Genomic DNA, 288,358 nt, shown 5'->3' with positions numbered 1-288,358 from the left:
TACTTCAAAATAGATGGAATTGTGTGGTTAACCAAGATGAATATTTTTCTGGTGATTCCATCAACTTTTGTGCCAACTTTTACAACGTGATGAACCACTTTTACATGATGAACTCCATTTACATGATAAACCACTTTAACTTTATGAACCACTTATAGTCGATGACCCATTTCTACATGATGAACCACTTCTACATGATGCGGGCTGATGTTTACATCATACTCTCGTTATTTTAGTCGTTGTCAATTAGTCTGGACATCTTCTTTAAATTTTTGCTCGTCCCGATCGCCATTCATGCACGACAAACGAACTCATTCATCCCGAAAGAGCGAGCAAATTTCCCCATTGGAGAGAAGAATCTCGAGGGGTCGATATGTGCACACACTCGCTATTAACTGCCAACGCACAATTGGGTTGCTCCTTTAACTTGGGACTTCTTACCTTCAACGTTCCCAGTTCCGTATTCATGCTTACGTTTTCGAAATTGTTTTACTCGTACTTATTTCCCGCCCTTCCGCTGATCGATCCGCAGCTATTCGCGGGCTGTAGCGAATATTCTTTGCAGTTGACGGCATTTAAATTGCCTTGGCAATCGGTGCATTTTCACTTGAAGCCTCTTGCATCTAGTCGATATTGTATGTTGGACATCGTCTGCCGGTGTGGTTCGTTACCTTGTTTCTATTCTCATAGTTTTCCACACGTTGAAGTTCATGCCGACTTGCACGTAAATGTCAGCTAGTGTACTCCCAACCCCAATATGACATTCGCATGAATCTTATTTAAGCTAGAAAACGAAGAGCTCCCTTGCTTTTGCTTAGATCTGGTCAGTATTCGTGCTGGCATCATATTATTTCTCGTAAATTATTTGTATAACTACGCTGTTGTGATGGTAAATATTCAAGTGTGCTCAAATCTGCACCAGTTCCCCAAGTTGTTTATATTTTCACAATTATTCTAATTATACTTTGAAAATCTGGCTGTGTTTCTCGACTCTTGACAGTCTGAGTGAAGTTCTCATCAAACAATCTATAGATAAATTTTTGTTCTTTTATCCTCGTAATTGGTGCATTGAATGCTCTAGATCTCTAACGGGGACGTCTGCTTACACTTGGAAATCGGACTCTTGATTAGTCGAATTATTTGTTCACGGTTCGATAATAAATGATTTAGGTTGTGGTCAGTCCGGCTGTTTTGAGTTCTGAATTGCTAAAAATGTATTGTGGCCATGTAATTTTAGTTGTAAATATTTTGGTCATGATTATCGCAGTCTCCTGTTTATTGGTGCAACATTTTTTAGTAAGCACATAACTTATATTTTGTTTAGCCTGTATCACACGAATAGCTTATGAATCTTACCTGACATTTTCCGCGATACGTACGAGTAGCTGAAGTAAATTTTATTAATTCATATGAAATAATTTTTTCATTGTATGTAAACAATTAATTTCTGTTTTTGATTTTCTCTCCCACAGAAGAAAATTATGATCGTCGTTTGCGTATCGATTGTGGGCATCATTCTTTTAGCTGTGATAATCCATCAGTTCGCGTGAGGTCTACCAACATAATGCCTGTTGATGCTGTTGAGTTAAATACCTTGTACATATTTGACCAGGCCTTGCCTATCTCAAGGCTTCCATATACTTAAGCCAACCATCGTATCATGCCTGATGGCTCACCATCTTTAGCCATGTTATGGCCACATTGAAGCATTGTTTTCTCTGTGTGAATTGTTATTATGTGTTGGATTTGATGAATCTATTGCTTCTTGTGAAGGCCTGATACGCGAGTCACAATTAACCTTCCTTGTGCATATTTTGGGTCAATGTGCGTGATCGTGAGTTCTCATTATCCTCATCTTGCCAAACCATTTATAGTTTTTGTAGTCGTTATTGTGAAGAAAATATTAAGTAAACATAACTGTTTACTTAATTTTTAGTCGCTCCTGAGATCCGCAAAGATTATCATTTCTGATACAAATTTATCCTATTTGATTGAAACGATTTTTCCTACTAGTTCAGTGTGCAAGTTATCAAGCCACGCCATGTGCTTTATATTATTTAGACTTACAGCGAACACTGCCATTTTATGTCTTTCTCTGTTGCTACTATTTTATGCTGACACTTTCCCCCTCCAAGTTCTGATGTCCCGTGTAGGTTCTCCAGTTCTGATGTCCCGTGCAGGTTTCTAGGTTTCTAAGTTCTGATCTCCCGTGTAGGTTTCTAGGTTTCTAAGTTCTGGTGTCCCGTATAGGTTTCTAAGTTCTGATGTCCCGTGTAGGTTTCTAGGTTTCTAAGTTCTGGTGTCCCGTGTAGGTTCTCCAGTTCTGATGTCCCGTATAGGTTCTCCAGTTCTGACGTCCCGTGTAGGTTTTCCAGTTCTGATGTCCCGTATAGGTTCTCCAGTTCTGATGTCCCGTGTAGGTTTCCAAGTTCTGATGTCCCGTGTAGGTTCTCCAGTTCTGATGTCCCGTGTAGGTTCTCCAGTTCTGATGTCCCGTGTAGATTTTTGTGTTCTGCTCGATGCAGGATTGTTGCTCAGTCCCACCCTTGTTGTTGTATGCTGTGCTAACATGAAGGATATGTCCTAGCATATTGTCTCGGATCGCATAAATCTCCCTAGCCTAACATGGCCTTTAGACTTTAATTATCCTCCTATGATCACTCGATACATATCATTTAGAACCTGTTTTCTTTAGTATGAATTTGAATAGAAAATGCCCAATAATTCATGGCTATTAACATGCGAAGGTTTTCTTGCATCGACGAAGGTTTTCTTGCAAGATTGTGTAATGGTAATTACATTAAAAATCGCTTATCATACATATGTAGTCTTTTTCAAGGAGTCATTCGAAAAGAAATGATGATTTCTTAGCCGTATCATTCTCATGCAGAAAGAATAATTTAGATTGGGTTTGGGTTTGGCAGTCGACAAACTGTATGTCTGTTTGACAATCCGTCTGCATTCATTGTATGGTTAAAAATTTAATGCTAACGAAATGAATTAGGATTTTTTTTGTCGAAAATCGGATAAAGTTGTCTTGTCGTCGTCTCATTTTAAGATCCACTTCGTTTTGGTAGATTAGAGTTTGAGGCTGCTATTCGGCTGGCTGATGTCAGGCTTGTGATGCACTTACGATGTTCGCGTTCGTTAGCATTCGAATCGACGTGATCACATTCGAGGTCGCGAACTGTTTTGCTACTGGAACTTACCCCGTTGTATTATTCGGCAAAGCTATAAAAGACTTGTAATATTTAATTATTTTTATCTATGTACTTGCATATTTGTCAATCGTATGTACTTGGTTGTATTAATAATAATTTTATTTTATGAAAATTTGAGTTTATTTTTCGGAGTACGCTTAATCATCTTTTCCGTTATGTGCCCAAGAAAGTTAATATTCAACGGAAATTAAAGCTTTTCATGTTACTATGATACGGACGGAACCGATCACATTTCCAGTACATTCAGCGTAGGTTTATGAAAGCTAGTATCTATAACTTTTTAAAACTAAATTCGTCTTCTTCACATTTAATTAAGCCCAGTCTTACCCAAAATTTAATTCTGTTAAAGATTAAGATCACGTGAAGTTATATATACAAAAGAGGGAGCAGACTATATAATAGCTATTTCTGCAGTATTGCAGCCGTTCACTTCTTGAATAACATACTTTTGGTCGTTCTTGGTGCAATTAACTTCCAACTTCAGTAATTTCGACTTCGAATTCTATTTGAACTTATAAACTTTACATTTTGGTCGTATATTATGAATTTTCGTAAATATATTTATTTATTTTTTTCTTGGCTATTTTGCTAGAAAATCGCGAGTGAGATTTTCTTTGCAACTTTTTCAAACTGGAAATAAAAAATAAATTTGGTTATTTGGTAAATTCAAATAACTGGAAAACGTGAACTAAGTTCAGGAGCCAGTTCCTTTCCATTTTTTCAATAAGCGAGGACATGGGTCATAATTTTTGTTCTTGTTGACGTGCGGCGAGCGTCATGTGGCATTGTAATCATTCTTTTCATATAGGCTTGATTTTCTTAAAAATTTAGTTGAATTTATGCAGCTGATCTTGTTTATTTGAACTTTGAAGTTCCTGAAGTTCTTTAGGTGTACGTGATCATCGATATAAACTGAATACACTCTGGGGAAAATGATTGGGCAACTTCGTTCAAATAGTGATACTTTATTACTGCACCTGCAGAAAACGAACGTAACACTGCTGCTTCTTTTTGTTGGGCGTAACTGGGTCAGGATGGACAAGAGGTGCTTCGCTATTTGGACAAAGTCTCTTTCATTTCTTTGAGTGTGCAGAGTGGCCGGTCGAGTTTTGGATGAGTGACTTGACGCTTGTCCGGTGCATGCTTTTTTTGTAATTATTATTGTTTTAATTATTTATTTATGAGTGGATCCAATCAGGAATAGATTAAGGATCTTATCATGCCAATCTTTTGAGTTTGTTTCATGAAGGAATTTTAGGAGGATTGCTCTATATCACGCAATGTTGCAACGCATATAACAACTTCAATAATTTGCTTCATACTTGCACTTTTACTTGAAAACGTACTTGTATCTTTACTGTTTTGAGCGATCAGTAATACGTTAGGCGCTACTTCCATTTTCCCCGAAGCTACTGACATGCTATTGTTTTAGTAGGATGGGCGGTCGTTTATCCAGATATTACCTCATGATATTGCCCATACAAATACAGAGATTTTATGTATTACTTTCGTGAAGTTATAAAACGGATCTCAAACCGTGCGGTTTAGTTATTTTTTTAACGCTTCGATGCTAGTTTAGTAAGCACCTTGAGTTAGGCACTCGGTTACTGCTAGGGATTTACAAGTTGATTCGAGCTTATAAGAACCCATCAGCCTATCTTCAATAAATAAATTTTTAAATGGCCATTACAGCAACTGTGAAATGAGCGTTCCTCATCTAATTTCTTATAGTTACCTAATATTTTGCATATTTCTGGATGATATCTAAACCCTGCCTCTATTTATTTGAGAGGTAACACAACATGAAACTTTAACTCGCGTATTCCTATATCCCTTGTCAAGAATCCTGATATTTTTTACCTTAATTTGCTCTTCATATTTACTGTTATATTTCTGTGTGAATATTACTCATACCCTTGCTGTGTGATTTGGCATTTTTTACGTTTGCATGCATCGGATTCTTTCTTCTGTGCACAAATAATGAGTCTGTTGCACTTAATGGTATGTAAATCTTTTGTTTACGTGTTTCATATTTACCTTGCGTTTGTAGGTACCTCCCTTATTTATTATATTTTATATTGTGCGCTCGTTCTTTTTTAATTTTCTTACTCTCATATTCTCCATATCCAATATGACACATCGTTGTTATTTTTCTAATATGGCATCGTTGCTATATCTCTCTCTTGCCTTTTTTTGAAATCTGAAATATAATTTAGCACAATGATGTATCTTTATCTTACAATAGCATATCGGTAATGTCTCAATTGATACGTTTGATATATACTACGGCTACATCGCACAAATATACCAAAGACTTGCCACCATCATGATGATGATGGTGCTTGATTATACACTTGTTTTAGTTAGGTTTTTTTTCTTCGCATCGTCTCTATAAATTGTCTTGCATATCGTAAAAAAGGAACACTTTAAACTAGTGTTTCAAAAAGTGATTCGAGAGCAACGAGCTTTATTTTATTTATTTAGACTCAATTATTCAGGATAAATTGTTCCAAATATCCTTTAATTCATCTTGAGTTTACCCGATGAAGTATAATTATAGTTTACCCTACGACACGAAAATATTGTCGAATTATTAAGAAGTAGCATCTCTCGGCACCAACTGCTCTCTTTTAGAATCCTTCTGCATATTCATTAGCAAAGGATAATCACGCCTTACTGGTCGGATTTCCATATTTTTCTTTGAATTTAATTTCATTTGAATATATCGTCATTTTTGTCAATATTTCAGTGAAGCAATTAAAGTATAGTATCTACCGTCAGAAGTAACGGGAAATTGTATCAAGCTATTTAATCACTTTTACGTAGAAATTATTCTCAATATATTATAAGACTTCCCTGTACAATCATATATTTTTTGTATATGTAAATTTTTGTTTTGCGTAAACTTCGGTTTGTGTTTAGTAAGGATATAAATAAATGTGAAGGAGCCTATTTACATTTTCTTTTCCTTATATTTGATTTTATTATTTAATTATTTACTTTGTTTAATTTGCGCTTTTTAAATTTGATTTATGCGTGGTTTTTACTCCAGATGGCAATTTTTTCAATTATGCAAGTAGATTAAAAGATTTTTATTACTTTTGGGAAACTTCCGAGTATAATTCAGTTTCTTTCGTTCTTGAGATAACATCGATAAATTTTCACTTGTTAATATTTAACATAATTGAAGAAAGTGCATTTGCAAGGTTTGTATTCATTTTCCCTCTTTAGAACTGTACGTTGTAAATAATGTTTTACACCCACTCCTACATTACCCTTGGCAGTATAGAGTATACTTATCACTGAGAAGTTATTTACGTTTACACCTTCTCCCTCCCCCTTTCTCGTACTTGGAGGTATTCCTTCTCTTCCTATAAAACAGTACGTTGTAAATAATGTTTTACACCCACCCTTTATAATCCTTGGCAGTATCGAGTATACTTATCACTGAAAGGTTATTGACGCTTGCACCTTCTCCCTCCCCCTCTCTCGTACTTGAACCCGACAGAAGAAGGTCTTTTGCATAGCCCTTTGCCTGGGGATCTTGGGAGTTATCATCCTTACGCTGATCCTTTACTACGCACTGCGACCATCCTTGTCTGTGCCACTCTCGTCCATCGTGTCTTCCTCGAACCATGGGCAACATGAAGCTAAACCTCATATCTTGTAACCTTGTAATTCACGTTATTGTGAGCTCAGGTAAGAGAAGTATTGGTGCGCAGTGTACAAAAAATTTTCCCTTTTGAGTATACAAAAGATTAAAGAACTTGTGGCCCAAGAACAAACGATGAGTTGCGAGTTTGAACGCGTCATGTTCCAGCTTGACTAAATGGCCCTTGTTGTACCTTGAATTACCCTAGTACCATAACCTTATCAGTTACAGTTATCCATCTATAGTTCTAATAACTAGAAATTTTTTATCTAAATTAGCACCACATGCCGAACTTGGCAGATATTCATTAATTTAGAAACAAATTCAGTCCACACCGATGCATTATGTGTATTATTTCCTTGGAAAAGAACCACGTACACGCAGCCTCCTCGATTCCTTCATATTCAGTTCCTGCTCGTGTATATTTTGTAATTATGTTAATTATCTGTAAATAGGCTGGCCACTCTGCATGTTTTCAGCAGCTGAAATAATTTTTCACATGTATTTACCCGTGAAATAGGGAAAGCTTTTGTAGCTTTGTCGTGATGGCTAAGGTTGAAATAAAGTCGCGTTTGAAACATTTACTTGAAGCGTCAACATGTTGACATGTGCATGCAACATGAAGCATCAACAACATGTTGACATGTGCATGCAACATGAAGCATCAACAACATGTTGACATGTGCATGCAACATGAAGCATCAACAACATGTTGACATGTGCATGCAACATGAAGTGTCGTCTCGTGCCAAAGTTGGGTGAAGTGTATTTGTCCGCTGAAGCGATTCATGTTGATGATTTAATTATGTTTAAGTGGACATTTAATTCATTTAACATGTTGGAGTTTTTATTTTGCTTAGTGGTGTTGGCCTCGACTAGGTAAACAGTATTCCCTACATATATATTTATCGATTTATATTAATCTATTCCTAACTGTCCCCGACGAATGTTATTGAACAATGTGTATATCCTCCTGTTTTTACCGTTATTTTCGTAATTGTTTTCTCTGAACAAATGCACCATTATCTTGGATATTTAGACGATGGCAAACCGGGAGAAATTCAGTAATATGATTCAATAATATCATGTTTTCCTATTTTATAATATTGAAAATGTAGAATAAGGTAACAGGTAAATTTTAAGATATATCACAATCAATATAAAGCGCCAGAACTAAAATGAGATGCAACGAAAATACAGAAAATGTATTAAGATCACTTGGATGCTTAAGTCGCAAATTCACCTGGAATTGAAAAGTAAAGAAAATAGCCAAAAAGTTCACCATTTCTCATAAGAGAAAACGTTTCGGAGTCCAGCTCCGTTTCGAAAACGTTTTGTCTTATAAGAAATGGTGAACTTTTTGGCCATTTTCTTTACTTTTAAATTCCTACAGAAAATGTGTTGCACTTGAAATCGATAGATAAAATGAACTAGATTGAATTTATGATGAAATTTTATTTGAATGCGAAAAATATAGGATATTTAGAGAACTCTTCCTCCGTCATTTTTACCGTAGTCTTCCCCATGTTCCTGACGTTATATTTCTAAAGGCTGCTCTTAAATTTAAAAACGAAGAAAACATCAATTTTATATACCATTTCTACATTCGATCATGATATGGTAAATTTTCCTGGCGTTAACATTGCTTTTAAATTTTAATGTGAACTTGCGAGCTGTAACTATACTGTGCTGTGTAATACAACTGTAACTGCTTCCATATATTGTGCTCTAAGACAAGAGCAGAGAAGGCATAGTATTTATTGCAATATTTGTATGAGACGTGCAATAAGCAATACTAGCAATAAAATAGCCTATGTGTGTGGTGACGTCACGAGTACATTCGTACAATGTGCAGCTAAGAGAAATTAATTATTTAGTACGTGATGTACTATAGACGGTAACACCTAATTCTAAAAAGTACTGCAGTTATATAATAACAGTGTTGGCGCTGTTGCTTGCGATGCAATAGGTGTTGACTTTAAATATCTTCACTATATATAACGGGGCTATTTCAGCACTGTTTGCCTCCTGAACGAGTTATAGATTTCATCTTCTTGGTCTACACTGAGTTATTTCTGAAATTGATTTATCCCAAATTAAAGATTTTTATTATCGATCTTGAACTGCGAGTCTTTCCCAAACTTAAGTATCTTCTATATTTCTGGTAATTACAATTCAATATATTCCTGTAAAAAAATAATGGGCTCACTATGCCACGTGCAATTTTCCCTGTTTTAATTGTTGAAGATCATTTAGATCGGAAGTGTGTTTTAAATCATAACCACCGATAACGTAACTATAATTTCCAATAAATTGACTCCAAACAACTCACGAACTTGATATATTTGTCAATAAACATTCAACGTCGGCAAGTACATGTTTCATCAGCGTAGGCCGTCTCAAAAGTTTAAAAGATTCCTCTAAATTTGTTTCATTAATAAATTCCTAGTGCAATGCTCTTCGCAACGGCAGAGATAGTGATATCTGAGAAGAAACTCTGCATTCTATTTGAAATGTCACACATGATGGTTAACTTGAATCGTTAAAATTTGGGTTAAATCTAGTTGAGATGACAACTAGATCTTCTGTGGTTTTGCGCAAACTAGAGCAATTGAAATGATGTTCAGATATCAATTAAAAACTAAAATTCTATTAACTGTTTTTAGAGTTCACCTAAGAAATGATAAGCGATTGTAACTTTAGTGAGGCTTTGAAAATACATCTTGCATCCGACGAATAGAAATGCGTGAATATTACACGCATGCGTGCAGTAATTGATATACGTGGTTAAGGGTAAAAATTAATTATATTCAATTAATATATGCAGAGGATTGTATGCTTAGATAAGGGTTTCGAATAACCTGCTGAAATGTAACATGCGGTTTTCATCATTTCTAAAGCGTATTCATGTCCTTATTTGAAATGAAGTATTGCCAATTATGAATTTATGATCAATTCTTTTGAAAGATGCGCTTGAGGTGAAATCTTTTGTTAATATTAGTCAAATTTTAGATTTATTTAAGGTCCTACTGAAGGAACTTATTTCAGATCCTACCAAAGGAACTCATTAACTCATTGAATGACCTCGCAATTAATCTGTTATTTTGAGGCGTTATTATGAGACGTATTTTAATTAGGCTTCGTGTCGCTCACTCATAATGAGTATTAAGAATATATTCAGATGCTAAATGATTCAGAGTCATTGGATGAGTGGTGCTTTTTGTATTTTATTTACTGTGCGAACTGAGGTCAAGTGGTCATTTTTATTATATTACAGTATTTTGTCAATATTATGTCTGTTGACAGTGTGCAGTAATAAAGTTGTTGCAATTCGGCCAAGAATTTGAAAATCCTTTTAGCAAACAACTAGGGAGTTTTTCATGTATATAATGCATATTAATTATAAAACAATATGGTAAAGATACACGATGTGTATATAATTGATATTTTACCAGATGAATATCAATAACAGAATTTTCTTAGCATAAGTAGCTCGTAAACATATATTATTGCGTTGTATAGTTACGATGTTTGACAATGAATGATCGATGTTTCGTTACGATGTAGCGTTACGATGTTTGACGATGAATGATCAGAGTGTGACGCTGACTTTGACAATGTAATGAATTAGTGAAACGTGTGACGAAATTTTGTATTATTGCTGTTTTTTCGACGTGCGCGACGAAGTTGACGAATGCCCCGGTATTTACGTCAACTGCGAGACGATGAATCCCTACAGGCAAATAACGTTGAACAACGTTGAAACAAGAACGTTTGATCAGCATTGTTTCAACGATGCCTGCTGGTGCTGGGATATAAGATGAATTGTATTATGTTAGTGTAGACGACGGCATTGAATAAATATTTTTTTAATCATCAATTGATTAATTTGGATGACGGTATGACACTATTAATTAGTTGACAATATTTTAGTCATCCCTAAATGACCAATTTAGATGACACAATGACGTAATTGTGTTGTCAGGATAAAACTGTTGCACGCGACTCACTTGCCTGCCATTTTTTATTTATCAAATTTGTATATTCCGTGCCTGATGCTTTCTACTGCTAGCGTTGTGATATATCAGAGTTTTTTTAAGTCAGTTTTCTTCTATTATTTTACTCTATTCAGGCAACAAAAATGTTCGTGCACAGAGCCTGTTCTATTAGATATGCATGTACATTGTTCTAACTGTGCTCTGTAGAAGAAACTATTTACAGGCTTATAATTTGCACATTTTCTTGCATTTTTTGCATACAATTAACTCCACATTCTTTGTGATTTACTCCGAATTTTCACGCAGTTATCAAAGTTTCTAGTCGCGTTTTTGTCTTGCCGATTCGAAGTGCTTAAAAATATTCGCATGGGCGTCTAATGTTAGATTTCGCGATACTTCCCGTGGTAATTGTTCTAGTGCACAACTACATCCTAGTTTCCATCCCTCAGATTATTTTAGTGCACAACCACATCCTAGTTTCCATCCCTCAGATTATTTTAGTGCACAACCTTGCACTCGGGATATCCATTTAATATAATTCGCTTTCGCAATGCTACGATTTACCGACGTGATTTCGAAATTATTACATCAATAATGCATATAATGTTATCATTTTTAGCATAAAAATTACCCTTTTAATGATTTTGTCCACTTTTCGACACATTGTATCGCTAGGGCATGTTCTGCATTCTATTATTGTATGCCATTTATTGTATTATTGCAATTATTTGTTAATGCACACTTCTGTCCTGTAATTATTCTTATTTATTAAATGATTTCTTGCGCTGACAAACCTATTTATCCTGATTATAACTATTTATAAAAATCACTATAAAGTGACACTGTCGTGTAGCTTTTCAAATTTTGTTTATACTTTGCATTTCGTATTGCTTATGTATCTACCTGTATATTTAGCGTGCATCACTTGTTATGTAGCATGATGATTTTATTTTATGGTATATATCTTATATACTATAATATCTTATAGTTTCCTTATTTTCCTTATATTTTGAAGCAACAGTCGAAATGGATTGTTGTCAAGGTTACCAGCATTACCATGCTGGTAATAATGACCCTGCTGGCGTAGTCATTACCCTGCGTTTACAACCATTACCCTAAGGTACCCTCATGACCCTAAGGTACCCTCATGACCCTAAGGTACCCTCATGACCCTAAGGTACCCTCATGACCCTAAGGTACCCTCATGACCCTAAGGTACCCTCATGACCCTAAGGTACCCTCATGACCCTAAGGTACCCTCATGACCCTAAAGTATCCTCATGACCCTAAGGTACCCTCATGACCCTATGGCACCCTCATGACCTTAAGGCACCCTCATGACCCTAAGGCACCCTCATGACCCTAAGGCACCCTTATGACTCTAAGGCACCCTCATGACCCTAAGGTTTTAGTTCCCATGGCTTAGCTGCAAGGTATTAGTTAATTTCACTATGATTTATTGCAGAGAAAATTTATGCTTGCAATTCCGATCCTTTATTTACCTGAGCTTTTTTCCTCATGACCTACCACAAAACCACAAAACTCAAAGCTTTTATGTAAAAATGGCTAGCTTTACATGCGTCACATCTTGATCAGCCTGGTAAAATTGCTCACGCCGATTTCTATAGTTTCTACTGCCTTTAATATGACTTTGGTTCCATTAAGCTGCTAAGACAATTAGAGTTTCAAAATTAAATTGTTATTGATTGTGCATGATCCAATGCGCTTTTCATATTGTGTTATTACCTTCATTAGCTTGCCATGCTTCAGTATGGACAATAACCTCTCATGCAGTGCTTGACAGTAATGACAGAGGATCGTATTATAGATATATTATTATTCCAATTGTTTATGAGCTTTCAGCGGACCTTTTACGTTCGGAGAAATTTAAAAAAAAGTGTGTAACTTCCATAGTTTCTAAAAAGATTTTTGTTGTTCAAGTCGACCTCAGGTCTTGTGAAACTTGACTTTTGGTCGGCAAGGACAGTCACTTCAATTAAATTAAATTAAAGGAAGGTATTCAATTCAATTAAATTCTTTCATTTTAGTTCATTGGTTCCCTGCACTGAATTGAGAGATGCTGTGTAAGCGGTCGAACTATTGCATGTGCTTCTCAACGTTTATCTAGTTTATTTTGCACGAGTTGAGAATTGATGAATGTAATGAAGATGCTAAGATTTAATGAATGTGATGAAGATGCTTAGATTTAATGAATGCAATGAAGCTATTAGAGCTTCCAGCTTGTTCCCATAAAAGGTGTCATTACTTGCACTACGTATAGAAGGTCCAGTAATACGCTCGCGTAGGATGCGTCGGTCCTACACTCGAGGTATTTCCTACTTCCCGGTGCTGCGTGACATTCCTACGTGGCCGAGGTAAGTCTTGTGATCAAGTAGCCTAGTCATGATCGGCGCAGTGAATATATTCAATGTATGAATTTGCAGTAGGGGATCCTTAAGAATGCCCATCATTGGGATATTATATTAACATTAAATTCCGTTATTAAGTATAAACTTTTATCGACTTTAAACTTAACTTTTATTTTGACGAACTGAACGTTTGTAAAAGTTAATTCGGTCATTTGCTACTGCGTCGTCATGAAATCAGTTGTTAATATAGTTTTTTATTTAATTTGTATATTAATTAGTATATACAATACACTGAGAAACGAACTTACACACAAACATTTAGAAACTCACTCCTCTATCGCACACATAGTTTTAAAACTGAAATAATTTAAAATTGAAATATTTATTTCGTGTATCAATGACCCTGAAATATTGTTTACAAATATTATTGAATATTGAAGCCGTATATTCTTATGATGCTGTTCATAATGAAATAAAATGTATTGATTATATATTGCTATGTTTATTTCGTGTATAGCGAGCTAGATATGATGGAGCTCATCTGATAACCTCTATCTTCTCCGCCCTGTCGCTTCTCACCTTGTTATCTTATCTTATTTCATTTAATCCTATTATCATATTCCCTTTACGTGTCGCTACATTTCTATGTCTGGAGATATTGTAAATCATTTACTTTTTTCCTCTCCTCGTCGTCGTCACCCTATTTATTTATCCATGAGTGTTATTATTCTAATGGTTATTATTATTATTTTTATTATTTATTTTCGTCGCGTTAATAAAAAGTTGGACGCTACTTTTTTTGCGATAGTGATAGTTTAATTTTTACCTTCCTGTGCTTTTGTCTTTCCTCACTTTCCTCGCTCATATTCAATTTCTAGATTTCCAATAAAATATCGGAAATGTGTTGAAAACAGCTTGACCGTGTTGAATTCTGTAAGCAAATTATCGCTCTTACTAGCGATGATATCTCTCTTCGGGCAGGAGAGTTTTATTATCAAACAGTAGTTCAATAAAAAAATTATTTTTACATAAATAAATATTTTTAAATACGATAAAGAACTGAAAAATTGTTGTACAATTTTTGGCTATCCTACAAAAGTGTAGGAAGCATGACGCTACTGTGACAAAAGCTATCAATATTTCCGAGTCTCCATGGCTTACCGGTACCGTTAATTGTTTTTATCAGTTATCTTTTATTTTAGTGTTATCTTTTAATTTTTTCACTTATACGCAAATAATATAATAGTAATTTTTTCATTAAATGATCACCAATTAATCATTTTCGAAATTATCCATATATATAACTCGTTCATGTTCACTTCTCTGTACCACTTCCTGTAAAGTTTTTTTTCTTCGACTTTTTGTCTTTGGAGAATACATAATTCATTTATTTTAATTATTTGCGTGTCCATATGAATTTATATTATCATTTGTCGCTTCTAACCCTATCGCACTTTTTGTGATTTTCGATGTTATTTGTAGCCTTTTTCACTGTTCTTAATATTCGTACCCAAAATTTGTTTACTTTAATGAAGATCGATTGATCAGCTGATATCACACTAAACACGTACTGATTAATTACTCAAACTCAGTGATATTCTTTTCCACGCTGAGTTATATCCCTCAATCATTAATTAAAAATTAATTTATATTTTTATTTTCGTTCACCATGAGATTTGTATATATAAATTCCCATAAATAGTGGTTTGTAAACGAATATTTTGCTGAAAAATACTCATATGTAAAAGTGCCATTGAAACGTGTTTAGCGTGATATCAGGCTGAATGATTGTTTGTGTTGTTAATGGTTAGCTTGATTGTGTCTTTGCAGAAGAAGATCATGATTATCGTGTGTTTATCGGTGACATGCTTGGTGCTGTCTCTGTCTGGTGCTTCATATCTCGGACTTATCTAAGTCAACAACCCTCAATATATCACTACAAACTCCAGCAACATGTCCGCTGCAGTGAGTAGGCTGCTCCAAACATCCCTTATTACTTCACTTGTTTCTCCATAATAACTTTTATCTATTGCAAGTTTATGATCCATGCAAGACCGTCTGGAGTGGCATGCCTCTCTCTGTCAAGCGCCCTACCCGCGTAGAATTAAAGCGTACGATGCGATAATATTCCTGTTGTTCAGTCTACGCACCCAGAGAGCACTTTTGCCTTATGTGGGTCATCCTGACTCAGTTTGACCCGACAATAAGGCTCATAATTGCTACGTGTTCAAAGTGAGGCGCTATTTTGACACTATTACCCAGTCACTTATCTGAGTGTAGAACAACTCAAATCTGTTCAACCAAGTTGAGAAATTGTTACTTTATACATACCATCTGTTATTAATTGGCTTCCAGTATAACGGATAGACTTCGAAATCGGCCGGAAATTCAATTTGAAATCAAAATTAAAGCCGATGTTGTTTAGATTTGCTTAATGACGATATTTGTTTTCTGAGCAAAAAAAATAACCGATTGCGTCGCCAGAAAAATATGGCATGACTCTCTCGTAGCAAAAGCTTCAGATCGATAGTGTCCAATTGTCTCGAATGTGATTTTGCAATGTTTTCTAAGCCTTCTGTCTGGTTTATAACTGCTACGCTTTCTATGAAGAAACGCACATTTTGACATTTTGATTTCGTTATCATTGCAATATCAAATGAGATGCATATTGTGTGCACAGTTTCTGGATGTTGTTTTCACACACAAAAGCATGATATTGAATCTTGTCTCTAAACATCTTGAGCCTCAGTATCTGAAATCTTTGTCGATTTTTTAAAAAATCAATTCCATACTTGCATGTCGTTTTCATTTTCGTTTGGTTGAACGAAAAACCTGACGATATTGGATTTCAATAATTCGAGCGATAAGAGAAGGCATGACAAGTTCAGGATAAAAATTACGGCGTTGTAAGCTCTTCACGCAATCCGTTTGATCGATTTGACTATCAGAGCTTCACAATATGTCTTAGATTTAAGCTTCTCTGCTTTCATAGAAAAATGTTACCCTAATTTTGGTGCCAGGGATTAATAATGCGTTTAAAAAGCCCTGAGAAAAATTCCCTCTGGATAAGTTTTCACTTCAGTTAAATTTGTAGGAAATTCCTTCATTAGCATTTATAGCAAGTTTATTATTCGTCCTGCGCATACAAGACGTTTAATCTTGCGGCCGTCTCTGAATTTCTTCAATACTTGTCATATATGAAGATAATTTTATGTCGAGTTTATTGAAATTTATTATTTTTTGAGATCGCGTGGAGCTCCGATTTTTTTGTCGACCCTGAAAATGCAATAAAAGCACCCGAATCTTGTGCAATTAAAAAATCTGTCCTAAAGTCAGTTTTTATTCAACTGCACTTGGCATGCACTATTCAACATTACATTGTTCCATGCCAAAAGCAGATTTCTTGAACATTCGTTAACGGAAAATGTCTTCCTCTGCATATTTATTCGTTAAAAATGTTTCACTTACTCGTCCTATTTATGTTTTTCTTCGTGCTAACTTTGGAAGAATTTACTTGTTTCTTCATTTTGTATGACGTAATTTTTTCACTTTCCCCAACGTAGTTTTTCTGTGCCATCTACTTCCTACCTTCACATTTTCTCGGTTTTTCAAAATGTCCTGCCTCTTTTTTACGTGTCACTTTACTGTTCCAGCTTTTTATAAAGACGTGTCTTTAGCATTGCTTGACTTCATTGCCTTCTCTTCGCTACTTGAGTGATGTCTTCCTGATTTTTGTGTTTTGAATTTCTTGACTCTTACACTATTGCTTTTTGCTCAGTAGTTGACTTTAGAAACTATGATGAAGCTCCCATTATATCTCGGCACCGGTCTGTTCAGAGTTTTTATAGAGTATGCTAAAAATGAGAACAGGATACTCTATGCTCTATTCTTTATAGAGTACAGAGTACACTATCCTCAACTCCTATCTTATCTAATTCAAAAATAAAATAAATTTTCCGAACCGTTTCTTCCAAGTCAAACTGAACCTCAGTTCGGGGCATGAATCTCGATTCCACTTAAATATCAGGGCTTATATGCAAATCCCAGTCAAATTTAAGGAGAAAATTTCATTCAATTTATTTTTAATTGATTCAGTGTATTGTTTGAATTGAGCTCAACTAATTCTAAAATTTCCGTTGAACGATCTTACCTGTACTCTATAAAATTAACTCTGGTTGCATCCTTGAATAGTCTTGGTTTGATCAGCACTTGAACTTAACTATGCACTTTAACTTTATTATGCTCTAACTTTTTGTGTCTGCGTGACAACTTGCAGAAGAAAATCATGATCTTGATCTGTGTCACGGTGCTGTGTGTTATTCTCGCCTCCACCGTTGCGGGATATCTCGGCATGTAACGTCTCTGCCCTGGTGAGTGGTAATGCTTGTCACAACTTACACTTCGTACGTCTTTAAGCAATTAATTGTACCAGTCACAGCTGTGATATAGTGATATAGGGACATAATTTAACGCATATATAAAATATCATAACATCATATAATACGCCATAGTTTTGCGACAACTATGACTAATGGTACAATTGTATGTTGAAAAAATCGAAGTTGTAGATTTGCTCTTTTCGTTATGGTACCATTGATGCACAGTTTTATCCACTCAGAATTTTGCTCACATTCACATCAACATTGTACTTCTATTGAAGCTACATTAGTTCAATAACTTTGATTCTTTGCGTTATATAGATTATAGCGTTATTACTGAGTTATAGTTTCGAAATAAATTATACACAGATTGGGTATCAGATAGAATTGTTTCTCGCCCTGAACATTTTTCATATTTAAACATTATTTCACGACATTACGCTCTTACATTTAGGATGAATTTGCATTAAATTTTTTTCAGTCGAGAGATTTGGAACAACAAGGTTGGTGTTTTTCGGCATAATGGCTCCATGTCTTAAAATCATCTTTCTTCCTACATAATAATTTTTTAAATAAATCAATTGCTTGTGTAATTAGTGAAGCGTCGCACCTCCTGAATGCTACTGCAATGTCCTCACACTTCTTGATTCTCTGCATGATATTATTGAAATATTTTTTATATTCGAAGCTTAGAATCTTTTGATAAATTAGTTAGATTCTGCATAATAGTTACTGCTGATTTGCTTCGCGGATGTGAAAACTGAGTATATGAAAAAAAATGAAAACTGAGTATATTTTATAAACAGGAATGAAATAAATGTTAATTATTTTTCCTACAAAGAAACATGCTGTGAAAAAATTTCTATCAATTATTTTAAACCTTCATACTAAATTTTAAATAATGGCTGTGCTAAGTCAGCTGTAAGATTGGAAAACATTTTGTTTATAATTCGAGAATTCTCATTATAATTTAAAAATAAAGCCATATGTAATAAAAATGAGGTAAAATTCGCATAAAAATGTAACTTTGAAATTAAACTTTAGTTAATTTTTAAATTTTAATCTTATGATCTCGAGATAAATTGATGTTCTGTTATAATTAATCTATTATAGATAATTAATCTATCAATATTTATTTAAGATCCCATTAAAATAATTATATGAATAAACGAGTGATGGTTTTTAGCGGCCGTATTCCATGAGACTGTGTATTTTTCAGGTTGGTTTTGTATGTGTTCTACGCCTGCCACCATCACTTCCACAAACACTCGGCCATCATCTCCCATATCTTCGGCTGCAAATCCAGAAATCGCCTCTAAAATATCCATTTGCTGTTGTTACGCAAATGTTGTGGTTAAAACTGCAGTCCTATGTAATATGCAATATTCTTATCAAGTGCATACTCAAGTTGGTTTGAGCTCGATTGAATTCTGTATCAATTGTTTGCCGGTATTGAATTGCTGTTATATTGAAATTTTATTCTCATACAGAAGCATTGAGTTCGTGTTTTGTATTTTAACTTGTAATTTATTTCAAATTAAACACAGCACTCGAACACTGAACAAGATGGTCTTCAACTACGTAAACGGACGCTATTTTCGGCATAAATTCGGCAACACTGACAAATCCATAAACATTATTGCTGTACCAAAGTAGCGTGCAATAACATTCATACTTTCTTGACCTATAAAAGTATTGTTTTGAATATTCCCGATATAAAATGATTCTGGTTTGATGTATTTCTTTGAATAATAGCAAGTGTTTCAACACATGATACATCTACGTAGAAAACAGCGTAGCATTCAGTTTTAAACTTGGATCAGACCTACAGTGTCATGAACGTTCAATTTACTTGTCGTTGTAACTACCTTTCTAAAAATCCACTTTCAAATTTACATAATGTTAGAGAAAATTTTAACTAGTGTCCTAAGATCAAAAATGAATGTTGTACTTGAAATTTTTCCACAGAAGTTTCAGCGCTAAGTTTGTGAAACTTAGCGCAAGTAGTTTTAGACTGGACGGTTTGCCTGCTCTTTTCAAGGCCAAAAAAATACTCTTGGAAAATTTAGATTCTGTCGTAGTTTTTTCTCAAGGGTATTCACGCATTCCAGTAAATCGTTACTAGAAATTATTTATAATCGTTACTAGAATCTCCTGTGTCGTTCTTTTCCAAAGTGATTCCATGCTCCGGATTCTCAAGGAGTGTTCATCGTCTATATTTGGATGAAGTTAATAGCGTTCATTGACCACAGTATTTGGATTATTGACCACAGCCTAAGGATTCTTTGTAATCTTTAAAATATAAAAGAATTTCTGGACCTCAGTGCATCCTTGCAGCTTTGTGGATTAATCACGAAGATGTCATTTATATTTTAGAAGGAAACTTACATGAAAACATGAAGCATTTTAAAAAATTAAAAAAGGCTTGTTTTTCTCACGTCAAGCCAGTTCCTGAAAACGGAAACGTTGTCAAAAAGTTTGCTGATCAAATTTTACTTTACTATTTATAATCACTCCTCATTGAGCAATTACCGGACGCTGATTTTATCGTAGAAGCTAGGAGCATGAGTGCGATAAATTTTACATTTCGGGGCATGAGTGCGAAAAACTTTAGCTTTGCCATCCAAGGCGCACCGTAGTTGAGATGACGCGTCTCAAATGATGCCTCTGTCTCCATCACTCTCTAGGAATATTCATAGCAATAATGCACATAATCCGGGACTCCATCTAACGACCTAACTTGTATTTATATTTATCAATAAATGGATTCATCTAATATATTATTGGGCGGATATATCCTCTTCTGGAATGGTTACTAAATTTTTCCAGTTGCGTTGAATCGTTGAAAAGAAACAAATTCAAATATCTTTTGTGATAATATTTTGATACTTTTTTCAAATCACGAGGCAATTTCATAATTAACCAAAAATCAGATGTTTTTAGGAGCTTTATATTCATTTATTATTGGGTTGCAGTTATTGTGTCGTTTTTCTTATCCGAGCGCGGTACCGCTGTCATCTTCAGTGTTTAATTGAAGCTGGTTATCATATAACGGCCGCTATTTGTTGATAAGTGACCAATTGAAGCTTATCACTTGACGGCAGTTATTTGTTGATAAGTGACCAATTGAAGCTAGTTATCACTTAACGGCCGCTATTTGTTGATAATTGATCACTATTGATCCAGGCGTTCGAGCGTAGTCTAGGACTGCTACGTCCGAAACGCTTAGCAAGATAAATAATTACCAAATGATCAATGGAAGCTAGTTATATCTTACCGGCAGTCATTTGTTGGCTTCATTGAAGGTATTTCCCATTAACTCCGATGATAATGCGAGAAATATAAGCACAAATCTCTTGTGTGTGTGAATAGTTACAAGACCTTGTAGCCATATTTATTATTTTATTATTTAGGTTAGAAGTAAGAGCAGGAAATCACTCTGCTTTATAGCGTGTCGTGTTCAAGACACAACAACAAAAATGTAGCCGTCTTTCCGAAAGTCTCGTCTGAATCTGCACGAATTTTACTTTCTTTTATACGAAAACCTGTTAAATTCTGATGTTCATATTAAAATGCACTGGATTTAGCTTCTAGGTTAAAACTGTCGTGTCAATTCTATGGTTCAATTTTGGGATAATTACAAAACCTCGACCTTGATACGAGTAATTAATTAAGGCGTGCAAAACATGTTTAACTTAACATTAAGTTTTTATCTTCCTCATAGACGAAAAAATTGTATTTCTTAGATCGTAAAGTTTTAAGCGTTTGACAAAATTTTTAAAATACCGTACTTTTCAAGTCAAAGCTATTCCAAAGCCTTCGAAATTTCGCAATATATTCTCTTCAATGCAAGGGGAAATTTTGTGTTAACATCTCAAGCCTATAATTTCGGAAAAGTTGTTAACATGCAAAATTAAACATGAACATTTCGTGTTGTTTAGTCATACCCGTTGATCTCCGTTGTTATGTATACCTACTATCAGATTTTATACAAATCCGCCTCACACAAATACAATACAGCGAATAAATCTCCCTTTCTCTGCCAGGACTTTCTTGCATTCATCTTACCATTCACAGCTTCTTTTTGGACACTAACTTATGATAAACTTTCATTGCTTCTCTTCAAAATTTGGCTTCAAACTTGAAAAATTATTTCATGTTCGTTAAATTCGTTGATTTTCATGTTGCTTGTTTCTTCATACAAGTCCTGCTCTCTTCACATAACCTGCTTTCTTCATACAAGTCCTGCTCTCTTCATACAAGCTCACTGTGTAGTCATTAGATCTTAGATAATATCTTACACAGAAATATTTGATTACTCTAAAAAACTTCAGTCGATTCTTTCATAGAAGCAAATTCTCAAAATTAATTGACGGCGTGTTTGATTTTCTTTCTAACCTTCAGGCCTAATTTGCCCGAAGATCTAAAAAGTGAACAACTATTCTATTTATTTTACAACTACCCAACTATTCTATTTATTTTACAACTAAACAACTATTAAGAATTGTTAAGAAGAATTTTGTGCATGCCGTGTCGTGTGTGAGCCTCCGACAGCTACATAGTCAGTGGCTAATAACTATGCATTTGTGTCTAATATTTACATTGAAAAACTGCCCAGATAAATATTTAAAACTCATATCTGTAATAATAGTTGTAATTGATCTCTCTTGTTGGCAGTTGTACGTGCAGTTCTAGGGTAAAATAATTATTGTTCAGCTGCGAACGATGTTAGCGGCCGCGAGAATGTCGTGGTGCGTGGAAAACTTCATTATGTAGACGCGTGATGTATCGCAAGATATTAAGTGATCATGTTACTCATACTCAAATTTATTCATCATTTGTTATCGTAGGCATCATGACGGCTGCGGTGTTATCAGTGTGTCCTTTATTGCCCTGCATCGGCATATTGTTGTCATCGGTACGAAAGTTACCGTTATCAACACTGCCAAAACTATCGTTATCGGTCCCGTAGCTGTTGTTACTGTCACTACTTCTCAGTTGTTATCGGTCGTCCACAGTTGTTGTCAGCATTACTATGCTCGTGTTATCTGTCGAATAGTGCTGTTTGTCATTTTCAAATTGATCTACCGTTAATTGATCTACCATGAATTGATCTACTATTAATTGATCATCCATATCTTTTAGATTTCGATTTAAATGTTGAAATTGTTGAGTGGTAATCTCTATTATTCCGTTGAAATTGTTGACCGATAACCCAATTGTTCAGTTGAAATTGCGGGCTTGGAATTCCATTGTCCCTTGGAAATTGTTAAATGATAACGCCATAATTTTGTATGAATTGTTCATTAGTATAGCTCCATTACCCGCTGAACTTTAGTCCCAATTTGGATCTGCAGAAATACCCCAGAATTTGGGGTATTGGGCATTTTCGTCAGAAACCTTGCCTTATGCACAACTCCCAGAATCGCGTTGAAATTGATAAAAAACGTAAAGGGATGAAGAGATTGCGAATCAAGTCTAACTGAAACTACTTGAAAGTTTATCTCTAGTTGTTAACGCCAGTTAATATTCGAAAGCATGCACTGTTATCATCGTAGAAACGATGATAACTGAAGAATGTTTGTCAAAATTTGCTGGTACCACGGACTAGATTTTTGAATGAATGAAATCATACTTCCTGGAGCGTGATCCTAGAGGGGCGTAAGACGAGTGAGGTCGGGGGCTTGTCGCGCACAACGAATTTGGTCCTGCCTGAGTAGTGACATCAGCAAATGTGAGCTACGCGCGTTTTTTCCCGTTGATTCCAAAAGGGAATGTGTTTCGATGTCATCCTGATACCCTGTTCTACTTAATTGAATTTGTCGCTGGTATTTCCTGGTTGTAGGGATGGAGTTCTCTTAAGACGAGAAAATATCTGTTATATTCAGTGCTTGTTGATATTGTTTGCTCTTTGTTACAGGTAATGGTGACTTGAATTTTTCGGTTATAGGTTACGGTCACTTGAAATTTTCTACGCAATCAGTAGGCGGACGCATCATGTTTCCCAGGTGTTGTTAATCAAGATTATCATACAAAGATCTACTAAATATCTGTGTAGACTTTTGAGCCTGGATAGAGTGAAAACAATTAAGCCATGTCTGCGATTTTTGTGAAGGTTTCGAACTCCATTGATTATGGTGACACCTCTAATGTAACCATTCAATGTATTTAATAGCTAATTGATTATTATTACTTTTTGATTGTGTCTGTTGAAAGTTATAATGTTTAGAGAGTCTAGAGAGGAGTGCATTTGAAAATAAGCAGTTCTTATGAAGTAATTCAAAATAAATAACTTTGACGTCTCGTAGATAGGTTCTCTTATATAATTGTTCAGTCGTGTGTGCCTATATGAGGATGCAATGTCAGCCTGACCATTAATTAATTTATATAAATTAACGTATTTTATGGCTGTCTATATCAGTTCACGACGAACGGCCATTCCCTTGAACGAACTTGACAAAATATGTACGATATTCTACATTTAAGCTTGGTAAAAATTTTGGTATATTATTCGCATTTTTGGATGTATGCAATTAGTTTATTTTTGCATTGAAATTCGGAATTGCGAATCATATTTGTTAGAGACCGAAGCTGATATTACAAGTTAAATATAGGCATTATCTTAAATTCTAGACCAAAGGACAGGCGCTCACATTCTATGGAAATTAATACTTTTTCAGTCTTAGTGTCGTCGAACTTGTTTATATCTGTCGTTAATTTGTTCAAAAATCAAGCGATATTATTTATTTAGGTTTTTGTCGGAAGCTGTGGTCGAATAGCTGAAATTGTTCGTGCGCTGTTTTTAATACATATTTCTGGAATATTTTATATTATTTGTTTATAGGATAATGGATAAGAAACTGTAGATATCGTTTATTATTGATCATAGATATATAGAACTGTGTGACATCCTTCGATCTCTTGTTGTTGAATAAACTTTCTCTGTGTAGCGGGTGAACGGAATCTCTACTTTGAAAAACTGTATAAAATAGTTAACCCTTTCCTTGACTCGAGATTCATCGTATGTCATGTGTTCACGTAGAGTATGTCTATTATACAATATTTACCTTTAAACTTATGCATCGTAGATTATTAGATCGCAGTCGCTATAAAAAGTTTTAAACTTATGAAGTTCGGTGAAAATTTCGGAATAACCCATCAATTCAGTCTCCAAACAAATGAATGAATGAATGAATTATTCGCTCGGGATTTGCATTCACTTTACACGAGAGAAGCTCAAATACGCACGTAAGCTTGCTGATACTTAGCGTATGACTTCTATGTTGAATCTGTAATTTTGTCGCTTATCACTAAATATTTCTTATACTTTGTTTATGTAGTTTTAGAAAAATTTTGAAACTCATGTCCGTTTCAGGTAAGCGTCAAACAATGAAAACCTTCAATATTTCCATATTTTATATTAATTAACGGTTAGCATTTTGTTGAAGACTGATCGTCGTTATCAAAGTGATTGATGTCCGTTGTGATGCAGCTATCACTTCTGACTGATCGAGAACTCGTGATAAATGGGTCATGGATTAGCTAAAAAGTGGGTCATTGATTAGCTAAGAAGTGGGTCATGGGGTCGGCTTGCCATGTTCTTCCTCCTCTTCGTGGCGTCGTGGGGGGCGCCGTGGTCCGAAATTCATATCTTATTTTTTTAGTTACTCTTAATTAATTTTGTTGAATCAATTCATTTTTAAGTTTTTTTTTGTTGACAGCACCAGATCAAATGATCCTTCATACACATAATAATTTCACACAATAATTTCTCGTATGTTGCGCAATTGTTCATGTTAATGACTTAACCCCTTAAGCTTTCACCTCCAATGATTTTTACATTTCGAGTAAAATGGCCTTAAAATTTTTACTTACTTCCAAAATTAAAACCGATTTTAATTAATAAGAATTCTGCAACTTTGTACCATTCAATTACTCTTTTTTGTTATTGGTTGTAGAAAATTTGATAAAATTACTGTAGGATTCTCTAAACAGCATTTGTAATTGTTTATATTGCAAACTACACTCATTTTGAATGATGTGTCAGAACCGTGTGTTGTATATTGATTAATTGACCATTTCGTGTTTCTGTTTAGCGTAGAGTTCAAGACGAGCTATACGGGCTACCCGCGTACGCGGAGGAATTGTAGATCTTGTGTGTGTGTGTGTTTGTGTGTGTGTGTATCGTCCAAGTGTCCAATCATAACCGACATCTTCTACAACCTCTGCTCGGCTCCATAATTATATTTATTATTTTTTAATTTCACTTGTCCTAATTATCTGTAAAATAATCACGACTCGCTACTGGAGATTGAAATGTCGTTAAATTGTGCATTAGATTCCCGTACAATGATATGTTTCAGAGGCACTTTTCGTCAAAATTTCAAAACTGGCTGAAACTGCCACTATGAACATGAGATGTCAATTACATGTTTATTAAGTTTTAGTGGTCGTGTCTCTTATAAAAATTCCTTAAGAATCATCCAGAGAACGAAAAATTCCGTAGGGTAAAGGAGGTCATCCATGACATTTTTAATCTCGGGCGACACTAACAAATAAGTGACATGGATACGCTGGTTAACGAACAAATAACATTCCTGCGATGTTCCTACTAAACATTCACATGAAATGCACATGACCAAACATAAGGAATGATCAAGCAATGCTGCTGCTGCAGCTAACCTATGGGAACATGTCCATTTTTTTCCTTCATAAACACGTTGTCTTCCAGTCATTTAGTGCCAGAGGAATGCGTTCCTCTCGATAATAAATTAATTGCTTAATTGACAATTCGCTCATCTGTGATAACAAATTTTTCCTATTTTTTTTGTTCTCTTGCACGAATATTCAAAGAAAATTAAGTGGAATGTTACCAGTTCCATGTTGATCATTGAAAAAATTCGTTGCTTTTCACTTCAAGTTACGGGAGCCGAGCATTGGTGACAGGTGTCGGATTTTCTTAGCCTAATGGCGTATTTACTTTGTACATTTGATGCTTACAAGTTGAAAGTGAATAGAAATGATTAAATGTCGCTCTTTTCATTCGCCTTTGTATTGAACTAGATTCAGCCGATCTGCCAACTTGGGAAATCTGCATTTTGAGCTGAAATTAAATTTCCGAAAGTGACTAAGTCGAGCTTTAACATACCCTAATTTATTTGAATTGAAAATCGCTTGCTTATATAGTGATTAATTAAATATCTAGCATACGAAACAGGGGTTCCCTCAATAGATCCACCCTCAGATTATAAATAATAATACTAATAATACTATGTAATAATAACAAAGATTCTTCACCTAACGCAATGTTAATTGCATTGGACTCGACCAAAGCCTCATCAAAACAAAATTATGTCATTACGACATTGTGAAGGAAATAAGAAACTTTATTTTTAATTTTTCATTCATTTATCTCTAAATGAGATATACTTTTTTTCTTCTGCTCATTGTTCAGTGACGACTGAAGATTCAAACAAAAATTGATTCTGGAACTTGCCAATGTATCGACACGACTGTGTTTACAGTATCGACACGACTGTGTTTATAGTATCGCACCTCAAACGCACTAACTTGATAAAGCGTAAGTAAAATTATTTTACCAGGATTGGTCATGCAAAGATAAGCCAAATGAATTATTTGTTATAATAGTAATATTTTATTGAAAATTGATAGTGAAAATAACAGTAATTTGTGATAATGCAGTTTTCACAAATGGTCAATTAGCGAATACCTTCCTGGGATAACGTTAGTGAAGAGGGAGCTAACCGTTGAACATGGATTACTAGAGAACAAAGATGTAATTATTATATTAACATGTTGAGTACGGCACTAACCACCGGTGAGTTACAGGTTTTTTTACGGACAAATTCCGCAATTGAATTTTTTTATATTGCGTTTGTCGACAAAAATTTCTGATGGCAGGCCTACCTCATTAAAATATAAAATATACGGAAACAAAGAAAATATAATTTATGCACCGTAACCTACAAATTTACTACTATATATGTTGAATTATATGCCTTTTTATCCGCGAACTTGGCCATTTTCAGGCCGTCTGCCAGCGCTGATGTGTCATGCCGCAATTAAAATGTTAAACAAAATACTAAACGTGCCAAGCGAGCACCTGCTTTGCATGTGTAGTTAAATTGTCTCGTTGTCAAGCTCACAGATTCCGTTAAAATTTGCTAATGGAATAGATAGTTAAATATTGGCACCAAACACCGTAGACTTTTTCATGCAACATTTTCATTGCGTTACTAGCTAAACATATACAAGTTTGGACAAATGTTGAAACGATATGCTTATAATATCTATTAAAATTTCTCAGAGCAATCTTCAAGCTTTAATTGTTCAACAATAATTGATATGTAATTATTATGTTCAAGCTTAAATTGTGACGATAAACCTCATCAAAGACGAATAATTTGTAATGATAACTAAGAGCATTACTGATGGCAAAGATGCGTGCATGGAAACGCTTTAGTAAAAATGTGTACCGGTCTTCGTGAAGCCATCGTCTGTAAAGGGACATTATTTGGCGCCATTATTTGAGACTTGCAATTTCTTGGCCCCTGGTTAGGGAAATTCGTTTCTTTGCCGTCATATTTGAGAATTTCGTTTCTTCTTGGCGTTTAATTCAGAGGGCGTTCAATTTCGTCACTTTTGTTCAAGTCGTATCATGTGAGGCAATCATGTTCGTAATTTGTTATCGAGGATAGTCTTTGACGCTCACAATCATATATTTTTTCGATAATGTTGCTGCAGAATTACCACGTGAAAAACTTTACGATTAATGTTGAAGGATTCTTTCATCTTATTGCGTTCGATATTCAAAAACCAGAACTGCAGTGAAATTAGTGGAGCTCCGTTCATTTTTTTAACTCGGTTGCATATTAAAAATCATTTATCGATGATTTGTGTGTAATTATTATTATAGTAGGTAGGACTTATTACATTTAACACCGCAATTACACAGTCCAACTAGAGAACAAATAAAACTAATTTTATCTAGTCTAGTGAGAACGAAAAAAATATGTCAAGAAAATTTCCAATGAAGAATTTTAAAAGATTAATGACGGACATTTATTTGGAAAAAAAGAAACTACGCTTTTAGATTCATTCCAAGAACTTTTTCTCTGACTGTTTAAATTTAAATTGCAATTTCTGGAGAGGAGCCTATATTACTGCTGCCTATATTACTGCTATATATGATCTGTCTATATTGAACCAACGTATGGGAGAACAAGTGGCTCTATGAATGAAAATTTTAACTTTGTATTTCAATAATAATTTTGACGGTGTTATTGTTATTATGTTATTTGCTAATTAAGAGTTAACATTAACGAGGCTGATTGCGGAGCATCCAGCAATGAGAACAAGATGAAATGAAGTTATAATAATTTCTTTAAACGATGCTTGCGCGTATAAATAGAGCTTTATTTTCAAAACAGAAAAAACGCGGCCCGGCAGTAAACCGAAATTAATACGTCAAATGTAATACAGCGAAACGAAATTAATACGTCATATATAATACAGTAAAACGAAATTAATACATCATACATATTACCTCGAAACGAAATACTTCATATATAATACAGTGAAATGAAATACGTCATATATAATAAAGTAAAACGAAATTTATACGTCAAATATAATGATTAAATCGATTTAATTTATTATCGAGTTACTTTAACTGAGATTTCCTTTTAGGCAACATTACGGTAGTCGGCAGGCGCCATGAAGACTTGCAATGCATCAGTCAGCTGCTCGTGGACACTAAGTATTCTTTCATGCACTCAGAAAAATAGGTGAGACTTTGTTGAAATGGGTATGCACCTTTTGCCCGTATGTGGTTCATCCTGACACAGTTTGACACGGAAATGAAAAAGAATTTAACTGACGATGGAGCTGGTCTCCGAAACGTTTTCTATAAAGATATGAATTTTTGTGGACTATTCTTTACTTTTAAATTCTTAGGAAATGAAAGCATACAGCTATCAGTTCTACGTACGTTCTGCGTTCGTATTGTGGGTAAGAAAGTGAGTCATTATTAGGACACCATGACCCATTCATTTGTCTGAATGCATTTAGGTTGTTTTCCTGTACTCGAGACATGAACGGCACATCTTACTGTACTTCGAAGGCTCCAATACTATAAAGTTTTCGGTATACAATATCAGGCATTAAAAAACTTCACATTATATGGCTTAACTCGATGCATCAAAACATTCAACCTGGCTTTTTATGGTATTTCAATTAGTTATTAAATTTTTATTTTGAACTTTTGGGTAACTTGACAATTATTGATTATGAATCGCCGAAAACTTTCATGGGGTCGTGTAATCTCGCTTTAAAAATTTAAATTTTCAATTTTAAAATGGAGCTTTCTTAAATTACATAATTTGTAATAATAATAACCCTTTGAATTAGCCCTTCCTCGATATATGTATTATAGAAGTGATTAAAGATGAAACTCATGAAAACTGCAAGTTCGGTGTCGAAATCCGCCTAATCCCTTCTTCTTTTTACTCCAGTTCCGTAACACTTTTTAGCTTGAAAATTTTCACTGGACAATTTTGCATTGAGCTGAGGAAAGTCTCTTTCAATCAGCTAGACCAGGAATTTACTTCGCCGTAGGGTCTTCTAGATGAGCTCTAACCTTCAGAAGTTTTTTATCTAGGTTGTAAATGCAGTTTTGATGATCACTAGTTGGCACAATCCACTTCCCTTTAAAGTGAATGGTTGAACTTTTGAAACAGTCACTCTAAAGTAGTTTCGATTGGCTCGAAATCTACATAAGCTATTATTTTAAATTCGAGCATTTTGTGCGTAGTTTTCTTAGCTTACAATATTTTTACAATTCCTGGTGTCAATTGAATTAAAACCGATTTAATTGCATTTTATTTTATAACTTTTCTGGTATTCAATAATTTAAATGTTATTTAATTTTAGATTGTGAAGAAAGTTGGGAATAAGTTTGCTTCATGATTGGTGCAAATATAATCATGATTAGTGTCTATAATTTATGGAATTATTTCTTTCTATTGTGATTTATTGAGACAAAAATTTAACGTAATTTGTATGAACGAAAATTTGTGACAATTTTTTAATTTTGAAGACGTTGTTAAAATCCTAGCCGCTTTCAAGAAGAAACAGTCGTTTACTTTCTCGGAAAGAGGTTTCACTTCACGCTCTCTCCATTAAAATATCAAAAAATTCTCCTAGAACTGACACTTATTTACATTCTAGGTAAAGTTTGCACAGTCTAACTAGTTGCTTTGTAGCGCAATCTTGACATTCACTCTGCCTTGGAGTTGCTGTTCTCCATGGAGAAGTTAAGAGCGACTTCTAAGCCAGCAAACTTGAACAGCCTCACTGCCCATTACAGTTTGAAAGTCACCTTACATGTCCTATGCGTTTTTAACGAAAATAGGAAAATAAGAAATATTCTAAGAAAATACAAGTTACAATAAAACAAAAACACTTGTGAACAAATTGGAGTTATTGTTGCCCTATATTTAGAAAGCCGTAGTGGGAATGTTATCTCCGTAATTTGATTATCGTTAAGCCATGTTAACGTTAATGACCATGTTGATATTAACATGTTAACGTTAATGTTAATGTTGATGTTAATGTTAACAAAAACATGCTAATATTAATGTTAATGTTAACATGTTAATGTAACATTAATTCATATTCCGTTTCATTTAATACTCGGAATTCGCAATACTACTAATAATTAAAAAATTATTGAATTAAAGCGCCATATGTGCAAAAAATATTTTTCCAATTTCTAGTTTAGCTTTTATCTATGGAAAAAGGTTCAATGATGAAACTTCTTTTCATTTAATCGTTATGGAGACTCGTTCCCTTTTTATAAGCTCGGATAAAATTCTTACCTGGTATTATTTTTCTGGAGCTCTTGACACTCATCGCATGCAAATTACTGCAGCCTTTTCACAAGTTTTATCATTTGCTGCGGAATTCAAGAAATCTTGCCAGACGCTCTAATTCAACAGAATTTCGAAGCACCAGAGGCCTATTCCACAGAATTTCCGAGCAGAGGAGGCCTAATGGCAGGGAAGGAAAACGGCCTCCAATGCCGGCCGATGTAATCCAGCGCAGATTAGAAGTGCTCATAAATCAAGGATCTGTTTTGGTCCGATAGTTCTCTAATGATCATAAAGTTGACAGCCGAAGCTTTTTCTGCAATGGGCTTTGCTTTCTTGCCTGCGTTTGTTGATCACTCAAAAATTGAAAATTCCAGCCGAGAAGAATTGTGAGACTTCGATCGATGTGTTCCGAATAGAAGCGATTCCAAGATGAGTTTTTTCTTTGAGGTTTTGAGATTTCCTATAAGGATTTCTCGGATTAAGGAATAACAGCAAGCATTTGCAGGCTGAACACCCGCATTTATCACCGCCGTCGTGGGGTTTCAGTGCAAGAAGACTGCAGCGAAGTTCAAGAGTTTCATTTCCACGGAAGAGTGATCCAATATTTGGATATGATTATATTCTGCTTGGCTTTCATGTAATTACGTACTAAGATTGTACAACAAAAAAATCTGTTTAATAAATATTAAAAACCTTTTCATAAGCGAGCAAATCATGATTTAATTCAATAAGTCTTACAAAAAGTATTCATATATTCGTGAATGTTTATTTGTTAGCTTGTTGGTTTGAAGTCTGGTAAGTTGAATAATTTAAATTTTAGATGTAATATAAATTTTATATTATATATAAATTTTTATTTATATTATTTTTTTGTATTTTAAATTTTAGATGTAATGTTTCATTTCAATTTTTAATTGAAAAGTTAAACTTTCGCCCGAGATAAAAACGGGAGTAGAATGGGAGTTCCATGCTTAATTTGGGTGGGAATAGGACTTCCTTCAATTTATATTATTCATTAGTTTACAAATCAGTAACGGGATTTGGGAAAATGATATCTTGGAAAATAACTTAGATGGAAAGGAATCGTCAATCAGATGGATTTATGTATCCCACCCCCCAAAAAAAAGCTTGATGAATCTGTCAACTTTACGCAAATCAGGTGAGATATAAAACATGTTTGCTTTGATTTTTGTCTGTTCAATTTAATTGATAAACCCCATAATATACTTAGAAAATAATTATTTTGAAATGCTGCCAAACTAAGTGTTAGATCAATTGACAAAACATTAAAAGGCCATTGAATGGTTTACTCTTTAATAGTGGAAAACTATTTTACCCATTAATGAATCCTCCTATTAAATTTTTTCATCTCCAGACCAGGTTTACGAGATTGCGTTGGGATTGCCTCTATGAACGGCGTTTCTTTAACGGTTTTTGGATTATTTCTCCAAAAATTCAATTGCTTCACTGATTGTCGGATCATAAGAGGCTTAGTGAGCTGCGTTATGGCTTTATTTTTGACCGCTGCCGGATAACAGGGAAGTTTGTTTCCATGCAACGCAGCCGGAGAACCGGAAATACTTTGAGATGAATAAATTCTGTAGATATCTGTTCGATATTAATCTAAAAAAGTTTTCAGTTTGCTTCATGTGCGGATCAAAATTTAAATTAAATGATGAAGCGGAATTTGGAAATTAAATTCTTGTATCACGACCAGTTTTTGGCATAAAGTTATTATATTACATTATATATTTATTATATTTTGCATATTTCATATTATATATTCATATTTATTATATTATATTAGTACCCAGCCGAATGAATGCTGAACTTTAATAAGTAAGTTTATGACACAAGAAATGAGATCTACGCAATTTGAAAAAACGGTCCGTTGTGAGTATTTTGGACTCCTAGGAAAATTATTTGTATGAGTACGTTATATTTTGAATGGCTCAAAAACTCCTAGTAAGTTTATTTTTATAAAGTTTTGTAGCCTTCAGTTATATACTAAATTAAAACCTTCAAAACTCTTGACAGCAAATTTAACGTGGTGGTCACGTAATGTTACAAAGTTTCCCCAAATTTCCATAAATATATATTCCGTTGCATATCCGTCAAAACTTTTTTGTCCCTTGCTCAATTTCAAATTATTTAAAAAAGTAATAATCCAAGAATATTTCTTGCAACGGAACCGGATAATTAATTACGAAGACATTTAAAATTGACCAAAACCCGCAAAACTTTAAGGGGGACTGTTTCGCGGATGTTGTGAAAAGCACTATTTGCAGAACGCAATTAAAAATAATTGACCGGATAGGCAGGTCAATTAACTATCAAACTTTGACATAAATTTAAATGGCGGAACTCTTGAAACTCCTCATCGAAAACTAAGCCCTTTAATTGGTCTTGTGAGGCTCGTCTTCAATTACGCCACTCGTAGAAGTAGGCGCGGGATTTTTAACCTAAGTTACATTAATATCCATGCTAGTGAGCTAGTAATATAACTTGTATTTTACAATAAATTTCTTTTAAATCATCTCGTTCGTTTCATCAAAGGTACGTTTGAGTGACAATATGAACCGAATTTTTGTTTGTTGAAAATGACAGCTTTTTTTTTATTAACAGTAATTACGTACTATACTTTGTATAGCCACTATACACTTGACTTTGTCCAGCCTCGATACACAGTTGACTTTGTTTTTCCACGATGTACAGTTGACTTGGTACAGCCAAGAACATCAGTTGACTTTGTCCAGCCACAATATACAGTTAACTTTGTATGGCCACGATACGTAGTTGACTTTCTCCAGCCTCGATACACAGATGACTTTACACAGCCACGATAAAAATTTACTTGTTAAAGCGATGATGAACACTTGAATTTGACTGAAAAATTAACTGCAACTTAGATAAATTCAAACTCTATCACAGATTAAGGTATTAGTAAGCATTGCTCATATTGTAGGTCATAATTACGTACCATGTTAGGTCCTCTAGCCCGTAATTGTTGCCAATATCGTCACCGATTCAAGACGATGTCGCTGTCATCGTCGCATGGAGCAGCGATTCTTCGAGCTGTCAGGCGCCATGTAGGGACGTTGTCGCCGGAATTGACCCGTTTACTGTACAGCAGCGAGGCCTCGGATTGCCGATTGTTGGCAACGTAGCCGCTGTACTTGAACGTTGTACTCGGCGTTGGTCTTGAACGTTGTACTCGGCATTGGGAACGCAGCCGCTGTACTTGAACGTTGTACTCGGCATTGGGAACGCAGCCGCTGTACTGGCAACATGAAATAGAATTATGTGAAGATGACCTCCTCATACCCATGCACCTCCTTTATAATAGTTTGAGAATTATTGATAATTATGCCAAGAATATCAATTAATTAAATAATTAATTAATTATCTTCTCGTGTGATGTCCTCGCGTGTGATACTTAGAACAAAATATTAAATAGCATCACAAGGCACCACTTCACTTGAAAACTGGCGGGTTGCTGCTGCATAAAATGAACGAAGGGGAGAAAGGTAATTTGACCTTCAAAGAACTCAACAGGTTCTTGTCAAATTTCAATGCATTGTATGATAGCTTAGGTTTGCAAATGATCTTTATAAAGAGCCTTGCAACAGGTTCAATGTTGCCAGACTCCTGCTTTCGACACGTAGATACACAAATGTCTTACCAGCCGTCAAGGTTGAACACTTGTCTTATTAGCAGACATTTGAGTCTCCGTTATATACGTTGGTATATTTCAATATACGATCGTTTACGTTTTACAATGTACGATAAGCGATATATGTACCTCAACATATTCTTTGCTGATGCCACGGAGGACTGAAATTTATGACACCATAAATAACCTTTCTTCGATATTTACAATATATTCACACCATTTTATACTTTCGGCAAGTTCTGATGCTATGAAATCATTTGCAATCAATGAATCAAAAGCTTGTTCAATCTTGAAATTTATGCGACTATTTTTAGCACATTTTCTCTTTTAGTCATGTCCATCCGTCTGTCTGTCCGTCCGTGACTTCTCGTTTTCGTGGACGAGAAAATGCGCTCTCTGTCACTCACTGCAGTGAGTACTGAGTTATATTTTTTCTGTGCGATAAGATAAGTGTAGGCCTTAGCCTATACAAAGAAAACTTGTGAAGAACCACTATTATATTGTATAGATTAAGATGTCACATGCCCGCTAATGTAAAAACGTGGAAACATTAATCTCGAGGTGACCTAAGATTGTGGCATGATTTGAATAGCAACTTGATCATTTTTTTAATTAAACTTCCATCCTAGGTCATGCACAGAATGCCCCTTTAAAGTTCAGGCTCGATTCGATATCGCACTTTGCTTGTCTGCGCAAAACTGCCAACTTGTCGCAAGTTGGCGCAGCGCTGCAGGTGCCGTCATATTGGTTGACCTCCGCGGACGGGCGATAAATTCCAACGGTATGAGGTGGAGTTTTTGAAAACAAAATGATATCAAAGGAACAATTGGAATAGTTCTGCTTGTACGTGGAGGGCTGATAATTTGAAACGGCTTGAGGTGGAATTTTTTAAAAACAAAATGATATCAAAGGAACAATTGGAATAGTTCTGCTTGTACGTGGAAGGCTGATAATTTGAAACGGCATGAGGTGGCGATTTTTTTAAACAAAATAATATCAAAGGAACAATTGGAACAGTTCTGCTTGTACGTGGAGGGGATGGTTTCAAACGGCATGAGGTGGATCGTCTAAAAACGCAATAATATTAGATACCCAATTAATGTATGCTTGGTTGTTTTTTCAGTATATGTTATTTTATATGAGAAATTCAGTGTTACTTCAATATCATCTTGAAATAAAATCCTGTTTTCGTACGATGTGTATCATTATTTGTATTCTATATGATTAAACTTTGATTTACGGTAATCGTACAAGAACTTTCAGCATAACCAATCAATGTCATATTAAACCGAAAAGTACAAATTTTCTATAAAAATTGATAAATAACCCGCAAACTGACCGTTGGGATCCTGAAAAAGTAGATGTTTCTGTTCGATGAATCTTAGCAGCGAAGTACATCAGAATCAGTGTCAGCGTTGAGTGCGATGCGATGACTTTAGAAAGATAAACTGGAGGCGGATGATGAACTGGCTTTTGATGATAGCCTCGGAAGACGTGATGAAATACGTTAGATGATGATAGCCTCGGAAGACGGGGTGAAATACGTTAGATGATGATAGCCTCGGAAGACGTGGTGAAATACGTTAGATGATGATAGCCTCGGAAGACGTGGTGAAATACTTCAGATGATGATAGCCTCGGAAGACGTGATGAAATACTTCAGATGATGATAGCCTCGGAAGTCGTGGAGAAATACGTCAGATGATGATAGCCTCGGAAGACGCGGAGAAATACGTCAGATGATGATAGCCTCGGAAGACGTGGAGAAATACGTCAGATGATGATAGCCTCGGAAGACGTGGTGAAATGAGTTTTAGGATAAGAACTTGAAAAGAATACATGAATTATTTCTTAAAACGAGAACTTTGGAAGACTACACTGTTAGAAAAAAAACGGTGAAAAAACGGTCCCACTGGCGTTCTAGTGGCCGGTCGTCATATGAAAATAAACTATTTCGCCTTTTTTATCAAATGTTCCACGGATTTCTTGTGTTAAATGCGAATAAAAACGGCGACACGGTGTTTCTTTTCACGTGCCGACCGGCCACTGAAACGCCGGTAACACCGTAAACGGTAATTTTTCTAACAGTGTAAATAAAATATTTTTCATTAGAACAACCCTAATAGACAGGATATTTTCCATATATTCCTCAAAATGAGAAACTTCTAAGAGTAGATGAAATTATACCGAATTCTATTGATCGTATTCCAAATATTATATATGTTTAAGGGAAAAAACTCTATTAACTACGAAAATATGTATGATAAAAGAAAACTTTAAGACAAGGTGAAATTATTTCTTCACGAAATCAGTAAATGATTCATAGTAGAACAAACCAGATCAAAATGGGTTAGGGAGAATTACAGACCGTGCATAGGTGGGAGGGTAGTACTGCAGACCTTACAGAGGTGGGAGGGTAGTACTGCAGACCAGGCATAGGTGGGAGGGTAGTACTGCAGACCATACAGAGGTGGGAGGGTAGTACTGCAGACCATGCATAGGTGGGAGGGTATAGTACTGCAGACCATGCATAGGTGGGAGGATAGTACTGCAGACCATGCAGAGGTGGGAGGGTAGTACTACAGATCATGCAGAGGAGGTAGGGTATGAATACTACAGATCATGCAGAGGTGGCGTATGGCACCATACAGACCATACTGATCACAGGTTGATCATGGAAGGCATTTTAGACCTCTAGGAGCGATGATGATTTCACAGACCACTTAGGCAGAAGCGTATGTGTGGACGACCACATAGGAAGCGGTGGCAGACCACATGAGGCGCTACAGACCACCGGGTGCGGTACAGACTACAGGAAGCTCAGCAGACCACAGGGGGGGGCACTTTAGACCGCCAGGGGGCGAATGGCAGTCGAGGTCTGGCGGCAGGATACTCGGGCTGGTCTCCTTTAAGAGATACTGAGGCAGCCGATGCAGCTGTTAACAGGAGCAGCTGTTAACAGGAGCAGCTGTTAACACAAGCAGCTGTTAACACAAGCAGCTGTTAACAGGAGCAGCTGTTAACAGGAGCAGCTGTTAACAGGAGCAGCTGTTAACACAAGCAGCTGTTAACACAAGCAGCTGTTAACACAAGCAGCTGTTAACACAAGCAGCTGTTAACACAAGCAGCTGTTAACACAAGCAGCTGTTAAACACAAGCAGCTGTTAAACACAAGCAGCTGTTAAACACAAGCAGCTTTGATTACGATAGGAAGCTCATCCAAGACTTCACATTTAAATGCATATATAGACAGAATTAATTTCATAAGGTTCATTTCATTTTCCTGAGGGTGGTTAGGAATCCTATTGTTAACCTATACTCCTTATTTCATTAATATATTACTGATTAATAAGATGTTTCACTGGAAATCTGTTTCTCATATAAATAATGTTGTTAAATAATAAATAATCAAATAATAAATGAAAATAAATAATTAATAATGTTATATATAAATAAAATTTATATATCATTTTGCTTCGTTCCCAGCGTTAAATGTGAAACTATCATTCAGTCGCAGAAATTCAATCATCGGAAAGCGTCAAAATATTCATGTTATATCGAAAAACTTTGCGAAATTTATTGCTCATGATTTATTTAATATAGTTTAATAATATAGACATATTTCCTGATACATGTGTCCTATCAGAGTATCGCAAATTGTTAAATTGTCGCTTCGTTGACATTGCCCTTCAAAAGGAGATGTATCACTTCATTACGTGAGCTTGAATTTCGTCATACCGGCTCTCCTGGCAAAAAACTCTAAAACAACGTTGATAGCGAATTGATTTTTTTAAACAATTAAAGCTATTTTAACTTCACATGCCTAGTGGAGGGAAAATTAATAGTCGGTGTGAGCCATATTTACTATTCAATCATAGCCTCGATATTGCGGCTGCGAGAAATCTTTCTTAAAGTTTCACGAAAAACCTCATTTTATTTTTATTTCCAAGATTTTCAACTATTCAACTTAATAATAAAATTAGTTCCATTCACAATTTCTGTGTATTCTGATTCATTATTTAAGATTGTATGCACATTAATTACATGTAAATTTTAAGGTACTTGTACACGTGGACAGTAGCCTATATATTAGCGGATAGTACAACTTACAAATACTCACAGCCACTATTTACCGCTCTATTACTCGTGTATATAGGCGCTACTGGCAACGGAAGTAGCCTGTCACCCTTTACACGAGGCCAGTAACAGGATAATGAATCGCAGCATTTGAAAGTTATACTGGCCGCCACTACTGGCTCCGAGTACTAATTAACACTCTTAATTAGGTGCCGTCAATTATTTGCCGGAAAATCAATAATTCGATTTTATATATAGGTACCGCATTAGATTACAGTGACATCCGGCATAACTTTTATATCAAGATTGCAGTGTTGAACGTCTTATAAGTGCTACACTTGAATGATTTAAAATTAAACATAATTTAATTCTACGTTCGATGAAAATAAGTTACTTTGTTCAACTAATAAATACTTAATTGCTTCAGAAAGGACTCTTTATACCTGCCTTTGATGATTAAATAGTTGCCTCAACTGATTTAATACTTGCCTCCAGGCTAGCAATAATCCAAGGATTTATTGCTTGCCTCCAAAGGTTTAACATTGCCAGCAGCAATTCAATATTTCCTCCAAAGATTTAATATTTGCTTCTAACGATTTAATATCGGTCTCAGCAATTCGTTATATCTGACGGTATGAAATTAATTACGTTTCTTTTATATATGATGGTATGAAAGTAATTAAGTTTTTTTGTATCTGATGGTATGAAAGTAATTACGTTCTTTATATCTGTTGGCATGAATGTAATTACGTTCTTTATATCTGTTGGCATTAAAGTAATTACGTTCTTTATATCTGATGGTATGCAAGTAATTACGTTCTTTATATCTGATGGCATGAAAGTAATTACATTTGTCATATCTGTTGGCATGAAAGTAATTACGTTCTTTATATCTGATGGCATGAAAGTAATTACGTTCTTTATATCTGTTGGCATGAAAGTAATTACGTTCTTTATATCTGCTGGCATGAAAGTAATTACATTTGTCATATCTGATGGTGTGAATGTAATTACGTTCTTTATATCCGATGGCATGAAAGTAATTACGTTTCACTACAGTACGTAATATCTCAGCTGCAGTCTCCGGCTTTATTTAGTTTAGCCCTGGCAGCTGCGTGCTGATGGATGATCAGGGTAACGTATTTATTAAGCGACACCGCCCCTTATGGTCTCAAGGGCCCCTTTAAATTATATACAACGGAGATACAAGCAATGAATTGGAAGCTCTGGACACACGTGTTGTAGGTAGGCGGCTCTAAATGGTCACATCAAACTGACCAATTGTGCTCAGAGGGTCTATTGCACTCAAAGATATAAGAGAGGTTATCTCCAAATAACTATACATGTTTTGCCCGTGTGTAGGTCATCGTGACTCAGTTAGGACCAGATCAGTGTACTTCCAAATAATTACGTACACTTAATACTCGTGCAATGGTATGGTAACGTGTCGTTTTTAGGACGATATGAGCTATTAATTTTTTGAGTGCGTTGTAACTGGTTTTGCCAGGGAAAATTGTTCTCTCTTAATGTTCGTATTTCTTATTTATAATTGAATTAAATTAAGAATATAATATTCGCGGAACTAATTGCAATATACCGAGTCAACATACCCAGCGCTCCTTGTATTTTTCATCAACAATAATTTCACTATTAATTATCAGAAACCAAAACACATCAGTATCATTATAATTTCCTATATAATACTAATTTTGAATTGGGAAGCCATGGCCCAAAATCATTGCAACAAATATTAGCATCAAACGAAACAATTAAGTTTAATATAATCAGTAACACCCAACATGAATAATGACTCAGTTAATTATTATTTCAAACTGTTAAAAATCCATAATTTTCATTGTATCCGCGAGTTCACATGCAGAATAGCATTAAATACTCACAAAATGAAGTATATTCATTACAAGAACGCATGCACGTTCTTATGAGCAGTATTAGGGAGCCTTGGCCCTAAACTGTACGTTGGTTTGTCGGTCTTCATCTCATTTGCGGCTAATGAGCTTCACGGACAACTGGGTAATGAATGTCGTTTATTTGGTAGAGTTATGCACTCTCTTACTTTATTGAGTGTCGTTTGTCCGAGAGATTAATGATCTCTCTTAATTTATTAACTTTGTTTCGACCCATTATAGGACTAGCCATCGTATTTCTCAGCAATTTTTATAAGCGTACAATAGGGGGAAAATCAAATGCAAACTTTGAGCCCAACTTAATTTAACTCGAATTCCCACAACATAATAACCTTCGGTTAAATTTTAAAGAAACGGCAATATATCAGTAAGCGCGTTCCCCCATACATTCAAGTTTATCTGATTCTGCTTCATCAAATGAGGTTTCATGCGGGTTTTCCGGAGAAATATTACAAACATAGAAGACTTTGGCTGGGGTATTGACGGTAACGAACCAAAATATTTGTCGCAGAAGATTTGAGTTTCGGTTTCAGATATCTAAATTAAGACGATGTCTTGAAGAAAAACCCCGTTAGCCGTAGTCGGAACGTTATGACAATACAATTTTCTGGAGTAACAATAACAAGATCTGGAGTTAGGAGCAGAAGAAGTGGAACAAATAGTCTCTTCGGCGTCGTTTAGGGTCACGAACTCTTGTCTGGCCGACGATCGATGAGATCTCCCTGGGGCGTCCATTCGTCTACAGCAGGAGAGACCTACCAGGGCACCTACAAGCAGATATAGGAACCCCTCCAGAGTACCAAAGGAATTCTGAGTACCTAAACTTTCAGGAGAGTCGGGGTCTCTCAAAGTATCCTAGGATCCATTAAGTATCCTATAGCAAAGTCATGCCATATAAATAACTAACTGCGCTTATTGCATATATGGTTTTCAATGCACTGCCTCATCCATGAGTTTGCTTTATCCAGGGTATTACCAGGCAACAAAGATTATCCGCTAAGAACCGATTTTTCTTTTCTAAGAACCGAAACGCTTGAAGTAACGCTGGTAATTTATTATCAACTTTTCTCAATGGGATTACGTCTTCGGTAACTCGCCGACTGATCGAAGGAGGCCTGTTCATATTTTGCTTCCGTTCGTACGCGACTCGTGCATGGTATGTGGATGTATTCTGCTACAATTTTTTTCTGTCTTTTATCACCAGAATTGTACCTTCTGATTCCATTACTAAATATGCACCACGACATATTCGTATATTTTGAAATGTTCAGTTAGACATTTGTTGTAAATATCTGGGAAATGACACTCAGAACGCATAACTGCAGCAGTACAGCAATTATCAGTTTCTTATGTGTTTTGCATATGCAGATCTGGAATGATGAAAATACCTCATAACTACAGTATTATAACTGTTTCATCTTATATCTACGGAAATTTTTCTGCATCTGCTTCCACTCTTCTGTAGCTGATTAACAAAAGATAACTCTGAGGAAGTAAATCTGCTTTATTTGCAATGGAGCCCAAGTCGGAAAGTTTCAACGCGGGTTGAGCGGTGTGATAAATAACAGGGTTTAAAATTGTAAGTTTAAAAATGCTCCAGATTTATTAGTGTATTTCCTAGCAGCCATTTCTTAGAGTAAATTAACCTTTTGTTTGACCGACCGTAGAATTGTCGAACAAAAGTTCGATCAACTTCCTCTCTTAAATTTTAGTTTTTACTGACAAATATCTTAATGGATCGGGTTCAGGAATTGGTCACAAAATTAATTTCATAGAGAAGACATAAATTATAAAAAGTTGTCCCTCCATCGGATAACTTCAAACTATTTTATTGCTGATGATTTAATTAAAGTTCTTCGGCGATTAAGATTGTCATAATTAAGATGTATAAGGTACAAATAAGATGAGGTACATAAGTATTCAGTTTTATTAGTGGCTTTCTATCAGTGGGATAACTTTCAGTTTTTATTAGTGTTTATAATTGATGTCCAAATCTGCATTTTATGTTCAAGAATAGATTAATTTCGTAAATGTCTCCAATAAATGCGAAAGTAGATAATAAGAATTGAATATAGAGGAATCGTTTTTTAACGCATGAAACTTAACATCGGAATATCTAATGCACAAGCACGCAAGGAATTCTTTCAGTCACTAATACTCTTCTAGGAGAACTGAACGTTCCTCCGACAACTGAAACGTTAATTTTTTATAGGAGTAACGTCGACAAATGAAACTTTAATTTGTTAGTAGGAGTAACGTCGACAACTGAAACGCTATAATGCGTTTCTAGGTGTAACGTCGACATCTGAAACGTTAATATATTTGTTAAGAAGAGCGTCGACATCTGAAACGGTCGATTAAAAAATAACAGCAAAATATCGCATAATATATACAAATAAAGACTACAAGCATCACATTGTTCCTGTATTCACTGAATAACGCGACTGAAAATAAAAGCCATTTGGCGGCCGATGAGCGAAGACAGGCGGCGTTATTGACGAGAAGCACGTGGACGGCACCAAATTTTTAATTTCCACTGGATTCTGAGCCAAGAATTTGTCAAAACTTTGCGTTTAATTTCGATTCTGTCAAGGGTAGTCGATGTTTATTTTCATGAATAATTAAATTAATCACTTATAAAATGAACTTTTCATTTCATTCGAGTAATTATGACGCAAAATTTTCTGAAGTATTTACTATTTCGAATGAGTGATAGTGAACATGATCGTTTAATCGTTTCGAAATCGTTTAAACAGTATCTATCGGTTTGAACACTTTCATAATATTTCATTGCAATTATTATGAACATTATATCATATTTAAGAAAAACATCACTGTCAAATTTTGACATTGATTTTTTCATTTTGTCAAATATTTGGCTAGGTCTCAATTTCTGTCGAGTGCAATCAATAATCTTTGCGTCTGGTAGTAAATTGCATTGCAAATTTGCATTTGGAATTACTTTTTATTTGTCGCACACATATTTAAATAATATTTAGATATTTGAATTGTTCCTTTTGCGGGAACTACTCACCACAATATTTCAAAGCCAGATATTGTATTTTAATGTTTCTTACCACCATTAACTTTAAGCTAATTTTTCTCCTAACTCATTTTTGAAAGAATTTCAAACGATCACGGAAGCTAAAAAATATAATTATACCCTGTAAAATTTATTTATATCAATAATTTTTTAAAAAGGACGGATTATTTCCGCACAATTTATAAAATCTAGGGTTTAAATACCATTTATTAAACTCAAATACATTTCATTCGGTCCTGTTAAATAATAAAAATCCTAACATATTGCCAACATTTGATCTGCCGAGCTGTAAAAAACTTTTTTTCCAATTCTTCTTCTAATTTAATTTTTAAATTTTAACGGTGCATGCTACATTGCATCCAAGTCAGAATATTTCAAAATAAATTCAGCGAACTAGTGAAATTATTATCATCAAGTTCCTGAAAACTCTCGTCGGAATTCCGAAAAAAAAATCTGGAAGTTTTCTGCGCGGGCGGTCGAGCAATTCTCGTTCCAGCCTGGAATGATCTTGGCGCGAGTTTGGTGCTATTTACATCAAATCCTGGAAGGAAAGCGTTGAAAAATGGCGCTCCGGCTCCCAAATCGCACCGACTTATCGCTGCTTTCAAACCAGCGTCGGCATTGAGCCAAGATTTCCTACCTTGATTGCCTTTACTACATCGACGGCGAGTTGACACAGGTAGCCTTTACTGCATCAGCGGCGAGTTGACACAGGTAGCCTTTACTGCATTGGCGGCGAGTTGACACAGGTAGCCTTTTACAGGTAGCCCTTACTACATCCGCGGCGAGTTGACACAGGTAGCCTTTACTGCATCGGTGGTGAGTTGACGCAGGTAGCCTTTACTGCATCGGTGGTGAGTTGACACAGGTAGCCTTTACTGCATTGGCGGCGAGTCGACACAGGTAGCCTTTACTGCATTGGCGGCGAGTTGACACAGGTAGCCTTTACTGCATCGGTGGTGAGTTGACGCAGGTAGCCTTTACTGCATTGGTGGTGAGTTGATATTACATCGACGGCGATTACGTTTGATTTTATATTCATTTATGAATGGATAGATATGAAAAGGTGCATGATCGTCTTCAGTTGAAGATTGACTGCTTGACTGAAGATTGACTGGCTGCTTGGCACGAAATACAAAACAGGAAGCTCCCGTGAATCATCCTTAACTTACGCCTGAAATTTTGTTATTTCTAAAAAAGTATTTTTTTACAAAAATACTTGGCTTCCGTTATGAATGATCATGAGTTTGTAACATTTCAATGCCAAGGGATTTCTGACATTTTTGTCAATAAAAAGTTTTTCATTTTATTATATAGATCGCTGTTGAATATAACTCCGAAACAATCATGGTGTACTTAATCCGCTACATATACTAATTAAGGCGGCTGCAAGTTTAATTGAAAGAATGCCATTTTTATGTAGAACTTGTTAAAAGTCTTTTTCGCCAAATGAAAAGTTTGTAAAATCCGACGAACGTGTTTCGTTCATCACCGAGCATCTTGTGTAAACTCAGCTACTTGTACTTAGGCAGCCACGTGTATTTAGGCCGCTACGTGTACTAGGGAACAAAGTGCGCGGCCTCACGACATAAATTCTGTTTTGCCGATATTTTGGCGCACTAAAAATTAAATGTTTTTTCTGAGGTAGTTGCTCAAGCCTCGTTTTCTGGAATATCCCGCGGCACCTGGAACAGAACCCGCTTGTGCTTGCTATGTCACTCTCAGAGAAATGAAAGACGTGCTGCTAAATAGCGATGCTTCTTTTTGCCTTTATATGGGTCATTTTAACCTAGTTTGTCATAGAAAAATGACGTATCAGAAAGTGTGTCACTACTTAGACAAGAGAACCTATCCATTTTTCTTAAAGTACAAAAAATGATCGTTCTGCAGCCAACTCAACGCTCATGAAAAAATTTACTGCAGACTTAGCGTATAGCAGCATATCCGGAACAATTCGGTATCCGGAATAATCCGGTATCCGGAATAATTTTCACAAAAATTCGAATTAATTAATATTTTATCAGTTGATGCTAATAGTCGAAATGAGTAAATTAAGCATGGCAATCGCGAAAACACTCCCTTAGCATAGATATAAAATCTACGAATAATAATTTTCATATAAATCGAAATAACTCCGTTTTTTGCCTAGTTATTCAAATAAATAAAACTAGCAAAGTAATAAGCCTGGCCAAGCGTGCAGCATAAATCGAATAAGTGTCATGAAATATTGACACATTTCCTGGCCGGTACTTGGCAGCAAAATTACGATTTGCTCAATTTTCTCTTTACTGAAGAATAAATTTCCTCTTGAATACATTTTCAAGAATGCCCAGACGTTCTATTTATGAATAATAAATATACTAATGGCTAGGTAAATATAACAAGTAAGTACCATGTAATACGCTCAGAATTTAAGTTAAAATATGAATGAGCTTATGGAAATATATTTTTGTCCATATTTTCAGCCTTGCCTCCACACGTTCGAGACTTCAAGATCTTGTAGCCAGTTTTTCTGTCCGGCTTACAAGTCGCGTTATTAAATAGTCAGACATGAACCTTGTCGAAGACGTGGATAGACATAACATGTTACGTGCATGGATATAATAGAATACGTGCATGGATATAATATATATTACGTGCATGGACATAATATAATACATGCATGGACATAATATAATACGTGCATGGACATAACATATTACGTGCATGGACATAATATATTGCATGTATGGATATGATATATTACGTGCATGGACATAATATATTACGTGCATGGACATAATATAATACGTGCATGGACATAACATATTACGTGTATGGAAATAATATATTACGTGTATGGACATAATATATTACGTGTATGGAAATAATATATTATGTGTATGGAAATAATATATTACGTGCATGGACATAATATATTACGTGTATGGACATAATATATTACGTGCATGGACATAATATATTACGTGCATGGACATAATATAGGATTAGTATTGATCTTACTCTGCATTGATAGTATGCCTTGGTGGTAACTATGAATTAATGGATGCATCAAAATTCACTAATGACTAGTTCAATATTGATGGCAGTGCAAGTGACATTGAATTTTTGCTAGCCGCATTAACATTCGAATGTAAGTAATGAAATTGATTCATAAAAATGAATCAATAATGAAATTGAAATAAGTAATAAAATTGATTCATGAAAAATCAAAAAAGACTTAGTAACTTATATTAATTATGAAAAAACGACTCATTTTTTGAGAATACGAGCCAAATTTTTTTCTAATCAAATAAACATTTGGAGCGTCAAACAAATATATTACACTAGTGAACACGTTGTAAGTTTAGTTATGGAAGCGACGAGAGCACTTCCGGTGTCTATTTTAAATTTCAAGAGCGATTGATGACATTATTTTTATTGGGGAACAACTGTTTTATTTTTTAATTAATTATTTGAAAATGTACTCAGTTCATCATTCCTAAAGATATTTTTTTTATTTCAAAAAAGACAAAATAATTTGAGTTTCACTCAAAATTTTCTGATGAAAGGTTAAGAAAAATTACATGAACTCCGAAATTCATTGTAGAAATTTTGTCCTGACGACCTAAACCGGGAATCACTTGAGCTTTCTCCGTTTATCTCTCAAGGGTGATGTCATAAACAATACTACATGAAATAGAATAAAATAAATTTAGTTTTATGCTATTTACAATTGTCGAATCACCACCGTCGTCATATTGACGCTCAAGTCGGATTCCGGAAATTCAGTCATTTTGATTGCTGACTCCGGAACTGAAGGAAATGACCGGATATTCGACACGTCTCCTCGTGGACACCCTGAATTTGCCTTCAATTTGCGGACGGATTGAACAAGCGCTTTCAATTTCTGAGAAAAATTCAACATATGATTCTGAAGAATGAGTTTTCGCGAATTCTTGGGTTTTTCATTTCCAAGATTGACTATTTACCCCAGAATTACTCAAGCGCTCATAATGCATGATTGCGCGCTGGATTAAAAAAAAAATAATTTTCGTATTTTACCGCCTGTACTTGTTGTAAAAAAGGTAAAATATTATGTTTATTATATTAAATATTTTAGTCAACAATGTTTACTATGATGGAATCAAAGTTTCACATTTTTAAATTGTTATGAGACGTGAGTTTTAAAATAATGATCATGCAAAACGCAAATAAAAATTCCTATCATTAAAATATTCAAGTTAGCGCACGGCTATTTTGCAGCATTGCATTTTTCCGTGTCAAAGTTTTAAAAGTCAAAAATTAATAAAACTACAACGGATATTTGATTTTCACGAATGAAGATTTAGGAACACTCGAAAAAATGCAAGCTAAACGCTTTTCTATTGATTCGATGAATTTCGAGCATCGGTAACTTGATCGGAAATTAAAGTAAAAGGATTAAGAGAGTCGAGCGATCATTAACAATCAGTGAATTATCAACAAGCTATACACACAAAATACCATCCACATTTATTATATCTTTTGATATTTATCCGCATTATTTGATGGTGGAATATTTCTAACGCAAAACTAATATCTATTAAACATTATTTTTTGATGCTCTCAAATAGAAATTAATACAGAAGCACCCAGTCACAGAAAAATTATTTTGTTAAAGACAAATTATTGAAAAATTTTTGAAATCAAAAGTTCGAGATGAAATCAAGGTAACCGATTTTCTAAATAATTTAAATAGTGAGACAAAAATGATTCGTGTTTCTCATCGAATTAACGTTGCGTAAATAAGTTTTTTTTTTAAATTCGCTGTCATTGTATATTATAAATGTGCATGCCCCAATTGATAGTCTGGTGAGTGCACAATCTTATTCATATAAAAATCCAGAAGATGGAGCATGGAGGTGATACCGTACGTCTATTGAGTATTCGCAAAGAATTACATCAACGAGGAATGCTTAGATTATGACTCAAAAGCGAGTGACTCACAAATAGTGAATTTTTCAAGAAAATTTATGGAATCTATAAATTTAAAAAAAGTAACGTTTTTAAACCATGTCGGAGGGATAAAGTAGTTACCCTTTTCACGCAGAAATGAGTAATTTTATTAACTTAATTTGCCACTTGTTTCTGGCATTCTAACATCATTTTTGTTGTTCCCGACTGACTATTACAAAAGTAGATTTTTTTGAAAAATAATGCTTTGTGCAAGGAATCCCGTAACAGTTACGAGTGTCTTTCACTCTTACTACCTGAAACTCGGAGACCCAATAGACTTTGTCCAAGCCTTGTACAGCGGAATGCAATAAAGAAGCTCCGCGTCCGGCAGTCTGATACTCCTGCTTGACAATTCTTTGTTCTTGCCAATTGAATTCTGTACTTCATCCTGTCCAGGAAATGAAAACAAAATAGAAGTGCTGCTCAATCTTGCTGGTCAGTACCTAGGGGTTTCTTTCAGGTTTCAGGAACTGACGTAGAATTTACATTGAAACCGACATGACGAGTCACCAATTTTCGATGTGGCATTATCGTTGTCAAAGTGAAATTCCAATCTTTTCGCATTTTATCTGCAAATTAGTGATATATTTAATGCAATCTTCGATGGTTACCTAAGGGTTTTTACCAACTATTGTGTAGAATTATAAATTATACATGGATTATCATCTGAAACTGAGGGAAATGTGACTTTGTGACACTCATTACCCCCACGGATACCGTTCCTTTAAGACAAGATGTTGTTTGGAAATTCGTTGTGAGTTTTTCTGGTCGATATTGTCCGCTAAATTCAACGGGTCAGTTTGGCGATTACTTTAGCATTAATCAAAAAATTATTCCGCCAACCATCCACTGTATAACAATAATCACCTCTGCTTTGAGCGTTTTATATTCACGTGCTACCTAAATCACATTTGTTATTTCAAAAATTTGAACGATCTTGGTTTTAAAAACTATTTAATTGTAAAGAAATTATTGAATTAATGTCTAATGACGCGGTTAAAAAAACATAACAGACAGCATTTGAAAATTTTAATTGATTCTTAGACTGGAGTCAAAGTACGTGTGGTTCTGTGGGTTTCGAATTTTTTTTATTTTAACCACAAAAATCTGACAGCACAGGAGACCATAAATAATATAAGACAGTGAATAAAATAAATAATAAATGATGAGACCATAAATAAAATAAGTTACAACACTACGCGTTTCATAAATTTTATATTACGTAATTTTTAGTACACCATTTCTGTGAAATGCAAAATAAAGATTTAACGCCAGATCGTCACGTCACTCCTGTGCATGAATTGAGGTTCGTAAAACTCTTTATAGTGACAAGCGATATGTTGAAGTTCATCGTCGTGTTATGTGTGACCAGTAAACAACTCCTGCACAGCTTAATGGATAACTGAAGTATCCATGATATGGTTTTCTAGACTGCGAGGTGCTGGAAGCCATTCATCATGCATGAGTACCCAGCTCTTCATCGCTTTTATTGCTGGCATTAAACTTTATGATTCATAGCGACCTATATTCCTGGCTTAAAGTTAGCTTCAGAGCTTGCATTAAACTCTACTGTATATCACTGGTGAACGCAGTCCCGCTTCATAACGGACATGCTTGCCTAACGGGAACATTCGGAATGGGAATCGGGATGACAAACTCAAAAGATCTCGTTACTTTTTAGACCCTAGAATTTTTTTAACTATCGAATTTGAATGAGATATTTTTAGAATTATCAAGGGTAAAGTCATCATAAAATATGACACAATTAAGGCCGCATTATTGATTAATCAGAAAACAAACAAGCGTTGTAAAATGAGTATGCAGCTATTGTCTATAATAATAGAATATAAAATAAAAATACAGATATTGTCATGGTCTATAGGTTCAAAAGCTGGGGCTTGGTAGTTAGAGAAGATAAATGTACAATTTCACGTTGCGCACTTATAATGGCCAAAGTTTCCATAAAAATCGAATTAATTGCAACAGCTTGTGCTATCTGAATCTCTCCTTTGATACTTTGAACATTTTGTACGTTAAGGTTTTGAAGTATCGTTTAAAAGCTGCATTAATTATGAAGGTTTGCGTACTTAATGTTTGTCCAAGTTGTCGAATAATTTTCAACATTATATTATTTTTGCATGAAGTTCACCTCCATTATGGGCTGGTCACCAGGTGCTGTCAGGATAATTAAGTTTGTCAAACACAAACTTTTATTTGCTTATAGCGTTTGTTTGCAGATAAACACTCGTTACTGTACTTTTCCAACCAAAAGTTTTACTTTTCGCTCCCTAAACTAGAGGGAGATTACCCCAAGTAAGGGAAGGTAGCGTAGAAGCTGCTTAAAGCTTTGTTAATTGTTCAATATTAAATGGTTTAAAATGTACTCAGGTTCGCAGAGTTTCTAATAAAAACAATTACTACTGTATTTATTTCTTAGTTATCGTATTACATAATTATGTAATATCATACTACATTGTTATTACCTATTAAATACTCAAACATTATTTGCCACACTTGGTCTATACTAATCATCGAATATAAATATTAGTTTTTCCTTTTCAGCGGCCTCAATGTGATGTAAAAAATAGTGATTACAGTTTTGAGCAAAAGTATCACGGAGCTTTGCAAATATATATAGTGTGTTCATTCACAATTTTGCATGTCATTTATATATAACAGAAATGGGATTGACCGAACAATGAATAAAAATAAAGGATAGGAATACCTATCATTTGACTGCTCGTCGCGTGAATAAGTTCAAATTTTCTGACTCAAGCGACATGCTATCGTTAAAAAAAACTTGTTGAAGTGAATACTGTATGTCTCGGAGTGCTTCTTTCATTTGAATGATTTATCTAAATGTGTACGAAATCTAAGAATCGTCTAAGACCATTGGGTGCTCTTACAACAATTGGCACTTTTTAATCCAGGTTCTTTCCTTATCATTTTTCCTACTTGTTCTTCTTGGATCAGCAACACATAATTTCTACTTGTTTTGAATTTACTTCGTAATATACTTAGCTCTTATCCGCACTTTTTACGCCTTTGTTTCATAGTACCCGCTAATTATCCATAACACTTCATAATTTATTGTAGCCCAACGTACGTCTTTCGTTATCACATCAATATTTTATCTTTATCTTCTCCACCCACGAGTAAAGTGATAACAAATCCTTCTCGGAAGCCTGCGCACAACAATCTTCTCGGTTTCACACCCCCACAACACCGGACGATAGCAAACTTGATTTCATCAGCGCGCGTCTCGAGTTTATGGTCTGTTGCGCACACTGAATTCCAGTGAAATTTGCTCTACGCGGACTTGGCTGCGGACAACTACAGATGCTGGCAAGTATCGGTTAACCGAGCGGTTCATACCGAAAGTTTGAACTAAAGAGCGAAACTTTGATCGGAATTTAGTGTGTAATATGTAATTATTGTTGATATTAATCATAGTAGTTCTGTATAATCTTAAATCATGTACTTGATGAATATTCAGATGATAATTGTAGTAATAGCTGCTTGATCGTAAAACATGTTGAAAAATTATTACCTAAATTTTGAATTATCCATACAAACAAAGGATTTTCCCAGCAACATTCCCAAAATGAGAGCATGTCTACAATGAATTATTTCACTCCATTAAAAAAAATCCCAGAAGCACGAGCTCGCTCCAACAACGCCGGCAATAATATATATAATTCATAGCAATTCCCGCGGCTCTCACCCTGCCTTCAATTTAGGAATTTCTTGCCCGCTCGTTGTCAGCTTTTGAGGCGCGTTCTTAATTGAATTTGGCCAGCAGGTATCATGCCTGGAGAGAACCTGATGTCTAATTTCTCTGCTCAAATTTCTAATACAAGACAGGGACTGGCGTTCGTCAAGGCTTTTTGCGCGGGGCGAGAACGTGGACTTTAGGTGTCCCGAAGCACTGAGGTCAGCGTCCTTAAAAATTAACTCAATGCCGTAAATTCAAATTTACTGGAGTGGGAACGCTGCGTATACTTTAAAAAGCATATTTGAAAATTCATAAGTGCTTCCAGTACATAGACCAACATAATGTCTGTCCGTCTGTCCGTCTGTGACCTCAAGTTTTCGTCGACGAGAAAATGCGCTCTCTGTCACTCACTGCAGTGAGTACTGAGTTATATTTTTTATATATAGAGTAGAAAAAAGTTCTTACTTGAAGCCAATTTTAAGTATATTAATGATTGCAATGATGAAAAGAGTTCAATCTTGAAATTTTTGCATTTATTTAGTTAGGGTGTGATTAATTTGGAGTTAATCTAAGTCACCGTAATTAAATTACTGAACAAGGGCTAATTGATTAAAATCTGATACAGTCGATTATTGAACTTGTTGCTTGCAAAATTCTAAAACAAAATTCGTCTACTTTATTTACACATCAAGCTTCCTTCTCTTTAAGTTGTCGACAGCTCGAGGCTTATATATACGCCGGCATCCGTCTTAGATGCAAGGCAATATTCATGGTTGAATTAAACTGTATTAATTCAACCATGGCAATATTAAGGGTCGTGTTGATATCATCTGTTCTTCACAGATGACGGCCGTTGGATTCGCTTCATGCTCGTCACGCAAGAATTGAATGAAGATGTGGAGACGTGCACTACACTCTACACTCAGAGAAATAAATAGGTCCAATTTCACAACTAGTGACGTATTCTCTTTCCCACATCACGGGGCGAATGCGGGCGTAGCACTGATACGCTCTTTTGCCTGAATCGAGTCAGAATTTACCATACAAGTAGCAAAAGGGCATTGCCTTTTACGCAAAGTACCGTTAATTTCTCTGAGTGTAACTTGCAGCCCAAGTCGGGTCTCTCAGGTCTCTGACAACACTTACGAGAGCTAGAGCACATATATATATGTATATATTTATAAATTATATGCGTACAATTTATGACCAGAGAGTGCATGATGAATACCTCATATGAAGATGAGGTATTCCTCGCTTTAGACGAATACCTCATATGAAGATATTGAGCAGCTGACTTTCACTCAATGCCCAGTTTGAAATTCTCGCCTTGATTGCGGCCGTTCGTCGCAGAGACGTTCGCAAACGCGTCAATTCAGGCCGTTTCGCAGACTTCAACTCGCGTCCAATTCAACGAAATTGTGCCTACATTACATTGGCAAATGATAATGCACTCTCTGGTCATAAATTGTACGCATATAATCAAGAAATTTCTGCCATCTTTTAATAATATTTATAAATATATATATATAGATAACTAGAGCACATATATAGCTCTTAGAGTACCCGAGCCTTTTAGAGATCACAAAGAGACAGCTAGGTCTCCTGGATTGGACATGATTTCCAGAATATCCATGTTTCCAGCGATCATCCAGGATAAAATTGTGAAACCTGGACTTTTAGATAATGTTATGCTGCTGTAGTATGCATGTGTACTTGAGGTATGCTGGACACCAGAGTATGCATGTGTACTTGAGGTATGCTGGACACCAGAGTATACATGTGTGCCTGGGGTGTGCTGGACACAAGAGTATACATGTGTAGTTGTATTACCCTGGATACCGAACTACCCTGTTGTAATGAAGTGCCCAGAGTCTATAATTACTAATGACCGGAGGCGGCCAATTGAAGGTGGAGGCAGAAATGTTACATGTTGGTAAGAAATGTTCAGGTTCATAAAGAATCATAGAAGATAAGAGATGGAGATAAAACAAATGGTACTCGTAGAATAGATAAATGAAAATTTTATTCCGGATTTGACAGAATTGTACAACTAAATATTACACTTCCTTTGATGTGTAAAAGTGCGGCTTGAATTTGCATGATTTGCAAAAAGTTAAAAGTCCCACATATAGTAAAGAAAAATGATTTTTGTATTTGTCATTGTGTTTGTTAATCAAGAAGAGTGTAAAATAAGATAGTCTAATCTTTTAATCATATATAAATACTGCTTCCTTAATGTCAAGAGGTCTCGAGCGTGCGGTGAGGTGACAATGATGACAGTCGGTGGGCGCTAAGTCTAATGATGTCATTATCATTTGTTAAAGTAATGGTAATCGAAGAATTAGAGTTTACTCGGTCAAATTTGTAAAACATTGTGCAAGGTCTACTGCCGTTATTCACAAATTTATCAGTTAAGAAAATTCCAATGAAATCGATTTATTTCCGTTCAATATTTTTTGGTGACACTTATCAGTTAAAATTTCGACTATGACCATTTCGTACGACAAAACTTTCCAATTAAAACTCAATTTAACATACAAAAATCATGTAGCGAAAAAATCCCACACACAAAAAATATCAAGCGAATACGAACGATAAGCGTTGTTCAAAAATATTTTTCGTCCAAAAATGTTTTGAGATTTCAAGATCCTCCAAAATTCGAGACTATCGTTGTTCGAAGATTCCGCCAAGAATGGGCCTGGGCGGGCATAGCGTTACCTCCAGACAAAAAGCTTCTTCCCGCTCCTCACAACTTTTTCTTGTGTGTTTGAGTGAAGAAGAAATTATCAAAAGATAATTTCCCGCCAGAATTTTTATTACGTGCATGGATATAATATATTGCGTGTATGGATATGATATATTACGTGTATGGACATAATATATTACTGAATTTTTAGGTTTAATTTGATTCGTTTTTGATCGAGAATGACTATGATATTTATTATTTTCATATTCGCGAGCACGATGATTATCATTACGAGTGATTATATTTTCTAGCAATAAATGAAACTTTATTATTCCACACCTCTAAATAAGATGCTTTGATACATGAAAATGAGACACTAAATAAAAAAAATCATACAGATCTTCATTTCCTTACGGTAATTTGCTCTAAAAGTTAGAAGGTTAGGATCATGAACTATTACTATAAACATTTGCATATTATTGAGCGACTTGTTTATCGTAGGGACCTGCATTATATTGTGCTAAATTCTTTAGTTGGGATAGTTTGATGTATTGACAATAAACCGTAAAAAAATCGTCGGAAACTCGTTTCACGCTGGAAATACAAAACTGTATTGCTTAAACGTTATTCACACCCAGACAAAACGTTTTTGCATCAGAATTTGAATACAAAAACTGAGAAACTGTGATATTATTTATGCAAAGTGGAGGGAGACGAGGGAATGATGGGAGAGGATATACAAGCTAGGAAACTGAGAGCGAGGGAGCAGAGGGAAGTGAATAAATAGTGGGAGGTGGGAGAGCGGGATTGGTGAGGGGGTAGGGGAACGCTAGGGAGTAGAAAGATTGGGAAAGGGGGGGAGCTGAATTGGTGTGGGAGCAAGGGAATGTTAGTGAGTAGAGAGAGGTTGGGGAGCAGAGTGACGTTAAAGCAGAACCAGACAGGCTGTTTGGAGCTGTATGGGGAAATGTGGGGACGTATGAGGAAATGTGGGGATGTATAAGCGCGTGTGGGGATGTACAAGCGAGTGTGGGGATGTATGAGTGATTGCGGGAATAAGTAAACGAGCGTGGAGGATTTATGAGCGAATGTCTTTATGTATTAGCGAGTGTAAAGAGCGAGTTTGGGGATGTATAAGCAAATGTCGGGATGCATAAGGTGCGTGAAAACAGACAAATTAAGCTCATAGGAAATAAAAGTAATGCTATGAAAGTTGAAGTAGGAATGTGAAAATTATATGATTGAGGCGAGAAGTACGAATTGTGAATCTTATACAAATTTCAGGAGAAACATTAGAATGTACTAATGAAGTACACAAATATGTGAGAGAATTATAAATAAACGTTGGGTGAAGCAAACGAGAGTGCTGGACAAATATTATATTGATTTGGATAAAAATCCTGGGAGAGAAGTAGTATGTGGAGTGCAGTAAAAGTATTAGAAGGTTGAGTAGAGTACCAGTAATAGTAGAACAAGTTTATTAAGTGAAATGAGAGGAAATGACTATTGTAAGTGAACGTTATTAATGCATGCATAAGCGAATAAAAAAGTAAAAGTAGTAGTAGTAGTAGTGCTACCTTACTTCGAAGAAAAGTAAGGCAGCAAGATGTCTATTTGTGGGAGTTTTACACCGAGCGAATTATCGGTCATCAGTTTTCATATGTTCAGTCTTAAAATGCCTAGCAAATTACGGACCAGGCAATAAGTCCAGCAGCTATCTCAATCAATCGTCAGTTATGGAAAGATCGGATTCCAAAGGCCGGGTCCCGTGTGAATCAAGTCACGAAAAGTTCAAGAATCGGCAACATGCCATGGGCCTATGTCTTCAACGCCGACACTTCTATTCTATTCTAACAGAGTGTGACTGACATGCTGAACTGTGTGACAGAAGTTGGACAGTTCAAAAGTACGATTATAGGAGGAGAATAGAATAATTTGCTATATTCAATCTAGTGTGGAAGAGTTATACGGAAGTGTCGAGTAATGAATTTATAAAAGGAGAACTATAAGTGTGCGATGTGTGAGTGATGTGACGAGTAGGTGTATGTGTGTGGTGTGTGTGCGGTGTGTGTGTGGTGTGTGTGGTACGTATGCGGTGAGTATATGTGTGTTATATACGACGCATTGCGGAGGAAAGTTAAATGCATGCGAAGAGTGGAAGGAGTAGAAGAAGGCAAGTGTTCAGATTGTGGCGGGAGTTAAGGTGCGAAAATGTTATTCAAGCTAAATTTTAACTCGGTACTGAAGAAGTTTATGGGATGATGAAAAAGAATAAGATAGTTTGGGTCCAGAAATATCTGGAAAAGTTCACAGAAGTGTATACTATTGTTTGAGAAATAATGTGGAAACTGGAACTCTTATCTGAACCTAATCTAAAATTATTTAAACCTCAATTGGTTATTTACATCTTAGAGTTGCGAGCTGAGCTCTTAGCTGAGGTTAAAGCTACTCAAGAATATTGATTTCCGTTGACCGAACTATCCACTGTGGGGCTTCGTTCCTGCTTTGGAAACCCAATTAAAAATTATGTTCGGAATATCGGTGACCGAATTGCAAGGCAATTAGGCGGCGTCGATGAATCCGTTGTAAGGTTTTAGATATACGAGCTATTCTATTTCCTCTTATGAAAATTTGGTTTACGGACCAGGCAATAAGTAAGTGAACTTATAAAATTTATGGATATTATTGATTGCTGTTGTTCGCATTTTTATATAGTTCTAAATATTGCTCTTATGGCGGCCAGTATAAACAGGTCTGAAAGACCGACTGCTAACCCTCAGCAACAACCTTAAAGTTCGTCATGCCATCGTAGATCGTTTATTATATTTATTTATCAGTGATTTATTTTAGGATATCAGGTGGCCTTCTATCATTAGCAGCGCTTGTAGGAGACTGAATTTCTAGTGGACGCCCTGAATAGGATATAAAAATATATCCTACACATTACACAGCTATACAGAGTCTATAATCTGCCAATTAAACCGACAGGTTATAGACACATCGATGTACATTCTACTTCGGTACCTCAAACTGTTCGTAGAAGACACATATTCGTTGTGTTGTGCCGAACAGTCCTAAGTCTGTTTGACGTCACGACCCACAACAAAATGAGGTGGATGTGCAAGTAGGTTCCCGGTACGAAAACTCCCAGCCTGATGCTCCGCAAATCTGTTAGAGAAATAATGTGGCATCATAATGACGTATTCGCTGATGCATAATGCCCACTCGCGTAGTCTGGCTGAATGATTATTGTTATCATTGAAAAATAAACCAATTTAAAATTATTGAGATAATCTGATTAATTGACTTCACGCGTTAACAAGCAATCCGTTACACCTTGACAGTGAACGTAATTGCTCATTCACCGACTTGATAGTGAACACAATTGCTCATTCATTGCCTTGATAGGGAACATAATTGTTAATTCTCAGCTTTGATAGTGAGCACAATTGCTCATTCATTGCCTTGATAGTGAACACAATTACTCATTCACCGTCTTGATAGTGAGCACAATTGCTCATTCACTGCCTTGATAGTGAACACAATTGCTCATTCACCGTCTTGATAGTGAATACAATTGCTCATTCACCGCCTTGATAGTGAATAAAATTGCTCATTCACCGCCTTGATAGTGAACACAATTGCTCATTCACCGCCTTGATAGTGAACACAATTGCTCATTCACCGCCTTGATAGTGAATACAATTGCTCATTCACCGCCTTGATAGTGAATACAATTGCTCATTCACCGCCTTGTAGTGATAGTGAACACAATTACACATTCACCGACCGTCTCGATAGTAGAAATATGTTAAGATATTATTTTTTTTTCGATTAAAACATTAATAAGCAATGTATTTGGCTGTGTGTTTCCACTTGATTGATGGCATTTGACGTGGCTGGTTTTTAATGAAAGTTGCACGAGAAACGATAAAAATTGCCGACTTATCACGAAAAGTTCTTGATACTTTAATATATTCTGACCACATCTATTCCCATAGTCAGATATAGAGTACACCGCAGTGACATAAATTCCAGACGATCGTGCAATTCAGTGAAGTCTCGTAATCAACGATACCCTTTATGTTTTACGAGGGGAGCATGACTGGCACTGAACGGCGGCCCTCAGTGCGCTGCTGGCGCTGAGTGAGTAAGGATGTGTCAGGTCGTCGCTCGGGACACGTGTACTGCATTGCGTCGGTGTTCGCTGACGTGTGGAAATTAGTGACCCATAAGCGCTGAATTTTTATGGTGCTGCAAATTTAAGAACCGCATTATGTCAGCCGCCAGCGTCTCGTCCGCGTGAAGTGAGTCTCGGATCTCGTCGTGAGAATTGTGATATTAATGAAATTTGTTCACGACATAACGTAAAGGGACGAAAAATTGTACTGTATAGCATAATTAGAGTGAAATTGTGATACGATTATCGTGCAATGATGAATTGTTTTTTAGCTTTAAATCAGAATCAAATTAAAATCTTTGGGATCATGTTTAAAAGCAACGTAATTGTAACTCGTCATAAGTTAAATTCAAATCTCGACAATAGTTCAAAAGAAATATTAAAAGACTATTAAGTAAAAATTAAATATGGATAGTTAGCCGCTTACCAAAAAGTTCGGGTACAGTGCGGTCTCACCAGTCCCAGGCCACGAATAGAGAAATTTTGATCTACCTTGGCATTGCCTACTTCCATATTGGATAATTTTCAGTATTTGGTACTGAACACGATAATTAAAAGTCTGTGACTGCAGCTAAATTTTTTTTCCTTGCAGATATGCCTAAATTTTACATGCAATTTTTTCGTTTAAAATATTGGCAGGGGATAAATATTTTTTGGTGGTATCGCCTTTCATTGATGAGTGCGCTTAATAATAAGTGAGCTGTCTAAACAAATTTAACAAACCACATGAGTGATGGTAGAAGTAGTGTCCTTAAAAAAATACAAATTCTGAGGTCGGTCTGAGGAAAGTCTGACAAAATATAAGGGATCAGATGATCGTATGAATGTAAGGAAATGAATGCATGGCTTTGGAAACAATTTAATACGAAATAATCCGGTGTAAGCTGAAGCGAAACACTAGTTCCAGGTTGCCAGGTTTAATAAAGTCTGCGGAGTTTACTCCTAAGATTTGATTTACTAGAGATCTCGATGTCTATAGGGATATACACTACTTCCAGTTATAAAAGTCAAAGATCCTAGTATGAAATTTGCATCATTAATGTTAAAGGTTTTTGCTAGTTGTTTTAGAAACAAAGTTCTTTTTAAAATAGTAAAGTTTTTTATTAAACCTTTCGTCACATGTTTAATGATACGAAACAATCCTTAAACGTTCATAAAGAATGATGAAGATATAAAGCAAGAAATACCTTTTAATCTGTTTAAAGATGCTCATTCGGATCATCTCCTTCTGTACAAAATCTGAACTTAGATTTCACCAACTTTTTCACAAATTATTGGTCTAGCATCATTTCAGGGAATTATCTCAGATCTCACAATGCATTTCAGAGCGAAAGCTTCGTAAAATGCATGGAATCAGATATATGGATACGCCAGCAGGTATGACACGATTACAGAATAATAAATCGCTTAGACAACTTACATTAATTATCTCGCAAAATTTCACGAAGAAAACTTTAAGCTCTTATTTATTGCTTAGAAATTTTCTTTGCGCAAATAAAAAAACATTTGCTCAACCAGCTGAAAATATTTGACCCTAAACTCTGCAAAACTACAACAACTATGTAAATTAATCAATTCTCTAGAAAATGTTCATAAGGTAAATTCTTGTTGATCTCTTGAATCCGCAGCAAATCGTTTAAGGTTCGCGTTCTTTGGCAATGTCTAATGTAAGGGAAAGTCGTAAATCTAGGTGATGGATGCAGTGTTTTGGGCAGGCAAAAGACCAGCGCTAATACTGACGAATCCTGAAAACTTTTGCTTGGGATTTTGTGGTCATTCAGAAGTCAAAAAAATAGGCTGAGGACCAATGGAAAAGTTTGTAAGTTGAATTTCGTGCGTTTCATTTTCTTCACTCATGAAGTTAAATTTGTGGATGCTGATGTAAGCCAAAATTTATTAAGCAAATTTGTCCATCAGAATTCTTTCAAACCTTTCAATGTGATGCGTGTATTAATGTTACTTAGTTTAAAGCACATGCTGTTAAACATATAAAATTTTACTTCTAATCAGTGCGTTTATTAAAAAATAATTTATAAATAATCAGCGCGGGCAGTAAACGTTAAATAATTTTTTTGAAAAGTCTCTTTAACGATGAAACTTTTTCTCTTGATGTATGGGAATTATTCCATGAGGAGTTAAATCGTGCACTTATGTTATTGCCATCCAGGCTTCGAAAATCGTACAGAATTAAAATGACATTCCTGCGATTTAAGTGGACATTTTCCTGGTAAATGCTTTTGTAGAGGTTTATGTTCGTAAGTACTTGAAACTATGCACCATAATCGGCGAAACAAGTTTCCCCATGATGCCATCACGTAAATTCAAACCATGATCATGTTACATCACAACGGCCCTCTTGAAGAATATTATTTTCCGGTCATATCATTACGGTGCATGATTGAAGACAACAATATAATTGAAGAAGATAACAATATAAGTCCTTGTTTCAATATTCAACATTAATTCCCTTCTTTGAAACTACATTCTATGCTCAAGATTTGATGGTTCACATCTTTCCTTGTTGGAAAACCACACTTCAAATCATTGCTTTAATGCATCACATTTAGTCCTTGCATTATAACTACACATACAGAGAGCAGCTTCAATTCACCACATTTAGAACTAGCCTTATAACTACAAACAAATACAAGTTTTAATACTCAATATTTGAACCTGCCTTATAACTACATATAAGTGCCAGCTTTAGTACCCCACATTCATGTCTCGAATGGAAATTCCTAATTGATTGCCGTCGTACAGATGTCCAACTCGATCACTGATAATTTTGAATATGCAGCTGTAGTCTGAATGTAGTTTGAATATTCAGCTGTACTTTGAATATAGTTTGAACATGCAGCTGCAGTTTGACTGTAGTATGAACATGCAGCTGCAGTTTGACTGTAGTATGAACATGCAGCTGTAGTTTGACTGTAGTTTGAACATGCAGCTGTAGTTTGACTGTAGTTTGAGCATGCAGCTGTAGTGTGACTGTTGTTTAAGCATGCAACTGTAGTTTGACTGTAGTTTGAACATGCAGCTATAGTTTGACTGTAGTTTGAACATGCAGCTGTAGTTTGAATATAGTTTGAACATGCAGCTATAGTTTGACTGTAGTTTGAACATGTAGCTATAGTTTGACTGAAATTTGAACATGCAGCTGTAGTTTGACTGTAGTTTGAACATGTAGCTATAGTTTGACTGTAGTTTTAACATGCAGCTGTAGTTTGACTGTAGTTTGAACAAGCAGCGTAGTTTGACTGAAGTTTGAACATACAGCTGTGATTTGATTGTAGTTTGAATATGCAGTTGACTGTAGCTTGAACATGCAGCTCAGGTTTGACTGTAGTTTGAACTTGCAGTTGACTGTAGCTTGAACATGCAGCTATAGTTTGACTGTAGTTTGAAATTGCAGTTGACTGTAGCTTGAACATGCAGCTGTAGTTTGAAACATGAACTAAATTCATGACTCTGGACTGCATCGCTGCCAGACTTCACTCATGGCGATGGTCGGCAGACACGAAAAAACTTGCGTCTCTTTTCGCAGGACTTTGCAGGGAACGACAGCACGACACGGACCACACACACTCAGAGAGATGAGTGGGGCTTTGTCCAAAATAGCGATGCACTTTTTATCCTTGTCTGGGTCATCTTGACTGAGTTTGGCCCAGCAAAATGGAGTATTGGTGGTACATCTCGTCTCTCTGCTCGTGTTGTGAATGATAAAGTAGTCAATATTTGGACAATGTGAGCCACTTATTTCTCTGAGAGTGCACTGTAGCGTTCGTCTGCTCTTGGGTAGCAAAACTCGAGACCAGATTTTTTCCCAATTTCGGTGTATGTAATAGGGACTCTAGACTTGATGATTTAAAATTAGGAAAAATAAATTCTTTTTTGAAGGGGCTCGAAAAGAAAGTGCATGCATAGTAAAATATTTTCAAATGGTTTAGATTTTGTAACGCATCATATGTTACAAGTTTTTGAAATAAAATTCTCGTTATAGAATGAAATATTAAAATATTTAGATACAAGACATTGGAATGAAAAATTTTCTTCTTAATTCTGCTTATTTTTTAAATCCGCTTACCCATCATAACATTGCATCTCATCATATTCTATGTACACAATTTTTATATATTTTACAAAATCAACAAAGGAAATCAAAAGAAAAGAATAACTTTTTCTTTACATCGGGTTTTTGGCGTAGGGGAGTTCCTTTCTCATGTGATAAAAACGTTCTCAGGGCACACTGAACTAAAGTTAGTCGGACGAGTTTCATCATGCGGAGGTCACTTCCATGAGTTGCTGAACTGCCTGAAGTTTAACCGGACGCAGCTTTGTGTGCCACTTGAGAGCTTTCGGGGAACGCTGCCACAGCGCCACTTTGTGTAGCGGACGCTTCATGTACTTCATCACTGATACAGTGTACACGCAGAAAATTTGAGAGCCTTTGTCCAAATAAAGATGCACTTTCTGCTTTCGTGTCATCATAATCCCAAAGGAAGCATCAGTGCTACATGCAGAAAGTGTGTCACTATTTGGAAATATGACTCATCTATTTTTCTGAGTTTACAGTATGATTTCTGCCGAGTATAATGACTAGGCGAGAATAAGTATATGATTAAAGGGAATAAACTTCACTCGATTGAAGATTATATTACCATCTTGGAGTATTGAAATTTCATATATGTCACAATTTCAGCCCGGGATATCACTTTTCCGCCTGACTACAATCGGCAAACATGATCAATATTCATTGAATATGAACCCAGTTGATAATCTGAACTTTATATTTTTAATTGATTTTAGGTGATTATTTAACATAATTAATCAGTTTTCAGAAGAAAAGATGCATAGTTCGTGCATTGCAGTTCGTGTTGGTCAATTTGAATGTAGTTCAAAATTTTCACGGCTGAAATTTCAAGAAAAATTCTCGGAAAGTTCCTCTAGACAATTTCCCCCCAAAAAATTTAAAATGTTTAAAGTAATTTTCGCAAAAAGAGAGTAATTTTAGTAATTTTTACGAGTTCTTGAAAAGGCTAAGTGGCCTCTAATGCGAACTTAATGACTTTCCTCCGTCGGATATACGAACTTTTTTGAAGCTGATGAACAACTTCCAGAGTTGCTGTAATAAATCTGACCGACGGACTGAACACTTATGAGTTGGAATCGTTTTTCTCATAATGTATGTGAAAAATATTAAGAGAAGAAAGTGCTTCTCGTAGTATTTTTTGAGGAGAAGAAAAGGCTTCCGTAAACAAACGATAATGTCGAAAAAAGTGATTACAATTTGTAAGTTGAAAGTTTCTCGAAATTAAATTTGGGTGTTTAAATTATTTAGATATCACTGTCGATCCAATTTCACTGATAAGTGGATTAAAAACTATTCTAAAAATATTAATCGTCTAATAATACCGACAATAATTATTCATGATATTAATAATGAACCGTACGAGCGAGACCTAAAGTTGTAGGTTACTTCCTCGATTTACTTATTTGCTATCCTTATTTTTAAAATTGATTTATTGATTATTTCCTTCGTTAGATTACATACTAACTCAAGGGCATGAATCTCAATACATATCTTCGCTAGCAATGACATAGATTTTAAGATTTTATGTTTAAAATAAATTAATCTATTCACTTAGTTTTTCAATGTGCTTTGAGAGACATGCCGATTACCCTTTCAGATTTTCCTCATATGCATGAAAGTGGCAAAATTAAAATGGAAATGTACGTCGCTCCCGAATTACAATGATTTATCTTTCAAGTATTCGCCATAATTCGCGCCTAGCCGTGTGTAGCTCATCATTATAAACCAACATCGTTAATGCATCACATTGCTAGCATGTAGCACCATTTACTTATAGCAGCGTATAGAACTTCACGATCATGTAGTATCATTAAGCAACAGCCACGTATACATCCCAATTATCCGGCAATATTAGCGCATAGCGTCTCATCACTATCATCCAGTATAAACTCACAATCGCTCATTTCAAACCAATATCATACTGATTCATTGATATATAGACGGCTGTAGGTATATTATTTATATGCATTGATGTTCTTCGTTCAATTGATGTTGTAAATTCATTCATTTGTAAATCTCGAAAAAAACATAAACGAGAAAATTTAAAGTAGCCAACAGAAAGCATGAATGCGGCAGAGTATCTTGAATTGAATGAATACTGCAGCCAACTAACGTCATGACTTAAAGGTGCAAGTTTGGTTTACAAATCAAACTTTTATAGTTTTTTTAATAAAAAACTTGACGCCATCCTGCGAGAGCGTAAAAATAAAAATTATGTGCGATACCTATTACAAAGAGGAGTATTTGGATCATCCTATAATGAAAACATTTATATTTACTATTAAAATATTGATGCTTTTTATGTTAGCGTTTTTGTGGGGAAGAAAAGCACGAGAAAGCATGGAATGAAGCTTAAAGATTATTTTTCAACAACGACACAGCAAGATACGTTGATGCGATCTGTTGAATACGTGATTGAACTGCATTAGCGAAGGGCAGCTCGAACATGCATACATCAACGTCAACGAATATCACGTTAGCTTGCAATTTTGAGCTTTCTAAGGAAATAAATTAGGTACAAAGTTACATTTAAATCCTCATATATTCTATGATGATTGCATTTCGATGAGAAAATGGTAGTATATGAATTAAAAAACAAGCATATGAATGCTTTTTTTTGGATATCACTGAATTTTTTTCATTCATAGCTCTACTTTTACAGTTTTTTTACTCCAGAATTCATATCCTTTTATTAACCGTGTTCTTTCGCCCATTCCATGTCGATAAATTTATTAAATTTCCTTACGTTCGCCCAACTCCTCAGTTATGTAATTTTTAATAAATTTGTTATTTAACAGCCACCCATTATATTGATAATTTTACTCAAGAGTTATTCATTCTCTACTAGCAGCTTGTGGCAACAATGTTTGCGTGCCGTTTTTTCCAAGCTTTATATCTGATTTATGGTGCAATCGGCGAGTGAATGGACTCAATTGGGCTGGAAGTTTGTAAGCCTTAATTTTTCATCCAACACAAACACAATACAAAGGCCAATAGCCGATGCCGAGTGAATGCTGGTACAAATGCACACGTCAAATTGAATTAGGCTTCGTAAACACAGAGACTGATTCAAATAGCCTCTGATTTATTTATCCTTTTCGCATAAAAATTAACGGAAAATTTTTAACTTTACTAGCAATTGTTCCTACTATATTGAAGTGGTTTAAAATGATAAATTATTACAGCGCACTAACATTAAAATTATTAAATATTATTGAAAATACTATTAAACTATCATTTATACTCATAAAAAGATACAGTCCTACTGCACTGTGCTATAATAACAGAGGATGAGTTTACTATACTTTTCGAATTAAAGATTCAACGTACGAATATTCAAAATCTGGCATCATATAATATTGCTGACAGAAACTTGATGTTAAAATCCATAATTAAATATTTCCAATATAAAAGGTAATTTAATTTTTCTGATTAAAAAAGAAAAATCATTAGTTTAATTTTCACGGTCAAATTCTGTATAATACAAATTGCAAGCTTTGGGTGAGCTCAAAATTCATAATATTTCGGTTTATGAAAAAATTAACTTAATTATAAATTTCGACTGCTATTTGCTTGCACGAAATAAGACGATGTTTCTTCCGTTCGAAATTTGCAAAAATAAATTCGTTAACCACATTCGATTTTCACGAGACACTACAACAGGAGTTTTTCAAAATATAAGATTATTGATTTAGATTTTAATAACTGTAGCAAACGATAAATACTAAAATAGTTCTAAGTTTCACGCTTGAAATCCCTCCTCGATCATATCACTTCATGCGAAACATTTCCTCGCCGAAGAAACCACTTTCATAATTTGAAACATTCAATTTCGATGCGACGTTGTGAGAACAACTTTCGTAATTCACGACTCCTTTTTTTTTCTTTCAAACGAGCCGAGTAAAAATTCTGATCTTGGCCTCAACTTGACCCAACTTTGGACCTAAAGTTGCACGGCCTCACTGATAAAATTGCCAGTTTCTAAAAGTTTGCCTGGCACACATCAGAATGTTCCTAAGTGAAAAGATTTTGTGCGAGGGTAATGGACACTAAGCACGAGCAGTGTTGATGTTAATTGATGAAACTGGTGACATCAATTTTGAGGATAAGCTCATGTTGTTGACATAAACATTGATGAAAAACTGTTGTTGAGGCTGATGGCATCCTATTTGATGAACAGCTCTTGATGAGGCTGGTGACGTCAACTTAGCTATCATCAGCCATCATCAACCATCAGCTTCCCCGCCATCATTCCTCACCAGCATTCTCCATTATCATTCCCATCATCATTCTTTACCAGCACTCCCCATCAACAGCCACCTCATCAGCATATTTCACTAGCTTTCTCACTATCATCCTTCACTTACATTCTCCAGCAGCTTCATCATTATCATCCCACATAAGATTCCTGGACATCATCGTATATCAGTTAATTCACTAGCATCCTTCACTAATATTCCTCATAATCATCGTATCTCAGCTTTCTCACCATCATCCTCCTACCTCACATCCCAATCCCCATCACGCGTCACGCTGTCCCTCATTCATATCATTCAATGACGGTATCCATCATTCACGTATCATGGCTGCGCTCTCATTTTTGTGTAATTTTATTCTTTTACGCACGTATTTCTGTATTTTCGATTATAATAGATTCATAAATAATAGAAAACACTTGAAAGAAAGCGACTGAATTGTGCGTACGTTGATTAAGTTCAAATGAGTGCTTGATTAGTGGATTTCGATGCCAATTTAGTTTAAATTGAATCAAAATTTATTGTGTTATGTAAATAGAATTTCAATTAATTCGCAGACAATTTTAAACCTCAGTTATGCAATTTAAATTTCAATTATGAGGAAAGATGAACGGTAATTATCGTAGATTTAACTCTTGCCGAGATTTCAAAATTTAGTGTTGAATTCAGTGATATTAAACGAGGATTTTACTTAAAGAAGGAAGTAGATTAATTTAATACATGAATATGTAAGCATAAGTAAATAGATATTTCATGCTAAGAAAATGTTAAATAAATGTATCGAGACGAAAATATATTGTGAGAAACTTTTCTGACAGAGATTTTCAAAGCCTGCAAACTGTTTATCATTTAAATACAATGAATGAAACGTCGATGTACGAAAATAAATAATTGAATTCAAAGTAACGATCGATGAACATCTTAATTTTAATGGAGCGCTGCCTAAGAGCGCAATTTGATCAGAGTTATTGGATTTATTGGAAGTTTCTCTATAAACAGATATTATCGAAGTCGATTAATTAAGGAGAAGATTAAAAGTGAACCATATACATTTGTATAGATACAGACTTGTGTTTTTTCTTCATTGGCGTCTTTGCTAGAAAGCTATGTACAGACATGAAGCGGTATCAACGAGCTTTTTTCATTATCATAGCCTTTTTTCACATATTTTCATATTTTTGTATTATAGGAAAATATTAAATTCCCATAGAAGAAATAAACCGGAAAATTTATAACGCAGAAGAATCGAATCACATTTCAACGCAAAATTCTAAACGTGATCATATCAATCCGATTCATAAACGATAATTTCTTTATTTTTTAGTGACATTTGCATACAAGTACGGGCACTGCATCAAAACCGGGTGAAAAAGGAATTGTCCAACTGGGCTCGGTTTTGTAAATGCAGCTTCTAACATCCGGAAAAGTCAACGATCCGTGTCGCGAACGGATGACATGAACTTGAGTTACAATGGAAGTTCCGAGGAACACATTCCGCCTCTGAAAGATTACGTAGAAACCTTCACATTTACTTGTAAGTTATTCTTAAAATGGTTCAATGAAATGCTAGTCTAAAGGCGGAAAATGCACTTTAGAGCGAGAATCACTACTGTTTGCTATGGATATGAATTGCAAGGGTAAAAATGTTCAAGTCTTTAACCAAATCAACTTTGCTTCGAAAATTGAAAATTTAACATCAACATTGGAAATGATTTTAGAATCGCTGCATCTTTTTATATGGAAGCCTTGTTTTAATAACGTGTACAGTTATTATCCTCTAGAAATTGCTAATCTATTGGATTTTATATTTCGTTATCATCATCTTGTTAGTTTGGTTTTAATTTACTTTGTGTATACTTAGATTTTCTCTACTGATTGTATTTTTATTCTAAATATATTTTTTAAAAGTGACGATGAAGCTGCTCTCCGAAAGGTTATCATGCATGAAGATATAGTGAATTTACTTGGCGTTTCCTTTACTTCTAAATTTTTGGTAAATCAATTTCGTTTCACTGTTTGTTTGAGCGGCCATCCACTCCTTACGTTAAAACATTTAGCTAAATATGGAATGAATAACTGAATCATTATTCGTGTTAATCACATACAAATACTTGGTCTCCATAGATAGAACAAACGTTAATGTTTGTTTGATAAACACGAATAAAATGGTGATTGCTCTTCACCCTCTCGAAGCTTTGAGCAACATTTATCCGGGCGCTCTCTTTTACACATAAAGTTCAAGAACTTCGTGTCCGTAAGGGATTATGGAAAATAAAAGTAGATATCCTGGAACGGATCCAAATCGAATTTATGGAGCAGAAGTAAACATGGACCCTGGAGTCACCATAAACGGGAGTCCGGAAAATTGCACGATATTTAATGAAGAACGATTTTGTGAAAGTTTTTCCATCATTATAATCATGTTAACAAATTGCATAACATATGAGCAGGGAATTTTATACATGAACATAAGATTTTTGACTTCCCTTTGCTCTGCTATATCAACGAAACTAAATTTTTATTTATTGTGAGAAAATAGGTAACGTGAAAGTTATATTTTAGAAACCACAAATTAAAAAAAAAACTAATCAAACAAATTATCAACAATGAATGGCCCACGGCACCTAAAAAATGTAAACTAATTTAGGCCACATAAAGATTATTTCCATTAAAGGTAAGAATTTAAAGAATTCATATTAAGATGCATTACAGAAATTACCATTAAACTCAAACTACTGAAAACAAAAACAAGAGAACAGCGCATAATTGCATGAGCAGCTACGAGGCGAGCTCTTGAGCCGCATTTTGTGAACACAGCACGAAAAGAAAGACCCAATTAGGCTGCCGCTGCTGCTTGCTGCGACAGCGGCAACTACAAACTGCCTTAGGAACATTGTTAATTGTTCGGCTGCGACAAACTGCCTTAGGAACATTGTTAATTGTTCAGCTGTGACAAACTGCCATGGGAACATTGTTAATTGTTCGGCTGCGACAAACTGCCTTGGGAACATTGTTAACTGATTGTCCGCAACAAGTTATCCACCAATCAGGAATATACATTTTTGCTACAAACTACACTTCGTTTTAAGTTTTATAGTAAAGACCTTCATTTTATTATACTATTTCATTTGCTGTAAATTTTGCACAAAATTCACTAACAGGATTTCTTATATAATATACAATTAATGTTTGCGAACTTTCATTCAAGAGAAATTCTTATAATGTAGGCAGAAAGGATTTTATAACAATTTAAATTGTTTGGAGAGGCGAGATCATGCACGGCTGTTCTTTTGTTAGCAGCTGGCGCTAGCATCCGTTCTTAGAATGCGTAGCGGGACATTAAGTCTATTGATGTGAACCGAGACTCACCTAAACTGAACCAACACAAAGAGAAAGCCCTATACAAACCGTGAATAACCTAAATAACACAAACACAAAAATGGAATTCCTTATGCAAACCGTTACTCACCTAAAGTGGACAAACATTAAGGGGAAGTCTCTATGCGAACCGTGAATAACCTAAACTGAACAAACACAAAAATTGAATTCCTTGTAACTGTTACTCACCTAAACTGAACAAACACAAAATTGAATTCCTTATGCTAACCGTTACTCACCTAAACTGAACAAACATTAAGGGGGAAGTCCCTATGCAAACCGTTGTAGCGGGACAACTTATGGCGGCGCTGTTAGTTGAAAGCCACCGCACTTCTACGAACCTGACTGATGATATGAAGTATCCAGACTCTTATTTCTTAGGACGTGAGGTTTAATAATTATCACTAGCTGGGCTCCGATCTTTACTTTAATGACTAGTTGGCACTGTAAATTTATTTTTTTAAACTCAAATGTGACCTTTGTTGTACTGTCAGAATTTTTGTTTGTCACGGATTTATCCTCGGCTCCGGTTTAAGTCATATTATCGCCTCAAGTTATGAAACCTATTTGGGCCCTTTAAACTTCATGAATATTTTCGTCATCCTCGTATGTTTACGGCCCGCAGGCAAAGACACGCAACAACGTACATGTAGCACATCTGTCTCGCTACATCGTGAATTGTCTAAACTAAACAAACACAAGAAGGGAGGCCTCTCGGTGGAGTCTCTTTAAAAAAATACACGGATAGGATGGGCCAAGTCTTTAAAATCTTCTAATGGATTACAGGGAGCGTGTACGGCAACGAGGCCTGCATGCATCCTGAGGTCTTTCTTCTCTGTCGTTCTTTAACTGAAAAGAGGCTCAGTATTCGCTGCTACAACCACAGTTTTTTTTTCATTTAAAAATTTTCTCTTGCTGGCTTCCAAAAAAAAATTGCAGATGTATTTTTTATTTTGTTGCCGCTTTTGCTTTTTCTTTCTCAAGTCCCTTTGCCTTAAGATGTTAACCGAACGCATATTTGGGTTTTCTCTTTTCGAGTTATATTAATATCTAAAAGACTCTAAATAGAATGTAGTTATAATTTAAAAAAATCCTTTTTTCAATAATTATATTCTAATGCTTCATGTGAGTTCCGTGGTCATTTTCAAAAGTTTCGACCTTAAAAACAAATTTTTCTCGATTTCTGCTCGTTTATTTATTATTTAATTTTCGCATCACGCGCCCTTTAGGCAAAAAAATTTCAGTTTTACTTGACATCTATTTTTTGGTTAGGCTCAAATAAAGGAATCCCGGTAAAAAGATTACTGCAATATCAATATCAGATTGTTATCAAATGAAATATTTTTCTACGCAACAAACACCTCCACGAAATAAAAGCTGAGCTGCCTTTTGATATTCAATTGAATTTCCCGGAGCATTCCTTGAGTCAAAAATAATAGATTTAGCTACAATCGCACGAAGAAAATTGCTCACTGATAATTTAACATAATTATAATCACGTAAACTTTGCAAGAACCCGTAAAAATGTACAATTCAATGATTTATTTAAACTTGATTAACATGGAAGAGCTCAATCACAACAATGTTATAAATAATAACTTTATGATAGCTTAAAAATGGTTCCTAGTGAATGTCAGTATAAGATAATGAGCTCCGTAGGTGACATAGGCAGACTATAATACTTATGGAGAATTAGATAATAATGAATAACAAACGGAATGTTACTAAAACAAAGTAATTCTTATCAAATAAATTAGCATATCAAAGCTCAGGAAACGCAACCAATTTAAGGATTATCTGCTAACGTCTAGAGAGTGTGCAAGAGACATACATTAATAAAATTTCTCAATAATAGTTTTATTTCAACAGTTAAGTTAGTAATCCGCATCAGTATTAATATGTAATTAATTCCCACGAAGTAATTAAGTAAAATTCATCTATTATAGAAAATCCGGCTTATTCACAATGTTCAATATATTTTATTTGCTTGCGGCGAAATTAATAAGTGGATCGGCTTAGCGAACTTCATTTTACTGTACATCAAGTTGAACCAGAAAGTTACCGGAGGCATGAATTAATTTGCTGCCGTAATATTAGTGTTATTAAATAAAATTAATTCTGCGTGTTTTATATATTATTGATGTTGATTTCTGTCTGAAAGGAGCAAATATTAAAAATGAGGCTATTAGAGAAAAGGTCTAATAGAATGCAATGAGAGGTAGGAATGTAGCTAGCAATTAAAATAGCAATGTTGTTTGTCGTCCTTGATGAAGACTAAGCAAACAAAGAGTGAACGTGAACTTTTGAATCATTTTAAGTTTCGATGAAAAATCTTAACACGAAGATAACTACGATTATGCAAAACATGAATGAAATGAAAGAAAGAAGAAATTGAATCAGTTGAGATCAAATGACTGATAGAAAATATAATGTTTTAACCATAAATGATATTTAACCAGAAAATTTAGGCAGAAGAATTGCATCACCAGAATAAAGTTCTGAAAAAAACTAAGTAATTTGCTAAATAGTCATTAAAATTCATAATAATATATATGTTTTCCCTGTATGACGAGAGAAGAATAGAGACTAAATTTATTGAATGCATATTTGTCGTATCATCAAGTATTGGAAGCTAGTTGTTTGTGGCATTCGCTGTTTGCGGCCTTAATGCATGGGGATGAACACCTAAATGAATGAAATGCATGTGTGAATGAATGAATGTGTGAAATGCATGAATGAAATGAATGAAATGCAATATATGAAAATGAAAAATGCATGGGGATAAAAACCTAAAACCGGGGTAATATGTTGCTGAATGATTGATCATACGGGATTGTTTGGATCAATTTGAGCCACAAATGTTTATTACGAATAATTTTAACTCATTTAACTATCATTATTGGTCGAGAAGTTTTGAGTGCTCCCTCTTTTCGTCTGCTGAAATTGGGTACGAGTATAAAACAGCGTTTATGACGTACACTATTATGCCTATGAATGAGCGCATATAGCCCATACTCTGTATTCTATCATAATAAAAATATAGGTAACTTGGAAATTAGAGCAAAATTACATGATCACATTTATTTTACGCGCCAGGCAGCTTCGGGCACAGTGTCGCCGTAGCCTCGTTGGGTGCATAAATTAGCGACCTTATGTTATAACGATAAAACGAGTTACAAATTTACATGAAACTTTGTTTGAACGTTTTAGCACAGTTTTAAATATATATTTTTTGTTTTGTATTTCCAAATTCGGTGGCGGTTACGGCAAAATCCATGTTGCGAGGCAAAATCTACGAATAAAATACCATCGCCTTAGATAATCCAGAACTTAAGTTCCTACAAAGGGCATTTTGATAGAGCTGTGGTGGTTCAGAAATTTGGACCTTGAGCTGATGAACTTCAGCAACTAAAATAACATGCTCATGCGATTACATACCCCAAGCTAAAAAATGTCACTGTCGCAATATCATGACGCCTAATCGTGGAGTTTTTTAATAAGTTCTGGGCTTATCAACAGGCTTAAATATGAAAAGCCCTCGGGAGATATATATTTAGAAATATTTGTTGCTAAACATGTGCAGGATAACTGGGCAAGTAAATCGGAATTGTCGAATATGATTTTTGTATTTCGTGTGTTATTCGACATCTCAACAAGATGAAATTCACTCAAGTACATCTCCGCTGGTAGTTTTCACTCATTAAATATTTCAAAATCGGGCACTCAACCTTCACTCAACCCGTGTTCCAACCCCTTAGCGGAATACATCTCCAATTCAACCCAGATCGTTAGTTGCTGCCCTAGCTCGCTGCATAGAAAAATCGTAATGAGCGTGTTTTTGTGCGCATCAATGTCTCACAAAATGGTGGTTTAAAACATGCAACGCCTATTGACGGATGCCACGCATGAGTGTCGAAGATTGCAAAACGAACTTATGTTGCCGAGCGTACAATGTACGTATTTTATATAGCAAGAATGTTGTCAAAAACATAAGGCAAGCGAGTTGGAGAGCATGAAATGCATGTTGACCTTAGCATTTATCAAAAAACATGAAAAAATAATGCAACACTTGCAAGTTAATAGCAATGCAAGATTATTGAAAAACACGCATGTACATGCATCGTTTATACTTTCTGAGCTGGACTTTTTCAGCCGGCGTGTTACGTCTTTTCACTGGGTGACCATGGGTCGGCCTAATCAATCAGCCGCTTACATCGGTTGCCTACCAACCCATATTTTTATGACGGAATTTTCCAATGGGGCTTTAAGTTAGCAGCTGAATGCAGTAGGTAACCGATTCACACCTTTTTCACCTCTGAACCGACTTTGGCGAGCCTTTTCCGTTCCTAAACGGTATCAAAATTTAGATATATTGAATCTTCCACTCGCAGTTTGGAAAATTCATTTGGGTAAAACTTGCTGTTCGATGAGGGAGTTAAAATTTTCTGATACGAGCAGGAAATTTTTGAATTGTACGAAAATATTTCTCGGCTAATGTTAGCACATATAGAGCACCGTGCTGACCAAATATACTTTCGCCAATGAGAAATATTTTATTCATGCTTGAGTATGAGCTGGGTCACTGGGAGCGCAGGGATTTGGCATTTGTGATCCATGGCTTAGATCCAGCTCGCAATAAAGCTATCAAAGTCTTTGCCGGAAATCTCCCGGAGCTCATCGGTATCTTCGACTAATTGGATGTAGGCAGCGTCCGGTCCATGCTGCGCTTTGGAATCTGCAGGCAAATTGCATTGCCGGATATCAAGTATCAATTTAGACTCGTCGAAGTTCGCAGTGAATTGGCTTCATTCAAGCTTTAACCCCTTAGCAGACAAGTTACGATATATGCACTTATAATCTTCTCTACTATAAAGAGATCCACAAAAGCCTCCAGTTTGTGTTTGCTGCTACGTTAGCATACCTCAGCCAATCATCACTCATCTGACTATTGTTCTGTACAAAGCGTCTTTCACTACCATGCTCAAGAATTTAAATGTGAGCATTCAAATGAAGGTTCTGCCCAGAACTCAAATCAGCCTTTTTCCCCATTTTTTCCTCATTCGGAAGGAGCAACTTCTAATATAAATTTAATAAATGAAAATAAATAGATGAAATAGTAGTAAATTGAAGGTGGATATTTACCTTTTACATTTACATTTTAAAATTATATTACATAAATTTTTGTTAGCATAGTGACCGTACTTTAACTTCAACTGCGATTTACCCTTCAATGTGCAGAATTTCAGAAAATCCATCGAAGTAGTTATATCTTAAAATGGTTCATACATTCTTGTAATGGATTGAGATATTTGAAATTTTCCGTATTTCAATGCTTGCATGCAGAAGGCCTAAGGAGTAAATCATTTTTTTTATTATTATTCATTTTCTGCATTTCATTATTTTATTAAAGCTTTATTCTATATTAATTCCTGTGCCTGATCAACTTGTTTCATTAAATCATTGCTGAACGAGTTATTTATTTTGTTACATTATTAATTGACTTCCGGCGTTACTAAAAATCTTGCCTCGTATGCCAAATTTAAGGGTACAAGTGAATATAGGACTAAGATTTCGTAAATTTCGACTTTAATGCTAATTAATAAATATTGTTTATGAGCATTCATGGCATTTCCATTTTGGAGAAAAAAATTAACTTTAAGGCTGCATTTAGAGAGCGTACTCATGATTTATTGATAAAATAGTAGCAATTATGCACCCTTACACGATTTTTTTTGCATGGGCAGTTGCAGTTTGATATAGCTTGTGGATAAATTAAATGCACGATGTGCATTCATCACAAGGTAGTAATTTAATTACTAACATCTTCGCAAGGATGGGCCATTGATTATAAAATGTAAATTGGATGCACTTGCTCGATTATGGGCCCACGAGCACGTTAGGTATTCGTGGTAGTCAGGCCGTTGCCACCTAATAAATTGCGCTCAGGCCGCGGTTACGCCTCTGGAATTTTTAAACGAAGAACCGAATTTTCGTGGCTTCCCAGCATTGGTCAGCCGAAATAGGAATCTGACTCGTAGGAAGGTCCTCTTGAAACGGTTAACCGTTGACAATTCCAGCTAAATTATTATCTTTAGTTAAATACGGTGGGACTTTTCAGTGGGAATTATAATTTCCGCGAATGTTTTCAGTCATGAAAGAAGTGAACTAATTCATCGGAATTATTTACTTTTGAATTTCTGAGGAGGAATAGAGTAATTCAAAATTTAAGTACTTAATGTTTTATGAAGATTTTTAGAAAGAGTGTTATAATTAAAATTTAGAAAAATAGATCTTATTTAATTGAAACTACCAAGAAATATGCCACAGGTAAAAAAGCCAAATAGACATCATCATTTGAATTAAATATCTTTAAGCAAATATTCCTTTAACCGTGTTGAATTCACCAATCTCCTTTTACAGGTTTTATTTACTTATGGCGTGATTGAACGCCGATTTTTGCCCCATGTTGAAAATTTCAAATTAGATTTTTCGGACAAAACGCAAGTGATATGCTCAAATTGTTATGCGAAGGCTTCAAAAAGAAGCGAATTGCTTGACTAAAAAATCTTGAATTTAATTTAAAAAGCTTATTTATCACGATATTCTGGCCTCCTGGCAATAATATTGCAACGCCAGCTCAAAATTTATTATTTAGTGTAACGAATTTGCTCACGTTGATGTTGAGTAGTTAGTTTAGTTATCTGTGTATCGAAGATTAACCGCATGAGAGAAATTGACTGCGAAAAGCAACGATGCTGGTGCTTGAATAGAATATAGTTTTGAAATTACGTACCACAGAAGTAAATGTTTTTAGTCAAAATCAGTGTGAATGAAAAACACCAAAAATTTCATTGCAAGTGAGTGTATAAGAAATTTCAAGAAGAAAAGTTGCAGTTATCCAGAAAAAAATAATTCACAGTTAATGACAGTTATCAGGAGAAAATCAATTGTCTGGAGAAAATCATTCCTAAAGGTAAATGAAAGTGTTAACTATTTGCTGAAGATTTTAATTGAAAAAATTCATTTATAAATTGAGAAATGAATTGCTTCAAGTCAATGGAACAGAAAATAAAGTTTAGATTCTGGTCATAATTTTCGAGCGTATTGAATAAACATGTAAATTTCATCGGTACACATGAGTAAATTATAGAAAGTGCGGCCAATCATTGTGTGTTACTAATTTTTTACACCGAGTACAGATGTTTATTGATTAGCTCAAACCATTTTTTTCATTTAACATGAATAGTACATGCGAAATCACTTAATTCGGTATTGACCGACTCGTAAAAAAGATGATGCAAATATTACCGTATATAGTTTATGACATATTATAATTGATGAATGGGCTTCATTAAGTCTGCTTCACTCTAATAAATTTAAAAAGTAGAATAATTTTACCAGTCATTCGTCTCGTTATAATTTCACAAGTGTATATAATTTCAATTCACTTATCACATTGCTATCACATTTACTTACATGACCTCATCACGTTACTACCACGTTACCAAGACCAGCACTACTGCTAGTCGTTGGTCTCCGTAAATCTCCAGTCATCACAAAGCCAAGTCATTTTACTTGTCGTCGGCCAAAAGTCATCTCCAGCTCAGTCATCAGTCATGGACCCAGTCATCAGTCTCACGCGACGCTCATTCACGACCAACAAAAGTCTGGGCCAGAAGGTCTTCATGTGTGTCTGCGCAGCGTGTCTTCTCGCAAGTAAGTAATAGTGATTGTGAGTAGTAGTAGTGAGTACTAGTAGTGAGCACTAGTAGTGAGTATTAGTAGTAGTGAGTATTAATTCTGATATCTTTTAGTCAGAAATGATCATGATATATTCAGGCAGTGTTCGCGCTCATGCCTACCAAAAAGCCGTCGACATATCGCTTTAAAACGCTTAAGGCTGTAACACGAGTCTCTGAATTGTGGCGTCTTCTTATAAAATTTTTAAGTACTAAGACATAAATAGTGAGACATTTTAGTGATAAGACTTCGATGGAAATAAGATATCGTGAGAAGCTATTCTGATTCAATGATACACTGGTGTGCAGTATTCGGATGCTGGCATAATACAATGTTTTGTTTGTGGCCAACGTTTGTGGTAGCGTTTTCACCTCAAATCTCTTATATATGCATATGTGTCCAACTTTTTACAAACTACTGTTTCTTAAATACAGATATGACATCAAATATGTATTATTAAAGCTACATTTATTGCAAGCAACCGAAGACTCGAAATGTCCATATTAAATAGGCCATAAACAAAACCCGATGTATTTTAAATCAAAAGTCAGCCCAGTGCGAACTTTATCACCTATTATATCCCGGTTTTTATTACCTCACTCTGCAGCTAATTGTGAGAGGGTTGATTGTTAACCCCGAATTTAAGTCTTAACTTATGAAAGCCAGGTCCATAAAATACAGGAAGCTCAAAAGAGAGAAGGCGCTTAAAATCAAAATCTTAAGTTTTTAATTCCAATTTTCTATTTAATCGGTTCATGATAGTAAATATTTTCACTCATATCCCACAAAAAGAAAATATAACAGTGATCATCAAGCACTACGGGTGTCTTCTAAAAAAGTTAAAATTTACTGAACATAATTTAGTGAAGATTCAACACAATGGCTCTATAATATCAATTCATATGTTATTGGTACCAACAAAATAGTTGACAAGAATAATGATTAGTCCTGTCCACTGTGTCGAAATGATTTGCATTTAATTTTATCACGAGGTAATAAAAGTTGAGACAACCCATCAACAAATTTATCCCAGAAAACATTTCCGTCGTTAATGAATATTTTCGGCAACTTTCTGTCAGGCAATGAAAAATTCTGACGAGGGAAAGACGTGGAGTTAACAAGACAAACTCGGGCAATTTATTTTTAATGAGAAGAATTACAAGGTTCTGCGATACTGCGGCGGCCAAACAATAAAATCTTGACGTAAGGAAAACATCTTAATAACTAACTAATTAGCCCGGAATGAAAGTCATTTCACCATCGCTATGAAAGTCATTTCACCATCGCTATGAAAGTTATTACACCATCGCTATGAAAGTCATTTCACCAGCGCTATGAAGGTTATTACACCATCGCTATGAAAGTCATTTCACCATCGCTATGAAGGTTATTACACCATCGCTATGAAAGTCATTTCACCATCGCTATGAATTCACCATTTCTATGAAGGTCATTTTACCATCGCTATGAAGGTCATTTCACCATCGCTATAAAAGTCATGACACTATCATAATGAAAATCATTTTACCACCGAAATCTAAGTCATTTCACTATGGCAATTAAAATTGCTACAATAATGAACTAATTAATATAATTTTTTGCTGGAAAAGAAATAATTGCATTTGTATGTGACATTTTAGGAAGCGAAATATACTTTCTAATGCAAAATGCAGCCATATTTGGTGTTGACCTTGAAGACGCGACGATTAAAAATAAGTCAAACTTTAGACCTAAGTAGGAAATGATTATCCCAGTTTGGAATTATTCAAAGCGTGACCGGACGTTATCTTCCTTTTCGTCAATGATGACCGCCTGAGGTGGAACGTCCGTCACTAATTTATTTAAAATGCACTTGAACAATTGACTAATGGGGGCCTTTGCAGTTATTATTTCGATTTTTCCGCCGAACTGTGTAAACTCTTTATATCAAGCAAATTAGGGCACTTGTAAAACAGGTACTTAGGAGCGTTACATGAACACGGATGTATAAAGGCGGCTAGAAATTTCAGCCCAGTAAGGAAGGTGGCTCACTGCGAGACAAAAGTGGAAAAGTGGTAAACAAGATCGGCCGTTAGTAGCTGCCACTGTTGAAGCCCAGAGCATATACTTTCAAAATTCGCCAAGTGAACGTAATTACTTACGCTCTATTTTCTTGTCTATGATTGGTGGATTTGGCTTGACAGGCCGTCAATGATTGGCTGATGAACTTAGGACAGAGCTACAACTGTACCGATCGGCTCGCAGGACACAACTTTCTTACCCGATTACTTGATTAGGATGAGACGCGTCACCGACGGAGGTGTTGGCTTCCCTTTTCTGCGCTACCTACTCTGTTTGCAGGGAGTTTAGGTTGGACACGTAGAGAGTTCGATGGATTTTCGAAGTTAGGTTGGCAGTGAGCATAAGGGCTGCATTAATGAGAGTTAGCGTAAGGTACAGGGCTGTGAGAAAGTACGAGTAACATACAGTAGTATGTTTGGTGTGCATTAGCTCTTCTTAGAGTTTAGCAAGTGGCTCGGCAACAACGGAGTCGGCGATAAGGCTTAGCTTATCTTGAGAAGGCTAGCTACCTTCTCAGTAATTTGTATTGTGAAACATTGGCGTATCATGGTCGGCAGTAAGTTGGTTAGTGTTTTCGGGAAATCAGCTGATGGTGATGACTGATGAGGTTATTGGGCGATTTGAAGTGTCGGCAGAGTTTTGAATGTTCATTGAGGATTGTGAAAGGAGAGAGGAAGAGTCGGCTTGCTAAGGAGGTTTAAAGGCTTTGGACGTGCTAGATGGACCCCATTTCTGGCTGAGTTTGGTGGGAGGTGTCTGCTCCTGCGTGGTGGTCTACGCATCTCGGGGGTTATGAGTTGGATGAGCGTGGGGAAAATCTTCATGGACTTAAGATGTAAGGCATTGGGTGCTTCTGGCGGTTGCTGATTTGATTGGAAATTAGAGGATGTTGATAGCTGGGTATTTTTGCCTTTTTAGTGTTGATGACCGTGATGCTGGACTGGCTTTCACTCTGGCACTCTTGCCTTTGCTTCTGCAAAGCTGAGTCTCTCGTCTGCAGTGAAATGGCATGCACGTCTCTCCGCTAGTTAGGGCACTGCCTAGATGTGTCGTCATGGGGACCTTTATAATTTAGGCTTTTTGGAGGCAGGGCTGAATCAGGACAGTTGCTTCTCTCATGGCCGACAGAGCCAAAGAGGCTGCATTAGGGTAGCTTGTTAGAGCACCTGGCCCAGGAGGGCCCATTTCTACAGCAAAGCCAGCATTTTTGTGAGATGTGGTAGAATTGTTCAACTCTGACAAAGCTGTATCCGATCTGTATTTTGGTAGGTAGGGTTGGGCTTAGAAAGGTCAGAACAAAAAGTGGGATGTTAGACTTTGCTGGGTCAGATGGTAGTTTTTATGCCCACAACTTTGCTAGACCTTAGAATGGACAGTAGCTATTCTGAGCAAAGTTATGATGAACAGTAGGTAATGTCCAGCTCATGAGCCAAGATTTTCCATATGAGAATTAAGCTGACCAGGCTATTGTACTTTTAACAGGAATTAGGACGTTTGATGGGGTAAGTTTAGAGATATTTTCATTATTGTGTGCACTTGTTCCACAGTTTTGGTCGCACGGATCTGTTGCGCAAGTGTTTAATTTTTCCATTGGTCTGCAGGTTTTGTCTGTAGCCCTGGCAATGCGTATTGGATTTATTTTGGATAAGTTTGTTAGTCCATCTATGGCTATTATCAATATTTGCCGAATGTCCTTTCCTGCAGGACCGTTTAAATTCACTCTTGCAGATGTTGGTGCAGGTCATGCAGCTAGCTGCAGCACTAGTAGAGCTATTCTGAGTTAACGGCCGGGTTACTCAGCGACAGTTGGGGAAGGTTAGTTGGGCTTATTCTTGCGGAGGTTCTTGTTTCACGGTTTGGTGCTGGTTCTAGCTCTTTTTGGAGTTTCGTCGATTCTTGTTTGCATTGAAAAGACTCAACTTATTTCTGCACTATCTTCTTTTGTTGCTTGGATCTCCAAATCAGGGTTAGGGGCTTTGGTGTAGTGGGTCTTCTTGGAGTCTGGCTCTATGGCTAGGGTCTTTCGCAGCGCTTTACCTTGTGTTCAGAGAGGCAGCTGTGGAGGCAATCCTTTTTTGTGACAGGTTTAGTTGATTCTTGCATAATTATTATAGATGACAATGGTGCGCACGTTTTCTTGTTGTTCATTTGTTCCGATTAGTTTCTGTTTCTTGGGTCAAGTGCTGAAGGTCTGTCACTTTCGTGACGACCCTCCATTGATTTGGGAGGTATCCGCCCTATTCAGCTGTTCTTCAGTGTTGCATATTTGAATTGTGAACAAGGTAAAACGGACTAGAATTTTCGATCAATCAGATTGAGCAAGCGAAGCCTGATTGAAATCACCACTTGGAAGCTGGCACATTGGGTCTTTGGGTAGTTAGCACAACCAGTCACTGCGAACTCTCGATTGAAGCTGCAGAACGCAACTGATTTGAATGACAAACGACAGCACCGTCTGCAAATCACTCCGAGAAAAATTTCTCGATAAAAGGTTGGTAGCACATGTCAGGTTGCTAGTCTCCAGAACATTTTTCAATAATAATAAATATTTTGAGGTGCTCTCAGAATCACCAACTAGCCTGCATATTTGTAAGGGTTTAAATCCATTTAGTGATCATAACCAAAACACTTAATTGTACCAAATTTTCAGATAAACAAATGATCAAAGTGCCGTAAACATTCAATAATGAATAAACACTCAACAACGTTAACACTTTGGAGCATGCTTTCCTCTTGAGGTGCTTCTTGGATTCGTGACTTGAGATTTGAAGATTGACATTTGAGAATTTCCTAAAAGAAACATACGCAATAGATATATAACTAACAGTAACCTAAATATTAAAACGTATTCACAAATCTATATTACCTACATATTCACACAACTTGTTCCACAATTTATTCCAATTCACATCCTAACGCAGCACAAATATACTTCCGCTCCATGCAGCCTTCCTCGACACAATACTCCAATATCACTTGATCCTTCCGCACCTAGCCTTCAGTAGACTTTCAACTAAATGATAAAATGAACATTCGGAGAATAAACAATTATTACAAAAATATTATCGCCTAATAATAATACATCAATACCTTTGTAGTTAAATAATAATAATTCCTATCCCTTACAATTATGTCGAAGCAAATGAATACAAAGCTAACAAAGAAAACAATATATCATGAACGATACTGTCGTTCACATTTGTGCTTGGAATTAAATTCGCATTACCATTTAATTTCATCCTGTAATAAATGTTCCATGAAAACTTTTAACGAAACAACTCAAGTTTAACTTTCTTATGGTGAAAATCAAACGTAAAGATATGAGTATAGACTACGCGCCAAAAAATTTTGATCAAAAGTACAAAAAAAATATTTGGGTTTAGGAAGATGACTTTTTGATTCACTCCAAATATTTCTAAACAAAAGCTTCGAGGATTTCGCGGCATCTGTCTTGGTGTGTCCAGTCAGTCAGACACTCAGGCCATCGATTAGCCGCTGGGTTTTGAGTCTCGGGCAAAACAATGGCGCCTCCGGAGCAGAGTTCGACACAGGGTCTTGATTGCCAGATAAATTATTTATTTCTTCGTCTTGATTCGTGGAAGTTGGTTAGAATTGTGCAGCACAGACGAGTTAAAATTATTCTGAAAAATTTAAGTCAGAAGTACGATGTTTATACAAATAATATACGATGCTGATATACAACATATACGATGCTGATATTCATCATATACGATGCTGATATACATCATATATGAGGCAGATATTCATCATATACGATGCTGCTATACATCATATACGGTGCTGAAATACATCATATACCGATTCTTATTGGAAGAAAATGCATTCCAAATGCATTCACAGTGCAATAACCATACATGAACAATGCATTCACACTGCATTCATCCCGCAGACACTCAGGTCGACATGGAGCTCATTCTTCATTCATGTCTCATGGAAAACATTCATGAGTTTTTTTTGGAAAACATTCATGAGTTTTTTCTGCAAATTTTGGTGATCCGCGTGCAAGACAGCAGAAAAAGACTGTAACGATGAAGTTGCATTTTACTTTCTGGAAACAATTCGTGTCTGTTCTGCGTTTATACGTAATTTGTTTAATTTGACCAATATAATATCATATTATATCGAAATTCACTAAATTTAAATCTCATATATTGAAAAGAGTTTTTTAAGTTGAGAGTTTTTCTAATATAAAAAATACGTATCTGTTATGAGTAAATCATAATTTATTTTATATCACGAATAAAATCTAAATACTATCAAATTCGGCAACGACTGATTCAATTTATTGCAGATCAATTTCGGTAATTAATAAGTTTGTTACATTTTCCTAAACTGTGTGAAGTAGATGGCTAAATAATTCTTATAGATATTAATAATAATGTTAAAATAAATTATAATACAATATAATCTGGTATATATTTTAAACTTAATCTGAACTCACTATCTATAGCAAAAGAATAATTGAATCAACATTAAGTTTTAAGTGTAGGGCCAAAACAGAATTCAAATTGAATAATCAATTGAATCATTAAAAAAAATCAATGGGTAATGTATGGGTTCATCTTCAAGTTTATGCATTTAATTCTTGATTTAACTGAACATACTTTTCGTTTTGCTTTCAATTTACGTTTAAATTCAATAAAATTTTGCTAATTTTTACGACCACGTTGAAAAATCATTGGATGAATATGCATTTTAATTAAATTTGAATTTATTATGTCATGAATAATTAAATACTCGTAACTCCTGAATATTGAGTTCGATTGATTGCTTACAGATATTTCGCAAATTAGTCAACAAATTTCGACATCGATTGTTCAGGCAGCGTTAAGTTGACGCCGATGTATCAACTTCAGCTAAAAAATAATTTATTCAGCGTAAATTCCAATATACGCTCTGAAGTAGAGTATTTCAACTTAAACTTCTTGTAGACAATGCGACGGACGACTCAACTTGAGCAGCTAAACAAGCCAGCCTTCAGGTCCCTATTGCCCTAACTCAATAGTAACTGCAACAGCTCCTACAGCTGCTACAGCAGCTCTAATGAAACATCAGCAGGGCTTTGCAGCTGTATAATGGCCAACAGCTGCCAAATGAGCGTTGTTAAGATGGCAACTTTAACCACCACAGCTGCGGCTAACATCTCAACTTCAGCGCCAAGGCTAAATGTTTTCCCAGTTGTTCGTTTAAGGCTTGTATTGAACAGCCGCTGACATCGAATCATGTTGATGCAGATTAGAAGACGCGTTAAATGAATGGAAAATTGCGTTGTGCATCTATGAAAAATTCTAATGATGATTTAATGATCGTTAGTGGCACGGTTTAGATCTTCCAGCGATTTTTCTTGGGCTTAATGCTAGGAAATTAGTCAAGATGTTGTTATCAGCTAACTATTATTTTTAAGCCGTTTTAATTTATTTTCTCATCTAGATTAAAATTTAAAGTCCGCCGTAAAAAATGCTCGACAAAAATGAGAATGAAATGTATAGCATTGCAGACAGTATCCTTGTTTCATGGCAGTAAAGTGAAACGAGCAAAAATTAAACACAACCGATTATACCGACTCCAGTTCGCCATTTCTTACAAGCAATAAATGCGAATATTCATAAAAAAAATCCAGGAGCTATTTTATGCGTAGGTTATGGCGTGAACGCATATTTTCATGGAGGCCTAGGAGCTCTACTCAGCCTCGGCGTGCCTCAGTTTAGCCTCTCGAGTGCACCTAAAAGCCTGCTTTATTTATGGACGCCTAAAAGCCTCCTCTATATGTCACGGCACATAGGTGAAGAGTTGAGTTTTATTTAAAAGAATCTGAAGCTCTAATTCATTTCAAGATACGCAAAGAATTCTATGATATTTACGATTTAAATTGTCATTAATTTAGATAATTTTTTCTTTCATGTCTTGTAAACTCCCCTCTTAGCTAACGCATAGATGTAGAAAATTTAAGAGTAGATGTAGAAAGATAGATGCATAGATGTAGAAAATTTAAGTATCTGATATCATAATTAATTTATATTTGCCTTATAGTTGTCATGATGTTTGAGGTTTTAATAATCGAAAATTGGTCAGACTTGTGGGCGTCTGTTAGTCCGATTTATTTATAAACATTGAAAATTTTTCATTTATAGTTAGAGATAAGCAGCGCTAATTCTTTAGAGGTTAACAAACGCCTTGAAGTTGCTTAGCTAATGTCAGACTGCAAATTTTAACAGTTATAATCGTTCCGATTTTAGGCGCAGTTGTACCAATGCAGTTTGTTAAGAGTTAATTCTTAGCAATTTATGTTTGTTTTTGTTATTACTGACATCGAGTACGCGAATTGAATGTACTGATGTCATAGAGTTTGCTTCATACATCTGCATCCAAAATCAGTTTAATTACTGGCTGCTTTTAAGCCCAAAATTCCAAGCTTTATTTATATTTTATCAGAAGAAGCGAATCGCATGGATGGCGGCCGGGAGTATACATATAACGTCAACCACGATGATATACCATTAAATAACTAACTAATTTGAACTGTAATTCAGAGCTAATTTCAAATATACAAATTTTGCTTTGAGTACATAGTTTCTTTAGGTTCTTTTTTCAAAACAGCTTCATATATGAAGTTTCCTGCTCCCTGGAAAGCAAGAGTTCAGGCAATCATAAAGATTTTCTGTCTGGCGGTATTTCCGGTGGCTTGTTGATATGAATCTTCTTTCATCATCTGTCTACCAGTCTGTCCACGTATCTACTTGACCTGTCAGTAACATACCCTAAAATATAGGTTTTCATCATGTCTGTTGACTTGTCAGTCTGAAAATTCACCAGTCAGTTCATTTGACATAGAAGCGAGATAATAGTGACAAGCGAGATAACAGTTCAACATGTGTGATAATAATTTTCTTCAGCACAATAAGGGTATAATTTTAGCACGATATATAAAATGAAGAATTAACTTGCATTGGAAATAAAATATACCAAGTTGAAAATAATATAGAATTTATACAAAATCAAACTATTACCGTTAAGAAAGGCATTTTATTCGTCACCAATGTAAAGTTTACATTGTTTAAATGCAAACAAATTTTAGAAACCGTACTCTTGCAATCATTTTGAAACAAATCGAAATAAATCTCTTTGCGTGAATTTATGCTCACACATTCAGAGAAAAACAGAAATACAATGTCATTGAAATTTGTTCTCAGATTTCGGAAATGTTTTCATCAGCCATTTTAGAGGGAAACATATAGCAGTCTTTGAACAGAATAATTGTATGTAAGGTGATTGAACACATTTATTTATCGATAATAACGTTACATCATTTACGGTAAGTCAAAATATTTTTATAACTTTATTATACACATTTGATGAAGGTGAACTTTCACTGAATAATTAAATAAATGCTATTGTTTTCTGACTAACTATGAAACTAAGAACATTTAAATTTTCCTCTCTATTAATTGTTCGTTTATCATGATAATTTTTCTCTTTCGAAAAAAGACTGCATTTTATAAACCATTCTATTTATTTCTTAAATAAATAAATAAATTTTTATTCATGTTTACTAAAATATCGATTGTTAATTGTGAAAACCCCATAACTTACTTGACACTGAATAATGTTTATTCGAATATTATAATAAAATGATAAAAAGTCTCTTGGAAACCACAAATTTGAGCATTCAAAACCGACAAAAAATCTAATTTATCTGACTGAAATAAACAATACGAAAATTTTTAGTGAGAATCACATTCTGGTTTCTAATACAATCTTCATTTAAATCTTGTCACGCGCATTTTGAACTCCAATTCAATGCAAGCTCGTAATTAGATAATTAGATGAAACTGATATCGTGGATATTGCTCCATCTGTGTCTCGTGATATCGTTTATATTGCTCCATCTGTGTCTCGTGATATCGTGGATATTGCTCCAGCTGCGTCTCGTGATATCGTGGATATTGCTCCATCTGCATCTCGTGATATCGTGGATATTGCTCCATCTGCATCTGGTGATGTCGTGGATATTGCTCCATCTGTATCTCGTGATATCGTGGATATTGCTCCATCTGCATCTGGTGATGTCGTGGATATTGCTCCAGCTGCGTCTCTTGTGTCGTGAATGTTTTTCCATGTCGTGAGAACTGCTCCATGTCGTGGATGCTTCTCCATGTGCGTGTCGCAATGCAAGGCTCAGCTCCAGCTCCATGGCGCGGCGCGTGTAGGATCAGATTTCCTCCTAGGATGGCTTTAGGAGACTTGCATCTTTAACGCGCCCATTGCATAAGCCAAGATGGCGTCTCTGTATCAGACTCATTGACAATAGACCAGGAAATATCCACAACACAAGCGCTAAGTGCTGTAATCATTAAATTAATATTGTAAAATAACGTTTTTTGATTGGCTGGGAAGATTTAAATATTTTAATTAAAAAAAAGTTGGCATAACACTCTAAAAAAATTGAGGGAGGAAATGTATGTTTTATGGAATTCCATCAAATTCAATTAATTGAATTTTCCGAGTGTTTGACTGAATTGATGGACAAGAAATGATTGCCTTATTTGTGAGCGTGGTGATCAGAGCCGCCGTAAGGGAGTGAGTAGACTGAAGTAATGGATCTGATATGTTTTGATGATGCCCATTACCAAAATCATTAATATAATTATATTTCAATATATGCGATATTTTAGTATTTTGAATTACCTTCCTGCACACTGTTGTAACACAACAGAAATTAGTAAATTAATATTAATTATTAGAATGTTATAATTAGTATTTATTGTAAAATTATATCGTAGCAATTTTTGTATTAACTTGAAGTACTTCTCCGTACGTAATTTCTTTCTTAAGAGAAAAGCATCGTTGCAAGCATTTCAACTTCGTGTTCGGTGACATGAACATAATGCAGATGTTTCAGAACTGTGAAGAATTTGGCCAAAATTTTCCTGTGTAGCTCAAATTTTATGTCTAACCTCATATTTTGGGACGCAAGAATTTCCAGAAGAGGTCCCAGAACTTCTGAAGAAATTTGCTGCAGTTTTCTTTTACCGCTATATTTTAATTTTCTTAAGATGAAATTTTAACTCCATGTTCGGTGGGAAAACTTTTCAATTTTTTATCACCGAATTTTCATTTTTATCCTCATGTTTGGCGCCAAGAATTTCCAGATATCGTGGAAATTGGCCGCTGTTTTCTTGTATCGCCAGCGGCCGATAGCGCTGTCGATACACCGGCTTCACGTCCGCAGGCTGTCATCGGTCCAGCGATAATCGCTGTGTCATCGGAGGCCTTGGCCGCACCATGGTGCATGGGCAGCTAAAAAGGCGCCTATTATTCCCGATAGGAGTTGTCGCCAGACGGACATGGAAAAGTCATAGCTGTCATGGAGAAACTCGATTTTCGATTTATATTAATATTCCGAACCTAATTTTAATATTGAAAAGAAAATATTTGACAATTTATATCTCAAATTTACAGTGCTTATGTAACTACAACATTTCTGTTATGGTTTAGCAATTAACTTTTTCAGTTTAAATTTACTTTTTTTTTGTATGAACTAATTTTTAACTAATTTTAACTACTTTTGAACTAATTTTGAACTATTTTTTTATAATTTCTTTTTAACAAATTTTGTTCGATGTTTCATAGACATCTGAAGTCATGAAGCCCGACCTGATCCTGCAAGTTTTGGCGTTCGTTTAGTTTCTTCTGGATTTTTTTCTACAACCCATAGATAAACGGCCACGATAGTTCAATAAACAAGCAGACATTACATGATCAAGCCATAGATCCCTCTAAAAATTTTTGATAAGAATGTACCTTGGTCCGAAAATCCCAAACTATTACATTTTGCAAGTGATTTTTTTTGGCGCATGTTTATTGCGAGTTGAAAATATTCGGGAGAATTTCTTGCATCAACGGCAGGAATAAAATTATTTAAGTTTATTTTAATCTGAAAAGCTGAGCTGGCACTGGAAAGTTAAGACATTACTAATCACAAACCATTACGAAGCATATAAACATAGCCACTTCTAACCTAAACCTCACCCTACACATTGTTAGAAAAACGGTGAAAAACGGTCCCACTGGCATTCTAGGGGCCGGTCGCCCAGTGAAAATAAATTGTGCCGCCGTTTTTATCAGATATTTAACGGATTTCTAGTGTTAAATTAGAATAAAAACGGCGACACGGTGTTTCTTTTCACGTGCCGACCGGCCACTGAAACGCCGGTAATACCTTTAACATTATTTTTTCTAACAGTGCATCAATACCAAAGAAATCAAGATGATTATATGTTGAAGTCATGTTGAGATGCCAAAATTCTTCACGCGTTGTGTTCCCATCACCTCAGTCCCGGTGTTGTTTGTAGCTATCGTACGAGAGGAGATACGAAGAAATTATGCATCTTTTCTGGCCATTTCTACTTAACGATCATAATTTGAAAGGCAACTTTCATAAATAGCGAAGTTTGCTTGTACCAGTGAGGCTGCACTATGAAAGTTTTTAGCTTGAGCCAAACTTTACGGGAGGTGTTTAAACTTGACGTGATTCTAAACTTACGCTCTGCTCGCTTCTCGGCTCCAAGTTACTGGCGTGGCTTTGTCAACTTATTCAAGTTATGAGCTGACTGAAGGAACTCAGGAATTTCCATAGTGAAGAGACTTCTTTTTTATTAATTTTAGTGAAGTTAAATGTTTATTTCATGACAACAATAAATATTATTCAACTTATTGCTGAAAAACCAAGTGATTTACAATAAACTTATTAATAGGTAATCTTAGATTATTAAAATTTTTGATACTATTACAATTGCATCTGATAAATTTTTAGTATTCCAGTTACGGTAAAAATGGGAATGATAAGATCGCGTCTAGTCAACCATCATGGCTGGTTAGAATCCAACCGGACAATCGCGTAAGATTAATTAATATCTGAAATAAATGAAGCCCCAAGCCAAGTACTTTATGACACAGGTTTGATAATTTAGTTTCAACCAACAGTTGTTGAAAAGGATTCACTTTGTTCAATAAAAATTAACTATTTGAGCAACGGTAAAGTCAAATGAGCCAATTATCCTCATTTTTACATACTATACTGTAGAATAGACGATCAAATTAATATCATATGATTAATTTTTAATCTCATTCGCCGCGTTCTAAGTAATGAGTCTTATGCTTACATTCAAGTTTCATTAAGAAATTCTATACTTATTTATTTTTCTTATTTCATTCTCGCTTAATGGTCAAAGGATGATCGTAGGTTCGAACGAAAATTTGCCAACCGCAATACGACTGCCATATGAATTACAATATATCAACTACGATTTATCAGAAAAATATAATCACAAAATACGTACCTGAATGTCCCATATATGATTGAAAGATAAGATAATATCAATTTTGGACATTACTAAAAATGGGGTCAATTAAAGCCCATCAGAAACTGATCCAGATGGGAAGAACCCTCTATGTGGACTTCCAGTTCTCCGTGATCGACGAAAACAAGACAACAGACTGGTTTCCAGTGACGATAGGAGTGAAGCAAGGGTGCTGATTGTCTGGGTCTTTGTTCCTCCTGTCCTGGTAATCGACTGGGTAATGCGGCGAACGGTGGAGACTGGAGGGTGAATGAGCTGGAATCCGTGGACCTTCGTCACGATGCTGGAGAAAGTTGACTTTAGACATTGCCCTGCTATCTTCAACTATGGATCACCTGCAGCACAAAACAGCCAAATTAGAGAACAATAAAGCCAAACTTAGGCTAAATCTGCATGCCAAGAAGTGCACGATAATGAGGGTCAACAGCAGGAGTGACAGAAGGCTGAGGGCTATAAGAGGTGGAGGAGGTGGAATGATTCACATATCTGGGTGTAAACGTCACTAAGGATGGTGGAGGCACAGCGTATGTGAAGAGACGAGTGGCAATAGCAAGCGCGCAGTTCAAAAGGCTAGCAAACATCTTGGAGGCCAGCAACATCAGCAGAAAGACCAAAACATCCCATTTCAAGGGTTTGGTCCTTTCAGTTCTGTTATATAGATGCGAGATGTGCAAACTATCCAAGGGAAACGAGAAGAAGCTAGATATATTGCAGACCAAATACATACAGAAGATTTCCAAGATTCGATGGGAGAAAAACGTCTCAAACAAGTCAGTTCTTGAGACGGCAGATGTGGAGAAGATAATCGAGGAGGCGGAACTGGGTGAGACATGTGCTAGGAAGGGCAGAACAAGCGACCGTACTTTGGCCCTCGGGTGAGCACCTGAGGGAAGGAGGATGAGAGGCCGCAAAAAAAAATAATTGGAGCCGAATGCTGGAAGTTGAAAGAAACAGAGTAGGCTGGAACTCCTGGAATTAAAAAGTCCATCAAATCAGAATGAAAGTCAATAATAAGTCAACTCGTAAAAATAGAATTATGTATAGTCAAGGATGAGTCTACTCATAAACACAAAAGGCTTTGCCCAGTTACTCTGAAACGAAATATCCCGATAAGTATTTTGGCATTGCACTGTTTTCAAACTACATTCAAGAATTAAGCTTCTCAAAAACACAAACTTCTCCTCACGTTTACCCTAAACCAAAATATCCTTCAAATTAATACGGCATGGTCTTGCGAGAGCTTGTTTATTTACGGTGGCTATCAGAGCTGATTTGTGATGCTCGAGGTACCATGAGAAGAACATCATTTCCGTGCTGGTTTCTGTGGCGCTCGTAAAGCTGAGAGCCGCACGCTTTATAGCCACCCATAATAAGGTAGCAACGCTCTCCCTCATGCCACAGTATTTATCTTGAATGTTCGTCGAAGATAATTTTGCGCATTTTTTGCTCATGATTGCGTTTGCTCACGTTTTTTTTACATTTGCTCACGTTTTTTTTTGCGTTAGCTCACGGTAGTGTTTGGTTTCCGGGGCTGCATTTTTTTAGTTCTTGTTGTTGTTATTTTGCTGCAAAAGTTGGTAATTTTCCGCTGTTTGTGTGTTTGTGTATCTCAGTGTATTTTTAAAACTATCTGTAAGCAGCACAGTAGTTGCCTCAGGGAATATTTTCATCTGGTTCTCACTGAGAAAAAATCTACGTATAAGTTCAGAAATTTGTTTACAGTTTCTTACGAAATTTTCACACTGAAAACTTTTCGGACAGTCAATTGAAACTTAACTTTCGGTGTGCTAGTTATATTTTATTGCAGTAATTAAAAGTTGCAATTGTTCCCTAAACAATTGCACCACATTATTTGCTACGGAATTGATTGTACGGTTTTACAAGACTTGAGATATACGCATTATATATTTACGCGGGTACTAAAATGCTTATCTATACAGCTCATGTAATTAAATTTACCTAATATCAACATTTTGGAGCAAATCTGTAGTCAAAAATCAGGAAATTTAATGCGGAAATTTAATTAAGTGTCCATAGTCTTGAATTTATTTGGAATATCCACATATCCACCTCAGGGAAGTGAAAGAATTCACGTGACGTCTGTTCCTCTAAATCCGTTAATCCTCCATTCCTTGGTAGCATTAATAATTACCTTCGTGCACCTACTTTTCTAGAATAAAAATTTTCATGGTCCGAATTTTGACTTTCGTCTCATGAAGTATCTAAGAAAAAATGTTAGTTTATGCTATGTTGTAAATGCAAATGAAATGAATATTTCGCGATTGAAATTCCGTGTCATTTTCTGTAGTATTGTTTTCAATGCCAGTGACAAACGTATTCGTACTGTTAACTGAACTGTGCCTTGAGATACCGTGTATTATATTGATTATCAATTTAAAGAACTCAATTTACTGATAGATTTTACTGATAGTTTCACTGTAGTCGTAAACAGTTCTGATAGAACTGATAATGTTGACATCTTTGATAAACATTTCTACTTATTCGGCTTACAAGAACTAAATTTCACAAAAAGTTGAATAAATCTTGGATGCTTTGGCCACTATAACCCTCTATTTTGTTAACAGTGAGTTGAACGAATTATGCATAAAGCTGGAACAATAAAAAAATTTGCTTGAGGTCACCTAGAATTTAATAGATACAAATATTCGGTATGTGCACTGGGGATGAACTTTCTTCTCAAGCATTTCCTGACATAGATACGAGCTAAGCAGAAAACTTAAAAGCAAAGAAAGTAACAGAAAAATTCGTCATTTCTATTTATTAATTTAATATTTTTTCCATCACACATAATTTTTTCGTCATTCATAATATTTCCACCCTTCATAATTTTTTCATCATTCATCATTTTCTCATCATTCATAATTTTTTATTTACTTTAAGTTCGAGGTAAATTTGCGATTGAAACATTCAAGTAATCTTAATACAGACACAAATTTGCCACGGATTCGTGCTTGGAGTTCGTCTCTACACAGCGAGTTACAGACGTCCGATGGAGACCGGCAGCCAAAAAAAAACTTTGCCTGGGAACAAAGCAAAGGCAGGAAACTCTCGGCATACTGCAAAAGATGTTGCGTTTGTTCACAAAAATTTTGTCCCTCTTGAATTTTCGAGTAGCTTTTAAACTTTTGACGGAGGCCGCATGAAGATTATACAAGTAAACGATCTCACTTCCGTAAGGGTTTGTTTCCGGCGCCATCGCACTTCTATTGGCTGACATCCAAAGACTTGCTGATTTTGTAAAGAAATTATAGAACCTGAGTGATGTGAATAAATAAAGTGAAATACTGATGCGAATAATAAAGAGGATTTAACAAATAAATTATTAGAATTTTATTGAGCCGGTCTTCACGAAAAAAAAATTTGAAAGCCAACAGACGCTATTTGTATAGGTCAGACGGTCATTGTAAATCATCATTGATTTACAAAATAGTTTTGGGCCGCAAAGTTTGAGCCAATGACCGATCATTTCTTTGTAATATTAATAACAGGTAATCAACGGTAGTATGTAAAAGCATGAAGCTAAACCACTCAATTACGTAGGTTTTACTGTAGCCAGAGATAGCAGGAAAGTTGCCGGTAAAGCTGTCGATGTGAGGCGACGCATCGCCTTTAGTCGACACACGAGCCATGAAAAAAGTTGCGATTTTTCACCATCGGAGGCCACATTGCCGTCATGAATATTGCGGTGGACCAGGCGGTCAAAAAACGGGCTAAATTAACCTGCAGAAGATAGGCCTGAGTCCTCGAACACCTTCAATAAACTGAAGCAAGACATGGTAAGATGAACCGGAAATATTTCGGCGATATTTTCAGTCTTCGAAAAGAATACAAGGGAAATGTGTCCTTCAAGTATAAGCTGCCATCATCTTCAGAGTGAGCCCTATGAGGTTGTTGACTGTATGTTTTATGGGTACTTTATGACATGTTATAGTTATGACGATGTGACACTGAAGTTTTGGCGTAACTGTGTCCCCTACATTGCCGGCATTTATATGTTGCAGTTGCAGAGGCTGTTTTGATGACCGTAAAGTTGCGTATATTGGTTCTGCTAATATTTAACTGCCTACAACAGATGATATTCGGGCAACTGATGTTCGTTTATTTATCAATAAATGATAACCATATATTGGTGTTGTGTGTATTGTAGCTGGTCAGCTTTTGGTAATTGAAATTTAATTCCCTCTGTAACTAACATTAGGTTTGCAGGTTTAGTATCATCAAGTAAAATATCCTAAAAATTCACAGGATGAATTGTTCTTTAACCTTTTAAGATTATCCATGTTAAATAATCATTTAAATGTATCAATAAATATAAAAATATGTACATGAATTTAATTTTGTAGTGTTTTTCCAAGTTTTGCTGTCGTTTGTTACAGTTTTCATCTCTTGTTCCATAGATTCCCCCACGTTCGGTTCCTCGTGTAAAAAACAATATATTTTTTGGTGTAGCTAAAGATAAAAGTAATTGCATTATTTTTACTAATTCTCGGACTTCGCTGCGTCAGACCAAAAAATGATACCCGAAAAGATGGCTAAACTCTGGAACATAGTTTGAAGACAAGGTTGCTAACACAGTTTCAACGCTGAGAACATTCTAGCTAGCGTGTATTTTCGCTTGCAAATAATAAATATTTTGTATTTGAATTTCGAATATTGAACGAATATTTTGTCTTTTAAGACTATATATATTATATTTCCTTTTGTGAGCTTTTATCTTTATTTTATTTATAGATGCAATTTATTTTTTTCATGTTTTGGTATATTTTTTATTCATTTGGTTTGGTATGCTGGCTGTTTTGCGTATTGGGAAATTTTCACGGTTAAGGTTAACGAATACTCTTCATTGTCTACAGAAATTAAACAATTGAAGTGACCAAGTGCTTGCATTTTTTTTATTATGCCGCCTAACTTGCAAATATTTTAGGAAAGAAATTCAGGGAAACGGTGTGGGGGCTTGCACCAGAAAACACGTGACAGGTTTTAGGATCGAATTTTGTGGTTACTTTTTACGGTCAATTATTTGCCGACGATTAAATTTATCGCACAGACTCGATGATTGTGTTTACTATTGAATTATTTTTAGTACATGTGTATTTTGTTCTCAATCATATGTTCTCTAAGAATTTTATTTATTATGAAAATACGGATTGGCTTTTATCGGTTTCTAGGGATAAATAAAATTTATTCAAGGGTGTTGCACATATATTTTTTCATTTATTGATATCGAGAAAGATAAACTCAATTTTTGATCAACAAAAAATTAACTTTCGAATAACACAAAGAACTCAATTTCAGAGGTGAAATAGGCACATTTTCTGTCTAAGATGCTTAAAAACTTTGATAAAGACCGTATGACCGTACGAGATACTCAATGTTTTAAAGTAATAACTTCAACACACAGAGAATTCATATAAGCAAATAACTTCGTCGCCATTATTCAAACTTATTTTAAATCTTTACTTACTTACTTAAATCTTGTTCGAGAATGAAATTGGATGCCAGATTTTTAATTTGTGTTGCTAATGATTCCTTTGTGAGTAAAGTAAATAGCGGAAATCTTGATGATAAGGAAGGTGGGTTAACCAGAAATGGTCGCTAAGCTTCCGCTTACCGATCGAAGATCTTATTCCGGATATATTATTTTATATAATATATTAATATATTGACATTAATAATAATAATAATATAATTTATTATATATTATTGTGATCTTTTGGGAAAAATATATATTATTTGCAGTGAAATTTTGAATTAGCAGCACTGGTGTATAATCCTACGGATACCAATAATACTGATGTGAATAAGAGTCAAGTTCGAGTTATCACATATACCTTAACAGAACGTACCCAAAACACGCGTCTCGTGTCGTCCCGTTAAAGAATAATCCAAAAATTCACTGAAGTTTCTTCCTGCTGTCCGAAGAGGAAAATTTCAAGTGAATTTTCACCGCTGACTCACAACAAGATTTATTATTCTTACCAGCAGCAAAACCTGGCTGCATATAATGCCCACCTACTGCGTCCATCAGAAGGCCATGTATTTCATCCGTGTACAACCTGCGTCCATCAGGAGGCCACGTATTTCATCCGTGTACAGCCTGCGTCCATCAGGAGGCCACGTATTTCATCCGTGTACAGCCTGCGTCCATCAGAAGGCCACGTATTTCATCCGTGTACAGCCTGCGTCCATCAGGCAGCTATTTTTTTCATGTAGGTCATGCTGCGCATCCACGCGCATCGATATGCATCTGTTGCTTTGGTATGCATCCGCGTGCATCGATATGCATCCAAGGCATCGGTATGCATCGGAATATTGTGCGCATTTCTCGCTCGAGCATTCTGGCGCAAAGCTACAACGTGCAGCGGGAATAAAAATGAATGTTTGTCGCAGGCCGAAGCGTGACATACTGAATGTCGGGCTGGGCAGCGCCTCTTGTGTTATTCATGAATGTTATTCAGACGTGAGGCATCAATATCAGGGAATCGGTGAGTGGCTGAGGCTGAATATTCAGTGGATATCCGAATTGAAGATGGTGTATTTCATCCATTTATAATTAGTGGAAGCTTAGCGAAATGCTCTGGTTTTAATTCAAAGGAAACTACTAAGCAATAAATATCATTTATTAATTAAATTAAACCATTGACCTATCCATAGCGATTATTGGAGGAAATTAAACTTATATGAATTTTTTGTTTGTGCCCTAAATCATAATTAGTCAGGAATCTTGGGGAAAAGTTCTCGATGATTTATGAATCATTTGCTGAAAATGTACATTTATTAAACTCGTTTAATGCGTATAAATTAATTGTGTTCAGTTTCACAGCATAATTTTTCACAGGAAAAACTGATGAGCTATATTTCTCTGCTTTATCTGTGGCTTTCTTTCTCTTATTCAGAAACATTAATTCAAAATTTGCTATCCGGAATCAGAACCATTTGTTTACGTGCGGCATCTATACAGAAACAATTTAATTATATTTTAATTATATTTTAAATTGTTTATTTCAAAAATATAATTATTTAAATTATATTTTTTCAAATTATTTTAATTATATTTTTCAATTATATTTTTAAGTCACTTGCTAATCACTAAGCGAATCCCCTTATCTGCTCGACTAAATTGCGAATTCAACTTCTCTAAGGACGGTACACAGGCGGCCATCCTTGTAGCGTCTATGATAAACCTTAAATAAATTTGTGGAGCTTCCATCTTGACATTTCGAGACCCGTGATGCATTACCAATTCTGACTTTTGGTTCTCGTGCTACACTTTGGTCTACAAACTCCGCAGGAAATCGATAGACAAATTTACATCGAAGATTCGAGGCTGCCTTTGAAAATAGCGAGCGCCGTTGTGACCGAGATGTTGAAAGTATATGGAAATGAAACGAGTTTGGTCGGAGACGAGAAGCAGTTAAGTCTAGCCTGAGAGTTGATTTACTGAAGGCCGAACTTGTTTAACTTGAACTATCAGTTGAGTCGAATGAAGTGGTTTTGAACCTATTGGTTGAATGGCAGCAATGGGACTATGTTTCTTTATTTAAAACACGGTTGGTAAGACTTTAATTGATTATCGTAATTGAGCTTATTCGTACGACAAAACAGTGCAGATTTTTAATCTAATGATTTTCCCTTCAGTCTCTTCACAGAAAATGGCACATTTGAGGCCTTAAATAACACATTGGTTAATATATAGCTGATATCGGGTTTAGAAGTTGTTGCCATTATTGCTAGGGAACGCCTTTCAATGTAGTAATTTCATCGATAGTTAGGTTACGTGTACTGTCATTTCGGTTTTTGAGTGAACTATTAAGTCTATTTAATAGTTTAATAGTCTATTTCGGTTTAAATACCACGCGCAAATAAGCATGGTATTTGCGCGTTATTGGTTTATATGGAGTAATGGTTAAGCAAAACGTTGAGATCCAGTTTCTTATTAATTAGGAACTGATTCTAATTTATAATAATTGAGAATCTCAGTTATAGCTTCTGGTGACTGAAATGATGATTTCCTGGAATTTCTCCTCGGGAGATTTTTACAAAGGTAGCCATATGCCACTTTTAAAAAAAAAACTGTATTGAGCAATAAATTTTACTAAGATGTGCACCTGTATGCGCGAGAACTCTGAAATGAGGAATAATTTCTAGTAAGATATGCTCTTGAACGAGCAAAAACTCTTATATAGGCAATAAATTTTGCTAAAAGGTGCACCTGTATGCGCAAGAATTCCTAAATGAGAAATAATTCCTGCTAAGAGATGCTCTTGTACGCGCAAAAACTCTTAAATGGGCAATAAATTTTACTAAGAGATGCTCATGTACGCGCAAAAACTCATAAATGGGCAATAAATTTTACTAAGAGATGCTCTTGTACGCGCAAAGACTCTAAATTGGCAATAAATTTTACTAAGAGATGCTCTTGTACGCGCAAAAACTCATAAATGGGCAATAAATTTTACTAAGAGATGCTCTTGTACGCGCAAAGACTCTAAATTGGCAATAAATTTTACTAAGAGATGCTCTTGTACGCGCAAAAACTCATAAATGGGCAATAAATTTTACTAAGAGATGCTCTTGTACGCACAAAAACTCATAAATGGGCAATAAATTTTACTAATAGATGCTCTTGTACGCACAAAAACTCATAAATGGGCAATAAATTTTACCAAGAGATGCACTTGTATGCGCAAAAAATCTGAAATGAGCAATAAATTCTCAAATACGAATCTGGGACGTCATAACAGCGCAATCAGGTCTTATTATTTCCTATACCTTATTACTTTTTCTATAGTTTGGAATTTTTTACAATGTTTATGACAAGAAAATATTTCGATGACACAAAAATCTTCCTTGAATTTTTCAAAAATCCTCGTCCTCGTAAATAAATAAAGCGTGTAAAAATTGCTGAATGTATTGCGTTAAAGTAGGAGCAGATTCATTTTCACGTAGCAAGATTAAATTATTATTCACTTATTTTAATGAGTGATAATAAAAGTTAAGAAGCTGTCATCATCACAATTTCGACAACAATTGCAAACAAATTCCTGACTGGATTTGTTGTCAAATTTTTTAATTACGCATGTTGCTAACAATGTTGTTGATAACGTTTTCTTAAATGTATATGTTTGTATATGGTAAATAGAAATCGTGTCACGCACATGTAACATAGTTGAAACATGAAATTGTGGTATTTGTATATAAAGCTTTATTTTTTAATACCCAGCTTGTCCAAGCCATTAATTAATGGAATAAAGTATCAAAGCTATGAAAAACGTGCAAATATTTTTTGAATTAATTAAAATTTGCTTGCTTTTCTAGCCCACACACCACTAGAGAAATTTACAAAATTCAATCCAAATAGCGATGAACTTTTTTTTATTCTCAAAATTTTGCTCGGCTAAAGGGAGTATCAATGCTATGGGCAAAAAGTGTATCATCGTTTTGATAATATGAACCAGTCATTTTTTTAGCGTACATTTACTGATGTTTCAGTTCCAGAAACTTGACGCAATACGTTCTTCTCCATTCCGGTACATTATTCCCGGTACATTCCCGGTACATTTCTGGAGCGTCAGTCTCATGAAAATTGCAAGGCACTTCTTGTTCAATTTGCACCATATCCGACGCATCTTCCTTTGAAATTCGAATTTGAAAGCCTTGCCAAAGTCTGTTTGTTACAAGGAAATAAAACTACTCTATTGAATTTATTGTTTAGAGAGCAACAATTAAATTTCCAGAAGTGTGGATATTGGCTTGGATAATTCGTTGATGTGACATGCTGCCTCAGCTAAGAATTATTAAACAAATCTATATTCCAAACATTCATGACATGACAATGAATCAAGCCGTCAATTTAAAGCTTAATGTGTAGTTTAAGCGTCAGAGGCCATACTTTCAAAACTCGCTAAGTGAACGTAAGTACTTATACGCTCTATTTTCTCGTCTATGATTGGTGGATTTTACTTGAAAGGCCGTCAATGAGTGGCTGATGAACTTACGATATCTTAACATTTTTGAAAGTACAGGCCCTGGTCGTTATCTTCAACTCGTTAGTAATACCTGCTAGTTTAGAAACAACTGCCGAGTTGGGAGGAATTAATCTCTCTTGAGCTAACCTTCAAACCGTGCACCAGCTTTTCCTTCACAACCAAATTGCCCTCGCAAGTTTATTGGTCGCATGCTCAGTCTTGCACACCGTCAACGTTTACTGACATCCATAAACTCTACATATGGCTTCTCACGACAGTTAAAATGCATGTCAAGCTCGGGCGAGTTCTAATTAGTTCTAATTGAATTAGTCAGCCATGAAGCTTCCTTGACGTCGCAGTCGGCAAACTCTAGCAATCCAAGACCAAGATTTTAAAGACATTCTGTTAATATTTAGTTTACGGCTACAAACGTTCACACGAAAATAACGCGCTGTAGTTGTTCTTACTAGGCTCTTCTGCTTTAATTTATATGGATAGTGTTAAAATTTAAAATATTTATTTCAACTGCACTCACCACTCTTGATCGATACCTGCTAAGCGGAAATTATGATTTAAGCTGTTTAAATCTGTTGAGAACAATCTAATATTTGTCATGAAATGCATTTCATCGTCGTTCATATGTAAAATTTTTATTCATCAATCCGTACTGGATTGTCTAGAGTAAAGAACCATGTTTATGCAGCTCCAATCAAAATTTTACCTTGAATTTTCGAAGAAAATCATTAAGTTCGAGGAAAGTTTTTTATGATATTCCTTCACTTAAAGACACATTACTACAGAATCTGTATCCCTCGAAAAAATAATAAAAGGAATTTAATGTGAAATCGGGCAAGACAATGTAAAACACCAGGTTAAATAACTGCAAATACCAGGTTAAACAACTGCAAACACAGGTTAAACAACTGAAAACACCAAGTTAAACTATTAAAAACAACAGGTTGTTATGAGTGTCCAAAACACCAGGTTAAATAACTGCAAACACCAGGTTAAACAACTGCAAACACAAGATTAAACAACAGAAAACACCAGGTTAAACTGTTAAAAGCACCAGGTTATTATGAGTGTTGAAAACACCAGGTTAAACAACTGCAAACTCCAGGTTAAACTATTAAAAAAAAATCGGGCTAAACCATTGAAAACCTGTATTTAAATTTAGTGTCGCCTACACTTATTCCATGCCAGGTATAAGAATTTATTATTATTATTATGTATTCAGACATCTTGCGACAAAGAAAAGTTGTTTGCTAGCAGATTTCTCATTATCTTGAAATATGACAAGCATTTCGGTGGCTGAAGAGGAACCAACGCACATGTCATTTTCGTATCTGATTTGCATTTGCTCTGAGCCAGGCTTTGTGTGAGGGCACTTACTGTAAACTAGGCGTGATGTTGCAATTTGCAAACCTCATTCTAATTCCTGCTACTGCGCTATCAACAGTGCAAAATTTGTACATAGATAACACAAGGGAAATGTCTGTATTGTTTCACCGGTTTATATTATGTAATGAAAAACGAACGAAAGGCCTAGAAATTTGCTAAAATTTGCACTGTATTTAGATATCAAATTAAAATGTTAAATCAATGCATGTTTCAGATGCATTATTAGGCGCCGAGAATATAAGCGGTAATTATTTCTTCCATCTGTAATAAAACTATGATAAATATAATTTAAAATATGATCGTTTCAACTGTTGTGAAAAACTGAACATTGTTTTTCCGGCCTTAATAACTTTGACTGAATTTTTAATCCTAGGGACAAATAATTCCCTAATAATTCAGATTTCACACAGTGAATTAATGAATACAAGCAATAGTGCATAATACGTTTATACCTGGAACAAATTTTATCAGTTCAAATAAGATGTCTCGGTATGGCTGTTTCATTTTATTTTTAAATCTGCAAAATAATTGGAAGATATCCCAAACAAAAACGCGGAGCAACTACTGTCTTTCTTATGTATACAGAAAACTTAACAGAAACAACTTGTTCACCTAGCGAGAATGTTTACCTAGCGTTTGCTGTGCAGCAACACAAGAATGACACAGATTAAAATATTGCATTCATGCAATCCTCACCATTTTATTATCTAATAGGGGCTTGAAGAGTCGAGTACTTCGAATGCCTTAAAAAATTGCACAGACTTTATCAATTTATCGTTCATCATTTTTATTAGACACAGAAAATCAATGCAAGTATACGGATTCTACTTGCATCTTTTAGTTACTCAAGTTAAATTAGGCCTATCGTTAATTATGGCGAAAATTTGACAATTATATGAAGCAGATGCTTAAATATTCACATTTATTTTGGATAGTAAAGTTCAGTAAATAGAATAATATTTACAGCCAATATACTTACTATGAAGAATTTTAAAATTTCAATAATATCCATGCATTAATTATGTTACAATATTTTTTTTCAGTCGCTTGGAAATTAAATAAGATCTAATTGATATACTCATTGTATATGTTTTATTAAAAGATCAATTTTATTGTGTCTGCCATTGAACGTTGATGAATTTTCTCACCTGCGTCATTTCGTAGAAAATATTTTGACATAAACTGTTTTATTAGTAGCAATAAAAACGGGACGATCAGGTGCAAGTTGTGCTATAATTTAGCGAACGAGAAGCTAAATCGCTCATTTTTGTAGCAAAATTGTACAGAGCTATGGAGCGATGGTATCGCACTGTACGGGACATTAACAGCTCACATACAAGACTAAGAATAGACTTCGGTTGAAATCAACGATTTCTGCTGTTTAATCAGTATTCCTACGGTTCGAGGGCTAACTCATGTATGATAAATATTACTACTATATAAGAAGAATAAATAATATTTAATAAGAATTACTGATGTATAAGAACGATTACTGCTGCATTAAAAGTATTACTGCTGTAGATAAAGGATTGACGTTGTATAATAAGTATTACTGCTGTATAAAAAGGTTTGGCTTTGTATAATAAGTATTACTGCAGTATAAAAAAGTTTGCTGTTGTATCATCACTATTACTGCCTTATGGAAAGAATTAATGCTGTATAATAAGGATTACTGCCGTACTGTAATCCCTCGCTATATCGCAATCCACCTTACGCGGTTTCACTTCATTGCGGGTTTGCAAAAAAAATATTTATGTGAAGAATCATTTGCGCATCTTCGATGGTTTGCGGTCTCTGATGAGGTCGATTGCACATTTGAGCAGAAATAAGGCACATAATTTTCACTATTACCCACAATGTATCTTGTTTGTACTTTAAAATTGTGTGAATCCTGTCTCTGGCTGATTGGCGGATAGTGAGCTGCATTAAAGTGACATACATTATTTTCAATCTGAGAATCGAAAATATACACAAAATACAAAGAAAGACATCAAATCATCATAGACTCAACATTATCATAGACATAATCTTATCTTAGACAAATTTCCTATCATAGACACAAATAATGCGATAATTTACTCCATGCCTATACGCTTTGTCCTGAGTTGAATTTTTCTGGATTTTCAGCATTTTCTGCATTTTGTCATGCTCTGCATTCTGTGAAACACAGAAGAGAAATGCACCAAAATTATAAGCATTATGACGCAGAATAAGTTCAGAAATTACGCTTTCATAGAAATTATCTTTTAATATTGTTCGTGATAATAACAGACGTGAGATTGAATGCGGTGATATGAATATTGTTTCAGGTTTACGATCATGTAGCTTGAAAGCATAATTCGCACATCGTTTGGGTTGTTTATTTCTTCAGAAAAGTTTTTGTTTGTTTCAGAAAAGTTTTGTTTTTTTTTCTTCTTTTAAGGGGAGCGTCTAGGGTAAAATTTATCTCTGCTATTTACAAACGGATCACTCTGAAACTTGGTACACATATGTAAAATATAATTCTAAGACATTTTTGTCCGTGTGAATTTTTCGTAAAAAAATGAAAGAAAACGTGAAATTCTTAGAAAACGGCCAAAAAAGTGGGTACCGTAGAAATCTATCTCCTCCTAGGATTTTCAAGCTACAACATTGAGACACATATCATTCAATGCGTAAAGACAATATCTAAAACGCAACACGAGGGTTTTTAGGATTTCTCATTTTTGTGGTTGTGGGAGCATTTTTTGTAAATTTTTCGAAAATTTTTCGATTTTCCCCCCCACCACCCCCCCTTTTGCGGAATAAAATCCAAACTATAACGAAATTAGAAAAACGCCCGTGTTACGTTCTAGATAATTTTGTTGCGCATCGAATGGTATATGTCTCATTGTTGTAGCTTAAAAACTCTAGGAGGAGATAGGTTTGCAGTGATAATAAGTTAACTTTTCAGTAGAGCCCGTCAAAGTCCCGCGCGCATCGGAATAGGCACTCAATGTAGCAAGGATACAAAACTAAACGTTACTGGAGCTTGATTCCAGTCAAGGATGGTGGGAGCGACTGCATGCACACCTCCTCATACGACGCCAGGCGGGTAACTAAGGTGCACTTCAAGCAGACACTCTATTTAAATTGCTCGCAGCGAATTTCCTCCCATTCTATTTGTTAAAGAACTACCCCAACTCCCTCCCTTTCATGATCTGTCGTGAACGCATAAATCAACGTACAGAGATGGTTTTGGTACCGTTGGATAGATCAGAATGTCAGCTTTAAGATGAGACTAAAAACCGGAAAAGCCGAAATCCAAAATTTTACCCTAGACGCTCCCCTTAACTTAGTATCATTCGTGGAAGATCATATAATTATATCATGTCATCTCTAATTACTAATTACTGACTACTTTCCAGAGAATTCTCATTCAAAACCTAAGTTATATATTCACCTAATACCTTAAGAAACAAATTACCCAATTTGCAGCGAATAAATATTTTATAATATATACCTGACTGATTATTAATTGAAAGTAATAGTAATTACCAATTACCTCTCATACCAAATGTCGGTAATATTTATTATCAGTAATAATAAATATAATAATATACTCTAAGCTTCATATCATATTAAATATTAAAATCCCCGACGTATTTATTACTAACGCTCACTATAATGGCACGGAGGTGCGTAATAAAATATAACAATTGCCGCTTATACTTGGCGGAAATTTGCCCTTAAATGCGTCATGGAGAGAAATATGGACCCGGAACACAGAATGTAATAAATGCGTTTTTGTAAATAATTACAGAAACACAGAATGAGGTTCAAAAGAACGTCATTGTTCATAATTTGCATGAAAAAAAACCTGAAATATAATCGCGAAGTTGAGGTTCAAAAGAACGTCATTGTCTATAAATTGTAAAGAAAAAAATCTGAAATATAATCACGAAGTTTCATTCTCATAGAATGTGATCACAAAGTTTTCACAGTATTTGCTCCGAAAAATATTAGACAGTTTGACGAGGTACAATTCTTGGTATGATTTCTTCAAACTTTTTTGAATTAAGATTGGATACGGATGAGTTATTGAGTATGTGTACGAACGTATATGTGTAATAGTATACTTATGCGGAAGTTCTTCATTTATGCAATTTTGATTAAAGACCATAACATGACTTTTATTAACATTTTTCTTACTTGGTTTTTGTCAATGAGTCGAACAAAATTTCTTGCTGGCGCCGGGAGATATAAAAAACAGGTTACCAAATAATAATTTAATGGAGTACGACGTTTCGAATTTACAATATACATTATCAAGCAGGTGAAGAGCTTTGCACCACTTGAGATTTAAATTTTTCAAATGAAATAAGTCCAAATAATGGTTATAGGGGAAATAGTTCGAAATTAAAATTTTAGATCACTCGGAAAATAATTTTAAAGTCATGACGAATCCTGTCGGTGCACCGCATGATGATGTCGGTGTAGGCTTCCAGTGTCGGGCGTATGGTTTAGCTCTGTGCCTCCCTAAAGCAATTTTTTTAGTTGTTTGTCGGCTGTTTCGTTCGAGTCATTGAAAAAAAAAAACAAATGAGGAATCGTTAATAAAAAACATCTTTTGGTCTTAAATATTGTATTAATGAAGTATTTCGAGAAAAAACACATTGCGGCTCGTGAATGCTTAAATTATATTCTACTGAAGATAATGTGGATTTTATGTACAAAGAGGTGTTATTCCTAAAATACGTCATGCTATGTTACTTTAATTTCACGGCTGCATATATATTATAGTTTATAGCCTAAACTGCTGTTTGGGATAATTATTTTCTTTATTAATAACTGATTCTCAAAAACTTAAAGTTTTGTATGAACGATTATTCCTTGCTTACATTATCAATAACTGTTTTGTAAAATTACTCACTGAACTCGCTTATTTTCAAAGATCAGTGTAAGACTTCGTTTCTATCATGCCACTCATTTCGTAGAGGCTTCTCGAGCAGATAAATTTCTTCGATGTTCAAACAAAACAACAATAAAAGTATGGTAGTATCCCTCAGTCTCTAGCTCTATTAAATTAGAAATCAATACTTATTTAAATATGTTACAAATTACCCTATTTTCAACAGTATACAACAGCGGATAACAGTAGGGTAACATGGGGCAGCGAGCCCACTGCGGGTCACGAGCCCATAGCGGGTTTCTCGCTAAGTATGGCAGATATTGGTCCGTGTTCTCTACCGCCGATCGACAGTTTCACTGGGATGAAGTGTACGGATTTACGTTTTGCTAAGTGTTTGCGTTATTAAGTTATTTGTGAATAACTCTTTTAGTCCAGATAAAAATTTTTTTGCTGCTACGCAAAATTTTTTTCGATTACTGTAGATGAAGCTTTTGAAATTACTGTTAATTATATTTTCAAAGTAATATTTATGGGGATAATTTAAAGATCAAGTTTAGACTATTAGCTTTTAAAATAAAATGTTGACACGATATAAATTGAAAGGATACCTAGTGGGGCAACGGGCCCACGCGTGTCACGGGGCAAAGCGCCCATGGTGAAGTCTTGTGTTATACATCATTAGATTTGTCTCAATTACCTTTTCAACCTATGACTAGCTTTTTGAATTACAAATTACACTTCATATTGCATGATTTTTTGGTTCGCCGCCTCAAGGAAGCAGGTTTAGTTTCTAGTTATGCATATTTATGACCCCTTATCGAGTTATTGACTCTTGCCATGCCAAAAGGCCCTTGCCAACACCAATGAGCCAAAAGTTGATGAGTTTTTATGGTGTTAGCTTAAATCACGATTAGGTACCAATTCTCTGAACATATTATCTGGATTATGGACGAAACTGGAACGAAGTTTTTTTCTGATCAACTAAATATATTTTTTCTAGTCAAGGATACAATTTTTCATGTCAAGGACGAATTTTTTACCGCAAGGATATATTTTCCAAGTCAAGGATATATATTTTTATGTCAATGAAATATTTTTCTTTACGTCAGTGATAGATTTTTTAAGCCAAGAGTATATTTTTTTCAAGTTAAGTATATGATTTTTCGAGTTGTTAATAAATGAGTGAATGTCATATTTTTTATTAATTTTCTTATTTTTAACTGTGAAGTGTTGCTTTTTCATTTCTAAACGAAAATTATGCATTTGTGGTCAAGGGACCAAGGGTGGGCGCCTTGCCCCAAGCCCATGGGCCCATTGCCCCAGGGGTGGGGCAATGGGCCCATTTTGACACTTTTTGCAAAATAGGGTTTCATTAAAAATTGAATGAACATATAGGCGTTTAATTCATATCATACATTCCTCATTAGTTGTACCTTTAAACAAAACAAAGATACACCTCGTATCAATTAAAACTTCATCAAAAATTTAGTTTACAAAAAGTGGGGGGCTCGCTGCCCCATGTTGCCCTATAACTTATAAACATCCTCCATTTAAGCGGGCAACTTTGAACAGTCTCCGGAACGAACAGCCGGCATGGGGTGAAAAGCCTCTAGAATGAAAAGCCTTCATTGGGTGAACAAGCTCCATGGAGTGAACAATGAACAGCCTCGACGGCGAAGTACAGCCTCCAGAACGAACAACCTCCATGTCATGTACAACCTCCATAGCATGAATAGCCTCAAGAATGAATTGAACAGCCTTCATAGGTTAATCAGACTACATGATGGAGAGCAGCCTCCAAAATGAACAATCTCTATAGTGGGGAACAGCCTAGAAACTCAGCAGTCACCATGGAGGTGAAAAGACTTCAAAAAGAACAGTCTCCATGATGTAGAACTGCCTAAAAATGAATAGTCTCCATGGCCGAGAACAGCATCCAAAATGAACGGTCTCCATAGCGGAGAACAGCCTCTAAAATGAATAGCCTCCATGTTGTAGAACAGCCTCCAAAATGAACAGTCTCCATGGCGGAGAACAGCCTCAGAAAAGAACAATCTCCATGGCGGAGAACAGCCTCCAAAAAGAACAATCTCCATGGCGGAGAACAGCCTTAGGAAAGAACAGTCTCCATGATGGAGAACTGCCTAAAAATGAACAGTCTCCATGGCGGATAACAGCCTCCAAAATGAACAGTCTCCATGGCGGAGAACAGCCTCCAAAAAAACAGTCTCCATGGCGGAGAACCGCCTCCGAAAAGAACAATCTCCATGGCGGAGAACAGCCTCCAAAATGATCAGTCTCCATGGCGGAGAACAGCCTCCGAAAAGAACAGTCTCCATGGCGGAGAACAGCCTCAAAAATGATCACCCTCCACACAAACGGTGAGCGGTGGTATAGTAAAGATGTCCACCGAAGTCATCAGCAAAGCTGTCCTGGAATGCCCTACGTGATCGATTTGCGTTCTTTAAACTGAGCGTTTGTTGAATAACGAATGAAGAATATTTAAATGAGTTTACATTAACTGTAGCGGGCGATGGGAACGAGAAAGATATTCTGAACTGGCAAACTTGTTCGGATTGGAAACTATAACTGTATAGCAACTCAGGTGCACGTGTGCAATGTTAAGGTGTTTTTAGATGAATAAATAAGCCTATTTTTATATAATTTGATTGAAAATTTTAATTACAAATAACAGGTAGAAAAACTTCAAACTGGAAACCAAAGAGTTGCATAGGATGGAATATTAACAGTGGGATGGGCCGTTGAAAGAATTTTTCCAAATTATTTATTTGACTCCAATTAAGTTTGTGTGTACACCTGTCACTCGCGAATCAATTTGAAAAATAAATTGAATAAATATTATACGCAGATCCGGAATTTTCGGTTCTGATTATAGTGATCAATAGATAAAAATTGAATAAAACAAAAGACAAAAAAAATGAACATTCTTTAGAGGGTCATCTGATGGAACCATTCAGAGAGTATACAGATGACTTGTGAAAATTTCGCAGAATTCAAAATTTTTTGTGTACTTTTGCTTTAGTTTTCAATTTATAAAAGCTAATCCGGATCATTGAGTAAATACTCTCGAGATCAATAATATACTATCAGTTAGTATGAGAAATAAGAAAGTTATTTTACAGTGGTGTTTTATGCGGGATAATTGAGAGGCGTTTCTGTTCTTGTAGAATTTTTCTGTCAAAAAAACATTTATTTGGCTAATGAACTCTAAGGAGAATTCTCGTGTAAAAAAATCCATTGAGCAGGATATTTGAATGAGTAATTTGGTCCTATTGCACTTACTAAATTGCTCAAAGGAAAATGGATTGTTATTTAAGCGCGAGATTATATTGTTCTGAGACTATATATGCAATGTACATAAAAAGTAAATTACAGAGACCGTACAAATGGGTGCGTTTAAAAGTGCCTATAGTGAGTATACAAGAAATACGACACGAACACAGTAGAACTTATATGGTTCCTACAACATCTACGGAGAATATAGGTCACGCTGATTAGTTTATTTTGTTGGTTGATTTTCAAACATACCAACATTCTTAAGAGGTGGTTGCCATCATCTAGAAAATTTTAATTCTGATTTAATTTAATTTTAATTTAACAATTCTAGACCAGATTCGTTTCATACACAAATACTGACCGCAGCATCTCAAGAGTTGAACTCTATTATGAAAATGACAGCAAACCCTTGAATAAAAATTAAAACAGGATAAGAACAATAGAAATATATTTTTTCGAATATGCTGCATGGCTGAGATACATGAAATGAAAATGTGCGACTTCGTTGAAATGAAAATGCAATTATTTTTCTCAACAGTTATTCCTATCGGTAATGTTGCGCATCCTTAAAACACGTTCGCAATTTTTTTAATTCCCGGTTTCGGGTAAAAATTTTGTTTCTTGCGCCTAACTAATGTCCGCTCTGTGAAAAAGATATCGTTAGTTATAATTTCACTCGTATGAAGACATTTCTAGTACATATCAGTATTTTTCTAGATTATTCTTCATTATATACCTAACGAAAAATGGGGAATCTGGGCTCGTCCTATTTATTTTTTCTTAAAATGAACTAGATTTTTATCTCTTTCAGCAATAAATTTTCGAATAAATATCTGTTTCTTTTCAACATCATCTACTCGTAATTTCAAAAGTAACAGAAGAACCGCAGATATGTCAGGAAATAAGAACTTCCAGTATTTTCTGTGAGATCCTCTTTGAAAATAATAGTTTCTCATCTATATCTCATTTGATAACTGAACGGAATCGAATAACAAAATTTTTTGCAACTACCAACTACCTCTTGCTATGGAGGGCAATGCAAGAGGTAAATCCTATGGAGGGCCGAATTGGATTTAAATTATATATGGCTAAAATGTACAATTTGGGCCTCTGATCAACACATTGCTTGTTTAAAAAGATGAAGTTCAGCTTGTCAGCGAAGGCAATGCCGAGAACAAAGCTTACTGTGAATCTAATTACTAAAAATTGTAATAAATTTAATCGATCAAACATTAACTGTATAAAATTAATTCCAAATATTTTGTTACAAATTTATCTCACTTTTTAAAACTTTTTTCATTGATGTAGACCTCATTATCAGAGCTTTACCTGTGCCACTTGCGCCCCACTTAAGAACCTCTTCGCTAAAGAGCTGTTATCTCAAATAAAGAGAACGGCGCTTGCTAATCGGCACTCAGTCGGCGCCGCGTCGCCGTCGCGAGTGGTTGTGTGTCGGTGTCGCAAGATCTCCTAACCTAACGTGAGCTTTACAAGAGTTCGTACAGCTTTACGCGAGCTGCTCAGAAAGGACTCAACACTCGATTGCGGTTTAAATTCCATATTATATTGTGAAAAATTTCAGCTCGAAAGCATAAAACTTTAATGTTGATTGACATTATTGCTTCTGGTCTAGATTTTGCAAGTACGCAAATTTTACGAATTCTATGTCCCCAATTTACTATGATTAATATTTTTTAGCGCAGCAGTTTGTACTATATTATTTTAAGAAATAGCCAAGATTTCAAGATAAATTTACAAAATGTCATATTATAAACTGAGCATGCACAATTTTTCTCACAATACTCTTACCGCCATTTGTTTTACGCCAATCGACGTTCGAATAAATTTGACGCAGATCTACTAGTCATCTTCCTAACGATATTAAATCTGATTTTTTTCATTATTTAAAGCTGGAATTTCATCCGCCATTGGTCAACGTTTCCTTCGCTTTCCTCGCCTCCTTAATCAGGACGGTCGCGTGGAAAGTTTTCTTCGAAAAGTTGAGGAACATCGAAGTCATGCCCTTAAATTTTCAGCAGAACAGAGATCAAGCCTTAGCATAGCAAAGTTTCGAGATCATTTCCCATCCCAAACATAATGATATCGTAATGTTGTAGTTTGAAATAATGAGACCATCATGAGTATTTTCTTTCCTTATTAATTCGTTAATCTAGCTACTAATTCATCCAGCGGAGGTTCCAGGTAAGTTACTCAGATACAGGAGTTCGGGATACGCAGGAACCGATGTCGACGTGGAACATGGGTATTACTACTCTCAGAGAAATAAGTGTGAGCTTGGCCAAATATCCATGCACTTTTTGTCAGTATCTAGGTCTTATTGACTCAGTTCCACCTGGAATTATAGCGTATAAGTGCTACGAGCATAAAGCGTGTCACTATTTAAATAATAATAAACAGTAATTGGCAGAGTATAGAGTAAAAAATGTCGCTTGTGCAGAAAGTCTACGTACTCTACTCCTTACATTCAACTTACTCCATAATAAATTTGCGAGTCTATTAACTTTGAGAGCTTGAAGTCTATTAACTTTTTTATTTGAGAGCTTGAAGAAGTATTTCAAAAATAAACATTTATTTGGCGTATACTCAGAAAACTTCAAAAGCACTTAAATATACGTGAGTTAATTCAATACTCAGAAGGTAATTTAACCAATAGGAGTGTATAGTAAATGAAATAATAGTTTCTGAATTTCTCAAAACTTAAAAATATCCTTTTATTTAAAAAAATCGAGAGAGAAAACTATTATATGAGTAAATAAAAAAATTAACGCAAAAAGTTGATTTAGTTATTTATTTTCAAAATTATAATATATGATTTATAATTTTCTTCCATGGAAATTAATGATAAAAAATTAACAAATAAAAGATTAGCGTAAATGAAAATAAGAATCATGGAAAAATCAAACAAAAGCGTTCATTATATACTTGCAATTAGTAGAAAAATTACAGAAATTGCGAATACGTGAAGCAGTCTTTTATAATGAACATCGTTGGTGGCTGTGATCAAATTCCGTCATATATCCATTAATTAGGTAGGAGTAATTATAAAATTTTTAACAAACTTGACAGTTTGTCGTTGACGGGTTGTCATTTGACAGGTTGTCGTTCTTTACTATATAATGCATAATTGAGCAGCTCAATAATTAGACTTTTAACACCTCTGAAGTGTATATCCAATTTGCCCCTTTTTATAAAATATCGATCAATAAAAATTACCTCGGTAGCTACAAATTAATGCTTAAATTTGTGGTGCAAATCACCGCGCCGCTGCCGCAAGCGTCTTCGCCAGCTTTCTGCTCCTAAAGGTTAAGAGATCTCTCAAATGTCGTGGTGAATAATTGTCAGATGCAGGCTGGCGTGTCTCGGCATGTAAGTAATTGCAAGATGCAGGCTGGCGTGTCTCGGCTTATAAGTAATCACCAGATGAAGGTAATCACGTCATTCGGCATGAAGGTAATTGCATGATGCCGGCTAATGTCTCTCAGGATGTCGTTAATGCCAAGATCACAGCTTTCGACGAGACATTAAGCAATGAGTTCGTGGTTTTTCGAATTTATTTATTTATTAATTTTCATAAACAGAAGCTGAAAGACGATTTCTGTTTCCTGCTGTAATAGAAAAGTGAATTTGTTTTATTTTAACAATTGTTTAATATTTAATAACTTTTAGCAACGCTAAATTTTGCATACAAATACATTTTTAATAGCTCTGGCTCTTACTATTTAGCAGTAATCATTTTTAAATAAGTTGGGAGGTCGTCTCATCCCCTCGAAACAAACATTTGCCCGTCCATAATGTCTGGCCACCGAAAGTTTTTGGGGCGTAAAGTTCACTTAGCTCAGAGACAATGGTTTTAGTTTATATTTTGATTAGAATTACTGACAATATATGTGGCGATATGAGCAGTGAAATGTCTTTCAAAACATCTTAGCGGGATAATATTCGGTTGAGATAATTTATTTCAGTAAAATATCTGAGCAAATCAAGTTTATCATCAGTTTTATCAACGCTTCATGTTACTGTGGCCGAGATCATCACTAGTTTTATTTCAATTCAATTTACGAGTTGATCTTTTTTCAAATTTGCCAACCTCAGTCGTCTTCTCATGGGTAAATCTATAAAATGTGCCTGCAAATTCTGAGGCATCTTCAGATTCGTAATCGACTTGCATAAACTGAAGCAAGTGCATTGATTTATACACAAATTTTTAGTCGTATGCATACATTATTACATTATTATTGTCCCTGTCGAAGTTTACTTGAAAATATTTTAAATTTACTACCTGTGAATGCTCATGAGCGCAGTTAAAAAAAAATTAATTGATTAGAAGGGTAACGAGGGCGCTTTTTGGCCCTCTGCTTTGACTAAATTTGGAAAATTTGTACTCTCAGTCTGTATTTATTAAATTTAAAGTCGTAGTTTGAATAGATTCAAAATAATGTCATAACTTTTCCTGTATTGTAAGAAAAAGTTAAAGTAAAGAAAATTCGTCTAGGGTATATTTTTGCTGGATGCAATCAACGCGAGCACGACTCCAAGCAATCTGCTTGCAAACTTCCTCCATTTGTCATCGCAAGAGTGACAGGAATGCAAATATTTCGGAATTCACGCTAGTTGATCAGGGCGAGACATTCTCCATCATTGTGAAATATTTTCGCTGTCTTATCGGCGGCCATCTTTGACAGCACATGGCCACTGATAACGCAAGCATGGACCAAAGGAAAATTTCCGATTTGATGCTAGGTGATCACGTTAAAATATTCTGAATCATTTTGAAATATTTTCGTTGTCATATCAGCGGCCATTTTTGACTAAAGGATGGCCGTTGATAACACCGGCATGGAGCAGAAGAAAATTTCCGATTTGATGCTAGGTGATCACGTTAATATATTCTCAATAATTGTAAAATATTTTCGCTGTCTTACCAGCGGCCATTTTTGATTAATGGATGGCCGTTGATAACACAGGCATGGTCCAGACCTAGGACGCAACTCGCCGCCTTGGATCGTTTGTTATCGAGTGCATCAAGTGTCGATAAACTCTTGAACTTCCTTCGACTTCCATTGCAATGAAGAAAGTTGCAAGCCAAAGTCTTTAGATCACGTAATCGACCTCTTCACTAGAATTTGTTCTCCTTTCTCCTTCACTAGAATTTGTTATCCTTTCTCCTTCACTAGAATTTGTTCTCTTTTCAGACAGGAACAATGACCGGCTATGCAATTTCAAGGCAATTCGACACTGTATGATTTGGTGGATTTTTGAAGTTTGCTCTATTTAGATAATAGCCGCGTTAACGGATCACCAAGCATAATCTGCTCATCCGTTGATAAAATGGTGATAAAATGGAAGTTACTACAGAATAAAAAGTAATAGTATAGCCTCAAACATTGCGAGGAAACTATATAATATATTTTTTTAATTAATGATACTGATCAACATTTTCCTTCGAATCGTCTGAAATGTTATCGAGTATGTATGTAATCTCATCGCATTTACGGCCGGGCAAAAATTAAATTACACTTTCGAACAATTCTAATATTTCTTAAGCAATAAAAAGAAAAGCTTTTTATAACATTACTTATTTTGCTTCTGATGTCTTTCAAGGACTGCACCGCAATAACACAAGAATCTGCGAAATCAATTCCCGTGAAACGCTTGGGAGCGTTGACGTAATTATTGGGAGTAATTATTCTTCATCACGTAATTCTTTATTCTTTAAATGAATTTAAAATGAAAACCACACGCAGCTCCATTTCCCAGAACATTTTCCCGTCCACTAAAGCATTCACTATTGAAGCTCATGAGAGTAAAGTCTTTACTTCATTCTACGCCATAATTATACATAAATTATAACATTATATTTTTTTTAGATTTGATCACAGTCAAATAAATTAAATATCTTCGAAAAACATGGCGGCTTGGTGTGATGGAATTATGCACGTGAAAAAAACTGTAATTATATCTCACTTTACCGCTTGCTTTAATTTGTTGTAGTTTCATTTAGTTGTTGCAGTTCTTGAGAATAATACTTTTACAATATTATATTTCAGAAATTTTTCCCATTAAGACAAATTCTTGAGCTTTATTGTTGTTTTAAGTTTAAATAGAGAGTTTGAGTTGATATTGAAGCACCCCCTAATGAAACGCGTTAAAAGATGCGCTTTATAATTGTGGAGTTCTTGAAGTTTTCAGCAATAGGTCTTGTACATATGCCAGTGATAATTTTATTTTTAACTCATTTTCTCATGTATGGAAAAAGGCGCCATTGCGCTCGTCATGTCCGTCTGTCCGTCCGTCCGTCCGTCCGTCTGTCTGTCCGCGACTTCACGACTTCGTCGACGAGAAAATGCGCTCGCTGTCACTCACTGCAGTGAGTACTGCGTTATATTTTTATTTTTTTTGCCATAAATCGCAGTGCGACATCAACTTCTTCAGCTAGATAATTGAGAAATTGGTGAAATTTCTGTGTTTCATGCAAGTTAAGTTTTTCTAGATATGCCCTAGTTCGAAGCTGGGCACTTTGCTTGTAACATATGATGTTTTCCATGCAGAGAAACTATTCACTAACGCGAGACAAACTTCGCTCTTTATTTATTATTCACGTTAAAGTGCATAAAAAATATTGAAACGATACGGAAACTAATAATATAAATCATCATAGTGAATGTATATTTGTGCTAAAACGCTTCACAAAAAAATATAGTATCGAATGAAAGCAGCAGCCGGCCATAGCCGCGCCGTTGAGCAGAAAATCGCTAACTATTATTGTCTATTCCGATACAGATATATGTAGGCAAATAGACACCAAATTTAACTTTATTTTGAAAATTTAGTTACATGATTATTCATTTTATGATTAATAAAATTTTTCTTACATGATAAAAAGATTTATTACTGGAAAGTCAGCAGCAAACAAGCTGAAGTTGAATGGAATCTTGATGATGATGAACGTGTTTTTTAAACAATGCCCTAAATTAAACATGACTTCTTTGTCTGACTGCAGACAAATTAGTTCAATAAAGTCACCTGGCACGCCTAAGCATGGATCCCTTGGCAAAATTGCGTCTGCGTAATTTGCCGTCAAGCGAAGCTTTGACTCGCCACGACCCGGGCTTGATTAAGTCGCTTTATTGAATGGAATTGTTCATTTGCCAGGGCCCCTGGCCTTACGTTGGCCTTAAGGAAACTTTTAAAATTGCATTATAAAGGCGCGCAGGCTTTGTTGTGTCTTCATTAACATTTTCAAGAGCCATAGGCGAGGCTCGACTTTCCTTTGTATGACAGAGCTGAGCGCATTATTTGTTTTGAATTTGACTTCAATTGGCATCTGTAAAAGCAATCAGTTCTCATGATGGGCTAACTTTCTTTTAGGCTGCTCTAGAATTAACTTTGTAATAACAATCTATGCTCATGATGGGCTTGTAGCCTTTCTTTAATTAAGGCAGCTCTAGGAGTAACTTGAAACTGATCAGAAAAACATCATATATATGTAAGGAGCACATAATGCTCAATTAAGGTCCCATCTGATGACATCTTCTGATGATTTGTTGGTGCGATTGAAGTACGCTTCAACATATGCCTTCTGTGATGAGAAATTTGCCATTTCAGAACAGAATTGGTAATTACAATGGGCTTAATATAGTGCAATCCTCTTAGAAGACGGTCCTAATTCAGCAGTCTCCCGCTCCTCGATTTCCGCTTCGCCAATGCGAACTTTCATCGCTTCTTGACTTAAGTAATTGTCCCGGGCATCAATTCCTTAATTGGCTAAAGAATGGATCGAAGAATTTCTCTGTGTTCAATTATGAAATTTTTCAGTTATCAACTAGATGGTTTCGATAAATAATAATTAATGGAACGAAGCATTAATTTTTGATGCATATTTACATAGATTTCGAAAAATAATTCAAATAAACTTTCAACTTATGCTCTCCATACTACGCATAACATAAAATTAAAGCTCATCTGCAAAAAAAGTCTTTAATAGGCTGAATTGAAATATCATTTGATATCCTTATGAAATATTAGCGTATGCTGGCAAAATTTATTCCTTTAAGCAGGTTTCATTGAAGACCAGAGAATTGGTTTATTGACAATTTTCTTATTAGTTTTTTTTCAATAAATCGAACAAGATTTTTCGTTTGCACGAGTAAATCGAAAATCAGATTACCGAAGGACATTTTTGTTTGTGTCCTTCGTAAATAAAATTTTATGTAAAAAAAGTCATTTGGTAATCTGATTTTCGATTTACCCATGCAAACGAAAAATCATGTTCGATCTGTTGAAAATTGTCAATTAAACGAATTCTCTGGTCTTCAATGAAACCTGCTTAATGAAATATTTACACCATAGAAACTTATGGAATGAAATGCGTAATTCAACCTAGCAAGAGTTGGGGCACACAAAATAGTCAACGTTGAATTTTATTGCAGGTCGTGAATTTCGTGTCATTTATTTATTCGAGCATAAAACTCGCGAATAATTATTAGCCTGTGGTCTGAAAACTTTTCGTTACAAATATTTTTAATTTTATTCTGTGTGGCGATGGAACATGTCAATATTCTACGAACTAACACTCAAATTCATATTTTCTCTCCTCAAAACCGTTATACTCAAACCTCAAATTGCACACACTGTTCGAGAAAAGGCATAAAACGGTCTGACTGGCATTGCAATGGCCGGCCGGCTCCAAAAATAAATAGCGTGCTAAAAAATTGTCTCATTATATTACTCTTAGTAAACAGAAAAAAGTATGAGATCTCTATTTGGCCATGCTGGAGCATTAGCCTCGATTTATATAACACCAACTCGGAAGCTCAATTGGTTTCACTTCACTGAATTTTCATGTAAAATTATCACCATGAAAGCGGTACAATAATAATATGCGATTAAAAATTACTTTTTAAAGACAACACTTTTAAAGAATCCAGTGTCTCCGATGTTACACATGTACAAAGAATTTCTAAATTTATTTTATATATTAAAAAAAATAATAATTTTCAATATTATAATAATAAAAAAGTAAATGTTCAAAGTTATTTATTCTGTCAATTGATTCGTGCATTGTCTCCGACTTTACGCAAGTTTGCAAAATTTAAAATCGATTGGACAGGTACAAGTGTGTTAAATATTGATTATAAGATTAATAGCAGACAAGAAGTGAAATTAATCAAAGAGAAGTGTTGTAAAAAATTAGATACTAGTTCTCAATTCTGTCAGCCACTCACCGACAGCCGATTAAGCTTAACCCACCAATCACAAACGAGCAATCGGCTTTGACGTGTACAGGGTGACACAAAAAAAACAGAGCTCACTAAAAGTCTTATAACTCCTGAAATTTTATTCAGTTTGAAACAAAAATTCTATGGAATTATGTACAACCTATGTAGCCAACATCTGCAAAATCTCAATTCTATACCACAAAAACTCTTTGTTCTACAGCCGCTCAAAGATATGTTCCAGATCCGAAAATATGTCTCAACTGCAAATGTCTTTTGCTCTGTAGTCCAAGGCATCTCGAAGCTCACACGTGGTAGACTCTTAGATCAATCCGTCTTCTTAATGAATCTGAAACAAATAACAGGATTACTTGAGTATTGTGGAAATTATTCAACTTTTTATGAGCTCTGTTTTTTTTGTGTCACCCTGTACTTAGGCCGTTACGTGCACTTCGGCCGCTGCGTGTACTTTAACTACTATGTGTATCTAGGCCGCTACATGTACTTCTACCACAACATGTGCTTAAGAAAGTTTTTTTAGTAAATCCCTAGCTTGGCTAAGGTAGCTACCATGCAGTGGTTGTTAGAAACAAGTCTTAGCGAACTCACCCACGCTGTACGGCCATACACTCGTTTCGTGCAAAACGTGAACACAAGGCTTAAATTTCTTCTTCTAGCGTCCGATCATCAACTTCTACCAAAGTGTTTCTTAATCTATACATGGAAGCGGTCTTCCACTGGGAGAAAGTTGGTTAAATATTGACTTTCTTTCCCTCAAACCAGCGTTCTTGCACTTCATGGCCAGTCATTTCATTGCTTCGAAAGGTACAACTGTATCTTGTATATGCACAACTGAACGTTTTCATTGTGCTTTGCTGGTGGACAAAATTATTTCACATTAGGTTATGCTAGTTTCATATTACCTGTTGCTTTTTTATTAGTGAAAATATGTAACATTGAAGATGAAAATATTGAAACTGTATTATTTTAGTCTTTTCCTACTAAAAAGTGTGCCAAATTTTGAAAATTTTCTCCGATATTTTCTTTAGATTTGGCCTGAGACAAAAGCAAGAACTATTCATTAGTTATCCATTTTCTCTGTAAAACTAGTATTTAAAAACACTGTGTTATTATTTTAACGATGTTGCCAACTCTAAGTGAACTGTTCATTAAAAGATTGGAGAAGATTTGTATTTTTTATTAAGAATTAGCGATATTGAAAATGTTGAGGAACATCTGAAAAATAAAAAGCACTCCGAATAAGTAAAGAGTAAATTTCGTCTCCGAGGTAAACTTGGACGAACAATATGTGAGCGCGCCAGGTGTTGGCAAGTGCGGCAGCAAAAATCGACGCATCGGACGCTAACTGTCCAATTCATGGCAGAAATTGCGCCCTCGAACGCCCGTTGGCCGCTGATATGATGCAAGCCTTCACGCTCATGTCTTGTTTCTGTTCTCACGGCTCTTGCATGACACATCTCTCAACTCAATCGAAAATCTCTAGGCCAAATGTTCGCCGATATTGAGTCTCTATTTATGAATTTTTATACAAATGTGTAAAGTGGATACATATGTAGTTCGTTCAAATTTGTAGGATGCTAGGATGCTAGGATACACTTTTCCTATATTACATTTAAACTGGTAATGATATGAAGCTATACTCAGAGTAAAAGTTAAATGTTATGAATGTAGCTTCTTTAATTCTACGAGTGTTCTTTATCGCCCTCCGAGAAAAAATGAAATTAATCTAAGTCATTGACTGTCTGTGAGTTGTTCCTAATTCTGTTATTTTTACGCATTTTACACATTTATGTATACATTTTTTTAAATATTTTTAGATTGATACGACAATACTGAACAGCATTTTGTATCTATAGGATACAAGATGATTGCTATTGCTGGCCATTACAAAGAACATGGTCATATTGGTGGACAATCGGTGGCCAATCAATGGCCGTCGTCTGGCCGTGCTTGATCCGCCGCTGCTCATCTTATTGTGCTAAAATAATTATATATGGTTTATATCGCAGGAATCGTGCTCTAGAAAAACGTTACACGTATTACAAGAACTTATAGTACAATCGTTGGCCAGGGATTGGTATTTTTATGGCCCTGTTATTGGAGAGTGACATTGCCTGAAGATCATCTTCGTCAAAATATACTGGCGCATTATCGTTGATCATACCTGACCTTCGTGACACCAACAATGCGACATTGAGTGTCTTTCATCCCTGTAATATATTTCTTATCAAAGCATTACTATCTATACGTGTCAAGAAAATTAGGCAATTTATACGTTCAAAACTATCCCGTTAAAGATATGAACAGTAACCACGAAATTAACAGCTGATTGATTTCATACTAGTATTCATAAATCATATTTTCCTCTAGTTATTCATTTTTATTTAGTTATTTAGTCAGAGGCTGATGGAGTCAGAGTCAAACAACAGATGCCCATAGAAGTGATCACGCTTTTTAATTGTGCTTGTTTATTTATAAAAGGCGATGAATTAATGTTGACATAATGAGTAATTTAAATGCGTTATTTGTGTATTCATTAAAAAATAGATCTGTCCTATGATGATTTGGAAAAATATCTGACGAAACTCCCAGACTGAAATATCGGGAACGTATTTTTTCTTGTGTTTCTTTGTTAGCACAAATTTGTACGATAAATACTCGTACGTCTTGCGACGTATGAGTTTCTAAGCATATTAATATAAACGTATTGGAAAACTCGAATAATTTAGAACCGAAACAATGATCTTGACTTAGTATTAGTAATATTATTTGGGCTTTCAAAACTAGCAACGAATCTGTCGGAAATGTGGCAGCGTAAAAGAATTATCTGTTGCTAATAATTTCAATATAAAAGTGGCTAAAATATTTTTCTCGTAATTTTTAGGCTTCATCTCCGCCACTGACAATCAATTAGCGAGGCTGGGCTCGAGCTTATTGCCAATCACACTATGTTGTGTGCAGTCAGTAATTACCTCGTTTGTCGGTAGCGCTGCGAGCTCCATAAGTAACGAGCTTTTGGGTGTTTTAGAAACGCGGCTAATGTGACTGAACGCGTGGAATGAAGTGGCACTGTGAGTGATTTAATGCGTGATTAAATGTGAGATAAAGTGCGGCTCAATACGTGGCCATGTTTGATGGGATGTGAGGTAAACGATTACTATTGAAAGACGAAGCATGAAACTATATTAATTTCTCTGACTGGATATGAAATGATGATTACGAGGTTACCTGTGGCGTAAAAATTGCTCGAATGTCATATCAAGTAGACTTGAAATTGAGAAGAAAATTGGCTCAATATGTGACGATGTGTAACTGAAATTTAGGTGGTGTGTCTGAAATTTACGTAGTGTGTCGAAACTTACATGAAGTGTGTCTGAAATTTACGTAAAGTTAATCAAAATTCACATGAAGTGTAGCAGAAATTTGAATAAAGTTTTTCGAAAATTGATATAAGCACATATGTCTTAAATTGCGATGATAGGTGCCAGAAATTTAGATGAAGAATCGATAAATACTAGCCTTAGAATTACTAGTCGAATTACAGCCAATAATAAGCTATTCAAAAATTCTATGACGCTTTTCATCCGAAGCTATTTAAATTTTATGAGACTCATTTACAAGTATTTAATGACGCTCAAACTAAATTGATCTGCTGGATGTTAGGAATTATTATCGTTGTTGCAGAATTTACAATCATCGTTTGTGCTCGCAGAGATTTTTTGAAATAAGGTCCCCGTCAATGCCTGTTTGTATCTCATCTCTTTGAAGCTCATAAAAGAGCTCTGCATTAATTACGGGTCTTTTAAGGCGTATTCAGTCTCTACATTAAGCTTTTATCCATATTATACATTCACTTTAGACTTTGGAACGAAGCAATCATCTTCGTTTAGCCTTTCAATGGAGCGTCCGTGGTGGAGCGATAGCCATAACCGTGCTTTGTATTAACTTTTAAAACATCATGGAGCTGAGTAAATGGAAGACTCCATGACTGGAACTTCACACATTTAATAGAGCCAAAAGACTTTTATAAAAGGTTGAATTTGAGAAGAAACTCGAGGAGACAAAGACTCTGTACCTCGGGTTTCAAATGAAACTGATCTGAAGGAATGCAAACTTCTCTAGAAAACGTCGAGGAAAAGAATTTCGAAACGCTTCTTATTTGCATTGTCAATTCAATGGAAGTTTAAGTCAGCGGAGTCAAATTTATTTCACGCTCTTCTATTTTGTTTTCCTTGGACAAACAATCCAGAACCCCCGAGAGAAGACCTGTTCATATATAACTTTCTAGTCACAGGATATTATTATTTCAGAGAGGATATAATTCGCGATTTCAGAGGATATTCGAAGATAATATTTGACATTATTATCATTTTCTAGTTTGCCCGATAAAATTAAACTCATTTTATCCTCTTCGGACTAAACAGGATGTCAATTATTTATTTAAAAGAGTGCTACAGAAATTAAATATTGTTAGATAAAATTTTCTCTTCGATAATGTGCATTTTGCATTATAAGAATGCTAGAGAGGTGAAATACTCACTCATACAACTATAGGACATACAACACTCTCGGCTTACCCACTCATACAACTATAGGACATACAACCCTCTCGGCTTATCCACTCATAAAACTATAGGACATACAACACTCTCGGCTTACCCACTCATACAACTATAGGACATACAACACTCTCGGCTTACCCACTCATACAATTATAAGATATACAACACTCTCGGCTTACCCACTCATACAATTATAGGTCCCTCTCGGCTTATCCACTCATAAAACTATAGGACATACAACACTCTCGGCTTACCCACTCATACAACTATAGGACATACAACACTCTCGGCTTATCCACTCATACAACTATAGGGCATACAACACTCTCGGCTTATCCACTCATACAACTATAGGACATACAACACTCTCGGCTTACCCACTCATACAACTATAGGTCATACAACACTCTCGGCTTACCCACTCATACAACTATAGGGCATACAACACTCTCGGCTTACCCACTCATACAACTATAGGTTCGTTAACCTCTGATCTCCTGATCAGAATTGCTATGAATGGAAGGAAAATAATTCACTGCATGGGCTCTATGATTACGCTTATTGACGTACGTATATGTGTGTCAAATCTGTTAATAATTTTAGAAGATTAGTCAATATTTTATTTCATTTGTATCGTGTTAGCACATCTGATCAGTTTTACGTCTGTTTTATGGTACTCAGCAACATGCAAGTCACCATTCAGACCAACGATGATTAAGGCGTTGTCTATACGATGAAAAAAAAAAGATTTTTTTTTCGTCAAACAGCAACAAGCGAGTTATCGTTCAGCTTCTAGGAGAAGTAGTAGAGATATTTTTTCCATCACACGGCCAGCGAAGCAGTTAAGGATTTTGCCGTTACACGGCCAGCGAAACAGTTAAGGATTTTTTCCGTCTCACGGCCAGCGAAACAGTTAAGGATTTTTTCCGCCACACGGCCAGCGAAGCAGTTAAGGATTTTTTCCGTCTCACGGCCAGCGAAGCAGTTAAGGATTTTTTCCGCCACACGGCCAGCGAAACAGTTAAGGATTTTTTCCGTCTCACGGCCAGCGAAGCAATTAAGGATTTTTTCCGTCACACGGCCAGCGAAGCAGTTAACAATTTTTTCCGTCACACGGCCAGCGAAGCAGTTAAGGATTTTTTCCCCCACACGGCCAGAAGCTAAGGATTTTTTTTTCCGCCACACGGCCAGCGAAGCAGTTAAGGTTTTTTTCCTCCACAAAGCAACATGCGAGTTATAATTCAGCTTCAATACGATTCAGTCGAAGATTTGTATACGTTGCCAGGGAGTTGGTGGGCTCGTATCAGTATAAGTTTGGTCCTAACGACCGCCATCACTTTGTGCGGAAGTGTGGTCGTTGCAAATCCCTTGGGAAGAAACATATTGGGTTTCTTTCAGCATTGGGCGAACCTCAGGACCTCTGACACTATTTCATCGCTGAAGTTTTCCTACATGGAAGAGTTCGTTAATTGACGCATCAGGCATAGACCTCTGACGCTATTCCGTCGCTGAAGTTTTCTTACATGGAAGAGTTCGTTAAGTTGATGCATCAGGCATAGACCTCTGACGCTATTTCATCGCTGAAGTTTTCTTACATGAAAGAGTTCGTTAAGTTGACGCATCAGGCATAGACCTCTGACGCTATTCCGTCGCTGAAGTTTTCTTACATGGAAGAGTTCGTTAAGTTGACGCATCAGGCATGCAGTATCAGAGTGATGAGTCAGCAGGATCATCTGACAACTAATAAGGAATCATCGGAGGTGACAAAATAACATATTGTGAACCAATTATTATCAACCATTTAAATATCTATATTAAAATTAAATATGACTTTGAAATCTTACTTCAATCCTGAAATTACTTGTGGCCAAATGCATAAAAATTCAATCTTAGACTGTCCGGGCATTTGGTTTTGGTGCTACTAACAGGATTGCTAGACGTCCTCTTTTTCCGACAAATTCCGCGATATATTTTTTTCGATTGCGTTGGCTGGCTAAATTTATGATAGGGGTACTTCCTAACACAATTGGAATTTCAAATTCTAAGTCGCTTATTATAACTTCGCTTACTCAACGATTGAAAACGAAGAGAATCTTTGGATCAGTTGGCTGATAGGCAATTTTGAAACAGGAGTTTGACCAGTCATGACCAGTCATGGAAAAAGAGGGTTCATTTGCCAATACATGTAACTTTAATGTTTCATAAGACATGAAAACATATAAGGTCTTAATAGGACATTAGGCATGCAAAAGATATTATCGTACATGTTCATGTGGATATTGATAAGGTTTTGAAAAACGGAAGATGCAATGCGTATCTTTATATATTGACAATATGACCTATTCATTTTTCTCAGTGTATCTTCCTACGGGTTACACATTCTAAATTGTCTCACTGAGTGTCAAGTCCGTATTGACATCCATGTTGAACATGTTTACCTCCTTGTTGACGTCCATGTCGGCCATGTTGACGTCCGTGTCGTGCATGTTGACTACCAATAGGCGCATGTTGACCTCTATCACTCGCTTAACATTTATTTAAATAATTACTCTCAACGCAGACCAAGGATCATATCCTGTAGTATGAAACCAAGAGACAGAACAATGTATTTCAGCCACCGTTTTCATTAAATAAAATTTCACTCCCAATCGACTGTTATAGCTCGTTTTCAGAAAAAAATCATAAATCATGCTTTATTTATATGTCTGTAAAAAATAACTGAAATTATTGATACGAAACATAAAATTTTAGATAATTGATTAGAATGAAGAAGACCTCCACCAATAATTTCATATGCTATTTTTTAGTGTAAGAGATATAATAAATTTTCAGTAATATCTTCAAAGATTTACATATGTAAAATTATCCTGAAAATATGGCGGCCAAATTAAAGCGGAATTTGACGGATTTTATGATGTGAACAGAGTTGGCTCTGGATTCCTGGATTTGGGATTCATTGCTTGTATATTCTATTCAGTCTATTCTGCATTCAGTGTCTGAATGCATTCATTCTGGGCGCTCATTTCCGGAAAGAGGCGTCTTGACTGCACTATTGTCAGCGTTGTCATTATTAATCATTGTTGAGAGTTTTTCCGGACCGCGGTAGTTTTTTGGTCTGTTTATCGCTCGGCTTTATTTCTTCAGCAGTCACCAAAAGGGTTTTCGAAAAAATAATTTCTGAAGATTTTAGGGTCGTTCGGGGAGGTTAGTTGTCGAGATGTGATTCTCTTCGGTAAGTGGAAACTATGATGATATGGATGATGATATTTGAGCATTATGATGATGATATATGATACAATATGATGATACAAGATAATGATAATGTGATAATGATATAAGGACATCAGTGGACTTGAATTGAATAACAACTCCATACATAAGGCCGATTATTACGAAAATTCTTGTCAGCATTTTCGTAAAATCTTTATTCCTTCTCAGACCATCTTGCCCAAATCAGGGTCTGAGACTACATGTTATGAGGATTTGGCTTCTGGTCGATGGCTTAAAATAATTTTCAGCGGTTGAGTTGACTGGTGTTCGAGTAGAACATTAATTTCAATTGTTTTTCTTGGTCTGACTGAGTTTCGTGCGCAGGATGCTCACCTTATGTATGTATTGTATTGAGCATCATCGCACTATTGTGATCTAGGCTGACTTTACTGGACATCAGCAGCAACACTATGAAGATATGGATAAAACACTCAGAATATTATCGTGTCTTATTAATCAAACATTGGCATACTTTTTAACAGATATCACGAGCAAAAAATAGAAGTTGCATTGATAAGTCTTTTTGCCGGGCCAGACTGAGTCAGAATGCCCCACACAAAGCCAAAACGTACATCATAATATGAACAATTAATCACTGATTACATTTAGTGTTTCTGTTAAGAGTATGCTGGGATAATTGACCTCGCCGAAACAATTTCAACGTCGTTAACAAGTGAGAAATAACGAAGGCTCGGACATCCTTGGTCGCTCTATCTACAGTATATAATCCCTGATTGAAGATGACAGAATGAGGAAATTACCTTAGATGAATGGCGCTCCCCATTGCCATTCATTAACTTGGCAGCCATGAAGCCTAATGCGTTTGTGACTTATATATATCGTTGACATAAACCATTCAACAGGCTGTTCAAATAATTTATTCAATAATTATAATTAAAGATTGTTCTTGTGCACCGGTTAATCATGCTAGTGTATTTTGTACTGATAAGAACCATTGAGAAAATGATTTTTAAGCTATGTGCTGATGCTGCAACATCTGTAGCGTAAAAATGTAGTCATTGCAGCACCACACCAGAGTTGTTCTCCTTTAACTGCCTCTGTAATAAACGGCTTCTGTTCTCATCAACAACACTTTTTGCTGTTATCTGTCATCATTAACACCTGTTGCTGTTATCTGACATCAGTAACACCTGTTGTTGTTATCTGTCATCAGTAACACCACCTGTTGCTGTTATCCGTCATCAGTAACACCTGTTACTGTTATCTGTCATCAGTAACACCTGTTGCTGTTATCTGTCATCAGTAACACCTGATGCTGTTATTTGTCATCAGTAACACCTGTTGCTGTTATCTGTCATCAGTAACACCACCTGTTGCTGTTATTTGTCATCAGTAACATCTGTTGCTGTTATGTAACACCTGTCATCAGTAACACCTGATTCAGCTGAATTCTGATTAAGCTGAATTCTGATGCAGCTGAATTTCGATGCAACTGAATTCCAATGCAGCTGATTTCTAGTGCAGCTGAATTCTGATGTACCTGAATTCTGATTCAGGTGAATTTTTTATTCAGGTGAACTTTTATTCAGCTGAATTCTGATGCCAGTGAATGCTGATGCCAGTGAGTTAATATGAAATTTAATTCAGAACCAACTGAATTTTGATGCAACTGTTGCATCCGAAATCTGATATAACAGATTTCTGATATTCCGAATCTTCGGTGTTCAATGATATACAAGTTTTCACTGAAGTTTAGTCCCCAAAGCATGTGCGAACTCATGACCAACGGGCAACACCGCAAGTCAAGGTCGTTAGTAAAACTTTCTATCTTCGATTTTACTATTGTAGATTGACAACAAGTTGAAAGTGTACTCGGCATCAGAGCTGCACTGAATTTTTTCACGTTTTGTTTTGAAGTTAAATCGTCAAACTGCAAACAGAATTGAAATTTAAGTCAAGATCAATTGTTTTCCTTTGGAGAGAATTTGTATAAAATTCTGGAATCATCTCTGCCAAACTGATTGATTAGCCACAGTTAGCTCCATTTTATACATGTTTAATACAATTCCGCTAATATAAATACGCGATCAATTTTTCAACGTCATTAGCCTAATCCGCATCCGGACCAATGCCGCATCTTCTTAATTAAGTTGAGAAATAATTCTCTAGAAGATTTTTATTATAATGTCTTTCCACGCAGGCTCAGATATTAATTCCACTGAGCTTATGAGCTGAATTCTGAATTTCGATGAAGATTATGAGGCATAAATCGACTGAAGCCTTTAATGAGTCTTATTACTCAGGCCACTTAGAGCTTAATGAGACCTCGAGTGGAGTGCCTTGAACTGCCTTGAAAATTACCTTTCGTTGCTTGACAACGCAATTGCCAATACATGCACCATAAACATTGCAATTTGTTCGTTCTAAAAACTTCTACTTTTTTCGCGATTTAAAAAAAATCTTGATCACGTGCTTGTTAATAACAGCATTTGCGCAATAATTCACAAGAAGGAATAGATGATCATCGCAATGACAAAATAAAACCACATTTTGATGCAGGCACATATGATGCCATAAATATAAGAACTTTAATAGTAATAGGAACACAGATCATGTAGCAGTGAATCTATCAATGCGTAAATGGGAAAAATCAGTTGCAGTATCATAGTCTAATATTACCTGAAATACCTCAGCTATATCGCAGCAACAGTAGAAGCCTGATGAGTTATATCGCAGCAACAGCAACAGCTTGAAATCTGTTAAGTAATATTACTATTACTGTAATATTGCTAATATTACTATTACTACTGAAATATTACTAGTAATATTACTTCAGTCTGTAATGTAATATTTATGCATTATCAGCAGTCCGCACAGCCATATTTTAGGAATTGCTGCAGACTTAAATGCTATATTTCTGCAACAGGTAGGAGGTGACAGGATTTATAGGCTACATGGCTCACTGCTCGACATTAATGTGTAGGTCAATTCCCTTGACACTAAACAATTCAAAATATCGTGAGATATTTTTACGGCCTTAAAATATTTTAATGATTATAACATACTGTATGGTTTCAACATATCTCTATGATTTTCAAATATCTTTATCATTTGACATATCTTTATGGTCTCACAGTATCTTTTGGGTTTAAATTTCCCAGAATAGAATTAGCATATATTTCTGGATTTGACATATCTTTTTGGTCATAATCTACTCCCTTAATATTTTTAAAATATCTTTATGCCCTCAACATTATTTTTATGACCTTTACCTATCTTCACGGCCTATTTCCTAGTCTTGTCTCCCTTAGGTTTCTTTAAGACTTTCAAATAAGTGTATGGACATTACATCATTTTCGCTGATGCAATACATCAGCTAATTTTTACCTATATCACACTTAATTATAAAGCGTGGTCTCTTTCCAGCCCATATATATTAAACTCATGCACTTTTGTGTCCTCCAAGTTGAAGGCACAGCAGCCTCGGTGTCTTGCATAAGATTCCTTTAAATCCTCAACGGGATTAAACTCTCTGCAGGAATGGAGATTTCCTTGGTCGGGGGATGAAAGTAAGCCAGTTTTGCTGCGTGGTTTCGATTGCGAAAACATGCCTCAACTTTGGAGAGGGAAAAGCCTTTTATTTTCAGCGTAGCTGCAAAAATGATGGAATTCAACGTTAAAAATGGTCAGGAATAACAGATAACGGGGAAATCCGATATTTAAGGTGGAATACAGAAAATCAAGAGGACCAAAGAAAAATTAGAGAGTACGAAAATTAAAATAGCCCAAAGAAATTTCACTCCAGGAATTCCTTGTATAAATTATAAGAGAAAGTCAAGGTCCTTCCATTTTATTATTTTCTGCTTGCTTATTATTATTATTATTATTATTATTATTATTATTATTATTATTTCTCTACTTTCTTAGTGGCGGGATTAATGTCACCAGCCTTCTTTCGTGTGATGTTTAGTGGGCTTTTGATTTCACAATAATAGACAATCATGCTGATTAAATTTCATCGCACATTAATTGTTGAAGAGTGCCATGGTTGTGAAATAACTCTAGATGATATTTAACAGATAATAATATTTAGTATGATTTCCCTATGATTTGGGCATTTCATTTTAAATACCCTTTGTCTTTGCGGTAACTAAGTAATTCTTCCCTATATTGAACATATATTCTGTCATTCTGAGAGAGAGAAGCTATAAACACTTCCGAGACGAAAAATTAACCGCGCAAAATACTTGTTTACATGTAAAATGTGAATGCAAATAAACATGGTCCAGCAAGTAAGAGAATTTCCCGAGATTAGAGTAAATTTAATTTAAGATTTACCCTGTTTAAGCAGCTCGTAATGCTGTGCCCTGGCACAAAGGCTGCGAATTGTGTGACAACAACTGCGCTATTAAATCGGCTTAAGATGGGGGATTTAGAGCAAATATAGGGAAATAAAACTGGTTGAATAGATGAGTACACCTTGAGTTAGAATTACTTAAACAAAAGAAAATATATAATGGACAAAAATACACTGAATTGCTTGATAACACTGAATTGCTTGATCCTGTTACAAAATTATCGCTTACATGATCTAAATATTTTATAAAAGAAAATATATTTATATAGTTGAATCTATACTATTTTGATGACGCCATTGGAATACATAAGCGGCTTTATAAATTTCTCTTCGGCGAGGTTACGGAGGCGGAAATCGCATATGATTTTATGCTATTTTGCTCCAACTTTTTATAAACAGATTTGTTTTATGACGAGGTTGCGAAAGTGGGGATCGTATATAATTTATCACTCTTTTTCCTTTGTATTTTATAAGCCTCTGGCATCGGCTAACAAGTAATGATTCCTGGGATCAGCCAACGGAAATTCTTGAGGGAATCATGAATCAGCTTACGGCAGCCGATTCATGAATCAGCCTACAGCAGCCCATTCCTGTATTGAGAGCTCTCGCTTGGAGCCGTCAGGACAAGACCCAATAAAAAACTGGCATGAATATCCTTTCAAAACCAATATGAATTAAAAAATATTGTGTACATAAAAGGGTAAAATTTAATCATGTCAAATAGACAATCAATTAGATTCATCACATGCGTCCAGGGATTTTCATCATTGAGTTAGGTAACATAAGTTTATTTAAATTGTCCAGCAGTTGGCAGGTTACTCATTTAGAGCTAGGCCAAATAAAGGTTATCAATGTGTAATGTATATTTAGGCTCAGAATTAGGCATTTCGCATAGTTAATTTTTCTGCCCGATGTTCAGCAATTTGGCGAGTTGGGTTCAAATAGCTGGAATGGAACAGTAAGTTGCGGTCTCGAACCCCGCAGCTTGATGTGAAAATTTTGTGATGTGTTGAAATGTCAATTGTGATGGGTGAAATATTTTATATCAAGCTTGCATGGCGTAATTTTGAACTCCGATACTTCTTTAATACAATATTATTACCTATTTTATTAGTGAAAGCAATAAACTAAGATATTTTGGATCTATTTCCAGCAATACAATCTTATATTTCCAACAACACATGGATACTGTCTTCAAATTCACGGGATAAAAATGTTTTGAATTATATTCTCTGCCGGCTTCTGTAATGTCATTGAATGAATATCCCGTGAAATAATTCCATACGTGTAGTAATTTGAAAATTTTATAAGGAATTCGGTAGATTAGATATTGCTGCAAGAATAATTGATTTAATATATTACCACTGAAAATTTCGCAACCTGAATATCTCAGCATGTCGATTAATGCTTGAGTGTGGTAGCTTATATTTATTTAAGCCAAACAATAATCATAAAAATCAGCCTGAATAATATAGCTGGTTTATAGCTGTATATACAGTATTTTGCAGAAGGGATTCAGCTGCTTGGATATTGGTCGTGCTAGAGCCTGCACGAATATATCATTGGGGAATAGACTGAGGAGTGAGGGGAATAGGATGAGGTGCTAGGGGAATAATTCATATCATAAAAAGCCTCATTGTGAGCTTGAATGCTAGAAGATTTGACTAGACTCAGGGTAGCTTATTTATTATCAGGCCAGGCTGCGTATAGCTTAGGAGAGAAAAAGTGATAACTTCCGCACATTTGGTATATTTTTATTTTTTTTAGATGTTTTGCAATTCCCAATTCGTTTGCGCCGTGATCTGCTTTAGTTTACTATATTTTTTTTACAAAATTTTGTGAGTTGGATGATTTATATGAGATAAAAGAATTACCACTTGCACTTCGAAACTAGGAAGTTTCGAAGTATTATTTATTACATTATCCGTTTGCTACATTTATTTCGTTTATCCGTTGTCCTTATATCATTTTTAGGGATAACTTTAATAATTAGATCGCTGATAATGAATATAACTCGACTCACTGCTTCTCAAATTCATTTTAATTTTTACTTATACGTCGATTAAAAAATAGAAAAAAACACTATTTCCGCAACAAATTTCTTCTTACGCTCAAGTTTTGATTGTGGAAATTTTCAACGCTCCTTCAGAGCAAAATTGTTGTCGACCGCAAGCGCTACAGGAGAAGCCTTTTGCAACAGAATAATTTTCTCTGTCGGTGCTGTAGCAACTTCAGCAGGCGTGGAAAAATTTATCCTGCAATGACGCGAGACTTCCTACAAGCTGCACTAATGTTATCCTGAAGTGACGTAAAACGCTCTGCACTATACAGGTACAATAAAATTATTCAGTTTCCTATAAATTTTTGTTTGTAAAGAAGCTTGTCAGTGACCAAAAAATTTTAATTGCATAAAATCGGGCAGTAAAAAACAAAAAAAACGGTCGAAGGAACGGTTAAGGCTGGGAAACATGATCTTTTCTAAAAAAATCAATTTGCTGAATAAATAGTCTATTTCGGACATTATATCGATAACCGATGCGTTCGCTACCCTATGCACTTTTTCGATACAATAAAATAAGGAAGTAGATATAAAAATTTTGCAATAAAAACATAAATTTCAACTAAATTTTGAACATATATCGCGAAGAAACTCATCCCTATCAAGATTAATTAATGACGAAAAGACGCCAAAAACTGCAAGACGGACTCAATTACAACAAAGTTTTTCCATCAAATCCGGCCGACAAAAAGTTGCTCTGTCGCGGCTACAAGACACGTCTCGCTGGCAGCGTCTTGATGAACACGTTTTGATGAGTCGTCATATTAGGAGCCGCTACTCTTATCATTCATTTATTTATCAGTGACGAAAATTTACTGATTGCTTCACAAATTGCATAGCATATTTTGATACAGCGAATTAATTGTGTAATGAGTCGTCATATTAGGAACCGTTACTATTATCATTCATTTATTTATCAGTGACGAATAAATACTGATTGCTTCACAATTTGCATAGCGTATTGTGATATGGCGAAGTAATTGTATATATATGATTAATTATCATTTTGAATATATTACATATTTACTACTATGAGTGAGAGTGTGTTTTTTATGTTAGAAGCCTGGCGGTAAAAATATATAGAGCTAATATCCTGTTATCTCGTGGCTTTGGAAAATGAAGAGTAGAGTTGGATTTGAGAATCAAAAAGTGTTATATTTATATTTCCTCAAAAAATGCTAATTTAATTTAAAAATAAAAACCATACATAAAAAGAATGGCTGGAATAGTTACCGTTGAAATGATTCACTGGAGATTGTTTGCTTTCCAGCATGCCATTCACAATCTCGAATTCAAAAATGAAACGCCGTAATCTTCCTGCTCGTAATCCTGTTATTTTTCTCCTCGTGATAGTTTACGACGCCATTAAAGGAATATCCTAGCCAGGTCGACTTGTTTTCGATGGAAAAGAGGGGAGAGGAGGGAACAGAATTCCCCTCTTGGCACCTTGAAGTGCCACTTGAGATGCCATGTCGCAAATTATAGGAATATTTTCGTCGGCCACCACAAAATCAATGTTTGGGTTTGCAAGATGTGGTTTTGTGTGCAAAAGTTAGACCGCAGCAGAAGCTGTTTGCATTCAACCATCTTTGAATTTAACCAAACCTCGAATAATATAATGTTTTTCTTGCATTTATAACGACTTGGATCTTTAGCCTGCTTTAATCACAAGTTCATTGATATTTTTATTTCAGTCGCTCCGAAATGAGCAGAGTGCAGTCATCTAGCTTCATTTTGCGAGGTTATGACCGCGCTTAAAACTAACGCTCGTCATTTCTCTTTGGTCGAAAAGGTGTCGGCTTTGCTTCTTTGGTTGTGGTCTTTCAAAACATCAACTATACGTATAATTAATCAATCGTGACCAGATCTCTTGAAGATTTCAGTTGTAGTCAAAGAATTTATGCAATAGAAATATATCATTCATGATTGTTAGATTAATAAGAATGCCTCTTTATAGGTACCGTAGAAAAGATGACAAAAGGTTGTGATAGGAATTCTTCTATATTTTTTACTAATATTTTGTCAAGGTTTACGGTTGGTCTTGATTTTAGTCTCAAATTAATATCTCAATTTAACCATATAGATGATAATTACATAGGTCTTAGTTCGAGTTGACTGCATTAAATACATATCAACATATTATTATTATAATGTTATTACATCTATTCAGTGGTGAGCACAGTCCGCTAATCAGCTAACCGCTAATTAGCGAAGCTGACGTTTTCCTTGGCCGGTGTGCCACAATCATGGCTGACTACGTCAACATATGTACGGCAACCAATCACGTTTTGTGTAACCTATCACGTCTTTTGTTACACAAGACGTGAATGGTTGACGTACATATGTCGACGTAGTCAGCTATCAGTGTGGCACACAAGCTAAGGAACACGTCAGCTTCGGTTAGCGGACTGTGCCCACCACTGCATTTATTAATACTTTTATAATCATGTTTCGCGGTCCCACTTTACTTCCGAACAATTCCAAATATGTTTGTACAACTCGCGCCTGCAAAATTAATTTTGATTAGCGTGCTGATTGTGTAGTAAAATGAGGGCGAAGGTGGCCTGGAACTGCTTCATTCGAAACGTGTGCTAAGGAAAAAGGATTGATTCAAGGCTTTTTTTCTGAACATAGGTACAATCTCTAAGCATCAAGAAAAGATTGTCAGAAAGTCCTGTAACAGAACTATTAGAGCTAACCAAGATTTCTTTCATTTAAGTGCGGGAGGTTTACAAATAATTTTCTTCGTTACTGGCAAACAATTGTAGAAAATAAGTCGTATGCTATTTAACATAACTTTCAAACATACAGTATATGAGATTATAATTTATAGATTCAAGAAAAGATTGACATTACTTCAAAATTTTCGTGAGTGGAGAATGACCGCTAGCGATTGTAGGATTTTCTTTCGATCGGCGCTTAATCACGACTTAACTTCCCGGCAACGAATTTTTCGATTGAAACATTCGAAGTAACGATACAATAATTTGTCTTTAATTACATCCGTTGCCACGATAGTAATTAATTATTTATCTACGGCTCAGGATCTAGTAGAGTAACTTCCGACTTGCATGATAAAACTTAAAACTCTAGTTGAATTTTATTCACATATGGATATTGGCATCTTTTTCGCTCGTTAACTTGAATTCACCATTGGTTGCAAATTATTCAAGATTATTGCAACAAGAACATATAACAATTTTAAAGTTTTGCATATATTTAACCGCCTCTTAGCAAATCTCTGGGAGTTAGAAGCTTTCATAGCGTCGTTAAATATAAACTAATTCTTGTTCAGAGTATGAAGAAACAAGCAAGGAAAATAGATTACTTATAAAAAGTGGAACTTCTAAAGGATTTCGGTCGATTTCAGAAAATAAATTGTCTCTTCTTTTGAAACTTGGATTCATCTGACGATATGTATACCCCTACCTTTTTCTTGTACAAGTTGAAGCACCGGCTCTCGTAGTTTTAGAAGAAAAAAAACCGCGTGTGTAAAGGTTTTTAAAAGTTCAAGTTTCTGGGGCGTGCGGCCAAATGGTGTGTAAACCGAATACTAGCGGCCTCGATAGCTGCGCAAACACCGCTGCCGGCCACCGACCACTCAGCGCCGCGTGAAAACCTTCATGGGGAGGAAGAAATCTGAGAAAACTCTGCCTGATGGTGAGAAGTGGAATAATGTCCAGGAAGCAAGATAATAATGAATCTTCTGTGATGTAGAATAATCTTCAGGAAGCAAGATAATAATGAATGTACTGTGAAGTGGAATAATCTCCAGGAAGCAAGATAATAATGAATGTACTGTGAAGTGGAATAATGTCCAGGGAGTAAGATAATAATGAATCTACTGTGAAGTGGAATAATGTCCAGGGAGTAAGATAATAATGAATCTACTGTGAAGTGGAATAATTTCCAGGGAGTAAGATAATAATGAATCTACTGTGATGTGGAATAATGATGTGTGTTGATGATATAAGTACATTAGGTGTGAATACGGACAATTTTTGAAGCTATATATTCCTGAAATATTTCATGATGATTTGAGAATGAAAGTCGTTACATATGAGAGAAATAATTGAACTTTTCCTTGTGATGCGAACAATGTAGTATTTTTCAATGATCTTAATAGATGAAATATCTCCCGGTGCTGTGAATCGAGTAATTTCTCACAATTAATTTTTGATGCCTGCTATGTCGCACTATCGTTTTTTATGCGTCCCAATTAATATGGAACGCATATTAATATGGTGCCGACAAATCATATCTGTCCTGCCAAATAGTAAATAATTAAACTTCTATTTATAGTGATAATCATGAAGCATTTCCACGATGCAGTATGAATCACAGCGAATTGTTATTATTTGCTAATTTTTGCAAATGGCGATGAGGAATTTTAAGAAGGAACCCAAATGCACACGTTATCTTGAAAAACGTTCGAACAGTGAAATTTGTTGTAATCCCGTAAAGCAAGTCTCGTGAAAGTTTTATAAGAGATCAAAATTTGTCAGGTTCATTAACATGCATGACGTTTCCAATGATCGATATTATTTTGAGATCACAATTGACTAGATAATTCATGACTACAAGATTCGCTCAAGAAAACTTTCCTCTGAGTATTTTTTTGCGTAGCTGTGTGACAGATAGCAACTCTCAGGCATCAAGATTCCGGTGCCGGAAGGCTAAGGTCCAATTTGTTATGTCATCCAGCTATCCATTTCCGCTCTAATAAATCTCGATAAGAAGGCCTAGTTTTGCCCGCCAAGCTCGAGTCGAGTCTTAAAGCTAACGAAAGAAGAGGGAAGGTCCTCAACAAAAAGTGTTTTTTTTTGTGACTTCTGCTACATGGAACCGAAGGACTCAATCCTCATGAGGTTAAGACAGACAGAGAGGAAACGGTAGAAAGAGGTAGTAAGAAAAGAAAAAAAAAGAAAAAGTAAGAAAGAACATATAACCTAGACGTTTGTTTGTAATGCATCGAAAATAGAGAGAATATTCTCTGAACATTTAGTTCTCTAGACTATAATTCAGGTACTGAGGTACATATGCTTGAATAATTCAAACAGTTCGGTCCATCTTATATCATCTTTCGTTCAATTTTAAAACACTTCTCTTTAACTACACTTCTTGTTTGTTTGTCTGTCTGTCTGTGTGCTACAAATCTTTTAATCGATATTTAACACATTTCTACCTGTCCAATCGATCTAAAATTTGTCACACTTGCGTAAAGTTGGAGACAATGCATGAATCAATTGACAGAATAAATAATTTTATAAATTAAAAAAATTATTGTTTCATTATTAAAAAATGAAAAAATTATTTCGTCTGCTGCAAATCTTATAATCCATATATGACACAATTTGACCTGTCCAATTGATCTGAAATTTTACACAATTGCATAATGTCAAAGACAATGCATGAATCAATTGACAGAATAAATAATTTTGCAATTTTACAAACTTTTGATATCGTAAAAAAATTCTGAAAAATACTTTTTTTTCATTATTTGAAAATAAACAAAAAATATACCCTTAAAAATTACTTTTTAAAGACAACACTTCTAAAGAATCCAGCGTCTACAATGTTAAATATGTACAATGAATTTCTCATTTTATTTTCAAATATTAAAAAAATTAATTTTTCAATTTTTTATACATAATTTTTTTTACAAAATTATTTATTCTGACAATTGATTCATGCATTGCCTCCGACTTCACACAAGTGTGCAAAATTTCAGATCAATTGGACAGGTAAAAATGTGTCAAATATCAGTTATAAGATTTGTAGCTGACAAAATTATTTTTTTTTTAATTTTTTTAATATTGAAAAAAATGAATTTTTAAAATCATTTATTTTGTCATTTGATTCTTGCATTGTCTCCAACTTTACGCAAGTGTGCAGTGTGTTAAATTTCAATTATAAGATTTGTAGCCGAAAGACAGACAAACAAACAAACAAGAAGTGAAGTTAAAGAGAAGTGTTGTAATAAAATTGGAATTTCATTGTACGTGAGTAACATCCAAGACAATGGATTTTTCAGAAGTGTTGTCTTTGAAAAGTAATTTTTAAACGCATATTATTCTTGTCGGATTTTAATCTGATTTAACATGGTCAAGTCTACTGCTTTCATTTTGGTTTATCATCAATCCTTGAAATTTCCGTTTCTTCCTTCTCTAATCTGCATGGGTAAACCGTTCTTCGATCAGCCGGACGTAGCCAGAGGATTTCATCCTAACATCCACAAGCGTTCATTGACCGAGGAGAATATACGGCGTCTATTCAACGATAAGATAAATCTCCCTCTATAAAGGCGTCTCAAATTAGGCGTCCATCAATAAAATCTATCCAGTGATCCAACGCCTTTGGCATGTTTCTAATTATAGGAGGCTTCAAAGGACCGTCTTCGCCAGAGTTCATCAACAAGGAACCCTGAGGGGTTTTGTGTGGACGCCCAATCATCGAAGCTTTAGATGAAGTACGTGTTGATGAACTGACTGTCTACACATCTTGTCTTAGGAGTCTAATCAGGCGACATGCTAATGAACTGATCATCTACATCTTGTCTTGGGAGTCTAATCAAGCGGTCTGCTGATGAACTGATCATCTGCATCTTTTCTTGGGAGTCTAATCAAGCGGTCTGCTGATGAACTGATCATCTACATCCCGTCTTGGGAATTTGATCAGGCGGTCTGCTGATGAAATGATTCCCCGCATCCGGTCTTGGGAGTCTATGACAAGGGCTCTCTAACTGATCTTACTTACATGCAACGGTATCATTAATAACTCTGATATGCCATGAACTTGATATTTAACAATTGTAATGTTCTCATTTAATTAGTACACTAACTTAGGCTGTGATTGTGGCCTTTAAAATCTAAGTTAGCATCGGTGATATTAGTTAATATTTTGAGTTAAATTTTAAAATTTTGAATCTGGTTAGACAGACTTACAATGAAATATTTTATTATTAAAAACTGTCTGAAAAAATAATTTTCTGAAACTTAACATGACAACAAATGGATCAGGAAACTATAGTATGCTAGGGTTTAGTAACACAATTTTCCTCCATTGAGCCATAAGCATCTATAGTTTAAGCTTAAGACCTCGGCCTAGGCACATTCATTTCCAAGACAAATCCCAGCGCGAACTAATTGCCCGAACATTTTTCCGGGCACATTGCTCGCCATTTTCAACACTTGTGCATAAAAGCAAACCGACAACGCAAGGTAAAATTTTAAACACAGGAACACAACACATGATAAAACGCACAAAGTATACCGAGAACATAGGATAAAAGCTTTAATGCCCTAAGTATGAACCTTCGTAGCTACGTTTCAAACCAACACGTTCTGTATTCGTAGACCGAAAAAAATCAAACTCGTCTTTTTTCTCGGACGGCTACAGAGCCCGAAGCTCTCTATTTAGGGTCACTCAAAAACCTTCATTGCAGCTCAATTCTGCGGCGTGTGCAGCTTTTGCAAATCGGAAGGACGCGTCGCTGGACTAAATTGGCAACTGAAGGGCTTCGGAACTTTTAAAACAAGTTCTCACTTACGGAAACTGCACGACAACTTGAAATCATTTTGTCACGGACAACGTTAATATTTATGTTGTATGACGAACTTCATATCAAAGCCGTAAAAATTTAATTGAAAGATGTTTGGTATTTGAGTTTAAATTAAGATCTATGAGGTTAATCCGTTTAGCTTGCGATGTTCTGTTGCATGTAAACTATTCTGACATTTTAAAATTGTTTCAACAGCAACCAAGCCCTGCTAAAATGTTACGCGCCGAACTCCCTCCAAGGATTTAGAATTCTTGGGGTTTAATATAATCCACAGGATACGCACTGAGGATCCGCTGCTTCAGAGTGTTTAATAAACTTGTCTCATTCCTAGATGTGAGGTTGAATAAAAAATCTATTTGAGATTATCAGTGATTGGTCGCGTCTATAATTTTATGCTCAGTGCGAATAGTTTGAATTTCACTACAGCTATGGCAGCTCAAAGTAGTTTAAGCAGTTGAATAAGGCGGCATTGATAGCAAGATTATTTGACTTATCAAAACTTTACTTATCATTACGTCAGAAGGAATTTTTTGATGGCAGAAATTAGAAAATTCTCTGACTGAATACGCAGAAGATTATTGGTGATTTCTAAATCACCTCTGAAAAGGCAAATTAGATGTCGAAAATACCTAGCCAATAAATATATTTTTTTAATTTATTACAAGAAACAGTATTAATTGATTAATAAATACTGTTGTAAATCACATTGAGTACGAATAAAATTGAATAAGTTTCCGATCAAGGAGTTGCCAAAAAGACGAAACGCATTTGCTGATTATTTTTTCGTTTTCTCGATTAAAATATTTCTTGCAATTTTGCTGCCTATACTTTCGTCCTTATAAATAATCGCTTTCATTCAAATTAGATAGTCATTTTTTATTATATGACATTTAATTATGTTGAAATAGTGCAATTTTTTGTTTCATTTTTCAAAGAAATCATCAAGGATTGAGAAGTGTTTTTTTTTTTTGCTTTGCCTAGCGACTTTAAACTCCGATTCCATAATCTGAAGAAAAATAGCGTCAATATTTCGGATAAGGAACCAATTTCATGTCTTCCGTTATGGAATTTGCTCTCTTTGGCCGCGTCTAGATGGGCAATAACGGCCATCTAGAAATTCATATGAGTTGAGAAGATGAAAAACTCAATTCGAGAGTTTAAATTTCGTAAATTTTTCTGTAACGGAGAAGGTTGGAGTTTGTTCATTTTTCACGGTGAACGAACTTCTTGCAGCGATATTAACTTAATTTGGCGTTGACTCTGTAAATTTTCTAGACTTTTACTTCAAAATTAATATTAATATAATAAAGTTTATAAAACTGCAAACTTACGGACAAGAATTCACAACTAAACTGGCAGAAAACGAATCCAGAATGGAAGTAATGTCGTTATTAACTTATGTTTAAATTTTTGTTGTAGTTATTTGCTTTTCACAAATATACTGGCTCAGCGCTTGCCAAAAATACTTTAATAAAATTTTTTAGATATGACGGATGAGGACGAATTGAAGCTCTTGACCCATCATGTACGTTGGCAGCTTTATTGTTCCACAATAAAGCTATGATTCATCTGCTAGCCCGCTAGTGCATCAAGGAATGATTATGGTGATAGACTATGAGAAAAGACATGTTTGTTTTATCCACTATTTCTCTCGATTAGAAGCCATCCCGATGTGTTATTCTTGCTAGAGAAGAATGGTAAACTCGCTTTCATTTTAGTTGGGACTGAAGTTGAAATTTGCAGTTTAAAAATGAGGGTACAGACTAAATTCAACTTTACTTCTCACCTTTTTTTGGTTTCGTAAGATGAAATAAACTGAAAGAAATACTTGTCACAATTGTAAAGCGGTTGGCTGATGCTGCCGCAAATCATACAACTAAATTGTAGACTAACGACTGACTATTATATTCTAGTCTTAAGTCATTGGGGTTGCCATGTTAGCTGAGACAAAACAATAACAGCAGTCCTATTTCTTTGCTACGAAAGTACTAACATATATATAAGATATAAAGTACATATTGAGTTAAGTTTTTTTAATGAGGAATTACCACTAAGCTTTGTAAATAATTCTGAAAATTATGGTTGCGATCTGCTTCTGGCTTCAGCTGTTTTATAAACCTTAGCGTATATAATGGAAGAAACCGTAATTTTTTACGGAAATAGTGTCTTATATACCTGAAAGATCTATTTGGATCCTGAAATTCATACAAAAACAACTATTTTCATAGCATAAATTGCATGAAATGCATTTCCAACTTCTGAAATGACCCAACCCAAACATACAAGCTTGCGCGTTAACCAATCAGTGGCTCAGTACAGCGTCCGAAGGTTCGAAAACTCTCAGATTTTTGCTTTGTTATAAATTGGCGTTTAGGTTCCAAAAGCGACCATCATTCATTGCCTGCCACTTCACAAGCTACTGCAGCATCAACGGTGGCCACTAAATGGCTGGTGGTTGGCCGTACATAACGCGCCAATAATTTTGTATTATTGGTTTTCGGGTGTAGGAGAGTTCATTTCTCGTGATGGCTTAGGACGAGTACAGGAGGCTTAGAAACTGTCATTCCTGCATGGATTTATGACCCTGGAAATGAAGGAAACTCGTTCCTTGCCACAGTCTAGGAAAAATAATAAAGGAGTTCGGTGAGCACAGCATGGCGTTATAATCTGAGAAATAATTGGTACTTTGTCCGAAAACTTTTTGTATTTTTGGAGTATTTTTGTGGGCCATTTTAACCTGGCCAGATGGCCCATCAGGGCAATATTTGATCAATAAGATCCATTCACTTTTCTGAGAGTATTTTCGTAGCATCCATGTCCTTTATGCGTTGAATTTTGGTGCGGCATTCATAGAGCAGTTGAAAACTCGAGATTTGTATTAAAAAATAGATTCTTTAGGGATTCAAAGGTTCATACGACGTCTCTACTTATGAAAGGCACAAAACAATTCAAAAACTTTACTAAAGGTATTGTTAAATTTTTCATTCTCATTCCGGTAATGCATATAAGATCAATAAATAAATAATGTCCGAGCATTCGCGGACAACACTTTATTAGGCATTTCAAAAGCTTTTACTCACTTCTATACGATATTGACAAAATTTTGGTTAAAGTCTACCTAAAATTTAAACAATTAACGAAATAAATTTAATACGAATTTTGTGAAAACAATAAACACTTAATTTTACAAACTTTACGAATATGAGGAAATACTTTTACCCACTTCTGATTCTTCCCATTATATAGTCCCGTAACCATATAGGAATACTGACCATTAGTCCTCAGAATTTAAGCGTATTGCATTAAGACTTTATTGTAATCCTTCTCGATTGTATGCTCCTACAAATGCAAGGCAAAATAATCCAACAGATGAATAACAATCATGATCGTCCTTCGTAAGGTGTATCTGCCCTAGCTGGGAAAAAAGTTTTTCGTGCTTTTTATTAAATTTTGAACAAAAAATGATGATGCAATGTTTGGTGAAATGTTATATGTGAATGTACATGCAGTAGCTGTACGTCACCGAATATCATATTTGAACGATAAAAAACAAGGAAATTCACCATTGCTTGATGAAAACGGGACTTTGGTTACACGGTGAATTTATTTTGAGTTTTTTGGCGTTAAAATTCGTGCTTAACTTGTGATTTAATCGAACAAATTCTTACCATGCGGATATAAACTTCTCTTTAAATTCCAGAAAACCTTTCATTGTAAATTATCATGCACTTTCTAAAAAATAAAAATAGCAGGATGCACATTGCACAGCCATCTCAATACGTCATCGATCATGACTGACTAATTATCATCAACCCAGAGTGATATCATCATTTCTGTTAAATAATTTGTTTGCCAGCATTGCCATAAATAAGGATGAAATTGAAACCTTTTCCAATTAGCTCTAAACTTTACGATACAGAAATGAATGCAAAAATTAAGTTCGTATCAACAGGATAAGTAGCAATAATCGTGTTGAATCGGTTCTCGAACGTATTGAAACGTAGGAAAGTTTTCCTTTTAATGTATAAGTGAAAAAGAGTAATGGATTGCAACACAAATCTACTCGTAAAATATGCACAAAAAGTAGAGTTAAATAAATTCCACTGTAAAAGTTTAAAGTCATTCAACAAAGTGGTTTTTGCTTTTTTAAAATATTTGTTCTCTTCAAGCCACATTTCTGCCAAATAGTATGTTATAATAATTATAGGTCATACATACAATTACTCTTTGCTGATTTCCACACATGTAATTTTACAATTGGATGCAACTTCTTCTATAATTTTTTTAATATGAAATATTGTTTTTGAATTTAATAATAACCAACTATTATTTCCAACCCATAGCATAATATCCTCTATGTTAGAACGTAGTAGAAACTTCGTAGAAACTTCGGAAAGAACTTTACGATGTAGAGATGAAACTACAAGAGATCTAGAAAATAAACTCAGAATCTGGAATATGAGACTAGTTAATTGCAACTTCTCGATTCACTAGTAAATAAGTGTCTAATTAGTTCGAGTACGCGACATTAAAGTGTAAAACTAACTGACGCAAAGTATAACAAGAACGTAATGATGCAAATGCAAAATTTGTATGAACATTTTTACAGATGAAGCAATCAAGTGCTTAAGAATTCCCCAGTTTGAAATGCAAATGATTATTTGCAAATGATTAAATGCATATGATTAAATGCTAATGATGAAATGCAAATGACGAAAAGCGTAATTTACTACGGAGTACAGTCTAACGCACCCTTTGTGGTTGTTAATTAAAATCATTCATCATTCATGAAGCTTTTTTTCATACTCCACGTTATCATACTACAATTCAAATGGCAACTCTCAAGAAAGATTCATAATTATAACAAAATATTGTGAATTAGATTCCTCAATACATAAGTAACGGTGCAATGAAGGTTCAGAAAATCGTCATCTACCGTCCGTCCTCTCCATATTCTACGTTAATCTGTACAAGACGTACATCTTTTCCGTCTCTGAATTGGGCGCCGTTCAGCCCGAGAAGAACAAGACGGCAGAGAAGCTTGAGACTCGCACGCTTTGTTTCAGTGGTGTTAACGGCCTCCATCCTAGCCTTGTGCTGTGAACAAGGTGAGTTTGCTTGGTAAATGGCTGCCTTAAGTAAATCCATGTGCTGTGAACAAGGTGAGTTCGCTTGGTAAATGGCTGCCTTAAGTAAATCCATGTGCTGTGAACAAGGTGAGTTTGGTTGGTGAATGATCACCTTAAGTAAATCCATGTGCTGTGAACAAGGTGAGTTTGGTTGGTAAATGGCCGCCTTTTAAGTAAATCCTTGTGCTGCGAACAAGGTGAGTTTGCTTGGTAAATGGATGACTTAAGTAAATTCATATGCTGTGAACAAGGTGAGTTTGGTTGGTAATAGTCGCCTTAAGTAAATCCTTGTGTTGTGAACAAGATAAGTTTGGTTGGTAATAGTCGCCTTAAGTAAATCCATGTGCTTCGAGCAAGGTGAGTTTGATTGGTATATGGCAGCCTTATAAGTAAATCCTTGTGCTGTGAACAAGATAAGTTTGGTTGGTAATAGTCGCCATTAGTAAATCCATGTGCTGTGAACAATGTGAGTTTAGCAAATTATTGATGTCCTAGGTCTTATCCTCGTATTCCATCCAAGGTGAGAGTTTCTCTTGTAAAATTGTATTATTTTCTTGTCAAAATTTTAAGGTTACGCTTATTTTAAGTCTAAAAATCTTTGTTGAAGGTGTTTCCTGAAGGCCATACAATGCTAAAATAATCCAAAGTTAGTTCACTACGCTAGCTATTATGCCATTATCAAAAGACATTTATTGATATTAAATATGAGGAACAGTTAACTTAGATATCAATGTTAAAATAATAACTGAATCATCAGTGATCCGTTGATATCGGTGATAATAACTGAATCATCGGAATTGGGCCGTACTCTCGAGATTCTCATTGGTACACGTAGTTGTCTAAATACACGTTACGGCCCAAGTACAAGTAGCGGCCCAAGTACAAGCAGCGGCACAAGTACAAGTAGCGGTCTATGTACACGTAGCGGCCGCTTCTGGTACGAAGTGGCCTATGCACACGCACAGACTTGAGCACATTTAGGAGTAGATTTATCTTCTGTGATCTGTGATTGGTGGATCCAAGTTGAAAGGACGCCAGTGATTGGCTGACGGAGTTACTGGAGTTACAAACTCGTCACTATTTTTGATAGTGCGGCTCCTGGTCATCGGCAAAAAAAAAGGTTCAACTATGATGCAAATCTAGCATCGGGCAGAGGGCATCTGGAGAGCTGCCAGTTTCTCTTACAATGACGTAGGTCCCCAAAATAGTTAACAGTAGCGGTTTAAAGCTGCTCATTTCTTCTTAATATTCATAAACTTTTATTCTAAACGGTGCTTATACTTCTGCATGTTATATCTTTCAATAGGATAATTCCTCTGATTCATTGACTGCATTTTTAGGATGGATATTTGCTCAAATTATTTTCAGCTGGCCTACTCTGCTGGCAGGCAATAATTTAGACTCATTATAATATACTCAGCGTACTTATAATAATAATAAGTCTACTACTTTATCGTGGTTTAATTTTATAAACTTAGCAGTATAATTTTCAAAAACTGCAGCCACAAAATAAACGCATGCATTAACTGCTTCGAACAATGATACATTCATTCCCGTCCTATGTAAACTGGATTTACCGCTTTAACACGGTCAGGCTCGGCTCCCGAGCCCTATATCCTTGAAGGGCAACTGTAACAACTTGGTTTGTATAGCCAAACTACACATGCTCCAAGCTGTAACAATATTACAATATTATTGTTATTATTGCGCTCCAACCCACGCCAATAGCTGCTGCTTCCATCTGGCAAACTGCCGAGGTGGGAGCCAGGCAGCTTTAGGTGGCTGGCACGGCTGCAGTTTATCTCACTCGATGGTATCTTGATTATTATCAAGCTTGATCTGTCAATAAGAAAATATATTAAAAAGTACAAACGTACAAGAAATCCCGCCTTATTTGTATAATAATTGAGCAATATGTGGACAGAAAAACAATTTTGAAGTAAATTAAATAAAATTAAAAATAACTGGATGCGATTATTATGGCTTACGTTAAAATGCAGTTCATATTGACGAGTAAAACTGTTTTAGAGTAAATTTTCTAAGTTATTTTCTTCAAATGAGAATAGCTTAACTCGTACCAGCTGCAAAAATTGTCTAGTGCTTGACTTCGGAATGCAAAACAAAGTCGAGCATGGCACTAAAATTTACGCAAAATCTATATATAGTCCAAATTTAAAGTTTGGGAGAGAAAATGTTCTCAAATTCGGCACATTGCGACCCGTTTTAGAAGCGTGACTTGTTTCCATTAACGGAAAATACGGAAATTAAAATGTCATAGTTATAACCTACGAATGATAACATGTCGCGAGCCCAGCTACGGACAAAATCCTTTGAAATAAATTAGATTTTCATCACGCGACTTCTCGACGATACTCAATTATTACAATCTTTTGAAGACATCTCAGGATGTATTAGAAACGCCACTTCAATGAGCAGGATTAAAGGATTCTACTCATCCATTCCTTTAGGACGCCATTAGCGAGCCAGGAGCCCGAAATTCAATTCTGAGCGACTCTGACATTTCCAGAGCACGCGGTAACTTCATAGTCATGTTGCTGTGAATTTGTTTGACATTTTAAGCTTCTGTTTCATCCTGTTCCGAGAGCTTAGATGGAATTAACCTCAACATTGCCATTCTACTACTAATTTATTGCTATTATTCAGATTTATTTTTTGAAAGTAAATCCAATCCAATCGAATCCGTTACTGCAGCTCATGTTCTGTGTCAATGAAAGTCACAATCATTTTTTTGTTAAGTCAGAGAACATTAATTCTTACGCGCGAAAATTTAGAATTAAATTTAAATTAGAATTAAATTCAATTTTAATTAATTTTCAATTAATTAATTTTAATTAATTTTCAATAGCCTCCTCTTTTTATTCAAGTATTCCACGCGAGGTATAATTTCGAAGAATTTCATGCAATTTTTGGTGATTATAATTCCTACTCAATATGTTCAACGTGGCAAAACAATGGTAAATTCCTGACTCTGCATGATCAGAAAAATGGCTGTAAGAGAAGTCTATATATAAATTGATACCAATATAAGTATTGATTTTAATTTTTAAGCTTTAGTTCGATCGATGTTGCTAATTATTCTTTTATGTGACATATGGCATATTATTATTCTATAGGATCATGGGTGTTCCCAATAAATTTCCTTTTTACTATGGGTTTTCCCTGGTACTTTCGAAATGGCGATTCAAAGATTTTAGCTGTGATCAAAATCGAGTGATTGTCAAAGGGGATTTAGCGTACTTTGAGAATAAGCACAATCAACTATGGAGGAATGTTTTGCTTCATTAATATACAAATAACTTTTTTATTTCAAAATACAAAGATTGGCTATCAATTTGAACCGTTTTAGAGGAATGCGCTGCTTCAAATGCATATGGAAATTGGGCTTTCACACGCAAAACGACGAAAATCATTCTGAGTTCAAATGAGCGGCCACGGCATCACCAGATTTCTATTCAATGGCTCACTTTAGGATTCAAATAAGAGAGTTTTTTAGAAACGAATTAGCACTTGAATAAAGTGTACGTTAAGCACTTGAAGCCAAGGTACAATCAGCACTTGAATAAAGTGTACGTTATAAGCACTTGAAGCCAAGGTACAATCAGCACTTGAATAAAGTGTACGTTAGGCACTTGAATGCAGAGTATAATTTACACTTGAATTGTGGATGTAATGAGCAGTTAATCGTAGGGCACAATTATTACTTGTGTGTACAATTATCAGTGTACAATTAGCACATGAAAGTAAGTTAGAAGTAACATATAAATGCAGAGTACAATTAGCACTTGAATTCAGGATGTAATGAGCAGTTGAATGCTGGACACGATTTGCACATGTATGTAAGTTACAATTAGTACATGGATGTATAGTTCCAGCTAGCACTTTAATATAAGGTACAATAAGCAATTCTGTGCAGGAATTAAGAACAATTAAGACTAGAACAATTAGGACTAGAATGCAAGGTACAATTGGGACTAAAATGCAAGTTGCAATTAGCACTTTAAATGCAGTCCGAGTTAAAATGTGCAAGGTTTGACTTTTCCAGCATCAGTTTAAATTTGTACAATAAAATAAAAGTGATACAATCAAATGTATCAAACTATGGAATGTTGTACAATTAAATTAAACTGATTTAATTAAATTTATTGTGCTAAGAATGTCGTACAATAAAATTTAAACGATTTATATCATTAGTCTGCTTATATCGCAAGTTCACAAGGAATTTAAAAGCAAAGAAAACGCCAAGAAAATTCACCATATCGATATTGAAAACGTTTCGGAGTCCAGCTCCATCATCAGTTCGACTAAACTAAAAATGAACGGAGTTACGTTTAATTAATGCTTAAAGTGATTTTATTCATTTTTAGTTTAGTCGAACTGATGATGGAGCTGGACTCCGAAACGTTTTCAATATCGATATGGTGAATTTTCTTGGCGTTTTCTTTGCTTTTAAATTCCTTGTAATTTATGCGATGAAATGAAATTTATTGAGCTATGGAATTTTGTACAATTAAATTAACCTGGTATAATTAAATTTATTGTGCTATAGAATGTTGTACAATAAAATTTGACCGAGCCTCGATTGAGGTGAAAACAGTCGTTTTAAATACACAAGCGCCAGAGCTGCAACCACGATAAACTGTTAGTGGAACACTTAATAAGAAAAAAAATAATTCTATTCTACACATTCTTCGACAATCAGCAATGATTAGCAAGTTCTTGAAACTTCAAGATAAATCAAGGGCTGAAGAACTTGCATTTTGATAACTCGAGGACCATGGCGTAGCTTGTGCGATTAATTCACATCGTTTTAACCCTGATACCTAAGGGTTACCTAGCTGACACCTAGCTGATACCTATAATGCTTATTGTGTTGATGGTGTTCCAACATAATTGAGAAAAATGAATGTAATTTGAAATTTTAAAAATGTGCTTGTCGAGTTGGACATCTCATTAACTCCATCGCAACACCGACATCGTTACCAGCTACGCAAAAATTCTCCATGAATGTAAAATAACACGCGAGTCTATTAATAAAAAATGGATGAAATATTGCATCTGCGTCAAATATATTACGAAGAATTCCTTTGAAATTCTAAATAACAATGTGCTAGGGCCTGGTGTTTTAAAAGATTCTGTATTTTGTAGTTCAAAGGGAAAATAAACAGTTTTTGTATTACAAAGCAAGAAACATTTCCCTAAAAATACGATTAATTGCCGCGGGACGGTGAACATGGAAACCATTTAATATTCATTCGAGCACGACAGCCAGCAAGCCGTTGTACCAATATTGTTTTACTTCAAAATTTTTCATATTCATGTTTTATTTTAACATGTGACTTTCGTGAATTTAGTAGCGAAAGCCACCCAGAGCTTGCGTTTACTGTCAGTTAGAACAGATGTCAAATCTCAGTGAATCAGGCTTATAGAGGAGTACACTGCAGAGTCCTACATTGGATATCTTGCCAAGAGTAAATATGCATCAATAAAGCCTTATTTAAAACAATGCCTTCAAAATGACTTATGTAGGTTGCACCACAGTTCTAGTGCTCATCAGTCCTGCAATTTTTAAATTACTATTTTTTCCGCCTTTCACATTACACTACCGACTGATAAAGTTCTTATTCATATACGTAATAAATTAATGACCATACCAATCCATAACAGGACAGTAGCTTATTTGCCTTACAGTTCATATTTCATTCAAATTTATTAGTTTAAACAGGAAATGTTCATTTCTGCCTGCTTTTCTCATGAAAAAATTCTGGCCAGCCATGCCAATGCCGTCATGCCGAGGCATGTAGCAATTGGAGAGCGTAATCCATTTAATTTCAAGCTCATAATGCGATTTAATTCTTATTTCCAGCTGTGGCGTTATCGAGGATCGGTCTCATTTCTATTATAGAGGAAGGCTTAAAATTTGATACCTCCAATTATGAGAATGGGTTTTAAATAATTTGCTATTTCAGAATTGTGCTTACATCGCGAACAGTGAGTGTTTTTTCCCTTTCAATTTCCATTTTTTTAACGAACTTCCTGTTCCATTAATTCTCAACTTCATGTAGAGTTTTGTGTTATTCAAGATGCATTTGGTTTACTTCTAGCCAAACTATAGTAAATATCTTCTCTAATAAATATTTACCATCTTCTCTACAAAATGTTTGCTTAACGATGAAGCAGTTGTTTGTTTCTGTCGTGCGCGTGTCGTGTCGTGTTGTTGGTAGTTTGGAAACGTCGTGTGGTCACCGAAATTTGAAAAGGACTAAAATTTAGTAGAGAGTGTTCAAAGACGTGCAACAAGGATAGTTCCGGGCTTGAAAGGCAAGTCCTATGAGGAAAGATTAAAGATTATGAAGCTTCCAAGCCTCCGTTATCGACGTCTGCGTGGGGACCTCATTGAAGTATACAAGTATACTCATGGCTTATACAAGGTCCCAGAAGGATTACTAGAATTTGAAACAAGAACCAGCACCAGGGGCCACGGCTATAAACTAAAAAAACAGCGTTGGAACACATCCATGCGACAACATTTCTTCTCGCTTCGAGTCACCGACATTTGGAACAGCCTCCCTCCCTGGAACAGCGTCGTTGAAGCTCCGAGTATGAACATCTTCAAAAACAGACTAGACGAAGCTATGCAGGAGCATATGTTCAGTCTTAAAATGCTTAGCAAATTAAGGACCAGACAATAAGTCCAGCAGCTATCTCAATCAATCGTCAGCTGTGGAAAGATCGGGTTCCAGAGGCCGGTTCCCTTGTGAATCAAGTCACGAAAAGTTCAAGAATCGGCAACAGGCCATGGGCCTATTTCTTCAGTGCCGACACTTCTATTCTATTCTATTCTAAAACTTATTTATTCTAAACCTTTGTAATTTCACAATTCTGATTTATACCAATCATTTATTCTTAACTTTGTAAGCAAAATATTTCATTTCCGACTTCTGATTATTCTCCTTATTTACTATTTCCACCTAAATTGATCGTAGCAATTCATTACCGGCAATCAACTACATGCACGACATCCACCACGCCGCACACACAATTATTTCCTCATCCAACTCGTATTAACAATCATTCATCGCCTCTAATACACAAATATACAATTTACACGGGCCTATCTTCCTCATTAAACTCGTATTAACAGTCGATTATTGCCTCTTATGCACAAAATATGCAGTATATACACGCCTATTTCTCATTAAACTCGTTTTGGCAATTAATTCTCACCACTTATACGCAACATATACTAGCAAGTTCCTATTTCCTCATTAAAATGCGTATACTCGCAATCAATACTCGCCACTTATACACAAAATATACAATATAAACGCGCCTATTTCCTCATCGTACTCGCATTGGCAATTAATACAAGTTACACATCCACAACATGCACTAAATACAAGCAATTATTTCCTCACTAAACTCGCTTTGAATTAAGAGTCCAACCATGCAAAGCTCGGTAGTGTCCTTTCAAGACTCAAAAATTGAGGTTTTTAGTTGAAAAAATGTTTGTCGGAATCCAAAAAATCCACCTGAACGAATGGTCCTTTTTGCGCAAAACCCAGGGCGGAATTTACAGATCGTATTTTTTATTCGACAAGCGAGGTCTTTCGATTGTTGACTTACGTGATTTCTTCTTGACAGCCAGGAATAAATTACCGGATTTAAAAGGAAAATGCAGCAAATAAAATTGTTTTTTATTGGTAGTAAAATGATGTTGAAATTACTTTTATATTTAGACCAGGGTAGTTTTAAAATAAATTCTATAAAATTTATTTACTTTTCATTTAGCTTCACTCAAATTATAACACTCAAGAAATTCAATATAAATTCGTAAAAGTATTTTTTAAAACTCCCTTCCGAATTTCCAACGGGAGATGCGTGTCAGACGGCAGGACGAATGGCGGCGTATCGTGGAATGTCACACTCTACTTGATTGAACTTCTGCTTCACTTGCTTGGAATAAAAGCCAAACCTGAGCGTAACTTTAGGTATACGTGCGTCGCAAGCATCTCATCTCAGACCAAATCTTAAATTACAAGCCTTAAAAATATGAAAAAAATTTCTAGCTGAGTAGATGCAGACATGTAATAAATACTTGGAAATTTTTGCTGAGAACCGTGATATTTTTGCTATTGTTAAAAATTGAACAGGACAAAGACTAAATATAATTTCCGGTCTATTTCACACAGCTTTTGTCATTCATGCCGTTTCCGTTGTGTCTAAAAAAAATTTCTGTTCATATTAATTTAATAAAGTGTTATCACTTTTTAATGGGCACATTACACAATTAAACTCTGTATTATTCGTTTGACGCGCATAATTCGCTATTAAATCTCGACATTAAGCTGAATAAAAACTATTTTGGAAATGCTTCCATTGTTATTCTGCCTCATTCCAGTTTAGGATTCAACCATGTCAACATGTTAGCCTTCTTCTTGCAATGTCAACATATGTCCACTTTAACAACCAAACTTCCCATCAATAGGAAGCTCTCGTGTCTATCTTGGATCAAAGTTGCCGGTACAATAGACTTTGTTTTGCTGCCATTGAATCGAGTTTCTATCATTATGCGCATTCGAATGACTGATTTCAAACAACAAGCTTTTGTGTTTGAATTTTCTTCGATTAATTTTTTGCAGCAGAACTAATGAAGCATTGAGCTTTCGGGCACCAATTTTACAGAAAGAAATTGTCATCACTTGGTCACTTGGTCAGTCCCAAGTAAGGCCAACAATTGCTCAGTCTCCAAGTCCGGCCAACAATTGCTCAGTCTTCAAGTCAGGCCAACAATTGCTCAGTCCCCAAGTCAGGACAACAAGTGCTCAGTCTCCAAGTAAGGCCAACAATTGCTCAGTCCCTAAGTCAGGCCAACAATTGCTCAGTCTCCAAGTCAGGCCCACAGCTGCTCAGTCTCCAAGTCAGGCCAACAATTGCCCAGTCTCCAATTCAGGCCACCAATTACTCAGTCTCGAAGTCAGGCCAACAATTGCTCAGTCTCCAAGTCAGGCCAACAATTGCTCAGTCTCCAAGTCAGGCCAACAATTGCTCAGTCTCCAAGTCAGGCCAACAATTGCTCAGTTTCCTAGTCAGGCCAACAATTGCCCAGTCTCCAAGTCAGGCATATAGATTGTTCGTCAAGGACTTCCCGATTAACAAAGTCTCAGATATCGATTTCCAATCGAATACACTTACAATATTGACGAGCAATGGTAGTGTTATTCACTTCAAATGAAATAGAATGTCCTCGTTTGCAATCTGGTATGCACTCTTTCATGAATAACAAAGGCAGCAAATTGAAACCATATTGTTAGGTAATCTATTACCTCGTATTGTAAAATAAATTTGCTCATCCGCCACCTGCCATCCAATACAACGCATTTTACAATTGCAATTCACTATATAAAATTTAATTGTCAGGAGCTGCACGAATAAAACTCGAGGCGCTTCTGTTCTCGGTTCGATCGAAGATCTGATTAGATATTCATTCATGAGATCTTCTCTATTCTAACAATTAACTACAAGATGTATTCAGTAGCTTTTCAAGTCCATTTTGTAAGAGGAAGAAATACTTAATATGACGCCCATGGACAGAACATGTGAAGACAAATAACAGAGTTAATTAATAGAGTTAAATAACAGAGTTCAATAATAGAATTCAATAACAATTCAATATCAGGGTTTAATAATCTTCGTTAAAAATCTTCCGTGGTCAAAACGAAGCATGTAATGTAACAATGCAAGTAAATCTAATAAATGGATTATTTAACATTCTCAATAACTACAAAATATCTATGCTCAATGATTCCCTTTGTATAGTAACTCCTGCATCGCTACCCTCGTTTAACTGCCCCCGCATCGTTACCCTCGTTTAGCCGCCCCTACATCGTTACCTTCGTATAACTGCCCATGCATCGCTACCCTCGTATAACCGTCCTTGCAGCGCTCCCCTCGAACACCATCCCTTCATCGCTTCCCTCGTTTAGCCGCCCCTACATCGCTATCCTCGTATAACCGCCCCTACAACGTTACCCTCGTATAACCGCCCTTATATCGCTACCCTGAGCAGCCGTCCTTGCATCGCTCCCCTCGTATAGTCGTCCTTGCATCGTTACCCTCGTACAGCCGTCCTTGCATCGCTCCCCTCGTATAACCGCCCCTGCGTCGCTACCCTCGTTCCTCTGCATCGCTACCCTCTTACCACCGCCCCTGTATTTCCATTCAAGCGCTGTCCCGCAAATCTGCTCGCAAGACAAGAGGCTTGGGAGGCTCGGCGCCTGCCTAATCCTGCTGAATCAAGCTTTTGCTCGTCGTTCCTCGTGACGCAGGGATAACTGCATCCTAACCCTGTCCTTAAAGCTCTAAGGATTGCTCCGACCACTGCCCTTAATGCTCTAAGGATTGCTCCGACCACTGCCCTTAATGCTCTAAGGATTGCTCCGACCACTGCCCTTAATGCTCTAAGGATTGCCACGACGACGTTTTGAGGTCCAAGGCACTTAATTCAACCGCACATACATTACCATGATGTTTCGGAGCTCAGAGAGAAAACGAACTGTTCAGGGAAATTTTCTCTAATTTCTTCGATATTAAACGATAGTTAAAGATAATGAAAAATGAGATGAAATAATATGGAGCAACTGCTATATCTGCGGTTATAACTTAAATTAGTGGATGTATGATAACAGATTAATAATCGGAGAGCTGGATACGAGGCAATCTTGTTGCAGATATTCATCTATTATGGAGTTTCATCTCACAGAATTAAAACTCAAGAATCTGTCGTCATTTCATTGACGGTCAAAAGAATTATGTTATTAAGTTATTACCTCATTTTTTGGCGTTTTTTTAAACATTTTATGGACATGAACATTTCATTTACAACATGAAACTCAGTATAATAAGTTTTGACTGATCCCGAGCTCTGCAATGGCAAACGAAGCATGTAATTTTATGCAATTCAATCTAAATAAATTAACAGCCTCCTGAAGGCAGCCAAACATCTGCCGTTGCTGTGACAACTGTAATGAACATGCAAAATGGAAGCCTTTCATAAGACCTGTGCTAGCTGGACATGATTTAACTAAGTCTTTCAAAAAGACTCACTTGACAAGCAGGTGGGCTTAAGTTATGCAAAGCACAGCGTCTTGAGCACCGACATAATTTACCTAAAAAGCTAATTAATTTTTAGTTGATTTTGTGTAGTCGCTTCTGCCGAAGCAAACACCGCAACTGCCATCATGCGCCGCTACCAGCTTATTAAACTCACACTAAGTCGTCAATTATTTTATCACGGTCGAATTATTTTTTTCGGTCAAATTAATTAATTATTTATTACTGTCAAATTAAATAATTATTTTATTACGGTCGAAGCTTCTTAAACTCACATTAGGTCGTCAACTATTTTATTAAGGTCGAATTCACCACAAAATTCGCTTAGTATTCGTGGGGAATATTCGCACGCAGTATCTTCTGGTATTATGTCAAGGGAGAAAATAAAAAGATAGTTTTAGAAGAAAATTCGCAGCAATTTTTATAGGAGTTACACTTCTTATTCGGAATTCTTTAGTTTCAAGTCGAGTCATTATCCCAGTGAAATTTTACAGACGCGGCAGCTTATGATTTGGATTACCAGAAGCTGCTGCGACTCTAAATTTTGTTTGGGTAGGTACTATATGAAGCTGTTGAGCTCGAGTCAACTGAGTATGGCACTCAATACCTTTTATGTATTCATGACAGGAGCTACTGACCAAGCGCTGCTCTCTGCTGACTCAATAGAACGATTATCACGCATGCATGCCACCTTATTCCTTCACCTTATAGTGTAGCGGGCCAAATTTTGGCAGCACTGTTAGTTTAAAATAGCCGCAGTTTACCGACTATGACTGAAGACGAAAAGGATAGGAACGCATCTTTCGTTGGACGTGGGGATTATTAGTCTGCAGCTGGTCTCCAATCAGAACTGTGGAGTTCTCAGACTCCACTCTGTTGTAAATGTATTTCCATTTCCATGGTCATTGTGTAAGCCTCTCATAATCAAAGGATTAAGTAAATACGTTACGTGTCCCTTTACTATTTCGCAAACTGTAATTACTCAACCTCGTATGTTGGGCAATCCGTGATGTTTGAAAGTATTTGACATCCTTGATATTTGAATGTAGTTAGTCGTCCCGTTATAAGAACTACGAGAAGAAAGAATATTGACAGACATCGGCGAAAATGTGTACTGTGAAAGTGGATTGAGCGAAGGATAATGTTCGGTTATATCGATCGTTAAAAAAATAGAACATGATAATGTTGCAAGGTAAAATTTAAATAGTGACTAGTGCTTCTAAATTTGCATGAGTTTTTCGTGCGTAACCTAAAAAATGTTATTATAATTCTCTTGAATATTTGTAAATCGAGAAATCCGTCGCACTTGCTTAGTTTGATGCTGCATCGAATCAATTCAGTTCAATTATGGTTTTGTACTTGGTCGGACGCTAGTTTTGTGCAAGAGAACTGTTATGTTTGCAATTAACTGCTAATTGAACTGTTCTGTAGATTGGCCAACTTCAGCAATCAGGCTTCTATGGAGCTCATTTGTCACTGACTAAACTTTCTGAGAAAATTATTATTGTGACTGTTTTCGATTTTTGTTGGGGGAAAAAATATGTAGAGTATTGAGTATTGAGATGATTTTATCAAACGTGAAGGTAATTTTTGCGTTCAGTTCGAAGCTTCTCATCCTTTTTGCATTAAATGTTTGCGAAAAATATTCTAGCAGGCTCACCTGTTTTTGTATTTGGGAGCTGATTAATGCGAATTTTCTTTTGTTTGAATGTTGTTCAATTGATTGATGCGGTTTTTGATGCGTAGTTTATGTTGAAATAAGAATTTTTCGTTGATAATAATGCCATGTTTCACTATAAAAAATTGGATGTTACAGTTTATACGCAACTAAAATTACGTCAGACTTGAAAACTGCTTATAATGCATCTGGAAGAATGCATCATGTAAAATTTAATAAATAATGTTTTCAACCCTTCAGCGACAAAGCGTACTGTGATTGCATGACATAAATCTTCATTGAAAACATTTCACAGATCGGCTCCATCATTATTCTAAAAAATTTCATAATAAAAGGTAAATCAAATGGAAAATCCAAATTTACGCGAAATGGATTAGAACCAAAGAAACGAGAAAACGACAATTGAGCATAAGAACCTATCGATATACAATTTCAAGAGGACAACAACTGTACGCGTTATTAAAACAAGGTTTTCGTTTAAAAATGTGCATCGAAATACCTTAAATCTGAAACACCGGAGATGGAACCGAGTATCTGGCAATCGTTCTCAGACACAGTCACGTCGTCCTGTTCAGCGCGAAGGCGCACAGCAGAGTGAGGGGAGATAGCAATATGGGTAGATGTGAACGATAGCAGCTGTGTTGGACAACCTGTGTTGAGCAACCTGTGTTGGGCAACCTGTGTTGGCAACATGTGACAGGCAACATGTGTTGGGCAACCTGTGGCAGGCAACATGTCAGGCAACATGTGACAGGCAACATGTGTTGGGCAACCTGTGGCAGGCAACATGTGGCAGGCAACATGTGACAGGCAACATGTGTTGGGCAACATGTGGCAGGCAACATGTGTTGAGTCAACTAAGTCATTCATTCGTATGCTGAAGCGCAACACGCACAACTCTATTCATAACCATATCTATGACGACCTCGTAGATCTGGGGGAGGAACAGCGTCCTTATTCACGAAGAAGGAGGTTATTTTGAAATTATACGCTAGTCAAACATGTATGTTAATGTTGGAAAGTATTTTGCCAAAAAGGTCTTCTATTCTCGGGACATTGTTTCAGACGAGCTAACTAGGTAATAGTACAATAAATAGTTTCCTTACGATCAACCTCAGTAATAGATTCAGAGTATTTTCTAAACAGAATTTTTTTGTATTTTCGTAAGGCTAAGATTCGAGGGTTTGATATGATTTAAGGTGAAGCAAATTCTATAGTCTCGGTAAATTATGGTTTGAAGACCGTTAATTTCAAAACTAAATGAGCATAAGCAAAAGAAGTTCGTGTCCAAGCCGTAAATTTCGGTTTTCGATACACTCAATTCTCAGTGCGTTCGTTCGATTTAGTAACTTTCAATTAAGAAACGACATACTATTGTTGGCTTCCATCTCCATAATAAAATTTATCGATGGATGTTACAGGTTGAAATAATCCAAGAAAAAAGCGATTATTGAAAATTAGAAAATTGTACCTATTGCACAATTCCAAATTTTACCTATTGTAAAAATTGGCTTACAATTATCGAGAGAATGATCCAATCAATAAACCTTATAGAAGTTCTTGAATATGTTAGCGACTATAGGAAGAAGGGAACGGTCCATGCCGAAGCCGCATAACTGTTTTTTTTTTCTTGTAAATGCGACAAAAAGAGTTCATTACCGATGATTGCAAAAACTTTTTGGTTAAGCTTCTAGGACAAAGACCTGGTCATTCACATATATGAGCAAAGAATTGAGGTAAATTTTCAATAATTTTGGTGTAAAGAATATCATGGAATAAATTTTCTACCTTCACTCATCAGCTCTAAAGCATACGAATATACAAATATCAATTAGTGAATTCTGCAGTCGCTTGATAAGAAATGTGAATGTTATGAACGAGAACTTTTTGTTATTGCAACAACTTGAATTAGAAAAGATTTGGTCGTTATTAATGCATGTTTACCTTAAAATTTGAAGGAGGATTAGGCATTCGATAATTCCGTGTCAATTTGAACGGTTAATTGGGAAGCCGCTCCAATAGCGAGCTCTCATAATTTATTCCAGCTTGTATTGGAAACTGATGGTTATTCCAACACTGCATTACCGGATGATATCAAATGGGTATCAGAGATTATCTAATAATAAGATGGGCATCAGAGATTATCTAATAATAAGATGGGCATCAGATATTATCTAATAATCTGGTGGGCAACATGCATTAATTACCTTATTATCAGATGAGCATCTTGTATAGCCCGATCAAGAGATATGTATCAGTTATTACGTACACATGATTTGAAAAAATTATATTTACTTTAGTCCTAATTATAAAATATTAATAATTATGCGATTATAAAATAATGATACAGCTTAGTTAAAATGTGCGAATATGCAACAAACACACATGAAAATACAATATATACCGTTTGCCTGGTATTTTAGTTCATTTGATATGTTAAGTTGTCAAATTCATTAGTTCAGCTAAATTATTTTTCTTAAGAACCCAATTTAATTCCTTGGAATGGTCGTTTTCATGGTTTAAATGTATGGAGCTTTAATATACAGAAGTATATTAGATAAAACATCTATCTTTATAAATTGAAATGAATTATGAGCAATCAATAATTATACTATCATATGCTATTTATATTAATATCTGTACTGTTTGATATTTTAATGCCCAACGTGGCCTGCATGGATGAAGCGGCATGCACAATTTGTAGTATTTTATCTTCATTTGATTGGAATCTAAAACACTGCAGAGACTAAATACTTCTTAGTCTCAAAATAAATACAGCGATTTTAATCCGTATTCAATTATCAAATGGATTTCCATGTGCTAATTTGATGCGCGATGCTGATTAAACATTTATCCATGATGCCAAAATTCGATTTATCGGAATTCTAAATAGGTCGATCGGTACAATTTTACTGAATTTTTTCCTGCCAGTGTCGATCGGAATCATTTAACGGAATTTTTATCCTGCCATGATTTTACTCGTCAATTTTTCTGTGATCACAATAACCTTGACTTACACGAACTCTTATTAGATCAATTGCAACAGTATAACTGTGGTCGCAATAACTGTAATTTATATGATCCCTTAACAGTTCAGTCTTCCCAATTTTACAGAATTTTTCAACTCTCAGGTTCATGTGGGAATCCCGATGCGAAGCGCCTGTATGACGACCTCCTCTCCAACTACAACAAACTCGTGCGTCCCGTCATTAACGTCAGCGATCCGGTGGTGGTCAAGATCAAACTCAAACTTTCTCAACTCATCGATGTGGTGAGTACTATTTTAAAGGACTAATTTTACTTCTCTTTTCTGTCATTATTTAAACTGACGCTAGGTTTCAGACAAAGGGAATGATAATATTCATAGCCTATATGTTATTTATGTTATGTATATTAATAGTCTATTGTACTCTAAATTAAATATTCCGAATTCAAGATTTTTGATCTAATGCTCAAAATATTATTATCTAATTTCAGTTTGATAATGTTGAACAATTGCCAAAATTCAACCTAAAAATTTTCTACTTCATTCCTGAACTCCAACATGAATAATTTCGATTTGATAATTATTACAATGTAATGTTTCGATTTCGTTATTTATTAAGTTATTTTTATATAAAGTTCGTCACCGGAGTTCCACCTTGATTGGTACCTATTAATATTATTGCTATTATAAATTATTATTGCCATGTGCATCAGGTGAACAAAAATGTCTACCGATGAATTTACGGGCGATTCTGAATGTGCGAAAAATGAAATTCGGAACAAAAAATACTTGGATGAGTAAATTGAAATGTTTTCAGAAACAGTGGATCGAATCTTAATTGGAAAACAAAATTCTGTTTCCTGTTTACAAGGCTTGCAAATTCTTAACAATATTTGCATGATGGAGTGAATTACTTATTATGTATTACATGAACTAAAAATTATTCGTCAAATTTAGTGCATAGGATTGAGGGTGAAGGGTATAGAGGTTGAATGTGGAGGGCTGATGGTATAGTGGTTGAATGTAGATGGAGGAGGGCGGATGGTGGAGGGTTTAGGTTAAAGGTTAACGGACCAGGGTTCAGCAGGGTTTAAAGTTGATGGTTAAAAAAAAATCGAGAATTGTGGTTTAGGGGTTGAGGGTTGAGACTTGAGAATAAGTAGTTAAGGGTGGAAATTTTAAGGTAAACATTGAGGATTATGGGTTTATAGATATAGGTTTTCAGGTTGAGATTATAATATTTTCTCATGCCATTTACTCCGATTTACGGATAAAAAATAACCTGTCATGACGGTCGCAGATCTGCATTTTAAATTTCTTCTCTTTAACAGGTTTCAGGAAATATATATTGAAATGTATAGATGTGGGGGTAGAGATACACGTGGATCGTTCTTTGGCTCAAAAGTTTCATTAGAGTTCATTGGTTCAATGGTTTTAAAATGTTCAAAGGTAGTGATGAAGGAGTGTCAATCTCAGTAAATAGAATATTTATTGAGATCGAATGAATTTGAATTTATTATATGAAAATGAAATGAATTTTGAGATTTATCTAATTTTCTGTGAAGTGTATTATCTCAAAAATGTTCAGTTTATATAAACAGAATGTATACAAACTAGTATAGGTTGGCAGACTTTGTTCTTTTAGGCAGGTTGCATTAATGACCAGAGAATTTGTTTTGTTGACGATTTTCTTATTAGTTTTTTCAACATATCGAACAAAATTTTTGGTTTTCACAGGAAAATTGAAAATCATGGTACGGATGGACATTTTTATTTCGTTAACGACGTTTCGAATGTTTCAATCATTCATTATCAAGTTAAGAAGCGCAATGAGTGACGAAATTTGGGTCGACATTAGCACAAAATCATGTAGAAATGTCCATCGGTACCCTGATTTTCGATTTACCTGTGCAAACGAAAAATGTTGTTCGCTATGGTGAAAAAACTAATCAGAAAATCGTCAATAAAACAAATTCTCTTATCTTTAATGAAACCTGCTTAAAGGAACAACTTTTGACATCCTATACCAAATTATACAAAGTGACGCCACTGCGCGGACGAAGTTTAGCATTTGTAAATTACTCGACCTCCGAAAACTTGTGTTCATATTCATAATTCAAATTCCAATCTCAAGATTACATTTTTGTGATATTTTCATAATTTATATTATTAAATGAATTAGGAATTAAATTAATTTTTATTTATAAAATTATTAAATATATATCGTTAGAGTCAAATTAACATATGCGGATGTCATATGTGCAAATTTATTTTCTGTACTCAAGATGCATATACTTCTAAATATATTGCTGCGTTTAAACTATATGATATTGAAGAATAATGCTTCACATCTTTCTAAATAATTCAGCGGTGAATATATCATTCATACACTATAATACCGTCCAATATTGAGTATTGAGTTCTGGCCATTGAAGGCATGGGGTCCTGAAGTCTACGGCAAATGCCTCCACAAATCAAAATATTCAATCGGCTTCCTATTATACTGCATGGGGTCTGACTGAGATATGGTTAGCTCGATCGATGAGTCGTTTTCGAATTCTCTGAATGCGAAACGAAATTCTCCAATTTCGTTCGTTGGTTTCGTATTTCGGGAGGGCACAGATATGATTTATATATCACACTTTTGAGGAAAATTTACTCATTAATTACAATAATAATACTTATTTATATGATTGCGTTTATTAAATTTGAATGATTGGACGAATGTGGGAAGTAATAAATAATAATTTCGTGATTAATGGTGAATAATATTAACAGCTTAACTCATTGCTGTAAACGAAATAAAATATACGAATCATAATAATTCAGTTACCCAGATTCCTATTAAATTAAAACCCGTCATTTCGATAATCTTTGTAAACCTCTAAATCAAATTAATGATGATATGAGAAAACCACGTCCTAGCAATAATCTAATGAATAAATTTGATTTAACCTTGCCCCCGGAAATAGGAAAAATAGGATCTAGGTAATACCCTAACACGGTTTCTATGGGAGGCATTTAAACTAATGAATTATTTTCTAAACAATGCTTTCAAGTTTTATATCCAGACCTATAATTTTTAATTCTATTTTGTTTGATTGTATCTATCAATAGATTCATTTTATCCAAAAATGTATTTTATGTTCTTCAACATATCTCAGATGTATATAAAAAGTAATCATATTCCGGAACTATTATCAAATAAGGAATTTTTAATATTTGGGAAGTAGTATATATTATATTTCTGAACTCAGCTCAAAAAATAATAATATAATAATAGAAATAATAATATCTTCCAGTCTTCACACACATCACATCACAAACATCCCAGCACACACCACACAATACACATTACATGATACTGATCATAGTATTGCAATTCTACCAGCAATTTCTTGAATCTTCATTACTTTAGCTCAGTTAATAAATTAATAACAAATAGTACTATTTAAATAAATACCGTGTCAGGCTCTGTCATCTGTCACTCTAGAAGCCATAATTTCGTGGGTTAATCAAGTAACGCTCTTCTCTGAACAATATTCTAGATCCATTAATCTAATTGTAATGAGTTCACATCTAGTAATTACGATCGTTTATCTTTGGAATAATATTTTTAATTGTATTAAATTAAAGACTGAACATTTAGACTGAAGATTTATTGCTTATAATATTCAGACAGAAGATTTATTGCTTTATTCGTTCATTATAGGAGCATTTACAAACGATCACTCTCATAGTAATAAAATGTTTGTCAAATTCCTTGCAAATTTAAATAATATTTCCTATTCTTTGATATTCACTCGTACATAAGTAGGAACGTTTTCCTATTCCATTCATATTTCAGCGAAAGTAATATCCATTAAATATGGATCCATATTTCATACGCAAATAGATACAAAAACTTCATCTTTTGGTGTCTTAACTTTAAACTGCGACCGGAGAGCAGCGTTAAAAATGGTCCTCTTTGTCATAAGTTGAAACTTTAATGGAAAGTTGAAGCTCCAACACACCTGCGTGTGAGGCTCCAACACACCTGCGTGTGAGGCTTCAACACACCTGCGTGTGAGGCTCCAACACACCTGCGTGTGAGGCTCCAACACACCTGCGTGTGAGGCTCCAACACACCCAGAAAGTATAAGTGAACTCAGCTCGACACTTACCGTAACTTCATTTATCGTACATAAAGTTTCAGCAAACTTTGTAAACAAGATCAAACACAGATGTTATTTGTTTCATCTTTTATCAAACATTTATAGAAACGGCCGAAGTGGATCATAAGTTTAAAATTTTCATTTAACTTATTAGGGATGCGTAAGTATTTTCTGTAGAATATACGAAAAAAAAACTAAATGTTTTCCAGAATCTTGTCCATGTTAGAATATAAATCCAAGTATTCAATAATATTGGTTGTGTTCCGACATGGAATTAATTTTTCATGACTTTCTTCTGCCTGAACACATTTTAACTTCCTTCTAGAATGGCCTTAGTTATTCTCAACTCGACTCTAGAAATAATAATGAAAACGATATGATGTAATAATTAAAGTACTTGTAAAGTAAAGTAACAAATTTGTCATCAGGAACTGAGCTTGGCTGTTTAAGCGCCAGGGGAAAAGCTTAAATATTTTTTAAATACTAAAATATTTGAACAGTACACTGAAAAAAATTAGTAGAGATTCTTTCGAAACTCAGGATGAAATAAAAAATAACTTTCCCATTGTTGGAATTTTAACCATGCTCGATCATATTGATTGATCAACACTAACCATTCTTATAAATAAAAGTTCAATATGTCCCGATATCCTATGCTATATTATGTTTTCAATGGACAACCATTAGGAAAAAAAGTACATTAACATTAATTATGATTTCCCATGAACTTTATTTCAAAATTTCTTTTTCAGGAAGTAAAATTTCTAAATATTTTTGAAATGCGGTACAAATTTTTAGTGTTACCCGTAATTTTTCGACCGGATTACGTGCCATCCTGTCGAGATTTCATTCGCCGTTGCCGAGCTCATTAATTTCGAGTGCCTCTGCTCAGAATTTTATATCTCACTTGATATCTGTTATTTCCTACAAATTTCGAACGCGTTATAGGCGGCCGTCGATGTATAGATGTTTGGGTCTCCATTTCTATTAGTACAGCGCGTAGTGTTCGTTAATGAAGGTACATAATGCATGAAAAGGTCAAGTATTTTATAGCCTGTAAACATCATTAAATTCTGGAAATTTTCACTATTAAGATAGTATTCTCATAATACATAGAAGTCACGCAATACACTTTTTGACTATTAGTCTTAGTTATTCTATGTAAGTTTTTGAAATTTTGAAGACGCATAAATCTAAGTACTTCAACAGTGATTGTCAGTTAATAAGTAAATTTACCTGGATTGGTAAATGAGGTAGCTTGCTAGCATTGTACTTGGTCTGGTGAACAAAGTAGCTTAGTAGCAGAGAAGTCAGTTGTCATTAAAGTCATTAAACATAATTTATTTAATTAATTATTTAAAGTCAAGCAGAGTAGTCAGTTGTCATCAGTTCTGAATAAAAATAATTTATTTAATTCCAAGCTTTAACGATTCTGGCGTATATCCGAATGATGGTCTGCTCACAGTGAATGCGAATGAATGAATTGAATAAGAAGAATGTAAAACGCTTTCCGTTTTGTTGAGTTTTGGTTGCTTTAGTCCGCGTTCAGGTTTTAGTATAACCACAGTTTCGAAAACAAATTCCTTTTTATTGAATGAAAAATTGTATCTGTGAGAACAAACATAAATATATTAACCCTATAAACTAAAATTTATGGTTATAATATTCAAATATAACAAATAATCATCAAAACTATAAACAAGTTATAAGAAGGCATAAATTAACGCACCGAAGTATTGTGGGCAGTTTGGACGCGGGCTACGAATAACTTACTTACTTGGTTAAGATGAGGCGCGTCACCGACTGAAGTATTGGCGCCCCTCGAATAACTGAGTTAGCATGAAACTATTTGATACGTCGTTGACTAGCTTTTACTCTCTAAAGGTCTGATGAACAGGTAAACCATAGGAGCCCATAAGAAATAGAGAATTAAAACTATGCTTACAAGAGGTTAGCTAAAAATATTTACAAAAAATAAAAAGTGAATGAATTGAATAAGAGTACTATTCTTATTGTCATTAGTAGGGTAACATGGGGCAGCGAGCCCACTGCGGGTCACGGGCCCATAGCGGGTTTCTCGCTAAGTATGGCAGATATTGGTCCGTGTTCTTCGTCTAATTCACATCATACATTCCTCATTAGTTGCACCTTTAAACAAAACAAAGAACCACCTCGTATCAATTAAAACTTCATCAAAAATTTAGTTTAAAAAAAGTGGGGGGCGCGCTGCCCCACGTTGCCCTATCACGTTCTCGTTCTCAAGTTTTACTCACGTGAAACGAACAAATTGAAAGTTTTTTATCCTCTACGCGCTTAAATTAACTTTTATTTTTTAAGAAGTTTTCATTTCATGGTGTCACTCCTGCAGTTTCTTCTAATTAACACTTGCATTTAAATCAGTTATTTAATTTTTTGCACGAACAGATTATACTGTCTGAGAAGTTGCAATTTACCAAATTTTCCTTATGAAAAATTGAAATGATGAAAATTCATCATCGCTAATTTATCCACTTCAGAAAGCATAGTTTTAAATCCTCAGCAAGTTTATCATTTGGTGTAAAGATTGATTTTTGTAGTTTATTCAACAAATTTGTATTGCTTTTTAATATTTCCGCAACAAGATATGTAAACAATTTTTCAATATCAAGAAAAGATGTCACCCACGATTAATTTACTGATCTATGAAACAAGATGGCCGCGCTCAATAAAAGTGCAATTTGCGTAATTAATTTTAATTGTGAGCATTAAGATGTGCGCAATATGCACATTTAGGAGCTCAGTAATTTATGCTCGCCAATTTAACTTCTCCCTCATCCAGCCTCATTTATCCCAGAGATAAAAAACTGCTCGCATGTGCTCAGTGTATCCAGGTGCGATCTCCTTGGATTTTTTAGCTGGGAAATAAAACTTTGAATGTGTGTTTTGCTCAGAATTTAAATCAAGTCCAGGCGAAGCGAGAGAGAAATTTAGTCTCCGTGAAGTGCCAACCTCTAATTGGGCTCGTTTGGTGAGCCTTGCTTAGGCAAATCTCCCAACTTTTAAATCTCGCTTCATGTGCGTGACACAAATGCCAGATTCTTGGTTGCGTGTTTAGCTTGTCTCCATGGATTAGAATTGGTCAACTGTAGTTAAAATTACAACCTGAGCTCGAATAAGATAAGTTTATTCATTGCAGTTGTAAAACATAATTTAGAATTTTCATTATATAAATAATTTTTAGTAGAGAGCCTAAACTTCAATGATAATTACCAAGAAATTTTTTAGACAATCTTATAATAATCATTACTTCTCCCTAGTGAATCTAATAACCATCAGTACTTCCCCCTCATTAATCGATCCAACTGAGTAAACTATATATATATATATATGCGGAGCTTATACGAGAATAAATTTCTTTAGCCTTCAATTCATGAAGGAAATTAATTATCGTGTCCCTCAAGACCAGTGCGTTTGCGTCAAAGACAGGCTTCGTCTGATCACAAAAGAGCTGCCCAGAAAGAAGTTCTGTCAGAGGCATCCTCTTCTTTTCATACAATTGATTTAATTTTGAAAGTTTGGTTATTGTCAGAGCAAGAGCTGTTCAGAGTTCCTCTTTTCTGCGCATCTTAATTACGGAAACACGATCTATTTGTGCAAAAAATATTGTATTGTTTTAATTTTACTTGAATGCTTTTCTTCTAATTAAATGTTCCACCGAAAATATTTTTGATGTGAAAAAACTGTAAAATTATTTCACAAGATTTCTATTCAATTTGATGTGTCTTTTATTTACATAAATGAAAAAAGTCGATTTTTTTACTGATTAGAACGCTGTTGCTAAAGTTTTTTTTTAGAATATTAATCTGCTCACATTTTATTTTGGTGAGAATCTCTATAATATCCAATCGAGATTGAAGTAAATAAAACATCTTAATATACTTCAAGTCATTACTAACGCTACGCCTTGTTCATTTGAAAGCCAGTTTAAAAATAAATAACTACCATTTTTTATTTGAATGTTTCAAATAGAGAACGTCGTGTCAGCTATCATGCAGATACGGAAATTCTACATTGGGCAGTTAAGGTTTATTAAATCGTTCAGCTGAACGAAGTATCAAGCTTGAAGAACGATTGAATAACTGAACTACCAGTGAACCTTAACTGACCAATATTACGTAGAACTCAATCCAGTCTTGAAATTAAAAGATCTGGAATTCGGAAGTTCATGAATGTTACTCACTCGAAGGGTATTCGATCCGCGATGGTCGTAAAAACCTTAGTACGCTTGATGTGCCAAACGAAAATAAATTCCAAAATTCTAACATAAATATGTGGATGTAGGCAAAAAATTTACCCATAATCAAGAATCGCAGTAAAATTCGAGAAGATAATTTTCTGCTGCATGTGTGTTTTTACTGTTGCCTGCTTCCCGTAACATGTTTACCCGGCAACAGTATGATTATATTCACTGTAAATCTGATTTATGAATGAAATAAAAAATATATTATTCTTCCATATAAATTAAAAGCAGTGCTGAATTGCTGTTCGATAATTCAATATTCAATATTTTACATATAAATGACAAAATAAATCTGTTTGTTAAGCAATCGTTATATTAAATTATCAGTATATGGACGATCTTACTTTCATCAGTTAAAGTAGAGCTTAAGAATTCCGCTTAAAATGTATCGGGATAAAATATAAGCTCCTCTTATTGTTGAAATTTGTGGGATTTAGTATTCGCATCGGAAAATTCGAAATTTCGTATCGGAATTTCGAATTTTGAGCTGATAACGACGAGCCTGACGACAGCTCGCCTCGCGCTCAATTCAGTGATCCGACAAATGTTGACCAATAGTTGATGATTAAATGAATTTTTGAGAAGATTTATACTCATTAAGCGACTTCTAAAACAATAATCACACCCGGCTGTGAAATATTCTAAGCTAATGTAAACTGTCGAGTCGTGCATCATATACACAGGCCTTATTTCATTGTTAAGTTATATACTTCATAGTTTGCATCATTTATGGTTGATGAAGGTACTAAAAATTCCAGACAATTTAATCTCGTTATCAGAATTGAATTTCAATTCTTAGTGTTCAATATATACGAACATGAGAGTTGCTTAAGATATTAATATAGATGCCGATTATTCAGAGATAACTTGGCCACAGGCCTGCAGAATTGAGCCTTTATAATGAAGAATATATTATAAGTACGAATAATGATAATGAATAATGTAGTATTAGGTACGTAGTATCTAAATAAATCTACATTTTAAAATAGAAATAAAAAATTAAAGGTCAACTTAAAGCCAAAATCCATTAATTAAATCCATAGTGGCTCTGAGTGTGGCTACTCTTAGGCTAGCGGCTTATATGCATTAGCCTCTGCATTAGCCTCCGCATTAGCCTCTATTGAGCTGCGAACAACGAACCTCTTAGCCGAATCCATTATGCTGAACTTGATTCTTTCATTATATTTCCTTTTTTATATTGAATGCGTTGTTAATGACTACATGGGGATATTTTTTCGTATAAAATATTTTAGTAGTTTTGTGTGGAAATTGCAAGACCTCTCGCTACTACGAGCGTACAATTGGTCGATCTTTATTAATGATGGCATAAAATGTTATATATCCGGAGTTTTTGCTCTATCTAATTTTCAAGCGCATATAAGTTATGGGGCGTATTATTATATTAATATTACAATTTCTTATAATATCCAACTAAACGAAATTAAATTTAGTGCATCAGTTCAGGTCTCAGTTTGTTACATGCATAAGTTATGGAATACAACACTAGCCAAAAACGGAAATTTTTAGCTATAAGTTATTGATAATTTTTACTAATTTCCTTGATAATTCGCCGAATTGACCCGTAATGTAATGACCCGTTCTAATCGGTACCTAACAGCCAGAGCATGAAAACAGAAATAAAATGTCATTTGAAATAATCTTTCAGACAATAATAATCTGGCACTATATAACAAGTCATAAACAATTTAATTTCATTTTAAATTCTGAGGATTGTTTGTAAATTGTTGGACAATAATTTCAACGTTGCCTGATTTACAAATCATTATGAAGCGCGGTTGATTGCAGTGTTTTGTCAGCCTGATTTTGAAACTCCATGTTTCCCTTTCAAATTAATATACTAAATAATTCTGCTAATACTGTATTGATACATTCAAAGTCGCGGTACTTCGATAACTTTGGCTTCGTATCAGTTTTGAAACAGTTTGAGGCGACTGTTGGACCAATTAATAGCGTACGCGCGTCAGGTACAAGTGATAAATCATTTAGGCTTCATTTTATTATTTTTGTACGAGTTTGAATGAGCTGTTAAATTTTCCTCATGCTGAATGTTTTGAGACGATTGGATGTTTGAATCTCGCAAGCGCACATGAACGCGTTACGGACGAATTTAAGAGATAAGGGTGGAATTTTTATATAAACTTTAATTTAAATTACCAATTGCACAAACTATAGTATGCAAAGCTATACCAACAGAATGCTTCAAGGTTTTCTATAGATAATTTAGTTTTTTTTTTCATCGAGCAATAAATATTGGATTTATACTCTAAAAATAAGTTTACCTTTATCTCCCGAATTCATAATTTTTAGGCGAGTGTTTCTCAAATTTAATTTCTGAATTTCTGCTCGATTTTCATTTATCGACATTAAGAGTTGGTGATGACCTCGTCTTAGAATTCCACTTATCGACGGGACGAACTTAATTAGGAAATTGGAATTGACTGACATTTATTCAAGCGTTAATCACGTAAGTCTTTATCGATGAAGTATCAGAGGATTTGCTCTAATTAAAGCTCTTAAGATTCTGGCTCAATCATTAGAGCAGATGCAGCTAAAAAAATGTGATAGAAAATTAGGTTAAACCTGTGGCTAAATTTATTGAATGTGAATTGACTCAAATTTTCTAGTTTCATTCAAATGGAATAGCAATATAATTTTTATTGGCATCGTATGTCGACATTTTTGAATATATTATTGATGAACTTGAATATTTCGACAAATGAACTTTTATCAATTTTTCTAGAATACTTGTCTATGTCACACGTCAGCGTATTTGTTTTTGTGTTTGCGTGTCAAAAAATGCTAAATTGACCATGTGTCATGCCTTCTTTTGTTCTATTCCAATTTATTCCCAAAAACCATTGTTTACAGAGTGATTCCTCGCTCATTTCCGGCGTTGAATCATTTTATATCTCAATGGGCATTCCAGATTGTGGCGATCAGACTGCAGCTGAGTTAGCCTTTAAAACTCGCGCCTTTATAGCCGCAGTCGTCGACGTTGTTGCTGCCGGTGGTAAAAGTCTGTTCAAACGCAGTAAATTTCGTTCGGAAGTGCATCGCTTTCGTACCATTACCAGCCTCTGTTGCCTTGTAACAGAGGCTGTAATTATTAGAATAGTGTAATTATTCATCAATAATTATGCATTAACTATTAGTGAATAGTGTAATTATTCATTAACTATTATATGTAGAAATTGCACGAAAATAATGGATTTTCTCTTTGAAACGCAAATTTTAATTGGTTATGCAATTTTTCGAAGCATTGAACGTTTAAAACGAGTTGAAGATGCGAGTTATCGCCATGCAACTACGCTATAATTTTCTAATCTTAAAACGCATCGCATCCGCGGCCTCAATGAATGCACGGCTGAAATTTAATGCCCATCCATTGCATTCAGCAAACGGCGCCTGCTCATTGCCTCTCGCTGAAATAGCTGCAGTTTAATCTGGGAAATTTCTTCCAGAATCACAGGGCCATAAAGTTGGATTGGATTGTAAGGCATCGGGATTAAACACTTTCAGATTAAAAGATTATTTTTCTGATCAGCATACGGTACGTGCATTTCATGGACCATAAAATTGAACTTTGAATTCAATTTCCGCTTTGACTGCATTTCGAAAATCGAGATAAGTTTGAATAAGAGCCCGACAGTAAAGATTACCATTGGTTTATCCTACTTAGGATACCAAAGAGAGATGGTACAAGCACACTAATTCCAGAGCTCATAGTACTTATTACTAAAACTTTCTAGGCAGAATTTGGTCAAGCATAACTGGAACGAAATTAATTGTCTTTGTTCATGGCTTGCGACTTGTGCGACAGTATTTTGCCTGGCCTGTTTGTTGAGGATCCACTGCTTTATCTTTGAATATTTCTTTTGGAATTTTGACGAGTTTTATGTGTATATGTTTCATTTTTAGCGCATTTTCTCATTTATGGAAAAAATGCCCTATTGTGTTCGTCATGTCCGTCCATCTGTCCGTCTGTCCGTCCGTCTGTCCGTCCGGCTGTCCGTGACTTCACTTTTTCGTCGATTTTATGAAAATGCGCTCTCTGTCCCTCACTGCAGTGAGTGCTGCTTTTTTTATATTTTATCTTCTTTCATTTTTTCAAAAACGGTTTTCGGTATGTAGTTGTTGTTCGGTGAAAATAGAAAATTAGGACAATTATTTGAGATTCTGCGACTTTTGATTTCGGCACTTGGCGGAAAACTGTGGCAAATGCCTGCAAAGAAATTAGGACTGCATTGGACGTTTTCTTTTGATGGCATTCGTCCACCGGAAATTATTTCTGTCGATCGTTAGTCGATTTCCTACACGTGTTCTACTTGACTTATTTTTACTACCTGGAATGTTACTAGAGAAAAAGGAATAGAAAATTAGAACAATAATATATTTTGTTATGATTAGTTAGAACATTATAACAACATAGTCCCTAATTATTCAAGGTTTGCCCCTTAGGGTATTCAGGAATTTTATTTTCAGTAACTCTTCACTTCAGCTAATTTTGTGCTGAAATTTAACAGCAAATGATGTAAGATTTATTCTTCTATTTTTTCACATTATATATATTCGTTTAAAACAAATTATAATCGAAAGTAGGAAGGCATTTTCTTCTGCTCCATGACATTAGTTGTAACAATATTTTAGAATCTTCATAGAAATATGGTGCACATATATTCGTCATAAAAATTTACTAATAATTATATAATTTATTATGTACTATGTAACTATTGTAATCAATATTAAAGTCCGAGGTTAGTATCTGAGAAATAAAGCTTTTGAACACGTAAAACGACTTATTAGAAATGCTATATGATTATTTATTTTCCTATAACAAAAATGAAAAGTAAACTTGATCCTCGTATAACTGATTAACGATGAAGGTCTTCAAATGAAACAAGTTTTATTTGTGAAAGTTTACTATAAGAGGCCATTGACTGGAAAGGCAGGTAATATAGACCGTTGTTTTGAAGCTGGCCTCGATGGGAGGTTGTTTAGTGCTCCATGAATTGCCTTCCCAGTGCCGCAGGTGGTCTCTCTAGACCATTAGGAGTGCCTCTCTAGACCATTACGGGTGCCTCTCTAGACCATTAGGAGTGCCTCTCTAGACCACTAGAGTGCCTCTATAGACCATTAGCAGCGCCTCTCTAGACCATTAGGAGTGCCTCTCTAGACCATTAGGAGTGCCTCTCTAGACCATTAGAGTGCCTCTCTAGACCATTAGCAGCGCCTCTCTAGACCATTAGGAGTGCCCCTCTAGACCATTAGGAGTGCCTCTCTAGACCATTAGGAGTGCCTCTCTAGACCATTAGGAGTGCCTTTCTAGACCATTAAGTGTGCCTCTCTAGACATTAGGTGTGCCTCTCTAAACCTTTAGAAGTGCCTCTCTAGAACATTAGGAGTGCCTCTCTAGACCATTAGGAGTACCTCTCCAGACCATTAGAAGTGCCTCTCTAAACCCTTAAGAGTGCCTCTCTAAACCATTAGGAGTGCCTCTCTAGACTATTAGGAGCCCCTCTCTTGACCATTAGGAGTGCCAAACTATACCACTAGGAGTGCCTCTCTAAACCATTAGGAATGCCTCTCTAGACCATTAGAAGTGCCTCTCTAGACCATTAGGAGTGTCTCTCTAGACCATTAGGAGTGTCTCTCTAGACCATTTGTAAAATCCTTTCTAGACCACTAGGATTGCCTCTGTAGACCATTAGGAGTGCCTTCCTAAACCATTAAGAGTGCCCTCTCTACACCATAAGGGGTGTCTCTCTAGGCCATTAGTAAAACCCTCTCCAGACCACTATGAGTGCCTCCCTAGACCACTGAAAGTGCCTCTCTAGACCACTGAGAGTGCCTCCCTAGACCATTAGGAGTGCCTCCCTAGACCATTAGTAAAACCCTCTCTAGACCATTAGGAGTGACTCTCTAGACTATTGAGAGTGCCTCTCTAGTCCACTAGGAATGCCTCTCTAAACCATTGTAAGTTCATTTCTAGATCATTAGGAGTGTCTCTCTAGACCATAATTAGGAGTGCACACTCTAGACCATTAGGAGTGCCTCTCTAAACCTTTAGAAGTGCCTCTCTAGACCATTATGAGTACCTCTCTAGACCATTAGGAGTGACTCTCTAGACCATTAGGAGTGCCTTTCTAGACCATTAGGAGTGCTCTCCATTGACCATTAGTAGGGGAGTAGATTCAGTTAGCCCCCTTAAACAAGTTAGACCTTTAGCAGTCCTCGAATTTGATGCTCTTCTATATGCACACTAGCCTATTAGACCATTAACAGTGCTTCATTGATCTCCCCCTTATATTGCTCTCGAACTTTTTTTACCATAAAGATTTCTTCATTCAGTTGTCCCATTATATTGCTCACTGACCTGTTAAACCATTAGTGGTCAGTAAGCAATTAATCAGCACTTAATTTGTTGAGGGTGTTAGTTGAAATACCCCCTTTTACTGAAGGCTAACTATAACCTGCCTAATGGCAGGGATATATTCAATGCTTCAATCTTCTTTTCAGAAAATGAAGAAGGAAATGGTTCACGTGAATGCATTTTAATTTGTGTGATTTTCTTTCGGAGACATCGCGAATTGACGAAACACATTAATTTCCAGTTTTTTTTCCTCAGCCAAATATATACAATCAATTTATTTCCCATTTTATGCATCATTATGCCGCTTCAAACTCATATTATAAGTAGAGAGGAGGGACTTAGAGATATTTTCCTACATGAAGTATAAATAATAATAATAATAATAATAATAATAATAATAATAACGGTTTCAGCGTTTATTAGGCCATATAGGCCTGTCGCCGATTCTTTATTAACATCGCAGAACATCCACAGCATGTTGCGGTCTCGAACTCACAACTCACTGATTCAAATTCTGCTGTGCTTAACCGCCCTGCCTCCTTGCCGATTCTGACCAGAAACCGGCGCACAGAGCTGGGATCGAACCCGCGCCTCTCTGCGCCAATCTTGGGACTCTGGACTGTAACCACTGAGCCACCCTGCCATAAAAGTATAATTGTTACCATATTTCATTGTGTGCTTGCCAAGTAGTTTAATTTTCTCCTATAATCTCCAGACCTTGCGATGAGAAGTTATCCATCCTTGGCTTCCTTTTAAATGTCTTGACAAACGTCCCGCTATTAATCAAAGAGCGTCGTGCACTCTCTACGCTACCAATGTCTAGCCCCAGCAATGAAGGACACTTTATTTCACCTTCAATTACCTGTACAATGTGTAAAAACATCCATAAAACATGTAGTACGTTCATAAATGTCTCTGAAGGATTGGTATATGACACTTCAATGTTTCAGCTTGATCCTCAAGCCAACAATGTCTTACAAAATTGTAAATGAAGCTTTGCACACGGCAATGCATTCCACACCACCTTCTTTGTTCAAGCAAACTTTGCACACTAACTATGAGTATTGTGTTGTAGAGATCACACCTACTTTGTTTGAAATGTCACCCATCACCTATTCTGATAATAGATTCAAAATATTTAATTACAAGTCAAAATTATGCCAGGGTATTTCAGTATTTGTGCAGCACACTGAGATTAACATAAAATAATTGAGATTTCGAATTTACGGACATCGGGCAAGTTCTCCACAACACCATTTCTGAGTTGAGTTCTGGCAGTGATCGGGGACGCACGTAGTGTTTGCGGGTCCCAACTTTCTCACTTCTTACTATGCCGGTTTGACTTATCTCGCGAATTTTGTACCGAAACGATTTCAGTGAAAGGTTCAATGTTAGTGCAGTTCAATCAAAATTGTGCGAATAGTGAGAAAAACGGCTAGTAGAATCGGCGACAGGCCACATCAGGCCTACACTTCAGAGCCGACATCACTATGTTATGTTATGTTATGTTATTTCTGTTAATAGGAAATCTGTACATTATGTTTAGCGAACACCAGTTCTGGAACTGGTGTTCGGATGAACTGGTGTTCGATCGCACTCATCATCCCACATTATGTTCAGTGACCATTAGTATGTTCAGCGAACACTAGTACCTATGTTCAGCAAACACTAGTATGTTCAGCGAACACTAGTATGTTCAGCGAACACTAGTATGTTCAGCGAACACTAGTATGTTCAGCGAACGCTAGTATGTTCAATGAAACACCAGTTCAAAACTTTCCCATCTATGAGCTCTCGAAGATATGCCCAAATTAGAGTGATAAACTGAGCTCGTTCATAAATCGACATCAAGATTGTAGTCACGGAGTTCTAGATTGAATTTCTTCATTTGGTTGAATTGCAAAATTAATTATCTGCTCACCGGAAACTTAGAATAAACTGAGAAAAATTGATTTGCCGGACTAAACCAATTCAGTTCATTGAAATTTGGTGAACTACTGTGATTCAGTAGACCGATTTTGGTAGTTGATCGAACCCAATCAGTTCAGTGATCTTCAGTCTACAGCGTCCAGTAAAAGCCTCCATCCAAAGCCTCTTTGGGGCTTTGGATGGGTTGGTAATGGGATGTGATGGGCTGGCGATGTGACCTGATGGGCTTGCAATGTGATGTGACTAATAATGTCATTAATTGGCCTTCGCAATCAGCTATTTACGTTACGCCGGCTACGGCCCGTTGAAATCTTGCTAATTAAGCCAAAAAATACAGCAGCTTCTGAATTAGCCTGAATAGAAGGTGAAGTGTTGGCCTTTGAAGTCTGCGAACTGTTGAGGGAAAAAGACTTTCGAGAAGTTTCTTTAACTGCTATGCAAATTGTATGATCATGAGTTTGGTAATGTTAATTTTAATACTATAATTATTCATTGATGGCGTATTGATATGTCTGCAAAAATTTTGAAACAGATGTTCTGACAACATCAACCCATGTAAAAAATGAGCTTAAATATTGGCTTACGTTTTGGTCATTCGTTGATTTTTAATAAAGGCAGACGATAATTGAGGTTTTCAAACTGGATTTTCTATTCAATATATTCCAGAATAACTGTAAATTGTTTTTGTTTTAATGGCCTACATATATTATTTGTTTTAATAATGTACTTAAATGCATGTTTTTTTAAGAGAACTTTCTTTTTCTGTTTCTCAACTATTCGTTATTAAGTCTTAAACGATCCCACGCACCGACACACATTTGTTAAGAAGAAGCCTTAATCGATAGAATTCATTACAGATGGAATGATTGGAATTATCTTGCTTTCGTTTCATACCAATGTGGCATAAGGTGATATATATCACTTTATATATATTTCAATTGATTAGACCTTAATTTTCGTACTTTTCCTAATATTTTCGTTTCCTTGAAATAATTTGGGAGCCACAAAATTTGTCCTGCTTATAAATAGCCATTTTGTCAAAGATCTTCTTCGATGGATGTGACCGAGCTCATTTTATTCGATTGTGTTTGGCACGTTTTTCTGGTATTTTAGTTCGTATGAAATTGCATTAGATGTGAGATTTGGAATAAAGAATGTGACGGGATTTTAGTTTTTTTCAGCGTAATCAATACATTTCTACGGTCGTTGCTTCGGTTTACTAGTGTATATTGTAACAAGTTGCATATATGTAAAATTTAGTTTGAAGTTTCGGTAGTAATCAACGAGTAATATAGATTTATTAGTGGAACAACAAAATTTAGAGTATTTTATTTACTTCGAACGAGTTTCTGAGAATTTATTTTCCGAAAGCTTCAGTGATAAATTATAATTTCGATCACCACCAAGTAACAGCCTATATAAATTGCAACTGGCAGGCGCGCTACAAGATTGTCAACATCTGTGAGCGACGTCCGAGATTGCTTACGTATATCCATTTCAGAATTTATTAGACCTGAAACTCGATCAAGTTTCCAAGTCGTTTCAGGCAGTCCTAACAACCTTGTTTGATCATTTCTCGAGTATTCAACATGCTAGAATCAAAGTTATCGTCTCAAACTACATCAGCATATTTTTTTAACTACATCCAAATATTTTTTAACTACATCCAAATATTTTTTAACAACATCAACATATTTTTAACTACATCAAATAATTTTTTCATTTTAAAGCGCTACTTCATGTCATTCCCTTGCAGTGATGTTACTTCTCTCAGAGACATTACTTCACTTCATTTCTGTCATTCCCCGCTGTGATGTTACTTAATATCCTCTGAGACATTAGTTCACTTCATTCATGTCATTCTGAGACATTAGTTCACTTCATTCCTGTCATTCCCCCGCTGTGATGTTACTTCATATCCTCTGAGACATTAGTTCACTTCATTCCTGTCATTCCTCCGCTGTGATGTTATTTAACTCCTGAAACATTACTCGCCTAACGTCGTGTCCATCAGTCCTCCTCTTAGGCTGTACCCTCACTGACGCCCGTCAATCTGAGGGCTAAAAAAGCATCTCAGCCCGCGCTTGTTTTCGCACGTCGAGCTCGAAAACGAGGTACGGTGTCAACCTTGTTTTCCCTCCTCAAGATGAGGGTTCCAGTCTCTAAATTTTGTTCGGGTTTTCCTAAGGGTATTGGTGGCGGCTGAGTGTAATACGGTGATGTAGTTTGAAGTAATGTCTTTACTCAGAACTCCTTTCGTGCGTTTGCATTTGTGCTGACTTTGAAATGGATGAAGTGAATCGGAAAAAATGACAGATAATGAGTTTGAAATAAAGCATTGCATTAATTCATATTTCTGAGTAGGTTCATCAAACGATAACGCTGAGGAAACTATATTATTAATTATATTCAGGAGTGTTCAATAGTTATAAATTGGGAGCTTATTCAAGCAAAAGCCATTTAACTTTCGCATTACAAATGAAGACTTCTTCTCACCATTGTAAAATAAGTCGAATTTTTAAATGAGTTAGCATATATTTTGGATGATATGTAATGTATTTAAATTTTCGGTAAACTGAGCCTTCTCATTCTTGTCTCAAAAGTACAGCCTGTAAAATTAAATGCAAAGTAATTAAACTTGTTTATTCAAACGAAAACTATTTAACGACTATTTACGAATTTTAACGACTTTTGACCGCAGAATGAAATTTTCTGACATATTCTACTAAGTAAGGTAATTTCTGACCAAAAAGTGTTGAAAATTCACAGAATATCATAATTTTCATTTTGAATCACGGGCCAAAATGTTTCCTCGTTCAATTTTTTGGTAGGTCTGAAAGTCTATAACCGTTTTTATGCTTTTATGGGGGATATTCTGAGAAGTTTTACCTAAATTTTGCGGGCGTGCCTACAAGCTTGATTAGAAAATACTGGCAAGGATGAGTCATGATGAGTGTCTAGCTGGATTAAGAAGGAATATTCAAAGTTCGCTCTTAATTTTTTTAGAGGCGCGCGGCAAGTTTTGGTGGAAGCGAGTTATCCTTGGGAAGTTTTCACCCCGAAAATGGCGCTCTAAGTTACGAGCAAAAAAACTGCCTTAGGCCCACAATGATTTTTTATTTAGGATGACGCTTAAAAACCTTCTCACATTTCAAATATGCTAAATATTTATGGATTTTATACAATCTACGAGATTACTGCTGAATTTTTTTATTTTATATTGTCACTTATAAAATAAATTGATTGGAAAGACAATATATTACAAATTTGGGCAGTACTATGAAATTTTGTCATTGGGATGACTATTATAATAACAATAATTTCATTTATTTCTCCAATGAATTCCAGCTTTCTTTTCGGTGCTCATCTTGAAGGTTAATTTAATTTTTTAGCACTCTAATAATATAATGATACTCTATAATAATATAATATATTTTTCTCTGTGGCACTTTCATATTATATGAGAAACGACTGAGCAACAACTATACTATTTCTTTCATCTATATTGCATTAAATTACATCTCTCGACACTTTCAGAGTAATATATGTAAAATATGAAAACGGCGCAACTTTAATTCGAATTACGCATTTGAATTTTTCTAATGTTTCGTATTTTCTAAAAATTTTCTCAGCGCACAAGTGGTGTTTAAAAAGTATCTTAATATAGATGCGAATTAATTTCTTTCTTCCAGGCAGTCTTTACAGTTTTTGAAGTATTTGCTGAAGAGAAAGGATGCTTTGTCATGTAGAGAGGATGGCTTTGAGCATTTAGCTCATCTCTAATTAATACTAAGAGAAGAACAAATATACTCTGTCTCTCAGGCTTGAATCTCGTTTAGAAAGCAAGGATCCAGCTTTCTTCCATATAAATGATGAATTTTCATCGTTGTTTTCTTAATGAAATATTAATAAAATAGAGAGCCCGTTTGATGTAATGATACTTTACGTCGAGTAGGTTTATGTCCCAGACTTATTGTGTCTTGTATAATATGTTTTATCCATCAAAGACGTGAATAAGTGTAATATTTTTCGGATGGAATAAGATAACTTGATTTATTATGGCTTTATGCCTTTCCGTGAATTATTGCTGCTAGATTTTATGCCATTTCCTGATTTATTGTGGCTTGGACTATATAAAAGAGCTGAGACAATTGCCTGAACTCACCTTGAGTTGAGGCAATGTGCTGCATTACCGCATCCATTTGCTGTTCGCTGCAATATTTCTTTGCTGCCTGATTTGGCGCAATGTGCGGAGTTCCGAGATTGCAAGAGCAATGCATTATTCTCGGGCAGGAACTCATCGTCCTGCAGTTCCTAAGCTCATCCGTTTTTTTATCAGTTGAACTCCGAGCAACAATGGCTGCCTCCGTTCCCGTGAAAAATTTCAGGTTTCGTCGAATTGTTTTCGACTATTCTGATTTCTGAAACTTGTTACGAATTTACTAATTTCTTTTACGAAATTAATATCTGCTTAGGTTTACCCATCTCTCATGTATCCTACTCGATTGAGGAACAAACCATTAATGTAAATATGTAAAACAACTTAAATCAGATAGTGACGAAGATATAGAAGTATATTTTTTAAAATGTTTATTGGTTTATGCAAGCACAATATTTTCATGAGTCAGCTTGATGCTCCTACATACTCTATTTTCATCGTTGATGCAACCTAAATTACTCAATACTCATATTACTATATGGAAATGACACTTTTTAAATCGATTTATCGATTTTCGGATTTACTGGGTAATTATTTTGTAATTTATCTGCGTCTAAACGATATTTTTCCGGCAACTGCCTGAAAAATGTTTGTAAACTGAGCGTCAAAATTTTTTATTATTAACAAATTTAGATTGACAAATGATATGTGAAGACCGACAGCAGATTAAGCTATAGAAGATAGCTCACTAGGGTAACATATACGGTGACTCTATCACAACGCTAACCGTCGTTTTGAGGAGAACCACTACTAAGTCTTGAGAGAATCACTTAATAGTCTTGAGAGAACCACTACTAAGTCTTGAGAGAATCACTTAATAGTCTTGAGAGAATCACTTAATAGTCTTGAGAGAACCACTACCAAGTCTTGAGAGAATCACTTAATAGTCTTAAGAGAACCACTACCAAGTCTTAAGAGAATCACTTAATAGTCTTGAGAGTACCACTACCAAGTCTTGAGAGAACCACTACCATATCACGAGAGAACCACTATCAAATCATGAGATAACCACTACCATATCTTGAGAGAACCACTACCAAATCATGAGAGAACGACTATCAAATCATGAGATAATCACTACCATATCATGAGAGAACCACTGCCAAATCATGAGAGAACCACTATCAAATCATGAGGGAACCACTACCATATCATGAGAGAACCACTACCATATCATGAGAGAACCACTATCAAATCATGAGAGTATCACTTGAAAATCTTAAGAGAATCACTTAATATTTTGAGATAACCTCTCGTAATTCTGAGAGAACCACTTGCAAGTTTTGCATGAACCGTCTGCAAGTTCTGACCCTCACCTCGACTTTGATTTACTTGCTGGCAGGCTCCCGACATTGATACAACCGGAGGTCATTTCTGGTTATGTTGTAGTTCAATCAAAAGTTCAACATTAAATTGACGCCGAAAAGTGACTATTAGTCAGTGAGATACGAATCAACTCAACTTTACAATTGAAAAAATATCGATTTTTTACTATTGTGTGATCATCAAAATACCCACACTTCGTTCGACTTTGAAAATTATATTAAATTCATGTTTAATTTAATATAATTATAATCGATTTAATATATTTATAATTAATTATAATAAATATATATGAGCTAGCATGATTACAGCAACGTCGGATTATGTTTGATATTCATTTTGTTAAGTGGTAGTTTTTCAACCTGCTTTCTCTTCAACTCATTTTTTCATCGTTGCTCCTGCATCATCGTTTAATCTCGACTGTAAAAAGCATATCTACTGTTCGAAAAGCAACAGTACGTATGTGGTTCAACCAGAATTTCCTTGACCTGTTGGATGCAGTAAAATTATATAGGTAATACGAAGATGTCTTCTATAACTATGATAAAATGACGTTGCTCCGGTTCTAAATATTAACCAATTTTCTCCATGATTAAAACATCGGGAACATTTCAACAAGTCGACTTTGATTCGTATGCAACGTCGATTCTGCAAGAAACAAGAAAATGCCCCAATTTATGGATGAAATTTAGTTTGTCTATGCTTCACGATCATAAAATTTTGCTGTTTGTCGTTTAAAATTAAAAATTCGATCTTCGTTCTCATTAAATAAATTGTGCATAAGTCACTGGAGATAAAACATGAACTTCAAGTTCTCCCTACACGCTCTTTTATTCCTCAAAACGATACCGCGGTTTTGAAAATACGAGTAGGAATGTTCAGCTATGTAGCGAATTTTATTTTCGTTTACCGATGCGCAGATAAGCCCGCAGCAGCCGTATAAAAATTGCCCGAAGCGAAGTTATTTGTATTCAATTTAGCGCTCGACCCTGCCGGTGAAAGTCGGTGGGACTTTATTCAAAGCGAAGTTAGCAGAAAAAAGTCAGTCTTCCGAGTGATAAGTTTGAATTCATGAGTAAATAGAACAGAATTTAAAAGCGAATAATTTCTGTTTAACTGAAAAACCCTTATTTAGAGTAAAGATTCCGTGGTTAAATCTACCACAATTATATATTATAATATTAGAACGACATAAAAGTTTTTACATTAGTACCATACAAAAATGCTTAGTTTGATACCGTTTTTCATACAATACCGTTTTTTCTTTTAGTATCAGTGCAATACTAGCGTTTTTCTATAGTACACCATTGATGTCCACATTTACAGCTTGAAATTAAAGTGTACATTTGAGACATTCTGCAGTTTCCTCTTAAAACCCTCGTTGATATTCATGAAGCTTTTCCGATGCTAGTAAGACAAGGAACGTTTTTGAGTGGCCTTTACCTCGCTACAAGTGAGCCGCGTAAACAAAGAAGTCTTTGCTTGCTTTTCTTTTCAGAGTTGCAGTCAAGAATCTTGCGTCGCCGGCAGATTAGCATTCGAATTACCAGAGCCAAGAGCGTGACATTGAGCCAACAATTTCGGTTCTAAGATTATTCGTTGAAACAGACAGTATTTTTAGCGTTAAATGTCCGTCGTGAACTGCACGGCGTTGCAAAAATAATTAGGCTGGGAATCTCTTGCAACAATACTTTTGGAATGTATAAAAATTTTTAATTAACCTAAATCTGATTTATTACTAAAAATTTTCATTTTAAATTTTAACCTTATATTTTTATAGCAGGAAAAAATAGAGAAGGAAAAGTCGAACCTTATTTGAAGCGATTGGAATTTGAGAAAATATAAACAAAATAATATGGTAATCGAAACGGTGAATTTTGTATGCTGTCCGATAAGATATTCCACCATAGTTTATTGGGGCAAATTTTAGATGATAAGTATTTGTGCAAAAACCAAGGTGAATGATCAATCAATACAATTTTATGCTTTATAAAATATCTTATTTGATATTGATGTCTTAACAATTTATCAGATATTTAAACATGTTTTATTTTTCAGAACGTCTGACATGTAATGGCGTGACAGGTATAATCAATTGTTGCAGTGCTCTCATGAATGGCGGATGTTCGTCTATATTCTTCCGCGGGCGCAAATGAAAAATGAGAACGCTGTATTTGCCGACTAAACAAACTTGCGTATTTAAGGGCCCCTTCAAATTAGGTGCAATGTTGGTGCAAGACCGGGAATTTTTTGACCAAACACTCAAAGCGATGAGTGGGACTTTAAAAATTTATAGGGTATTTTTCTTATTTTATTGATTTTTTTAAATGGGACTGATTTAACGATGAATATTATTGTTATATGATGCATGCCCTAGGAGTGGGAACGGTACACTCAGAAAATTAAAATGTGATATTTTCCAAATTGTGACATACTTTCTAGTCCATAGCAGGAGCATTAAACGGTCGTAGCACTGATACGCCCAAACTGCGAATAATTATCCGATCCAGACTGGGTCAGGATGACCCACCCAGGATTAAAAAGTGCATCGTTATTAGGACAACATCTCACTAATTTCTCTTAGTGATCCTAGTGAAATTTTACAGACGCGGCAGCTTCTGATTTGTATTACCAGAAGCTGGGGCGACTCTAAATTTTGTTAGGGCCAGTGAAAATTTGCAGACGCGGCAGCTTCTGATTTGTATTACCAGAAGCTGGGGCGACTCTAAATTTTGTTAGGGACGTGTGCATTAATTTGCACAATTGTGCATTTTAGACCTGCATCTGTTTTTGTAGTCATCTTTACTGGATTGAATAAATAGACTTCTTCTTGATTACCAAGAGTGCGCGTGTCTGAACCAGGGAGGAAGTAAAAATGAAAATAAATTCTTTTAAACATTTGTTTTGAACGTTCTGCTATTTTTATCCATCACAGGTTTTCATCAAATAAATTTTAACATGAGTTTAATTAAATAGTTGATACATAAAGTTTGATGTAGGAAATATGTACATGAAGCATTAATGGTTTCTGCTTGAATAATTTTTACAATTGATGGTGAGGTCTTAATACTTATTAGCATTATGTCATTTACGGCCCAAAATATCACTTAAATTAGAGCATAAATAGGGTTTATGAATAATAAAAAACGTTCGGAAAATTTCATGTTTCTAATTCCAAGTCTCCAACTGTGATAAATTTACTCGCATTTTAATATAATCGAGCGATGTATTAATTTCACAACGTGGGAATTTCTCGTGTGTTTTTATACAAAATTGGATTCTCGCCATTGATCAAGAATTTGAAATTTGGGGGATATTTGGACCGACGCTCGTCATAAGTTTGTGTATCTTTTACAGCCATAAATTTTTGCCTTGTCAAAGCCAGGGCAAATTTATGAGCCATTATAGAAACATTTAAAAAGTTTGACGGCGTATCACCTGCCACCCTTGAAGGGGTCCAAGTTGTGGTGCCTTGGCATGTACGCAAAGACCAGCCTTCATAATGTAGATATATTGGTGTAAATAATATATTATTCCTCGAATACTAGGCTTAAATTACTAAGTATATTGGTTGTAGATTTTAATTTTATATTAATATTAATGATGTTTGGAATTGCAGGAATGTTGTAGAGAGTGTTGGAACCGAAGTCAGAGGTTACGGGTACGAAAGAAAGCAGATTGAACGTTGATCAGAAGGAAGCTTTGCGTAAGATTGATCAAAAACGCCACTCACTGTGCGTAAGATTGATCAAAAACGCCACTCACTTGGCGTAAGATTGATTAAAAACGCCACTCACTTGGTGTAAGCTTGATCAAAAACGCCACTCACTGGGCGTAAGATTGATTAAAAACGCCACTCACTTGGCGTAAGATTGATCAAAAACACCACTCACTGGGCGTAAGATTGATTAAAAACGCCACTCACTTGGCGTAAGATTGATAAAAAACGCCACTCACTTGGCGTAAGATTGATCAAAAACGCCACTCACTTGGCGTAAGATTGATCATTGCCTGTTTATCAAGTCTCTGAAGTGATCACACATTAAGTGCTACGTTCTTCATGTACTATGAAATTTGTATTATTATGATGTATGAAGTTGTATTACGAAATTTCATGTATTATGATGATATATTATGAAATTTGCATTAATTCCGGATATATTATGTGTTTTGTGATAGAGTAGTTTTAATATGATTGTTACTTTTACCTTATCACGGAACCTGTGGGCAGCTAATTTATATTTCCACCTGAGTATTGTGTTGTTCAATAGAAAAATATTGGCATAATTATATTAAAAAACTCAAATTCGCCATCTCAGTATCACAGGTAAAAAAGTTTGATCGTAATTCTGATGTGATTCAAAAAATTTTCCATTTGAAGTAAAAGCATGATACCTCTTAATCACATTTATTTAAAAATCATAAAAGAAATTTTTATTAATAAGCAATTGTGATCCCTCAAATATTCTGATACATTATTCGTATTTATATTATGTCTAGCAAAAATAAGCACTTATTTTTATTTTAAAATTCTACTGATCGTTCCAGGAGACGAAGAACATGAAAAAATGTAAAAAAAAAATTCCTGAAAAATTTTTCGATTCGCCACATTTATATCGAACGGCGATAAATCACTGTTTATGCTGCTGATAACAGCCCTTTTATAACTGTTATAACATGACCCTTTTATGACTGTTCTCAGTGACATCACAATTCGAAGGCAGGAATTATATCATCGTGATAAAAAAATGTGAAGAATTTGGCCTGGTGAGTGCCTGCGCAATTCTCAGCACAAGATCTCGACTTCAAAGAATTTTTTTCTGCGAGAAAAAATAGATAAAAAAATTTCTTCTGTAAATTAAAGAAGCAAAATACATTTTAATTTTTCATCATAATTTTGATAAAGCATCCAAATCGTACCATATGTCATGGGTGCTTGCTTGAAAATTTTTAGCGATCACTTTCTAGATCATTTTAGTGTGATATTCAAACATTAACATCTTGACAGTATTTTATATGAGGCTCAATAGGTAAAGTTTTAATTACGGAGACTAACAATAGGATTTACCTGCGTTAAATTCACTGCAGAGTTCCGGTAAGGCCATCAAAGCAGCACGCACACTTTGCGTTCTTTTTTCTTGCAAAACTCCGAAAAATTCTACGCATGATTAATCCTTCATCCATACCCACCAGTGGAATAAGTGCAATTATATTTTTCAAACAGTCATTATAAAATTTAAATTTTCTTCACGTAGCTGCATTAACCTCTTACATCTTAACCATGAGTAGAAAATTGGCAACTCTTTGACAGTCTTCAGTGTTCTCGAGTTCAGCGTTTCGTCAGAAAATTTTCTATTTATTTCTCATGTGGATATGGTAAGGCAGTCGGAGTTTTGCTGACGCTGCATTTTGCTATAGTGCAATTCCTTTTCATTCGCAGTCAATAAAGATTACAGTTGTGGAATTTATTATTGAGTGAAAGAGAGGAAATTCCTTCGTTTGTAACATTTTTTAGGAACTGCATTTTACCATAATAATTATGCAGAATTCGTCTTACCATGGGTGAATAATTTTTTTCACAATCCAAATCTATATTTCTAGGATTAAATGCATGATTATTTCGGCAGAGTTTTATAATTCATCATACATTAAGCACCAATAAATAGCCAAAAATTTAGAAAAAACTTGCACTATATCGGAAGGAAGAAAAGCAACATCATGTAAATTGGCAGATGCACAAAATTGGCCGCTACAATTAAGGGTGGAATTATCGGCTCGTGATGGACGTTTAGAGACAAGCTAGAGAAATTTATGGCCAACCTCAATAGGAAATTAATGGTTGAGTTTCTTTCTAAGGCTTCTAGAGAACAATAGTAAAGGCATTTGTTTCCTTCCAGAATTTTTGCAACCTGGTTCAATGTAAAGGAATTTTATTCTACATAGGAACTTGGTTTTATTTCTTTAATGCGAAAAAGAAATGTATGTTTTGGTCAAAAATTCACTAGCAGTTTTCTGAGTGCCCTAAATTTGAATATAATTTTTCCCATGTTTCCGATGATTCCACAATTCCAAACCGTAATCACCTTGCGTGTGTTTTTCATCTGAGATATTTATTATCATCTATATTAATAATTAAACTGCTTTCAAATTGAACAGAGATTTCACGAGCGGCAGTCATGATAATAATAGTTGAATACAAAATCACGTGGATAAATACTATTTCACTTTGTTTGTCAATGATTAAACAATTTTCTAATTGGAATACACTTGTTTCTTTTTCAGAACCTGAAGAACCAAATCATGACGACCAACCTCTGGGTCGAGCAGGTAAGACTGATACGTTATAACCTAGGAGTATAATTTTTTATAACATATAAAATATAATTTTATATATTATTTAATTATATACAAGAATTTTAAATTGACATTTTAAAGTATAAGTTCCTTAATAGGTCCTTGTTTATCTGTTGAATGAAATGCTCAAATGTCTAGAAGAATCAAATACCATAATTTAAGTACAGGATATCCTAAAAATAACCGACTATTTACACGTAATTTTATAATGCGTCACCGACAAGTGGTAGGAGGGGTCTTGTAAAAATCTCCAACCATACCTGAAATTTTGACCAGCACAAAAAGCAGTCAACTCATCATTTTATAGTGATGTTGAGGGCTAGGTTAATTATTAAGGGCCAACAATATGTATTATCTTTATGTATAGTGTATAGGAAAAGGATGTATTTAATTAGGATGTAAAAAGTTGTAAGATTGCTTTAGAAAGAATCGTAACTTTACTGGCTGGTGTCCTCCGAACGAAGATCATTCGGATTTTAGAGAGCGGACAGTTAGGATGTATCTATTTTGTGTGTTTATGTCCTGTTCCAGATAGCCTTAACGGACTTTGTAACCTTGCTCGATTTTATAGCTGTGTTGTGAGGTGAGATTCAAAGTATATCTTGACCAGAAAAGACTTTTATTCATGACAACCGTTCATGCGAACCTGGTGGTCCACAACAGTGAGGTAATATTTTTTATATTTATAGTACAGGAGGAATGAAGTAAAAAAGTTCAACTCTACTTACTACCCAATAAAAAACTGTGGAAAATATTAGGAACTTGCTTACTTTAAAATATTGGTGTGCTCCTGAGGAAAGTTTTATTGACGAAGTGACCAACAATAATTATTGGCTTTTTCCAAAATATTTTTTCCATGAGGCCTTTAATTTTCCTAAATATTTTTTCAGATTAATTAACTTCACTAATTCAACCAATCCTGTGTCTGCGCTAATTTTTCCGTCGCTTTATATGAAACGACTTTATCCTCACCAAAATATTGCGTTATTATAAGTCTAACCATTTTTCCAATCGTGATTTAACTAAATTAAATATTATTAAGTAGTTTCAGGATATTTATTTCAATTTATCAAGCACCTTATATTTCATTGGTTAGAGTTAGAGAAATGAACGTTGATTGGAGAAATCACTACGGGCCAAGCAGTCCTCATTTCAGCCATCCTCATATTTCTAGTAGACGATAAAATACCAACGCTATAATCATCGGACATTATTCATGGACCATTAACAGCTGCATCACGGTGTAATACAAGAATAACGTTTTCTGTTCTGTTTGATCGACAATGCGCTATTTCCAATTCTATGCAAATGAAAGCATCGCTGTTTTTTCCCCCAAAAAAATGCAACACAAAATACAATAATATTTTGTCCCTTACCTATAAAGTCTTTACAAACATTCCCGTCTTTTAGCTCACACCCATCGATAATTATTATTCTTCATAAACATTGCCATCCTGTGCACCATACTCATAATTTCTTTACAAGCAAACAAACATTACTATATTATGCCTAAGACCATCAATTTTTAACAATCACAAACGTATTTTGCACTGAGCCCGTCAATTCTTCACAACAGAACCATATTCTGCACTAAACTCATCAGTTCTCTGCCTATGTAGATCTTGAACTGACCAAGAATGAAGTGCAGTAGAACTGATCTTAGCCAAGCCCTTTTAATCCACGTGTAAATTGGACGCAGCCACACAAATGCTTCTCGTACAAATTTCTGGCTACCAGGACTGGCTACTCTAAAAGGTTGTGGTGAAAAACACTGGTAAAAAATGCATTATGATTCGGGAAAAAATCGCCAAAAGAAACTTCATTGACCGGAAACTGATATAAGTCTTCATATTTGTGGCTAATTTTTCTAAATTCATTCGTTAGAAAAAATTTCCTAAATTTTATTGAGTATCTCAACACAATGACATCTCTAGAATCTTTTGGTTCAGAGTGCAAATGATTTTCTGCACCAAAAAAGATTCATTATGGACTATCAATCGAGAGCTCTCTGCAGGATTCCTAGTTGATAATTCATTTCTAAATTACTGCTGGAAAATGAATATTAAAGTTGTGTGCAGAAATGTTTTTGAATTTCTAGCTGAAACTCGATTATTCGTGAGTTTTTGTTTTTTTATCTATTAAGTTCATGTTAATCAATGTATAAATTGAATTCATGATCGCGTTTGTATGCATATGAGCTGCTAGAACAGACATCGATTTATTGACTGCATGTCAGTAAATTGAAATGTTTCTATGACATTGGTTCAATGAGAAGAATAAGATGTCGAAATTGAACAAGTCGGTAGCAAAGGAGTTCTTATTTACATTTACATTCATTAAAATAATAGCATATATAGAATTGATCCTTGTAAATTTACAGATGGATTACCTTTTCAAAAACTTATATTCAACTATAGTTGCGTAGTTTTTGGGTATAAAATTAGGAATTTGAGTCCTAAGATGGTTCATAAAAATTTGAGATATGTGATTCCGAACTTTTTTCGCCTAATTTCATTTTGCGAGCTGCCACCTTAGGCCTAGGCCCATCGATGTGCCGACCATACGAAGACCTGTAATCGTGAGGAATATCCAATCTGAGGCATGGTCGTAAGTTACGTCGTATCCACCTAACATCCTTCGATAAATGATAGCGTTAATTAATCGCCACCAATAGGCCATCGATGATCCACCCAAGATTTCATATTCCGGTCCCAATTACACACAAAAATTGAAAATTTCCCACACATTAGCCAATTCACATAACACTTGGCAATTCCGTTTTTCGTTTTCCACGTCAACTCCATTATGAAATTCGAAGATCTTATATGCATCATATCTTTATCTTCATGGCTCACAAGTACGTATCTATTATCACTCTAAAATTTTAATGCAAACTGCAGCTCTCATGGTCAAGTTTTTTTTCATTATTTTTCCTGGCTGGAAATAGTGAAGCAACATCGGGTAAAACACATAAATTTTTTTTTGCTGTCTTTGCTCAAAGTTTATATTTATTGTATTAAAATTAAGCGATGCTCTACCCAGCGTACTTATTTGCTTCTGAGTTGCATGATCAATTATATATCACCTGCTGCAATTTTATTTCAATTATATAAATAATTGCTGAACTTCAAATGGAAGATATATTTATTACTTATAACATATTTATTTGAAGAAAATTTTTAGCACATTTTCTCATTTATGGCAAGAAAGCCCTATTGTGCTCGTCATGCCCGTCTGTCCATCCGTCTGTCCGTCCGTCTGTCCGTGACTTCACGTTTTCGTCGATGAGAAAATGCGCTCTCTGTCACTCACTGCAGTGAGTACTGAGTTATATTTTTTATAAGAATTGCATTTTATCTTCGGCCTTTCCGATATTTTCCGCCACTTTTTCCAAGCTGACAACCGAGCGCCGCCATAACGCGCCAAGTCCCCCTGGAGCGATGCCACTAGCGTCCAACATCTATAAACTCTACACTCAGAGTAATAAGTGAGACTGTCCAAACAGCGATGAACTATTTGCTCCTGCATGGGTCATCCTGACTCAGTTGACCCGGCAAAAAAATTCAGTGCTACTTCCGTTATCTGTCTGTGCTGAGGGAAAGAACTGATACACTACTTGGAAAATATAAAACACGTATTTTCCTGAGTGAAATTATTGAACTTAAACGTTCTGGACTCGAACTCGCGGAAAGTCTACAGCAAGAAATATAATTGTATCAAAGACAGAAACTCCGAGCGTCTACTGGGAGAAATAACAATTTTGTAGCGTTTAATGGCCGGAAAGTCTGCGGTGCAGAGCGTTCTTCGTAGAAGACGATTAATTTTGTTGTAGAAAACGTTCGGTTACCTCATTCGACGATTATTCCTTATTTCTTTACGGTAGCACAATAGAGCTTATTAGGAGCAAGTAAATAGCAGTCACTGTTTCCGAGGTCCTTGAAAAGCATCAAAATGAGTGAGATTCTGTCTAGATAGCGACGCATTTTTTATCCTTGTGTGGGTAATTATGACCCATTTTGGCCCAGCATAATTAAAGATGCCCCAGTGCTACGTGCAAAAAGTGTGTCATTATATGGACAATCTTGCCCATTAATTTTTATGAGTGCACTTAATACTAAAGTATACAGAGGATATTTAATTTATGATCGTAATTTATGATTAATCACTGCAGATCAATAATTTGTGAAATCATGAAAATATATACATATGTGTATAAAAAGTCGGGTATGTAATTTGATGAATATTGTTTGGTCTTAGAAATATTCTTTTTCTTAAGCTTAGTTGAATAGAAAACACATGAAAAGAATGTAATTATTTTCAATTTTTGGCTTCAATAATTATCAACAATTATGTGTGAAAACACCTGAAACACGTGAAAATTATGTAGCATTGTTCGAGCGGTTGCCCTGAATTCAAGTAACAGTTCATTTGTACAAGTTCCAATTTGATAATGTCTTTCAGTAATAGAACTTTCTTTTTCTAGTATGAATACGTTTTTTCCTTCTCGTCCTGTGTTATCAATAGAATTCGCCCCTTTCTGTAACATTTCTGCATTAATTGATTATTTTTGATGCCTTTTAATATCTTTTTCCAGGCATGGCTTTATTTTACCATTTGTTATAGTCTTGCCCTCGGTCCCGGATAAAGGTTCACAAGCGTGCAGTATATAGTTTCTCGTACATGAACAGGTCATCGTATTCCTATTCTGCCGTATGTAAGAACAAACTCGGCAATTTTTCATTTAAATTTTCACAAAAGAATTCTCGTGACTCGCTTCACTAGAATAGCAATGCATACAATGGCTCCTATTGTCTCGTTCTTTGATCCCGAAAAAGCATCCCAAAATTATACTTTTATACTAAAAAATAAAAAGTACTCCCTCGAAAAATTGTACTTTCACCCCCCCCCCTCTAAAAAAAAGTACCCCCTCGAATGTATATAAGTTTGAGTCCTTTTGAATTGAGAACGCGCAAAGATTGTAAAGTTACAAATTATTTCCTATTATCGATGACCACCAAACGGCCGATGAAAAACCGTCCCCGCTTCTGTGTTGATTTTCAAAAATGGCGGGGATCTTCGAGAAAATCTTATAACGAGATCCCAGGTCAGCCTTAGGACAATTTACAGCAAGGAGTACCAAGCCTAAATGACCGATAAATTATGTCAAAGCGACTTATTAAACTGAAAAACGTCACAAATTATGGCTCCGAAACACCCTTGCCGCTCGCACAAATTCTGTCTGGTCTCTTCAGCAGACCTAAAGTAGCAGAATTTGTTTGAAGGGAACCAGTCTAAAACCTTAGACTTTGTGCCTCAATTTTCGAATTTCTTTGAATCGAACAATGGACTATCTAAACTCTTCGTTCTGAGTTGCAATCGGAGAAATCAGACATTCAAATAATTTATGCGTAAATCGTTTACTTCTTTGATGATACAAACTGAAATAACTTATTTACGAGGATATGAAGTTTCATTCAGTCTCGATGTCAAATTTCATAATTTTTTTCAAATTTCCTTCTTTACCTTAATCCTATTTTAATGGAATTTAATTTCAATCTAATTTCCTCATTGATTTATGGCTCGATTAAGGAAAATTATTATTAAATATTGTTCATTCGTGATGTGAGAAAAAACGACGATCAGTGCAGTAATAAAATGAATTTCCTGAAATCTAGGAGCTTCATAAACCATCTTGAATCGCCCCCAAAGGGCGATTTCAAACAAATCAAAAAGGTCAGCACTAAATAATATGTAAAGCCGACACTTTCCTAATCTGGCTTCAACATTAAGCATTTTCCGTCGTACAACGTCATGAATTTAAAGGACGGTTCTGAAGGAAGTTCATCATCGCTGTCGAGCGATTCATTACATTCCGACGCAACGGAAACTCGGAGCTTCCGACCCACGACTCAACGCTCCGTCTCTGTCGAGAGCTTCAGGTGGTACTCGACTCTACGTCTCTGTCGAGAGCTTCAGGTGCTACTCGACGCTACGTCTCTGTCGAGATCTTCAGGTGGTACTCGACGCTCCGTCTGTATCGAGAGCTTCAGGTGGTACTCGACTCTACGTCTCTGTCGAGAGCTTCAGGTGCTACTCGACGCTACGTCTCTGTCGAGATCTTCAGGTGGTACTCGACGCTACGTCTCTGTCGAGGGCTTCAGGTGCTACTCGACGCTACGTCGCTGTCGAGAGCTTGAGTTTGGAGACCGAGAGCCTCTTTCTAATAAGCAGCGCCAAATTCTTGAACAAGTAACATATAGGCTCGAAGCGCAGGAACCATTCGTTTTTTTAGAATTGATTGTTTAATTGTTTGATGAGATGAAGAAGTCGCTTTTTTAAAAAGAGTCGCTGAAAGCTTAGAGAAAAACATGCAATTGTTTAAAGAATATTTAAAATGGACTTAAGATGAGGACGGTAATGGAGATAAACAGCGATCATGAAAAGGATGCAAAATTAAGAGGACAACCAGCAATATTTGGTCACAAGGTTTAGCATAGTTAATATGAAGATCTCGAATAAAATATTAGAAACACTCCGATCATGAAATGGGTTCCGGAGAAACCTTTTATATAGTGAACAATGGCGCCTGCGTGTCTCTATTATGAATGTTATGTATTATGTATTTGTATTATGAGGTTATGTATTTAGCATGGAAATAACAGCTCGGTATGATAGACAAGAAAGGAATTATTCAGATAAAACGAGGAGCTGAATAAACTGCACGAGTTCCGTGTGTGAAAAACAACATTATGCGTGAGTAAAAAAAATATTCCCATGCTTCTGATAACTGAAAAATGGATACGAAACTGAATAAAGAAAGAGGGAATACAATGGGAATAATGAGAATAGCATACGTGAGAAGCAAGAGTCCTTTATAACGGAATAGAAGAGTTGATGAATGATAGAAGAATTATTGAATAATATACGACTGCTTGTGGCCATACTGGGATAGATAAAAACTTTTATCTGAACGAGACTGCATTATACATATATATGCGTTAGAATACTTCGGCGAGCAACTACCAATAAATTTTAAGATGATTTAATTGTGTAGGTTAAAATTTGATGCTTTGTTTTTCCATGAAGATTATATAGAAAAAGTTCCTATTCTCTTTGTAGTTTTATTTTCTAGTTATAAGCTGATACAAATAGTCAAATCTATATTTCAAAAATCGAAAGACTGTCAATAAACTCATTAAAAAGTTAATTTAACAAAATTTTACATATTATATGTGTCAAAACGTATTTTTTTAAGTCGTGAAACGAAGGATACATTTTAATCTGACGGAGGATGCATTTTAATTTTTAAATAAACCTAAATTTCAAAAAAACGATGAATTAAGGTCAATTTGTTCCTCATTTATTCTCTAAATTTTCACGAAAATTGAGTTTATGAAAATAGTTGAGCATGTACTCTACGATGTAAACTTGAATTCAATTCAAATCTCATCAATATTCCGCTCTTTCGATTGCTCTGCAAGCTCATCATGATATACGGTTATTCGATAATATCGACACCTGTTCTTCCTACGTTCGACATCCATGATCGCAACCTATTTTTCTCGTTGAATATCTGCATTCGATGTTCTCGATATCTATTTGCTTTCGATGATATCGATGACTTATTCGTCCTTTCGATGTTCCCGATTCATACTAGCATCCGACTATATCGATACCAATTAGCATTCGATGATATCAATGAATATATTTATTGAATATATACCTATTTTCCATTCGAGGATGAAGATACCCATATCCTTTCGAACTTCTCGATAACAATTTACCTTTCGATGATATCTGTTAATATTTCCCTTTTTTCGTACGAAGACCTTAATACTTAGCTCATTAATTCTTTTAATGGTAATTTCAAATAAGGCCCGCGAATTTTCATAGAAGGTTTTTGTTGCGGCATCGAAAATCGATTGATCGATTCGCCCTCGCCAGCGCGCAGGAAACTTTCTGGCGCATCACGAGGGTCGGGCTGAGTTTTTCCTGACCGGAAATTCGACGAGGGAAGGTCTTATCTTATTTTATCACTCAATAACTGATAAATTAACGTATGTAGGAGTATAATATTATTTGTGATTATTAAAAAGCGAATAAAATAATTTTTAATGTTATATTGCGTCAACTTTGGGAGTTAAAAGATATAAATTCCCAGGACTTATTCATATATATGATTGCAATGTAGAGTAAACCTAAATAATTTATAAAATACAAAAAAATAATTCCACAGTTGAATTAGTTTTCCTTTACGCAACAGAGAGGAAAAATATTAATTTAATTTTAGTTCTTCTTAGCTCCTTAGATTCTTTATGTATTATATAATGAAGAAACGTCCTTAAAATATTTGTTGAATATTTTTTCAATAAATAGATTTTGCAAGCAATAATTAATTTGGTTAATAAACTCCAATAGAAAACTATTCAAAATTCATGGTTTCTGACGGAAAGTTTCCGATTTTAAGTTAGTTCATACAAATTTGTAAAAATTTGACATTTTTCTCAGTTTCCAAAACGAAAGTGAGAGAAATATTTGCATTTATAACGCATAATTTACAACAATCTTGTCTCAGTTCAAATTTTATGGATGGTGTTGTAGTATTTAGACCTAATATTGGCACGTACAGAACGTATTGATGAGCCAGCCATACAAAACGTACAACGGGTACAGATGGGACGAATAATAACTATACCGGGATGTACGAAACGTAAAGAATAGCAGGGACGAACAAAAAGTATTTGGGGAACACAAAAAATGTTAAGCTGGGCAGTGAAGAATGTATATAGCGGAGCCGTATATAACTTACAGAGTGACGTGCAGAACGTATAACGGGGACATACAAAACCTATAGCGGGACGTACAGGATGAATAACGGTGACTTACATATCTAAAGCGAAGACGGATAGAACGTATAGCTGCGACGTACAGAACGTTAAACGGATGAAGACATTCAGGCGCGATCGGTAAATCTCTGCGTGTCCGATGCTACTGCTTCAGAGGATTTATGTCCTCTATTTACGGTCGATAAAACCTCTCACTCCTCCTTTTTCACCGATAAGAATCGAGCAGCTAGTTTAGTCCGTCAAACTACGAGGCATCTAGTTTACTAGGAAAACAGGAAAGCTCGTTAATAGCTCGTCAAAAGTCATGCAGCTGCGCTATCGGAAATATTATTTAGTCTCTCTTGATAGTGCAGATATTTAGTCTTTCTGCCTGAGGGCTTTTTAGCTAAATCTACAAATCACAGACGATAAATCGGTCCCTCCGTGTACCCAGATCGATGCGTGTAATCAATATAGTTTTGAAAGTACAGCTCCTGATCTCTAGATATTCACGCCCAATGTTCTTCATATCACACTGCTGTGTCCTTTTTAACACTATTATCAGGATGAAAATATGTATAATAATCCATAGACAGGAACATCATTTACCCTATGTTTTTATTGGTCATAATTTGCACATGTGGGTCATACTTTACACATGAGGGCCACACATTACACATTTAACTGTGCTTATTATCTTAATTTTATCTCAGACGCAAATCGACGTAACAAAACTTGAAATAATTTAATAAAAACTTCCGAATAGATTAATGTGTCGCACTTCAACTGATATGGAATTTTGTAATTTATAAATCCCTTCACAATATTGAATGTTTCGGAGGCATTAAAGTCACTCGTTTGAGCTGAGTCCCACATCGAGACTCCCCTTAAATGTTTTTAAATAAAATGTAATAATAATAATTAAAGCATGGTTCTTTGTTAAAAACAAAGATAACCGTACATAAAATAATTGCACCGCTTTGTTATTAGAACTCTTTATTAATTGTTGAAGGGAACCGCATATATAAAGTTTCTTGGGACAATTGGTGCTCTCAGTGAGCAGCTGTAAAAGGGTTCTCTTACTGATAGGTTGCGATAAATTAATTGAAATACTTTAATATTCACAATTTCATCTTCAATGCTTTACATAATATGCAACATTGATCTACCACGTGAAAAGTTTAAAAATAAGTTACGTTCATAAGATTTGCTGTCGACTCTAATTCCGCCCTAACGATTCCTCAAACTGCTTCTCTAAAAATATTCCTGCCTGTATAGAGCCTAAATAATTTAAAATCAAAAATAATATAGAAACGCAGGATATTTCTGGGGTGCCTGCTTTCTATTTTATGACCCCATCACAAACCGCCGCATTTATTCCGATTTTCTTCGAGAAAATATTACCTACGAACATTTCTGGCTATTCTAATTTTTTATTTTTTTACATTTTTTCAATTTCTACATTTTATTCTATTTTATGAAATTTTATTCTATTATATTATACATTGCTTATTATATTTTATTCTATTATTTATTTATTCATTCCATCTTTACATTTTTAAGCGGCTCACAAATGTGATATTATTGCTCAAAAAAGAACATATTAAAAAAATTCTTCTCTTAAGAGTTTTTAATTTAACCGTGATGGACATCTGAGGCTGTTGAAATATATTTTAAACTACTATATTTAAAACTATTTGAAAAACTAACATATGTTTCAATTTTTCTCCCAAAAAGCTCATACCATTGCAATTATGCATTTGACTTTTAAGACGGATCATTTACGATCATTCATTAACTTTGCTTCATCAACATGATTCAATTTTCATCTTCAATGAGCTTTTTAATTTTAAAAATGTAAATCATTTACACTACCTCTGAAATTTTTTTAATGCTTTGATTCTGGACAAAATGACCAATTCATTAAAATGGACTTCATATAATAGTAAAATGCTCCTTTACAATTGAGAATATTTTGCAAAATTTTTCTGCGGACACCTCAATCTAACTCCGGCCATCAGATAAAAGTTTCCTCATAGACCTCACTGCCAGCCATCACTGCTAGCCCTCACTGCGGTAGTTTACGCTACCACGTATATTGGTCAATGCTATTGAGGTCTCCGGCGGAGTTCGTTGTTGTAATGCTTTTTGTTTTACGGGAAAATTTTGATTTTTAATAAAGTTATTTTAGTAATTTTGATTAGAATGAACATTTTTTGATGAGTGCATTATACTCAGTGTTTTCCTTTGTCTGAAATAATATGAATGGAATAAATGCTACTGTCTTTCGTAAATACAATTATTGTCATCATGTTATAACCCATGCCAGGTTCTTCTCCATTTCAATTTTTGTCAGTATCTTATTAATGAGTAACGCCTTATTAGTTCCATTATAATAGAGACGACAGATATCGTATGAGTCACGTTTTTGATCTCAGGGGATAACTTTACATGGTACAGGCATAAAAAATGCATGGATCTTTTTATCCAAATTGTGACACGCTTTCTGTAGGTAAAACTGATACACCATTTTTCCGGTTTAAACTGGATGACCTAAACATTTGCAAAAAGTGGGTTGCTAATTGGAGAAAGTCTAAATTTATCGGAGTGTAATGTATGTATGAGCTGATATATATAAGAAAAATTTTAGTTTGTGACAAGCTCCAGTTTACATCTCTCTTTTTCATCCCTGAATTCCTTACAGAATGCTGGAATGTGGGATGCAGTAACATTATATATTTTTACATATATTATTATATTAGTAGTTGGAAAAATATATTTGGTATATATATATATTTTCTGATAACACAGTATATTTTCGAATTTATCACAGTTCTGGGACGACTACAAGCTGCAGTGGAACCCTGAGGAGTATGGAGGAGTTGAAATGCTGCACGTGCCCTCCGACCACATCTGGAGGCCTGACATTGTGCTCTATAACAAGTGAGAAGACCAAGCGTGCAAGCTACGGTCTAATTCAATTAATTATTTAATAATCAATTATTAGTATTGATTGATCGTGTAAAAATATTTAATTATCATGATAATTATTCCGTAAAAATGAACGTAGTAAATGGTTTAATAACGCAATTTCCTAGATATACGTATACGTTTAATCGGATTAACAAAAATTGGTTTAACATAGTTTGAACGTCCATTTAAGAAACGAATCTTGATTATTCAGAGTGGCTGTACAATTATTTTTTTATTATCATTTTTTTCACAAATCGACAAAAAAATATTGTTTCGAAAAATGTAATTCTATGATGGGCAGGGCACAGAATTTGTCACCGATATTCTTATTATTTCAGTCATGAAATTTTACTCAAATTAAAAAAATTTGAAACGATTGGACCTAGAAACGGAATAGAATTCGTTTGAAATGTCATGAAAAAATTCATGAAAAAATCCTACGGGTTTGATGATTCAACTTTGTTGCGATTTTCGATTGAGTTATTTCACTTGCGTAGGAGGTGCAGCAGGAAGATCATGAAAATATGGAAAATAACTCTTCATCATCGCCAATTTAATATTTTTTAAAACAATTTTAATCGAACTAAATTAATAAAACAAAGTTATTCAGGCAAACAGACTAGATTGGATGCACAAATTTTCAAGCTTACTAAGTTGGTAGCATAATTATTAGTTGGTGAATTGTTCGAAAATTGCAATCGAATGCAATTGGTCCGTTTATATTATTTGTAAAGTCTTTCTACTTCCTTAACTCTAATAGTAAATAGTACGAGTATTAACACATGCATATATTAATTAAACTACCAATTTGACTGTTTCCGTGCATCGTTTGGGTTCACTGAACCAAATATCATGTGCTGCAATCCTCATGTCAATTGGCAAAACAATAATGATGTGCATGTTACTACATTTATTACATCAAAATTGCCGATAACATGAAGCGTGGGAATGTTTAACGACTAAAATAATTCGTTGAAGGTTACGGCCTTTGATTAACGCAAGGCTCTAATAATTTTCAATCTAAAGGACTAGTAGCAAGGGCTATGTACTTTGCCTGGGCAGTGAAATTTCTCGTCGGGCCCAAATTTAAAGTTATCAAGTAGTACGGCATTCAGGCAAACCTACAATTTTGTTGAATCGCAGCTTCATTCAATATTAATCCGAACAAAGCGTCAAGGAACTTTTGTAGTATGAATTTGCAGCGATTTTCCAAAATAAGTGATAGTTAATGTAGAGTACCGGTACGTCAGTCCTTCATTTCGTTATTCGTCAAATTGCATGGCGAAGTGAAATTAAAAAAGATGAATTTTAATTCACTACCTCGTCTCCCAATGAAAATTCGTAAAATTTAAGCAGCGAAGCAATCCAGTCACACTCAGTTTCTGGTAGCAAAGAGTATTAAACCATCACGAAACTAATCACAGTTTTGTTTGCCATTCGACTCTAATTAAACTTTCGTAACAAGTTCGTATTTATATAGATTTGAGATGGAGACAATTTTTCTTGAGATACTTTTATTCGCGCGAGCAAATCTCTTCCATTCAATAAAAGTTATCCGAGATGACATTTTCTCATGAGGCAGAATTGTTTGGGTGATCAAGTTAGCAGCAAGAGAATTGTTCGTGATGAGGTTCTTTAGGAGAAAAGTTCTTCGTGATTAGGTCATGGATCATGAAACTTCTTCGTGATGAAGCATAGAATGACGAAAGTTGTTCGTGACGAAGCAAGGGAAGTTTTAATATTGTTCGAGGTGACTCTTGTAGCATACAAGTTGCTAGAAATGTCGTATTATGTCAGAATCAAGAGCCATGAACATAATCCTCAGCTCATGACTTGGAACACAGAGTTGAAATTGACCCTGATGCGACCCTAAAATCGCCCTGACAATGATCCCGCGAAACAATTAAGATAATGTCAAGACATTATATTATTCTGATATTATTATTCAGGTATTCTTATTCCGGTGACGTGACATAATTGTGTTGATTAAAGTGCTTATTTGTGGTCGCCGCTGTCAGGGTCTCAGCTGTATATATGTAATTAAGGTATAGTACGTAATAAAGGGATAGTACGTAATTATCTGCCAAATTAAGCGATAACTAAAGTTTTAAGTACCTGTAACGTGTTCAAAGTTTGTTGCTAAAAGCATAGAATTCAACTAACGCCACTCATTACAAGCTTATGAATCGTTCATAAAACCCATGCAAATGACTTTTCCTTATTCATATAAATTTGACAAGTTTAGACAAGCAGTTATCTTTAAGATGAGAACTGGCGCAGATACAGACAATTTCCTTTAAATTAAATTAAGGGAAGAAGGATGTTGATTTTCATCGAATTAATCTTAAATTGATGAGCAACTGGTAAAATGTCATGACAATTAATTTGTGATGAGAAGTACTCGTCACAGTGTAATTAGAATTACCTCTTGGTAACATAAGAGAATAAATAATTGGAATTGACAAATTTTCGCGAATTTGAAGTTGATCGAAAAAGTAGAACGTTTTGTTATTAATTCAAAACTAGTTATTATATTAATCCTTTATTCTTGAAGTCATGAACTAATGGTGAATGTTGGAGTTGGTCTCTGAAACGTTTTCACTTTGTTACGTTTTCGTTTAAAATTCTTAGTTAATAGGAGATTTGGGCAAAATAGCGATGTAAATACTTGATCAATTTCTAAAGGAAATTTTAGCGGCAGTTAAATATCGACAGAAATTCGTTAAAACATTTCAGAGAATTGCAATATATGTAAATAATGGTAGAAATTTGGGTTAGAAGTGTCTGCATGTAAATGACCTGAAAACGGATTTGAATGCATTAGAAGCATGTTCTTTTCAAATTCCATCCAATACTTTACCGCAGAAGGATCATGACGTTATGTAGAAAATGTTATATTTAATTGAGATCGATTCGATCCAGAAGAAACTGCCATTTATTTCACATAATTACGAGTAGTTAGACACATGATTTACATGAAATAAGTTGGACAAAGATGTCTGTTGATAACAGGTCGAATAAAATGTGCTACAAAAAGTTCATGAACTTTCATCTCTTGTATTGTAACGAATAAAATATTTGCACAATATAACAATACTTTAGTTAACTCCTTTGTAAATAATCCCTTTGATGATTATATACTTAGGTTAGTTCCGAATAGCAAAGGAACAAGCTGTGTTGTGATGCTTTTCAACTGGGTTCTGCGAACCAATAAAACAACATGGAATAAGGAAGTACAAAAAAATCATAAAATCGCGTAGTTTTTACATTAAGTAAACCGTCTACATTAAAAGTATGAGGAATTAAATTAATCAATTAGGAATTAAATCACCAAGTAACTGGAGGTTCGTAATACTTTTAAATAACTCAGCTGACAGACAAATCTCTTTTAATCAAGCCCGCCCAGGTAAACTCTGTCTGTACACGGCAACTCTGAAGTAATAAGGAATGTTTCACTTTAACATCCTTATTCTAATAGCATATTATTGATACAATGTTTCATTAGAATTTTACAGATTAAATAGCGTCTTGACGAAGTCAATGTTTGAAGGTACAAATTCGAATTTCTCTGAAACGCAAGCATGGCAGTGCATACATGCAGCATACCAAGTCTTAAATTTAGCAATTGACAGATTTTTATTCATTTACTTACAATTTATTCATGGGGATATCCATCATCATTCCTACAACTCGCATTCAAATAGAAATGTGCAGGTTTTCAGTGAGCCACATCTGTTGCCGGAGTAAATGTTTAAGCTTCAGCGAGTTAGAGAGAAGTTTGAATCTTGAGTGACTTCAACCTGACAATCATGCTATGCTTATCCTACGTGATCAATTAATATTGTAAAATGGTTAATCAGTGATTCGATATAGTATTAATTCAACATTTAAAAGCAACAAACATGATAAGAATATTCGTTCAGCAAATGTGCAGGAAACATTTTTTGCGGATCCGCAGCTCCCTCATAAGTTACATGAAACAGACACGTGAGTAACACAATCTTTATGCTGAATTTTGACAAGTAAAATGGATAATTCAGCGATGACACCAGAAGGAATAAATTGTTACAAATGATAAAAAGAAGTGAACGGTTTTCGAAGTTATCAACGACAAGAGACTGCCATTCAAAATCATTGCGGCGAAAATATGCAATGCTGATTAATGATCAAGGGGCCTAATTCGAAGGTGAAAATTAGATGTTATGATATGAATAATTCATTTGCCAGTAATATGAATCCCGCATGATGCTCAGATACATAATACATACGTTGCGTGAATTCATACAGACGAACGCGCATGCACACAAGGACAGAATAAATTCCTTGTACACACTATTCATTATTATTTAAACAACATAAAATATTCCGTATACACAGTTTAAACTTGGTATTTGATGATTTTCAAAATTTAAGTACATTTTTTCATTGAAAAAGGATTGAACTATAATGAACAGTCATACATAGGTGATTTTCATCTAGGCATTTTGTAGAAAACGACTGCCGTCTCTGAGCAAACGCCTCTCCACTTTTCACTTTCCCTTTGATTTATGTGGAGCAAAATGTGATATGTTATTAAATTTACAGTGATAAAGTATTAAACTTAGAGTGAGTTATTAAAGTTATCACTCTGTTAATGATAACTTGAAAGTTAATACGGCAGAACCGAAGGCTAGCAGCTTGACGTGTGTCACTCGCATGGCTGTAGTAGAGCAGCTTTAAGGACGTCTTGTTCACCAGTGCCCTGAACGCCATTTAATACTACGCTATAACGTCGTACACTTTCTTACGTACGCGTATCATTTTACACGAAAACTAAATGAGATTAAACTTAACATGAAATCGAGCGGTGATGATGATATAATTTTTATGAATTGAAAGTGTTCATAGAAATTATAGGGATAAATTTCATGTTATAGATTTATGTCTCGTTCTCATTCAGTTAAAAAGATGGTGAATAAATTTAACTTAATTTTTAATTTTTGATTTAAAGTCAACTGATTCAATGTAATAAATTCAAATTTTGTTTCGAATATCGAGCAAGAGTAAAGATCGTCATTTTATAATATAGAAAATAGTCTTCAGAAATATTCACCATTTTAATCATTACGGATCACCATTAATTTTTAAGTGTTACTTTGAGATGTACGCGTGCTAAAGTTATAATAAATTTTCTTCTCAGTTGGTCAACAGTCAGTACGTGAAAAAGTGCAATCAATAAATGCAAATGTCAACAGTAAGCATTGGAATTATTCACAGAAATACTGATATATAATTTTTAGATAAAGATTTCTTCAAAGCCTGTGTATCATCAGAGTACATCCATTATTCATTAGTTTCGGTAGTAGTATCAATTATCTATCTAGGTAAAGCATATTAAAAATGCCTTAAATAAGTGGAAAAACTTGATTTTTATATGATTCCAAAATGGACGAGTCGTCCAAATTACTAAGTTGGTGCATTCACTTTTAATTTAATAAGTTGGTGCAATCACATTTAGCTTACTAAGTTGTTGCCTTCGCAGCTACCTTACTAAGTTAGAGCTTGTACGTCTAACTCACTAAGTTGGTGCCTTCACATTCAACTTACTAAGTTGGAACCTTCTCATCCATCATATTAAGTTGATGCTTGGACATCCAACTCACTCAGGCACTAAGTTTTTGCTGGGACATCCAACTCACTCAGGCACTAAGTTGTTGCCTGGACATCCAACTCACTCAGGCACTAAGTTGTTGCCTGGACATCCAACTCACTCAGGCACTAAGTTGGTGCCTTCACACCCAACTTACTGAAGCGCTAAGTTGGTTTTCACCCTCAGCGCCGACGGGAACTTCGAGGTGACGCTGTCGACCAAAGCGACGCTCAACTACAAGGGCTTCGTCGAGTGGAAGCCGCCCGCCATCTACAAGTCGAGCTGTGAGATCGACGTCGAGTATTTTCCTTTCGACGAACAAACTTGCGTCATGAAGTTCGGGTCCTGGACTTACGACGGCTTTCAGGTGAGGCCTGGTGAAATGCGAGGCGGGGACTTTCCTGCGCAATATAAGTGCCAGAGGGCGTATCAGTGCCGATTGGGGGCATATCAGAGCCGATTGGGGTCATATCAGTGCCGATTGGGGGCATATCAGTGGCGATTGTGGGCATATCAGTGTCGATTGGAGGGCATATCAGTGTCGATTGAGGGCATATCAGTGCTGATTGGGGGCATATTAGTGCCGATTGGAGGGCATATCAGTGTCGATTGGGGGCATATCAGTGGCGATTGTGGGCATATCAGTGCCGATTGGAGGGCATATCAGTACCGATTGAGGGCATATCAGTGCTTATTGGGGACATATCAGTGCCGATTGGGGGCATATCACTGCCAGGGGCATATTAGTGACATTGGGTGGCATATCAGTGCCAATGGCCAGATGGTGGCATATCAGTGCCAGTGAGTGGCATATCAGTGCCAATGAGTGGCATATCAGTGCCAGTGAGTGGCATATCAGTGCCAATGTGTCATATCAGTGCCAGTGAGTAGCATATCAGTGCCAGTGGTGGTATATCAGTGCCAGTGAAAGGCATATCAGTGCCAGTGTGGCATATCAGTTCCAGTGAGTGGCATATAAAGGGCCATCTTTTGTCCACGTACGATACGGCTGATGTCCTTGTTAAGGAAGTCATCCAGTATCTTGAACCCGAGACTCGCTTCACGAACTTCATATTTATGATATTTTAAGACTTGAAAATCTTTTCTTCGAAATCTTCAAACATAAACTTTGAAGCCGCGGACTGCTATGCCTTGCTCTGCAAGTTAACGAAGCTTGTTTGGGAATGTCTAAATAAAAGAAAATAATAATAGAAAAACTATTTTTAAAAGTTAAAAATAATAATAAAATAAATAAAAAATATAAAATGCTTCATTTGAAGAAAATAACTGAGTTATCCTGAAAAATTCAGTTAACGTTCTGTAACTGACGTTCAGTAAAAAATAAATAGTGAATCCTGAAATGAAATTTCTATACTTCTGAATGAAAAGGGGCAATTTCATTACTATTTCTTCCATACTAATTGCTTGAAGTACAGATGGAAAATGCAATAATATGATTCGACACATCGACCTGATTAGGATTTTATGTTTTTTGTTATTCTTCATTTCTTTATTACATACCAACTCTTCAAATTTCACTGATAATAAGTGTATTTTTCTACGCTAAATAATTTATGATGACATTGTATTCAATTTTTCATGTTTAGAATCATCCAAGAATTTATAAAAAAAAACATTCAATCAAACAATAATTTTTTATAATTTCGCGTTTCATATTAGGGCGCTGACAATTTTGCATCTGCTTCATCACCAGTTCGAAAGTTTATCATCCAAAATTATGGGATATTATACAATCTATGTTAAATAACTATATTAATTAAAAAATTATCCAAATGTCCGTATTTCATATCAGGTGGACTTACGTCACATCGACGAAGAATCCGGGACCCCAGTCGTAAAAATTGGCGTGGATTTGACGGAATTTTACGTATCCGTTGAGTGGGACATACTGGACGTACCGGCCGTGAGGTGAGCGAATTCCTCTTCAACAATTTATTACTCTTCAACTATTTATTACTCTTCAACTATTTTCTTTGTAATTGATGATTTTATTTCGCCTTTTTAAACTTGGCTTGCGCGGAGAATATTTTTGTCCGCAAAACAAATTTGATCGTTTCAAGCCTGAGCTCACATGCCTCAGAAGCGCAGATTTCTTCAAACATTAGCTTCTCGTTCGTTATTTTTATATCGGTAGCAATAAATATTTCTTACTTTAAATGAAGACTGCTTTCAATATTTAATAAAAGAAAGTTAGAATGAAATCTAAGTTTTTGTGTACGTGTTATTATTATTATTATTTTCTGCGATATTAATTTGAATAAGCAAAAAAATTGATCAAACGATGAGAATTTAATCTAAATCCAGATTCAAATTGAATCTAGATCTAAATTGGAATCTACAAGTCGATCATCTCATCTTCTAGACTTAATTTCTCCTAAAGTTGCTTCATTTTTTATTAGGGATTTCAAATAACTTATACCAAAATAACAACCTGAATCGCATGCACAGGCACGAGAAATACTACACTTGCTGCGACGAGCCATACTTGGACATCACTTTCAACATAACCATGAGACGCAAGACTTTGTTCTACACTGTGAACCTCATCATCCCTTGCACCGGCATCAGTTTCCTTACAGTTCTGGTTTTCTATCTGCCATCTGACTCGGGGGAAAAGGTAAGTGGCAATCTGAGACACTATAGCCGTAGCAAGTTACTAACCGTCGCAAGTTACTAACCGTAGCAGGTTATGTTCGTGAGTTTTGGGCATGACGGCTATGGCTCGTAAAGAAGCTGTATCACCAGAACTCCATCCAAGGATGTGGAGGGTGTGAGGCTCGGTGTCATCTTCATTTCTTTTATACCGCGCTTACATACAAAGGGGAACCGCGAGAAAATAACCTCTTTGCTGCTGTAATAGAGATAGATTTTGTTTAACCATACGGCGTTTTCACGTAGTGTTCAAGAAATGCTCGGTTAATCAAGACTAGGAAAAATAAGGCAGGATTAGTTGATTTTTAAGACTAAAAATACTGTCCACAGGTACAAAAACTGTTCATCGATATGAATTTATTTTTCCGGTTGATACGCTTACATGTTCGATGCTAAAGAAAATGCGATAGAAATAATTTTACCCGAGAAAGTTTTCAAAATTACATCGACTGAATCTAATAAGTCGAACTTCTAAATCAAACATCAATTACTTGATTGAATAAATTTTTTATTAAATAGTTGCCGCTGCCAAAATGACCGCAGAAATGTCCACTACACGATGAGCTTCTCTTCTGCGACGTCCATCGCGTTAATCCGCTTGATTTTGTCGAAGTCATCGTGAAGAAATTTGAAGTTGTTGAAGTGTGAACTTCTGATAACATTTAAGTCGAGAAGCCGCGGGCTGATGACATTTTCAGCGCCAATGGCACTTCGTTTGAACTTTTAATTATCCAATTAAACAAGACGGACTTGAGACGTCTGTTCAACGCCAACTTATTCTAAGACTAACTTGAACCTAGCGTTTTGATTTAGTATAGTATAAAAGATTAAACATAACAATTGTGTTGATAAACGTTGGTTTCGAACATTGCTAAAATATTTGCTGAGAAATGTATGTATATTCCAGTAATATTAATTGAACGTTACAGTGGAATATAGATGGACAATTTTGATATTATTAATTTGAACAAAATGAAAATTAAGGAATATGAAATTTGAAAATTGCTTTTATTTTAAATTGAATGCAGTCACAATGAAGCCTCACAAGTTTAATTATGCTTGTCAAATAAAAAATAACTTAAAATGAATTCAAATTTTAGTAAATTTCGTTGATTTAGTTCACATTAATTTTGTGAACTGTGAATTTCTGCTGTAAATAAATGATAACAATTTCGTTACTGTACGAATTGCACTTCATGCATGATGCAGGCTGCTCCCGCCTCAGCAAATGTCCACAACGAAATTAATGAAACTTTGAGAATGATTTGCTTTGATGAACTTTAGAAGTTATTCAGTTCGCTGCTTTTGAGTTGTTTAAACAAACAAAGTCTTCTTTACCCATGCGAGTAAACCCTGCGAGTGCAAACATTTCCAGCAAGTGAACCAGAATCTTTATCCATTATTAAAGATTTATTCAATGATTTATAAAGAACCTTGATCTACGCTAACCGAGAAATATCTAGGGCACACGGAATTTAGTTTGCAACGTTTTGTTACTCTACTAGCAAAATTAAAACAATAATGCAATTTCTATTTAATCAAAACACACAAAGCAATTTACATTTAATGAAATTGCCAGGCCGTTGACTACGTTTCATATCATCAAGGTTTACTTTGAATTCACCCAAAAAATCATTGTCCAATTGGCGTGTCTGATTTTTGCTGCAGCTGCGTTGATGAGATGCACGAAATTTATTGGCATGCACAATTCCCGCTGTTGTATATTCAGCGATGCTAATTTCACAGGGACATTCATTTCCTTTGTGAATTATTTCTGGACTAAATATGTTAGAGATGAAAATGAAATCCCATGGCTTAGCTTCTGGGCACGAATGGTGTGTCTGCATTCATAAAGTGTTCATAACATGAAGAATATTTTGCAAAATTAATATAATTTCCGAAAAATAAAGAAAAAAGATTCAGTAAATACAGTAGATTAAAAAAGTTTCCGGTTCAGATGCGATTGGAATCGAAACAAATCCCGATGCTGACTCAGCTACTGAGAAATGATTAAACAATAAGTTTACATGTGATGATAAATTTCCAATGATGAATTGAACCATTTCATACTACTCATTTACTCGCAAAAGTTAATTAACCTACTAATCATTTAATTAATTTTGTATATGTTTCAGGTTAGTCTATCTATCAGCATCCTGCTGTCGCTCACTGTGTTCTTCCTCCTGCTCGCTGAGATTATCCCGCCCACCTCGCTCGTGGTGCCTCTGCTCGGCAAATTTGTGCTCTTCACCATGATTCTCGACACGCTCAGGTGAGCGCACTATACTTGATAGGGTGGTGCTCTTCACCATGATTCTCGACACGCTCAGGTGAGCGCACTGTACTTGATGGGGTGGTGCTCTTCACCATGATTCTCGACACGCTCAGGTGAGCGCACTGTACTTGATGGGGTGGTGCTCTTCACCATGATTCTCGACACGCTCAGGTGAGCGTACCATACTTGATAGGGTGGCGCTCTTCACCATGATTCTCGACACGCTCAGGTGAGCGTACTATACTTGATGGGGTAAATATCCTATAATTTATAGGGTGAAAATACTATATTTGAAAATACTATATTCGATAGGGTTGAAATACTATACTTGATAGGGAGAAATGCTATATATGATCGGGTGAAAATACTGCAATTGCGCAGGTGAAAATACTATAATCGCTCAGGTAAAAATACCATACTTGATAGGGTGAAAACAATATAGTCACTCAGGTAAAAATACCATACTTAATTAATAGGGTGAAAATACTGTAATCACTCAAGTAAAAGACTATACTGGATCAGGTGAAATTACTATAACCGCTCACGTTAAAATATTATAATTGATCGGGTGAAAATACTGTAATCACTCAGGTAAAATACAGTGCTTGATCGGGTGATAATACAATGCAATGAATATTTAATCAAGTGAAAATACTCTTTTTTAGAACAAATTAAAATACATTAGATTGCGCAATACATTATATAACCATTTTAAACGTTAAATCTAAGTCAACATTCCTTTAATCAAAATTATGCCCATCAACACTAACCATTGCCACAATTTTCAATAACTCCATTTGGCCCAATATCAGCATTATACCAGCATTGGTTCAACAACCAATTAAACTCCATGGTTTTTTGCCACGTCCAGCATCTACGCGCCGGTGCTGCATGCTGCTAAACCTGCACTTAATTACAAAGTTACATTACAACTTGGTTATTGCCAAAATAATTAAATTTGTCTATAATATAACCGTAATGGTCTATTGGTCTATCGTCGAATTTCAACTTCATTAAGTTCTTTGCTTCGTCTAGCATCTGCGTTACAGTGCTTGTTTCTTTTCAACTTCTTAATGGTCCATATAATGCAACGTTTCTTTACAACTTCTTAATGGTTCATATAATGAAACTCTCTAAAATTTATTTTTATCTTCTATTATATAATGCCGAAGATTAATTGATCTAACGTCACATTACAAGTGCATTGTTCTCCGTCACGCAGCATCTGCGTGACGGTGTTGGTGCTGAACCTGCACTTCAGGTCGCCCCAGACGCACACCATGGCGCCGTGGGTGCGCCGCGTCTTCATCCATATTCTGCCGCGGCTGCTGGTCATGCGCAGGCCGCAGTACCAGATGGACAGACACCGGTGAGACTAAAATATTGTATATTAAATATCGTAGATCAGATGTCCTGGGAGTTATGATTTGTTATTGCAGCTGGTGAGGCTGTAGTATTTGGGATATATTATAGAGTGGCGGTGAGGCTGGTGAGGTTGAGGAAGCTAACTTATTTGGTAAATCGTATAGAGTGTCAGTAAGATTGGCGAGGCTGAGCAGGCTAACTTATTTTAGATGTCTTATAGAGTGTCGGTGAGATTGGTGAGGCTGTGGAAGCTAACTTATTTTAGATGTCTTAAAGAGTGCCGGTGAGGCTGGTGAGGCTGTGGAAGCTAACTTATTTTAGATGTCTTAAAGAATGTCGGTGAGCCTACGCAGGCTAACTTATTTTAGATGTCTTATAGAGTGTCGGTAAGATTGGTGAGGCTGTGGAAGCTAACTTATTTTAGATATGATATACGGTCAGTGAAGCTGGTGTGGCTGAGGCGGCAAGCGTATTTAAAATATCTTTTAGTGTTTCCGTGAGGCCGGTGAGGCTGAACATGCAATAATATTGCCTATATATTTATCAGTTGGTTAATTCTTACCACTATATAGACAGAACTCGACCGAGCAAGCAATGGATGTTGTTCACTTATTATTTATGCAGCTGGAGCGTGTTGAAGTAGTAGAAAAATATCTAATTTCATTATTTATTCTCATCGTTGATGCGCGAGAGATTTTTTTAACGGGTCACAGGAAAAATTTGCGCGTAAAAATTATATGAAATCTCCAAGAACCATGGGAAGATTGTCCTCAAAATCTTGCATCAGAATATCATTAATCACAAGCTGACTGGGATTATGGGAAAGCCTAATGAGACCGTACAGAATTTTCTGAATAAAATTGTCAAAAATGACACTTTTTTGAAAAAAATACGGTAAACAGAATATGTAGTAGTCTGAAAGTCGTAGGATCTTAAATTAATAACATAAAACAAAAATAATGAAACTATGGGATGAATATGAAATTTTCATTCTTTATGTTTGTTCAGTAATAAAAACATTATTCACCATCGAACTATATAGGAATATTTTTTACTGACGGAAGGAGTCAATTATCCTTAATCTACTTAAACTTATTTTTTTGAAAGACTATTACTTCATCGTGATAATAAAGAAGAGTGCACTTTATTGAAAAATGAACGAAAGTTCTGTCCAAAATACGACCTCGTTACCCAGCGCGGTGAGCATCTATTTCTGCAGGCGCTACCAAGTTGTCTCAGCGAGCACTCAAAAAAATATCGTAAGTAAATCAGATGCGCTCGTCCAAAATCGATGCGTTGAGATATCGCGGCTGTAAAATCGCTCCTGTCAATAGACGATCCTAGATTAAATTTTCCGGATATCATGCGCCGATTTTGGGTCTAAAATAAAAACGAAAGTGAGGGCGAGAAGAGACGATGAAATATTGGCTACATATTCGCATAAAGATAAAAAGAGACATGCAGCAAAAACCCGTTCCAATATACCAAAAAAACTGAAGAAAAAAGACTCAGGCGAAAAATTATAATCGTATATTCACCAGAAATTCTTTCTTGCATTTTCCCGGTTATGTCTGCAGAAATCGTCCGCTCAGCTATGACGCTTAAATTATATGCCCTTAGAAACGTTAACTTTCCTACGAAAATAGATTAAATTATGCGCGGAGAGAGGAATGGAGAAAGTCAAAAGGAAGTTAGTTATATTATATTCGTATAATTATATTATATTTTGTTGCACCTACGTGAAATCGTACTTTCGGAATAGACGTTATAGATATGGAATTGTTTTTAGCTTAGATAAAATATGTCTCAATAGGTAATGAAAAATTGAAAAACCTTGCCTGAGATTTAAAAGGCAATCTGTTAAGGAGTTGAATAATTTATATATGCTTCCTCAACATATTTAATTACACGCCTCTTCAAAGATATGTTGGAACCTCCCTGTATAAACTCGACGTAACTTTTCTGCGATCTTAGGGACCGTGTCGGTGACAAATTTAAGCCTTAGATTATTGCGCTCGTTAGGTGGCTTTAATTATTAGTGGCTTCAAACTTGCGTCAAAAATTCAATTAATATTTTATGGAAGAAATTAGAATGGAATTTTTACTCATATATATTATTCTCATCTTCATGTCATGGTAATGTTATTCATGATTTGAGAACTATTTATCACAATGGTGCTGGAAGATGATCATTGTTCATTCATTTTTATTTCTAATCCTTCATATAAGTTACGAAATGCTCGTGCTGCGTAACGGAGTTTATGGCTTTGGCACCAATACATGAAACCGAAATCGTTGTTTTAACATTACTATAATACTTGGCTTGACTTGACATTAACAATACTATAATACTATATTAGCTCAAAATAATAACGAAATCACCAAATATTATTGTTATGTACACATATTTTCATATTTTCTCTTATTAATTTCTCAGAAATTGTTCGCAGCCTCTGAGTTTCATTGTTCGGCAGAGGTAGAATTGCACACAAGTTCTGAATATTTTTAATCCCTGTTTATTGCAGCATTCAAATTGCATTTTATTTACGAACTTTCCACCTGTCAGAATGCCAATGGAGAAGCGGAGGTCGAGAAGGTAGATCTGTTGATGTTCCCTCAAATTTTCTACCCTATAACTATGCCAATGTGTGGTCGTAAATTGGACGTTAATTGACCACCAACAACCACTATCTGTACCCTGTTACTGTAAACCATCATATCCCATCAGACAAATGACGTAGAAACAACGTTGAATTAACGTTGATTTTTAAACTAACAACTTTTATTTCAACGTTGATTTAACGTCAGATATCTGATGGAATGTGGCCGTGAATTGGACGTGATATGCAACAGTTTACTAACCTTAAAAGTGAAAACGAATTATGGTATCCCGGAATATTTTTCATTTTATTTTTTTCCACTGACCATTCGTTGGTTTGAAGCTTTATGTTGGCCTCAATTAATTAAACCCATAATAATTTCAGGAAAAAATAGACTTGCACGTGAGTCAAATATTGATTCATGTAATAAAATCGAAAGATTTTTCTTCCCTGCTTTGATATTAAGTAATCTGTGATCCGCTGCAAGTTAAAGTTCAAATTAATTGTAAAATCGTTTTTTCGTCAGAATTCGACAAACAATTTCGAACGGTGACAATCTTAAATAATTTCAATACATTTTTTCGCAGTGTATCATGAAAGCAGTTAATCATGAGAGCTGAAAATGATTGATACGGTGACGATAATAAAATATTGAATTGATCAATACCTATTCTACCATCTGAAAATCTGTCACGCGCATAATTTAGTCTTTTCAAGCACGGAATGCCTGAAAACCAGGCATTCAATACATTTTATTTTTCTTTGAACTAATAAAAATTCATCAGTTTAATTCAAGTCGAAATCCGAGAAGAGATAAATTTTTTCACAAGATGATGTTATACGCTGGTAATCGTCATTAGGTTGCTCCCGTATAGAGGCTCAAGTGAATAAACTTTTTGCACCTATAATTAGATAAGCTTACCGCTTAATCACCAGAAGATTTTTCATTAAATTTTCATTTCCTCCCAATCGCGTCAAGGTCCCGCAGGATGAAATTTCCACGGTGATATATCGTCCTAATTATATCGTTAACCTTCATTTCGTAATTATATTTTTTTGTTCTGCAGACAATTTTTTAAATCTTTACCAACACTGCCATTACCTCCAAACTCCCTCGCTCACTGAAATGTAATGACAATGCTTACCGCACTTGCCCTATTATTTCCCTATTATCGAATACCTCAGTCAAGCATCATTTTCTTCACGTAGGTCGATCGAATTCAAATAAATATTTTACCCTAGATTTCGGATGACTTTTTTTGATAATCTTTTTTCCCATTCACCGAAATGCAGTATAAATGGCTTAACATTTTCTCCCTCATAATTATAAAAAATTCCCTTTAGTCAATTAACCCCGTCTTGTGGATGATGAAAATGATGGCTGTTTTTTTTCAAATTTCGCTCAATTTTTTTTCAAAAATTCATCTTGTCCCTCGTTTCAATGATCGAATTTTCAACATTTTTCATTCCCTAAAGTCGTCCTGAAACGATGCCTATTTATCGGTTATCTTTTCCCTTCAAATTCTTCCATGAGGTTTTATTGCTATTTTGATAATCCTCCATTCATACATTATAGAAAAATATTCTTCCACAGAACCGTTTGGATGCAATCTACATAGCTTACTTATTTGTACAGCCTTTTATTGTCTGACAACCTCAATTAATTATGAAGTTTTGGTAAAATATTTTTTCGAGGTAGTCTGAGCAATAAATTTTCTTGCAGAACAATAATTATGAAATTCAAACGGTACCTTATCCTAATTTTAAAATATCCATTCCATTTAACACCAAAATTATATTATGTAAAAATGTTCAATATACGCATATCGATGTCAAAATATAGAGATGTATAGAAATGAATATGTTTTGAATGAATGGATAGATACTTCAGCATCTGATCTCATCTTTTCTCATTTACATTTGGGAACAGCCACGAAATTTAAAGAAGCAATTCATTTATTTATTTATTTCAGCCTTAATTTCATTTCGTTTATTCTTCTCGATGTTTTTGTTGTTGTTATGTACGCCCTGCATTCAATCCCCTTAAATTTTTTTTCGGGTACGCAGCCAAAAATAATAATACCCTTCGAAGCCCCCCAAAAAATATTGAAATTTTCATTGATTTTGTAAAGTTCATGTCTGCATAATACATAAGTCTTCTCAATATTTTAACTGGTTTTTTCTTACATTGACAAAATAACACATAATATTAGTGCCCATGTAGCGATTTCAATAAAAATATATCTAATCGTGTCACACTAAAATGCGGAAAAATATAAATCATATGACTTAAATAGCTTAAAAATAAATGTGAAAAATCTTAGCTGATGCCACATAACTTACACCTACATATACTTAATTTCACTTAAAATCTGAAATTTTATTAATGTATGCTGGTGTGACTTTCTTCAGCTTGTTTTCCCGAGCGACGACGAGTCTTCTGAGATCTTGCAACGGAGGAAACATGGCGCAAGACACACGTAACAACCCCTACTACGCTGCAGCTGATAACAACGACTCTACCAGCTCATTGGCGTTAGTAATAACTACTGCTACTGTGCCAACGTTAGAAAATATTCTAGTTAGCGCAAACTCACGTAAATGATCTCCTCACCTAATTCATTTTCGTTAGTCTGTACCTGACCTTGTTTGGTTCGCCTTTTGCTCGAAATTGAACTTCAAATATTTTTCAAATAAAGGCAGATCACCGCCAGTTCAAGGATCCCATCCCGGCCTTATAGTATTGTACCATCGCCGCCTATAATCATCGATGCTCCACCCTTGATTTGCGCCTATAATCATTGATTCGCCACCCTTGATATGTTACTTGGGAAGTTTCCCGAAAATGATGATCTTTTGCCTTAACCGGCGCTGGCACCAGCTTCGAATTCAGCTTGGAGATAACTTTAACCTTAGGGTTTACCTTTTTTGAATTATATTAGTGTTCATTACCTGCAATAATGCAAATCTAATTTAGTGACCCCTACAGGTCATCGCCCAGCAGAAGTACTCAGGAGCTCAGGGATGCCATCAGGGACGGTCTCATCTACATGGACCTGCAGGCAGAGCGGCAGAGGACGGGATCCCCAGGCCTCTCGCCTCCCCCGTCAGTTATCTCATGAGGCATTCATTGTTTTGTATCTTCTATAATAAATTACTTTCATACTATTTTTTAATGTTACATTTTGATTGCATAATCATCTATTGCACATCGGTCAGTTTCTGTACTTCAATGTTCATTATTTATGTTCATATGGCCTAATTTAAGTATCAAAGCAAAATTTCTCAACTTGCGAAAATTTGAGTGGTTTATTTTTGTTTTTATGGGACAAGTGAGTTTGAGCGTGTAAGAAGAATACCGCTCAATGCCAGTAATAATTGCAGTGTACGCGAACTAGAGCTCGGTAACAATCGAATGAAGGTTTGTCATTATTCCTGTTCAAAATAGAATATTGCAATATTATCCACAATATTAATATGGCTTGATTGCAATACTTTCCACAATCTGAGACCGACAACATTTTTTGGGTTCATGTTAAAAAAATGAACTCCAAAGAAATGAGAACGGCCTTGTCCGAATAGCAATGCACTTTTTTGCCTTTGTATGGGTTATGATAACCCCAATCAGTGCTACATTCGCTTTCTGCTTGTGCTGTAGGTAAGAATGTGTGATAATATTTGTGAACACGTTCAATTTCCTTGTGGACACGTTCAATTTTTAAGGGCCTCGTAGCTCTTGGTGGTCAAATGATTGTATCTACGTATTATTTTTTTGATTTCGTTATAATCTCATGATTCGTTTCGATAAACTCTCGTGATATGACTAACATTGTAGTGCAACTCTTGATGTACAAATCCACTTGCGTCGCCGTGATTTTAGAGTATGGATAAAAACATGACAAATGCAATGTTTGTCGCTCTTAATCGTTCGGCAATTACAATATTTACAATTTTTGGCAAAGAATGCACTGTATTTGTAAATTACTTAAATTTTGTACAAAGGAAAACAGTAACGTTTTTTCGCCATACGCGAACACTGGTAACTCATTATTTTCTCAAAATAATTGTACCTGAAACGAGCAGATCGGGACTGGAAGCGAGCATGAACGGTGGATGTAAAATCCACGGCCCTGCGGTGCTTGCTGACCAGCTGGGAGTCGGGGTGCCTTTGGGATGCCCTGACCTAGGCAACAAGGGTACCATCCCTTCAACGTACCCTCTAGGGTGTGCAGGGGGCACCCGTACTAGGTATTGCCCTGAAGTGATACGCGCCTTCGAAGGGGTGCGATACATTGCCGAGAACACGCGGCGCGAAGAGGAAAGCCTTAGGGTAAATTAATCCGAAAATAATTTCAATTCTTATTATTTTTATAGACTTGTATAGGTAGGGTAAGCTTATCAGGAAATACCCAAAATTCTTATAAAATTTTCTGACTTTTATTGATAAGGTAAACTAATTAGCAAATGTCTAAGGTTCCCACAATTTTTCTGTCTTACATAATTAATATAAACTCGTACAAGAATGCAGGATTTTGAACCATTTTTTAAACAAATTAGAATTTTAAAAATATAATTCAATTTTATTTTTATTATAGGGATAAGAATCAACGTAATAGCTAGGTGTAATGAAACTTGCAATGTGAGGTAAATAAATGTAAGTAAGTAGCCTAAGAATATCCTTTAACAGTTCACGCTAAACGTATTCCAAATTTGGAATAATTATTCGAAATTCTCAACTTTGTATGGAACCTGTCACTAATTTAATAATGAAGAATTTTCTTTGATATATAGATATCTAGTGAGGTTTGGGAACCTGAATGAGGAGAATCTCGAGGTAAAATGTTCCGTCAAATCGATATTCCTGCATCGCGATTTCTGGCAAATAGAAATGATTTTCAGCTGCTTGACTAATTACCTGTCATTCACCAATAACCTTTTCATAAATGTGTTTTAAAAGCAAGTTTTAAACATGAAAACGAGGGAATAAATAACGTTATTCCAAGCATTATTACAATCACATATTAATATATATTACAATAATTAAATGAGCCAATATAATTCTTTGTTATATTTCAGGTTAAGGAGGACTGGAAGTACGTAGCCATGGTCCTGGACCGACTTTTTCTTTGGATTTTCACACTCGCGGTCCTGCTCGGCACGGCAGGAATTATCCTTCAGGCTCCTACACTCTACGACGATCGCCTGCCTATCGACATGAAAATTTCTGAAATAATCGCTATAGGTTCACGAGGTGTGCAAGGAAGAGCTGGTAAATAGTAAAGACTCACGCTCATAGGTAAATAAATTAATTTCTTCTTAGAGGAAATGTTCGTTAGTTTAATGAGAACACTAAGGTGAACTCGAGCGAATGAACTGCCAAATTATGAGAGCTGTGAACGCAATCGAGCTTCTTGACTATTTTTTTCTCTCAAATAAGTCATATGTGGAAGCTTGCGAACAAAGAGTCTTTTTGTTCTTGGAACTATTTTTTTAGATTTTTGTAACCACTACTAAAAATCATCAATTTTAATTATATTGTATCTACTTTTTAATTTATCCAAGTACGATAAATCATCAAACCTTATAAAATAATGGAACATTTTTTCTTTAGACATCAATAATCCTTTTCTCCTATCTCAACCTTCTATATAATTTTTAATTAGATTTGTAATCCATGTAAGATTTGGGTTAATCGAATCTTTATTAATCGTATATTATATTCTAATTAAGTAGGACTTGGGAAATTCCGGTTTTAATTTTATGCATCATCAGATTCTGAATGATTCTTGAAGACATCGCCACTGAAAAATTTTTAACGATTGGTACTTTATCACTCGAAATAATTAATTAAATAATGATTGCTCAAGTGCAGATGGTCATTAAGTTGAATTTCGGCAGTCTCTACATCATGCAGGGTGATCTTTTTATGTATAATGATTAATATTCTACGGGACGCTGGCATATTTGTTTTTGAGTATAAAAAGCTATTGTCTGTCCATCTAATTTATTGAAAAGTTCGTCGCAAAATAAATATTTACGTGAGATAAGGCATAGTAGACTGAAAAATCAAGGCAGTGAAGAATTTAAATAATTACTTACATAATTGCTGATACAGTAAATATATTGATTAAAATAATGATCATTGAAACAAACAAACAAAAAAAAATAATACACAACTCAAAATGATAGCCCTTAGAAAAAATGTATTATTAGTAGAATATAATTTTATGTAATGACGATTCAATGTACTAAAATTAACCTTTATCTTAATTCAGAGATTAACCCTTTTCTTCATTGACTATTATGCATTATACTTTTTCTCGAAAAGCCTGTTGGCATATCCAACTCATGTGTACATATCTACGTCATAAACATTTCAGAGAAATGCCCCGACATTTCATTCTGCGGCCAGCAAAACTATTTATTACAGAAAATACGATAAAATCAGCGGAGTGAGATTTTTTGGAAAATGTAGGTGTGAGAAATTCACTTATGTAGGTATCATGAATATTATAACGTTTGAGGCTTTCTATGATATTCGAGTGCATTTTATATTTCTGTAAAGAAAACTGCATCACAGTATTATGACTGAATTACCTTTAACATTTCGATAAACCGGCAATAACAATAAATGGCAATTTTATCATTTTTCCTTGCTCATACTTAGGTATATAATTTCTGCGCTTGTTTCGTCGTAGACTCTTATTCGAAGGTAAAGTTGGATCCAAAAATGTTTAAAAAAAACTGTTCAACGAATCGAAAAGTCAAAAATAATTTTGGTGTTGATTTTTTTCATAAAATTCGTAGAAACTTTGTGAATAGCTAAAAAGAATCGTTGCACTCATATTACGACATCATCAACTCAAAATCTTTGTTTGCTGAGAATTTTTTCTGGGACAAGATAATATAATTAACAGGATTATGTTAAGAAGAAGGATTGCTATTGTAAATAATGCGTATTTTTATTGCAAATCCTCAACCATAATCAAACTATGTACTCAACCCTTGCTCACGATGTGTGTGATTATTGAGTGTCAAATCTTGAAGTTTCCATTTATGATTCTCCTAAATGTTGTTGTTATCATAAGACTGCACAAAAACGATTACAAGTATTTTGTATTATTAAGGGAGTTCATTCATATGTCAAGATTTAGAGTATTTTTTAATGACTTGGCATGGCGCTGATCAACAAGCTTGTTTGGGCACTTTAAAAAATTTATCTTTTCATCTTCATATCCAATTTCATTTAAAATTTCAAAATTAATAACTTTTATTATAGTAATTTGCATAGTTCAATATTTAATTTTTCACTACGAGCCTTTGTTATCAGCCTATATAAATATCATGTGTTAAAACCCGACCTTCTTTTTAGTAAGTAGTTTCCTAAAATACGATTTACGATCGTCAAGAAGTGGTGATAAACGGTGGTTACTTATCGGCCAGCACTGCAAATGATAAACATTATTTATCACGGAATGAATCCTTCAAATATCTATTCCTCCAACATTCAATAAACCAATGTTGTTTCTACACGATTCGTACATTAGATCTTTCCAGCACATATTCACCTGATTAATACAACTTTGTTCTAAGCTGGATTACTCGGAAAATATTTTTTGGGACATTTTAGGGAATTTGGAACAAATAACAAATTTCTTTACCTGATATTAGTGGTACTGGTCTAAGGATTATTTGTAAATATTCAGCTCATGAAAACATTTTTTACCATAAAAAAGACTGAATTTGTTGTAAAATTTTGAATTATATTATTGTGGCCAATTCGTCGTAAATTATATATATTACGAAATGGAATGTAAGATTTAAGATTCTTGTACGGCATTTGCAGCATCGCACTCTACTTCTGTACTGGTCATCTTAAAACGAATTCTTGCCAACATCATTCATGTTCAGTACAAGTAAACCAACTTCAGTGAGTATAGTTTGCAAATTTTGATGTATTAGGTGTGTGTTGTTTTCCTAGGTGTATAGTTTAAGATAAACTATGATTATCTTTTAAGAAAAACCTTCTGATTGGAAGGTCACATTTTTGTGCTGAAAATATATATTTTTGCAGTTTTAAGAGCACATGTAGAAACTTATGATTATCTTTCGTGGTAGATTTTGACAGACGCTCCTCGATCAGACATTAACGTAGAAATATACTTGCAATCTCTCATCAAATAATAAGAATCAGATATTCACTCAGAAAAATAAAAAGGTTCACATTGCGTTCAATGGTTCAATAAAATAAAATGTTCAATAGCGTCACACTTTCAGCACATAGCAAATTTACGCTCCCTTTGCCGGACAAAAATTTGTCACGAAGAGCTAAAAGTGCACTGCGATTTTGATCTTAAAAAATCACTCAATTCACTGAGAATGTTGAGGAGCTTGAAACGATGTTGGTATAAAGAGAACTTCATGCGAAATTTCGCATGCTACTGAAAGATTATAGGTCCATAGAAGTTATTTTGTACCGCGCATTCAATCGCGATAATGTAAAAAAGTGCAATAAAATATATATTGGATGATACAACTAGACTGGGGAATATCAATTCGATAATGTAATGTTTTAAGGCAAGCAAGAGTCATGCATGTTCAAAATTAGCTGTAGAAAACAAGTGAATTTCTGAAATTAGCTCAACGGTTTAGACAAAATATGAAAAATATAATTATTGACTTGTTCATTATTTACAGTAATGTGAATTCTATTGACATTCATGCGCAGATTTTAATTTGTAGTCAAGTAGTTATAAGAAAATATACAAAGCTAAGCTACCTGCATTTCCAGTTATTCGCGCTCCCGAGCGTGAAAATAATTCAGTTAAAGCCGCATTTTTAGTTTTGTTTTTAGCGACGGGATTTCAATAAAAATATTTACCTCTGATCCATTAAAAAATTTGGGTGTATATTTGACGATTTTCAATTCAGTAATTTTGTTTTGACATTTTTGCCGTGAGATTTATTGACAAAATCGTTCTCATGTTTAGATTTAGAAATGTTTTAGGTTACAATTAATTCTTACCGCATCCATTGAACAGTGTCCCCATTTGTATATCGCCAGATTTATGTATAACCTCCTGTACATAATGCCTCATAGTTTTGCATGTTGTTCACCTCAGTAATTTACATATAAATTTTTAGGACTAAAGAAACAACTAAAGACACTAATAAATAAAAGTTCTTATGAACAAAATATGTTGTCTTCTGATAAGCCATCAAATCGGTCCCGCACGTTTTCGACAATGGCCGAACTAAAAGCCTAGCCAAGAAGGGATCAAAATTCAAAGTTTTATACCGACTGAACTAGAAATAACTTTTTGAAGTGTTTAATGAAATAGGGGTGTCAATAATATCAAGTCTTTTGACTGTTGGTGTAAATAATAAATGTTGACTTTTTAGCCAACATTTATTTCTCACAATAAGTTCAACAAATGCTGATATGACATGCTGCACGAGTGTCAACATATCGACGATCTTTTCAAAGATGACATCTTCTCAATGCGTGTACGAATTAACAATTAAATCTTCCACGTGCACTCATAGTTCAGTTATAAGCAATGTATTCACAGGTTCCAGTAATTCATAAACTGAGACTATTTCTCACGTCCCGGTTTTACAGAGTTTTTTAAATGTGAAGCAGAGTCGGTGAGACGACTTTGTACCAACGCTTCTTATGGATACAAGTTTGTACAGATTTTGTAACACCTTTATGACGATACAAAGCTTGTATTGAAGTTAACGGGGATTTTAAAGAGTTTATCAATAAACTGTTTTAAGAAAAAATCATTTGTTTCATTGTCAACCGCTTGAACAGAATTATTTCGTGATGATTTTTAGCGCATTTTCTCATTTATGGAAAAAATGCACTATTGTGCTCGCCATGTCCGTCCGTTTGTCTGTCTGTCCGTCCGTCCGTCCGTCCGTGACCTCAAGTTTTCGTCGACGAGAAAATGCGCTCTCTGTCACTCACTGCAGTGAGAACTGAGTTATATTTTTTTTCGTTATGTTGTGACTCACATTTGCAATAAAATTTACTGAATAATGTCAACATTTATTTAGTAATTGAATATGGAATATTTGAATGTGAGTAATAATATAACAAATATAATTAGTTGTATTTGCAAGGCATGTCGTCTGAACCTTCTCATCTTAAATGGAAAAATAAAGGTAAAATAATCTTTTCGAAACTCATACACATTCTAATCTCTTCAAGTTCAGAAGCCGATCGTTGTATTGAATAACCAAATGAAAAGTCATTCATTTGGTTCAATTGAAGTGATTTTTAGGTACCATTATTACCGGTTTCGAAAATTCAATGTCATGAATTTTTATATTGAATTTTGCTCATGAATGATAACTGCTGTAGATTTTGCCGCGCATAATTCATAATTTAATAAGAGAATTTTGTGTTATATTTTGTTAAACATATTTTAAACACGTTCAACTTTGGGCTTATCTAATCTCCTTTCTGTGGCAACACATTCTTGATTTACGTCAAATCTTTTAAATGCTATCAATTCAATAAATATTTTCCAGCACGCATTGGATGCGTAAAATGAGGGCATTTAATAAGATCTTATCTTCTTTCCGTTGATTATCGTGCTTTCAAGTTTTGGCGGTGCATTTCTTCATCGACAATTAATTTTTAAAAAATTGTCATTGTATGTAATTTGTTTTCTATTACGTGCAATTTGTTCCTGTGTCGCATGCAAATCTAAGCACCAAGGGAAGTTATTGTGTTGATCTATGTTGCATATTTTTCATTCTATTCATCCCAATGGAGTTAAGAGAATTTCTAAATCTTTTTTGTACGCTTAAAGTTTATCAGGCAAACGATATTTTTCTCCGACATATATTCTATTCATTACGATGAATTCAGCATTTAAAAGGATTAACCTTCCAATGCACGACAGAGCAATTATTAAATTACACATGATACATAATAATCCACAAATATTTTATGGCGCTAGATGGCATCTCTGTTGATGACAGCAAACAACGCACGATGTACTCATCTCGCCTCTGGCAGTGTCGGACGACTCTGCAGTGAGGTAGGGTGTTTGCTTTCCCGACTCGTGCGTGCATGGTTTTAAGAACTGCTCGGTATCTCGCATCCGTCACTGACCGGAATTTCTGTTCATCAAATGACAGAACTCGTTCTTTAGTTATACGTTGAGCTTCAGACTAGAGTTGTGATTCTTTTCTAACCATTTTTCATGAACCTTTATCAAGTTAATTTGTAGGAGTCAAAGGACCTCTCGACAGTACGAGGTAAGACTCCTTTATATGCAACCACATGATTTACGTATTACGTTGGATTATAAACATTCCCTTGATTCTGAGTAAGATTGTAGACGAATAATTGATTTCAATTGTATCTGAATGTTGATTTATTTCATGCAAGCATTACTCATGCTATTTTATAACTTTGTTTTTATACCCTCTTATCTCGCGAGATAAGGATTCCTGAGACGGCAGTTTTCACACCAGCAGGCGTCACTCAGGTGCTAGAACTCTCTTTCCGCGCTGAGAAAAAAGCCTCAGCAATATTAACTAAGAATTAGTGACCTGATTGAACATAGGTTCCAAAATTACGATCTACCTTTCTTTCAAAGACATTTTTTTTCAATTCTCCAAGACGGTTCTTACTTAGATATTGAATACGGTACGATGCAAAACACGTGGCGGAAAAAATATCCATCGAATGCGGCTGAGAATTGAGTCATTCAATAATATTAATTGTTGTAGCTATAATAGAATATCACAAGAAATCAATGGTGTAATAAAAACTACAACGTTTGGCGTTAAATTAACTCTGGAAACTTCCTACTTTACGTTTGACAGAGATCTACTCATCGTCTGTGCAAAGTAATTGGATATTGGAAACTACCCTTCAGTGAAAATAACCACTACTCACTCGACAAAAACCCTTAACACTCTCACTCTCAAAACACTCAAATTGTAAAGCACTCAGAGTGCAGAGTGATGAAATTTTCGATACTTGGTCAATTTTAAATTGCAATTTCAGAAAATACACGGACACATCATATTTGTTAAAACCCTGACTATTTTCAGAGGATTCTATCTACTCCATGTTGTAAAATAGATTGTCCCCTGCACTCAGAAAAGTGAGTGGGGAAAAGTGTTGTTCAATTAGTGACACTTTCTGCTCGTGTCACTGATACGCCGTCTTGCCGGGACGAACTGTTCACACAGCGGCGAGAAGTGTATCGCTACTTGGACAAGTCTCACTCATTTCTCTGAGTGTGATTATGTATGCCTGACGCACCAATCGATATGTCCCTATCCGAAATTGCAGGGCAATATTTTTAATTGAGTGAATACTAATTAAATTCTTCTTGCAGGTCGACTTGCCCCTCCGTGACTTCGCCTCAAGGAAACACCTACCAAAAGCTTCTGAAGCAAGGCCTGCCTTCCTTCGGCCCTTAAAATTTTTTTGGTTGGGAATCAAAATTTTGAAAAAATTATATGGTATCAAAATGATCCCCGAAGTGTGTGGAGTTTAATGGTATGATCGCCATTTTTGACAATTTCTGTAAAAAAATGAAATATTTTCGATGTGTGAAAATTAAGACAAGCTAACCTAACATAAACTGAAAAGTCAAGGACTGCCTACCTTCGGCCCTAGAGTGACAACCTAAGCTAACATAAGCTGAAAAATCAAGGACTGCCTACCTTCGGCCCTTGAGTGACAACCTAAGCTAACATAAGCTGAAAAATCAAGGACTGCCTACCTTCGGCCCTTGAGTGACAACCTAAGCTAACAAAAGATGAAAAATCAAGGACTGATTACCGTCGGCCCTTGAGTGACAACCTAACCTAACAAAAGCTGAAGAATCAAGGACTGCCAACCAAACTATCTAAATTCTAAACAATGTTACTATTGTAATTGACACATTCAACCTTCATATGCAAGAGTGAGCTACGTTGGTCCATTTTGGCAAACGTAGCAGAGTACAGAGCAAAATGGCAATCCAGAACGTTGTTCAGTGTTCAAATAACGACATAAATTTCGGCAAGTACTTCAAAGCAGTCACTTCGACGGGTAAGATAATAATGCAGAAGGTATCACTTCTCGTTCTTTCTTCAAATACTAATTACACCGCTGGAATGAGCATACAGAGTTTCTGCTGTGGAGGACTTGGTTGGTCCAATGGGGAACTACGAAAAATCTTCCGCAGTGATCTTCCAAGAACGAAATTCAGCCTCGAAGACCCACAACTTGAAGGTGATGTGACGTTCTGGTACAAAATTATTAGCAATCTTTTGGGTCCACTGCCAGATTCTCTTAAAAACAAACTTTCCCAGTTGAAAAATTTACGAAACTGTGTTTGCCACGAAGAGCTCACGATTAGCGATCTCGATTTGATCGACAAAATGCAGCATCTCAAGATGCTATCTGTCGACATAATGAAAGACGTTGACGCTTTCTTACGCTCCGACTCATCAGCGTTCGTAGACAAGTTGTTAGAAGACTTGGACGACCTGCTACAGCAAAGCATAATGACAGTTATTTCAGCTAGTGTCGAGTGCTACAAAGAATTTCGAGACGATCTTATTGGTCGACTCATCAGAAATGGTCGTCGTGAGTTGAAAAAAAGTTACGACAGCTTGAAAATATTAAATCCTCTCAACTGGCTCAATGATGACCAATTTCACGAATTTAGCGTAAAGAATGTTTTTACGGTGCTCCAACTATCGCATGCGGGTGTGGATATTGAACAAAGTAACCTCCTTGAATTAGGTAACAATATTCGTTTTCTCGCTAGGGTAATAATATTGAGCGGTGTTTTTGGATCTGGCAAAACTTCATTGTGTAGATACCTTGTACACGAATGGTGTTCATACTCTAACTCAGTTCATGGACTCAACGACTTCGATCTTCTTATCCACATCAGCCTGCAATGTGTGGTGAGTGACAATATGAAACAGTTCATCACTGAGCAACTCCTACCACTTACTACCAAAGATATGAAGCCAGATGAAGTAGTGCTCCTTCTACAGAACATACGAGTTCTCTTTGTCATCGACGGCTACGACGAACGCAACGCTGCTTCTCGAGCTCTCGTGAAAGAGATTTTGATGAAATTTGTCGACGCTAAGATCGTTCTTGCATCACGACCAGAATTTACTCTTGAAATCAAAAACATGGTCGGCCAGCACATCGAGGTCAGCGTGCTTGGTTTTGATGCGAAGAGGAGAGTGGAGTATGTAGACAAGGTGATGACGGCCTTGGAACCCGATAAGAAAGAGAGGAGAGCCAAATCAGACAAATTTCTGTCCATGATCGCCAACAATAGTAAACGCATTGGAGAGCAGCTCGATCTTCCTTTGGCTACATCACTCCTACTTATTTTGTGGCTTAAAGATCCAGAAAGCGCCTCAAACATTAGCTCATCAACCAGCTTGTACGTAGAACTTTTCAAAATGTTCCGCTCGAAACTAGTGAATCGACTCTTGAACCAGTCATCTAGTCATCAAGTTCAAATAGAAAAAGCTGTCGATGAATGGTACAGAAAAGTGATACGAATAGCATGGAAAATGCTAATCAGTGACACGCTCTACCTGTCTGACGGTGACAGAGATGAACTGGTCGCTGCAGCAGAGGCTTTGCATATCAACCCTATTGAAACATTGTCTACATTCCTCACATGTCGAATGCAGGAATCATTGTCTGGAACTTCGTACTGCTTCTCATTTATGCACAACTCCGCAGTCGAGTTCATGGCAGCTGAATACTTTTCCGCATTTCTATCAAATACTGAAAATGACGAAGTAACTTCTCATCGGATTTCCCTAAATCGCGAACAAGAAGTTTTGAGGGATTTGAGGAAAAGCGGAAACATTCTCCGCTTCAGAGAAATGATCATCTACACTTTTGGACTTCTGCCCAAATCGAACCGGCAGGGCGACGAAGATTCAATTCCAGTTCCAATCGTAGAATTCTTACTGAAACTTCTTCTGGAAGAGCTAACAGTTTCTGAAGAAGAAACTGAGTTGTGGCACAACATTATCACCGAGTCAAGATATGACTCTGCAGTACGTTGTGCCATAGGCGCAGCAATCAATTCAAAATCATGGTGGACCATCGATGAAACTAACAAACTACTCACGAATGTTCACCTGAGTTTGATGAGAGCTACCTTCTCGTCTCCTGCAAGGCTGAACGTAGAAACAAATTTCAAGAGTGCTAGGGACATCCCTCATTTGGCTGAATTCCTGCTTCTGGTTGCAATACACAAGAACTGTGATGTTTCGTTGAATTTCGGTCGACAATTCAACATAATAGATGACCAGGAACAGATGGACGAGATGGTTGTTCCGTTGCTGAGGGCTAACAGCGTCATTGAGCTCACTGGACACGCCGGAATTAAAGCCATGAAGGCTCTAAAAACTGCCACTAAACTGCGGTCGATAAGCTTACGTATTTCTTCCATTGAGTGCCTGAAGGTTTTTGCGGAGTATCTTAAGCAATCATTCAAAAGCTTTCATTTCAATCAGATCTTGCATTTAGGGAAGAAAACATTCCTGGAGAACATCGAAGTATTCCTTGATCTCCAACCAAACTCCGTATCTCCCGAACTTCTACCTCAGCTCATCTTTTGTGTTAGGAGATCCGTTCTCAAATTCTGCGGAGTTTCTGACGAGGAAATCGATTGGTGCATGAAATGTCTACAAAAGCTCAACAACAAGTTTTCTTTCGTGGTATTCTTCCAATCACAAATCACTTTTTCTGGAATTAAAAGATTCTTGAGACGGAATTCAGATGCTTGTAAACACATGAAGGCCATCCTCGTACATTCGAGTTACAAGCCAAGCGAGTCTGAGAACAGCTTCCTTCACACTCACACCAGACCCATCATCAGATGGTGTAAGGTGTAGCACCTTGTAGGAATCTCCATCCCTTATTTGTATCGTACTAGAAGAATTTCATCAATTATTATTTAATTTAATTATTAGATGGGAAGGCCAAAATCACCATGAATTCAGAAGCAAAGAAAACGTCAAGATATGCTGAATCTTCTTGGTCCATTCTCTTTGTTTTTAATTCCTTGCAGTCCACGTCCAAATTGATAATAATATCGAACTAGATATATTCTCCCATGTATACCTAATTGCATTTTTTTCATCTAACACAGCTGCCAAGTTTTATGTTTAATCTCATTTTTTTTTCTTTATGTACGTGGTCTGTGACGAAATTTGCGAGGTGGCTAACTTTATAAAAGATTGTCTCTGAGGTATTCATTGCTGCATGCGATCACTGCGCTTGTAACACGTAGTTACATTTTTCCTTCTCGATTCATTTTTATGTAACAATTCTCTGCGCAATTGTTAGCCTGGGGCATCCTTTGATAATTATTTGAAGATCACTTTTAATTATAATTAACCAATATGAAAAAGGGCAACATAAGAAATCGTGTATAAAAATTTCAGTTCGAGCAGAAAAGTACCAAATGTAACTTTTTCCTAATGTCATTAATTTTAACTTATTGATAATATTACTTTTTAATAAACATAATATTGATTTCATTATCATTTTTGATAAAGGAACCTCCATGAATCTGAATGACGACACCACAAATGAATTCCAAACTCGTGTGATATTCAGTGTGCCGTTTATGATTTATTGAACGGTAGTTATTCTTCATTTTTAAATGATTAATTGAAGAGGCAATCCTTATTTCATGATTGATTATAAAATAGTCAAGCATTGAAGTGTGAAGAGATTTTATCCTTTGCTTTATGATCGGCAGGCGAAGTATGGTCTGTAATTCTCATTTATCCCATCGGTATACATTATATGCGACCTCTTGTGTCTGTAAAGGTATATATAGATTATGCGGCCCATGTGTCTGTAAAGTCTATGAACGCATAGATTATGCGGCCCTTGTGTCTGTAGTCTATGCACGTATAGATTATGCGGCCCTTGTGTCTGTAAAGTCTATGTACGTATAGATTATGCGGCCCTTGTGTCTGTAAAGTCTGTGTACGTATAGATTATTCGACCCTTGCGTCTGTAAAGTCTGTGTACGTATAGATTATTCGATCCTTGTGTCTGTAAAGTCTGTGCACGTATAGATTATGCGACCCTTGTGTCTGTAAAGTCTGTGCACGTATAGATTATTCGACCCTTGTGTCTGTAAAGTCTGTGTACGTATAGATTATTCGATCCTTGTGTCTGTAAAGTCTGTGCACGTATAGATTATGCGACCCTTGTGTCTGTAAAGTCTGTGCACGTATAGATTATGCGACCTTTGTGTCTGTAAAGTCTGTGCACGTATAGATTTTCTTTTTCTTTGTATAAAATTTCTCGCATTTTTTACGATTAATGATGTAGGAATGCCATAATCTTTATGCCTTCATGATAATTATGACAGGTAACAAATAAACTTTCGTCGAAATAATCATAATTAATATTCATTAATTATAAATTTTGTTGAAATTATGCTTGGCCAAAATCACCCATGTTACCAAATTAGTAACTGGTTATATGTTTTTAAGCTGTACTTAGTGCTAATTTGAAATAAAATTACAAATGTATGGTTTATATTGTTGATACATAGATACGTATTTTAATTTAGTGAATTTTAATTTGAAAATACAGTATGTCTATCCGCGCCATTCAGATAACAATGAAATTTTCATTATGGCCTTTCACAGAAAGCTATACCCATCCTTGCTACATAATATTAACAGCGAGCAATTAACCTCAATTAACAATTATTAATATGTAGACACAGTTTATAAAAGTTGATATACTTGTTACTAAATGTGTCGTCTTCTTCTTCTTATTCGTTTAAAAGTATCTACACTCTGATGGCCTTCAGTTTTAGATTATTTTTCTGCAATGAAGGCTGTGATTTATAGTTAAATGTATGTACATAGTACGTGTATTTATATTCCTTTACAATTTATACTTAAATTTAAATAATATATTTATATTCCGTTACAATTTAGCAACTCTAGAAACTCGTTGCCAGGCTCACGGTGTTGAACGTGTTGCATGCCGCCATCAGAGTCGCAAATTTGTTCTCTGGATTACGTACACGATTTTTTTTATCATGAAAAAGGTTGTCATGCTAAAATGAAAATGTTTTATTTACATTATATTGATGTACTGTATATATGTACCGTTGAATTCAGAGATTTAGAATACATGCATCATTTTATTCATTCTACTCTGCATCTTATTCTCTTTAATTTTAATATATTTAAATTCTTGTACAATTCTTTCTAACGCTAGGTACCGCTTAGGATACTTTTGTTGATCCCAGATCTTCCTCGATTCCTGAGAAACTATGCTAACTCTTTATATTGATCTATCATAGCTCGCTTAGAACTCGTATGTAACTCAATTTTTCTGTATGCATTAAAGGTTTATTCATACATTAAATAAATTATTTAATTTATAAACTCTTGTGTCGCTCGTTAAAAGTCATATTTCTTTGTCCATATACAATAAAAAATTTATTTATTGATTTGAAAGTTGATGTTGGGTCTATTTTCAAATTTGGGTTTGAATTCCATGGAATAAAATAGACTGATATGCAAGCATATGTAGGAAAAATTGATGAGAGTATCGTAAACAAGTTGTCATGGATATTTTTTATTAAAAAAATCCAGTAACAATTAAGTGTAATGCAATAAATTACGATCGACTTCTACTTTGTTTATTATTTTAATGCCGCGTCGCAGGATCAAAAGAAATAGCCTTAATTGCTAAAATTATAAACTGATTATTTGGTAAGTTATAAAAAAAAATGGAAATTATAAAATACGAAACATGCTTGCCAGGCGTTTATAGCGATATAAATACTTCGGGCACGTCAATCACTTCATATCGAATATACGGTTGATAATTATGACACTAATATGCTTTAATTGAAGAAAAAAAGAGCTTTACATAAGTTTTATAATTGGTTGAGATTTTCAAAATTTATTCGAATTTTGTCAAAAAAAAATTTCGACCTTCGTAATGGTTTTGAAATATCTCATGCTTATACTATTGAGGAAAATTTCCATGTCCAGCTAATATCCCGATACGATAAGTATTCTGGATTTGCCCCCAACTGCCCTTTTATAACTATGGCGCAGTCTTCAAACACTCCAACACTCACACTAACAAACTTCAACAAATATGTATAATATATTTAACGACGATTAACAAGACATTTCTACAGGGCTAGCAATTATAAGGGTACCCCCTCCAAAAATTCCATGCGCTGGCTTCTGCTGTTCAATGGCGAGGTTGACTATGGAACTCGTGATTAATAATAGTTGATTATTATTTAATTTTTCTCTATCAAAACGTAACCATGAAACTATTGCCCAAATTCGATGCTAGTGTGAAGCCCATGAAGCAAGTTCATAGAACAAAAAAACCACCAGCAGTTCATGAGCGATTTTGCAAGCTCATTAGTGGACATTTCGGCCATGACACGCCTGTGTTACGACCGTTGTCTCAAACTCATCTCCTTTGAACCATCGTTGCTGTGGCATGACTTTTTAACTGGTTAATTTATAGAGCGATATTCCTTTACTTATTTCTTTCTGAAATTTACCTTGATACTAAATAAAGAGGTTGAAAAAATATACGAGCAAAATGCCATTAATACACAAGGACACGTTCACAGGCATTTTCGTTTATAGATATTCCTGTTTTACCTTGGAGATATTTTCAACAATTTGAGCTTATCCAATCAGATTTGAATTCAATTATAAAAGGAATATAACGTAAATTTAACAATACTGTTATCTTCATTGCTGTCTGAAAAATGCCTCAGCCGAGGACAAAATTATATTTTTAGTTCCGTTAGAATTTAAATCCTGTTTATAATTTGTACACTTATATCTGTAAAAGGTTTTGGGAACAAATCAACCGAGTTTAAATTATCTTGACGCACAACTACAGAACTTTTTGTAATGTACAGAACAAATTTTAATATTTTTCCCTTACTTATTATGCAAAACCTCTCCATGGTTGCGAGTGGAAGTAACAATTACAATTACAGAATGGTAAGATAATAATTTTTACCAATCATGTACCTCCACTAAGTCTAAAAGGGCTGCAGGATAGCCAAACCTAACAACGTACTAACAGTGGTAGCTCTGAAATGCCTGTCAGATAATCTCAATTACCCATTAATTAGCTTTGGTAGCTCTCAAAGAACTGCAGTATTGGATGGTAATCGTAATTAACAGCTCCATGATGATTACCCCCCATAGTATCAGAATTCATAACCCCTCCTCCACCAGTTCCAGAGCTCTGCTGGCGTGGCGCTCCTCTGGCTCTGGAACTCTGCAAGTCAGGACCTGCTCTGTTTCTGTAACTCTGCTGCAAATCCCCTGCAGGAGTTTCCCCAGGACCTGGGTGTTCTTGCAGCATACGGGATTCCTCATGCGCCATGTCTAGCCCTCCTCCCCCCATGTTGGGGCCGAAGTCGGTGGGCGGGAAAGTTTCTTGGCGGGAGTCGAATGACCCGGCGACATCCATACTGCAAACAAACCCAATATAAAATTTTCTTCAAACAAAAAATATTCATTATTTAGTGTGGATTAATTTATAATTATAAGATAAACGGATTCTTATTTATGTTTGTTGAAATACTAGACCGTTGTCGAAATTGCCGTGTGTATTGTGGAAAATGAAATTAGTGTTCCAATTAATGGCAGGTTCATTGTGAGCGCTGTTCATTAAGTTGAGGCAAAAAATGCTTGAAATAAATTCATTTAATGTCTGGCAATAACGTTGTGGAAAAAAATTCAAATTTTCCAAGTACAATTGTAGATCGGTCTAGTGCCAGTTTCGAAATACAAGTTTTACTCATCAGGGAACGCTGCTTTAGGAATTGCAAAGTAATACAATTAGATACACCTTAAAATCCTCAAGCTTTATTTTCCAAACGAAACTGTTCGTCACTATGAATTTATTCGCCATCCCTTTATTGTGATTTTTAGGTTCGGTCAGTTTAATTCGTTGCCGAGGCCTTGACGACGGATGCATGTAGGAATGGTTCCAATGAATATATTCCTTCGTTTATATCGTGATCGTCACACGAGTTTTGAACACAAGTCCTACAAGTATGGACTTGGTGATGCATGCAATTCAGAGTAACAAGATTGGAGCAGTGAGTACTGGGTTCGATCCAAGCTACCTTTGATAGTTCTGGTCAAATCGGCGAGGTGGCTGGGCGGCTAAGCACAGCCAAATTAAAGCAGTAAGCCGCAGGTTTGACACCTTTGCCAAGCTTTGAAAATTCTGTGATGTTCAGAATAGGCAACAGGTCTATGAGCCTAATCAAGGTTGAGCCCTCTATACTATAATATATTACTCTAATATATTACTATAATAAGTCTAATATAATATAATATCACTATAATAAGACTCACCGCCTTACACCGCTAGGGACGGGCGCGGGTGGCCGACGTGTTCGGTTCTTCCTGAAGGGCGTGGGCCGCTCGAACGGCGGCGGCCGCTGGCCGGCGGTCGGCCGCTGGCTGGCGGTCGGCCGCTGGTGCGCGGGTAGGCGGGTGAACGGTCCGCCATTAGGGGGTGTGGAGGGGCTGGGGTTCTCTGAACATTCGTATAGGACTTTGTTCGTCTACAAACTGTGACGAATAACTTATATAACAACAAAACTTATTAACAAAATAAGCACTGTAGGAAGAAGCACACTTCTTTCTACACATTACCCTTTCTGAAGCATTACTACATTTTTCGACTAACAAAATTTTTCACTGAGTTGCTGAAAAATAATTTAATATCAATGTGAAATCTGCCAAATGTGAATTGTTAGGCGATTTGCGTCATACTGCATCCCACATGCACACAAAATTACTGTTGTCTATATTTTTTGTTGCAGACCTGAATCCATGAGTTTTGCAGTTATTCCAGTGTATTGTAACACTATACGTTAAAGCACTAAATATTAAAATTACGCGCTATGAATATAGCGATGAAATATTGTAACACGTTGCAGTTAAGGTGACGCTAAAGTTCAGTGTAGGAAATCACGCTAGGTTTAAAATGATGTTAAACTGAACCAATATTATAATCATCAAGATGCATGCAGTTTTTCTAAAATCGATGTCAATTAAACTAAGTAAAGTCATAGATTATTACTAATTAAGTACCAGAAGGCGGTGTGTGTGCGTTGACGTTGGTGTTGGGTAGCCTAACGTCCCTGGGGTGAGCGGGAGTTGTGACCACGCGCGTTGGGATGTTGAGGTCGTTGGAGGCGCGGGTCTCCAGCAGGAGGGAGTCTGGTGGTGGGCCCTGGCCCGGCTTATCTTGGCCCAGTGGGGGGAAGACGTACGAGTAACCTTGTATGTGGCATGTGCAGCTACTAGGTACCTGCGGGATAGGGAAGGATAACATATATTTAATATTTAATGAAAATATTTAAAAAAATTGAAGCATAAATAATGTTTATGGAAAACGAATGATAACGTAAAAAAAGTTTTTTTTTTTTTGCTAGGTTTGTATAGTAAATTAACGCACCTATCGCGCGCAGTCACAAAATAGTGTTGTTAAAATAGTGACACACTTTCTTATCCACAATACGAACAGAGGGCAGACGTAGCACTGCCGGGCCAAAATGGGTCAAAATGACCATTATAAGTGGAAAAAGTGTACCTTTTACTATTTTGCATACTTTTCCAATTTGGAGTAAGTTTCACATATTCCTCTGAGTATACCCGTATCACTTTCGTATTAACCATTATTGAGGAGCCCAAGAAAATGCAGCTTTCCAATCACACGTGAAACCTTAATTAGGGCGCTAATATATGATTTTTATATTATTTATTTATGATTTTTTATTTATTGTTTTATTGATTATTTATTGATTTTATTTGATTTTATTTATTGTATGATTTTTCACCATAAAAATATTTAGTTTATGATTATTTTATGAAATTTTACTTTGAAAATTTTTAGCTGTTATTTTTTATGAGATTTTTACCTTGAAAATTTTAAGTTTTTATTTATTTATGAGATTTTTACCTTGAAAATGTCCATGTGAAGTCCCCGTTTCTTCTCCCATGACAGCAGGCGCTGGTAGTTGTGCACCTGGTTGCAGGTAGCGCGGTAGTGGTGCGAGACATAGCTGCACGCGCCGCCTGGCTTGCTGCACGTGTAGTTTAAAATTTATTATATCGTTTATAAAAATTTACTTTGCATAAAAAATATATTTTTTTACTTTTCGGTTTATAAGAGATTTACTTCTTATAAACTATATATTATTTCTACTTATCGTTTATTGGAAACTTAATTCTTAGGTCAGAAATTTTCCTAGCTTTTTACTCATACGTCGGTAATCTTAGACTTAATGCCAATCTGATGTCGTTAATCTAATCTTAATGTTAATCTGATGATTCGGTGGACTTTGTTGTCCACACGATACTATTTTTTAGGTTTAATGTTTTTATATCTAGTAATATCATTCATGTTTGATGAACTGCACTTTGGAAAGTAGTTGTCATCCTGTGAAGGACTGAGGATTTGTCTTACTATAATCTTCCTATACGATAATAATCCTCAGGTCAAACGTTTTCTTTAACATTTTGATACACAAACACAAATGGGTATTTTACACAATATTGTAATTTGATAAATAACTTCTACTAATTTTTGATGCGGTGATGGAAATATCATTCAGTGTATCGATAGTGCCATATTCAACAAAATCGTACAGTTAGTTAGAAAAATCAAATTGGTATTACAAAAAATATTACAATTGATGGAATAAGTGTTTGAGTCAAGACACACACAAGACACTTCATTTGAATTTTTTTAGTGGTCTTTCGATTTCTGAGTGGGAGGTATGTATATATGCCCAAAATAACGGCAGCAACTGTTATTTTAAGTTTAGAAATCGATAATTGAAATACCTAAACATTAGGAATTATGTAAATAACTATTTTGCAATGAAAATTGAATTCTTCTGGTATACCCTTCTTAGTGTAATATGCTTGCTTTGATATGTACTTAAATTTTAAAGACTGAAAATATACATGAACAAAAATTTCACTTTATTTCGTTCGAGAGAATTTGAAACATAACGTGAAAATAAATTTAATAAAATAATATGCGTTTGAAAATTACTTTTTAAAGACAACACTTACGAAGAGGCCAGTGTCTCCGATGCTGTACATGTAAAATGAATTTCTTACTTTATTTTAAAATATTTAAAAATATATTTATTTTTAAATTGGTTTATATACATAATATTTTTTATTTTTAAAATGATTTATTCTGTACATTGATTCAAACATTGTCTTCGACTTTACGCAAGTGTGCAAAATTTCAAATCGATTGGACTGGTTGAAGTGTGTTAAATTTCGATTATAAGATTTGTAGCAGACAAGCAAACAAACAAACAATAATAAATTGAAGTGAAGTTAGAGACAAGTGTTGTAAAGAAATGGAAATATACTAAAACAATACGCACATGCACTTCTCCATGCGTATGGTCTGCGTATATTTCTCCATATTGACGACGAATTTCCACTCGCCCTTGCTGTTCCTGGCGCGCTTAGGCTTGGCGTACTTCACCTCAGAGGGGCAGAGGTAACCGCCTTCCCCGCCGAAGTCCCGATGCTCCTCAGCGCCTTGTCTCCTGTAAATAATAAGCTTCATTAGGGATCAAACTCTATAGGATAATTGCGTTGAAACAATGATAATTACGATGATTACAACGAGATCACGGTGCCTTGTCTTCTGTAAATCATAAGCTTCATTAGGCATCAAACTCTCCAGGATAAACACGTTAAAACAACGATGATTATAAGTTGATGTATTTTAAATAACGTTCAATTAACTTTAATAAGACAAGATTTACCTGTTGCCATTACCGAAGTAGTGGTATTATTTACCTGTTGCCATCACCGAAGTAGTGGGATTATTTACCTGTTGCCATCACCGAAGTAGTGGGATTATTTACCTGTTGCCATCACCGAAGTAGTGGGATTATTTACCTGTTGCCATCACCGAAGTAGTGGGATTATTTACCTGTTGCCATCACCGAAGTAGTGGGATTATTTACCTGTTGCCGTCGCCGAAGTAGTGAGTGTAGTCGTAGGTCTGCTCCTGACGAGCCGTGACGCCGTCCACGAGGTTGTCCGCGCTTTGGTTGCGGACTTCAGCGATCAGGACGTTGGTTCTGCCCTTGTCGCCCTCCAGGGCAGCCAGAATCTCGGTGCTGCCGAATACGATAGTTATAAGACGGACAAAATATTTTTTTTGTCATAATCCTAGGGTTCAATTGTTCATCGGTAAATATTTTTGGATGTTTTTCTTATTTGAGATTTGACAAGCTTCTAGGTTTTTTAGACACAAAACAAGGATGGAAGAGAAGTCTGTGTTTCAATTGGTGTATAAAATTGGTATAAACTCTTAAATTGGAGATAACACACACTTTTTCATGAATCGTGGAGTGGCCATTGCAAATGATTATTTGCTTACTGTGGATAGTTGTCAGCATCGAGACAAATGGTTTCTGTGTATTGCGTGCATTCGCTTTTCCGGTCCGGTTTGAAATTTCCCTCGGGTTTTGGCTTCTCGGAGTTGCCGAAATTTGTGAACCCTGTCGAGAGGGGCGTGCTCGGAGGAAACTGTTTCGGGCGAAAAGGTGGAGGTGGAAGTTTGGAGCCAGAAGATGAAGAAGGAAAGGGAGCGAACGGAGAAACATTATTAGTAGAAGTTTGTTCAGAATCTAAACTTGAGAATGAATTCGGAATGATAGTTTGGATATTGTGATCTATTTCGTAAATAACGGGACCGAAATCAGGCCCAAGAGAATTGTCAAATTCGTCTTCGATTGTGGGAAGATCTTGCAGCGGTCTCTGAGGTCGTAGCATCGGATTTACGATCGCGGTATCCCTAAGATCGAACACCTCGAAAGGTTTCTTCCTCGGCCTATGACTTGGATCAAAATGAGGGTTTTGTCCTCGGTCGAAAATAGTTTGGGGTCTCGGAACAAATTTTTGTTTTGGTGCGTTGCCAGCTCCATGAATTTGGAAGCCCATTGGCCTGCTTTCTTGTTGCCGGTGCCCTGCATTGGAATCTCCGGCATGTTCGTCCGGTCTTCCGGGCATCGGTGGGAAGATGATGCGGGCACGACTTGCCGGAAACGGAACCGGTTTTAAAATCCGCGGTCGACCTTCTACCTCTGTAATGAGAGTAATATTTCTCGCTAAATATAACAATAATATTTCTCAATATATATAACAATAATATTTCTCAACAAATACAACAATAATATTTCGCGATGAATATAACAATAATATTTCTCGGTAAATATAACAATAACATTTCTCAATAAATATAACAATAATATTTTTCGGTATTTTATCAACGCAAACTATAATATTTTATTTTCGATAATTCATTTTAACAGTTGCTAACATAAAATTTATTTTTCCGATAGCTATAATATTTTGGCAAATGGGAAAAAGTCAGTCTCATATTTGAAAATATTTAGAATTTTACGGACATCACTTCCACAAAAATGAACCAGATTAAGAAATAATTTCACATCAATTTGAATTAAAAATTAATTCTAAACATTTACATCAGTTAATATCAAATATTTCAGCTAATAAAATTTGAAACTTTTGCAGGCTTAAGGCATGACAAAAAGTTCATTTTATTCGCGTAAAAACTACACTGATTAATGAATTTCCCAATAATAAAGTAAAAGTTAATATTATCACAAACCTGAAGTGACGTAATCATTCTGTGGACGAGAAGAAAATATGTATTAAATCTTTGCAATCAATTTGATGATACAAAATTTTTTACCGCATAATTCTTGTACTATTTAATTTTTATGATCTGTTAGAAGCTAGAAGATGAATAACGATAGTTACGCGCATAAATATTTTCAAAATAATTTATTCAATCGTTTCGCACATTGAACTCAAAAGTATTTCCTTTTAATTATTCTTTAAAAGTTCAAAACATTTGAACTTTTAAATAACGCAGAACATAGAATTAAGGATTATATTGTTTCAAAACCATGGGGTTATTGAGTAGTTGTCAATTTGGAAAGAGGTTAAAAAGTTCACAGACAAATGAAAAGGTAAATTTAGTCAAAGAAAAATAAAAAGTAAGTAATAAATTAATTAAATTGGCAGAAGAACGTTACGTTAAAATAATAAGGTTACGCTGACGTTAATAAGAATAAGGTAACGCGTTATAATTTATAACAAGCATCAAATATTACAAAAAGCATCAAGTATTCTTATATGTTAACTACTTAATCTATTCCAAAAACTCACTCTTTTCTGTGCAAAAGTCGCCGGAAATCTTCTGATTGGTCCAGCTCCCTAAGCGAAACACCATTTAGAAATTGCAGTCGAATTTACACATAATATAAATTAAACTCTAGCAGACAATATTACTCAATATATCAACATAATATAGATAATGACTTGAATTCAAAGTTCAAGCTACCATCAAAAGTAGAGAGCTCATCGAGTGACAGTTTTGATTAATAATTCTAGGATAATTATTATATTAGATTTCAATAATTGCTAACCCAACAGCACCCAGGCTTACTCCCAGAGTTATTTATAAAAACATATAAAAAAGTTAAAATGTAAGTAAAAAATATATGTTTCTATTGTTTGCGAAATTTAATCAAAGACGAAAGACTAAATTTTGTACTTGGTTATGTTTTTATATTAGACAGAATATTTGCGTCTGATTGCTAGCTTTCAAGAGTGGTGAAGATCATATGGAGGATAAATTAAAATATTAAATGAATTCAATATGTGATAAGTTATGTGATATGTGATAGTAAAATGTGATAAATATGATATAGTAAAAGTTATCTAAAAGAAATTATTTCGTAGCATGAACTCAATTAAATGTGAGAATAATGTTACTCTTCATATTAGGCTACGTTTATAATTGCCTTTTCATCAAAATCTTTCAGTTTAATCGAAGAAAAACATAAACAAATAAATGTAAAAAATTACGTAGTAGTTTAAAGAATTACATTGAAGTTGAAAGAATTAATTAGATGTGTAAAGAATTACATAAAAACGTGAAGATCTGCACAGTAGTAGTGTAAAGAGTTTGAGAAAAGTGTAACAAATAGCATAGAAGTGAATAGAATTACTTAGAAGTGCATATAATTACATAGAAGTTTAAATAATTAGTCTAATAATAAAATAATTGTTTTCATTACTCACGGATCTCCGTCTTTGGCTTTGATGCTCAGACAGGAATGGACGCCGAGGCACGCGATCCTAATTGAGAATTGTAAAACTTTATTTTGAAAGACATTATTACATCATTAAGTAGTGAAGGTAAATCTTGAGGACCATGCGTAGCATTTTTTTCAATTCAAACTATCAGTTGTACATTTAAATAAAGACCAGATCAAGCAAAATCAGTTCCAAATACCGAAATTTCTATTCCAAAATTGATACGCCATACGACTGCTGAAAGTACAGGCCAAATTAATGTACGAAAATTAACAAAAAGTGATAACGAAACATGATATATAATAATTAATTACATAATAAACATAAACATTATTCAGAAACACCAACAAAGGGAACAGGCTGGCCCAAGAACGTCATGCCGATAGGACAACCTGGGACAATAAGTCTAATTTTTGACACCATACCTTACCTAATAAATTGTAATAAAAAACCTCACATAAAATGATACATTACACGATAAAATAAACACGAAAATAAACAGTAGCACCCAGCAAGGAGACAGGCTGGCCCAAGAAGGTCATACTTATAAGACAACCGCGGAGTACAGGTATAATTGCAGTGAACTTTACATTAAATAACAAAAAAGAATTACCAAAGCCTATATTTAACAAGAAATCACATAATAAAATACATATAAGCATCAACCAGCGGGACAGGCTGCCCCAAGAAGGTCATACTTACATATATGACAACCGTGTAGTACAGGTAAATAAATAACAATCGCAGAAGCCTATATTTAACAATAAATGTCATAATAAATTACATATAAGCACCAACCAGCGGGACAGGCTGGCCCAGGAAGGTCATAGTTATACGACAGCCACGTTGTACAAGTATGATTGCTGTACATTGTGCATTAAATAACAAAAAATAATTCTAAAAGCTTATATTTACCCATAAATGACATAATAAAATACATATAAGCACCCACCAGTGGGACAGGCTGGCCCAGGAAGGTCATGCCGATGAGTCTGTCCCGCAGGTCGGGACGGCGGCGCCGCTGGATGAGGGCCTCGGCGAGCGGCTGTGGCAGCGCCTCGGCCAACTCCTCCTCCGTGGCGTGCGTGGCGAGATCCAGCGTCATGCCAGTGATGTTGTAGCCTGTGTGATGGTGACTAGTTACTGTCCTTATTAGTGGTGAATAGTTAATGCCCGTGATGTTGTAGCCTGCGTGATGGTGACTAGTTACTGGTACTAGTGGTGACTAGTTACTGGCTTATTAGTGGTAACTAGTTACTGGCTTATTAGTGGTAACTAGTTACTATCCTGATAGTGGTAGCTAGTTACTGTCCTGATAGTGGTAACTAGTTAGTGCCCTGCTATTGGTAACTAGTTACGGTCCTGCTAGTGGTAACTAGTTACTGTCCTGCTAGTGGTAAGTAGTTACTGTCCTGCCAGTGGTAAGTAGTTACTGTCCTGCTAGCGGTAACTCGTTACTGTCCTGCTAGTGGTAAGTAGTTACTGTCCTGCTAGTGGTAACTCGTTACTGTCCTGCTAGTGGTAAGTAATTACTGTCCTGCTAGTGGTAAGTAGTTACTGTCCTGCTAGTGGTAAGTAGTTACTGTCCTGCTAGTGGTAACTAGTTACTGTCTTGCTGGTAGTAACTAGTTACTGTCCTGCTAGTGGTAAGTAGTTACTGTCCTGCTAGTGCTAACTAGTTACTGTCCTGCTGGCGTTGTAGCCTGCACAGAGTAACTAGCTACTACCCATATTGTAAGTCATAGTAATTATTTTAGTTGCAGAAATTATGAGAAGTGCCATTGGACCATAAGATGTGGGTGCGAACATCCACTCTGGGTATATTTCGACATTAAAATTATAAATAGGTTTACAATTTTAAATCCTAACTGCATCTTTCGAACAGTAATAGTCTTACTTTAAAATAGCAGCCCATTTATCAACTAAAATAATTAATAAATATAAATAAAGGTCATAAAGATCTTCAAAGACCCAGGGTGCCTTAATTAAAATTTCACTATCTTTTATTCAAGTCATCAACTGCTCCAAACAAAACGACATCCCCTACCGGCTTTCTGAGCAGCAATCCTCAGCTCCTCTGCAGGGGAGATGTCGTAAATTTCCCCCTCTTCCCCAACGAGGGCTTCAGCAATAGGCAGATCTTGGGGAGGCTCCGTCCCCGACCCCTCATCCGCCTCCGTCGCTTGATATTCCCCAGCTTCCCCAACCGCTGCTTCTGACTTCTGCTCTGACTCAGACATGGGGAGTTCTTCCCCGAGCCCCGTATTTGTCAGAGCTAACACTACAACCAGCACCTGTATACATAATTTAAAGTACTCTTTAAAAAATTGAATTACTCATAATTTAAATTAGACTCTGTGTAATACATGAAACTCTGTGTATAAAATAACTGAGAAATACGATGTATGAGATAAAATGAATCTTATCATGCTTCAAAATCATTTATATTAGAATTGTGTGAGATTTTTTGCACAATAATATCGTAAATCATTCACAATACCAAAGATCATTCTCTTCATACTTCATCTGTAATATTGACATGGCGTGTTTTTTGTATATGGTGAACTGTGTAAAGCGTCAAGAGGGTGCCTCATTGAAATAAAGTCATTAACTTATAATTATACATCATCGGTTCCGTGAAAATCTTCTATTATAGCTACAATGGGACACTTGAGCAAACTATAAAGTTGATCGTCTTATTAAAAATGCTTAATTAACGCTAATTGGAAATAAATCATCTATCAATTTTGACATAAATGTATACAGATTTAATCTTAATGGGTCAAATGAATTTAATGCGAGCAGATCTCTGGAATTTTTAATGGGCTTTTGGATTTCACTTGATGTATAATTACTTAACTTGTTCTATCGAGAAATTTAATTAACAGTTTACTGATTACTCTTACCGGAAGGAAGAGCATGACTGCGGAGTTGAAGCTTCTATTTGAAGACTAACTTCACTGCCTCATTGCCTGTAACAAACCGCATAAATTAAATATATTTTCTTAGTACTGTTTATTATATGGTTTATAAAGTATGTTGATTTTTGACTTTTTGTTCTCGTAACTGTGTTTGATTCCTGGTGCATATAGGAGTAATAGACACAAATTAGGCCTATAAATAGACATAAATACAAATAGATATAGACATAAATTAGTCCTGTGAATAGACATAAATATAATCAGACGTAGACGTAAATTAGGCCTGCAACATTTATTTTTTTGTAAAGGTATATAACTGTAAATAAAATGACTGTGACTGTATATAAAATCTTGGATCGATGAGTTTGAAGTCATTTAAATCAAATCTTGTATGAAACTAAAAAATTTAATTTTAAATATATTTCATATCAATAGAAAATGATGTGAAATCTACAGTCGCATCATTCTACATAGAAATTTAAAACGTTATTTATGCTTGAGCTAAGCGCTTCTTTAATATCATGTCAATATTTTTCAATTTCTTTACTATAAATTTGCGTTCTATTTGCCAAGATTTATTTTTATTTATTTATTTTATTTGCTAAACAGGATTGTAAAATTTTTGATAATTTAGTTGCAGTTTGGTTGTCATAAACGACGCGACATAAGCTTACGTAATTACTTAATTTTTATTGTTGTATTAATTTAAATTGTATATGATTGCTAAATTGCAAATTTAAAGTTTCATCGGATGAAAACGAAAATTTATATTAATGTCAGTTCTTTGTGGTTTAACGCCCACATATATCTTTAATGTGCAAGATGATTTATTGATAAAATGAACGCTATGTAGAAAAACGCAAGCGCTCATCATGGAGGCTGAATATGCAAAGGCTTTACCTAACAAGAATTCATTCAAAAATAAAGATTTATAAAACACAATCTCTCAATATTTCACAGTCACAATATCGACAAAAATAATGAAACCTGTACACTATACGTCAAAGAGAAAAATAAATCTTGACAAATTAATGCTTGATGGATTATTTAATGCCTAATTTTGGAGAGTGAAAATTGATTAAGATTCTCTGAGATACAATTTTGATGTTATCGGGTCGCATGCAAGTACCGCAAGGTTGTAATTTTCTAACTATTATAAAAGACAATCAAAACATTTATTACTACGGCTGAATCAACTTGAAGTAGAATACGCTTCGAAAAACATGACATTGTTTCTCATGTTATTGTGAGGGCTCGCTTTCAAAATGAAAATAAAGCCCCACAACGCGTATATAAAGTCAAAATAGTTCAAATTCCGTATTCAATAAACCCAGGCGCGCAAACGTTTACCTCTAAAGAATGCTAAGTCATTTAATCCAAGCACGTGTAAATTTGCCCTCATAAAAAACACAAAGTCATTGGAGCAGAAGCACGTACGAGTTTCCCATGTGTTGTTTCAACAGCTCGAGTATTTTCGTACTGAGCAAATTTGCCGGAATTTAAATAAGGAAAAATACGATGAAGAGTCAGCTGCCGCCACAGCGGTGGGCTGGAAGTGGGTCAGGTTTCTTTAAGTGCGTCATCTGCCATAACGGAGGTGCCTGCACTGGTGCTGCAGTGGTGCTGCACTGGTGCTGCACTGGTGCTGCAGTGGTAGTGTTGGTGCTGCAGTGGTGCTGCTGGTGCTGCAGTGGTGCTGCTGGTGCTACAGTACAGTGGTGCTGCTGGTGCCAGAGTGGTACAGCTGGTGCAGCTGGTGCTACTGGCGCTGCAGGGGTGCGGTTGGTGCTGCAGTGGTGCTGTTGCTACTGCCGGTTGTGCAGTGGTGCTGTTGCTTTTGCCGATATGCAGTGGTGCTGCAATCTTTTTCCGTCTTGCTTGAAAAAAAAAACGTAGTTGACATTTTTGCGGCGCGAGCACTTTCCAGGTGATTGCTGTAACGGTTATTAGGGCTTCCATACATCTGCTGTTATTGCGGCTTGTGTTACAGATACCCTTGCTGCCGGTTCTGCAGCTGCTGCTGTAAGAGATACATCTGCTGCCAAGTAATATCCTGCATCTGCCAAGCTCAATTCTGAAAGGGATCGTCAATCACGAAGAGATCAAAACGTGGTCATTGAAACACATTGAACCTTGGGAAAACGAATAAATATGCATATGAGGCAGGGGTGGACAAAATACGGGGATAAACGATATCCCCGTATTTGTAATTATGTTTTCCTGGTATACGGGGAATTTACACCTGACATCTTGATTTCCTAATTTTTGTGACATGTTATAAACAATGAAAACGTGATATTTTTTACGTTTTATTGTTTATTCTGAAGTTCTATTGTTTATTCTGATCTTTATTGCTGCTGATTGATATTTTATCCTTGCACAGATATTTGTAGAAAATTTTTGTGTCTATAACCTAACCTATAACCTATAAATGGCAAACCTTTCTGACTTTCAAAGAGACCAAATTGTTAGTTTCCCGTATAGCAGGTGCTAGTATGACAGAAACTTCCCGAATGCTTGACGTTTCTAGAGGTGCTGCCTCAAAAGTAATGACTGCTTTTGAAAGAGAAGGAAAAGCACAGGTGTAGCCGAAAGTCGAAGTTGTCTGAGAGAGACCGTCGGTACCTAAATTGAATTGTGAGGGACAATCGAAAGACCACGACTGTTATAATTACTGCAGACATCAATGGACACCTACAGAACCCATGCAGCTTCCATAAAGACTGTCCGCCGAGAGCTGTACAGATCTAGATTCTATGGAAGAGCTGATATTATTATTGAATAAACTCACTCGCACTTGCTAATTGTGACTCCTTCGGCATGTTAATGTTTACTAAAACTTGTTTGGAGAAGGATATATGAAATAATATACTTTTTTTAAATTATTAGCGCTAATTTCGTGATATTTGATACCTCATACTTCATCGTCCTGACGCTATCACCAATGAGAAAACTGAACTGTGCTCGTATCATAGGTCGATCAGTTCAAATATGAATGACTTTCAGTGACCGTTATACGCTATCTAGTTTCGCAGAAGTGCAGCACTCTACGGAAACAATGAATATTCCTACACACCGGCAAAAGGAGTAGCGATGGTTCATAGCGCTAATGCATGTATGTACAATAACTCCTGAACATATCTATGTATCTATCTAACGTATCTGTATCTGATTTCCAGCTAGAATCATTTGAGCGTATATTAAGTGTTATAGTTCTTTCCCCATAGTTTTCACTTCTATCATAGTTGACAATTTATGTTCACAGGTTTTCACATAATCTACGCTTATAATTTCGATTGATCATCGACGCTCCACCGATGGCCACCTGACGCTCGCTGAAAGTAATAATGAGCGGACAATTGACGGCGGATGTATGGATAATTAATAGATCTTCACGAATATCAGAGGCGTAAGTCTTCGTTGAAAATGTGAAAGCATCTTCGTATGTCAGTGTTTGGTTATCAGCCGATCCATCGACTGTCTTTGTGCGGCGGAATTTGTGTCAAGACTAGAGCCTTGCATTGCTTCCCGCGGGCTAAACGAGCCCCATTTCGAACCCACGACGGCAGGCGAGGGTAGGTTATGTAGGCTATGTAGGTTATGTAGGTTATGAGCGAGACAAGAACAAAGAACATGTCACTCGGGGCTCAGGAAAGAGTGGGCTAGAAGGAGAAAGCCGAAGAAGACAGATACCTTTACGGCCTAGAAGTGAACTAAAAGCTGGAATTAATGAAGGGATAGTGACACTAAGCTAAAATTTGAATCTCGTTCAAGATCAGTGGGTAGATATTGATGTCATTATGCCATTAGATTGTTAAATAATAAGTTCACAGATATGATTAAGTTATAATTGTGAGCAAATTTGACAGCGAAATTGACAACAGTTGAACATTTTTTAAATAGAGTTTCACGAATACTCCGAAGATAGACCGGTGAAGAATTATTATTACCACACTCTAAGGTGTGATAAAAAATGTAATTGATGACGACAGTTGAGATACAGCGGTTCTATTCAAAAATTTTTGTATATTTTCAAACGATCTGGATTTTATAAAGTTCAAAACTCGTTAATTATCATGATTTTATAAAATCAATGAAATACGACGGCTTTGTTTGTACCGGCTATGCCACATTATCGATTAACCATTGCTCACAAGTTACAAATGTTGATTGAAAAATTCATAAAAAAGTATCGGCTAACCATTGCTCATACTGAGGTCATATGTTCGTACTGTGGAGAAATGAAAATTACTGCCATTCAGAAGAAGTATGGCAACAATTTACTGCCATGCTCCTTCACTGCCGTACAGAAGTGCGGCAGTAATTTTATTTCACTTATTATTGAGATGTTCGTGATGAAGCATCGAAAGCTGCTGATTGATTGCAAGATCTCATCGTCGATCTCTCGCTGGACAGACGCCGCAAATTGATCTGGGAATCGGTAAATCTTTCAGTCAAGAACATTGTTTCAGAAATTATTAAATCTTTTAGTCAAGATCATTGTTTTAGAAATCAGTGAAGCTCTCAGTCGAAAACATTGTTTTGGAAATCAGTTATGCTCTCAGTCAAGAGTCACTTATAGAAATCAGTGAAGCTCTCAGTCAAGAGCCATTCTTAGAAATCAGTGATGCTCTCAGTCAAGAGCTATTTTTAGAAGTCAGTGAAGCTCTCAGTCAAGAGCATTTTTTAGAAAAAAAATGCTCTTGGAAGAGGCTTTCAGTCATACGCAAAGTTTTAGAAATCAGTGAAATTCTCAGTCAGAAGCATTGTTTCAAGTATTGGTGAATCTCTCAGCCAAGAGATTTGTGCCAGAAGTCAGTGTAGCTTTCAGTCAAAAGCGTTGCTTCAGAAATCAGTGAAGATGTCAGTCATGTACATTATTTTAAAAAACAGTTGATCTCTCAGTCAGTTAATTTCATTGTTATAAAAATCAGTTGAGCTATTCCAGAGCGTATGCTATTATGTTATCCTCTGTAACTTTCATTGGGAATGAAAAATATTTTGAACAATTCTAAGGATTTTGTTATTAACCAATCGCAATGTGTGATGCAACAGCGTTCCTATAAATTATACGCTTTTAACACTGTGATTTGAAGGAATAGAAAAGTTTTTCATATAATTTGATTTCTCGATTTAGTGAAGTAATTTGTTGAAAGGGGAAATGCAATAATGCATATTAAATAAGGATGGATTTTAAAATACGAATTGTCGTTTGAAACTGCGAAAGTTGTGTTTGGAAATAATAATATAGGAGGGGTAGCTCAATGACGCTCAAAACACTTAATAAAACAGCTACTATTTCCCCTTTAACTATTGTAAGGTAAATTTAGTAAATCTAACACCCGTTCTCTTCTACTTAGTAGAAGAGTAAGGAATGATTTTTGTGTTTTCGAGCATGGCTGCCGATACGGAGGTAAAAATATCAAAATATATCAAAAAATAAAAATAGATCAGACAAAGGACTGCAAACAGAAATTTGTGATGCATTAGCCCTTTATTTGACTTTAGTCATGAATAATCATTAGTTATTAATATGGAATTTAGATCGACATTGTCCGAATCATAGAAAATGAATTCAGCTTCCAAAGACTTAGACCGAACATAAAAATACAAAAATAAGAAATTGATTGCGCACGGTTTGACGTTTCAATGAAATTTAACGAATACAAGAAGATAAAACATGAGAAGAACTAATTCAATTACAATAATGAATCTAATTCCAACGTCGGAAAAGCTTTTGGTAATTTCCTACGGTAAAACCGAAACATTAATAATAATTAATGAACCATTGATCAGGAACTGCATTGGCATGATTAGAGAGGTTCTCTCAATAACACAGCCATCATTAACCGAGTTATGTTTTATAAGAATAATGAAGAACCCATGTCGTATAGAGATTACTGGAATGCATCCATTCGGAGACAATGATCTTTAACTCCTTGATGACGAACTGTGGCATGAACTGTTTAACAATTCCCGATTAAATCTATCATGCAAGCGAAATTTATCAAAAATTATTCTTTTGACTGCCTATATACCAGACATACTTATTTATATGGTATATAATAAGAAATCCATAAGATAATAGGAATTAAAAAAAGTGTGGATAATAATAGAATGAACACAAACCAACAAAGAAAATATGATAATTAAAGATGTTACACTATATCATCAGCTTGCTTTAAAAACCTACCTTGCAACATAAACACAGGGTAAACGAATCATTTGAAGTAATTTTGGCACACATTATTTCGCGTAGTCTCCAACATTACGAAGAAGCTTCTTCAAGGAAAATGTTGAACCCAATGACCCCGAAGCTCCGACACATGTTGCTCTAAATTTCTCTTGCCGTTACTGTAATTGCAGTCAAAATGCCTATGCAGACGTCCGCGTTCTAGTCCGTTTTCCGGGCACAAATTAGTTTAGGGAATTCGGAGTGATTTTAAGTTAATCTTATAACGGCGCGGCATTATCATGTCAAGCCCATTTTCAGTGACTTGTATGCTCACACATTTAAATACACTGTAAATATAAAAGCCACCAGCCTGACTATTAAAACGCTAAAAAAATGTATCAGTACTCACTGCAGTAAGTGACAGAGAGCGCATTTTCTCGTTGCCGAGTATCATGGATACTCGGCAACGTGAAGTCACAGACAGACAGACGGACATGACGAGCACAATAGCGCTTTTTTCATAAATGAGAAAATGAGCTAAAAGCAGCAGTCTCAACATAGGCTATTACAAGTGTTTTTGAACATGATGTCTCATCCGGCAACAGCACTTGGCACGCTAGTTAGTGGCTAGTGAAACCAACATTATACCACACAGACTCGGCTAGTTAAGAGTCAATGGAACTTGTAGTACGATATTTTCGCACTATTTATTAGTTAATAGTACCTAAAGCTCTGCAATGTCGCGTTTGTTGATTTTTAATGAAACATGCAGCACTACACTGAATAAATTTTTAGAACGTTTCTAGTATTTGTAGCACTAAGTCGGTCAGCTCATTTAGATGTTACTCCCGGTCATTACTGTGCTCTCCATTACATTACTGTGCTCTACGTAGACTACGTTATATGATGGTTTCATAGTAACATGGTTACAGGGAAGCTCACCGCGCTTGACATAATGAGCAGCCATGCAAATGCTCCTAGTCGACCTAGTGACCCTCATGTGCAAGGCAGTCTTAAGATCTTCTTCCCTTAGGCGATAAAACAAAAAAGAACCAATGGCGAACTGCTGTCTTGTACAGAACTGCGATGATGGTCTAGTGATAGCATTTGTGGTAGAGAATGTGTTCTCGATCATGTTCAATGTCCCGATGATATTGAACATCATCGGTAAGCCAGCGGTAGAGGTAAAAAAAAATTCCTGGTCAGTATGTTGTGAAATCGTTATTATATTATTACAGTACTTTGCTGTTGACAAAAATTTATCTTTAGACTTTATAACGAAGTAGGCGCTACAGTCTTTCATAAAAATCAAATCCGAATTTCGAACATCGCACATCAATATTTTGTCAATCTCTCTAAAAATGTACCACCGGTAGGCCACACTTTTTTCGACCTGAATTGATTATTATCATTTGCTAATTGAAAACTTCTTTATTTTATTTCATAATTCCATGAATTTTCCATCTCGAAAAGTTCAATGCAAAAATTAGATTTATAATTGCTTTTTACAATATAACTGTTATGTCAAAATAAAATTCACAATCAAGCACATGCCGCTTCAATAAGATTCATTTATTTAATTAAAGCTCGAGGCAACCGATCGCCAAAAAAAATTAATAATAATCCATTGACGCACTGCAATCGCAACGTGATTTTTAAACCGATACTTGTATCTCTACCAGCTGCTACTATAACATGGCATCCAAGAAGATCGCGATCTTCTCTACTGGCGAAACAGGTTCTATCAACGCCCGTTGAGACGAAAAAACTTCTAAAAACAGGTATGGGAATAACGGATATAGCTCGCTAGTATTACATTCAACCTGTCGAGAGGTTTTTCACCCATTCGAGACAGGGATAATGAACATGTGAAGCAAGTGGCAGAGATGATGAGTAAGTGGAAATAATGATGATGAGTAATTAAGTGAAATAACTGTCCAGAAAGTAAAAGAAATAACCAGAAAGTGACAGGAATGACCAAGGGATAAAGGGAAGGAAGCAGTTCGTCATCGTGCGAGACCAGCGATAAAGGGACATTTCATCAGGATACATTTTCGAAGCATCATAAATGGTGGATATGAAGAACCATGGTTGAATTAATACAACCATGAGCAGGAACTGATGACAATTCAAATGACCTTTGTTGGAATACTGTAAATTCAGCAAAAAATTATTCTCAGCTCCGCTTGGTACAGTACTTACACATTATAACATAGTCAACAGATAGCGGACTTTTCTTTTGATATCTCAGCGCAACAGACCTCAAAACAACAACGTCACGATACAAACGTTAGCGCTACTTTCTATTCTGCATCGCAATGAGCAACGAGCGCCATGATTATTCTGACCACGCAATGCGTGAACGCTAATAAGCCATAGGAATTAAAGCACGGAAACGAACAGCAACCTGTCCGGTTATTAAAGCACAAGAACGCACGCGTCCGATATTAACGTTCATGACGGACGTCTGTGTTTAATGGTGACATCGGGTGCGCAGTAACGGGCTTCTTTAACGGAAACGTCGCGGGCAACTGCGACGCGGTGATAACGTTCGATTACAGCAACATGCAATTGCAGTGAAAAGGACATATACTGTAGTCACAAATAACAGTTATTGATATGAGCGTATTTTGAAGTAAACTTGATACATCAACACTTTCATGCAAGAGTTAGTAAAGTTTATATGCAAATCATTCTGCCAATATTTGAGATTTGGCAGTAAACACAAGCATCGAATTTCTTTGGGATGAGGGGAGTGTACAAAAATTTCAATTTAACTTTACTTTTACTACAATAGATTTCATCCCAATACGCGTAAAACTCTGAAGTATGAATGCGTTGCGTTTTCATGCACCATCTGTCGTAGGCAGCAACCGGGGCCGTTATGATATAGCAAGCAGAAATCAAATTATGATTATTATATTGGTCTGGAAATAAGCGTTACTATGCTTAACCCTCTACCTCCGTAAATCACTCTCCGAGCACATAACATTCAACTTAAATTATGCGTAAACTATTGAGTGCAGCAACCTGAGGACGTTTGTACGCAATAGAGAACATTTTAAAGTTGTTGTACGTGGCGGCAATCATCAGTGCAAGTCATTTTGCGCTCTCTAGAACGTATCCTTTTTGGGAAGTAGGCGCGTGACAATATTGCTCCGGTTACTCGTGTAAGGCCTTATAGGGTTAAATTCTTAGAGGATGATATACAGTAAGAGCTGACGATGCGTCTGATCGTGTCCGAGTTCGTCGTTCTAGAAAGAACTCGTTTGCGCATCTTCCGTTTATAGGCAGGCGCTCGTATTTATGGTTCTACGCACTGCCTTGAACTATTACCTTCTTTTTATGTTCATGAACATGAGTTATTAGGATGAATGAAGTCAATTTGGCATAATGAAGTGGTGAAATTGCAACTTTTTCATGTCATTCACATCTAAAAAATTAAGTTAACGAAGTTCCTTATTCCCAGCAATTATCTCATGGAATGAAAATCTCTCCGTATTACCGAAAGGTTTTCGCTTCTCATGCCCCTGATCCGGACAAATGGCTGCGCGTAAGACGGAATTTATTTCTGCTGCGGGGTCTGGGAAAATAAAACGGACTTTCCCCTCCGCGGTTACCGTCCTCATTCTGTCTTTGAACTTTCTCCGTGTATATTTTCCGGCGCCAAAAGTCATTTTTCTAGCCGACTAAAGCACCCCTAGAAAACTGAATGGGAAAAATTGTCAAAATAGTTAGACTTTTTTACCAACAGCACGAACAGAGAACGGAAGTAGCACTGATACGTCTTTATGCCTGGCCAAACTGGGTCACGATGACCCACAAAAAACTTAAAATTGCATCGCTGTTTTGACAACGTCCCACTCATTTTTCTGACTTGGAGATGAGCATACAGAGGAGTGGATAAAAACTGCCTGAGCTGAGTTTAGTTTTTTTAGGTTCTAACTGAACGAGACACTGCGCTTTGGGCGAGGAAAATATGTTCAACAATACGGATGTTTGCAAAAATTTCCGTGGTTTACTTGCGAGAAAAGCATACATTTAGAAAAGATGTATGCAACATTAAAAAATAATGTTTCACTGAATAATGCCTACATTTAACAAGAAAACAAACAAACAGAGAAATCAAACTATTTAGTTGCAAGCATCAACCACAATTTTTCCTCAAATAAATTCTTTGGTATAAATTTTCATGATGAATAATAATGGATCGCCTAATCATTCATGATGTAAAAATGTATCCGAAAATTTTCGTTAAGTTTCGTTAAGAGTATTATTGCATCAACGCTTCAATATAATGAATGATCTGTTCTTACATCGGCTAGACATTTTCAGTGAAGACATTAGTTAGTTAATCGATACTAGTTAGTATCGATTTTTGGGTAAAACCTTATGTTGGAGAAAAATATTCCATTTAGAGAGCACCCAATTTTGTTTTTACATTAGGATTATTTTGGTTGATATTCCGGTTATAGTTCAATCTCATTCATTGCTATTAACATTCTAAACACAGCAATCTTATTGTAGCAATTACGTGCGTGATTGCTGAATTATTCCAAAATGCAATCATTTTCTAATTTATTGAAATATTTTAATGCACTGCCCTAGCACTCTCCGATATCCAAGAACGGCAGCAAATTAGCAAAAATTTCCAACCCAAAAAAATGTTGGAAGCTTCAGGCCGTGAGAGTCAGCCACTTGTTACGGATCCTTTCTCTGACAAGGATCGGTGGTAAAAAACCCATACCCCCAAGCATGTATGATCTGTACTATGATCTGTTTAATGTTTGCTTTGGTCTGTATGATGATGTGCATGATGCGTACTATGACGTGCATCAGATATTTTATGATCTTTGCGATGTTCAGTATGATCTTTGCGGTGCTTTCTAGGATCTGTATATTATGATCTGTATAACCATTTGTGTTATGTGTACTATGATCTGTCTGAATTTCTCCGACTGAAAATGATTTTTACTATGATGAAAAAAACAATGCATTGTATTTTGCACTTTGAATTTAATGGTAGCTGGACCAGATACAACAGTTGATGCAAACTGCACAGGAATTTCAAAGTCTGCCCAGCGGCAGCGATTTTTTTGCTTGACGAGAGCAGCGAAGTTGGCTCACAACATCGGCGGTATGGGTTTGTTTCGTTTATCAAATATCTTGTCAATTTGAACGTCGGACATATAGAAAAGGATAACAAAATATTTTTTATTTGTGCGCGACAGAAGTTGAATGTATGAAAACTTCCATCTTTCAGGCGGATTTACGGTCGATCGCTAATTTGTTCATAAAGAATGATGAATGTATCTACCGTAGAAATTAGAATTCTTTTCAGGTGAAGGAATCAAATGAAATTGATAGCAAAATTGTGGATGAAATTTTTTAACATTTCAGAGCAACCTTGTAGATTTAAATTGTACAATTAAAATTTAAATCAAAGACTAACGAATAATTATCTGAAATCGATATTAAATAACTCACCAGTTCGATGCAAAAAGTATTGAAGACCGAGGCACTATATATATTAAAACAATATTAATTTCAGCCTCAGCGCTCCAACACTTTAAGTCGCACTTCGATTATTTGGCCTGCCAGCGTAAAGTCAACTCACATTTCTTGGGAGGAACGAATCAACTTTTATCTAGCGCTAATAATGACAAAATATTATTCTAGCGCAGAAGTTTATTCTGCAAAAAAATTATTTCTATAATTTAGTTATGGAATTATTATTTGACACAATTATGACGCACAGAAGAGTACATGTTAATCAAGAAATATTATTTATAATTAAGAATATGTTTATACTTGATAGTGATTAATGTTTCGGTAAAAAATGTTAAAAACGAAAATTTTAAGCTAGGTAAATCAAAACAATACTTGATGATTTCATAGCTTCAGGTTTGAATGACAAGTCAAAATTCAGGCCTGTTTTTAGGATCAATTTACAGTCTACTTGTATCAAATTGAAATTTTTAATTTATAGATTTAAATTTCAATCATCAAAACTCGTATCATTCTCAACATAAAAATTGTAAATAATAAATTCACGAAATTAATTAATCTAACTCTTTGATTGCAGTAATTAATGGAACATATGCATGGATTCATTGTAAGAAGAGTTAAACGGCAGATGAAAATAAAGTCATCCAGCGATTATTGTGTAAACGAAGCTTTGTATACTACAATGTTTTCCTATCAACTGGATAATAGTTAAGCGAATTTCGATATTTCCTTCCAATGGAACCAAAATTCTTTAACCTGAATGTTTTATGAAATGCAAATGACTGTTAGCAAATGTCTGAAAGTACTTCGGAACTGCACTTTGAGGAAGCATTTAAGCTGATATAAAAAACGGTGCCGAGTATTATAGAAGGCTTATAAATGCCTCGGCTCCTATAGTGCCTCCAGTTTATCACAGAGAAATACACTAGCTACACACCACCCCACTTGTTGTCGCCGCGACAGCAGGCGACCCAGTGACCGGTATACGGACGCGCCGGGCCGTTTTATGCGCGCGCAGAGGCCCGTTACTGCAGACTGGCGAGCAGACAACCGCATGGCAGCAGCAGGCATCTTCAGCTGAGTGGCTGGTGATTAACCAAGTGGCTAGTGTGGCAAAACTATGCAGCTACAGGGACTCAATCATGTGGCTGATTCAACTAAACCATGTGGCCGGGGAGACTGAAACATGTGTCCGGGATGGCTGGACCATGTGGCAGGCAGGGCCGAACCAAGAGGCCGGGATGGCTGGACCACGTGGCCGGGATGACTGGACCATGTGGCCGGGATGACTGGACCATGTGGCCGGAATGACTGGACCATGTGGCCGGGATGACTGGACCATGTGGCCGGGATGACTGGACCATGTGGCTGCTGAAAGTTCTTGAATAAGAGGCGGATGTGTGGCTGGAGCTGAGGTGGCACAGCCAATGGCCCTAAGTAGCGATTATTTCTTTCATTTGTATTCATTATTATTATTATTATTACGTGCCTTGAGTGGGTTAAGCAACGTCACTCGGACTTCATCGCGGCGAGGATACACCAGGAAATGACGTGGGGAGAAATTAAGACTGATACATCGCTTGTGATACGTAGCTAAGCCGAGATAAAAGCGTTTGTAAGATTCAAAGAAATTCTTTAAAAAAATCGATATTAGTCTTCAGTATTTAAAAAATCGATAAAGTTTTGTCATTAATTGCATCAATGCACATGGTATGCACTAATAACAACATTATGTGTCATGTCGGTTCCAAAATTACAAGTCTGAAGCTTACTGCACAGATTTGTGCTGGAGAAAATACACTCGTATGTATGACATCTATTTTACCAACTGCCTCCTAATACAAATCCTTCTGATCGCCCACGTATTTCCCTGTTCTGATCAGTCTTTTTATTTTCAAACTCCATTACCTTTAAACGATAAATTTTCTTGCAAGTGCAAAATACCACATTTCATCCATACCAAATAGCTGAAACTTTTTCCTTGAAAATAATTTTGAAAAGTGTCATATATGTGCTCTTGGTCTAATCGCAGCCTGAAATTAAAGGTTTTATATTTGAATAATGGAACGACTGAGCTCCATACATGAACAGAAAACGCTATTATCAATGGCGATAAAATGCGTGGTTTTTCTCTGCAGTTTTCAGTTTTGTTTCGGTTTAGCCATCAGCTGCTTTCACAAAATTTGGCTCACTTTACTTGCACTATTTTCTTTCCAATTCTGACTTTCAATTAAAAATGTGCGTTTATGCAAGGTTTGAACATGAATAATTCGAAAAGCGAAGCGAAAATCTGTATTAAACTCGTAGAAAATAAGAACTAGCTTAATTACCTAAATCTCAGGACTCATACTCATATCAAACGGAAGAATTTGCCGACGATGTTCAGCATCGAGAAAAAACGAGCTGTATAAATGATAATATTTTCTAATAAACATATGTAGGAACAACTACCATAGGCGAAAATAGCCATAACGTCAAAAAGGCAGAAAAGAAGATTGCTAGCAGCTACAAAAACTACAATATCAATAAACTTTAACTCTACAACAAAAAACTTTGCACATGAAAAGTAAGCAAGACGGTACCATATAATGTGTAAATGAGCTAGTAATCTACTATTCCAACGGGAAATAGAAGTAATAAATGCATGAGTCAGTCATGCAAAAATAAACATCGGGAAACTGTGCTCAGTCAAGGAGAATGAAAATGTATATATTTAGCTAAACCTTCAGAACTTGGACAGCAGAGTTATATTTGGACTGGTGGAAAAATTCGTCAATAAAATCTATTGACCATCATTAGTTAACTCTGAAGTAAAATGAATCTAAAACGGACTTCATCGATGATTCATAACAACGGCATAACAAAATATTGTACCACCTCAACACAATGACACTAGTAACAAGTTTTTGGAGAGTCATATTAGTAAATAGCTGTAATATTTAACTTGGAGGTACCAAGCAGCAAATCTAGTTCAGTGTTATAACTCAACTTTACTGAATTTAAATTGCCATGATGTTACCTTAGTAATGCCCTGCAATGTGAATGTAAGGAGCGATACTACAGGAAAAGCTGGCGTTCTAAATTATAATAAGAAATAATCATCAGAGTAGAGCTTCCGTTTCAGATTCTTCTTAGGGGCCGGACGGTCCTCTTCGACGCAAGAGTGACTCGTAACCAGAGAATAATCTTGCATGTCATCGAAATGATCTTTCTTCCTTGGCTTGGCTTTAGGGAAGCTCATATCAAGAACTTCTTCGAATATTTCATCGTCGCCAGGCCACGTAAGCACCTCGCTCGCCTCGCACTGCCGGGCAGGTTGCGTGCGATTGTGTGCAATCCAAACCTTCAAGCCTTTGCCGTTTTCCCGATTTGGCGGAAATTTACCATTGCTCCTAGAGTTTTCTACAGAAATATTGTTGTTTTTAGAGGATAATACTTGACCAACGTCGGGTTCTGGAGACCTTGAATCGGGATTTGAAGCGCGGACTTCATCAGGCAAGGCAAACTTTGGTACTGGAGAAGGAAAATCAAATGTCAGTGTATCGGCTTCCAACAAAAATTCTTCATTTGGTTTACTAACGCTTGAAGTTACTCGACATTGAAGATTATTCTCAGAGGATTCGGATGATTTTCCAGCGGTAAATAAATCAGGAAGGACATCATCATCATCATTTGAATTGATAGTGACGGCTGACAGAGGCAACGAACGTCGACGATGAGCAGCTAGCCTCGTCCTGGTGACAACGACGCTCGAATTGTCTTCTTTTGGACACGAAAATTGCCAGGCTTTCTTTGGCTTGGGCTCGATTACGGTTGCGTAATTTTCTTTATTGTTTTCGTAAGTTTTCAACCCATTGTGGTTGAGTGCTGCACGTTCATCGTCATTTGGATGTGACGTTGATGAAACTTCATACACGTTATGCAGGCTAGCGTTGGCATTCTTCGCCGATGATTTAGAATGTCGGGGTTCGCAATTCTCAGTGGAATGTTGAGCTGAAGTTTCGTAACCTCGTTCCATTGTTGAACTGAAATTGTTATTGATATCATCGAACCCACTCTTTGAAGGAAAATTTTTTTCAATATCGTTATTCTGAGCTTGTATCGCGCCACGTCCCGGTACGGTTTGACTGCCACACAAACTAAACGCAAATGCTCTGTCATTTTCTGGCTTGTCAACGTTTCTTTCAGGATTCCTACCCTTAATTAAATTAGTGTTCTGATCAGTGTTCTCATTATACTGAATTCCAGTCCAATCTTCACCGCCGAGGTCAAAAGTTGCGCTGAGTTTACCCGCGCCTGCACCAGAATCATTGCCCTCGATATTACGAGTGGCTTGGCTGAACTCAAAGTCATTTTTGGATTCACGGCGCGAGTTATTTTCAATATCTGCAGTTCGCTTAAAGTTGTAAAAATTATCTTGAAATGTGTTGCTTTGTTCTTGGTCTTTATGTTTAGTAATATTGTTCTCCTGAAATATCTGCGTGGCTTCTAAATCGCTGCCTGTATCTTCGTTGCCGTACGTTGTGTCCTCAATAGCACAAGTTTTGGCCTCGCTAGGACAATTTGTGGCCTCAGTAGTACAAGGTATGTCCTCATTACGACATTCGTCTGATAAATCAACGCGATTAGAATTTCTTTGCGACGCTGAACCATTTCCTTTTTCAAAAACTCTAGAGGACTCATCGTTGTACTTTTGCTGGGCGGGTTGCGTGCTAAATACAAATTCTGGCTCATCGAAAAAATGGTCTGGATGTTCTCCATTTTTTGGTAACATCGTCACGTCACCACGAGACGTAGTTTCACCATCCCGAGACGTAGTTTCATCATTAATTAACGTAGTTTCACCATCACGAGACGTTGTTTCACCATCACGAGACATCGGTTCACCATCACGAGACATCGGATCACCATCACGAGACGTAGTCTCACCGTCACGAGACGTAGTCTCACCGTCTCGAGACGATTTATCCTTGGGGTCCTGCGACGCCAAAGATCCCTGAAGAGGCGTCGCACGTCGTACGATGGCCAGGACGCGCTGGTGACGAAGGCTTGCTTTGGTCTCCTCCAGCTCCTGACGAAGGCAGGCGATCGTCTCGTCTTTCTTCCTCAGCTCCGACGTGAACTGCGTCTGCACGCGCTCCAGTTTCTGTATGGGTAATTAGGTGAACTTTAAAAATGAAAATTGTAGTTGACAGAAGAAACCATCTAAAGTTTTCTGCATGAAATTGATTACGTATGAAAAATACTCTGTTGTGTTTTTTTATTAAAAATATATATGAAAATATGTATATATATATATACTAAAAAATACAAAATTTATGCAAGCGTTAATAAATACAATAAAAACGACAGGAAAAATAAAAACGACAGGAAAAATACCAAACTTGCATGTGGCCCTCGAGGACTTAGAGAATAGTTGAAGTTCTGTCCAGTTTCTAGGAATTTCACCCACCAAAAAAATAACATACGACGGAAAATGTTGGACAACTTATTATGTCACAACAAAATTTTGGTCATCTTTGTAATGCTCACGGAACAAAAGGCGAAAAATTGATATGAGCGCAATCAATTTATTTTAGAAAATTGTTGAAACAAATGTGCTAGTTTATGCACAAATCCAGTTTCTTTCGAGACAGTGATAGAAAACGATTCCAGTTAGAGGAGAGACAGCAGGAAAAGTAAAAAGTGGAAGAGAGAAATAAAACACGTACATCGGCGTACAGAGATACATGAACGTACAGAGACACGTACAGAAGCGTACAGAGACACGTACATTAGCGCACAGACACGTACATTAGCCGATCAGCGTTCAGAGACACGTACATTAGCGTACAGAGACACGTACATTAGCGTACAGAGACACGTACATTAGCGTACAGAGACACNCCCCCACCTGCAGGCGCTGCTGCTGCTGTCTTAAGCCCCCACCTGCAGGCGCTGCTGCTGCTGTCTTAAGCCCCCACCTGCAGGCGCTGCTGCTGCTGTCTTAAGCCCCCACCTGCAGGCGCTGCTGCTGCTGTCTTAAGCCCCCACCTGCAGGCGCTGCTGCTGCTGTCTTAAGCCCCCACCTGCAGGCGCTGCTGCTGCTGTCTTAAGCCCCCACCTGCAGGCGCTGCTGCTGCTGTCTTAAGCCCCCACCTGCAGGCGCTGCTGCTGCTGTCTTAAGCCCCCACCTGCAGGCGCTGCTGCTGCTGTCTTAAGCCCCCACCTGCAGGCGCTGCTGCTGCTGTCTTAAGCCCCCACCTGCAGGCGCTGCTGCTGCTGTCTTAAGCCCCCACCTGCAGGCGCTGCTGCTGCTGCAGGTGTTGCTGGTGCTGCAGCTGATGCTGGTGCTCTGCCCTGACGCTCGCCAGTCGCTCCTCTAACCTGCGCACCTCAGAGGCGCATATCTCGCGCACCTTCGCTTCTGCCGCACGTACGTAAAATATTACATCATGTGGCCGCCATTTTCTATATTCACTGGAATTTGCAGCAGTAGAATTAGCCTACTAGACGTAGTTAATTTCTGATGCACCACAGCATTCAGTGTTAGACCCTATAGATGCCTGTAGTACCCGGGGAACCAAGCTATTCGGTCAATTAGATTTCTATGACTACTTAAATAATTTTTTATACCATTTCATTGTCATTGCTGTCTTGGTTCGTATATTGTCATTTCCTGTATATATCATGAATTATTCTTTGTATATTTTCCTTATATATTTTCTTGTAATTTTTTCTAGAAACCGTATGTCATGGAATATTCGTTTCTTATCCTGTCATGGTGGCGCGTCATGGAATAGCTTAGCAAACGTTCCGAAAAACTAGCCTACAAGAAAGTCCTTTACATGTATCAAATTTCGCATGCAGTTATAGTCGCAATACTAATATTTCAAGAATTTTATTGTTTTATCACGATATACACCTTGCACTCAATTTCATAGTAATTTTGCTATAATTAGCACCTATTTAACATATTTTTTAAGTTTGTCTTCCATCAGTTTGAAGCTTCACCACGACCTTGCAGTGCCCATTAATTAGTGCGCGGCCAAAATTTAATTTCTTGCTCTACCAATTTTTTCCTATTATCAACTGGTCAGCCCCGATCTCTGATAAGCTGGGCCATCATAACTCGCTTTGTTATCTTCATTTCCCCTCACTATTGCCCTCAAGTGTTCCGAAAACTTGAGGGTTTGAATAAAATTTTATACAAAAGTTTTCACAGGCAAAAAAAAAAAAAAAAACGCAAAGAAATCCAACTTGACTGTAAAATTTGATTCATAGATGAAATGAATATTTTAGAATTCATTATAGTGCGATGAATACTTTGCGAGGATTATAAAGAAAATACTTTTCATCAAAAGAGAAGTGATTCAATGTCATCAAATGCGGTGAGAAATGCTACAAGTAAAATATAATACCTATATAATATACCACACGCAAAAAATAGAGAAGATAATTTATATTTCTAAACTTAGAGAAGCTTATAAATTAAATAAAATAATAAATAATATATAAGTTAATAATATATAAGTAAATAATATAAGAAATAATATTGAAATAATAATATAAGTAAAGTTACCTTGCTGCAGAGCTTTATCCTGCAGGAGTCGGTTCTGCTCCTGCGCATCCTGCTTCGCTGCGACCAGCCGCTCCTGCAGCTCCTGCAACGCTGCCTCCTGCTCCTGCGTTAGCAGCGGTATAATTGAAGCGTTATATGCCGTGATGCTATAACACCTACACATGAAGCGTTATATGCTGTGATGCTATAACGCCTACACATGAAGCGTTATATGCCGTGATGCTATAACACCTACACATGAAGCCTTATATGCCGTGATGCTATAACGCCTACACATGAAGCGTTATATGCCGTGATGCTATAACGCCTACACATGAAGCGTTACATGTGAAGTCAGACATCAGTGAAGTCAGACATCACTGAAGTCACATATCGTTACATTCAATCACACAAATAAAAACAAAATAAAAAGTAACTTGTTTAAAATGATTATTTTCTAGAGTTCGATAGATGATATGGATAGAATAACATATTTATACTGCACAAATGACTTGATAAAATAGCAGTAAATGCTTCAACGTCAATAATTTAACGAGTATTTACTTTAAACATTCTCCCAATATTTTACGCAAAATAAGTAGGTAATGTTCGTCACCAACAAGACTCGACGAAGCATTGGTATTTCAAAATTCTTGCATCTATGCAAGACCAAGGGCACCTAATTGTTGGGTGAGTATGCAAGTATAACACATTAAGTATATGGCACAAATGTTACATATACTCGTAAGAAAATATGTGGTGTAGTGATATATCTACTACAATTTAATATTTAAGTACAATCGCACTACCATACCGTCAACAATACTAAAGTCGCCACACAGCTGATACAATATCTAACTCGCCGCTCCTGTATAAAAATGGCAATAATACTGTTTAGAACTACGATTTGTCGGGTTCGCTTCCTAAATATTAACTTTACCTATACAAAAAAGGTTTTCTAGCACCTGAAAATTATAAAAGTATGTTATAAAATAATATACATTTGGCTCTAGTATGTTATAAAATAGTTCGTTCCTATCGAAAGCCGGCGACATAAGTACTGTGGTGAATTGAGTTACATGGAACAATACGACGGCTTGTGATGACTCAGACTTACCTTTTCTCGCTCGACGTGGGCCTGTTTTACGCGTTCTAGTTCTTCACTCAGACGATTTTTCACCTCTGTAAATGGTGAAAAAATCTCATTTCACTGAAGGAAAAAAACTAATAAATGAACAATTTCTAACTAAGTTCTGGCTCGAGTAAGAAACATAAAGATAATTTATTCGTAAGCTTCTTAGTTTCCTTGCTTTGATAAAAATTTAATTGTTATTCAACTGCTTGATGGCACCGTTGAGAATCTGAACACGTATAACGGTCAAACTGAAATGGATACGATAAATACCACACAATATAGAGCATTGATAAATGGTAATTATACGACTATAATGCATGGTAGTTGAACGCTTTCGGGGAAACTGTAAAATTATTCAAAGCTGAAACCAAAATGCTAAATTGGTCTACTTGATGATATACACTGGCCTGTGCTCGGTTCCATTGATAACACTTTGAATATTAATTTTTAAAAAATGTCTCAACTTTTTGCAGCACCGCGGCGTGAAACTGACAAATTTTCCCGGAAAACGAACAGTGTCATCATTCAGTTATGAATAACAAGCAAGAGAACAAAGAGATGACGAATATGAAGACAGATCTGCGGCCAGTTTATTGCACTATAAAAGGAATTCTGAAGTGACAGGGGAATTAATTATGCAGTTGGTTATCTGAACAACACACTTGAACACGGCGCCGCCTGTTACACGCTGTATAGATAGAAGCTTTACAAACGCCGCGCGTCTAGACAACCAAAAATTGCACCACCAATAAACTGATGAAAGACCGCAACAATTTTTGCTTTGAATATATCGTCTCAGGCAGAGAACCTATTCGGTGAACAACCGAGTACAGGAAACCTTAAGCTAAGAAGCATTCCATTAAAATAGAAACAAATAAGAAACCTCAGAACAAATGCGAAATTAGTTCCTTCTGAAACTCAAACAATTGATTATTTGCCACTTGAAGCAAGATAATATCAGTGGTCGACAGTCTAAGAATGCAGCGTGACCGCAGTCTTTGCCGGACCAAAATGAATTACATATAATTCATTTTACAAAAATGAACTTTGTCATCGATGTTACCACTAAAAACCACATCACAGTTTAACTTTTGCCACTCGTCTGTTCCTACTTCTTGGGCATGACAACCGCAACATCGTGGTGGCCGCAATTGTTTTGTAGCAGCCACTGAAACTTGGTATGAATGACTCGAGTAACGTGGGCATACACAGAGGCCTGAGGCTAGTGAAAAACATACAAGTACAACAACAAAGAAGGCCAATATTGTAGCGGCTATACCGAAAGAACGGATCGATGGTCCATGAGACGAATGTCTTCATGGGAGAACTTCGTGAAATAGGTACATGAATAAAAAAACATTTGAGAAAAAAATAAAACATCTAAGCAAAGAACGACCTTGTTTTATCAGCTACCAAAACCGAGGAGTGAGTTTTGTGAAAAACATCCCAGCCTTTAAATTAAAAGGTAAATATGAAGTCATAAAGGCCGGTTGATATGAAGGCAGGTTTATATGAAGTCATAAAGGCCGGTTGATATGAAGTCAGGAAAGCCAGTTATTATGGCCCCAGGTACAACATGCCAAGAACGAAAATAGGGTCATAAGACATCATGAAGTCATAAGACATCATGAAGTCATAAGACATCATGAAGTCATAAGACATGATGAAGTCATAAGACATCATGAAGTCATAAGACATCATGAAGTCATAAGACATCATGAAGTCATAAGACATCATGAAGTCACAAGACATCATGAAGTCTGTCTCTTATACACATCTAGATGTGTATAAGAGACAAGTCATAAGACATCATGAAGTAATAAGACATCATGAAGTCATGAGACATCATGAAGTCATAAAGCGGTAGACATGAGAGGCAGCACTGCAGCATACAAGGCTCATTGTTAACGCGTTCGTTGCCACGACTGCGCGCTTATCAGCACAAGCAACATGCGGGCTGCATGCATCTGTCTACAATATTAAAAACAACTAGAAATAAATAAATTAAATATAAAGACTGATAGATAAAAGAAAAAAAACGAGGACAGTACAAATAGTTCTTTGGTAAAAAAATAAAAGAGGGAAGAAATAGAGGAAGAACTATATAGGTCATGTGTCGTATAAAATTCTATAGGCAATTTTGCCTGCACCTACTTGTAAATAAGAATTCGATTATTGTATAAACCACAATCGCTTTACTGAATTCTACATGCCAGGACTGGTGATTTTCAGCAAAAATACCCTTCATGAACTCTATTATTGTTCTGTTGGTACGTTCAACACCTCCATTTCCACAGGCTATGTATGGGGTTTAATAAACATGTGTAATATTATAATTAGCAAGAGCATCATTAAATTCCTGTGACTTAAATTCGGGCCCATTATCAGTTAAAATACGAGCATGTAAGCGAATGAAATGCGGTAAAATCTGCCTATTCAACGTTTTGCACACTGATACCGATCTTTTATCCTTCAATGGAATCGTCATAAGAAACTTATAAAAATAATCCACTGCAACAAACACAGCCACAGCCGGCTGATGACCTCTGAAACTGGAGCAAATCCATAGCCACAAATCCATAGATCGAATGGATAATGAGCTGTAATCTTGATAGTATGTGTTGTAATCCGATAGTTATCAATAGCTCAATAGCTGTCGAATTTAACACGTTTTCATTATAGTTGGAAGGAGAGCGCAGCCGTGCACCACCAATTTTGTGCACCAATAAGCCCTGAATCGAACGCCTTGGATCTCTCCGGACATCCACCAATCGGCCGTGCACCACTCGGCTTTGTCCTCCGGCCTTCACCCACATGCAAACAACACACATGCCAACACATACAAGCAAAAAACATATATGCTTACACCTACACGTATAAATCACACATGCCCGCACCTACATTCAAATCAGTAAAATAGGCTCTAGACTTTCCACCATGCAAGAATATTAGTAATTTATTCATTGAATGTACAACTGCGGAATAATACAAACGATTTTTAATGTCAATCGATTGCTTCAATCAAATATTACCCAGACATGTAAAAGCAAAAAATTAGGTGCCAAAAATTCTAGAATATTTTTATATATCTTCATGGAGAACCATTTCTTCAAACCTATTCTATAAAGATATGTATACTCTTTGTTGCATATTCTTCGAGTTTAAAGCTCTAATTTAAACGGGATTCAACATGTCATTAAATATTTTTATATGGACGAGACGTTCATCCCTGTAAATTTCAGTTTAAGCAAAGCAAGGATCAATTTGATGTTTTCGTATTTAGCGAACTTACATACACAATATATTCGTATTTCCCACTAACCGAGTGAAGCAACACGGTAATTTAAAAAACCATATGCGAATAAAGTGCATTATTCCGAAGCTGTTCAATATAATTTGTAATTTTAGTAATAACGAAACAACGTTACTCCGCTTTGTTATTGCGTTATCGTCATCGTATTTTAGTCAGATTTATTACGATATGGGGCCAATGGTTGAAAATTCGTAACTCCGTCAGCCAATTGCGCGAGACTTTTCAAGTTAAACCCACCAATACTAAACGAGAAAGCGACTGCTACATGTACTTAGGCCGCTATGTGCACTTAGGCCGCTACATGTACTTAGGCCGCTATGTGCACTGAGGCCGCTACATGTACTTATAGGCCGCTTAGGCCGCTACGTGTACTTAGGCCGCTACGTGCACTTAGGCCGCTACGTGCACTTAGGCCGCAACGTGTACTTAGGCCGCTACGCGCACTTAATCCACTTTTGACAGTATACGGTTCATGTTTGTTTATGAACGAACCCATCTTTTATAAAATAAAACATAAATATCCTGCCGTTGCATAATAGAACTGACCAATAAGAGGTGCCAGTGCCGCGTAGCTGGTGGCGAGCTCCTTGACCCTGAGTGCCATGAGTGCCAGCTGCTGATGGCTCTCCTGCAGCTGGCACTGCAGATGGTCACGCTCCTTGCTGATGGCTGTGATGCGGGACTCTTCGCTCTGCCAGCTGCTGCTCACCAGGGTCTAGATAATGAGAAATAATTTGTAATAATAATAAATAACTATCAGTAACAAATAATTAATATATACCTAATGAATGGCTATTAATAATCCTGTTTATATTTACTAATTTGGAGCGAAATAATTTGTAATAAAAATTATTACCTATCAATAGAAAATCATTGATAATTATTATTAAATACCCAATGAATGGCTATTAATATTCCTGCTTTATATTTAATAAAGTGGTCGCAGAGTAGCACTCAGGGAGAAATGAATGGGACAAAGTTTCCTAAAAGCGACACACTTTCTTACAAACAGCACCAGCAGGGAGAGCGACGTAGCACTGATACGCCCTCATGCAGAGGGAAAGTGGGTCGGGGAGGAGAAGATGAGGGCAAAAAGTGCGCTGCTATACAGACAAAATCTCATTATTTCTCTGAGTGAAGCTCCATAGTACGCAACAACCACGCAACAAAAACAATGCAAATTAGGCTCTATAACCGAGCCTCTTCACTGTGTTACGATATAATAAAATTTATGAAATTAATTAATTGAAGTAAATTATATACAGACACACTCCCCATAAACATCAATATTGTAATTCGATGTAAGAAATTCGTTGTAATATTGTGATTCGGTGTAAGAAATTTGGTGCCTACGGTAAGTATGTACGCTGAAATGTTCAGTATCTCATTACGGTAAGTATGTGCGCTGAAATGTTCAGTATATCATTAAGGTTTGCACACTCAAACGTCCGATCAAAATTTATCGTTAAATTCAATTTGAAATGGAATGTTTACTTCTCTAAGGAAAAGAAAAATTCTTAAACCTTATAATAAATTTGAAAATTACATAATTGAAAAATTTAACAATGGATAAAATTGTTAATGGAAAATTATTATTTAATTATTGACTAATTAATTCATCCCAATTGTTGATCTAATCTTTGCAAGAGAATTTAGTGAAAAAATAAATTCAAGGACTTTCCCTAGCGTCCACAGCTTACATTTGATTGTAATGGAGAGTATATTAAGTAAATTATACATTTATTAAATTAATTCTCTTGTAATTTCCCATTTCATTTTAAACTCTGCCACTAACATTTCAATTTACATTCCGGAACTACATAGCAGTTGTAAGACTATATATAATTAACAATTTATTATTATTATTTATACAAACAGAAGTATATTTTAAATTACTAACAACTTCTATGGCGTTAAATTTTATTCAATAAAAATCCTTTTCTTGTAAAAATATTGATAATTATATATGCGATTACATGAACAAACTATTGCCGAATTATTGCCGGCGATTGTGGAGGAAGATGGGAGAGTTAGAGCCTCCATGAGTGCTGCGTATGGATAATTAAGGTGCTTGATGTATTGCATCGCAATTTGGACAAAGACACCTCACTTCTCTGAGTGTATACCTAGAGCCCATATCGACGTAGTATAACCGCGTTGTGAGGTATAGGAGCGGTCGTCAAGAGGTGTTTGTAGGCGCAGGAGCTGCGCTGGCTTCTAGATCCTATAATCCTGTTTGTTTCGGTCAGCTGTGCTGCTTTGTTGTCCCCACCACACAATTCCTTGGGGAGGGGGGAGTTATGGGTGGGGGGATACTCGAGACACTCAGCCCTTGAGAGAGGAGGAAGGTGTGAAAGGGGAGGGTTTTCAGGGAAGGGGATGGGGGGTCGTATGTAGGTCTCCCAGCCCTAGGGGGGGGCTATTCTTTTCTGGGGGGGGGGTACCCGCTGACCGGAACCATAATACACACTCAGAAAGATGAATGGGATAAGTTGTACATGGACGCTGCTTCCCACTTATTTCTGTGAGTGTAGCTCTGAGATTTGGCCCGGCGAATAAGTGATTAGGCGAGATATTTTGTAGTAGGAAATACATGATGTCGAAAACTTAGTTCACATACCATCGCTCTCAACGTAATTAATTGTGTCCTTAAAGTTCGATCAATGTTTATATAAAGGAAATATTTGGTTTAGGCGATACTATCAAATCATTCACTAACTTATTTCTTTTGAAGAGATTTGAAGCAGAGATATACGGGAAATTTCCTTCTTGTCAGGAGAAGACAAAGCCATTCTAATCCGCATGGCTTCGTGGCTTTCAAAAGCCGCAGTATTCGCCAACGTTTGTTTGCTTTGATAAGCTCTAAATGTGCGTGAAATACGAATGTATATGTTATTGAGGTATATCGTTCGTACGATTTTCAATTTCTGCGTTGTGAATTATCCAAACCATTTCCAAAAAAATGTACAGTTAATTTCCTGGTCTCGTTGATGACGAAAAAAATTGATTCATGACCTATACGGCGGAAGTACGTAAAAGTTTTTCATAAGTTCAAAGTCAATTCCGTTTTAGGCAAGTACCTAATGGGAATTTCAGGTTCAAAATTCGAACTTACCAAACTAAAACAAACGCCCGGGTTATAGATTTTACGTCATCTTACATTCTTCCACATGTGTTTAGGGAGGAAAAAGTCTAATAAATTATCAAGAACCACGACCTATCTTCTGATTTTGTATTATTTCGTAGGAATAACGGCTAGTAAAAAAAAGTATTAAACATTTCGTATAACTTTCTAAACAATATTTTCGTAAATGAATAACAAGAAAACTCAGACTCTTTATACCGGAGCAAGAAAATTTTGTTGCCGTGCAGGATAACTTTGCCGAGAATATCAACGTGATCATCGACGAGCAACAGGGATGAGGAATGCAAGCCATTCCTGCAACAAAGGAATGTAATGCTGAGGAATGCGAGCCTTTGGCAGTGCTTTGCCCCAAGATCTTGGCAGGGCTGGAGGCGGCCGCCCAAACGCCGACCGTCAGCTATACTTGACTGCACATTTCACTATGAAACGTCCACGCTATAAGACGTTGATTTCTGAACATCTACTCCAATACATTTGATAACATATACATTTAATTATGAATCATCTACGAAAAGAGATTGATTATGAAAATCCATGCTAAGAAAATCATGCGGAAACTATCAATAGTATATAGATGCGACTCTAATATGATCAGCCGTCCACGAACCACCTTTACAGTAACTTCCTACGGGTAAAAATCAAAAATTAAAAATGCACGTTAGTTGTCCACAGATCCGTAGCATGATCGGTATTTTAAATTCTTGATAGGCTATGTTGATGCCAACGTCCTCAAGATCAAGAAATATGGCGTTTGTGACGCGACTGAAATGTAATGCGTTTCTTCCTAAAGCGGAATTAAAATAACATACAAATTCTGAGGTTAACGAAAAGATGGACAATCAAGCCTGTTTAATTTATTGATGGGAACAGATATTTCGTAGTTAGCTGATTTTAGAAACAATTTAAGTGATAAAGTTAGCGTCGACTATGTACTGATTCTTAACCAAAAGAAATGCAACTTGAAACTTGAACTTGCTGATTGAAAAAATTGTTAATATTCTAAACGTAAAAATTCAAAGTGCTAAAGACTCAAATGAAGAGAGCGCAACATCGCTGTTCTCAGGGCCAAAGAACATTCGAATTATCAAGTCTCGTCGCTACCAGCGAGTTCTTAAGATCGTCGTAAATAAAGCAAGCAAATGGACAGGCAGCGACATCGGAATTTTGCTCAAGACGCATGCGTGTACAAGCAACAATTGGGCCCGAGATATGATGCATTTTCTGTGCCTTGAACTGAACTCAAAACTCTCAAAGAAGAGGAGTTAATGGCAAGATTTAGAAGATAAACAGTGCTGAACTAATCTATTGTTAGGTGAATTATTTAATGTATTTTTTTAAAGCATTAAAATCGCATTGAAAGATACTTCAGCGAAGGGAGTGATTGGACCCTTTGTCTACAGATTCATTAACCGGCGCAATGCTATTCCTGCCTATGGTTCGGTACCTATAGAGTTACCGCCAGTAGACAAAGGATTGATTTACAATTCAAGACAGAATAGAATTATAAATGAGAAGGCAAGTTATTCAGCCTGAACAGTAAGAAATTATCTTCAAATTCAGCCATGAATATCATTATAAATAAAACTACATATATATTTAGCATCATGAGTAGGACCAATTTTAAAAGTAGGGACTAGAAAAAAATATTATTGGTCATACATATATGAGAAAGAATGAAAGAAATGAAATATTTGAAAAAAAACACTAGAAATAATTTTTTTTCATCGATGCCGTCCATTGAGACACTCAGAAAAATGAATGGTTCACATAATCCAAAAATTGACACACTTTCTTACCCAGGAATTTAAAAGCAAAGAAAATACCACAAAAATTCACCATATCTTTATAAGAGAAAACGTTTCGGAGTCCAGCTCCATCGTCAGTTCAAACCACAAAATTCTGTTCAGAAAGAGTTCAGTCCTAGAAACACAAATAAATCAATTAGTAAAGTAAATGCACTAAAAATAAATAGATAAGACATGAAAATAATGCTAGTAAACGTAAACGGCCTATCTATTTACTATTTCAAGAGGAAAGTTCTTATAAAGATATGGTGAATTTTTGTGGTATTTTCTTTGCTTTTAAATTCCTGGTTAACTTGCGATTCAAGCAAACAAGTGATTTTAATACTTTCTTACCCATAACACGAACATGCAGAGAGCGGAGCTAACAATGATACGACATTTTACCGGGCCAAACTTTTTCAGGATGACCCACACAACTACAAAAAATATAACTCAGTGCTCACTGCAGTGAGTGACAGAGAGCGCATTTTCTCGTCGACGAAAACTTGAGGTCACGGACGGACAGACAGACGGACAGACGGACAGACGGACAGACAGACAGACATGGCGAGCACTATAGTGCATTTTTTCCATAAATGAGAAAATGCGCTAAAAGTGCATCGCTATTTGGACAAAATATCAACTCATATCCCCCAGTGAATGAATCATCAGCAGAAAGTTTATCATGAGATCGTGAGCTGTTGTACAACATATCCTTTATGGTTCATGATTGTGTTCTAGACATAAATAATACATATGGCTGAGATCATTGTTTGCTATAGAAACATTCAGCTGCACACACTGTGTGCTGCATGGCCATGAACAATTGCACATATCTATACTAAAACATTTCATAACATATCTAATCTATACTAATATATTTGATAGATTTATTAGAAGACTCTTGGCCTCCAGGTGTTTGAATAAAAAATTAGAGCGGAAATACATCGCTGAGAAAAGAGGAGATATTAGGAGGAAATAAAAAGCATGCATATGGCTCCTAGGCATTTAAGATTTCAAAGCTGTTCTCAAAAGAGGAACGTAAACCGGTCACAAAACGAAACAACGAGAAAATCTCCTTCATATTAACCAGAGTCGAATAGTTAATTTAGCGTATAGAAAATGCAGATAAAGATATTGCTATTAGCTCGGCCGTATAAGTTAGAATTTGATTGACTTCCTTTCGCACTAAAAAAGGTTTAAAGACGTTTAGTTATCAATGGACGGTTGTTGAGTAGATAAAATCTTTGAAGGATTGTAATACACTCACTGGTAGCAATGATATAAAGCTGGTGGCAGCTTTATTGCGGGATATGAACCTTGAAAACGGAAAATAAATATAAGTTTCCAGTCGACATATAGCGCATGTGATTATTTTGCGGGATATTTTCGCAAAAAGTCTCAGAAAAATTTCTAGCACTAAAAATGTTCATGCCATTATCGTATGTATTCGACGACGTGAACATTCACATACTCCTCTCCTCCATCATAATTTGCTACGACTTCTCGAGTATCAAAACGAGGGTTTGTATATAAAATAACTGCATGACATCTCCCCCCTTCTTAGTGCATGTGTATCACAATTATTTAAATAAATCCATAAAACCTTAACGCCAATTATTTTTCATTGCAGCGTAATATTAACACCAAATCCAGATACTTTGCCATCAGTTCTTCCACGTGGAGTGTGCTATATTCCATCGTATTAACCGTTAAGCAAACGGCTTATTTTAGCACTGCAGTTTTAATCTTTCTTGCTGCTTTACTTCACTCCTGCAGCGTGACCATAAATTTAATTGAGTGCTGAGGCTTTGTTGAGTTCATTCTTACCGGCCGCAAGGTAAATCTGGTTAGCAATACAGGACTTCAGGGAGTGAAGAGACGTGATACTTTTGCTGTGGAATTGCATTTTCTTATTGGATGTTCTCAACGCAGTAGAGTGTACACTAAGAACATCCAATGTGAAATTGGATGGAGTTTGTTGAGAATATCAAAGTGAAATTGGATGTTCGTTGAGTGTATGTCGTGGGGTTTTCTGTTTTGTTGAGAGAAGAGAGTGTTATGAGGTTTGGGTTTTGTTGAGAGAAGAGAGTGTTATGAGGTTTGGGTTTTGTTGAGAGAAGAGAGTGTTATGAGGTTTGGGTTTTGTTGAGAGAAGAGAGTGTGTTGTGAGGGTTGGCTTTTGTTGAGAGAAAAGTGTTATGAAAATTGGGGTTTGTTTAGAAGAGAAACTTGCTTGTGTGAAACTTGACCTTCTATGAAGTTATAAAATATAAAAGAAATACTTCACTCAAGTTTATTCAAATATGCAAACCCTAGAATGTTCATCAAAGTAGAGTTTTATACGAGATTTAGTTTCTTGCATGCATTTGATGGGAAGATAATCGGGTATTAATTGGCTACTATGCGTTGTAAAACTCATTGAGCATAAGTCGTAGATTATTATCTTTTGTTCATTTTAGGTGTAATAAAAGATATGCTTACAATATATGAGGTAAAAGACGCCCCCCCCGTAAGCCGGGGGGCGGCGCCCCATCGGCAGCTATAAGGGGGCAGGGAGATAAAGCCCCCTCCCTCCTTTGGTCTGGCATGCGGGAGACCGGAAGGACGGGTGAGATAAAAGGAAGGTGAAGAGACGTGACTGATAAGGTTATCGTGCAAGCCGTTGCCCAATTCTGAGCCTTTCTTGACGACCAATTGCGTGGGATGGAGGTAGGAAAGCAGCCAGACATGAGGCGGAATCATCAGCCAAGAGGTAGCATTATCAGCCAAGAGGTAGCATTATCAGCCAAGAGGTAGCATTATCAGCCAAGAGGTAGCATTATCAGCCAAGAGGCAGCACGATCAGCCAAGAAGTAGCACGACCAGCCAAGCAACCAGCCAAGAGGCAGCATCATCAGCCAAGAGGTAGCATTATCAGTCAAGCACGATCAGCCAAGAAGTAGCACGACCAGCCAAGCAACCAGCCAAGAGCCAGCATCATCAGCCAAGAGGTAGCATTATCAGTCAAGAGGCAGCACGATCAGCCAAGAAGTAGCACGACCAGCCAAGCAACCAGCCAAGAGCCAGCATCATCAGCCAAGAGGTAGCATTATCAGTCAAGAGGCAGCACCATCAGCCAAGAGGCAGCTCGACTAGCCAAAAAGTAGCACGACCAGCCAAGCAGCCAAGCAGCTAGTCAAGGACGAAATAATTGACCAAACATGCAGCCAGCCGAAGAAGCGATTGGCATAGCTGGCACGACAGACAAGGAAAAAAAATAAAATAAAATTATTTTTTGTTACTCTAAAGCACTATCCTTAAAAAATGAAATTCTCAATGAAGACATTGTAACACTCACTCGTACACGGCGTTATTAAGTATATAGAATTTATGCATAAGGCCTGCAAATTAATGAACAGTAATAAACTAACCTAATTAATATTCCTGTCACGAAAGAAGTTGATAATATCAGTTAAACGTGGATATAAGACGGATATAATACGATATATATTAAACGTGGATATAAGACGAATATTACACGATATCAGTTAAACGTGGATATAAGACGGATATTACACGATATCAGTTTAACGTGGATATAAGACGGATATTATGCGATATCAGTTAAACGTGGATATAACACGAATATTTTACGATATATATTAAACGTGGATATAAGACGGATATTATACGATATCAGTTTAACGTGGATATAAGACGGATATTATGCGATATCAGTTAAACGTGGATATAACACGAATATTTTACGACATATATTAAACGTGGATATAAGACGGATATTATACGTGAATTTGACAGTTCGCAGACCACCTCACTGCTGCATATGAGAGTGCACATGCCGATTGCAAGTAATCTCTAATATATCATAATAATGTGTCAAACATAGAACTCTTACTCAATACATTAATCATAATCGAATCCTAACAATTAGCTCAAGTCGTCCGCTTACGCGTTGCCCATCCTTGCTGATCAGTGGAAACTCGGTTGATGAGTTTTGGTTATTCAGCCGCCAAATAATTATTAGTAATATCCTTACGTTAATGGAATAGTAATTAAGTAGATAATTCGAATAATAATTATAATAATAATAAATTAGGCAATTGCTACAAGCCGAGGAACAAACGAAGAACCTCGCCATAATATTGGAGTAAAAGTAATGACCAGAAACATTGAGGTTAACATCGTTTCCCTACCACGACGTCCAATTGGCAAAGATGGAATCCCGGACATCTGTTCCCTCCTGACATCATGGCGGGGAAAAAAATGCAATATTAAATATTTAAAAACATTGCATCATTATAATGATATGAAATATTGCCTACATTATGAATGATGTAGCATGGTAAGGCGGTGCTCCAGCGTGGCCTGGGACTGCTGCGTCCGAAATATCAATCATCACTTGACAAAATGATTGAAATTTTATCCAACTAGAGATGCACACTCTGCCCTTGTGTGGGTCATCCTGCCGCAGTTTGGCCCGTATAATTCCTAGTCACGCCTGGATTACTGCTTGAGAGTTGGGTAAATAAAGTGTGCCACTGTTTTGACATATGATCCCATTCAATTTGATCCCATGCACAGTCAACTTTTAAGTATATGAAGCTGGTCCCACAAGGAATTTGGACAAAACGTCCCATCCAATTTTCTCAGTGCGTGGAGCAGGTCCCACAAGGAATTTGGACAAAAAGTCCCATCTATTTTTCTCTGTGCGTAGTGCTGGTCCCACAAGGAATTTGGACAAAAATTCCCATCTATTTTCTCTGTGCGTAGTGCTGGTCCCACAAGGAATTTGGACAAAAAAGTCCCATCCATTTTTCTCAGTGCGTGAAGCTGGTCCTACACGAGCTCGTTTTAAAAGCTCGTCCGATTTTGACGCGTTAACTGCGCTCACGGGGCGAGGTGACCAAACAATGCGGCGCTGACATACTTGTTAGAGAATTACTTACGCTGCTGCTGGTATTAGCTACGGCGCTTACCTATCCCCACCCACGGCTGGATTACCCATCCACCACCAAGTATGGATTACTCATCCACACCCACGCCTGTATTACCCATCCACCACCAAGTATGGATTAGCCATCTACACCCACGCCTGGATTATTCATCCCCACCCACGCCTGGATTACCCATCCACACCCACGCGTGGATTACTTATCCACATCCACGGCTAATACTCATCCATATTTACGGCTGGTTTAAACATTGACACTCACGGCTGGCTATTATCATTGGATGGATATTATGAGAGGAGACCCATCGGCGGCCAACTTTATCTGCTTGAATGACATTAAATCTAGTTAAATAATAGCGTGTCTAAGTCGCAAGATAATTTTGTTAGAAATAAGTTCGTAAACCGTGGCCTGAATATAGCGTCGCAGTATAACTTTGTTTTAATTGTGACTTAAATGATTAGGTTTAACCCTTCACGTTAACCTAATCGTTTAAGGTAAATCATTAGGTTAGTCCTCCAAAATCTTAATAGATTTAATGAAAAAAGTATTGAAATAGTGTCAGAGACACATACATTGAATAAATGATATTCGTTATCCTCATTATGCATGGAGGTCGCATGAACAAACTTATGAACTTCCTCGCTCTTCTGCCGCACGGTGTCTCAGAAAATGAGTGGGTTATATTATCAAAAACGTGACACACTTAATTCACGTAGCACTGATACCCCTTTTGCTGGGAAAAACTGGGTCAGGATGAGCTACATAAGGCCACCAAAAAGTTCATCGCAATTTAAACGAAGTCTCGCTCATTTTTCTGAGTGTACGGTAACTCGGGAAATTACAGAGGCTAGGAGCGATTGGTTTTTAACGAGCGTGCGGTTCAAGTGGCGACACATTCGGCTGACACCCAACCCTCGATTATCCCGAGCCACTCAACGGCGGTTTATAAGTGGACAATTAGCGGCGGTTTATAGGTGGACAATCAACGGCTGCTCGGAGACGGTTAGTCAGCGGCGATTTATACACAGGAATTTATACAATGAATGGATCTGTGCGCATAAATACTGATATCGTGTAGATCCACTGATATCAGTGGATATCAGTGTACTGATCAGATCGTACTGATATCCACTTTCAGCTTAAAGCACTGATACACCCTTATGCAGGCCAAACTGTGTCAGGATGACCCACATAAGTGCTTAAGGCGAATCGCTGTTGGAATAACATCTCACTCATTTCTTCCAGCGTAGTTGCCAATCAACGGTTGTTTAAAGATGAGAAATTAGTGGCAATTTATAAATGACCATCTAAAGGCCGTGGACCAATTCTACTTTCTATTTCAGCCCAGGCCGTTGCTCAGAAGTCGAACGGACAGGAAAGAAATTACTGTTCTGTTGCTGCTCGTTTTTGTCCCAGTCATCTTCATTTCAAAACTGCAATCAAACTGTCACATACCGGCATGCGACGCCAACGCCTGCGTCGGGGCGACACTCTTGACGTGAGTGAGTCAGTGAATCACATGAGTGATGTGCTGCGTAAATCATGTGAGTCGTTTAAGTGATGAGCAGTGAGTGAGTCACGCGAGTGATGAATAGTGCGTAAGTCATATGAGTGGCCGGATCTACAGCAGCGTAGTCCGGAAGATGAACTGAGTTTACCAGCCTATATTCTAGGACACAACAGCCGTATCTGCAGCAGCTTAGTCCGGAAGATGAACTGAGTTTACCAGCCTATATTCTAGGACACAACAGCCGTACCTGCAGCAGCTTAGTCCGGAAGATTAACTGAGTTTACCAGCCTATATTCTAGAACACAGCAGCAGTATCTGCAGCAGCGTAGTCCGGAAGATTAACTGAGTTTACCAGCCTATATTCTAGAACACAGCAGCAGTATCTGCAGCAGCTTAGTCCGGAAGAGAGTTTACCAGCCTATATTCTAGGACACAGCATTTTTTAGCACCGGAATATGGAATGGACTTGCCACCATTGTCTCGCGGACGCACGGATCGAGCGGCCAGAAGTTTAGCACGAAGGGTAAAGGCCAAACGGCAATAAAATTATGCAATCTTTGCATAATGCGAATCGTCGAGGGTGTTTGTTCAGGTATTGAAATTAATTATCCTTGGCTGTAATTGATGATCATTGTTATCAAATAATGACCATTGATAATATTCAGCCGGTCATTGTAAGGCTATCGATTTCTCACTCAAATATGAAAGGGCAGACAATTTGGGTGTGCTGATATTTCTACCGAGATAATAATAGGAAGAGAGGTCGCATGTATTATTCTATTGTAATTTGCATAGAAGGTAAGAGGAGCGAATGGCATGCGTCAGCGCATGTATGGCCACCGATAAGCCGACGATAATCAACAGCGAGGATAAGAAGGGTGAATAGGATAGGCGAGCAGGCGTGGTCGGCGATCCTTGAATTGAGGGAAGCAATTGCCGCCGGAAATGAAGTGTCATTCAAAGTGAAGGATATCGGAGGGGGGAGGGCGAGGGTGAAATGTTTTTCACGATGAATGATATCGGCAGTTGGGGAGAGTTGGGTGAAGTTGATTACACGATGAATGATATCAACGGTGGTGAGAAAGGCTGGATCTGGATGATGTAGGAAAATGACAAAGTTATCTCTTAAATAACAACAGTGGTTCCCTACACCATAAATTATTTGACAGTGTGAGTAATTTGTTTAAATAGAATAATTCGCGGTGACGGTGTTCATGCGTGGTTTTAAATAGGTACCCTACAGCAGCAGGTTGCAGGAGAAAACTTACAAAACAGCTGACCACTGCCTCAGGCTGTATAGACATGTCAGATTAATTATTATGTCTGATAGATGATTAATGTAAATTTCTGATGAATTATGGAATTATAATGTGATTGTGTAACATAGTGAGACGTGTAATTATTATTACATGTACCAATTAAGTGTATGTAGTCCGATTGTGCAGTTTCCACACTCGCTTTGAACACATTCATTCAATTTTTCATTCGTTGCCCGCCTTCCAGACCTCCACTGAGCACTACCATAGAAAAAAATGCTTATTATAAATGCCTAAAATCGACTGGGCAGCCAGACCCAGTAGAGGCTCAATTCCACGGTGTTGGGTCCTGCTAATTCAAACGATTAGTTCTAAGAGTACGGCAGGTGGTGGCCACCTTGAGGTTAGGTTAGGTTTATACTTGTGTTATGTTATGTAATGTAATGTTATGTTATTATGTAATGTTATGTTATGTTATGTACTGAGTTAGGGAATGTTATGTTATGTAATGTTATGTTAGGTTCGCAGGGACTGAAACATATACTAAGGATACTATGGAAAAAATACTAGTATTATAAGTAAGGTTAGGTAGGCCTGGTGTTCAAAAATGGGAGCACCTGCTACTCATGAATAAAGTACCGGTAAATACGGTAAGTAAATAAATTGTATATATTTTTGGAATATTATACATAGCAGGTACAATATATGCCATGCCTATAAACGTGATATTAAGTTACGCGATCGAAATTTAGGTCTCTAACCGGCTGCCAGCAATGTCACGTCTCTGATTCTCGGTAATATCAGAAGTGAATGAAGAGGTCAAAGCCAAAGGCGTAAAATTTCGCACGTGAAATTCAAAATTAAAAAGTAGCAGTGAAACGTTCAACATTCCGTCAAACGCGCATGATCGAGCATCCAAGCAGCTATATGACTAATAAGCTGTCGATTCAACATCGATGCCACTCAGAAAAATATATGGATCATCGATCTTGTTCAAATAGTGATAAAATTTCTACACGTAGCACTGACACAAATTTTTCCGAGCTTAACCTTATGGGTCACCCAAAAAAGAAGCCAAATGTGCTTCGATATTTGGACAACATCTCACTAATTTCTATGAGAAAAGCCTTGTATGCAACAACCATGAAGATCAAGTCATTACATAAGCCCTCTGATTCTACTTATAGCGAGATCATCAATTTGCATGAATTGAAATCTCTGATCAAGTCTATGGCCATGGATGAACCGACTAAAGTTTTTCAAAGAGCCGGGACCACCAAGTTTAGGGAGCGACGCGCAACCATATTATTTACCATTATTTTTAAAAATATTTAATAAATATTACATTAAAATCACTACGTTATTCGAGTTATTGAAGAAAAACGGTATGAAATGCGGTCTAATGGACGGCCGTCCGAAAATTATAACCTTGTCACCGTTTTTCTATTGAGGTCTACATATGAAAGCCGAATCATCACTCAATTGAGTAAGACTTTGTCTAAATAGCGATGCATTTTTTGCACCTGAGTGGGTCATTCTAACCTGAGTGGGTCATTCCTGAGAACCTGCACCTGAGTGGGTCATTCAATTTGGTCCGGAGAAAGCACGTATCAGTACTACACGAGAGAAGTGTGTCACTATTCGGACTTTATGGCCCATCAATTTTTCTGATTGATGCGTGAAACAAA

General features: G+C 35.8%; 5 protein-coding genes across 5 annotated transcripts in view; 3 read left to right on the top strand and 2 right to left on the bottom strand.

Annotated features, from left to right (window-relative positions):
- The window catches only part of LOC108666876 (syntaxin-1A), a gene marked incomplete in the record, with an annotated part of 42,100 nt that extends 39,586 nt beyond the window's left edge, over window positions 1-2,514 (top strand). The window contains 2 exon segments of the mRNA XM_018153815.2: window positions 1,473-2,277; window positions 2,313-2,514. Of these exon segments, the coding sequence (XP_018009304.1) occupies window positions 1,473-1,550 (78 nt within the window).
- A 76,330-nt stretch (window positions 2,515-78,844) lies between these two features.
- Window positions 78,845-224,702, top strand: LOC108666871 (acetylcholine receptor subunit alpha-like). Its single transcript, XM_018153809.2, has 13 exons — window positions 78,845-79,227; window positions 164,346-164,485; window positions 192,778-192,822; window positions 204,508-204,617; window positions 210,463-210,643; window positions 212,090-212,205; window positions 212,746-212,914; window positions 215,085-215,221; window positions 216,447-216,593; window positions 221,602-221,724; window positions 222,179-222,295; window positions 223,273-223,519; window positions 224,266-224,702. The coding sequence occupies exons 1-13, from the start codon at window positions 79,128-79,130 to the stop codon at window positions 224,464-224,466; spliced, it is 1,833 nt and encodes a 610-aa protein (XP_018009298.1). The 5' UTR covers window positions 78,845-79,127; the 3' UTR covers window positions 224,467-224,702.
- A 5,532-nt stretch (window positions 224,703-230,234) lies between these two features.
- On the top strand, window positions 230,235-237,977 carry LOC108666881. Its single transcript, XM_018153821.2, has 2 exons — window positions 230,235-230,463; window positions 231,558-237,977. Exon 2 carries the CDS (start codon window positions 232,180-232,182, stop codon window positions 235,093-235,095), a length of 2,916 nt encoding a protein of 971 aa, XP_018009310.1. The 5' UTR covers window positions 230,235-230,463; window positions 231,558-232,179; the 3' UTR covers window positions 235,096-237,977.
- Window positions 237,305-262,219, bottom strand: LOC108666882. The gene is made up of 14 exons (XM_018153823.2): window positions 262,012-262,219; window positions 250,335-250,400; window positions 249,476-249,722; window positions 248,381-248,550; window positions 247,414-247,470; window positions 246,496-246,543; window positions 245,933-245,951; window positions 244,679-245,384; window positions 244,260-244,415; window positions 243,666-243,833; window positions 242,219-242,342; window positions 241,348-241,567; window positions 240,604-240,787; window positions 237,305-239,708 (listed from the first exon to the last, which is right to left on the bottom strand). Exons 2-14 carry the CDS (start codon window positions 250,347-250,349, stop codon window positions 239,360-239,362), a joined length of 2,463 nt encoding a protein of 820 aa, XP_018009312.1. The 5' UTR covers window positions 250,350-250,400; window positions 262,012-262,219; the 3' UTR covers window positions 237,305-239,359.
- A 2,108-nt stretch (window positions 262,220-264,327) lies between these two features.
- On the bottom strand, window positions 264,328-267,879 carry LOC125178027. Its single transcript, XM_047880890.1, has 2 exons — window positions 267,856-267,879; window positions 264,328-267,178 (listed from the first exon to the last, which is right to left on the bottom strand). The coding sequence occupies exons 1-2, from the start codon at window positions 267,877-267,879 to the stop codon at window positions 265,115-265,117; spliced, it is 2,088 nt and encodes a 695-aa protein (XP_047736846.1). The 3' UTR covers window positions 264,328-265,114.
- Window positions 267,880-288,358: the final 20,479 nt, after the last annotated feature.

The sequence above is a fragment of the Hyalella azteca genome, unplaced genomic scaffold, assembly GCF_000764305.2.
Source record: "Hyalella azteca isolate HAZT.00-mixed unplaced genomic scaffold, Hazt_2.0.2 contig6532, whole genome shotgun sequence".
Classification (NCBI taxonomy): Eukaryota; Metazoa; Arthropoda; class Malacostraca; order Amphipoda; family Hyalellidae; genus Hyalella; species Hyalella azteca.
This window is presented reverse-complemented; position numbering and strand designations above follow the sequence as displayed.

Excerpts from the sequence above, each read along its gene's own strand:
- LOC108666882 (XM_018153823.2), bottom strand. Across the intron at positions 248,551-249,475 it reads GATTGCTGCTCAGAAAGCCG|GCTACAACATCACTGGCATG; the intron begins GTAGGGGATGTC and ends ACCATCACACAG. Across the intron at positions 241,568-242,218 it reads TTCACATGGACATTTTCAAG|GTACCTAGTAGCTGCACATG; the intron begins GTAAAAATCTCA and ends CCTATCCCGCAG.
- LOC108666881 (XM_018153821.2), top strand. The coding sequence starts at position 232,180 with ATGGCAATCCAGAACGTTGTTCAGTGTTCAAATAACGACATAAATTTC.
- LOC108666871 (XM_018153809.2), top strand. The coding sequence starts at position 79,128 with ATGGACCCAGTCATCAGTCTCACGCGACGCTCATTCACGACCAACAAA. Across the intron at positions 216,594-221,601 it reads TACCAGATGGACAGACACCG|CTTGTTTTCCCGAGCGACGA; the intron begins GTGAGACTAAAA and ends GACTTTCTTCAG. Across the intron at positions 221,725-222,178 it reads GACTCTACCAGCTCATTGGC|GTCATCGCCCAGCAGAAGTA; the intron begins GTTAGTAATAAC and ends TGACCCCTACAG.
- LOC125178027 (XM_047880890.1), bottom strand. The coding sequence starts at position 267,879 with ATGTACGTGTCTCTGTACGCTAAT. Across the intron at positions 267,179-267,855 it reads ACGTGTCTCTGTACGCTAAT|AAACTGGAGCGCGTGCAGAC; the intron begins GTACGTGTCTCT and ends TTACCCATACAG.